The 287,666-nt window shown below is 39.3% G+C and overlaps 1 protein-coding gene, 2 non-coding genes and 1 pseudogene across 29 annotated transcripts; 1 reads left to right on the top strand and 3 right to left on the bottom strand.

Moving 5' to 3' along the window:
• Window positions 1–41,349: 41,349 nt before the first annotated feature.
• Window positions 41,350–42,481, bottom strand: LOC101059236 (protein farnesyltransferase/geranylgeranyltransferase type-1 subunit alpha-like; annotated as a pseudogene).
• Window positions 42,482–84,168: 41,687 nt separating this feature from the next.
• Window positions 84,169–84,275, bottom strand: LOC112204831 (U6 spliceosomal RNA). The gene has a single exon (XR_002938588.2). It is a non-coding gene; the product is annotated as a U6 spliceosomal RNA (small nuclear RNA).
• Window positions 84,276–141,172: 56,897 nt separating this feature from the next.
• Window positions 141,173–141,276, bottom strand: LOC112204921 (small nucleolar RNA U13). Its single transcript, XR_002938664.1, has one exon. It is a non-coding gene; the product is annotated as a small nucleolar RNA U13 (small nucleolar RNA).
• A 24,983-nt stretch (window positions 141,277–166,259) lies between these two features.
• PICALM (phosphatidylinositol binding clathrin assembly protein) lies at window positions 166,260–277,228 on the top strand. Of its 27 annotated transcripts, none has more exons than XM_009423896.5 (22): window positions 166,283–166,753; window positions 203,774–203,916; window positions 208,979–209,054; window positions 212,908–213,010; window positions 220,584–220,677; window positions 223,155–223,266; window positions 224,414–224,520; window positions 227,961–228,002; window positions 232,089–232,174; window positions 234,383–234,506; window positions 234,762–234,898; window positions 238,598–238,701; window positions 245,128–245,277; window positions 251,224–251,331; window positions 252,897–253,013; window positions 253,110–253,140; window positions 253,654–253,753; window positions 256,797–256,820; window positions 258,199–258,258; window positions 260,056–260,160; window positions 274,024–274,126; window positions 275,744–277,134. In XM_009423896.5, exons 1-21 carry the CDS (start codon window positions 166,624–166,626, stop codon window positions 274,114–274,116), a joined length of 2,046 nt encoding a protein of 681 aa, XP_009422171.1. In that variant the 5' UTR covers window positions 166,283–166,623; the 3' UTR covers window positions 274,117–274,126; window positions 275,744–277,134. The 27 variants fall into 27 exon arrangements, with proteins under 27 accessions (XP_508908.3, XP_009422182.1, XP_009422171.1 ...); XM_009423895.5 differs by having other exon boundaries at window positions 252,882–253,013; XM_009423906.5 differs by lacking the exon at window positions 274,024–274,126 and having other exon boundaries at window positions 275,744–277,228.
• The last annotated feature ends 10,438 nt before the right edge of the window (window positions 277,229–287,666 follow it).

Raw genomic sequence — 287,666 nt, 5'->3', positions numbered from 1 at the left:
GTGGTCCCATAAGATTTTAATGGAGTTGAAAATTTCCTATTGCCTATTGATGTCATGGCAGTAACAACATGGTAGCGCAATGTAGCACAAGGCATAAAGCATTTCTTGTTGTTAAAGGGATGCATGACTCAGCTACTCAGGAGGCTGAGATAGGAGGATTGCTTGAGGCCTGGAGTTTGAGACGAGCCTGGGCCACAGGGACACCCCATCTCTTAAAAAATAAAATAAAATGAGAAAATTAGCCAGGCATGGTGGCGTGTGCCTGCAGTCCCAGCTACTCAGGAGGCTGAGTCAGGAGGATCACTTGAGCCTAGGCATTCAAGGTTGCAGCTTTGGAGACAGAGCAAGACCCTGTCTCTAAGAAAAAGAAAAAAGAGAGAGAGAGAGAGAGATGCTATCTTATGAGTGCTAATTCAGCTTTCTGGTTTCCTCGATAATAGAAAGTGCCCTAAAGAATGGACATTCCGGGCCGGGCGCTGTGACTCACACCTGTAATCTCAGCACTTTGGGAGGCCGAGGCAGGCAGATCACCTGAGGTCAGGAGTTCAAAACCAGCCTGGCCAACGTGGCGAAACCCCATCTCTAGTAAAAGTATGAAAATTAGCTAGGGGTGGTGGTGGGCACCTGTAATCCCAGCTACTCGGGAGGCTGAGGAAGGAGAATCACTTGAACCCAGGAGGCAGAGGTTGCAGTGAGCCGAGATCATGCCACTGCACTCCAGCCTGGGCAACAGAGCGAGACTCCATCTCAAAAAAAAAAAAAAAAAAAGAAAGAAAGAAAGAAAAAAGAATGGATATTCGTATTCCAGTCACCGGAGTGGTATACTCCACAGCATCTCTTCTTCTTCTACTTCTTCTTCTTCTTTTTTTTTTTTTTTTTTTTTTTTTTTGATGGAGTCTTGCTCTGTCGCCCAGGCTGGAGTGCAGTGGCATGATCTCGGCTCACTGCAAGCTCTGCTTCCCGGGTTCACGCCATTCTCCTGCCTCAGCCTCCCCAGCAGCTGGGACTACAGGCACACACTGCCGTGCCTGGCTAATTTTTTGTATTTTTAGTAGAGACGGGGTTTCACCGTGTTAGCCTCGATCTCCTGACCTTGTGATCCGCCTGCCTCGACCTCCCAAAGTGCTGGGATTACAGGCATGAGCCACTGTGCCCAGCCAACAGCATCTCTTCTATTTGTTTATTTGAGACAAAGTGTTGCTCTGTAGCCAGGCTAGAGTCCCGGGCTCAAACAATCCTCCAACCTCAGCCTCCTAAGTATCCACAGCATAACTTTAATACTTTGGCAAATGGTTCATGAATAAGTGTCTAGTTTAGGAGGGGTCACATCATGAAAGGCCTTATGCCATTGGTCTGTAAAGTAATAAGTAGCCAAAGAAGGGTTTTCTCTTTGGCAAAGGTCAGAGGGTAAGGCTGAGAGATGGGCTCAGGGGCTATTTCAGCTATTTCCGTACTGCAGACGTGAACTAAAGCAGTGCCAATGAAGATGAAAAGCAAGGGGTTGGTTCCAGAGATATTTAAAAATGCAATCAACAGGACTCAATAATTCATGGACCGTGAGGGGCTTAGGATGACTCAGGTTTATAGTTTAGCTGACTTCCTGGATCGCAGTATCTCTAACTAAGATAGAGAAAATAGGAGGAGAAGTAGGTGGAATTTTTAACTTTTAGTGTTGAGAAGATAAGCATAATATAATTTAACTTCTCCCTAAACCCAAATATAGTCTTAAGGGTAAAGGCCAACAACAATGCCTATCACTAATTAAAAGGAATAATTGACCAAAAAAAACGGATGTAATTCCAATGTCTTGTACATTTTATCTTTCCTTTTCTTTCCCTTTCTCTCTCTGTCTTTTCCTTTCTCTCTTCCATTCTTCCTTCCTTCTCTCTCTTTCTTTCCTTCGTTTTTTTTTCTTTCGAAACAGGGTCTATGTTGCTCAGACTGATCTCAAACTCCTAGGCTCAAGCAATCCTCCCACCTTGGCCTCTCAAAGTGTTATGATTACAGGCATGAGCCACCATGCCCAGCCAAATATTTTGTTCTTTAAAAATATGTTTGTGTGAAAAAGTGTGTGAGACAATATGCGTGTGGAAAAGCTTAAACCATTTATTATTGGAGAAAAAATTGTTGAACAATGAATATATTTCAATTTTTGAAACAAAGGTTTGCTCCTGCTTTTAAATTACCAGCCTTGATTTTATGAACGATAAAATTTTATCCACAATCTTCCTCTTACACAGTAAGAAAAAGTCTGAAGAAAAATATATTTTTTTGGTGACTATCTTCTGAGATTCTCAGTGCTCTTTTCAAATGTAAATCAAAACCAGCAGTGTCCCTGTTTAAACACTAAGACAAAAAGGATCCAGAAACTTGTACTGAGAGATAATATTCATTGACGGGGCTTGCTCTATACAGGCAGGTTTGCACAATTTATCTTATTGAATCCTCATAACATTCTTGCATCTGTATTTACAAATGAGAAAGCTGAGACAGGGAAGTTGAATTACTAACTCCAGGTCACAGAGGTAGTGGTGGAGCTGGATTTGAATCCACACAGCCTAACTCTCAGACCTGAGTTTTTTTATCACTTCACCATATGGCATCCCGCTGAGTTGTCAACACGTTCCTTTCTTTCTTTTCTTTCTTCCCTTTCTTTCCTTTCTTCTCTCCCCTCCCTCCCTTCCTCCCTTCCTTCCTTCCTTCCTCCCTTGCCTCTTTCTTTCTTTCTCTCTCTTTCCCTCCCTTCTTCTCTTCCTTTCTCCTTCCTTCCTTCCTTTTGTTTCTTTCCTCCCTCCCTCCTTCCCTCCTTCCTTTCTTTCTTTTTCTTTCTTTTTCATTCCCTCCCTCCTTCCTTTCTCTTCCTTTCTCCATTCTCTCTTCCGTCCTTCCTTTCTCTTTCTTTCTTTTCTTTCTTCTTTCTTTCCTTCTCTCTCTTTCCTTCTCTCTCTCTTTCTTTTCTTTCTTTCTTCCTTTCTTCCCTCCCTCTCTTCCTTCCTTCCTCTTTATAATTTAGGTCATAAGCATGTACTACTTTTGTATTTTAAAAAAAAGCTTACTTGAATTTAAAAATCAATCCGATCAATGAATTTATTTTAAATATCCCTTCCCATTGATTCCCTGAAAAGATCACCTCTGTAACTTTAAGCATTGAATACATTGCAGTTTGAAAGCAAAGTCTTGTCTGGTGCATGTATATGATTATTGTACCTAATTCTCTGAAAAATAGGCTACAATTACTACCAGGTTAATTAACCGTTATTATCTTAAAGTCTGGATTATTACAGATAAATGCCTAATTCTGAAATAAAACTGGGAATTAAAGCCAGATAAATGGGAGTTTTGTTGTTATTTTAACATTTTGTAAACTTTTTTTTTTTTTTTTTTTTTTTTTTAGATGGAGTCTTGCTCTGTCATCCAGGCTGGAGTGCAGTGGCACAATCTCGGCTCACTGCAACCTCCACCTCCCAGGTTCAAGCGATTCTCCTGCCTCAGCCTCCCAACCTTTGTAATCTTTATATTGTCTGAAAGTTTATTAATCAGCCATAAGAAATTCACTCCTATCTATAAATTAAAGTCAGTGCCCAAAAAGTCCTGAGATCTGAAATTTATTTTTACTTTTTTTGTTTTTCTTTTTTTCTTTTTTTTCTTTTTTTTTTTTTGAGACGGAGTCTTATTCTGATGCCCAGGCTGGAGTGCAGTGGCACAATCTCAGCTCATTGCAACCTCTGCCTCCTGGGGTCAAGCGATTCTCCTGCCTCACCCTCCTGAGTAGCTGTGACTACAGGCGTGCCCCACCACACCTGGCTAATTTTTTTGTATTTTTAGTAGAGACAGGGTCTCACCATGTTGATAAGGCTGGTCTCGAACTCCTGACCTTGTGATCCTCCCACCTCGGCCTCCCAAAGTGCTGGGATTACAGGTGTGAGCCACCGCGCCCAGCCACTTTTATTTTTTTTCTGTGAATTATGCAGAGAAGTTGAGATCTGAAATTTAACTTAGCACTGTGAGGCTAGACCCTCAGAAATGCAAAACTGTATTCCCAATTTCTTTGTAAATTTTTTTTTTACGTTCATATTGGTTTGTTACTATAAGATGTCTCAGGAGAATTAGCCTGTTGGATCAGATATAATGCTGTTTTTTGTTGAAATAAGCCAACATCAGGGAAGTTTTGTGTTGAAAGAGTAATTACATATATGAAATTACACAGACTTTGCAAAACAGTGTGAGCATTAAAAGAAAATAAATGAAAAAACCAACTTTTAAAATAGGTTGCATGTGATTTCACTGACCTTGACACTAATCTACCATCAGTACATATAAACAAAGCAAGAAAATAAATATACTTAATATGTTTTATGTAAAAATTACTTGCTGCTTTTAATTCAAAGATATGTGTATATTTAAAAACTTGTCTGGGAGAAAATCTTAAATAGGGTTAAAACAACAAGTTTTTACAGATGAAGATATTAGTAAAAATATATTTTCCTTGAAAAGGGGTAAATTAGAAATTAAATATCTTGAATTTACTCTAACATGGGTTCTTACTTTATTTTCTTTCTTTGAGGGACCAAAAGGTGACTTAGAACAAAGATTTGATAGAGCGAGTTCAAGCACTAATAAGGTGCAGAGTGTCAAATAATTGTGAATCAAGACTTTGATGAGTTAAGTGTAAATGACTCAGAAACATGGATTATATTCTTTAAAGTACACGTGAGTTTAGAAGTGCAGAGGAAAACATGCTCAGTAAAATGCTCAGAGGCATCCTGAAACCCAAATTCTTCAAATGTTGCATTTCAGCATTTGAGGTGTGCACAAAATGAGATCACGGCAATCTATATCCAGGGTAAATAGTGGAGATAATTTGCATTATCTTCGTTTTTCCTTCTCATATTTTCTGAATCTTATGCCCAGGAATAAGGATGCTGTATTAGCCTTCCCCAGAGGAAAAGAACAAGTAGTGTATGTGTACATATATAGAGAGAGACAGATTTATTTTAAGTAACTGGCTCATGCTATTATGGAGCCTGGAAAGTACAAAATCTACAGTTCTAATCTGAAGGTCATGTGCTGGCAGAATTCCTTCTTGCTCAGAAGGTCAGTCTTTTGTTCTAGTCAGACCTTCAACTGATTGAATAAGGCCCACCCACATTATGGAAGGTGATCTGCTTTACTCAGAGTCCACTGATTTAAATGTCATTCTCATCCAAACACCCTCACAGAAACATTCAGAATAATGTTTGACCAAATAGCTGAACACAGTGGCCAAGCCAAAATTAACCCTTACAGATGCTTAGTTAGTTCATATTGTCTGCCTGTTAATTAAATTTGACATTTAGAATACTAAAGAAATGCTAGTTCAAAGGGATGAATAGAATTCACTAACAAACTTGTAGAGCTGGAAAGGCCATTGGAGACCTTCTAATAGTATTTCTAATGGTATTTCTCAAAAGGAGTGCTATTAGCATTTAGGGCAGAACAGCTTTTGGATGTAGCGGATTGTCCTGAGCATGGCAGGACATTTAGCATCTCTGGCTCCAACCCATAAATGTTAATAGCTCTCCCAATCATTGTGACAACTGAACAAAACGATGCACAGATTTCCAAACACCCTGGGGCGGAGGGGGGATGGAGGTAATACTCTTCGTTAAGAACTGCACCCCCACCCCAGTTTTGGAGGAAGAAACAGATTTAATAAGGTCAATTTACTATATCTTCTATGTAGACTATTACTTTCTCTCTCTCTCTTTTTTTCTAATTTAGCAGGGTAATTATTTGTACCAGACTATTTTGTAATAACACTGCCTAAAATAAAGTTTAAAATGTAAACTCTGAGTGGTATGAAAAGCTACAATGTACAAAGTTGGGTAAAGGTTTTAATCATTAAGTTGCCAGGGTTTTGGTTAGCACACATATGTAATTTTTGGTATTAAACTAAAAGCACAGCTACATCTAAATGTTCTGAGCTTGGTGTGGTGGCACACACCTGTAGTCCCAGCAACTCAGGAGGCTGAGGTGAGAGGATTGCTTGAGCAATCCAGCATGGGCAACATACTGCAGCCTGGGCAACATAGTGAGACCTCATCTCTAATAAAATTTAAAATAAAGAAATAAAAAGTAGAATATCTAAATTCTCTCCTTCCACAAAGCCTTTTGCCATCTTTTCAACCAGGACTAACTGTGCCTTTTCTTGATCTCTCATGACACTTATTTTTCTCTCTTTTATGTTACTTATTGTAGTAATATAATAGCTTTCATTCATTGTTGCTTACGATGAGCAATACAGTTTGCTAAATACTTAACATGTATTGTAACTTTTACCCATCATAGAAACATTATAAGTAGATATTATTTGTTCTAATTGACAGATGAGGAAGTTGAGACACAAAGAGATTAAGTAATATATCCAAGGCCATATAATTAATACATTTCAGAGTTCGGATTTCAACTAAGATCTGTTTGCCTACAGATTTTGTGTTCTTAAATTATGCTGTTCTGACTCCAGATAGAGCCCATTTTGCCAGTCTCTCTCAGAAACTCTGGGCTATTACTCAAGGCCACCAATAAACCTACTTACACATGGCCACTTGGTATACTGGGAGATATGGCAGAGACTTTGGTATTGCTTGTGAGGCCCCAGAGATAACAGAATTAAAAACCCTTGAACAACAACAACAAAAAGATCTTTGAAGATTTCCTGCAGCTCCTGGTGAGTGTTCCCCAAGACAAGATAGGAAGTGACTCTTTTTTGCCTTCAGCAACAAGTTCTCTGAGTAATGTTTTGAGTTGGCACAGTTGGCATCACTAAAATAGCTTTCTGTTCCAGCCCCTGAGGAATTTGGTGAAACTTCTTTGTCAAAGAGAGCTACAAAATAGGAAGAACTAGACCACTTTTTGTTTTTTATTCTTAAAGTATAGTGAAAGTAACACATGTACATCTTGGATAAATGTAACACATGTACATTTTGGATAATTTGGAAAACACGAGAAAAGCACCAAGAAGAAAACTCATGTAATTCTATGCAGAGATGGCCACTATTAATATCAGAGTCTTCTATTTTTTTTTTTTTGGCTTTTTCTGTCCACACACAAACATGAATACACACATATTTGGAAAATATAATTCATACCATGTTATAATTTTATAAGCAATTTTTATAACAGTATATGATGGATATATATTTCTTTGTTTTCCTGTAATAGCATTTTAATGGCTGCATAGTACTACATCATAAAGATAGCCACAATTGATTTAACCACACCCCTGCTCTTTGTCATTTAGATGATTCCTGATCTTTCCATGTATATTTACATACTTGCACGTGCATGTTTATATGGGCTCTGATTATTTCCTTAGGAGAGGGGAAAAAGAGGCAAGCCAAATCACTAGTTGGAAGTTACATTGTACTCTGGTAAATGTGTCCAGTTAACACTCTCAGTGGAGCCAGATTGCCCTTTGATGACTAAAAGATATGTAATCTCTCAGAGGCCACATCCTGAAAGTGCTGCTGGAATTGCAGGGAAGGAGCTTTCCACTGGGAGGAGGAAGAGCAAGTGGCTCCAGGTAACAGTGAGAAAATACCAACTGAGCTTTTCGACATTTATATTAGGATGCCAACTTTGCTACATGCCATGTTTCTTGGTCTACACTCCTAAGACTGTGGATTAACAACACAAAATACCTGTACTTCAAGTTCTTAACAGAAATGTCAGCCTCAACCCAGCTAATTAGCTGCGCCATGTCCCCACCCCAGGCTAAGTTATTTGTGGGCAGAATCCATTTCTCATTCATTGTGATTTCTGTAGTGACTTCACATTCAATGAATGTTTTCTTTTTCTTTTCTTTTCTTTTTTTTTGAGACAGAATCTCGCTGTGTTACCCAGGCTGAAGTGCAGTGTGCTGTCTCAGCTCACTGCAAACCCCTCCTGGGTTCAAGCTATTCTCTTAGCACCCCCCGAGTACTTGGGATCACAGGCGTGTGCCACAACGCCCAGCTAATTTTTGTATTTTTAGTAGAGATGGGGTTTTGCCATGTCGGCCAGGCTGGTCTTGAACTCCTGACCTCAAGCAATTCTCCTGCCTCAGCCTCCCAAAGTGCTGGGATTACAGGTGTGAGCCACTGTGTCTGGCCTCAACAAACATTTTCTGAATGAATGAAATCAGTATTATCTTTCTGCCTACTACCCTAATTTATATTGACTTGTTTAGAGGATTTAAAAGATGTCAGCTCCTGAAATTTGCTATTGCAAGGACTGAAAGGCTTTTTCCCACGGTGAGAACACAATTACTCCAGCTGAAACCACTTTTACAGGTTGGAGCTTCTGGGTCGAGACCTCTTCCACAGGCTCACTAATCCACATAAGGAGAAAGACCTTGAAATAACCTTGTTCAAACCTGCATTTGGAATCTACCCAATTGCAGTACACTAGTATACAACTCAGCTTTATACTACACATATTATTTTTTAATTTTTTCTTTTGTTTGTTTATTTTCTTTTGTTTGTTTGCTTTGTTTTGTTTTGTTTTCTTCTGCTATTTTTTTGAGACATGGTCTCATTCTGTCACCCAGGCTGGACTGCAGTGACACGAGCATGGCTCACTGCAGCCTTGACCTCCTAGGCTCAGGCGATCCTCCTATCTCAGCCTCCCAAGTAGCTAGGACCACAGGCACACAGCACCATGTCTGGCTAATTTTTTTTTCTATCTTTTGTAGAGATGGGGTTTTGCCATGTGGCCCAGGCTGGTTTCAAACTCCTGGGCTCAAGTGATCTTCCCACCTTGGCCTCCCAAAGTGCTAGAATTACAGGCATGAGTCACCATGCCCAACCTACACATTACTTAAAAAAATTTTTTTTCATGTCAGCTGCAAAAATGTACCTTTTCAACAAGATTGGAAACTTGTTGACCAAGTTCTATTCTTTCAGGTCAAATTCCAGTAAAACAGGTGTAATTGTCACAAGATGGATTATAGTGAAAATATTTCTAAGGTGTTGCGGGGTCATAATAATACTGTTTTGCTAATATCTTTACAAGGAGATTGTCAACTTACCTCTAACACTTACTCATGTCATACTCATGAAAATGACATCTAATATCTCCCACAGCCAGTACATTTGCATAAAACAAAGAACATTTTGTGAGGTAGAACAAGGCTTAAGTAGCCTCATGGTTCTCCCTCTAATGACCATAGTACAGAAAAAGACAATATTTAGTTTCTGATGGCTTTATTATTAAAATCCTGAGCATACACATCCCTATGCAGAGTTAATGTTTCTTTGCACGTGAGTGCTGAAGAAGGAAAATTGGAGTTTTAGGATTTTATGGTAGGGTTTTTTTGGGGGTTGTGGTTTTGTTATTTTAACTTTTCTGAGACGTTATTTCCTAACGTGTAAAAACCTGGGAATAGGAGTTATTGATGAGGTTGGTACTGTACTGGTATCATCTCTTTCCCATCTCTGCTTTCCTGGTTTTGCTAGTCTGTGACCTTATTATTCAAATTCTTGGTTTTCTAGTTTGTGACCTTATTTTTTAAATTCCTATGGATAATAAGGAATTTGGAGCCAGTAAGGTGGAAAAATCATCACTAGAATTTGGGAAAGGCTTGGGTTAAACTCTCAGCTTGGCTATTTTAAAAGCTGAGCAATCCTAGGCTAGTCATCTAAGAGCTTAAGTCACCAATCACATGAGACTCTGATAAGAATATCTGCCTTTGAAACCTTTATTATGCCAATGTAAGTTTTATTTCATTTTTGAATGTTCATCCAAGGCCTTGTCTTCCTTCTTTAGCTCCTTTTGCTTTGCCTCCCACCTAAAGGTCTCTTTTTCTAGAGTTCTCCCCACTTTTCCTTTTGTCCTATTAAGGTTATGTAATCCTCAGGTGGCCTGTTCCATTCTCAGTTTCACCCATCATATACATACGTGGATGTCTGCTTTTGGTATGTAGCGCTCTTGTTGAGCTTTGGACCTATATATTCTACCGCCTATTGGATATAACCACCTGTAGGCCCCAGAAGGTCAAACATCCAAAACACAAGTAATCATCTTTCCCCCTGTACTTGTTCCTTTCTGATGTGGTGACTAATACTAAGTGAGCCAATCCAGAAACCTGGTATTCATCCTAGATTCTGCCCATCCAATCAGACCCCTGTCAGATCAGCCAAAGGTCTGTAGATGTTATCCCTTCATGGTTTTCTAACATCATATCGCCTCCTCTCCATTTCCATTGCCATCACCTCAGTTAAAATCCTCATAAATTATTTCTTGGATGACTTGAATAGTCCCTCTTCTGGCCACTCTCTGTCTTTACTGGTTCCCCTCTAATCTATTCTTCTCACTGTAGTTATAGTAAACTTTCCATATAATCCTGTCATTCTGCTTAACACCAATCTGGCTCTGCATGTCTTTTAGGATAAGGTCAAATTGTTTATGTTATTAGATGAAGCCCTTTATGATCTTGTTAATTATTTTAAAATTATTATTATTATTATTAGAGACATGGTCTCATTTTGTCAATCAAGCTGGAGTGCAGTGGCACAGTCATAGCTCACTATAACCTTGAACTCCTGGCCTCAAGTGATCCACCCACTTCGGCCTCCCAAAGTGCTGGGATTACAGGCATGAGCCTCCACACCCAGCCTAATTTTTATACTTGATCTTAGTCAAAAGGCTGAGAAGCAATCCTGACCTAATTTTCTATTTAGTTTTCCTGCTGGGCATTCTGCCACATTTGCCCTCTCTCCACACAGTTCTTCTCTAGTAACAAACAAGTTCATTTCCAAATGGCTCTTTCTAAGTTTATTTGTTCTCAAGACCAAAAGAACTAAGAGATGTTTATGTTTGCAGGCCCTGGATGGAATTCCACCAGATAAGTTCTCTGAAGAGAACCAGCACACTTACTGTTTGTAATAGCAAAAGACTACAATATAGATCCATCAATGGGGTATTGACTATATAAGTCATAGTATATCTATAATGTAGTCTTTAAAATAAATAAGGTATATCTATATGAATTGATATAGAACAATCTCCAAAATATATTACATGGGAAAAAAGTTACAGAACAGTGTGTATAATGTGCCCTTATGTGTATGAAAGGAAATATTTAAATTCCTAATAAAGGTCACCTTTAGGCAGGGAACTGGGGGTATAGGAAAGAAGGAAAAGTTGTTTTTTACTGTGTGTCTTTTTTATACTATTTGAATTGTAAACATTTATAATTATTGCTTTAAAAAATTAGTTTGCCTTCAACATCACAGACTAGACATGCTCTATTCTACTTCCTGTACAATCTCTCAGCTATCTTTTCTCATATACTAGTTTCCACCACGTTGAACACATGTTTAGGAAGGAAATCTCCCTCCTTGGTGATGGCTGCAACTGTAGAAATCTCCTTGGCAGCTATGATGTCCTTAAACTACAGAACTTAAGTGTGGCTATGTAAAAAGTTCCATCAGGTGCATTTTTATCATGTTCAGTCCTCAAGTTCCTAAACAAATGATGTTTTTATCCAGAATTAACTTGATTCTGGCATCTGACATTAATCTTCCTTCTCTAGCTGTACACCCATAAAGCCTTTCCTTCTGACAATTTTTTTATTCTTCTTGCTTATTATTGTTGATAGTATAGATATATGAGTGATTGCATGATCAGACATTTGTTCCTCAGAATTGTCATTATTCCTGAACAATTTATCCCATCACTACATACATTTATCAACTTCAATTTTTACCACATCTATTTTTGTTTTTAAACTAATTGCCTGTCTCTCCCTACTAACATTGTTAATACTCCAGATGCATTTGATCTTACTGAATATGAAAGATTAATGATAACATTTGTAATTTTTGTAAAACATTGAAAATTAAGAGCAAATCCATCAATTATACAAAGATCAAAGGCCATAAAGTTGTGTTCTCCAGGCTTCAGCCTGCATAGTTTTTTTTTGTTTGGCCCACATAACATTTTTTTTTAATTTATCTATGTATTTAGGTTATTTTGTTTTTAAAATGTAACTTTTAAGTTCAGGAGTACATGTGCAGGTTTGTTATACAAGTAAACTTCTTTCACGGGAGTTCGTTGTACAGATTATTTCATCAGCCAGGTATTAGGCCTAGTACCCATTAGTTATTTTTCCTGATCCTCTCCCTCCTCCTAACCTCCACCCTCCAATAGGCCCCAGTGTGTATTTTTTCCCTCTATGTAACCATTTATTCTCATCACTTAGCTCCTACTTGTAAGTGAGCGCACGTGGTATTCGGTTTTCTGTTCCTACATTAGTTTGCTAAGGATAATGGCCTCCAGCTCCATCCATGTTTCCTCAAAGGACATGATCTTGTTCTTTTTTATGGCTGCATAGTATTCCATTGTGTATATGTACCACATTTTCTTTATTCGGTCTACCAGTGATGGGCATTTAGGTTGATTCCATGCCTTTGCTATTGTCAATAGTGCTGCAATGAACATACATGTGCATGTGTCTTTATGACAGAATGATGTATATTTCTTTGGGTATATACCCAGTGATGGGATTGCTCGGTTGAAAGGTATTTCTGTTTTTAGGTCTTTGAGGAATCACCACACTGTCTTCCACAATGGCTGAACTAATTTATCCTCCCACCAACAGTGTATAAGCATTCCTTTTCCTCCACAACCTCATTAGCATCTGTTATTTTTTGACTTTTTAATAATAGCCATTCTGGGTCAGGTGTGGTGGCTCATGCATGTAATCCCAGCACTTTGGGAGGCTAAGGCGAGTGGATCCCTTTAAGTCAGGAGTTCAAGATTAGCCTGCCAACATGGTGAAACCCTGTTTCTACTAAAAATACAAAAATTAGCTGGGCACAGTGGCATGCACCTGTAATCCCAGCTACTAGGGAAGCTGAAGCAGGAGAATCACTTGAACCTGGGAGGCAGAGGTTGCAGTGAGCTGAGATCGCACCACTGCACTCTAGCCTGGGTGACAGAGTGAGACTCTGTCTTAAAAAAAAATAGAACCATTCTGACTGGTGTGAGATGGTATCTCATTGTGGTTTTTATTTGCATTTCTCTAATGATCAGTGACGTTGAGTTTTTTAATGATTGTTGGCCACATTATATGCCTTCTTTTGAAAAGTGCCTGTTCACGTTTTTTGCCCACTTTTTAATGGGCTGTTTGTTTTTTTCTTGTAAATTTAAGTTCCTTATAGATGCTGGATATTATTAGACCTTTGTCAGGTGTATAGTTTGCAAAAATTTTCTTACATTCTGTAGGTTGTCTGTTTACTCTATTGATAGTTTCCTTTCCTGTGCAGAAGCTCTTTAATTAGATCCCTTTTGTCAATTTTTGCTTCTGTTGCAATTGCTTTTGGCGTCTTTATCATGAAACCTAAGTCTTTAATCCATCTTCAGTTGATTTTTCTACATGGTTCAAGGAAGGAGATCCAATTTCAATCTTCTGCATATGGCTAGCCAGTTATCCCAGCACCATTTATTGAATAGGAGTCCATTCCGCATTGTTTTTGTCAGCTTTGTCAAAGACTAGATAGTTGTAGGTGTGTGGCCTTATTTTTGGGTTCACTATGCTGTTCCACTGGTCTCTGTGTCTGTTTTTGTACCATTACCATACTGTTTTGATTACTATAGCCCTCTAGTATAATTTGAAGTCAGGTAGAGTGACATTTCCAGCTTTCTTTTTTTGCTTAGGATTGCCTTGCCTATTTGGGCTCTTTTTGGTTCCACAGGAACTTTAAAATTGTTTTTTTCTAGTTCTGCAAGGAATGTCATTGGTAGTTTAATAGGAATAGCATTGAATCTATAAATTGCTTTGGGCAGTTTGGCCATTTTAATGATGTTGATTCTCCCTATCCATGAGCATGGATTTTTTTTTTATTGTGTCATCTCTGATTTCTTTGAGCAGTGTTTTGTAGTTCTCCTTGTAGAGATCTTTTACCTCCCTTAGCTGTATTTCTAGGTTGTGTGTGTGTGTGTGTGGCAATTGTGAATGGGATTGCATTCCTGATTTGGCTCTCAACTTGACTGTTGTTGGTGTATAGGAATGTTACTTATTTTTGCACATTGATTTTATATCCTGAGACTTTGCTGAAGTTGCTTATCAGCTGAAGGAGCTTTTGGACCAAGACTATGTTTGCAGACAACAGTTTAATATTTTGTATTAGTTATCAGCATTTGCAAGTTGAAAGAAAAACAAAGCCATAGCAATACTGAAGCTACATTCTGACAAGGTAACATCAGCTGGCACTATGGCTACTCACCCTTGCAAGGGGCACATACAGTTCATTTCACACCTCACACTCCAGCTTACCTCCAGCTTACTTCAAGTCCTTGCTCGGCCGACTTCACTCATGGTAGGCATTAGACTGAGGAATAACCCAGTGGTCACATGGCTAGGACTAAAATGACCCTACCTGACCACTAACTCCTGGCATGCCTGAAATAGTTGATGTATCTTTGCTCCAGAGCAGAGCTTTGTATTTCTGAATGTTCACAGGTTGAAACTTTTTAAGGAGACGTGTAATAAATCACAGCTTACTGGTTAAGTTGTGATCCCCATAATATATGTTTCCTTTTGTTTAAAATCCCCTCTTATTCCTACCTCACTCTTTTCATTTAGCTCATCCTTCAAAACGTAGCTTGCCAGGAAATCTCTCCTAGCCACCTAACCTGAGTTGGTTGCCTTTTTCCTACACTTTAGTAGAACCCTTCATTTATCTTAGTTTTAATTATGGATTTTTTTCTCTCCTCAACAAGATTGGGAGTTTTATGAAGGCAGATTACATGTTGAATTCACTTCATGTCCTATACACCTCGTATAGGTCTCCTATATGTCTAGAGTCAGGTATATAGGAGGCATTCAACACATATTTGTTGAGGGAATTAATGACTGAATGTCTCAATCTATAGATTGTATATGATTTGCTTTCTATTACTCTGTCAGTATCAGTTTTGAGTTGAGTTGCAGTATATAGGTTGATAAGGTCTGACTTATTCCTTTAAATTATCAACTTATTTATAGTTTGTACCAGAAAGTATGTTTTACTATGTTAAGTGTTGGAGAATAGGAAAAGCAAAGGAAGTTGAGGTCTAAACTTGTAAGTCTTGTGAATGGGCCATGGTTGTTAAAAGTCATCTATCTCTGCCTCCTTAGAAAAACTATCAGGAACACAGCATCAGAATTTTTATTTAGCTACATATTCTCATGGGTGTCTGTACATCTAATTATCAAATAAATGACTCAGAATAAGATGGTGTTGGGGCTAGATGGAGTGGGAAGGAGAGGGTTGTAATTACTGAGTGAAGGCATGCTGATGTCATTAATATGTCTATTTAAGAAGTTAGTATTAATAAATTACAATGAAATGCAAGTGCAACCTAATGATTTGTCATTACCTTGAAACCTTGGTTAACAACATTGTTGGCATCATGATTACAGACTACTTATTAACTGTATATACCCTTAAATGTACACTTTTAAATTTATTGCCACCCTGTGGTACCGTAGGAATATATTTGGTTATTGTCCCTGTTCCTGGCACAGAGCTCCTAAAGCCCTTGGAATTTCCTGGGTAATAAGGATGATGCGAGGATCTTTTGTTCTAATGAAGCAGCTCTTGGCCCCTAGACAGCTGCTTCAGAATGGGGGCTGATTGCCAGAATATCTAAGCCTTGGTTAGAAGCTTGGAATTTTAGCCCTAACCCTCAGCCTCCAAGGAGGAGAGAGGGGTTGGAGATGAAATTTGTTTACCATTTCCCAATGATTTAATCAACCATGCCTATGTAATGAAACCTTCACAAAAACCCCCTAAACAGTGGGGTTTAGGGAGCTTCCAGGATGGTGAACACCCAATGTACTGGGAGGGTGGTGCACCCCAACTCCACGGGGACAGGTGCTCCTGCACATTCCCTTCTGAATCTCACCTTATATACTTCTCCATCTGGCTGTTCATTTGTATCCTTTATAATAAACCAGTAAACATAAGCAAAGTGCCTTTTTAAGTTATGTGAGCTTTCTAGCAAATTGTCAAACATGAGGAGGGGGTCAAAGGAACCCTGATTTACAGCTGGTTAGTCAGAAGTACTGGTGGCCCGAAACTTGCAAACAGCATTTGAAGTGGAGGCAGTCTTGTAGGACTGAACCCTTTGAATTATGGGATCTGATGCTAACTCCAGGTAGATAATGTCAGAAATTAATTGAATTGTTGGACATTCAATTGATGTCAGAGAGCTGAAGAAGTGATGTTGGAAAAGATACCATATGTTTGTTGTCAGGAGGGAAAAAGCTTTCATGCCGTTTCACAAAATTCTCAAACCTGTCGGATTCTGTCGTTGATGATTAGCAATACTGATAAGTTACTTTAAACAATTCCTTCAAATCCATGTTTCAATTTGGTTTACCCTACTGCCTTTTATGCAACAATATTAATTTGCTCTGCTAATATTGAAATCGTACTATGTACCAGGTTTTATCCTAGAGAATAATGGTGAGCAAAACCAGATATAAGTCTCTATTTTCATGAGTCTGCTAGTGGAAACAGATGCCCATCAAAAAATCACATATACAGATACATTTACAACTATGTTAAATACTATGGATGAGAGGTTTATGATGTTGTGATTGTTCTCAAAAGAAAGATCATGAAACACTTTCCTGAGGAAGCTGAAATCTGAAGAACCATAAAAGGTCAACTAAGTGAGAATATGGGAATGGGTAAACTTAGATCTTGCGTCTTGCAAAGACTTCTGGGACTGGAGTTTCTTATCTTTACCCTCCTATCTCAGCACCCTCCTCTTGTAGATCCCCCCCGCCACTCCCCCACACACAATTTCACTTCTATTAAGAGCCTCTCAGAATATACTCAGAACAGCATCAGAGGAAAACATTAAATAAAGTTTTTTAACAGATAATAGTATTAGATGTTCAATAAAGAAAGGCTCCTAGCTTCTTATAATTGAGTGCTGGTGTCCTAATCAGCTTCCTCCTCAAATCCTACACTGATCCCTAACTGGGTGTACCTGGTGTTCACCCAGTGAGGGCCTCAGTGATTATGAAAATAAGAGAGCTATGAGCCAAGACTGGTGGACCACAGTGGAGCAACTTACTTTGCTGACTGGAGTACAGCATGTCTTCACAGAGATTTAAAATAGGTTTTGAAGGGTAGAATAGGAGGGAGGACTTCCAGGAGAAGGAAACAGCACCCACAAAAACACAGAGGAGTGAAAGAACACCACGTTTTTGCAGGAATGGCAGGTAGTTTAGACTTCTTTTAAGTAAGTCAGGAAAACATCTTGATAAAATAGTGAAATTAAATCAGTTTTTAGAAAAATAAAGAACTAAAGTTTAGTAAATGTGAGAAGTCCCACAAATAGAACTCCTTATTCCTTTAAAATCACGGATACATAAGTTTTTCCTACACATATTAATCTGAACATCTGCAGTTGTCATAGGTTCCAAAAACTTTAGTTTAATTCTCCAGAATCCCCTAATATCTTATTTAAAGTCATTCTCCTTTTTTTTTTTTTTTTTTTTTGAGACAGAGTCTGGCTCTGTCGCCCAGGCTGGAGTGCAGTGGCGCCATCTCAGCTCACTGCAACCTCTGCCTCCCGGGTTCACACCATTCTCCTGCCTCAGCCTCCCGAGTAGCTGGGACTATAGGCGCCCGCCATTACGCCTGGCTAATTTTTTGTATTTTTAGTAGAGAGAGGGTTTCACTGTGTTAGCCAGGATGGTCTCGATCTCCGGACCTTGTGATCCACCCGCCTCGGCCTCCCAAAGTGCATTCTCCTTTTTGATTGGCATCACCTGCTGCCTTTCTCCTTTCTCACTGTATTTAGAACAATCTTTGCCAAATAATTTTTGTGTCTTTCCAGACCATGATGTGGTTGACTAAGAATTTGTTTAAGCCTATTTTTCCGTTCTTCATTTGACTCAAAAAGTAGTTTGTTGTAGAATAGAAGCTTCCCCTTGAAATAGCATATGGCAAGACCTGGAGGAAAAAATAGACTTAACCACTGAAAAATTCTTCCATAAAATTAAATTAAATACGTTGTACAATTCTCTTTTACCATGTTATGAGACAAATATTCTGTATACCTCCATCCTCAATGGATAAAGGTGAACTTTTCTCCTTATTAAAATTGAGAATGTTGCAGAATATTTCCATTATGTGCGAAGAAAAGAGGAACTGGCACTTATTAGCACACATATTATGCCAGTCTCTGTGACAGGTGCAATCTGAGCGCTATCCTACCACTATGCTTGAATAGAGAGATGGTCATACAATGTCAACATGGTAATAAACTTCAGAGGTCATATAACCCACTGCTTTGGTTCTTTAGAGAAAACGCTGAGGCCCAGAGAGTAGGTTAGTGATCATTCAGTTCATTAAAAACCAAATGGGACTTGAGCTGAGTTTTCTGACACTTAGTTCAGTGCTCTTTCTATAACATACTGGTATTCTCAGGAGAGAATTCGTCATGACTTATAGTTACATAGTCACCATTCTTTCCCGTATCTCTGCCTGCCCCATCTCTTTTTTCTATTTCTTCCTTTCTTTGTATTTTTTCATCTTTAACAGTAATGTTTTCTCTATTCTTAGAAAATTGGGTGTTTGAAAACATCCCTCAACAACTTAATTCAACTTTTATCTAATGATTATTAACTGAATACTGCATCTTAGACATCGTGCTGGGTAATTGGTTGGATACAGTAAGATAATATATACAGAGATAACTAAAATACAAGACAGTGTATGATAAGAACTTTGTAAATAAGTTTTACAGGATTTCAGAGGTAGGTGTGGGGAAAGTGGCCAGTGAACTGGGCTTTTAAAGAATGGAAAAGGTTTTCATAAGGATAAGGGCTGAAGGTAGGACAATAATTTTACACAAACTGAAGAGCAATAATAAGGATACAGAAGAAGGGAGCAATGCAAGTTGGAGAGATGTCAAGTAGAATTGTATGAGTAACAAACTGTCTTACAGGAGAACATGGAGGACAAGGCTGAGAAACAGGCTGTTTTATTTCTGCAGCAGGGCAAGGGATCCTTCCCCTTATCAAGGCTAGAATACAAAGAAGGTGGAAGCCCCTATGACAGTCAGCTGTCATAGAAGTTGTAGATAGGTCACCTAGAGGCAGCACTGGAAACCAGCGAAAGTCAGCAATCCAGGTGACAAAAGTATCAACAAACTGGTACGAAAGCTACTACCAACTGGTACAAAAAGAACCACAGTCCAAGGAGACGCTTACTAGCACACGCCTACCTCCAGGGGGTGCTCAAGGCTTCCGTCCTTCCTTCCAAAGAAAAAGGATCTCTGAAGAGACTCCAGGACAAAATGGGGATTTCAGATATAGATGGAGGTTTTAGAGAAATTATTCTGCAGGGGATTCTGTTGAAGGAATAAAGTGGTTATAAACAGAAGTGGGCTGAGAGACTTTCCCCGTCAGTGACCTCTGGCGACTCGGCTTTGGTTAACTCTTGTAATGCTTTCATCTTTTCATCTCTTCCCTGCCTTGGGATTGGTGTCTGGGACGTTCTCAAGTCAGGAGGGCAAAAGTAACCTCAGGGAGTCCACTTTGTTCAGTCCAGCTGCTGAGGCAAGAGATCTGATAGGTTTGGAGCCCAGCATGAACTGGCAGCAAAGCATAGGCGTTTGTCCAGCGTCCCCTGTGTATCTGTTGGATGAGAAGCTTGTGCAGCCACATGCAGGATTCAGAATCCTGGCAGATTCTGAATCCACCTCCTAATTGTACAAGATTGGCATCTGGTGTGGTCTCGCAAGGGACTAAGATTTAGGAGGCAGGAAATTCATAGCAGGATTCTTGCTGCGAGGAAATCTTACCCAAACCTTTAATTAGTGATTACCAACAGGCAGAGATGGAGACCTATTTCTAAAGAAAAGGTACTCTTGAGAGGCTGAGACTACAAAGGCACCTAGCTGCATATTTGTGAGGCTCCATCCCTTATGGTGGGAACAGAATCTGGCCTTGCCAGGAGTCACTTTTGGGACTAGAACATCCTGCCAGCAGAAGTCTGGAATTTGGAGAAATGCAAAGCCAATTGTGAGGTAGATACCTTCTCTACAAAATAAAGATTGTGTTCTTGGACAGAGCCAGCCCTCATTTAATTTAGGAGTGAGAAGGTGGAAATGCGAGAAGCAATGGCTTGAATCTAGGATCCTAGAGAGGTGTTTAATCCGTAGGAATGAAGCAGACCTGTGAATGACATAGGGAAGAAGGGTGCCAATATCATAAATTCTTAGTTTTGTTAGTTTTAGTCCACGGTGGTGTTCAGACACAACTGTCTGAGAGGGAAGGCAGCCTGCACAGGTGTTGAACTTACCCTAGCATGTGGGTGTCAGAATGTCACAATTAAATCTTATTTTTTCTTTATATATTCAGAGAGCATTTAAAAAATTCTCTTCTATGGTTCCAGTTATAGGAGTCACATTATTATTCTAGCATGCCATCTGATATTAAAATAATTTAATATGAAGGCCTATGGGTTCTAACACAATAACTTCTTATCCTATCATTTACATACTTCTAATTTCTAATATCTCCTATTTTATTCTATTTATTTATTTATTTAAAGGCAGGGTCTTGCTCTGTCACACAGGCTGGAGTGCAGTAGCTACGATCATGGCTCACTGCAGCCTCGACCTCCCAGGCTCAAGTGATCCTTCCACTTCAGTCTCCCAAGTAGCTGGCACTATGGTTGCATGCCACAAGTCCAGCTAATTTTTTTAAAATAATTTTTTTGTAGAGATGGAGTCTCACTATGTTGTCTGGGCTGGTCTCAGACTTCTGAGATCAAGTGATCCTCCTGCCTCAGCCTCCCAAAGTACTAGGAGTACAGGCATAAGCCACTATGCCTGGCCTCTCTTATTTTTAAAAAATAATACTTATCTTTTTATCTCATTATAAAATGTATGAGTAATTGATGCAGAAAATTTGAAAACACCAGAAATACAATGTAAAACAAAAATTAGTCATAATTCTACCACTCAAAGGTAAGCACTATTAACTTTTTTAAAATTTTTTCTTTGAGATAAAGTCTGGCTCTGTTGCCCAGGCTGCAGTACCATGGCATAATCATGGCTTGCTGCAGCCTCAACCTCCCAGGATCAAACAATCCTCCCACCTCAGCCTCCTGAGTAACTGAAACTACAGGCACACACCACCACGCCTGGCTAAATTTTTAAATTTTTTGTAGAGACAAGGTATCCCTGTGTTGCCCTAGCTGGTCTTGAACTCCTGGGCTCAAGCAATCCTCCTGCCTCAGCCTCCCAAAGTGTTAGGATTACAGGCGTGAGCCACCAGGCCCGGCTACTATTAACATTTTGATGCATGCACTTTCACTATTTTTTACTTTATGTGTGTGTATATTTTAAAACAAAAATCATCAAAATTTACATTGTTTTGTAGCTTTTTTTTCATTTAGTGATTATGGAACTATTTCAATGTCAATAAATGATCTACATTACAATTTTTCCCCCTATAATACTTTTTATTATACAAGTATTAACTGTGCATTGCTGTGAGCTTAGAAAATGGAGAAAAATTGTACAGAAAGAAATAACTCAGCCAGAGATTAATTGCGTTCAATATAGTCATCTATTTCTTGGAAGATTTCCCCCCATCCCTTCTTACTATTAGTCCACAGATCCTCCAGCTCAGCCAATGATAGCAGCTGTAGTCAGCTGGGTAATGGCCATTCAAAGATATCCTTGGAACTTGCAGATGTTGCCTTATTTGGGAAAAAGGTCTTTGCACATGTGATTATGTTTAAGGATCTTTCAAAGGCACCAACCCAGAAGTTGGTTTCATTTCCTGGAAAAAAAACTTGATAGCTAGGGTTAATATATTGGATCCAGAGATGAAAAGGGCATCTATACCAAGTGAACTGACGTGCAGATTTTGGACCTCCTGTAGGTTAAGAGTTTGAATGTTCTGCATGTAAGCTGTGAGTTTCAAACTTTTTAAGTAGCTGAAAACTCAATTGAGAATGCGTCTGAGGTGGCACAAGTAGAAGCAGAATCCACAGCTGAGGTCCAAGTCAAGCGCTAGAGGCAAAAATGGATCAGAGGGACCTGGTGGAGGCTGTAGACAGAAGCCTCAGCAGAAAGACTTCTGACCTCATCATCAGCCATAAGCAAGGTGAAGGGCATTCAAAAGAAAGGGACTTTGGTGGCACAGGGAATTTTCAGTTTTCATGGTTCATCTACTGATTTAATGCATTATTGATTATATGCTACCAATTAACCTCTTTTTTTTCTTTTTGCCCACTCCAGAGTGCTAAGGAGGTCCGATTAACCTCTTTAATAACCTTGGTTTTTTGGTTTTTTTGGTTTTGAGATGGAGTCTCGCTCTGTCACCCAGGCTAGAGTACAGTGGTGCAATCTCAGCTCATTGCAACCTCCACCTCCCAGGTTCAAACGATTCTCCTGCCTCTGCCTCCCAAGTAGCTGGGATTACAGGCACCTGCCACCATGCCCGGCTAATTTTTGTATTTTTTAGTAGAGATGGGGTTTCACCATGTTGGCCAGGCTGGTCTCGAACTCCTGACCTCAGGTGATCTGCCCACCTCAGCCTCCCAAAGTGCTGGGATTATAGGCATGAGCCACTGCACCTGGCCAAATAACCTTGTTTTAAATGGCCTAGTATGGGGTTGAGCCACAACCACCCCTCTCAGTGATTCTCAGGAGTGTGGAGGGGAAACCAGTAGGGGTGATCATCTTTAATAGTGACTAGAGGACCTTACAGAAAAAGTATGCCAAACATAACTGCTCCATGTGTGAATCTGTCATTCTGGCTAATTTGGGAGATTGTAGGGGTGGTCCTCCAAAAGAACAGAACATTTTGGGGGGTTTGAGTAGATGAACATGAAATGTTGGGTGTGGGTGGGGACAGTCACTTCAGCCTGCTCTACCCACCCAAAGCAACCAGACTGGAAGATCAAGCTCTTAGTTCAGAGATGACTGGGCTGGATTTCCCCAGCCACACCACAAGGGGAGTCCCAAGGAAGAGGAAACAGGGAAACATTGTGGGTGACACTGAGGCTTTCTCCCAGTCCTCCCACTGCTCTGGGCATTTCCTCCAGAGAGGCCCTGCTCCAACAGTGAGCACTGTGGGCTGTGCACCTGCTGCCCTCAATGGGGTTTAGCTATCTTCTGATTGAGATGGAGAAAGGTTGGATGACGAAGTGAAGGGGAGGGGGTTGTGCTGGAGCAGTGATGAGCCTCACGTCGGGACATTCCAGCCACAGAGTTAAGAGGAGGGGAGAGGAAAGCCAGTGGGAGGGAAAAGGAGAGAGCATGAGATCCAGAGTTTGGGCACGGCTTAGAAATTTAATCTAACGTTAGATGCCAGAGCAAGGAGGAAGAAGGGACCTCTCATTCACCAGTCTCTTCCCTTATCCATCTACTTTCGCACCCCTAACTTGCATTGTATGTCAACACTAATTAATTCCAATGAGAAAATACATATGACAGTGCTCTGTGAACCTTAAAACCCTAATAATAATGATAATAAAGAATAGCATTTATTGAGAGTTACTATATGTAGTCACAGATCTAAGCACTTCACATATATCCATCTTATTTAATCATCATAATAATTTTGTGACAGTTATTATTCTAATTTTAGTGATGGGAAAATTGAGTCTTAGGGAAATTAAGGTTAATAAATTTGCCCATGGATATATAGATAGGAAATGGCAGAGTCACAATATGAAGTCTTCTAGATCCAGAGCCCAAACTATTAACCATTTTTGCTCTACTGCCTTGTTAAACGTCTGTAATTTATTTTCAACCTCACTAGATAAGTGTGGGTAGAACACAGACACCAACAGAACTTGAGACTTGATAAAACAACAAAAACAATAACAACCCAATGCATAATGAATGAGAACGAATCAATGGCAAGCCACTTTAAAGAAGCAAATTTGTACCCAGGCAATTTTGAGCAGGAACACTAGTCCCTCAAGTGCTTCCTTTCTAGGCAGGTTCTAGGGTGGCTGCACATATCCCAGGTGTACATGAAGTACCCAGAATCTGGGAGTGCCCATCTCTCAATTTCACTGCCTCACAGGCTCTGCTCTGTTTTCCTACTGTTGCTCCCAGTGGTATTCTCTGGTTTTGGGGTTCAACACTGCCCCATTGAGTTCCAGCTTCTTTTCTTCGACCGCATTGCCCTGCTTGCTGAGGCTGTGTGCCCTAAAGGAGAGGGGGGTACTTCGCAGGCAAAGTTATAACTAATATTCTCCCCAATGCACTAATCATACTCTTGGGCTTTCATAGTCTACCAACAGTTAAATTTTTATTAGGCCCATTCCCTCAGTTTCCTAAAGAACTTTGTCAAGGACTTGGAGGACCTTCCCTACAGCCTGAGTTAGAGAACACGTGGGTTGTGCTACTCAGTGACTGACTAAAGAAAATTCCTGTCCACTAATGGTGAACCACTGTCCCAGAACTGAGCTAGAACATCTGACGCCTTTCCTATCTTGAGGAGACTCCTTCTATCTGGGTGGTTACCTAGAGGTTAGAGGCAGAGTCACTGCCCTGGACCTTCCGCCGCTTCCAGCATATCTTGCCATGGACTCCCCAAGAGGGACAGTCAAGATTTCATGCACATAGAACCCTGGCACTAGATAGGAAACAGATCCAAAAGAAAGGATTAAAGGGTAAGGTCTGAGGTTGAAGAGCCCATAAACATTCCACATAGAGTCCAGAGTTTTGAGTCTGTCTGTGAACCACCTTTCTGGTACTATGGCCCAGCCAGTGCCACAGCATGGAAGTGCTCTTGGGAGAATATCTGCATACCCTGTAGAGAATAGTGTATATCATACAATCCTTTCATTCCCGACAAGGGAACACTAACTAGTTCTCCATCCCATCCTCCTCTTCTGCCCCCATATCTACCCATGATTGTGAACTACTTGGATAAATTTCTCAAGACTTTTGGCCTAGTGATGGTGTGACCTAATAATTTTGAAATCTAATTTTGAATTTCACCTTAGTTTACTTTCTGGTTGTCAATTCAGTATTATTTTTATGTAGGCTGGATGTTCACGCTGGTCAGATTAACCAGATAATTGCTAACACTCTAGGTTATGTTGTTTAGAAGTAATAGCAGTTGGAGGAAATGGCCTAAAAACAAGCAAAACCAGAAAAAAAAAGCCAATAAGAGTTTCCAGTTTTGTTTAAAAACTGAAAAAACCTACATTTCATTTCATGCTCATAGATTCAATCGTAAACTGTATTTCCAAGACTGCTGAATTCGTGGTAAGAAGTTGATCAAGTTATGGCAATTATCTTTGGGATAATTTGCTAAAGTGAGCATTTTGATGCTGTGTGCCATGTGGGCTCAGTTGGTTGAATAGTGACTTTTTAATCATTCAGACCTGGCCTTGCTCACAGATCCAACCCAAGAGATGGTATAGTATGAGGAAAAAGGCCTGGGCTTTGAAGGAAGACAAAGCTAGGTCCACATCTTGGTGCTTCTGTCCATGAGTCATATGATCTTGGACTTTGCACCTTCGGAGTGTCAGCTCCCTTATCTGTAAAAATGGTGGTAGGAGGGGAAAGATTATTTTCAAGACTGATGTGAAGACAAAAAAGTAAATGATATTTTACAGATCAGACATGGAGCTATATAAAGTACCAAACACATGGTTGATAGTCAGAATAAGTACAGAGGCTAAGGCACAAGTCACTTGGACCTGTGAGGCAGAAGCCGCAGTGAGCTGAGAATGCACCACTGCACTCCAGCCTGGACGACAGAGTGAGACTTTGTCTCAAAAAAAAATAATAAGTACCAACTTCCCTTCTCTAATATTAGCTTATAAATAATTTTTTAAAAAATTATTTCACATCACTTTGAGAACAAATACATAAATAGAAAGGCTAGTATATAAGAGAAACTCAATAAATTCTTGTCAAATAAATGGATACATTTTGAGTATTTCTTTTCTTTTTTCTTTTTAAGAGATAAGGTCTTGCTCTGTCACTCAGCCTTCAGTGCTGTGGCATGATTATAGCTCACTGTAGCCTCAAACTTCTGGGTTCAAGCAATCCACCTGCATCGGCCTCCCGAAGTGCTGAGATTACAGGCATGAGTCAACACGCCCAGCCTTTTTGAATATTTCAAAACAGAGTCACAACGCAGACAAAGAAGAGGTGATCACTTACATGCTTTGCAAGTGGAATTGAAAGCTCACGTCCAAATTTCTCCTTTCACTTGACTTGAAACTGCCATTATTAAGATCATGACATAATGACCATCATTTATTTAACACACATGGATTGAAAAACCTACTGTGTATCAGTTGTGGGGTTACAAATACTAAGTCACATGTCCCTCCTTTGAGAAGGTCTTAATATGTAGAAGAAACTAAACATGAAAACAAATGGTTAATATAGTATGTGTCATCTGCATTGATGGATAAAAATAAGGATATTTTGCTCAGAAGTTTATAGTTAGTGTGCATAAATGTTATTCAACAGTGGGTTTTCTAATGCTCTTCAACTCATATATTAGTGAAAATTATACTGATAAATTCAAAGGCCTTAGGTTTTGGCTTTATGCTTTTCCTCTTCCTAGAATGCTCTTCTCTCTCTGGAAAACCACACATCCTTCAGCATGCAATTTAATGCTCCAACAAGAAGCTCATCCAACACTCCGTGATCCCTATCTCCTTTCTACTTGCAACACATCCCATAGTTCTTAACCCTGGCTCTTAGTAAAATCTTCGAAAAAGGTTCAGAGATTTTATATATCTGAGTCTGACCTAGATTTACTAAATTAGCTGAGACATAAGCATTTGTAGTTTTAAAAGCTTCACAGGTGGTTCTAATTCTGGGGATGAAATTCACTAATCCCAGCACTAATTGTATTATAGCATAAGCAAAACATGTGTTACTGGAGTGTAACGACTGTAGCTCTTCCATTTTATTTCCCCAGTTTGTAGAATGCTGTAAGCACTCAGCAAAAGTTTGTTGAACATATTCAATGAATTACTGAGCAGATAGGGCTGGAAAGGCAGAGTCTTTCTTTCTTTCTTTCTTTCTTTTTGAGATGGAGTCTCACTTTTGTCACCCAGGCTGGAATGCATGGTGTGATCTCGGCTCACTGCAACCTCCGCCTCCCAGGTTCAAGCAATTCTCATGCCTCAGCCTCCCAAGTAGCTGGGACTCCTGGCCTGTGCTACTATGCTTGGCTAATTTTTGTATTTTTAGTAGAGACAAGGTTTCACTATGTTGGCCAGGCTGGTCTCGAACTCCTGACCTTAAGTGATCCGCACTCCTTGGCCACCCAAAGTGCTGGGATTACATGCGTGAGCCACTGTGCCGGGCCAGAGTCAGTTTTAACGAGGGACTCATTCTAGGTGGACAGGAGAAGAGTGGCGTGGGAGTGTGGCATTGAGTGAGGTATGAGTCCAGAAGGGGAAGCCTAAAGTGATCCTAGTTTAAGGTTTCAGGGTCATGAAAAAGAAAGAAGTGGATGTCAAAGACCACCTTGGCCTAGTCTACCTTTCTTTGACATAAGGTTGCCCCAGATTTGGAACGGGATGACATTTGAGTAACCTTCTAATCAGGACTGTACCAGGTCAGCCCTGGACTAAAAGGAATGAGTCTAGGATGGAATCTAGTCAGACACTGTATCAGGTGCCCTTAGTGGGAAGTAAAAGAGACAGATGCAGACCAGGAGTTTAAAATCCAGTTAAGACTCACGAAACAACAAAGAAAACATTCACAGAACAACACAGCAATTAACTTACTAGTTACTATTTACTGAGTGCTTTCTACATGCCAGTGTTTACATTAAGTGCTTTACAAACATGACTTAACTGAAAATGATTTCTATTGCCCTTGATGAAGAAATGTAGGCTTGGAGAGAATGAGTAACTTGTTCAAGGTTATACATCCAATAAATGTTGAAAACCAGATGTGGACTCAGGTTTGGCTGACTCCAGAACTTGCGCTTTTTGTGCACTACACTAGAGAGCCTCTATCATTGAGTCTCTGGTATGCAACCTCTGGTCCAAGTGATTACCTAAAATCATGTGGTAAATTTTACCATGTTCTCAAGGTTTAAAACCTTTCCACAGCTCTCCACTGCCTTACAGAATGTGTTAAACACTGGAGTATTTGACTGAACCAAGTAGAGGTAACTGAGTTGAATGAGGTCAATGTTGGTTTCCAAAAACAGTGAGTTTACTTGAAGTTTACTTGAAGGAAGTAAGGAACATGGAATATCGAGGAGAAAGAACAAAGCAAGGACTAAACCTAGACCTGGAATATTTCAGGGAAAAAACCCTAGACTTACTTCTACATCCACTAAAGCCAAACTTCCGCACCTACCAAACCAAACTTCTCATGAACACACACACACACACACACACACACACACACACCCCCCACAGAACCTATGAGATTCTACTAATTTTTTTTTTTTACCAGATAAATAGAATAGTAAAATTAGTAGGGTACATTTTACCCGAAGTAAGCTGTTTTTACTTACAGCACTTCTGACACCAACTTTTTGGGTTGTTTTCTCACACCAACCAATTCTCCATGTCTCTGGAAATTGACTGGGTGTCCAACAATCCAATTCAATTAGCACTAACTACTCAGAGTTGGCCTCTGACTCTTCAGGTTTAAGGGCTCAGAGCCACAAGGCTGCCCTCATTTCAGATGCTACGTGCAATATCAGATCACCTGTACTTCTCCACCCTCCCCTAGCTTTATTAAGCTATAGTTGGCAAATAAAAATGATATATATTTACAGTGTACAATGTGAGGTTTTGATATATGTATATGTGGTGAAATAATTAAATCAAAGTAATTAACATATCCATCACTGCACATACAACTTTTTTGTAGTGAGAACATTTAAAACCTATTGTCTTAGCAATTTTCCAGAATACAATACAGTATTCTTAACTATCATCACTATGCTGTACAATAGATCTCCAGAATTTATTCATCCTAACAGTTAGAAACCCTGTACCCTTTGACAGTATCTCCCCATTCCTTTCTCCTTACCCCCAGGCCCTGTTAACCACCATTTTACTCTCTGCTTCTATGAGTTCCACATATAAGTGAGATCTGTAGTATCTGTAGTCTTTCAGTGCCTGGCTTATCTCACTTAGCATAATATCCTTTAGGTTTACCCAGATTGTCATAAATGACAGAACTTCCTTATTTTGAAAGGCTGAACAATATTACATTGTGTGTGTGTGTGTGTAAAACATTTTCTTTATACATTCATCCATTGATGGACACTTAGATTGATTTTCTATCTTGGCTGTTGTGAATAATGCTGCAATGATTGTGGGGATGCAGATATCTCTTCAATATATTGATTTCCTTTCTTTTGGATATATATCCAGAAGTGGGATTGCTGGGTCATAAGGTAGTCCTATTATTAATTTCTGAGGAACCTCTACGTGATTTTCCATAATGGCTGTACCAATTTACATTCTGACCCACATTGTACAAGGGTTCCCCTTTGTCCACATCCTCACCAACATGTATTATCATTTGTCTTTTTGACAGCTATTCTAACATGTGTGAGGTGATATCTCATTGTGGTTTTAATTTAACTTACATTTTCCTGATAATTAGTGATGTTGACCATTTTTTCATATACCTGTTGGCCATTCATACGTCTTCTTTTGAGAAATGTCTATTCAGGTCTTTTGCCTTTCTTTTCTCTTTTTTTTTTTTTTTTTTTTGAGACGGAGTTTCACTCTTGTTGCCCAGGCTGAGTGCAATGGCACAATCTCAGCTCACCACAACCTCTGCTTCCCGGGTTCAAGAGAATCTCCTGCCTCAGCTTCCTGAGTAGCTGGGATTACAGTCGTGCACCACCACACCCGGCTAATTTTGTATTTTTAGTAGAGACAGGGTTTCTCCATGTTGGTCAGGGTGGTCTTGAACTCCCAATCTCAGGTGATTTGCCCACCTCGGCCTCCTAAAGTGCTGGGATTACAGACGTGAACCACTGCACCCGACCCTTTGCCCATTTTTAAATCTGGTTATGTGTTTCCTTGTTATTGAATTGTTTGAATTCCCTGCATAGTTTGAATACTAACCTCTTATCAGATATATGGCTTGCAAATACTTTCTTTCATTCTATAGGTTGTTTCTTATCTTTTTTCTCCTGCACATAGATTGTATTCCATAGATTGTTTCTTTTTCTATAGGAAGCTTTTTAGTTTGATGCACTCTCGTTTGTCTATTTTTGTTTTTGCTGCCTGTGCTTTTAGGGTCATAAACAAAAAAAGTTATTGTTGAGGACAACGTCAAGAAGCTTTTTTCCTATGTTTTCTTCTAGTAGTTCTACAGTTTCAGGTCTTATGTTTAAGTCTTGAATCCATTTTGAGTTGATTTTTTTTTTGCATATGGTGTGAGATAAGGGTCCAGTTTTATTCTTTTGCATGTGGATATCCAATTGTCCCAATACCATTTATTGAATAGTCTGCCCTTCTCTCATTGTGTGCTCCTGGCACCTTTGTTAAAGATCAATTGACCATAAATGTGTGGAATTATTTCTGGACTCTCCATTCTGTTCTATTGGTCTATATGTCTGTTTTTAATGCCAGTACCATGCTATTTTAGATCACCTGTACTTCTATATGACCAGCCATAAATCAAATACCCCATAACCCCCTCCTAAGTTTCAATGATTTCCTAGACTGGCCAACAGAACTCAGGAAGGCACTTTACTTATATTTGTATTTTAAAGGATACAAATGAAGAGCCGATGAGTGGTATAGGGGCGAGGCCCAGAAAAGTCCCAAGCATAACAGCTTCTGTACCATGGAGCTGGGGTGTGCTACCCTCCCAGAATGCGGATGTGTTAACCAACTGGGAAGCTCTCTGAACTCCATTGCTTATGGGTTTTTATGGAAGTTTCATTAAGTAGACATGATTCATTAAATCATTGACCATTGGTGACTGAACTCAATCTCTACCCCCTCTCCCCTCCCCAGCAGAATGGGGATAAAAGTTCCAAGTTTCTAATCAAGACTTGACCTTTTTGGCTTCCAGCCCCTATGCTGAAGCTTGCTAGGGGCCGTCAGCCACCAGACATCTAATTAGCATGCAAAATATAGTCTTACCCTTATCATTCCCAGGATTCCAAAATGTTTCGGGAGCTGTGTGCCAGGAATCTGGGACAAAGATAAGACAAAGATATTTACTTTTTATAATACCATAAAGGCCATTTTTGCTTGCTGCTTCTTGTTATCTGGTGATGTTGTTAAGCATGAAGAAATCATTCTAAAATCTGAGGCTGAAAGTTCATATCAATAACTAAAACTGTACAGATTTAAATGTGTGTTAACTTTAACTTAGAATGCACATCCATTCAGATGTTACATATGCACATTCACAAGGCACATTTGTAGCCTATGCTGTGAATGAAGAGTAGTCTGGGAGGCCCTGCAGCCCTTAGCAATTTGGTCTTTACTTGGAGTTTGTATTTCCTTCCTCGCTTTTTATATTACGTGGCCTTGTCTCATGATGGCACCATTGTGACATATTGTACCAGCTGGCCACACTCTGTTCAACTGTTGTTTGCTTAATGCATTCTCTCATGATAAACTGGACCCAAAGCTTACCTATTCTGCCCCCCACTCCAACTTTAGAATGGCAGGCAAATGATGAAGTTTCCCATGGGAAATCCCTTTTATTTCTTTTCAATATTTTATGTATGTATTTATTATTTAGAGACACTGTCTCTCTCTCTCTCTGTCGCCCAGGCTGGAATGCAGTGGCGCAATCATAGCTCACTGCGGCCTAGAATTCCTGGGATCAAAAGATCCTCCTGCTTCAGGCTCCCAAAGCGCTGGGATTACAGGTGTGAGCCACCATGCCTGACATCTGCAGGAAATTTTAACTTTATTTTCACCACCATTAGTTCAATTACGGTCAAGAATTTACACATACAAGTCTTGTAAGCAGCTTTGTATTGCTTAACTCCATCTTTTGCAATCATCTTAGCTACTGTTTCTGTATTGATGTTACACAAACATATACCACTTTATTGGTAAACTGTTTGTTATTTTGTTTTTATATTTTAGTTGGTTCTACTTCTTTGGGTATCTTTTCTATTGTCTTATTCCTTAATGTGTATGCTTTAAATGTGTATGTCTGAGATACTGTTAAAAAAAAGATTAATTTTACATTTGAATGGCTGGTAAATAACATAATTTTAGTGGACATTTATTACAATAAATAAAAGAGAAGAGTAAATTCTTGTGGGTTTCTATGAAATCAGTTTTCTTGTAGCATTATACTCACCTAATATAGACTAAACAAAACATTCCTGTGCTTAACAATTAGTAGCAAGTCCATGCCATTCACTAAATATTTATTGAGGACTTTCTCTGGGCCAGACACATATGGGGTAGAGCTCACAGGACATAGCAAGAAGCTGTGTGTCTAGAGTTAAAAGAGCAACAACAGCCCTATCACTCTTCTGCTTAAAATACTTGGATAGCCTTAGGTCCAAATCAGTTCAAAATATTCCTCTCCCATCCAGACACTGGCTCAAGGAGCTCAAAAAGGGAAAAGGTGGCTTTAAAATACTGAGCTGTGGCTGGGTGCAGTGGTTCACGCCTGTAATCCCAGCACTTTGGGACGCTGAAGAAGGTGGATCACCTGGGGCTAAGAGTTTGAGACCAGCCTGGCCAACATGGTGAAACCCCATCTCTACTAAAAATACAAAAAATTAGCTGGGTGTGGTGGTGCACACCTGTAGTCCCAGCTACTCGGGAGGCTGAGGCATGAGAATTTCTTGAACCCAAGAGGTGAAGGTTGCAGTGAGCTGAAATTGCGCCACTGCACTTCAGCCTGGGCAACAGACTGAACACTCTGTCTGAACAACAGCAACAACAAAAAGATGCTAAGCTGTGCCTCTGACCCTGCATTTTTTCCTCTTTGCTATGTCTTAGTACTTTCTGGTCATGTTTCATATTAATTATTTCTGGTTTCCTGTCAGCTTTGAATTAATCCTAGCTTTGTCCCCTGGGCCCTCACTTTCAGATCCTCTCAGTTCTATTCCATGCATATTATGGGGAGTGTCTTACCCTACCCATAACCACACCCAGCTTCTGTAAGTATAATCCCAGAATGGCATCTGAGACCCCACTTGCCTGGCAGAGGAGTTTCGATGTGTTCCATAGCTTTGATGTTACTATTCTTTACTTTAAGACACAAGATGCTTTTAGATCTGACACATGTTCATTTCACTAGCTTGTCTCCTGCCATTCCTCAACTAGGATGTTATGGATCTGTCCTATTGAATTTCTTGAGCAGTTTCTGGAGCAAGTAATTTTATTTCCCATCTCAGTTTTTGCACATGGCACATTTCCTCCTCATAAAAACCCTTGCTCCACCATCCCCAATTCTCCAGCTATCTCCTCCTCTTAACCTCAAAGCTAGTTTCAGGGGTCACATCTCCCAAGAAGTTCCAATCTCACTTAGATGCTTCTCCTCTAGGCTACAGTGTTTATGGCACAGTAGCAATTGCTTTACTTATGTGTCTCCCCCCTGCTCCCAGATTTTGAAAGAGGTTACCACATTTTATTCGACTTTTTTTTTTTTTTTTTAAACAGAGCATCACTCTGTCACCCAGGCTGGAGTGCAGTGGTGCCAGCTTGGCTCACTGCAATCTCTGCCTCCTGGGTTCAAGTGATTCTTATGCCTCAGCCTCCCAAGTAGCTGGGATTAAAGGTGGGTGCCACCACGCTTTGTATTTTCAGTAGAGACAGGGTTTCGCCATGTTGCCCAGTCTGGTCTAGCATTCCTGAACTCAGGCAATCTGCCAGCCTTAGCCTCCCAAAGTGCTGGTACTGCAGGCATGAGCCACCATGCCCAACCTTTTATTAGACTTTCTATCCTATCCCTAGCCTATGATAGGGACTCATTAAGTGACTATTGAGTAAATCAGTGAATGAATGAATTAATGAATAAGTGAATATATTGCCTAATACGTCTACTTAAAGCCTCTTAGAAAGCAGGTGTGGTATGAATTGTAAACAAACAATAGTACTACAATCTTAATATGGAGGGTGAAAAATAGAAAGATCTTCAACAGATAATATTTTTTTCTATTTATATATGTTCCTTTTTTTCTAGATATGAGCAAAAGTCTGAGTGCCAATTGCTGAATCAAGATTTACCCAAATGTTACCAAAACCAATGGCAAGTTAGTCAAATTTAGGACTCATCAGTGAGTTAACAATTATTGAGTATCTATTATGTGCACATCACTGTTTATAAGGATGTTGTGATTTAGTGAGGGAGCATATACAAAAATAACCCTGAGGAAGGGCAGACTGTAATAATCAGATTAGAGACTCAAACCACATTCTGTGGGATTCAAATGGAAAAAAAGATTAATTCTTATTAGAAGTAATCAAGTCAACAATGTATGGGGTGGGCACAGGCTGTGAAAATCAGGACAACCAGCTAATTAATGTTGCACAGAATAAATGGTGAATTGAATAACATCTATTGCTTGTCAGCTGGTTGTTTTGCTCTACAACTGCCTTAACCTCTGAGTGATATGGAAGTGAGAAAAAGAAGGAAGTGCAGCAGGACTCAAAGGGGAAGAAATGACTCTTGCTAAAGAAAGAAGAGAAGTGGAACCAACCACAGGGAGGAGAGATGGGGTAAAAATTGTTTTGAGGCCGGGCGCGGTGGCTCACGCCTGTAATCCCAGCACTTTGGGAGGCCAGCCAAGGCGGGCGGATCACGAGGTCAGGAGATGGAGACCATCCTGGCTAACCCCGTCTCTACTAAAAAAAATACAAAAAATTAGCAGGGCGTGGTGGCGGGCGCCTGCGGAGGCTGAGGCAGGAGAATGGTGTGAACCCGGGAGGCGGAGCTTGCAGTGAGCCGAGATCGCGCCACTGCACTCCAGCCTGGGCGACAGAGGGAGACTCCGTCTCAAAAAATAAAATAAAATTGTTTTGATTCCGTTGTAGCATTTCCTTGAGTCTCTTCAGTTCTAAGAATAGGGAAAGGAAGAAAAGAAGAGAGCCTGTCATGGAACCAAAGGAAGACGGCATCAAAATAAGGAGAAAAGAGCAAAGAAGCAGAAACAACTTGGAATTATGCCACAGAATTATGCCACCATACTGCTGTTTATAAAACGTTCATACTGAAAACGTTTTAGTGACGGTACAAATAAAAAGGTGGAGGAGGCATGGTTGTAGATAACGGTCTAAGGAAAAAAGTGTGTTACTATGGTTATCATTAGAACTTTTCACAAATAGTCCCACTCTTCCCATTAATGTACACTGGGGGATCAAACTGCCACCTCCTTTGAGGATTTATATGGCTGTGTGGCTTGCATTGGCCAATAAAATGTGAGGGGAAGTGACAGATATGTAGAGTGTATGAGAAATACCTTGCAGCCACTGAGATTTGGAGTGTTAGTATAAGCTAACCTGTCTTTACTAATACAGTTACCCACAAAGAAAAGGAAAAGATTGCTAATATTTATGCAAAAAAAAAGATTGAGAGAGATAAATTTGTGGGACAGGTCAAAGGTGTACTATAAGAGTTGGATTTAAGTTAGAAATACAATGTAAAGCTAAATAGTTAAGCATTATAAAATGTGTAATAATTTCTTTCTTCTAATATTGTATGTCTTTCTCTTTGTAATATTCTTCTTCATACGCAGCATCTGCTTTTACAGTTTCAACTACTGCCTCAATGTGAACAATTAGAAACTCATCTATCTGATTTTGACAATAATATTCACATTTCTAACTGCCTACAAAAATGCACATATTTTAAAAGACTCCCAGTACAACTGTTCACACATGTTCATGTCTAAGAATGAAACGATGAAACTCCCTAGAAGACCAAACCTCCCCCAAAAAAATTCCTTTCCCCTTCCTGTTAACAAAATCTCCCCTCAAGCTTTGCTAGTTAACTTAGATCACTTCCTCCTTATTCCTCTTTATTCAATCTCTGCTTCAAAATGCCTCTCAGATTTACCACTTTCTCTACTCAGATCTCAGCTACCCTAGTCCAAATGTATTTAACTCATAACTGGACCATGGTCATAAACTCCTCTCCTCCTCTCCAATATATTCTCCCACCCCTCCATCCTGCCCACTCTTTCCAGACTAATCTTCTCTCCACAAAGGTCCTCTGCGACCCCTCAGCCTGTGTCCAACAGCATTCACCATAGCCTGCGCCTCCAGGCCTCTCCCACTGCTTACCAGCTGCTGTGCTCAGGCTGGCGTGTTTGGTGTTTGCTGTGCTGTGAGCCATTCTGCTCATTCCTCCTTCCTTATTTTACCAATATTTTTACCTCCAACTCTGCAAGTGCTCTCACTTTCATCTTCCCAATAAAAAATCCCACACATCTTTAAGGCTCACCTTATATCCCTTTTCCTCTTTTCCAGAAGACTTACTCAACAAATCCCACCCAAAGAGATCTCTCCCTTTCTCTACCCACATAGCACTAGTCACAGAGTTTAAAGTTCTCTGAGAAGTCATATAGAACAATCCTTCAATTTTATAGTTGAGGTTGAGAGACTTGGTTAGTCCTGCAACCAGTTAGTGACAAATAAAACTAGAATCCAGATGTCTCGAATGCATTTTCTTTCCCACTACATTTTACTGCCTTTTCTTTGTTAACTGCAAGATGTTTTACAGTTTAATCCTATTCAACCTTATATTTTGTTTAGTGTTTAAAAATCATGTATCCTTGATTAGATCACAGGCAGCTTAGGTGCAATGATGTGATGCAGGGTCTATATTAGGTAAAAAGCCCTTATTGGGGGGGCATTTAAGGCTGTCGTTCACAGTAAGGTTTAATGTAGGGCCAAACCATTAAACTAATACGTTTTGGAATAATTGGGAATCAGCACCAGGAACACAAATCAAACCAAGGAGAAAAAATAAGAGAGTAATTTAATGTCAGGAGCTTAGAAAACCAGAATCAAGAGAAATGAGGAAGGTTCCAGAGTACAAATTCCTTGGTTGAATTATAGAGAGGTAGGTCAATAGGGTCTTGACCTACTTCAAGAGAGGTAGGTCAATAGGGACATGTTCCTACCCAACTCCTAGAACAGCGGGTATAGGAAGAAGAAAACAGATCCTTACCAATATCTCCACAAGGCTCCTCTGTCTAGCTAGAGAAGATGACCCTAAAAGGGGACACCAAGCATGAGAAAGCATGATTTCTAATTATAGAAGGTCTTGCCAGCCAGAGAGGGGCTGAGCAGGGAGGCCAGAGCCGCTCAGATCCAAAAGGTGCTAAGATGCCCTTAATTGGCTGTTGGCGCAACCCCATAATCCTCCTGAGGCAGAAGGATTGCTTTAGCCCAGGAGTTCAAGCATTTGGTGCTCCCATTGCAGGCTTCAGAGTGTGGGCTCATCAGAACCTATCCCTCTTGAACCCTGGCCCAGGCCCCTGGACAGAGGCCTATGCCTCTTAACTCCTATCCTGGCTGCAGGACAACAGATCTAATCTACCAGTGATTGACTTGGCCTACCTGTGCTAACTCCCTATATTTTGTTAATATAAACAGCTTAGCATGGAGTATAAAGGATATTGCATGATTTTACCCCACTTTTCGTGTCCAGTTTTATTTCCCAAGGTATCCCTTTACTTATCTTACATGATAGCCATCCAGGCAGCCACAATTCCTCACATATAATATACACTTTCAGGCCTCCTTGTGCTGTTCCCTCTGCCTAGAGTGCTCTTCCTGTTCCCTTCCCACTCTATCTGACTGACAAGAATGTATTTATGTTTTGAGATCCAACTCATATGCTTCTGCTGTAGTGAAGTATTCTCATATCCCCCCTAATCAGAACAGAGGAACTCATTCCTTTCTCTAGACTCTCATAATCAGTTACTTGTGTTTTTCTTACAGCACTTTTTTAAAAATCTGCTTTATAGTATGGTATAGTTTTAAAACTTCACTGTATTATATTCAAGCACCTTGAGAAAAGGAACTATGTCTTAATTTTCACTGTACCCTCACAGGACCTAGTCCATCCTGTTGAATAAACATGTTGGGCTAGGCCAGGCATGGTGACTCACATCTGTAATCCCAGTGCTTTGGAAAGCTGAGGCAGGGGGATCACTTGAGGCCAGGAGTTCAAGATCAGCCTGGGCAACATAGCAAAAGCCTGTCTCCACAAAAAATAAAACTAAAATAAAAAACTAGCTGGGCATGGTGGCATGCACCTGTAGTCCCAGATATTTGGGAGGCTGAGGCAGAAGGATTGCTTGAGCCCAGGAGTTCAAGGTTACAGTAAGCTATGATCACACCACTGCACTCTAGCCTAGGTAACAGAGAAAGACCCTGTCTGTCTTAAAAAAAAATTAATAAAATAAAATATGTTGGGCTAAGTCTTGAATTGTTGTTTCTATTTTCTATTTTTTAAACAAACTATTTTTTAGAGCAGTTTTAGGTTCACAGCAAAATTAAGTGGGAAGTCCAGAGAGTTCCTATGTATTCTCTGCCCCAACACACACATGGTCTCTCCCACAATCAACATTCTGCCCCAGAGTGGTACATTTATTACAATGAATGAACGTACATTGACACATTGTTACCACCTGAAGTCCATAGTTTACATTAGGCTTCACTCTTGGTGCTATATGTATATGGATGGGTTATGACAAATGTATAATGACAAGTATCCACCACTGTATCATACAAAGTAGTTTCACTGCTCTAAAGATTCTCTGTGTTCTGCCTATTCATCCCTCCATTCCTGCTAACCCCTGGCAACCAGTGATCTTTTTTACTGTCTCTGTAGTTTTGTCTTTTCCAGAATGTCATATAGCTGGAATCATAAAGTATGGAGCCATTTCAAGTTGTCTTCTTTCACTTAGTATAATTATATGGATTGAAGTTTCCTTTATGTCTTTTCATGGAGAATAGAGAATGCCACTCCTTTCATGCTTGATAGCTCATTTCTTTTTAGTGCTAAAAAACATTCCATCCTCTGAATGTACCATGGTTTATTTACCAGTTCACCTACTGAAGAACACCTTGTTTACTTCCTAGTTTTGTCAATTATGAATAAAGCTGCTATAAACATTTGTGTGCAGGTTTTTGTGTAGACATGAGTTTTCAACTTATTTGATTAAATACCATGAAGCATAATTGCTGGATCATATAGTAAAAACATGTTTGGTTTTGTGAGAAACTGCCAAGCCATCTTCCAAGGTGGCTTTGCCATTTTGCATTTCCACCAGCAATGAATGAGCTTTCTTGTTTCTGCATATCCTCACCAGCATTTGGTACTATCAGTGTCTTGGATTTTTGCCATTCTAATAGGTGGTAGTAGCTCACTGTTTTTTAAATTTGCAATACCCTGATGACATATAATGTTGAGCATCTTTTTATGTGCTTATTTGTCATCAGTTTATCTTCTTTGGCAAGGTACTATTCTCTATTTTTTACCTAAGAAAAATAAATACAGGCCAATTTTTGAAACAGTATACTGGTTTACAAAGTAAAAAGTTGAAGTTCTCTCCCTCTCTCTCTCAATCCCACTACCCAAAAGTAATCACTGTTAACATTGTCTTCATTCAAGACATGTTTCTATGCATTTACATACCTACATATGTATATTTTTATGTACTCATTTGATTTTTCTTTTAATAGTATTTTATGAGTTACTTTTAAAATATATGTTAAAGGTATATTACTTTACTATATCCTGGAGACCTTTCAATGTCAGTAATGGGTGCAGAATATACCAGAGGATGAGTGTGCTATAAAGTAACTAATGAGTTCCTTATTGGACATCTATGTGGTTTTTTAAATTTTTCTTTCTTTTTTTAACCTTTAGGCAATTCTGTAATGAACCACCTTCTGTATATATATACATATCTCTGAACAACAATGCCAGTATATCTGTGGCTGGATTCTTAGAAATGGAATTGCTGAGTCAAAGATTACATAATTTAACAACATGATAGGAATTGTCCTCAAACTGCCAAACTGTGCACAAAAGAGACTGTTCAACTTTACACTCCCATCAAGTGTTAGAGATTAGTTCAGTATTCAGAGAAGCCATAGAAGTTTTAAATAGGTGCCTCAGGAGCTACTGGGGAAAACAAGGGAGTAAGAAAAGGGCTGGTAGTCCACACAGCAATCTCCTTTCCTCTTCAGTGAGAGCACCTCTCCTTTGATCAACATTATTTATTGGGCTTAGTTTAAAATTCCTCTTGAGGAGAAGTTTCTGGGACTAAACATTTGAACATATTTGAAATAAAAAAATTACCTGTTTTTAAGTGACAAAAATTATTAATTTATAAGTTACTTAGGAATGTTCTCAGGTGCAAGTAACAGATGACCCAAACACAGCAGATTGAATCAGCGATGGTACAATTTTCTCATGTAACATAAATGCAGCAGCTGCATTTGTTGGGTGGCTCAGTGGCCTTTTGGACTTTTCCTTCATGGTTGCAAGATGGCACTACTCCAACTCAAGCATCATGTTTGTATTCAAGACAGAAGGAAAGGGAGACGGTTTGTATCAGTCACTCTGGCCCTTTTATCAGAATTGCAAAAGTGCTCTTAGAAGCAGTCTGCTTCTCCCTAAGATCTTTGCTCAGATGTTATTGGGCAGAGCTTTTTTGTGTGTGTAGTGTCTAATGGTTGCAAGGGAGGTTGGGAAAAGTGATTCTTTTTTTTTCTGGCTTTTAATAGTGGAAGCAGGCAAAAGATTAGTTGGGTGTAGTTGTTGGGTAGCCGGTCATCATGCTCTGCCCTTAAGTGCTCAGAATACTGAAGACTAAAGATGCAATGACAAACAAGATAGTCCTTGTTGTTTTTGTTTGTTTGTTTGTTTTTTGTTTTTAGATACAGCTATAATTTTATTACAAAACCGTTCTTTTGGCATTAGTTAGTTACAGTGATAGCAAGACAATGTGAGTGTGCAGACTGGCTCTGATGGAACCATTGTCTTCCCTGCTTACTGAACCAAACTTCAGCTACCTCATATCCATTACATACAAGTGACCTGCAGTTATTACTGCTACAAATCTTGACGCGTGTACCACTGAGGGAGGAGCTGATGCTAAGAGATTCGATTACATGTTGATAAGACTACAAAAGTTCCTTTATGGGACTTTTTCTTCCTCTTCCCATCCAATGACTTTGCTTTAGAACAATCACATTGCTTAGAGCTAGTCTGAGTAGCAGCAGCACCCAAGGAGCGTCATTTCTTGTTAAAAAGCAATACCTGTGTGATGCACTTTTATACCACAGGCAAAGGGAAGGATCACCCTCATTTTAAACTCCTGCAGAGTCCCTTAATAAAATATCAAAGCATTCCATCAAGTTCTTCTGGGTGGTGTTATTGCTGTACATTTGTTGGTGAGTCATTTTCTGTGCTGTTTGCTTTGAAAGCATCTTCAAATATATCTCCAATATTCTTTTCTTATCATGTCCTTTTCTTTAGCTAGGATTTCACATAACCCTAATGCATTATTAAGAATGTCTTCCTTATTGACACACTGGTTTTCTAGCTTGTCTTCATAGATACCCACAAGAAAGGCAATTAGGTAGGGGGAACTATGACTTGGTTGTAAATCAAGTAATTGATTTAACAGATTAGGATATTTGGAAAGACCACGATCCTGCAAAATTCCTTTCAAATAGTTCCATGAACTATTATGTGGTACTAGTTGAATCATTTCCAGAGTGTATTGGACTTCTGTCTCCAATACAGCACAATCATTGTAGCCAGTGGTGTTAGAAATAACAAAATATCTTTGGTTCCAGACAGAGTTATTTCTCACATCCTCTTTGAGAAATTGGTCCACATATTGCAGCTCATTATCCCAAAGTTTAAATTTCTGAATAACCCATTGTCGATGCTGCCAGGCATGATAATTCTTTGCATCCTGATTAAGAATATTATCAATAAATTCAGGCTCCTGAGATGGATCTCTTAGCCATTCCACTATTACTCGCCTATTGTGACAAACTAGATAGTTTTTGGGCTGCCCCTCAATTATTGCAGTGATGTAGTTCATTTCCTCATGTAGATCCTTCTGAATGACTTTAAGAGAACTCTCCGGAAATGTCACACTGTATAATTGTCTGCATTTAACTCAACAGCATCCCGGGTTAGCTTAAAAGCTCGTTCGCTTCTTTCTTCATGCTGCAGGACAGCTCGGAAGTAATCAAACATCTCTAAATTTGTCACTATAAATGATCTGGACCACGGGATTGGGGCCATCATTCTGCGGCACTGGATCTGTAGCAGCCCATTCTGCTCTGTCCCTGTACGGGACATAGGAGGGCGAATCCAGGCTCAGAAACCCGTCGTCCATGGGGGACTCCACGGCTTCCCCAGCCTCTGCTGCCATCTCTTCCTCGTGCTGCTCCTGGGGCAGCGGTGGGTGCAGCTGGGGCGGCGGCTGCTCCAGCTGCCGGGGCTCACCGCCTTGCGCAGCCTCCCCGACCCCCTCGGTGGCCGCCATCTCAAGATGATCCTTATTCTTAAGGTGTTAACAAACAGAAGTGCAAACAAACCAGTTTTATTGCATATTGGTGCAATAAAAACATTGTATGTCCCAATTAAAAATATGAAGAGGAGATACTAGAGACCCAAAGGAGAGAATGGTTAATTCTATCTCAAGTGGGGAGGGGTGGTAGGAGATCAAATAAGACTGTATCCAAAAAGTGACATTTAAACAGAGTCTTGGAAAATAAGTAGATGCTCAGCGGGTGAAATATATTCTAGGTAAAGGAATGGAGGTTCTGAGGCACAAATCCATGTGATGCATTCCAGGAGCTGCAAGCAGTTCATTATGACTGAGGAGGAGATTTGGAGCTAGATGATGACCCAGGAGACCTAATGAGAGATGAAGCTGGAAATTGATGCTGGGACCAAGTCACACAGAGGGCCTCCTGTGTTTCACAACAAGGACTCAGGAAACCCTCGTGATCTGGACAGTATCATTGAGATTGTATCACCTAAGCTGTCCATTGCAACCATGAAGTGGAAAGCATGTGAAAAAAAGTGTAAAGTACCTGAAACCTTTATTTGATTGCCCTTTCACCTGGGTGCAGCTACACTTTAACACCCGAGTAGCCTGCACACTTGCTAGCCCTATTGGGTAAATACTATTGAGTCTTTAATCAACTACTGAGTTGTATTTGCCACCAACTCCTAGGGAAAGTTACTGCGCTTCTCTGGGCCTCAATTTCATCATCTATAAAATAAAAATTTACCTTCATAGTATAGAATTTTACTTTTGTTTCCCCCCAAATGTTTTCAGATGCGTGATTCAGGAACATCAGTCTGGTATAATTAAAGGGAAAACAACATCAAGAAAGGCTTTTGAGTCAGAAAGACCTGGGTATGAATCCTGGCTCTCCATGTGTTAACAGAGTTACTATGTGACAACTGCTTGAACTGTGGTTTTCTCATATACAAAATAGGGATAATGCACCTATCAGTGCCTGAAGCATAGCTATTACCCAATAAGTAGCACCATTTTTATATTGTTTTTAAAATTTACATCTACCCTATAAGGTAGGTGAAATAGGTCTAATGTTACCCTAAAGTTGAAGATCCAGAGGCTTGCAGGTATTAGTAATTTGACAAAAGAGCAGCCAGCTAGATAAGTGGTAGAACAGGGCACAAATCCAAATTCTTATTCTTTTCATAAACGGTGCAGCTTCTTTCCTCCAAGCGGTAGGATGGGATTCAGATCTCTGTGATGCCTGTCAAGCGAATGATTTTACAAACAAATTAGATAGCCCCACACCTGCCTTAAATCTGAGCTCAGGGAACAGAAAGGCCTGGGTTATCTCATGCTTTATAATCATTTCTGGATGTGTGACTGGGATACTCTAGCCGTGTCTAGCTTTAGCATGACTGTAACCTGCCAGGAGAGGGAGCTCATACTGACTCCATGCTAAGGTTACAGATACCCTGGAGACTTCAAGGGCTGCAGCACAGCGGGGGACAGGAAGGGTGGGGTTTTCCTTGTTACGGGTAACGACTACGCAGCTTTCTGGGAATGCATATTTTGGGAAAAACATTGACATTATTTAAAAAAAAAAAAGGTGAGATTATGACACAGAAAGAAATGACCTTTACCAGGAGGAAGTAGAAAGAAAAAAAGAGGAAGTGACTAGAGCAAAGCAAGACAAAAGGAAATTTGGCTCAACAGGGTAGGTTTTGTTAATGCTGCACTTTTATTTAAATAGAAGGTAGACAAATGAAATATTTTTAGACTTGTACTGCAGGAACATAAGAATGGAATGAATGTTTTAAAAAATATTCTGAGAACAGAATTAGCATGTGTCCTCTTAATAATTATTTCCCTATTTTGCTTCAATAAATATTAACTTGCCATATGTCCAAACCCTGTGCTAGGCACTAAAGATATGGAAATGAACAAATGAGCTCTTGATCTCAATGAATGGTCAGTACAGCAGAACAGACTTACACACGAGCAGTAAATTACAGGAAAGCCTGCCACCTTCTATGCTCTGGTTGCTAGTAGAGGACAGAGGAGAAAGCTCTTATATCACCATGGGGGAAGGTCAAAGAATATTTACGATAATTACAGATAATTTTTTTGTGGGCACTTACCACCTGGCAGGCAGTCTGCCAAGTGCTTTATGTGGATTATGTCATTTGAGCCTCACAATAATGCAGGTGTTATTCTGTGATTTTCATTCTTTAGATGTGAAAATAGAGAAGAAACTTTTTCAAGATCATAAGTGGTGGAGAGAAGTTTTCCAAGGAGAAAACCTGGGCTAAGTATTAAAAACAACAACAATAAAATCAGACAGAACTGAAAGAGAAGAAGAATGGTGAAAAGGGGAAATGGGGGAGAATATTCTGTGCAGAAATAACAGTATGAAAGAGGCTGGTCAGCAAGTGACAGCAGATTGCAGTGGAAAAATCACAAGTTGTTCAATGTCACTGGAGTGTTCAATGCATGTGGGGGGATAGAAAGAATTGAAATTAGAATGATAGGCATGGGTCAGATCACAATGGCCTAGCCATGTCCTGGAAAAGAGTTTGAACTTTATTCTGAAACCACTGAAGCATGAAATAAGGACAACAAAATAATAAGAATAAGAATATTGTTATTGTGTAGGCTGAATAATGGTCCCCCAAAGATGGTTTCACATCCTGATATGGTTTGGGTGTTTGGTGCCTCCCAAAAACAGAGCCCCATACTTAGTTTAATGCCCTGCTGTTGCTCTCTTGAAATTTTTAATAATTACTTTACAAGGGGCCATCCTGCATTTTCATTTTGCACTGGGCCTCACAAATTATGTAGCCAGTATTGCCTAATTCTAACATTAATCCTGAAAAACAAAAAAGTTATACTCACTTTATAAACCAAGAGACTGAAAATCTCAGAGAAGGAGTATAATCCATTAATAAATGCCTTGAATCAGGTAAATTCTGCTACTTGCCAGTCAGGGCCCCTAGGACAAGCTTACTAATTCCTTCCAAGCCTCACTTTCTTCTTTTGCACAGTAATTACAATATCTGCCCTGCAGAGTGGTCATGAATATAACATATGTAAAGTACTGACACAGTGCTGGCAGATCAGAGGGACTCAGATGGTAGTTGCTATTGCTCAAAGTCCAAGACTTAGTAAGAGATGAAGAAGGATTTCATGCCTATAGTTTTCTTTTTTTTTTCTCTCGGACTTGTATTTTGGAAGATCATTCTGGCACAATGTGGGTTGGTGAAATGTAAGACCAGAGGCAAGAAGACCAGTTCAGAAACTGTGGCAATGTCATAGACAATTTCTGGAAAGACTGTCCATCTCATGCCGTCTCTTTTTTCTTTGATATTTGCCTTTAATACATAGAAGTCATCCTCCAGAGCTGTGTCCCCATCACATGACTCAAACTTCCTAAACTTCTTAATCTTTGTTGGTCCCCAGATTTCCCTAGAAGTTTGGAATTTTGATCCAAGAGATGCAGAGGCTAAGCATTGTTGGAACCAAGTCTATTCGTAGGAGACTCTCCAGAGAAGGCCCAGAGCAACCTGCTTGCTGCTGAGGTCCCCGGAGCCACTCTGAAACCTGCCTCTCCACACAATGATTTCTCAGTTTCTCCTTTCATTCCACACAAGTATACATCCAATAAATCTTCTTCCATTCCCTTCTGAAGCAACGAGTTGCAACCAATAGAACCCTAATACATGTAACAATGCTAGAGTAATTGGGAGAAATGGTTGAAACATTAATCAAATTCGTGTAATAGGTTTAGGGAGAAGAAGGTGCACATTTAGGAATATGTAGGTGCAGAAGAAAGAGTTTGGAGTGCCTTCCACATTTCTGGCTTCAGTGACTGGGTTGATGTTGCTACAGTTATACAGGTAGGGCATATGGGGAAAAAAAGGAGTGATCGGAGGGGAAGATACTGGACTCGAGGTGCCTAGAGGACATTCAAATGGAGATATACAGTTGGAAATTAGATATGTGCTTCTGGAATTCAAGAGCCTAGTCTAGGCTGGCAATACATATTTGGGAATTTTCAGCATTTAAATTGTCATTACCGCCATGGGGGTGAATGAGATTGCCCAGAGTATTAAGTTAAAAAAGAAGGATCCAATAATGAAATCCTATATTTAATACCGATGTATAAGAAGCAGGTAGAAGGAAAGAAATGCTGAAAGGAGGCTTAGAAGGAATGGCCAGGGAGGGAGAAGCAGAACCAGGAGAAGTACCAAATGAAAGGAGAACGTGGAAAAGGACATGATGTCTAAATCAGTTCAGCATCATTACCAGTGTCCTCTTCATCTACAGCTGAGGCTGCAGTCACGCTATCAAACATACCTCCTGAGCCTGCTCCCAGACCCAGGGAATTTTTTTTTTTTTTTTAAGACAGAGTCTCACTTTGTCGCCCAGGCTGGAGTGCGGTGGCGCGATCTTAGCTCACTGCAGCCCTCGCCTCCTGGGTTCAAGCGATTCTTGTGCCTCAGCCTCCTAAGTAGCGGGGATTATAGGTGCCTGACACCACGCCCAGGCTAATTTTTGTATTTCTAGTAGAGATGAGGTTTCACCATCTCGAACTCCTGACCTCGGGTTATCTCCCCTCCTTGGCTTCCCAAAGTATTGGGACTATAGGCGTGAGCCACTACGCCCTGCCCAAACCCAGGGAATTTCTTTAAGCTCCATCTTCTGCCTTTTGCTATGGCCCTAGATTCTCCCGCACTGCTTGGCTTTTTTGGATGGATGGCTTAGAGTAACAGCTGATGGCTGTTAAAATATTGTGAGTTCACCAACAATGAAAGAAATGCAAATCAAAACAGCCTAAGATTGTTAAGATTCAGGCCAGGTGTGGTGGCTCACACCTGTAATCCCAGCACTTTGGGAGGCCGAGGCAGGCAGATCACCTGAGACCAGGAGTTTGAGACCAACCTGGCCAACATGCTGAAACCTCATTTCTACTAAAAATACAAAAATTAGCTGGATGTGGTTGTGCATGCCTGTAATTCCCAGCTACTGGGGAGGTTGAGGCAGGATAATCACTTGAACCCAGGAGGAAGTGGTTGCAGTGAGCCAAGATCATGCCACTGCACTTGAGCCTGGGCAACAGAGTGAGATTCTGTCTCAAAATAAAAATAAAAAATAAGGTTCTATCATGTGCCTGTACCTGATATGGTTTGGCTCAGTCACCACCCAAATCTCATCTTGAATTGTAATAATCCCCATGTGTCAAGGACCGGGCCAGATGGAGATAACTGAATCATGGGGATGGTTTCCCCCATACTGTTCTCGTGGGAGAGAGTAAGTTTCATGAGATCTGATGGTTTTATAAATGGGCGTTCCCCTACACAAACTCTCTTACCTGCTACCATGTAAGACATGACTTTGCTTCTCCTTTGCCTTCTGCCGTGATTGTGAGGCCTCCCCAGCCATGTGGAACTGTGAGTCAATTAAACCTCTTTTCTTTATAAATTATCCAGTCTCAAGTATGTCTTTATTAGCAGTGTGAGAACAGACTAATACAGTAACTATATCATTAATATACACGAATAAAGCAACAAAGCCTTATGTTGGCAGAGGCTGTGGAGAGGAAGGCAAGTGCAAACTTTGCTGATAGCATTTTAGGTACAGTCAACTCTTCTGCAGACTAACCAGGGAAGCAGTACATGAGCTGTATGTGCCCTTTGTTCCACTTTGGAACATACCTCAAGGACACAAGCTAAAGGAAAAATGTAGTAAGCAGTGAAGATTCTAGTACCACTATTTATAATGGCACAAAATGAAAACAATCCAAGTCCTGAGCTTTAAAGTAATTTTTAAATAATATCCAACTAACTGATTTGGAACGCTGTGTAACCATTAAAAATGATAACCAAGTGAACATGGAAACATATCTATGAAATAATGTTAAGTGAAAAAAGCAAAGCACACTAAGCGTCAGTGAGGGCATAGGAAAGTGGGAACCCTCAATATATTGTTGGTGGGAATATAAAATGGTACAGCCACTTTCGAAAACACAACCTGGAAGTTCCTCAAAAAGTTAAACATAGAGTTATCGTTTGACAATGTCACTCCTAAGTATATGCCCAAGAGAAATGAAAACATGTCCACACAAAAACTTGTACACAAATATTCATAACAGCACTACTCATAATAGTCAAAAGGTAGAAACAACTCAGATGTCCATTGGCTGATAAAATGATAAGCAAAAGGTGCTATACTTACACAATGGAGTATTATTTGGCCATAAAAATGATAAAGTAGGTACATGCTTCAGCATGGATGAATCTTGAGAACATTATGCTAAGTGAAAGAAGTCAGTCACAAAAGACCACATGTTATATAAAACCATTTCTATGAGGGAGGATTCAGATGTGATAGTAAAAGGTACAGGGTTTCTTTTTGAGATGCTAAAAATGTCCTCAAATTGATGTGGTCATGGTTATACAACTCTGTGAATATACCAAAAACCACTGGATGTACACTTTAAGTGGGTGGATTGTATAGTATGTGAATTATATCCCAATAAAGCTATTACAAAAATTTTTTTAAATCATTAAATGGTATGTTTACAGTGGGTAAATTTTATGAAGAAATATATAACATACATACAAAAACTTCAATAAAGCATTTTTTTTTTTTTTTTTTGACATGGAGTCTCACTCTGTCCCTTGGGCTGGAGTGCAGTGGCGCAATCTTGGCTCACTGCCAGCTCCGCCTCCCAGGTTCATGCCGTTCTCCTGCCTCAGCCTCCTGAGTAGCTGGGACTACAGGCGCCCACCACCATGCCTGGCTAATTTTTTGTATTTTTAGTAGAGACGGGGTTTCACTGTGTTAGCCAGGATGGTCTCGATCTCCTGACCTCGTGATCCACCCGCCTTGGCCTCCCAAAGTGCTGGGATTACAGGTGTGAGCCACCACGCCCGGCCAAGCTATTTTTTTAAAAAAAAAAAAAGAAAAGAAAAACACACTTGGGTGCAGTGGCTCACGCCTGTAATCCCAGCACTTTGGGAGGCCAAGGTGGGTGGATTACCTGAGGTCAGGAGTTAGAGACCAGCCTGACCAACATGGAGAAACCCCGTCTCTACTAAAAATACAAAAACAATTAGCCGGGTGTGGTGGCGCATGCCTGTAATCCCAGCTACTCGGGAGGCTGAGGCAGGAGTATTGCTTGAACCCGGGAGGTGGAGGTTGCAGTGAGCCAAGATTGTGCCATTGCATTCCAGCCTGAGCAACAAGAGCAAAACTCCATCTCAACCAAAAAAAAAGAAAGGAAAGAAAAGCATAAACTAGTCACTGCTTTGTATGCATCTATATTTTTATAAAGTAACAAAGGCTGGAAGATACTGGGATTCTTCCAGTCTGGTATAACAGAAAGACACCAGATCTGCAATCTAAAGGCCTGGTTCCATTCCTCCTCATCCTGTTATTTTCTAACCATGTGACCTTGTTTGAGCCTTAGTTCTTTCATTTATAAAATACAGGTATTAGTTCCTACCTCACATGGTTATTTTGAGGCATAAATATTTAGTGGGTTCATTTTCTTGCCCTTCAGAGTAGCTTAAGCAGGAGGTTAAAACAAGGTGGCAATAAAAGCACAATAACATATGTGAAAGGGATTTGAAAGTGAAATCTCCTATGAAAGAATAAGATAGTCTAGATCCTGATTATGCTTTTAGAAAATAGCATCAGCATAGCCTCAGCCTCAAAAAAAAAGGACCATCCTTTTGCCTGAGTGCTTTGAAAAATGCCTTTATAACTGGCCACGTGAAAATTAAGAAAAGCTTTCCACATTCTGAAAATGTACACTAGTTTTAAAGGAAATTTGGGGGTGACACAAAGGAGCTAAGGTGTGTTAATGCCAAGTTACCATAGCAACATGCATGGCTGCTCTATCCTTCCCAATCCTGGGCCTACCCCCAGATGGGACGATGAGCCTAGTAAACACCAGAACTACGCCATTCTACATGAAATTATCTTCTCCATATGCAGACAGGGGAGGCATTCATGCTTTCCCACAAATAACATTTGAAGGGAGAAGCCCTAAATGTTTACAAAACAATCTCTTCTCCTTTCTCCAGAATCAGAATCAAGATCCTGTACACCCATTGCAATGCCTGGCATGTAGTAAGTATTCAACATATAGCTGTTGAATGAAAGAATGGTCAGAATTTACCTAGAAGTCCAAGGTTGGAATAGAACACCATTGTTTATTAGGAAGAAGAGACTATTAAATTATAGGCCAGGAATTTCGGAAAGGAGATTTAAATTCATACTCCACATAATTTGGTGTCTGTTCCAAGCCACACAGCATTTTCACATCTGTATCTTCCCTGTTTATTAAATTTCTTCAGCCCATAGCTAATTCCTCTCAAATATCATACTTGTTATTCAGAACGGACACAATGCGATTTTACCAGTGTTATTCAACCTGTTACAAGGCACACATTTTCAAAGGCTGTGCAGGAACAGTATGTGAAAATGGCTTCATGAATGTGCTGTCCTCCACCCTTCCAAGTTCTTGGCTTGATCTTGCTAGAGAATGGGGCCTAAGCGGGCCTGCATCTGGGTAAATTGTTTCCTCCTTGAAAAGGGCAGAGGCAAACGTCAGTAATGCCAAGAGGGCTGTTTTTGAAATCATTCTTGTGGGATTGGAAAGCCTCTCTCGACTAAGAAGCCAGGCTCTCAGTCCCACCATGGAGTCAGGCTTTGAAAGTAGCTCATATCTGCTTCCCCCATATAGTCTCACATTTTTGGCAGAACCTCTGGGTTCTTTCTCTCTTGGAGGACATTTCCTTCTTGTAATCTCCTCACTCTTTGTATGAAACCCCTGAGGTCAAAGGGGAAGGAGAGTAAGGTCTCTTCTTCATCACCAGATTTTCAAAGAACTGTTTCAAACCAACAGCAATAACAGCACCTGCCAACTGCCAATCGTTGGCACTTTGCAAACATTATCTCAGTTAATCTTCAAAAGTCCTTGGAATACTTGGAAGGCAAGTATTTTTTATTCCCATTTTATCTTTGAGGAAATCAAGGCTCAGAGAGATTTTAGTCAGTGGCTGAGCCATTATTTAAACTCAGGTCTAGCTGGCCGTGGTGGCTCATGCCTGTAATTCCAACATTGGAAGGTTAAAATGGGAGGATCGCTTGAGCCTAGGAGTTTGAGATGAGCCTGAGAAGCATAGCAAGACTATGTCTACAAAAAATAAAAAAGTAGCAGGGTATGGTGGCATGTGCCTATAGTCTTAGCTTCTCTGGAAGCTGAGGTGGGAGTACTGCTTGAGCCCAGGAGTTTAAGGTTACAGTGAGCTATGATTGCACCACTGTACTCCAGCCTGGGTGACAGAGTAAGACCACCATATCTAAAAAACAAGCAAACAAACAAACTCAGGTCCGAGTATATGCTTTCATCTAAAATAGCTAAAAACAACAAAAGCAGCAATAACTTTTGCCAACATCACTCTGCACTAGAGAGTTTGGGGAGAGCCAAGGAAGAAAATCCTGGCTTGAACAATACCCTCACATTGCTTAGACCTTAATCATACTAATTTTAGACCTTAATTGTAGTAGCATATGTGTTGTGCTTGGTGGCAGTAGGAAAGGACTGAGCAGGAAATACCGGACCCAGATTCCGGCTGGTTAGAAAGAGTAACAGATACCAGAGGTGGCTCTGCTTCTAATGCTCTTTCATTTCTCTCTCTTTCCGTCCTTCAAGACCCATCTCTGTGAAAACTTTCCTGACCACCCACATGATCCCCAGCATTAATCCTTTATTTTGTGCTCCCGTTGAATTTTGTTACATCTCAGTTATAGCCCTTTCTTATCATATTTTATTTTAATATACATTTCCTAACTGGCTAGAGCACCTTGAGGCCAGTACCAGTGTCAAAGTCCTCTTTGTACCCAGCACCTTGAACACTTCCTGGTTAATAAAGCCTCAAGTCAATGTTGCTACCCAATAAATCATGACCTTCTCTTTATCTTGGTTTTTCAATTTTGAACCAGTATCCTCACTTTCCCTACATTCTGACTTGGATGGAACTTACATTCTTCTTGGCTGCCCAGCGTCTGAGCCCCCTTCCTGTGTCTGGGGAAACTGCCATTGCATGAGACATGCTGGGAGGTAGAATGTGTCTTCCCCTGATGGAAGCTGGAAAACAGGCCAGACGGTTGGCCTCCTGGGTCCCTGGCAGCTGGCGCACAAGCATATGACCTAATCTTGGCCCCCCTGATATTACTGCCTGAGACTCTAAGTTTGAAGCAAATGACCCAAGAAACTGGGACGGTTTAGAATTTGTGCTGGTGGCAGCACTGGTGTCCACTGCTCAGTGGGAGAGGAAGCAGCATTTTCACCAGGATGTTTCTGAGGTGTGGTCTTCCCCATGGTTCTTTTTCAGTTCCTGTCCATTTTCCTAGCTTGATTCTCTAGACTGCTTATCAATTCTGTGATCATCCTGCTATCTCTCTAATAAACTCTTTTTTTGACTAAGATAGTCAGAGTTAGCGCCTGTTACAACAAAGAGCCCTGACTGATGGACTTGGTGGCCTCACAGTACATGGTCCTGGGTCCTGGGAAACCAAAGGCCCACTTCTTCCTGAATCAAAATCAAGGCAGAGATACAGAATTACTCCTTAGTTTGCCATACTTTTAACTTTTCACATTCATTATTACATTTCATCCTCACAACTCTAACAGTAGGCAAGTGGGGTGGGTAATAAAATGAGGTTTTAAAATGAGAAAAGTGAAGCTCAATTAGTCTAGATGGCTTCCCTGAGGTCCCCAAACTGACGGCAGAACTCAAACTACAATCCAAATCTTCTGATTCCCAGCCAAAGGCTCTTTATAGGTAAATAACACTGAATTAGTTATGTTTTGACTTTTAAAACATTCATCCAAAAATATTCATTAAGTATCCATTATGTGTCAATCATTGATGAGGACAACAGACTCCCTCTATTCTAGGCTCAATACTATGGTTTCTGAAAAGTACTGTAAGTATCAGTATAAATATGTATATTAATAATACTCTACATTTGGGAAAGAGTATAATACTGTTGTTAAACCTAAGACAGGCTGCTTGGGACCAAGCCCTTGCTCCCCTCCTCACTGTTTGTGCATAGCACATGCTGTCAATGTTCTGCCCATAACCTCTCAGCCCTCCCCTGTGCACCCTGAAGTCTGCTTACTGAGAACCCTTGTGACTCACTGCCTGAAGAGCACGCTGGGCCCCTGTGCAAGGGAAACTGGGATTTCCAGAGTTAATATCTGAGAAATAGTCCTCAAACAGTGACAGATGGAGATTTGGAGAGAAACACCCCAGCTTCCTTGCCTCTTGGGGGAAATACTTCAGAGGCATATTCCTCACTGTCTTCCCACATTTCCCAGTGGGATTGAGCTCCAGGTACCCTCAGTGGTAACGTCTTTGATAGCACACACCTTATCGGCTCCTTCTCTTCTGCACCTCGCTTCCCCACTTTCTGACTGGGGTTTCCTAGGATCGTCCCCCAAATAAACTACCTTTGCTTGAATCCTTTTCTCAATGTCCACTTCTGAGAGAACCCAAACCAAGACACCATGAGACCTTGGGACTATGACTCAATAAGGCCCTGTAAAATGAAGATTATATTTCCTGCCTCATAGAGAGACACATTCATGACACAAAGTAGCCTAGCTCCTGGTTTCACATAATCAACACTCCCTGTTCACCACTGTTGTGTCTGTAGCACTGTTTGTTTTCAGAGCGCTTGCCCACATGTCTTCCTTCTCAATCAGAGGAGTTTCATCTCTTACCACCCCACCACACCTGCCTGGCTCCATGCCAGATGCAGTTCTTTACTTCAGCCCTGCCCTCCCTTTTACATGTGTCTGAGATGACCATATTCCTTCACATATTTGTGACTCAGCACATGGTGCTCTCCTTGCCTGGGTATACTTCCCCCCCACCACATTTATCTCCTGCCTATCAAGTTCCCGCCCCAGGTTGACCTCCTCTAGGAAGCTTTCCCCCATTCTCTTCCCTTCCTCTTCTCTTCTATCCTCACCATGCATGCCCACACACCCACACACTGGGGCATTCAAGGAGGGCACCTCACCCAGGCATGCTCTCTCCATCACTGCATATCACCTAGAACTGTAGTTATTGGGCTTTCCTACCTGCCTGCTTTGCTAAACTGTTAACATCTGTCTAGCAGGGACTGTATCTTTTATTTCTATATTGCTGGTGCATAGCCTAGTGCCCATCTCAAAAAATGTGAAATTTTTCAGTTGAGGAAACAGAGGCTTAAAAGTTTAATTGACCCCATTAGAGTTCATACAATTAATACATGGCAGAACAAGAACTCAAAACTGATTCCATGGCTTCAAAGTTGAACATTTTTCCTACAATATCATAGCTGTGAGGATTTTTGTGCTAGAGATGCACTGCATATCCTTCCCAACATCACATCTCTTCTTAGAAAATAAACTCCATCCACAGCCTTGGAAGAAGGGCAGTTTTCCATTCAAAATGACCCAGTCTCCAGCTATAGCTGACTGGCTAGGAGTGGACATCTGACCAAAGAGAGAGCCAAGTCAGACCATTTCTCCTGAGAATCTAGAGAGATAGGATCAGTTGGCTACAGGCACTGGACCTATATGGTGGCAGAGAATAAGGGCAACAGAGGGTGACATTTTGGGACTTCCATTTTGGGTCATGTCATCTGATGAGCTGTGAGAGTTGATCTACCATGAGAAGTATAGACAGAACACGATGATGATGATGATGATGAGAGATACAGAAACAGGGAGACCATCTTCTTCCATTTCCAGTCCTTCATGAGGTTGGGTTCTGTGAGATATACTTAATCCTTCATAAATACATTTCCTGTCTCTTAAGCTAACTCAGTTTTTTCCCTGTCTTTGAACCAGATACAAACAAGATAGCCTGTTCTCTGCAACAGAGACAAACCCTGAAGGAGCTGAAGGCTGTCTGCTGACCATATGTCCCCTGACAGAATAGCAAGTCCTTCCTAGAAGGGGAATCTAGCCAATGGGTCTCCTTGTCTATGACACCAGGTGAGGGGTATGCCATGATTATGGTTAGAGCAACCCAGATAGTCACTAATGTGTTCACCTGAGGTCAGCAAATTCATGCTTTGCCACCTAAGAGTCTGTTTTTGAAAATAAAAATTTAATTTCATCTTTTAAAAATTAGTTATGCATTAACATTACAGATTAAAATACACCTAAAGAGCAAATGAAAGATTTAATTATAAGCACGGTGATTTTAGTATTTACACAATTTGGCACCTATCTCTATACCTCTTATGATTATCTAGTGTGTGTAATATAGTCTGGGTTCTTCTATACATCTCCCTTCAGCCACGAATGCAACACACAGTTATAACTATATGTGAGCCTGTTAAAGGGTAAGTCAGATCATGTCACATCTCCAACCATAAGGTGCCACAAGATCTCGCCATCTGTTGTGTAACTTCTCTGATCCAATCTCCTATGACTTCCTCCCATGCGACATTGGCCTCCATCTTCCTTCAACATGCCAGGCACATACCTGTTTCATGGCTGGATTAGTTTTCTAGGGCTGCCATTGCAAAGTACCAAAAACTGAGTGGCTCAAAACAACAGAAATTTACTGTCTCACAGTTCCGGAGGTGAGAAGTGTTAACCAGGGCCATGCTCCCACTAAAACCTGTAGGAGAGAACTCTTGCCTGCCTCTTCTGAGATTCTGGCCATGGCTGTCAACTCTAGGCATTCCTTGGCTTGCAGTTGCATCCCTTAAATCTCTCTTTTGTCATCACACAGCATATTCCCTGTGTCTCTCTGTCTCTGTGTCCTCTCATAAAAACACCAGTCATATTGGATTAGGTCCCACCCTAATGACCACATCTTCACTTGATCTGCAAAGACCCTGTCTTCAAATAAGGTCACATTTCACAGGTACCAGGGCTTAGGACTTCAACATATCTTTTGGCGACGGGAAATAATTCAACCCACAACAATGGCCTTTACAGTTATTTCTCTGCTTAGAATGCTTTTTCTTCAGATGTCTACACTGTTCACCTTCTCTTGTGCTTCCGGTCTTTACTCAAATGTTACTTACTTGGCAAGGCCTTCCTTAGCCACCTTATCTGAAATCACAACATCTGTTCCCCAGCATTTGCTAGTCCCCTTCCCTGCTTTATTTTTCTCTTTACCACTTGTAATTAGCATATTGTATGTTGTATTTCACGTATTCATATTGTCTCTTGTCTGTCTCCCCTGGTAGCATGAAAACTCCAGGAAAGCAGGGATTTTTGTGATTTTTGTTCATGGCTATGTTGCCAGCATGTACAACCAAGCCTGGCACAAAGGATACTTGTTGAACGTATACAAGAATCTCCATGTCCAAAGCCCTATATTTAGAGCTCTAAGACTTTTGCAGCTTCACCAAGAGTCAGACCTTCTCCTACAGCCACAAGATTTAACTTCCTAACAGGAAGCCAGATGTCGTAGTTCCCCACACAGAGGAGTTAGAAGGAAAAACTTATCTCAGCCCCAAAGGTCTGGTTGTTGGAACTCCAGTCCACCAAGTATATTTGAAGGAAAAACAAGGCAGTGTCTCCCCTATCTGGTCTTTTGCTTAATTTATGAAACAAAACAGAAGGGCCTGGTGCGGTGGCTCACGCCTGTAATCCCAACATTTTGAGAGGTCGAGGCAGGCGGATCACCTGAGGCCAGGAGTTTGAGACCAGCCTGCCCAACGTGGTGAAACCCCGTCTCTACTAAAAATACAAAAATTAGCCAGGCGTGGTGGTGGGTCTGTAATCCCAGCTACCCGGGAGGCTGAGGCATGAGAATCCTTTGAACCCAGGAGGCGGAGGTTGCAGTGAGCTGAGATCGTGCCACTGCACTCCAGCCTGGGCGACAGAGCGAGACTCTGTCTCAAAAAAATAAAAAACAAAAACAAAAACAAAAAACAGAAGCAAAGGGATTAGGGCTAGGGAATCTCTGTTTGCCAAAATAGTCTTTCCCAGTCATAACCTTTCTGTCTACCTGATGAGTTTTCCGTCTTTGCCAGGCTTCCTTCTCTCTCCTCTGATGTAGAATATGGTTTTGCGAGGTCCAGTATTATGAAGACCTTTATGTGCAGCGGCTCCTCCAGCAACTGGCACTCATCCAGCTACATCAGAGTTCTAACGGGACTCTGGGGTTGTAAAACTTTCAGCTTGTGGTCTTGTGATGGTTATTTTGTGTCAACCTGGCTGAGCTGCAATGCCCGGATATTGGTCAAACATTATTCTGGATGTTTCTGTGAAAGTGTTTTAGATGAAATTAACATTTAATTTATTGGACTTTGAGGAAACCAGATTGCCCTTCATAATGTGGGTGTGCCTTATCCAATCAGTTGAAGGCCTAACTGGAACAAAAGACTCACCTCCTCTGAGCAAGAGGAAATTCTTTCAGCAGGCGGCCTTCAGCCTTGAACTGCAACATTGATTCTTTCTGGGTTCTGCAGACTGCTCGCCTGCCTTGCAGATTTTGGACTTGCCATCTGCTATGGTTTGGATATGGTTGGTTGTCTCCACCAAAGCTTATGCTGAATTTGATCCTCAGTGTGCTGGTGTTGGGAGGTGGGGACTAGTGGAAGGTATTTGGATTATGGGGACAGGGCTCATGAATGGCTTTGTGATGTTCTCAAGTTAGTCCGTTCTCGCTGTCAGGCAACTGAACTGGTTCTCATAGCAATGATTAGTTCCTGTGAAAGTGGGTTGCTATAATGCCAGGATGCTCCCCTGGCTTCCCCTGTTTGCATGTGTCTGCTTCCGGCTTGACCTTCTCCAACATGTTGTGATGCTGCATGAAAGCCCTCGCCAGAAGCCAAGGCCATGCCTTTGAATTTCTTATCCTGCAGAAGTGTGAGCCAAATAAACCTCTTTTCTTTACAGATTACCCAGTCTCAGATTTCCTTTTTTTTCTTTTTTTTTTTTAAGTACAGAATACACGCTGGATCAAATATTCTTTTGAAGCAACAGAAAACAGACTAAGACATCATCCTCTACAATTGCATGAGTCAATTCTTTAACATCTCTTTAGTGCTCTTTTTACACACACACATACATGAATCCTGTTGGTTCCATTTTTCTGGAGAACCCTGACTAATACAAATTTTATCAGCATTTTTCACAGAAATATTTATTTTAAACAACAGTGGAACAGAATTTCATGATGTTTTCTGACCAAGGTTGATACAATCTGCTTCCACTGAAAAAGCAAAACCCAGGCAGCATGTTTCCCCTGGTTCTGGGGCTCCAGTCATAAAACTGAGAGCTTTTTAGAGAGTGGGGTTTACAAAGGATACAGAGGATAGAGTTCCAGAGGATGAAGAAACTCTTGTTTATTACTTACAGACCATGCTTAGTCCCAGAAAAGACAGCATAGAAAAATGTTTACTTCCTCCAATAATCAAGAAGCCAAGAAAGATTTACTGAGTTGTGACAGAAGGGAAGGAAGAGAATGACTTCCTTGGCCTCCTGAATAACTTCAGTTCACGAATTTTTTTTTTTTTTTTTTTTTTTGAGACGGAGTTTCACTCTTGTTGCCCAGGCTAGAGTGCAATGGTGCAATCTTGGCTCACCACTACCTCCATCTCCCAGGTTGAAGCGATTCTTCTGCCTCAGCCTCCTGAGTAGCTGGGATTACAGGCATGCGCCACCACACCTGGCTAATTTTTGTATTTTTAGTGGAGATGGGTTTGTCAGGCTGGCCTCGAACTCCTGACCTCAGGTAATCCACCTGCCTCGGACTCCCAAAGTGCTGGGATTACAGGCATGAGCCACCACGCCCGGCCAGATCAGGATCTTAATTGAAAAGTAGAACTATTTTCTTTATCTGGTTTTGCCATGGACTAGTTGTGTGATCTAGTGAGACACTTCCTTTCTCTGGGCCTTCATTTTCTCACTGCTAAAATGAAGCATTTGAATTAGACAGTGTCTTTAGTCTCTTTCAACCACACCAGCCTATGTTGCCCTAATCTTTTTTTTTTTCTTTTTTTTTTTTTTGAGATGGAGTCTTGCTCTGTCACCCAGGCTGGAGTGAAGTGGCACAATCTCGGCTCACTGCAACCTCCACCTCCCAGGTTCAAGCGATTCTCCTGCCTCAGCCTCCCGAGTAGCTGGGACTACCAGCACCTGCCACCACGCCTGGCTAATTTTTGTATTTTTAGTAGAGACAGGATTTCATCATGTTAGCCAGGCTGGTCTCGAACTCCTGACCTCAAGTGATCTGCCTACAGTGCAACATAGTGGGGTAAAAAGTTATTTAAACCAACTCTGTGCCCCTGAGGGTCTGACCATTTTGTCAGGGAGACAGGAAATGTTGTATTCTGTTTAAATACAGCAGAAAGGATCCTCTGCAGAGCCTGGTCAGTGGTACTTATAGTCTAAGTCTCACAGGTTCCAAGGTTTGTGGGTAGATCTGAGAAACAGAGGGCCAGCTGAGAGAACTCTTGTCTTCCCAACTCTTTCACTCCATCACCCTGAGACTTTCTCTCTCTCTGTCTAGAGTTGACCAAAAAGTGCAGCATCATCTTTGGTTGTCCTGTGTACCCCCTAGAGCCACAGGGAGGTAAAAAATAAACTGCTCTCTGCTCTTCTTTCCTGCCCCAGATTCTCTAGTCAAGTCAGACTTCTCCCAGCTCAAGTGGAGAATTACTCTGTATCAGCTGACTCCCTGAAAGTCAGCTGACTAAATGGTGTTCTATCCTCATTTTAAAGCAGCCTAGAAAAAATTGAGTTTATGGAGAATCTCTCTGAGTCAGTGCTCAGAAAAACCTCTACATGTCAGTCTATTTAATTTTGTTTTTTGTTTTGTTTTGTTTTTGTTTGTTTGTTTCTTTGAGACGGCATCTCCCTCTGCCACCCAGGCTGGAGTGCAGTGGCACGATCTTGGCTCACTGCAACCTCTGCTTCCCGGGTTCAAGCGATTCTCCTGCCTCAGCCTTCTAAGTAGCTGGGATTACAGGTGCCTCCCACCATGCCTGGCTAATTTTTGTATTTTTAGTAGAGATGGGGTTTCACCATGTTGGCCATTGTTTGCCAGGCTGGTCTTGAACTCCTGACCTCAGGTGATCCACCTGCCTTGGCCTCCCAAAGTGCTGGGATTACAGGCATGAGCCACTGTGCCTAGCCATTCTATTTGATTTTATGAAGACTTTCAGCTTTTAGATCAGAGGAGCTGCCTCCCCATTCTGAAAAAAAAGGTGAATGTGGCTTTGGACCAGGAGACAGGCTGACTTGTCTCTGGTTCCAGTTGCATCACTTAGGGACACTGGATGTTTGGCATGTAATTTCTGTTCTCTGAGCTTTGGTCATCTCCTCTGTAAAGAGAGGACTGTAACAACAGTGCAACACTCACTACCCGCCCTCCACGCACCCCACCCTCCACCTCAGGGTTGTTCTGAGAATTAAATGAGATCATCTATGTGACGATATTCTACACTACGCAAATGTAAATTCCCTTTATCAGATTTCAGATTTGATGAGTCATTTCAGACATTAGTTCTTGACATATTTCCTTCACTTAACCCCACCACTAATTATCTCTTCTTTTTTCCTTTTCTTATTTCCTGTAGAAATTATAAAATTGGTCCTCTGCATACCTCTTGATGAAGTCTACCCCTATACCTTATCTAACATCTTTCTGGCTCCATTCCCCATTCCCACTTAGATCTGCCAGGTCTCACTCCCTCATTGTGTCAGTAATTATTCAGAAAGTCTTCTCCCAGCCCACACTATCACCATGCACAGCTGCATATCTGACAGTGACATACTTCATGTTCGATCTAGCTGTAGTCATGTATAGAAACCCAAATAATGATGGAATGAGAGTTAAGTCATGTGTTCCAGAATTAGCATTATCATTGATTATCTAGTGGGCTTCAGGCCATTCAGTTAAACAAACATCTATTCAGGTCAGGGGGTAGAGGAGATGTTCCCTGCTGTGCAGAAACTCAAAATTTTTAAGTCACACAGATTTGTAAACCTCCAATTATGAATAATGAAGTGGTACACACATACAAAAATATTATTGGCACATTGGGGAAGGAACAATTTGATGTGCCTTTGAAGGCTGTAGAAAGCACCACTGCAGAGAGGAGGTGACATCTGAGCTTGGCCTTGAATGATGGATGTCTAAGATTTTAAAGTCCAAGAAGGAGACCAGGTTGAAGGAGGAACATTAACAGATGAACAGAATAGCTAGATGAAGGAATGGCAAGAGTTCGGTGTGACTGGAGCACAGAATGCACAGTGGGGAGAATAGGAGATAAGGCTAGAAGGAACACTGGGCTGAAGTCATGTAGGATCTAATGTGCCAGGTTCATATATCTGGGCTTTGTTCTATCCAGCCCTTCCCAACCAGGATTCCACCAGAAAAATTAAGCCCTGATGACTTAAGACATCTATCATACAAATAATTTTCTCTCCCCTGTACACCTAGAATGGTATTAACTATGTACCATCCAGGAAAGACCTGAAATAGTCACTCAGATAATTTTCTGGAGGGCTTGGTTCTCACATGGAAGCCCAGGAGAGAAAGCCTGCTAGGCAGTGCAAGCCATCCAACATTTATAGTGACATCTTCACGTCATAGAAACACTGCTTGGGTGGCAATGAGAAGAGTGCTTTAGAAATAGTACAGGCAGAGGATAAGTGGTTTACTAAACTGCTGTTGCAATAATTCAGGTGGGTGACAGCCAGGGCTCAGGGTGGTGACAGTAGAAATGGAGGTAAAGGACACCTTAGAGACATTTGGGAGGCAGAATAGATGGTGTTCTTTAGTGCTGTCTTCCCCAGCTCTTTGGCTATGATATGAAATCACCAGCTCCCTCCAGCTTCAGGCTGGAACCTTCCTAAAGAGGGCAAGAAGTGGCTGGGTGCAGTGACACATGCTTGTAATCCCAGCACTTTGGGAGGCCAAGGCAGGCAAATCACTTGAGGTCAGGAGTTCGAGACCAGCCTGGCCAACATGGTGAAACCCTGTCTGTATCAAAAATACAAAAATTAGCCGGGTGTGGTAGCATACGTCTATAGTCCTAACTACCTGGGAGGCTGAGGCAGGAGAATCGCTTGAACCAAGGAGGCAGAGGTTGTGGTGAGCCAAGATCATGCCACTGCTCTCCAGTCTGGGCGACAGAGCTAGACTCCATTTCAAAAAAAAAAAAAAGGGGGCAGAAGTGCACCAGCCACAACTCAGCATGGGGGTGGGGTGTGCTGCCACTGCTCTGGACTTTATCACATCTCTGGTGAACTCTGCACACCCTGATAGCCTCAAGTTGTGACTTTTCTTCACACCCCCTCACCCTCCTGGGCATGTTGGTCCAGTCTTCACAACTGACCTTCAGCCTCATTCTTCTCCCCAGCCACACATTTCAAAAGTGCTACCCTGAACTCCACACTGCCTGGCTGGGTTCCTGACGCTTTGCTTCCCTAACCCAACTCATTCTTCCAAGGAGCTGGATCCACTCCCTGTGCTCCACCCCAGCCCTAGGAGTCCTACAGCTGATGCAGCATTGCCAGCTCCAGTCCTGCTCATTCCCAGCTTCCTCCCTATGGGCCATGTGGCTGAGGTCTTATCATGCCTTATAACTAAACTGACCGGAATTTAGGCACGTCATCACCAAGCCTCATCTGGGGCCTGTTTTCTCATTTGTAATGTGTGGGGATTGTACTAGGTGACTTCTAAAGGATCTCCCTTCCAACACTAACATCCTGTGTTTCTAAGTAGGCCAACTGTAAAAGAAGTCTGCATTGGCACAGAACAATTGAGGCTGGGAGCAAGTGAGTCAGACTCAGCAGAAATGTCAAGCTCACTGTGGAGCCAGGAGATCAGAGTGCAGCATGCCACTGGGCAGACAGGAGCCAGGGCCTCGAGCCAGAGATTAGCCTACCCAGACAGCTGTGCGGACAAGATGACGGACGCCATGGCTTGCTTATTAGTCACATTGGTGTTCAAGGAATTAACCACTTCATTTTGTGCCCTCCAAAGGATAACATTCATTTATGACCTAAAGCTATTTAGCAGGGAGTTTGTAATTCTACCTTTCTCACAGTTACTGCTGGTGATTTAGGATTCAATATTATCCCATTATTATTTTGTCCATTTGCTTGAAATTGCCATCCAATGGGCATTCACTGACCATCTAGTTTTACTCTCAAGACTTCCTAAGTCCCTCTCAGATGCCTCTCAGTGTGTGTGAAAGAAAGGGCACAGACCTTTGGAGACCTATATTTGAACCCCACAGCTACTTACTAGTCATGTGGTTCTGGAAAAGTTAATCTCTGAAGAGTGTGTGTGTGTGTGTGTGAGAGAGAGACAGAGTCTTGCTCTGTCACCCAGGCTGGAGTGCAGTGGCATGATCATGGCTCACTGCATCCTTCGCCTCCCTGGTTCAAGCAATTCTCCTGCCTCAGCCTCCCGAATAGCTGGGACTACAGGCGCGTGCCACCATGCCCAGCTAATTTTTGTATTCTTATTAGAGACAGGGTTTCACCATGTTGGCCAGACTGGTCTTAAACTCCTGACCTCAGGTGATCCACCCACCTTGGCCTCCCAAAGTGTTGGGATTATAGGCATGAGCCACCGCACCTGACTAATTGAACTTTTGATTCCCCATGTGTGAAATGGGATAATAATAATACCTGCCTTGCAGATTTGTAGCCCAGGTTAAAGTGTCTACTATACGGAAGGTTCTCAGTAAAGAAGTTCTCCTTTACAGAAACCTTGCTGTTTTGCATGTCTTGAAATCTCTGCCTTCAGGATTGTTTCTCTTAGGTTTGCCTGGCCCTTTCCTCTCTTTCTTCCTTAAGCCTGCAAGGTCCCTGCTGGTCCACACAAGTTTCTGCTCCAATTCCAGACCTGCAGCATGCTGAGTCAGCACTAGCACTTCCTAGCATAGGGGCTTTTCTCCACCCCATCATGGCTGAGCAATCACAAGCCAAGAAAATCTTGATCAGAAGATAAGATCATAGCTAAAGGCTCTGAGAGCTCCATTGTCTCAGCTTCAGATGCTGTTATATGGAAGATTAAAACCCCAGTACTGTGACTCAGTGAGGGCCCAGTTAGGAGATTACAAGACACAGTGCTGAAGGGTTAAAGGTGATAAAGTAAGAATGCCTTCAAGCTACTGAGTATAGGAATTAGCTGTGGGCACACATCTCTGGCAGGCTAGGGACTAACCTTCCTGGTTCCTTCTTTCAAAGAGATGCTAGTGTCAGGGACTAGTACAGACATGGGTTGTAGGGCCTTAGAGATCTTTTGTTTACCCTCTTTTACACAAATGGAGAAACTGAGGCCCACAAGCAGGAATTAACTTGCCCAGATTTATATAAAGAGAAAAAGCCATAAATGCATTCAAATACAGGACTCAACTCTATGTTCCAACTGTTTCTATTATCCTATGATAAAAGTGATTGTTAAAATTCAATGCATTGGGGACACTCACTAAACTTGACTCTTAAATAAGAAGTGTGGGGAATGTTGTTAACAGGATTTCTAGCAGGAGAGCATTCACTTTTTCATCAAATATTTATTGAGTCCTAGAAGGTAAGTAATGGCCAAATTGTTAAGGATATAAGAGGATATGCTTAGGCGTGTGGTTTTTATTTTGTAGGCAACAGTCCGTCAAAGATTTCAGAGAAGAGGATTAACATGATCAGCTTTAAAGAGAGCATGCTAGCAGCAGAGGAGAGGATTGGAAGGTGTCAAATTAGATGCCCAAGGACTTAGGGGGCTTTTAGAGGAGTCCTGGCAAGAGATGATTGATGGAGATCTAAAGAAGGGCAGTGGCAGTAAGGACAGAGAGCAAGCAGAGCCAAAGGCCATTTCTTCTTTTTCTTTTATTATTCTGAATTGACATATAATAATTGTACATATTTATGAAGTACAGGGTGATATTTTGATACAAGTATAGCATGTGTAATGATCAGGTCAGGGTAGTTAGCATAGCCATCACTTCAGACGTTTCTCATTTCTTCATGTTGGGAACATTCAAAATTCACTCTTCTGACTATTTGAAAATACACAATCAATTGTTGTTAATTATAGTCATGCTACAGTGCTGTAGAACACTAGAACTTCCTCCTTTTTAGCTGCACTGTTGTATTTGTTAACCAACCTTTGGCTATTCCCCCTCTGCTCTACCCTTCCCCACCTCTAGTAACCATTATTCCACTCTACTTCCATGAGATCAACGTTTTACGTTTCTACATATAAATGAGAACCTGCCAAACACCATTTCTTAAATGCGGTTAATGGGACTTGGTGGTCAGTGGAAGGGCCGAGTAGAGCAGGAGGCTGGGCCCCAGGCCAGTCCAAGCATAGCTTTTCAAGACTCCAGATTCCTGCCTAGGGTCCCAGGCTCACCAGGCAGTCTTCACTCATGGCAGGGCAGCTATTTGATGGCCACTGGGCAGGCTACAGACTGCAAACCCTCACTGAAATCCTGACTGTGCAACAAACCAAGGGCATCTGTTTCCCAGCAAAGATGCTTGGTCAAGACAGGGAGTTAAGGAGTCTTATTAAAAGTTGTTTACCTAGAGACTTTCAATTAAGGGCAGAAATTATTAAAGATTAAACTTCTTAGTTTCTACAGCTTCTCTGGCTAATTAAAGTTTTCTGGTAAGAAGGTAAGTGGCATCCTCTACTCGCTATGGAGGTCATGTAGTGTAATAGTTAATAACATAAAATTCAGCCGGACTCGGTGGCTCAAGACGCAGTGGCTCACACCTGTTATCCCAACAATTTGGGAGGCCGAGGTGGGTGGATGACTTGACACCAGGAGTTTGAGACCAGCCTGGCTAACATTGTGAAACCCTGTCTCTATTAAAAATAGAAAAATTAGCCGGGCATGGTGGCACGTGCCTGTAGTCCCAGCTACTCAGGAGGAGGCTGAGGTGGGAGAATAATTTGAACCAAGGAGGGGGAGGTTGCAATGAGCCAAGATTGTGCCACTGCATTCCAGTTTGGGCCACAGAATGAAAAAAAACCCAAAAAACATAAAGCGGCGGGGCGCGGTGGCTGACGCCTGTAATCCCAGCATTTTGGGAGGCCGAGGTGGGCGGATCACGAGGTCAGGAGATCGAGACCATCCTGGCTAACACGGTGAAACCTCGTCTCTACTAAAAATACAAAAGTTAGCTGAGCATGGTGGCGGATGCCTGTAATCCCAGCTACTCAGGAGGCTGAGGCGGGAGAATGGCGTGAACCCAGGAGGCAGAGCTTGCAGTGAGCCGAGATCACGCCACTGCACTCTAGCCTGGGCGACAGAGCAAGATTGTCTCAAAAAAAAAAAAAAAAAAAAACAAAAAAAAAACATAAAGCAAACCATAAAATTTGGTGTCAGGCAGTCCTAGGTTTGAATCCCAGATAGGGACTCACAAGCTGTATAACCTTAAGTAAGTTACTAAATGTCTTTTAAGATTCCTCTACCATAAAAAGTTAATAAAAGTAGTACCTATGTAAGGACTGTTTTCTTAATGATATGAGAAAATGCATTTTAAGTGCTCAGAACCATGCTTGCCACAGAGCAAGCACGCAATCAGGGTCAGCTATTGTTAATGTTAATATCTCTACTGAATTATTTTGTAGCATGGCATATAAATAATCACTTTTCTAAGTATAAAAGATTTTGTGTTCAACACTGTAAAAGCCTCCTGTTTGGATATTGTGTTTTAACCAAGTGTCAAAGACTCATGAATGAATGTTGGGAGAGAAGAACATTTGATACATCTACTGTACGTGCAGATTTTACAAATGTGCAACAAAAGCTTTTGTTTTACTTTTCAAAAATTCCATGTTCAAGAGTGATTTTTCTAGGTGACTTTGATTTTATTTGCCAGGTGACTTTGAGTAAGTCTATTTGACCATTTTAATTTCATTTGGTCTCTCTGCAAAATAAGCAGGGCTGGTCTTCAACTCCTGACCTTGTGATCTGCCCGCCTTGGGCTCCCAAAGTGCTGGGATTACAGGTGTGAGCCACTGAGCCCGGCCTGAGCCCACCTTTCATGTTCGGCTTCAGCTTATTCTCCCAACCCTCTTTCCCATGATTTTGCTTTCACTCATTCTGTTATAACCAGACTGATCTTGGCTATTTCCTTAGATCCTGTGTGTTTACTGCATTCATGTTTTACTAATGCTGCTCTCCACCTGGAAGCACTTCTTTCCCTTTGTCTGAATTCTTTCTCTGACCTCACAACCAACATTTGTATGTCCAGATCCTCCCATTCATCAAAGCTTAGTGTGCAAAGTAGAGGTAATCTTTCTCTTTGGGTGAATGTCTCCCTCAGTGGAGCTCCCAGGATACTTTTTGTATGTACCTCTCAGGTGGTCCCTGGTAGACCAAGGGGCACAGAGGTTAGGCACGTAGGACCTTCAGTCATACCACCTCCACCTGAGTTCAAATCTCCCGGGCTCTTTAGCTAGGCAATATTGGGGAAGTTAAAACAAACAAACAAAAACTCTCCATGCCTCAGGTTCCTCGCCTGTAAAAATGGAGTTGATGGTAGTTCCTACCTCTTAAGGTTTCTGTTAGGTTTAAATGAGGCCGTAAATATAAAGTATTTATTTACTTATTTTTGAGACAGAGTCTCGCTCTGTCACCCAGGCTGGAGTGCAGTGGCACGATCTTGGCTCACTGCAACCTCTGCCTCCCGAGTTCAAATGATTCTTGTGCCTCAGCCTCCTGAGTAGCGGGGATTACAGTTGCATGCCACCATGCACTGCTAATTTTTGTATTTTTAGTAGAGACAGGGTTTCACCATGTTGGCCAGGCTGGTCTCAAACTCCTCACCTCAAGTGATCCACCCACCTTGACCTACCAAAGTGCTGGGATTACAGGTATGAGCCACCATGCCCCGCCCAATATAAAGCATTCAGAATAGTGCCTTGCCTATAGTGACTGTTTAATAAATGCTAGCTCTCATTATTACTCTTCTCCTTCTACCTCATTTTACAGATATAACATCTCTGGGCCAGGCACAGTGGCTCACATATGTAATCCCAGCACTTTGGGAGGCCGAGGCAGGAAGATTTCTTGAGTCCAAGAGTTTGAGACCAGCCTGGCCAACATGGCAAAACCCTATCTCTACAAAAAATACAAAAATTAGCCAGGCATAGTAGCACATGCCTGTAGTCCCAGCTGTTTGGGAGGCTGAGGCGGGAGGATCTTTTGAGCCCAGAATGTGGAGGTTGTAGTGAGCCAAGATTGTGCCGTTGCACTCCAGCCTGGTGACAGAGTAAGATCCTGTCTCAAAAAATAAAATAAAAATAAAAATAATAACATCTCTGTCTTATGTTCCCTCTTAGAATGTACACTTTGAGGGTAGGAGGACATGAGCTTGTTCTTTGCTTTTTTTTTTTTTTTTTTTGAGATGGAGGTTTGCTCCTGTTGCCCAGGCTGGAGTGCAATGGTGCGATCTCGGCTCACTGCAACCTCCACCTCCTCGGTTCAAGCAATTCTCCTGCCTCAGGCTACCAAGTAGCTAGGATTACAGGCATGCACCACCACACCCGGCTAATTTTTTGTGTGTTTTTAGCACAGACGGGGTTTCACCATGTTGGTCAGGCTGTTCTTGAACTCCTGACCTCAAGTGATCTACCCACCTCAGCCTCCCAAAGTGTTGGGATTACAGGCATGAGCCATTATGACTGGCCAAGCCCGTCCATTTTTTGAAGCTCCTGTTGTGCCTAGAATATAGTCAACACACAAAATTAATTATTTGACAGATTTTAGAAAACTTAAGGCCAAATGCTTTCCCCCTTTTCATATCCACAAGGTGCCTTTACATGAAATTAGTGATTCCATGAATTAAACAGACTTATTGTAATTAAATGTCAAATTGGACATTAGATTAAACAGTCTATAGTTAGTTGCATGTTAATGCATGTGGTAAGGACAGACATTTTAAAAGAATGTTACATGTGGTGTACGGTTATTTAACAGTAGAGCCTGGACTCTGGCCCAGGGCTCCCGACTCCCAGTCCAGGGCCCATTCCACTGCTCCAAGCTGCCAAATTGTATTATCTTTGCTTCCCATGACTGTGGGTTAGTCTGGCTCTGGCTGGCCATGCACAACAACCAAAGCCACCATGGAGCAGTTCACACTGCAGAGAGCAGCCTCACCCGTGATCCATGGACAAATTGGTGGACAAACATGTATTAGTGGAAAATATTATGTATTTGTCCAAAGTTCCATCAGAGTCAAGTTTTCAGGTCAAATTCAGATCTATTTCTGAGATATTTTCTACAGCTATGTCTTACATCTTTGCAGAGACACTTTTTTGGCCTGTGTTCATGGATTTATGCCAAATAGCAGTTTACCCAACACTGTGATTCATTTGTTTGTTTTCTACACACTGTTTGGCTTTTCCTGTATTTGGCTTCAACTGAGGACTCTCAACATATGCTTTGTGTGGCTACTCAGACTTTTTTGTGTATATATATATATATATATATATATATATATATACACACACACACACACATATATATACACACATACATATACACATATATACACATACATATATATACACATATATACACATACACATACACACATATATATACACACACATACATATACATACATACATATATACACACACACACACACACACATATATTTTGGAGATGGGGGTCTCACTAGTTTGCCCAGGTTTGTCTCAAACTCCTAGACTCAAGCAATTCTCCTGCCTCAGCTTCTCAAGTAGCTGGGATTACAGGCATTTGCTACTATGCCCAGCTTATTTTGGGATCTTAACATAAAAATAAAATAAAATTAGAACAAAGGCCAGGATTTTTCTAATAATAAATCAGGGACTAGTCTTTTTTTTTTTTTTTTTTACTGAGTATTAACTTCAATTTAATTCTTCTCTTCAGTGAATTTCACAGCATTAATGTTGAAGCACAATTCAGGTCAAGTAGAATATCAGCTCCTGGTGTGTCATTAATAGTACGTAGTTCATGAATAAGAGCCACACAAAGTAGCACAGGTCCACAGAAATGGGCCTGGAGAAATTAGGCCAAACAGAGCTTAAATAAATTAAGGTATAAGATGCTATCTTCCCCCTGCTCTCAAAGCAGCATGTCTTTTCTTATAACTAACCTAAGACACAAGTAGGTACAAGCCTATGGCATAGAGGGGTGCCAGAAGTCTCAAAAGTTGATTCTCCAACCTTCTTCCTTTTTGAAACAGAACTTTTAAGTTCAGGGGTACACATGCAGGTTTGTTACACAGGTAAACTTGCGTAATGGGGGTTTGTTGTACAGATTATTTCATCACCCAGGTATTAAACCTAGTACCCATTAGTTCCATTAGTTATTTTTCCTTATCCTTTCCCTCCTCCCACCCTCCACCTTCTAGTAGGCCCCAAGGTGTGTTGTTTCCTCTATGTGTCCATGTGTTCTCATCATTTAGCTCCCACTTATAAATGAGAACATGCCATATTTGGCTTTCTGTTCCTGCATTAGTTTGCTAAGGACAATGGCCTCCAGCTCCATCCATGTCACTGCAAAGAACATGATCTCACTCTTTTTCATGGCTGCATAGTATTCCATGGTGTGTATGTACCACATTTTTTAATCCAATCTATCGTTGATGAGCATGTAGGTTGATTCCACATCTTTGCTCTTGTGAATAGTGTTGTAATTAACATATGTGTGCATGCGTCTTTATAATAGGACAATTTATATTCCTTTGGGTATATAGCCAGTAATGGAATTGCTGGATCAAATGGTATTTCTGCCTTTAGGACTTGGAGGAATTGCCACACTGTCTTCCACAATGGTTGAACTAATTTACACTCCCACTAACAGTGTATAAGTGTTCCTTTTTCTCCACAACCCTGCCAACATCTTATTTTTTGACTTTTTAGTAATAGCCATTCTGACTGGTGTGAGATGGTATCTCATTGTGGTTTGATTTGCATTTCTCTAATGATCAGTGATGTTGAGCTTTTATTCATATGATTGTTGGCCGCATGTGTGTCTTCTTTTGAAAAGTGTCTGTTCATGTCCTTTGCCCACTTTTTTAACGGGGTTTTTCTCTTCTTGTAAATTTGTTTGTTACTTATAGATGCTGGATATTAGACCTTTGTCAAATGCATAGTTTGCAATACTTTTCTCCCCTTCTATATGTGGTCTGTTTACTCTGTTGATAGCTTCTTTTGCTGTGCAGAAGCTCTTTAGTTTAATTAGATCCCATTTGTCAATTTTTGCTTTTGTTGCAATTGCTCTTTGCATCTTTGTCATGAAATATTTGCCCGTGCCTATGTCCTGAATGGTATCACCTAGGTCCAACCTGCTTCTTGTGTTTGGTGTTCCTACTTCTAGAGTAGTGTTCCATTGGCAGGAGTTTATTCCACAGACTTTTGTCCATTCCTTTACTAATTCCTTCATTCTTCAAATGTTTAGTAGTGCCACTATGTGCAGGAACTAGGAAGAGAAAAACGAGTAGGACACAGAACTTTTTGTCTGGGGGGAAGATTGAAATAGGCAGATAGCTAAAATTCTGTGTTTGATGATTATCATGATAGAGCTGTACCTATGGGGCTGCCAGTATAAGAGGTGACCCAGAGAAGGGGTCTCATAGAAAATCACAAGGAGAAAGTGTGCATAGTGGAAACATGGTCCTCACAGGGGACAAGTACATGAGCAAAGACAATGTTGAGTGCGGATATCTCTGACAGGGTGAATGTTTTAAGTTGGCTAGTGGTAATTAAGAAAGTAGAATGAACAATAGCCTTCCAGTTTCACAGAGTAAGCTGGGCAGAATTTGACCCACAAGCTAAGACTTGATAGGAAAGTGAGCGAGAACAGACAAAGACTGGAAACCTGGGCCACTGCCCATCTGGGGCTAAAGTGGGCTCTCGGTTGCTGGAGGACCAACTTAAGGCACTGGAGCCAAAAATGGATGGTGTCCTGAGACAGGCACTAAAAGAAGATGGTCAGAAAATGCCAAACAAATGTTACCTATTTGGTGATTTGGAGAAAGTGGGCACTGGCTTGCAGCCTTGTATACCAGAGGGAAGCCATAAATTAAGATCTGAATTAATGTGGTTTGTGTAATTAAAACAGGCAAAGCATGTGTTTGGCTTCAGGACTAGGAAGATTGCTGAGTTCCCAAATTATAATCACTCCCACCACTGCACTGTACCCCCAAAGAGCATATGCTCTTCCTCTTACTTAGAATACATCTGGGCCCTCTTCTTTGCCCTTCAAAGCTTGGCACAAGTGTCCCCTCCTTTCCTGATGGCTCAGACTGTTGGGTATCCCTGCTCTGAGCTCCCATAGCAATAAGCACATCCTTCTCCGTGGATCAGCACTCATTGCATTGGATTGTCCCTGTCTATTTAGTTTTCTGTCTCCCTCCCCACTAGGCTGTGAGCTCTCTGAGGGCAGAAACTGCCTTTCATCTCAATATTCCCAGGACTTAACCAAAGACTAAGTACATAGTAGCTGCCAATACATGTCTGTAGGTGGACTGACATATAGATAGACAGATGGATTGAATGGACGGATGGATGACTGACCCAAATCAGTAAGAGTTTGCATTCGCCTTGTAAGACAGACCTTAGAGGGTGAGTACCAAGAAAAATGCTAAATATATTTTAAAGCTGTGGCAAACCATGGATTAAAAAAACAGGTGCTTTAGTCCAATTCAAACCTACTTGCAATTTTTTTGCCTTATGTTCCTGTTCACAGAAGCACTGTAATTTTAGATCAGGGTTTGCTTAGTAAGCAGGTTTCAAAGTTGTGGAATGGGGACCAATCTAATCAAAAGGCTCAAACTAGGAGCCAAGAGGTCTAGCTTCTCTTCCTGATCCATCCCACTTCAACTTCCCGATTATGTAACCTAGATGAGCTTCTTATCTCCTTAGGCTTCCACTCTCTGGCCTCCTGTCTTTCCCCTTAGCACCCATCCTCCACCCAGTTATTTTTCTTGAAAATAAATTAATCATCTTGGTTATTTGCTTTAAAATCTCCTTGTTGCCTCCAGAGCAAAGTCCAGCTTCTCTGCAGTCAAGCAAGGTCATCCTTTGAGACTGGTCATCCTTTGTCAAGTTCCTTATATCCATTACTCCATGGCCCCATTCCTCTAACCAAGCTCTTTCATGTCTTTGTGTTTCTTCTACACATGGGCTCTGATATCAGAACAACTTTTGGCCCGGCGCGGTAGTTCACACCTGTAATCCCAGCACTTTGGGAGGCCGAGGCAGGCAGATCACTTGAGGTCAGGAGTTTGAGACCAGCCTGGCCAACATGGTGAAACCCCATCTCTATTAAAAGTGCAAAAATTGGCCAGGCATGGTGGTGGGCACTTGGAGTCCCAGCTACTTGGGAGGCTGAAGCAGGAGAATCGCTTGAGCCCAGGAGGTGGAGGTTGCAGTGAGCTGAGATTGTACCACTGCACTCCAGCCTAGGTGACAGAGCAAGACTCTGTCTAAAAAAAGCATCAATAACAACAACTTTCCACAGTCATTCCACCTGGCGAGCTCCTATTTGTTCATCTTTTAAGACCCAGACAGTGGAGCCCTAGAAGTTGCTTTCTCAACAAGGCCTCTTCTAACTCCTTCAGTGAGTGTGAGCACCTCCTCCACTCTGCGCCCATAGAATTTTCTCTTGTTTATGTCAGATCCCTTATAACCCTGATGGAAATTTGCTTACTCATCCATCTATCTCAGTTGCAAAACTCTTGAGTTCCTCTAGGCCAGGGGCCATTATTAGTTGCCAGCACTGAGAAGGTTCTACAATATATGCTGGTTGAATAAAATCAAATGAGTTATATTGAATTTTACCTGAACTGTCTCCCTAACTGTGACTGTTATTCACTTCTCTCTATATATATAAAATCTAATTCTAAGATTGGGCTTTGTGAGCCTTGATCAGACAGTAGGCATTATTCTGTCCCCTTCATATTTGGTAACAACACTTAATTCTTATCTCAGCCCTGCAAAGCCCACATTACCATTACTATTACTGCTATTTACTGGCTGGGCACAGTGGCTCATGCCTGTAATCCCAGCACTTTGGGAGGCCACAGTGAGAGGATCGCTTGACCCCAGGAGTTCGAGACCAGCCTGGGCAACATAGTGAAACCAAGTCTCTACAAAAAAATTTTTTAAATTAGCCTGGCACGGTGGTATACCCCTGTAGCCCCAGCTGCTCAAGAGGCTGATGAGGGAGGATTGCTTGAGCCAGGGAGGTGGAGGCTCCAGTGAGCTGTGATCATGCCACTGCACTCCAGCCTCGGTAACAGAGCAAGGCCCTATCTCAAAACTAATTAATTAATTAAATATTACTACTGCCATTACTTTAAAGATAAAGAAACTGAGGTCTAAAGAAGCTAAGTATCTTTCCCAAGTTATACTTAGTAGGTGGTAAAGCTAATATTTACATTGAAGCCCCTTTCTTTCAAAACTTCAAAACTCATGACCTTTCCACAATAGCTCTCCTTCCCCAAAGGCCTGCACCTAGTAGGTTCCCATTTGATTGTTTAATTGCTCTGAACTGCTTTGACTAGGACTGTGAGAGTCAGGCTCACCCCAACTTGCAGCTGAGGTCTGGCCATTGCCATGACTCATCCATGAAAGCCCAGACAGCCGCATCTGAATGCTGGCACACATGGAGATGAGGCCCAGATCCTCTTTCTGGCAGGAAGCTGTGTCTTCTAGCACACGGAACCAGCACTCCATTTCCTGGGATCAGAGGGAGCTCTCAGCAGAGAGGACCTCTCACAGTTCATGGGTTTGTCCTGATATCTAGCCCAGAAAATGCTTCCTGGCTCCCTGGAGAATGAGAAATTATTGGCTTCTGGGATGTTTTTCTAATCATTGAGCCCTCAAAGTGAAAGGTCTCCTGGATGGAAGTGAACAGACCAAGTTTACCCAACCAAGCATGGCCTCAGGCAGCCCCCCAGCCACTCTCTACTACGGCCCACGTAACAGCTGGGGCTTCTTCTTGATAGATGTTCTTCAGCTCCTCGGCATACTTTCCCCCCAAGGGTAGAAGACTTCCAGGCCCCTGTGCAGCTGACTTAAAGCAGAAATCCCACTGCAGAGCTCCCTTCAGGCTGGAAACTGTGCACAGAGCCCTCAGAAGTTTCCTCTTCCTCTATTTTCCATGGTTGCTGCTAACACTTCAGTTTATGTGGAGAACAGAGGCTCACAAAAGGATGTGTGCTCTTGTCCTGAAAAATGTCCCATAGGCATATAGGAGAGAGCCAGGAGAAGTGTATTTACATGCTTGTGAATACCTATTATGTACCAGCCATCTTACATACACCTTTTTTTCTCATTTAATCATCATGGCAATTATTTTCCTCTTGTAAAGATGTATAAACTGAAACTGACTCTAAGCACAATGGCACTTTTTGTTTTTCATTAATAAAAGAGATATTGTGAAACCTTTGACCTTAGGCTGGAGAAACAGTGACTGGAGCTCAGCACAGGAGAAGATAGGACATAGCCCCAGGTAGAATCCTTACATAAGACAGAGTCTGCTCATTGTCTGAGACTCCATGATATTTTGCATGTGTTTTCCTGCTGGAATCAGGGATTAGATCTGGAGCCCAAATCCAGCTGTCCAGTACTGTGAAAAGGAGAAGCAGTTTGGGTTTTAGAAAAAGTTACTTGGACTAGAAGTCTGAATACATTTGCTTGAGTTCCAGCTCTATTATTTAACAGATGTGAAACCATACTTTGGTTTTCTCATCTGTGAAGGAGGAATAAAAGTTACCAATCTATTTTAGGGTTTTTGTGAACATTAAACAAGACATTGAACATATGTATGAAGGCCTGTAGAGGCCTGGCCTACTCAAAAGTGAGTAATTTTCTTCTCCATTGTCCTTTCTTTGGAGCTCCATCCATGATTGGACTGCACCTCATTCTTCAGATTAGTTTTTCTCCCACCCCTACCTTCACCAAGCTAAATGAAAAGCAGTTTGGTATAGAGGAAGGGGCATAGACTAGGAACTTAGTGACTTAAGTTTGAGTCCTCATTTTATGAATTACTGGCTATGAGATATTCAAGGGAGTTGACAAGCCTCAATTTCCTCATCTGTTAAATGGGAATAGGGTATCAGTACTTACCTTCTAGGGTTGCCTGAAGACTATGGAAGAAGATGAATACACTAATGCTTTGTCAGTTCTAATGTGCAATACAAATGCAAGTTATTCATCCAGCAAATATTTTTGACCACCTGGTATGGCTCAGGCATGTGCCATGTGATGAGGATATAAAGACAATAAGACATGATCTCCTTTGAGCTTGCAGTCTGATGAGGAGAGAGATAAGTACATGAGTAAATACAACACAGTGTGGTATGTGCCATATCAGGGGAGGGGCAGAATGCCTGAAGCACAAAGGAAGGGCATAGTGTGAGTTATCTATTGCTGCAAAACAAATTACCTCAAAACTTTGCAGCTTAAAGCAACAAACATTTATTATCTCATATCATTTCTGAGAGTCAGAAATCTGGGAATGGCTCAGCTGGATAGTTCTGGCTCAGGGCCTTTCATGGAACTTTCATGGAATCAAGCTGTGGGCTGCAATCTCTCTCTCTTTTTTTTTTTAAGAGATGGGGTCTCCCTCTCACTTTGTTGCCCAGACTCATCTTGAACTCCTGGGCTCAAGCTATCTGCACACCTCAGCCTCATCCTCCCAAAGTGCTGGGATTACAGGTGTGAGCCACCGCACCTGGCCTTCTGCAATTTTTAGAGACTTGAGTCTTGACTAGAGATGACAAATCTACTTCCCAGCTCACTGACATGCCTGTTGGCAGGAGGCTACAGTTTCTTGTCATGTGGGCTTCTCTGTAGGTCTGCTCAAGATGGCTTTTCCCCAGAGATATGCAAAAGAGAGAGCACATCTAAGAAAGCCCCCAAGAGGAAGCTGTAGTGTCTTTTACAACCTAATCTCATAAGCAGCATATGAGATCTGCCATTTTCACTTCTGCCATTTTGTATTGGTCACAGAGACCAACCCTGGTACAAAGCAGGAAGGGACTACACAAGGGTGTGAAAACCAGGAGGTGGGGCTCACTGGGAGCCACCTGGAATGCTTGCTATCGAAGGTACCCAACACACTGGAAGAGAAGAGGAGCCAGGAAAAGTTTTTTGAAGCTTAAGTTCAGGTGCATTTTTACTGCTTCTCACAGTCTCTGCTGGATATTGGGCTATTAAGAGGGAACATTTTTTTTCTATTTAGATTATTCCGCTATTAAACAAAAATGACATTGTAAATAATACAGAGCAGACTTAGAGCTGTCCAGAAGTGATAATGACTTTGCTGGTGGGTTTCCAGAGCAGCTGCATCCTGGTGAGGTCAGGCCCCACTGGCCCCTTGTATGGCCTTTCAAGTCCATAGACCACTCAGAGATGACCACCAATAACGACTACTTGCCACTGTTAATAGTGCACCTCACACTGTACTGCAATCATGTGCTTATGTGTCTGATATCCCTCTAGACTGCCCTGAGTGGGCAAGGAACATGTCTCTGGCACATGACTGTGTCTACCATCCAGGATGATGCTTGGCACTGTGCCTAACAGTTGGATGGAAAAAATTAACGGAATTTAAATAAATTCAGAGGACACTGAAAATGCCATTGGCTCAATACAGGTAAATAATTATGTTTATGGAATTAGGCTAGGTGATTCCTGAGTTACAGGCCCTATGATATATGCTTTGCATATTTTATTTAATACTCATAATAAGCCTATGATAAGTGTAATTATCCCCATTTAATAGATGAGGAAACTAAGGTCATACAACTAGAAAATGGCAGAGCCTGGATTTGACCCCAGGCCTATCAGACTCCAAAGCCTGTGCAGCTAATCATATCATATCTAGTGGTAGATCTTCTCAAACAAACAATTGCAGATCTGAGGGACTTTTGGTGACTAAAAATCAGATAAAAAAATTAAACAGCTTTAAGGAACAATTTGCCCAACATCTAAGAGCCAGATATTTTCCCTACATACACATGCCTGTGTGTACACACACACACACACACAAACACACACACACACAAACACACACACACAAACACACACCCCTTATTTTTCCAGGAAAGCCTAGCTTAAGTTCCACCTCTTCCAGGAAGCCTTCCTCGACTCACAGTGATGTTTGTCTCCCTCAAACTCCTGCTGCACTTGCAATGGTGCCATTCAGCTGGTATTTACCCTAAGGAGTCTTGATTTGCAGTTTATCCTGTTTGTATCTCAGGTTCATGGGTTTCTTCTCCATACACTGAAAAAGCTGGACTACTTCCCAAAGGACCTTTTTGTCTTGCATATCGTAGGAGGTACTTCCTTACTCCCCACTGGCACATCACCTCCTTGCAGGAAGGCTCATGTTTTTGCATGTGGCAGGCCCTCACTGACAGCAGTGCTTTTACCCGATCAGGTTGGAAGAACCCACTCTCTATTGTCTCCTGACTATATCGAAAATTCCTAGAGACCCTTTATTATGTCCCAGCATCTAGTGGAGGGCATGGAGTATAGGAGGTTCTCCATAAGGAAATCCTGGATAAATACATGAGTGAGTGAATAAATGAAAATGGTGGCAATGGTTGTAACTTTAATGAAAACCTCTAGTATCCTCGGCATTACTACATTAACAGGAATAATGTCTTCTACTTGTTTTGTGCTTTGCCTTTCTCCAGGAAGCATCTCCTTCAGGCCCTTTTCCTCCCGCCAGGGATTTTGCCTACGGAACTAGGACAGAACACTTGAAATCAGAGTAGGCAGAGCTAGAGACACATGGACAAACTTTGACTTGGCTTGTTTCAAACTGCCTGCCAACCCATCACCCTTCTGTTTGGACTTATTACCACATTACCTTCCTTTACTGCAAGTTGTTTTCATAACATGAAGCAGTGCCCCAGCCTACAGCTTTATTTGCACAGGTTATATCTATGATCAGCTTCCTTTCAGATGCCATCCCCCATGTCCCACAGGAGGGGAGGAGGTTGCTCCTTCATCTTAGCAGTGGCATTTCCCCCCTGGATCCCACTGTCAAATGGGAGATTTCTAGGAAGCCTCCTTCAACAGCTGCTCCTACCCAGGATCAGAGGCCTCCTCTTAGTCTCCCTCAGTGTCTCTGCTAGGACCTTCCCTTGTTTTACCTTTTTTTCTATTTTCTGCCTTACTGTCAGGAAGGCATATGGTGCAGTAGTAAAGAGCATGGGTTTTGCAGTTAGAGCTGGATTTTCATCCTGGATCTGCCTTTTATTAGCTATTCAGCTTGGGCGAATTACTAAACTTCTTTGGGCTTCAATTTTCTTATCTGTGAACTAGGAAGAATACTATTACCCGCTTCATAGGGTTATTGTGAGGTTTACTACTGCAAGGGGTTCAGAACAGAGCCTGCAAACAATACACACTTCAGTAAATGTTATCTATCACAACTATTATATGGTGTGTTGACTGCTGACACTGAGGATGACATGGGTAGCAAGAGACTGGGGTGAGTTTTCATCATCATCAACATTTTGATGGAAAAAGAAAGAAATTCAGATTTACCGGCAGGGCACGGTGGCTCAGGCCTGTAATCCCAGCACTTTGGGAGGCTAAGGCAGGCGGATCACCTGAGGTTAGGAGTTCAAGACCAGCCTGGCCAACATGGCAAAACCCCATCTCTACCAAGACCAAAAATTAGCTGGGGATGGTGGTGCATGCCGGTAGTCCCAGCTACTTGGGAGGCTGAGGCACAAGAATCATTTGAACCCAGGAGGTAGAGGTTGCAGTGAGCCAAGATTACACCACTGCGCTCCAGGCTGGGCGACAGAGCAAGACTCTGTCTCAAAAAAAAAAAAGAAAGAAAGAAATTCAGATTTACTGAACAGCAGACTGAGAGCCTTAGTTATCCAAACACATTTAATATTTAGAAGGAACCCAACTTGCTGGAAAAGCTCAGGGGGTAAAGCCAGTTGCTCCACGTCACACAGCCAGGGTGGGAAGCAGGTTTTTCTGACTCATTTCTTTCCCTGTTCCCCAGCAGAACCTTCTGGGGCGCACTGGAGCTTTTTGTTTTGATCTTCTCAGGGATGAACCCATGTGTTTACCTTGATCATTGATGATCAACGTCATCAATTGATGAGATGAAGGCCATCCTTTCTCACACTTACAGCTAACACTGCTGTGTATGTTTTGCTCCTACATTTTTCCCACTTCCTTTAAGTGGCCTCAAGATGTTCATTGAGTCCTGCTCCAACTTCTCTTTTCCACTCAGCACCCGTGTCTCTGGTTTCCTGGCAAACTCTTTTTGCTATCTCTGGCCCTATCGCCCTCCTCCTTTTGTTACCCAGAAATTCATTCTCACGGCCTCAGCTTACCTTGTGTCTGGGACTGTCTGTGCTAACCTCAGCAGGATTGGTATCAGAAGCCCAGGCCAGGCCTGAGCTGGCTCAGCTTCATGCCAGGCTGGGGCTGGGGGCTGGGGGCTGGTCATAGGGGAACCAGGGGGATGACAGAGACAGGAAAGTGGCTTCCCTAGCAGGTGAGGGCAGACAGTGTGCCTAGAGATGCCACAGAAGCAATTGAGAAGTTAGGAATGCTCTGCCAGGGCTCCTGGGAGATCTCACAGGGAGGAAATCTGCAAGGCCTTGGACCTAGGGGAGTTAGGATAAGGCAGGCTGAATGCTAGGTTTTGGGTCAGGAGGTTTTGGGTCAGGAGGAATTCAGTTCCAACAGGATCCAAAAACGGAATGTGATTGGGAATTTTTGAACAGGCCCAGTTTCAGTCTATTTGTAATAATAAACCATTAGATTGTTCCAGAAAGTCCATTATTTTGGCATCCAGACTGAATGATCCAGGCTGCCTCTCCTACACAGAAATTATACTAAAAATCCTTTGGTAGACATTGGGTTCTGATTTTTAGTTCTGAAAATCCAGTCTCTGTACGTAACCCATATTCCATCATCTAAAATATCTAGGACATGATATATGCTATCATCATATTCCATTTTTCTAACTTCCTGGGATAAATACTTTTGCCTACCATCCTATTTCTTCTGTCAAATTTAACAAGTTTTAATTACACAAGTGATTATAAATAAATGAATACATTCTTTGCATTTTATTTTTTAAGAGACGAGGGCCTTACTAGGTTTCACTATGTTGCCTAAGCCTGGTCTTGAACTCCTAGTCTCAAGCGATCCTCTTGCCTCTGCTTCCCAGAGTTCTGGGATTATAGGCATGAGCCACTGCACCTGGCCTGCAAAATGTTTTTAAAATAAACAAGTAGAAAGTAAAAAGTAAAAATCTTACATATTCCCACTCAACCCCACCTTCTTCTGTAAGTTACCGTGCTATCAGTTTCTGCCATAAGTTTCTCTACGCACTTACATATTTAGGAACATGCAATGGCATACACGGTTAGGGGTTTGGGAAAGAGAGGGGTGGACTACCGTGGCACAGGGAAGTATTTTATCCCTGGCATTAAGCCCTTTGCATGTCTGTTCTTGAACTCCTAGCCCCGAGCGATCCTCTTGCCTCTGCCTTCCAGAGTTCTGGGATTATAGGCGTGAGCCACCGCACCTGGCATGCAAAATGTTTCTCAGAATAACCCTATGAAATAGGTACTGCATATTGTCATCCCTAGTTGACTGCTGAAGCAGTTAAGGTAATCTCACCCAAAGCCCCAGGACTAGTAAGTAGCCAAACAGGGATTTGAACCACAGCACTTTAACTCCAGTGTTGGCACTGTTTACTGGCTGTGCTATGGGAGCCTCCTGGTGTTCTCTCTATTTTTTACTTAATTTACAGTGTAAATGGACTCTTCTACAAACTTTTCTCCAGGTTAGATAGCTAGAAATGGAAAATTTTGATACATACTTCCAAGTTGCTCTCTAGAAACTGTGATAACAACTGATACTCCCAGAGAGTTTGAGAGTGTCATTTCCCCTGAAGTTTTGCTAATGTTGGATTTTATTGTTTATTCATTTTTTACAACCTGAAGACTAAAAATATTTCAGACTTATTTTAAGTTACATTTCCTTATGTACCCATGAGACTGAACATTGATATAAGCTTATTGACCACTTACATTTCTTCCTCTGTTTAATTACCTGTTCAATTCCTTGCTTCATTTTTTAATAGTTTAATTTGTATTTTATATTCACTGATAAGTGCTCTTTATGTATTAAGGATATTAATCTTCTGTTGTATAATTGGCAAGTAATCTGTCCTTTTCACTCTTTAACTTTTGCTTATAGTATTTTTGTTGTATATTTCTGGTTTTTTAATTGAGATTTTATTCGGTTTATAGATCAATTTTTGTTTTTTTTTAAGACAGGGTCTCACTCTGTTGCCCAGGCTAGAGTGCAGTGGTGCGATCTCGGCTTACTACAACCTCTGCCTCCCAGGTTCAAGTGATTCTCATGCCTCAGCCTTCTGAGTAGCTGGGATTACAGGCATGTGTCAACACGCCAGCTAATTCTTGTATTTTTAGTAGAGACAGGGTCTCACCACGTTGGCCAGCTTGGTCTCGAACTCCTGACCTCAAGTGATCTGCCCACCTTTACCTCCCAAAGTGCTGGGATTACAGGCATGAGTCACCGCACCCAGCCTTTTAGATCAATTTGAGGAGAAATGACACCTTCACATTATTGATCCTCCATTCAGGAAATGGTACATCTCTCCCATTATTTGTTGTTGTTTAGTAAGGTCATGAAGAATATTTATTCCTATATTTAAGTATTTTTATTTTCTAAAATTTCCCATTCTCTTCATTTGGGAATTAATGCAAGATTTTTACTAACTTTTTAAATATTAGGCATCAAAAACTACTTAGACAACTGTAGGTTTGCTAGTTTCTCACCTTGTCACTGTTCCTTGTATATAGCATCTTCTTTTCTTAAATTTAATTTTCCTTCATGGCTCACTGCAGCCTTGACTTCCTGGGATTAAGTGATCCTCCCACCTCAGCCCCCAAAGTAACTAGGACTACAGGCACATGCTACCACACCCAGTTAATTTTTGTATTTTTGGTAGATACAGGGTTTCCCTGTGTTGCCCAGGCTGGTCTTGAACTCCTGAGCTCAAGCAATCCGCCCTCCTTGGCCTCCCAAAGTACTGGGATTACAGGTGTGAGCCACCACCCCGGCCTAGTTTCCTATTTCCATTTTGAGGTGCCTGACTTAATGTTCTACAAGCAGTAATCAGTTTAAATTTTGTGGACCAACTAGGTAAAGCAGTTAATTATAATTATGCTATTATCATGCATGAATATACATTAGAGTGGTGCAAATGCTTTATTTGAGATATTTAAATTTTTATGTCCTCTAAATTAAAGATTGAGTAGCAAATCGAAATTAAAACTAGAGGAAAAGTCAAAGTTCACCTTCTAGCTAGAGTTGTTATAGCAACTCCAGGAAATAAATCTGCATACACAGAAGGGAGAGCAAGAGAAAATAACTGTTGATCTCTAATATGAGCTCTAGGCAATTGTTTTTCTATTTCTTCAATACTTTCATGTTGAGATGACTAGGATTATGATTCTTTCTTTCATGTATTCCATTATATTCTCTGTCATATTTTTCTCTTGAAACCTGTCTCAGGAAGAATCAACTTTCTGAAGGAGACAGAATCATCATGCCTTCACATTCCTAAAGATGGGGTAACCTGGGTTTGTTCTTTCTTTCTCTATATATATGTTTAATACGGAACACTTCATGAATTTGTGTGTCATTCTTGTGCAGGGGCCATGCTAATCTTCTCCGTATCTTTCCAATTTTTAGTATATGTGCTGCCGAAGCCAGCATGGGGTTTGTTCTTTCTGATCCCATTTGGTTCATTCATTCATTCAACAAATATTCCTTGAGCATTTATGACACTGGTTTTCAACCTGGTTACATAATAAAACCACCCAGGGAACATTTCCAAAATACCATTACCAGGTTTCACCCATAGATTAATGGAGACCAGGCCAGGCCTGTACATTTCTAAAGCTCCTCAAGCAATTAAGATGCATATGAGGGTTGAACACAGCTGCCCCATGATATATTAGGTCCTGTGCAAACAAGAGGGGATGCAAATAAAAATAAATAATTGCTAACATTTATTGAGGGTGAACACTGTATGTCAGGCACTATTCTCAGTTCCTTATGGGTTTTAACACATTTAATCCTCTCAACAACCCTACAAGGTAAGTATTATTCACTGTTTATAGACAAGAAAACTGAGGCACAGAGAGGCTAAGTAACTTGTCCAAGGTAACACATCTAGGAAGTGGCATCTGGAGTCCATCCTCTCTTTTCTATGGCCCATCCACAGTATCATAGTCGAGTAAATAATGAAAAGACAGGAGATATGTATCAAGAAGAACACCTAGAGTGACAGGTGGAGGAAGGAGATAGGGTCAGGAAGGCTTCCTGTAGGAGGTGGCAGTTCAATTAAATAGAGGAAAAATGGAAACCAGAGAGCAAAGTGGGGTACAGAGTTCCTCAGATTCCTTCCTCCCTTGTCTTGCTACACAACCTGCCTCCCTCCCCTAGTCCTAGGAGCTCTGTCCTCCCTCTTCTCCACACTGAAAACACTGGAATGCCCTCAATCATCCTTAATATGCCTAACATTTCAACTGGGAAGTCTGAAGTCATGCACAATTACTCATGCAATTTTTCCTCCAGACAATAGGTCCTTCTGTGTGCTTCTCATTCAAATATATAAAGCTTCACTCTGTTGTTTTAAAAAAGTCTTTGTTGTAGAAACAATTCACAAATGTGTCAAACACACATTGGTTCCCCACCCCCTTCTCTGTCCCCTCACCTCATTGGGATGCTAGCTTGCCAGGGACGTGTGCCCACTTGGCGACTCTGCCCAGAATGGAAGCTAGCCCTGCATTTCACATCACTTCTAACCAAGTAGGGCTCTAAGTTTAAGTTTGAGGTTAACCTCAGGGGGCATTTAGCCACACCTGCCACCTCCTCTGCCTGGCCTCATGGGTGGGAACAGACTTCTTTTGGAGAAAGGGAAATGCTTGATGCTGCTAATTAACTGTGGGAGGAAAGGAAGCCCTCTCCAGACACCAAAAATACCAAAGAAGAACATTATAAAAAGCAGCCTTTGTACCAGCCAGCCACATCATTCAGCCCAGCCCAGGCTGGGGCTGGAGGGAAAAATAACAACTCTCGCAGCCACTAAGTTCCTGCATCCCAAGTGGGCACCTCAGGAGGTCATGCCCTGAGTGAATGTCTGCTAGAGGAGGGGGTTCCAGGACGGTGGCGGGAGTCTGGCTGCCTTCCCAGCTGGCCTTTGGCAAACCACAGGAAGCTGCCTGAAGCTGGCATGTTTATAAGGTGACTTGTGAGACTTCCTTAGAATAGCAACAGGTCTGTTTCATAACTTAAAAGCCAAAGAGTGTGTGTCCATGGAGGTATGAGGTGGAGCTGCAGGACCTTACTTTAGAGTCTGGGTAATCTCACTAAGGCAGGTCGCTTTCCCACCCTGTGCTTATCAATTTAGGGGCTGATCCTCACTCTGCAGATGGGACTATCTTAAACAGAGAAGTGTCAGCTTCCAGCCAGCCCAAATCCCTGAGGCTTGATTGCTACAGGGCTGAACTAAGTTTGAGTATCTGGGAGACTCAGGGTTCAGCAGGGAGTCTGTTGGGGAGGGCTGGGGTTGCTTCAAGAATTGGGATTTGTTCACAAGTAGGAGGGCAGTCAGGCTTTTTGGCTGGGACCTTAAGCTCAAGAGGCTGCAGAATTTGGCTGCTGACCAGTACAGGGGAATGAGGTGAAACCTGAGGGTGGCCTGAGAATGGAGGATTGAGGAGCTTAGAATTTGAAAGCTGTCAGAGCTACATTGGAGGCTCTTGGAAGGCATGTTTACAGGGTCTGCCTTATTTTATAGGGGCTGGGACTGATTCCCAAGACTCTAAATTGCCAAAAGCAGGAAGTTGGGGTACTAGGATTTCATACCAGGCAAGTTTCCCAGTCCCTCACTCCAATAACATTTTTGCATCTGGGCAGACAAAGGGGAGATTCCACCACAATAATACCACATGTACAGGATCCTTGGCAGCTGCGCGTGTGGTGGCACATCCCTTTCCCTCCCTTCCTGTTGATATAGGATCTCCTTTATAGATTCTTCAAGTGTCAGAACTGAAAAGATTTTAGAAGCCATGTACACCAATTATTTTATTTAACAGGAAAGGAAACAGAGAACCAGAGAAAAATGACTGGCACAAGGGCATATAGCTAGTTAGTAATCACTAGTATTGAAGCCAGTTTTGCTGACAACCAGTCTAGGGCTTTTTCCACAACACCACGCCCTTTATAACAAATAACATTCATATATCAGGGGCTTCTACCGATTCCATATTGTATTTCCCGTTTTACTCTCTTCCATGGAGAGTACCTTGAACTGTACCTTGCTCATGGTTAAACTACTTTCTGAAAAGTTTCCAATATTTGGTATTTTGACCAAAAAAAAAAAATAAATAAATAAATAAAATAAAACCCTATTAGGTTAGAAAGAAAGAGGTTATCACAGCCAGAGGCTGCCCATGTGAAATGTGACCAGGGTGGAAGAGCAAAGTCCCAGAGTCTAAGGCCTTGCTGCTCAAAGTTGTCCATGGACCAGTAAGCATGGGTATCACCAGGGAGTCCCACCCAGATCTGCGGAATCAAAACCTGCATTTTAACAAGAGCCTACATGATTTGACTAAGTTTGAGTAGTACCTCTTTGAGGCAAGGCTCTGCAAAAATTCCTTCTCTTCCTCTTCCTCCCCAAATGCTTAACCTCCTACCACCTCCCTCTTGCTCCTTTCTTCCACATGCTCTGTCCCCAGTTTTACTATGTTAATCTGGTTCTGCCTTTTCTTGAAATTTTAAAGCCACAAAGGGGTGGAGTGGGGATGGGGAGGGGGGACTGGATGTATTTTAAAAGGGGACTGAAAATGGAAACTTTTGAGAAAAATAAAATATGGCCAATTGGGAAGATCTTTTGCAGCTCCAATGTCACGTTGTTAATGTTGAAATATAAACATCTACTATGTTTATATTGGCTTACTTGTAAAATCATCAACTTTGGTTATATTTAGGAATTTGATGGCTTGGAAAGCACACTGAAAAACTCTGAGAACAAAAATATTTTTCCCCTTAACTTTATGGAAAATAAGAAAATCTCTTTCAAAAAAAACAATTCCAAGAACGTCTTTTCTCTACTTTCTTTATTATCCCCATCCACCATGGCACCATGGTACATTTTTTCCTCTTAGCTTTCTTACTGTCTTTGTTCCTAGTTCAGTTTTCTCATTTCATTTACATTTTTAAAAATTGGGGTTTTCTTATTATTTATTTTTTATTTAAAAATTAGGAAATAGAGAAGTAAAAGAAAGCACAACAGAATCCCGCTGATGTAGAAACTACATAAACTTCTTATATAAAGGTATCTTAAACCTTTTTGTGCATACATTTGTTAACAAAAATGGGATAATTCAGAATATAGTAATTAATATCTACTTACTTTTAAGTGGAACTATAAAATACTAACTTCTTTATATCTGTGAACATACCTCAACAACATTATTTTTGTTAAATTCTGCCATTGAAATTGTATCATGATTGATTTGGTAATATTTCTATTGCTGGATATTTAGGTAATTCAAACTTTTCACTATTAAAAGCACTACTGGGCATGGCACAGTGGTTCATGCCTATAATCTCAACACTTTGGGAGGCTCAGGCAGGAGGATTGCTTAAGGCTAGGAGTTTGAGACCAGTCTGGGCAACATAGTGAGACCCTAATCTCTAAAAAAAAAATTAGCTGGACATGGTGGCCCACCCCTGTGGTCCTAGCTACTCAAGAGCCTGAGGTGGGAGGACCTCTTAAGCCTGAAAGGTCAAGGCTGCAGTGAGCCATACTTGCATCACTGTGCTCCAGCCTGCAACAGAGCAAAATCCCATCTCAAACAAACAAACAAACAAAAAGGAAAAGGAAAAATAGAAAAGCAGTGAAAAGCAATACTGCATATTCTTAATGATTTTATTACCTTAAAAAAAACTATTTAATTAAGTCATGAACACATAAAGGCATCATTACACTTGTGAAAAAAATTTAAGATAACATGAAATGCTTTTTGACCCTCATTGCCAGCCTTGGTTCCCTTCCTCTCCCTACTTCCTTGTTCCAGCTCTCCCACTCCCACGCCAGCTCGAGGAATCCAATCATCAACCCAGCTTTTGATGGGGATGCATGGGGTGCAGGGTACAGAATTAAGTGTTATAAGGATTTCAGTCAATGACAGTCTCCAACCTAGTGAGGGAGAACAGGCATGCATTCATGGGGAGATGCGAATAACAATTACAAGCCGTACACCGTACCACTGAGCGCAAGCTAAGGTTAGGCAAACTGAGCACAGTCCCAATTACTGCTGAGTGCACATGAAGTCCTCTTCAATTTTCAGCAGGATCACTGCTCCAGGTTTTCACTTGACCTCCTTGCCTATAATCTCTCCCTTTCAACCCGTCCAGTTTACTGCTGATAAAATAATCTCAAAAGACACTCTTCTGATATGTGTGATCTTGTTCATTCGCTACTCCTCTTATTCTGCCTGCTAACCTTCCCCTCATCTTCAAGACTCAGCTCAAACTTAAATTTACTCAGTATGCAGCTACTGAGCATATATTAGGTGCTAATCACCTCTTCTAAAGCTTTCCTCACTCTAGGTTCTGTGAGCAACTCCCTCCTGGCTTTTTCTCTTGTAACAGATTCTAGTTTGTTGGGATTGTTATTTTTCTGGCCTACCTCAACCCCAAACCATGAGTTCTTAAAGTATAGGACCTCCATCTTATCAATCCTGTACCCTCAGCACCCAGTACAGTGCTGGGTACATAGTTGATGCTTAATATTTGTCTGCTCAACAAAAAGAATAAATAAATGAGCTTCCCAGAAATGTCCCACTTGTTCTTAATGTACTTTTAGGATTTGGAGGTTACTTCTTGCTTAGAGTAAGAAGCAACTGCGTTAGGTGGCAGAAGTGGACACGGGAGCCTTTGAGGTAACATGTTCTAGCTCCTTAAAGGGACATGTTGGTTCTTGCCCCATTCTAAGTCTTCAGATTCTACATTTGAAACAAACAGCCTATTGCTGTCTTTGCAATATAAGAGGTACTAAGGAAGTGTTTGTTCAAAAAAATAAAGAAAAGGGTTTTTTTTGTTGTTGTTGTTTTTATTTTTTGAGATGGAGTCTCACTCTGTCGCCTAGGCTGGAGTGCAATGGCACGATCTCAGCTCACTACAACTTCTGCCTCCCTGGTTCAAGTGATTCTCCTGCCTCAGTCTCCTGAATAGCTGGGATTAGAGGCGCCCGCCACCTCGCCCAGCTAATTTTTGTACTTTTAGTAGAGATGGGGTTTCGCCATGTTGGCCAGGCTGGTCTTGAACTCCTGACCTCAGGTGATACGCCTGCCTCAGTCTCCCAAAGTGCTAGGATTACAGGCATAAGCCACCATTCCCGGCCAAAGGAAAAGTTTTAAAAAGATCCCAACTTTCCCTAGTTAGGAATTGGAAGTTTGTAAAGCTCAAACCTATTGATGTTGCCCCCTTGCCTAAATCCCTTTGGTTGTTTCCCATTGCTGTTAGGATAAAGTTCAAAATTTTAAACTTGACCAGCAAGGCCCCACATGCCATGAAGGCTGCCAACCTCACCAACATCCTGTCACATCATTCTTCTTGGATCTCTTCACACTCCAGCCCCACAAGTAATTTCTTTGTTTCTCATGGGCACCACACGTCTTCAAAAATGCTTCTTATGCCTGGAACGCTCTCTGCTGTAACCGACACCCACACCCATGGCCTCACACTTCCCCATGTCACCTGGCTTATTATACTGCATCCTCTTGTCTCAGCTTAGCTGTCACTGCCTAGGGAAGCCTCTCTGGACCACACTCTAAGTTATGTCACCCCACTGCACATTTGCATAGCACTCTGTATTTTTTCCTTATGACACTTTTTATTAGTATAACTTGATAGTTAAGTGTGTATTATTGAATGTTTTCTTCTTAATCGCCACCTCCTGATTCCAGACTATAAACTTCAGGAGGACAGGATCCATGTCTGTTCTGTTCACTACTTTATTGAAGGGGCTTTACCTACATTATCTCATTTAGTTGAACAATCCTGCAAAGCAGATATCCTCATTCTTATTTGGCAGATGTGATAGTGATGTGTGAAGCTGATAGACTTGTGTGATAACGTCAAGATTTGAGCATGGTTCCATCCATATTTCTAAAGGGCTAGAAGTTTGTTTATTTGGGTTTTGGATTATCAGGACCTGAACTCAAAGTCCCCCTGAACTACAGTCCCAGTTCCACCACTTTCTAATTTTATTTTATTTATTTATTTTTGAGACAGAGTCTCATTCTGTTGCCCAGGCTGGAGTACAGTGGGGCGATCTCGGCTCACTGCAACCTCTGCCTCCTGGGTTCAAGTGATTCTCCTGCCTCAGCCTCCCAAGTAGCTGGGATTATAGGTGCTTGCTACCATGCCCGGCAAATTTTTGTATTTTTAGTAGAGATGGGGTTTCACCATGTTTTCCAGGCTGGTCTCGAACTCTTGATCTCAGGTGATCTGCCCGCCTCAGCCTCCCAAAGTGCTGGGATTACAGGTGTGAACCACTGCACCCGGCTCTAATTTTGTAATTCTAAGTGAGCCTCTTCATATATATAATAGGGATAATATTACTTATTTTATCTATCTCATAACATTCTTTAGAGGATCAAATGAAATAATAGATATGAAGTGCATGGTAGACTATAATCCACTCTACTAATATAAGTGAAACAAGTAGCTTTTTAAAAAACATTTTTGCAACTTCCGCCTCCTAGGTTCAAGTGATTCTTATGCCTCAGCCTCCCAAGTAGCTAGGTTTACAGGAGCACACTGCCAGGCCTGGCTAATTTTTAGTAGAGACAGGGTTTTACCATGTTGGCCAGGCTGGTCTCAAACTCCTGACCTTAGGTGATCTACCTGCCTCAGATTTGACCTTCCAAAGTGCTGGGATTACAGGCATGAGCTACCATGCCCGGCCTCAAGCAACATTTTTTATCAGGCTCAAGCCTATAACGGCTGCTGCTTATCTGGCTGGCCGCTCTGGATATGAGTTTCTTGAATAAAATTGTCAATGTGGAGACACTGAGTCCAGATGTCTCTGTACATTATCTAGGGGAGGTTGTTAGCCCAGGACTGAAACTGACAACAAAAAGATTAATTTTGAATGACTGCATCCATTTTACAGAATGAGAACTGTACATTTAGTTTTTTCATAATGTAAATAAGGCCAATAAAGAATATGCAGTGGATTTCTAGTATGTAACCTCTAGTCCCTGCTCACCAAGGAAAAGATGAAATGGTTAGTTAAGTGTGGTTAATGATTAGCATTAATGGTTAAGCACTTAGGCTTTGGAGTCAGACATTTGAGTTCAATTCTCTCAGCTCTACATTTACCAACAAGGAGAACTTGGGCAGGTTACTGCTCTACAGCTTCATTTCTACATCTGCAAAATAGATCTAGCCCTCAAATTGTTATAAATACTAAAACTAATAAAGTAAGTGCCTGCACATAGGAAGCCCTCCATAAATTTGGAGAGTTATTGCCATCCCAGTCCTCTTTCTTTCTTGGCTTGCTGATCCCTGTGCACCTATTTCTTGCATGTTTCTTCCATTCTAATTGGAATGATGATTTTCAGGTGTCAGGGTCTTAAATACTAATGACTGAGAACACTGCCTCTCAATCTGCATCTGGTCCCAGTAAAGCCAGCTTTGTATATAAAGAGGAGATCTCTCCTCTTACGCTCTTTGCACAATGACTCTCACTAGTTTCTTGTGCTTCTGGGGAAGCTTCTCCTATTCATGTAGAGCAGAAAGTTTTTCTATTCGTATTTGAGAAACTGCATGTCTTGACTCAGCTACTTTTGACTGGCACACTATGGGTGGGAGGATTTTTATTCTCTTTGGCTTTGGACACCAAGAGGATGTGCAATTTGGAGCCACAGTGAAAAAGAGGTTTTACTGTTCAGTCACTGCAAGGCTACTATTAATATCACATAGGCTACATAAGATTAGATTCATTATTATACTTAAGAAGGAAGTCTTTCTGCAATTTTGAACTAGGAGCCGGAAATTCCAGCTATAGTGTTATATTCTGGTTTGTGTGTGTGCTTTCACTTGGCATTTTTTGAGACACTATCGTATTCTATTCTCTGGAAGACTACAAAGATGAATGGCATCTTCCCCTCATCAGAACTTGCAAGCCTGTGTAGGAGATAAAAACACAAATAATGGGAGGGAGTGAACAAGTATGGGAGGAAGGACATTCTGAGAGAGGACCCCTCTTTTCTGGATTGGGATTCATGTGTACAGGGTGGTAAAGTAAGAGAGTGAAAAGATGTCAGGCTCTGTGCGTACAGGGTGGTAAAGTAAGAGAGTGAAAAGATGTCAGGCTCTGTGCATCACCACACTGGGCCTGAATCTTATTAAAGTTACCCTGAGCGACCCACTTGCCCTTTCTGAACCAGTTTTCTCATATGAAAACAGAATAATCATGCTTACCACGTAAGATTTGTTGTGCAGATTGAGTGAGATAGAGTACATAAAGTGTCAAGCACAATGCCAGGCTAATTGTAGATATTAGCCACATGGATAAAATTATGATTAATAGGCCAGGCGTGGTGGCTTACTCCTGTAATCCCAGCACTTTGGGAGGCCAAGGCGGGTGGATCACCTGAGGTTGGGAGTTCGAGACCAACCTGATCAACATGGAGAAACCCCGTCTCTACTAAAAATACAAAATTAACCGGGTGTGGTGGCACGTGCCTGTTATCCCAGCTACTCGGGAGGCTGAGGCAGAAAAATCACTTGAACCCAGGAGGTGGAGGTTGCAGTGAGCCGAGATCTCACCATCGCACTCCAGCAAGAGTGAAACTGTCTCAAAAAAAAATTATGATTAATATCCAAAAGCGTAGATAGTATTAATAAATGTTGTCAGTATATAGGGGCAGTGGATGAGGTGTAATGAAAGAGACCTTAACTCTCATCCTGGTAACATGGTGGCCATGGACCATCTTCCCAGATATACAACTCTGCTGTACCAGTAAATGCGAAGTGCTTCCTGCTAAACATTTGCCACTCTTCTGACACAGATAGTGATATCCTGTGGTCACTTCCCTCCCCTGGTCATATGTTAGGTAGTGGTTTCATGCACACTCCACCCAAGATGGTGGATTATCTGACAGTAACAGAGAAACAGGAAGAACAGTGGTTTCAACTGAAATAAGAGGTGATTTATTTTTCAGTAAATAACTTCCATTCCCATCAGTTCCCTGACCAAACAATGTGCAAGCTGTAATGTGAAATGATAAGGAAGCCAAGGCACAGCTTTTGGAAAAGCTGAAAGCCTCTTTAATATTGGATGCAAATTCTGTCAACTGTAGCATGCCGAATAAGATGATGGCCGAAGAGAACTGTGGTCAGGATAATGACCATAGCAGACAGTGGAAGGAGGAAAGGCGCCTGGCACCATGCCTGTAAGTGCAACTGCACTTCCCTCAATAAAACTGCTGCTTTGCACTAAAATCTCACATTTGGTTTGACCAAGGTAGGAAAAGTGATCCAGATTAGAATAGTCGCTCAGTAGAAGCTAACCCAGGTCATTTATTATAAAACTCCTTGATTTATGGGAAATACGGAGTTTCTAGTAGGAAAAAATGAGGCCATAGGTGATACCATGGTTGTTAGTCATTAGAAATACCACTATGGACTTTCTTAGGTTTCCAAAAGTATTATTCTCACAGGGAAATTGTAACATCTAAAGGCTGTATTGGCATTAATATGGTCGTATCTAAGTTCATCATGATGACCATAATAATGGTACCATTTTTGAGCTTTCAGCTTAGGTCATGGAGATTTGCTTCTGAAGACCCCCACCTTTGGTTAAAACTGTACAAGCCCTGGAGAGGAGCTTATGTTCAGGATCTAGGCTAAAATCTCCGTAAGGTTAGAGACCTTTTCTATCTTCCTCAGAATGGTGTCACACACGGAGCTCAGCACAGTGTGCAGTGTAGGATGAGTGTTCAATCAATACTTGTTCAGTATTTGATTCAACATTCATTATCTCTTTTAATCAAAGCCACCCTGAAAGCTCAATATTATTAGCTCTAGTTTGCCTGCTTGTTTCAATGGTACATACAGAGTTACACAAGTGATGGGGTATTGTAGAGGTGAGAGAAGGATGCTCTATAGTGGCATGATCTCTGAACTTAATGTGGGAGAATCAAGGAAAATATTGTTTACGTGAAGGTCCTTCCACAGAGTTGGGCAGGGGAGGGTGGCTCTGTTGGCCATTTGACTAGAGAATGAGCTCAAAACCATGTTCAAGGGGAGAGGGAGCATCAAGAGGAGATGTTTGGAGAATACTTGGGCACTGTAACAACCATCCTCACATAGCCAGGGCCCACTCAGAATGGAAGAGACTGTCTTGTCCTGTATAGGCCCAAAGGGCAGAACGCAATACAAGTTTTAGGGAAAGTGATTTTGGCTTCACACAGGGAAGAACATTTAACCCTTGCTGCTGTTCAGAAATAGAATAGATCACCTTGGAGGCAGTAAATCCTCTGTCATTGTGGGTGTCCAAGGAGGAATCACATGATCACTTGAGAGGGATATTGGGAAAGAGATTTAAACATTGACTAAGAGGAGAAAGGCATTGGGTTAAATGAATATCTCCTTTGTGTCTCCTGTATTCTATGATTCTATAATCCTTTATTTGAAATTTGTGAATATGGCATTCAAAAATGAATGTATTTAAAAGGAAACTAAGTAGTAGGTTAGGTCCAATTGTGTGAGTCTACAAAATCCCCTAGGACAGAATCTCCATCTGTGTGACAGAGCACTGTGTTCCTAGAACCCATGCTGATGCCTGGCACATGGCACACCTTCATTAACATATGTTAAATGAATCAGTGGAATTTCTGGATATGCTAAGGACTTATGCTGTGAGCTCCTCCTTCCCAAGATGTCATGGAGTGAGATAGGAATGAAAACTGAACCCAGATCAACCTTCCTGTTCCCCTTTCCTATGTACAGAAGTTTGGTCTAGAGGGAAATATTTGCACTTACTTGTGGCTTAAATGTTTGACTCACGTAGTTTCTTCCTCTGGAGAAATGCCTCAATGTGTGTATTTTCTGTTGGCCCCACAGCTTAGAAGCTGTTGTGAGTAAACCACACAGAAGCCAACTTGTGGAATGCTAGGATGAGAGGTCCGGCAGGGGCCTGAGGGATGCCCTATTCTGTGATATGCCGGAGCAAAGGGACATAAAATAACAGGCAGAAAACCATAATCCAATATGGGAAGTCACCCCAGAGGTGACCCTGGAGAAACCCCAGAGATAAGTGTATCTAGCAGTGTGACTGGCATCTCTTAAGGGCTCAATACAGCATATTGAACAAATGAACAAATCCAGAAGGAGTGCTGGACTAGGAATCAGGAAGCCTGCACTCCCCTCTGGATCTATGTGTCACTGACTGTCTGTGTGACCTTATGCTCTCTTGCTGTTATTTGGGACTACCAGGCATTTAAACAATTGTCATATTTGGGGGATACCAGTTATAGAGACAGAAGAGCATATTTGTCTCAACTAGTTGGAAATGGCAAGTGGGTGGCTTCAAGGGCCACTTTTACAAAGTAGAGTAAGTAGGATTGTGTGTATACTTGGATGTGACATGTGAAGAAAGGAAGGTGGTCCAAAGCAACTCCTAGATTTCTGACTTGGGCAGCTGGTGGATGGCGACAATGTTTACTGGGATGGGAGCAAGCAAGTAGCCACGGGTTTGAGAGGAATCTGATGATGGGCACCTTGTACTCCCAAAGCCCACATATTCAGAAAGACTCTGGCCCTTTGGCTCTTTCCCTACCTCTGTGACTCTAAAAATAGGCCCTCTGCATGAGAGGGATGGGCCACTGCAAGGCAGGCAGCTCCAAACGTGATGGAGCCTCAGGTTATGCTTCCTGGTGCTGGAGTGCTTCATGGGGCTGGAGTAACTCGGCCCTAATTCCCTCATCCATCTTTTTTTCTTATTGCTAAAGCAGCTCCAGAAGGCAAATATGGAGATCTGGGACCCACAAGCCTAAAATGATAAAGAAAAGAAGAGAACCAGGGGTGGCGTCAAGATTAGAAGCTGGTTTGCTGCCAGAGCTTTGCTTCCTTTAATGCACTCGCCCACACTCTCCCTGTTTTTCAAAGACCAACTGCAGGCTTGACTCCTGCAGCCATGTCGGTGCCACTAGGCCTTGGTGCCGAATAAATAAAACTAGAGGGAATAGTTGTCTGAGGACTGGGGATGGCTGGGAGCATCCAGCTTAGTGTCAAACTGAGGAAATGGTAGGATGGGAATCGATATGTAATCGAGAGAACAGATCTCCCGTGGACACAGACACCACCCTGATCTGAGCCTCATTTCAGTACTGCAGGCCTGGGTAGAGTCAGCTGACCCCAAAAGCACTGTGCTGGAGAATAGAGAATGACTGTCATTCTATGGTGCCTTCTGAATATCGCTGCATAGACAGCATGCACTCTTTATAACAGCAGAAAGAGACATAAAAGAGACAAGGGTGGGGAGAGCAAATGTAAAAATATGAGAAATTATGCCCCTCATCTTTAATTTTTATTATTATTATTTTTTTGAGACAGAGTCTTGCTCTGTTGCCCAGGCAGTAGTGCAGTGGCATGATTATGGCTCACTGCAGCCTCAAACTCCTGGGCTCCAAAGATCCTCCGGCTTCAGCTTTCTACATAGCTAGGACTACAAGCGTGTGCTACCACACCCAGTTAAATTTTTTTTGTTTTTCCATTTTTTGTAGAGACGAGGTCTCACTACATTCCCCAGGCTGGTTTTGAACTTCTGGCCTCAAGCGATCCTCCTTGGCCTTTTAAAGCACTGGGATTACAGGCATGAGTGACCACACCAGGCCTTCTTTTTTTTGAGACAAGGTGTGGCTCTGTTGCCCAGGCTGGAGTGCAGTGGTGCGATCTCGGCTCACTGCAACCTCCGCCTCCTGGGTTCAAACCATCCTCCCACCTCAGCCTCCCAAGTAGCTGGGATTATAGGCATACACCACCATGCCTGGCTAATTTTTGTATTTTTGATAGAGATAGGGTTTTCCCATGTTGCCCAGGCTGCTCTCCAACTCCTGGGCTCAAGTGATCCTCCTGCCTTGGCCTCCCCAAGTGCTGGGATTACAGGCATGAGCCACTGTATCCAGCCCTCTGGCCTTCATTTTTAAAAAGAATAAGTTTTATTTTTCTTTCTAATTAAAAAAAACAACATATACTCATGGTAGACAATCTAAGAAATACAGAGACCTAAAATAAAGAATCAACTGTAATCCCACTAACCACTGTTGCTATTTGATGAATATTTGAATATTTACTGAATGCTGACTGTCTGAGGCACTCTAACAATCCTAAGGCTCAGGTAGTAAAATTATTCCCCTTTAATTAATGAAAGAACTGAGATTCAGCGAGGTTAAGATTTGCCTAAAAACACACAGCTGATACGTGGTAAAGCCTGGATTTGAACCTTGTTCTGTATCCCAATTTTCTCACAATATTTTATTTGTCTTGATCTACCAAGATTTGTCTTGGTATTTGTCTTGATACCAGAGATGATGGTACATCATCAAACAATCCCAATTTTCAAATGGGAAATACTTCAAAGCAAAAAGATACTGCATGAAGATGTTTCAAAAATGCGTTTTGTCTTTCAGGTCTTGTCACAGTTATTGCAATTTTGTAAAATCATTCATTGCGAAAGTGGTGTTTTGATTCTTTGCCCTTTCCGGCAACCAAAACAGAAAGCGACTTCCCTGCTATCATTTGGCCTGAGGCTTCTTTCTGCTTCTGCCCAAGGCAGACTGTGGTTAGCACTCAGTGCTTAACCTCTTCCTCCTGCATGTCCCTCTGAAGTAATACATTTTTGTTTTGACACTTTGGATATACTGGACCCTAAAAATCAAGCCAATAAGGAGCAGCCCAGAAAGGAAGAGAGTGCCATAGTCTCACCTGTGTTTTAGGGAGGTTAGTTTTGTAGCCGTGCAAGGGCTGGCTTGATTAGGAGATCTTAGACTCAGAGAAATTGGTTATCACTTTTAAAAAATGAACAAATGACATGGGTAACAACCTTACCCCATTCATAAGCTTCACCATCTCTCACCACATCTCTGTGTCCAGCCCCATTCCTGAATTCCTCATCTGACCCTCATTTCATCCTGACATTAAGGAGATTATCTACACAGATTATTTGATGATTTTTTAAAAGCTGAAAATTTAATAATTTATTCTTTACAGTAATGAATTAAGTCTGAACACTGAAATATCACTGGCACTAAAACTACCTCAGTAAAACATCATGTACCCAATACCCAATCCTGACTACCCAGTTTTGTTCCCCAGCCAGTCTAGCCCTGACAGTTTTAGACACTTCCTGCACATTCTCCACCATTAACCAGCTCTAGCTCTTCCTGGTAACTCTACAGTGGCTCTCAAGATAGAATTGTCATTAAATGTGGAAACTTTGGTTATCTTTATTTTTATAATTATTTATTGATTGATCGATTTTTTGAGACAGAGTCTCACTCTTGTCATCCAGTCTAGAGTGCAGTGGCGCAATCTTGGCTCACTGCAACCTCTATCTCTGGGTTCAAGCAATTCTCCTGCCTCAGCCTCCCCAGTAGCTGGGTTTACAGGCATGTGCCACCATGCCTGGCTAATTTTGTATTTTTAGTAGAGATGGGGTTTCACCATGTTGGTCAGGCTGGTCTCGAACTTCTGACTTCAGGTGATCCACCTGCCTCGGCTTCCCAAAGTGTTAGGGTTACAGGCCTGAGCCACTGCATCTAGCCAGAGATCAATTTTTAAAAATTCTGCATATGAGTGAGAACGTGTGCTGTTTGTCTTTCTATGTCTGGCTTACTTCACTTAACATGTTTTCCAGATTCATCCATGTTGTTGCAAATGGCAGGATTTCGTTATTTCTTACGGCTGAATAGTATTCCATTGTGGTATATATATATATATATATATATATATATATATATATATATATATCACATTTTCTTTATCCGTATTCATCCATTGTTGAACACTTAGATCGATTCCATATCTTGGCAATTGTGAATAATGCTGTAGTAAACATGGGAGTGCAGATATCTCTTCAATTTACTGATTTCATTTCCTTTGTATATATACCTAGTAGTGACATTGTTGGATCACATGGTAGTTCTATGCTTAATTTTTTGAGGAACTTTAATACTGTTTTCCATAATGGCTGTGCTAATTTAAGCAGTGGTAACTTCGGAACCAAGCTGTCTGAATTCAAATCCCACCTTTACCAGTTTGCATGTGACTTTGGGCAAGTTAATTACCCCATGCCTCAGTTTCCTTGTTTACAAAATGGAGAAATAGTATCTATTTTATAAGGTTGTTGTGAGATCAAATACTTGTAAAGCTATTGCTTGTAAAGCTCTTAGAATATGGCCTGGCATATTGTAAGCACAGTGTAAATGTTAGCTATAAAGACAAATGGAGTCATCTGTCCATCTTGTCATCTCAAGGGTCAGTGGTCAAGATATATTTCTTAAAAATTATTTTAAATTTTAATGGTTTTCCTATTTTATTTATCGGCATTGCAGAGTAATTTTTGTTGCACATGCACAGTAGTAGTTTGTTTACAAATTATACATCAAATAGATTTGTATGGGCTTGTCTAGAAATCTTAACCATTTATAACATTGTGTGTCATATACATATCTCTATCTATCTATATTTATATTTGTATGCACACACACAAACACTTTTTGCAGTAGATTTTTGGACACAGATTTTATGAACTATATCCAGCTTATTTTATAAATTTATTTTTCTTCTATTTATTTTTCATTTTCCAGAGGTTGGGCTCACAAAGCATTGTCAAGACTTGAGGTGGCCTTGAATAGCATGCTAGAATTTTGTATTTTATTCCCTGCGTTATAAGGATATGCCCAGAAAGGAAGAGAGGGCCATAGTGTAACCTGTGTTTTAGGGAGGTTAGTTTTGTAGCAGTGCAAAGGCTGGCTTGATAATGAGGTCTTGGAGTCAGAGAGATTAGTTAAAAGGCAGTTAGAATAACTCAGTCTGAGAACCTCAATTAATGTGCTGGACAAGAGGGAATACATGTAAGAATAATCTGGGGATAGAATCAAGAGGACTCAAGAGTGCAGTGGTGAAATGGTGGAGAGAATTCCAAAGGCTTTCAGTTTCGGTTGATGAGAGGCCGGTGAAACCATTAGGAAAGACAGCCTTCTCTATTACTTCCTAAATACAGAAGGGATTCAGAATTTTCAAGGAGAGGTAGAGGTAGAGACTGTAGAAGGTCAGAATATAAAGCAAGCCTATTCCTCAGCTTAAAAAACTTGGCATCTGAACCTAAAACTAAACAAAGTTGGAATCTTTTGTTTAAAAAAAAACAGAACATATTTAGTTGATAATGATTTTCACTGATGATTCATTTGACCATGATAATCAAACACATTAAATGTTACATTCCAGGCAGTATCAGGTAGATGCTAAGTTGTGAAGCAACACACTTTTTCATCCCTGCAGATCTGAAAGTTTACCTTTTCCAATACAGTAGCCAGAGCTCTGGAAAGAAACAAACAAGGCCACAAGCGCCCCAACTACATCCTTTTCAAGATGCGAATGCTTTCCACCTCCATCCAAGACTCTCAGAGCCTGTGTGTTCAGTGGGCAAAGAACGAGACAACAAGATGCCTTGGTCCAAGACTGCATGGGCAGTTAACTGTGCAGCAGGGAATGGCTGAGGCCTCCAGCCCGGAAATGGTGTGCTCTTACTAAACCACACTTCTCTCCCACCTCCCTCCCAAAAACTCCAGCTCGCATAGGGAGAGTTTCTGAGAATGAAGCTTTTCTATATTGTATCTGTGGGTTCTCTTACCGTGTTAGCTAAGTCAGAAATCCAGATGCATGACAAATACAGTGGTACTAATGGCGACTAAGGGACAGATATATATATATATATTTTTTCTTGGCTCACTGCAACTTCTGCCTCCTGGGTTCAAGTGATTCTCCTGCCTCAGACTCCTGAGCAGCTGGGATTACAGGCACATGCCAGCATGCCTAGCTAATTTTTGTATTTTTAGTAAAGACAGGGTTTCACCATGTTGGTCAGGCTGGTCTTGAACTCCTGACCTCGTGATCCACCCACCTCGGCCTCCCAAGGGAGACAGACTTTTTAAGACACTGGGAAAAACCTAGAGTGTGTAGTTGCCATAATAAAAATATATCATTTAAAAGACTGATTCCACAAATATTTATTCAGTACCTACCAGGTGTCAGGCACTGTTGTAGGCAATGGGTAACAGAGTAGTGAAGAAAACACCAATATGTTATGTAATGGGAATGGGCACCCCACTGGGTGGTGTGTTGGGACTTAGGATCAGGTCTATCAAGTTAAAGGTGTGACCCAATGAGAACACGATTGCGCAAGTAATCATATCACAGATTTTTAACTTCTACTTGAATTTCAATAGTAAAAGAGGATCAATTTGAACCCTGCTTGACTTATCAGTAATATATCCCTAACTCCCAGTGAAAAGTCATCTCTCCCTTCTCTGAGCTCTCCTCTCCATCCTTTGATCCTCTGAAAAACACTGGATCATTCTACCATGCATTATAATGATTTATGCATGTCTTATCAGCCTTTGTAGACTCCTTCAAAGCAGGTGTTGCTTCTCTCTCTAGATCCCTCTCCTGACACTGGACATTGCCCTCATTCCCTTCTCTTTTCCACCCCACTTCATCACACACTTGGAACTCCTTGCACACAGAACTCTCTGTTGTTGCCAGTATATGACAGACTCTGTTCCAGCCCTTTGCCATTGTACACACAGTTCTCTGTGACGGAAGACTCTTTCCTTCTTAATTTCCTGGGAAAACTGTGACTTCTCTTCAAATAATCAGCTCAGAAGCTACTTCCTCAGTTAAGTTCCCTATGACTTCTCTAGGCAATGTGTGGTCATGTCCTTTTGCCGTTGCAAGGCTCTAGGCATATCTCTGTTAGTTCACTTATCATTGTGGGTTTTTTTACAATGTTTGTTTTTTGGTCTATAAGCCCTGGGCAGAGTCCTCGTTTTATCTATCTATGCCTCTAAGTCCTTGCATCTGTGCCTGGAAGAGGCCTTCAGTGAAAGTGTGCTGAGCAATTGACTTGCCTTCTGAAATACCAAGAAGGTATCCACATTACTCTAAGGCTCTCCTGTCTGCCAAGCACCCCACCACTCCCACCAAAAAGCACATTCGTCATTGCTAGAAATTCTCCCCAGTACTCACTCCTTGGCTTGAAGGCACTGAGACTTCTGTTAGAATCCAAATGTTAAGCTGTGGATAGAGCACTGGATGGACAGCATGGAGACCTATACAGTCCCTAGGTATCCACAGGGCTTGCGGGGAAAGTTTGGCTTCAGGAGTCCTCATGAATACCAAAATCCTCAGATGTTCAATTCCCTTATATAAACCTATGCACATCCTCCTGTGTACTTTAAATCATCTCTAGATTACTAATAATACCTAATACAAACAAATGCTTTGTAAACAGTTGTTATACTATATTTAATTTTTTTTTTTTTGAGACAGAGTCTCACTCTGTCACCCAGACTGGAGTGCAGTAGCTTGATCTCAGCTCACTGCAACCTCTGCCTCCCGGGTTCAAGCAGTTCTCATGTCTCAGCCTCCTAAGTAGCTAAGACTACAGGCACATGCCACCACGCCCAGCTAATTTTTGTAGTTTTGGTAGACACAGGGTTTTGCCATGTTGGCCAGGCTGGTCTTGAACTCCTGGCCTCAAGTGATCCACCCATCTTGGCCTCCCAAAGTGCTGGGGTTACAGGCATGAGCTACCACGACCGGCCTAAATTTGTATTATTTTTTGTTCTTGTGTTATTTCAAAAAAATTTTCCAAATATTTTTTATCTGTTTTTGGTTTAATCCTCTGATTTGGAACCTGTGGATATGGAGGGCTGGCTACGTTCTATTTTGAATTCACCCTACAATTAGTTGTGTGACCTTGGCCAAATCATATCACCTATCTAGGTCTGGGTTTCTTCATTTATAAAATGCAAGTTATACTTAATCCAGAATGGTACATAGGTTTTTTTCTCCAGTGCTAATTTCAGCAGTGGCCTCCAAGGGAGCTCCATTGAAAATTGTGAAGCTTAGGTCAGGAAAGACTCTCTGCTAGAAAGAATATTGTGACTATTTAGTCATTTCTGTCCATTTAGCACAGAAGAGGGGAGTGGGTTGCATCTGCCTTGCGTTTGCAGACACTGCACTGGGTAGGTCTTTGAGTTCCTTTTAGCACAGACATTCCACATTTCATGATCCATGCAAGATTATGTGTCAAGTTGGTTCAATTTTACTCCAGAGGCATGTGTCAAGCCTCTGCTGCATGCTATACACTAAGTAGTATGAGATAAAAAGAAGAAATAATGCATGGTTCTTGCTGGTAAGGGACTCAGGGGTGATTAGCAGAGGTAGGAGATAGTAAGTGTTAGTAGATTATAGAAACTGAGGCTCCATCAACAAATGGAGGAGCTGGGTGTCAGATTTATTTGAGTCTTAGTGCTTTACTCTTTTCCACTATACCTCACTACCCTTCTTTTAAGGGTAGTGAGAAGGGAAGGGGGACACTGAACTGAAGGCTTAGATGTTTTCCACACTGGGTGCATCATAGCAGAGGCCCATGATAATCAGTGAACAGTGTTAGAAACCTGGGAGGAAAGGTAGAAAAAATAACAAGAGTCCGGAAAAGAAATTTTGTCTATTGCTTGAGAGCTGCTCTTGGCTTCAGTACAGGCAGACTTTATGGGACCATATTTATAGGCAAGCACATTTCCTTAGGTCACATATGTCTCAGTTCTAAGATTCTGTCCATTTTTTAACAATGATGGGGTTGAAGAGAGGCAATAACATTTCTGAGAGGAAACAGTGCAGGATAATGGTTTAAATCAAATCACACTGATATTATGTCTGGCCCTGACCTTGCCTCATGAAGGTGTTCTTTGTCTTTTGTGTGTTTTACTTTTTTTCTTTTTAACAGAGGCGGGTTTTTGCTGTGTTGCCCAGGTTGGTCTTGAACTCCTGAGCTCAAGCCATCCACCCGTCTTGGCCTCCCAAAGTGCTGGGATCATAGGCGTGAGCCACCACACCCAGCCTGATGAAGGTGTTCTTTGAACCACCTCAGGGAATGACACTGTGCACTTGTAAAGTTTCCACAAGGACTTTTATCTCCGTTTGGTTTGAAAATACCATGATTTTCCAAGTAGTAAGCTTTTCTAAGTAGTGAGATTTTCCAAGTAAAGGCAGATTTTTTTTTCTGAGTCTATTGTGTGGATGCATAGAGGTGAGGGAGTAGCCATAACTCCAGTGTGTGGTCTCTGAACTCCAAACATTCAGACTTTTTTTTTTTTTTAAGAGACAGGATCTCGTTCTGTCATCCAGGCTGGAGTGCAGCGGCATGACCACAGCTCACTGCAGCCTCAAACTCCTGGGCTCAAGTGATCCTCCCACCTCAGTCTCCAGAGTAGCTGGGACTACAGGCACAGGCCACTACACCTGGCTCTAGAAGGTATTTTCAATCCAATCTGATAGCTAAGGAAAATGAAAATCAAAATTAAGTAATTTGTCTTAAAATATACAGGATGAAGATACTAATATATACATGAGATATGAATATACACAAGATAACTTGTTACAGTTTGTACAAGGTAAAGTCATGATTCAAATACAGGGGTATTGATTATAAAATCTATTTTCTTTTCTTTTTTTTTTTGAGACAAAGTCTCACTCTGTCACCTAGGCTGGAGTGCAGTGGTGTGATCATAGCTCACTGCAAACTGGAACTCCTGGCTCAAGAAATCCTCCCACCTCAGCCTCCCAAGTAGCTGAGATTACAGGCACACACCACCATACCTGTCTAATTTTGGGGTTTTTTTTTTTTTTGGTAGAGATGAGGTCTTGCTGTGTTGCTTAGGCTGATCTTAAACTCCTGGGCTCAGGCAATCCACCCTTCCTGGCCTTCCAAAGTGCTGGGATTAGAGGTATGAGCCACAACGCCTGGCCCCAGATTCTTAAGAATGACCAGGCCCGGCCGGGCACGGTGGCTCACTCCTGTAATCCCAGCACTTTGGGAGGCTGAGGTGGGTGGATTACCTGAGGTCGGGAGTTTGAGACCAGCCTGACTAACATGGAGAAACCCTGTCTCTACTAAAAATACAAAATTAGCAGGCTGTAGTGGCGCATGCTGTAATCCCAGCTACTCGGGAGGCTGAGGCAGGAGAATCTCTTGAACCTGGGAGGCAGAGGTTGTGGTTAGCCGAGATCACGCCATTACACTCCAGCCTGGCCAACAAGAGTGACACTCCATCTCAAAAAAAAAGAAAAAAAAAAAAAAAAGAATGACCAGACCCTGCGAAAATTGTTCATGTCACCAGACTCACACAAGACAGGCAGAAATGAAGAAGGAAGTTATTGATTTCTTAATATAATATATTTATATACTACATGCAATGCACACACCACATACACTAACACAATATGCCCAGGGAAGCTAGCTCATAAGGGCATCCCTTTCATGATACTGAAAGACCTGGGAAACCAACCAATAGTTAGAAGATCAGCAAGGGAGAACTCAAAGTTGAAGTTCAATGAACCAAACGTGATATTTATTTTTAGCTACAGAAACCTTAATATATAATATAGAATGTCAGAGCTAGATGGGGACCAAGGTCACCTTAACCAACTCTTTCATTTCACGAAAAGAAACCTGAGACCCCAAAGGGGTAATCGACTCTGCCAAGCCCACATCATTGATTCATTTTCTCTTCCATCCCACAAATATTTAGAGTGCCCACCAGGAGTTAAAGCCTCATCTTAAGCAAAGAGGCGCCCTCATCTTAAGCAAAGAGGCCATCATAAGCTCAAAAGTCAAGCTGGGGAGATGGATATGAAGAGAACCAATTCTAATACAGTATGATTAGTGCTGTAAGAGAAGTATTGGCAAAGATTTTCTGTAAAGGGCAGGACTGTAAATATTTTTAGGTTCTGCAGGCCATATAGTCTCTGTTGCAGCTACTAAAATCCATTGTGTGGGACAAAAGCATAAATAAGATGTAAATAAAAGAGTGGCTGCATTCTCATAAAACATTATTTTTTGCCATTGAAATTTTAATTAATATTATATTTACATCAAAAAATAGCTCTCTGATTTTGATTGTTTTCAACCATTAAAAAATATAAAAACTATTCTTTGCTTGAACCCAAGAAACAGAGGTTGCAGTAAGCCAAGATCTCGCCACTTCACTCCAGTCTGGGCAACAGAGTGAGACTCTGTCTCAAAAAAATTAAAAATAAAAATAAATATATGTGTGTGTGTGTGTGTATACATATATATATATATACACACATATATATACATTTATGATTTTTTAACTTGCAAGCCTATAAAAACAGGCAGCAGCCAGATTTGGCCCACAGGCAGTGGTTTGCTGATCCTTGTCTTAGATAAACAAAAGTTCCAGAATTTTCCAGCATCCATGAAGGTATGATCCAGTTATTGATCAGATTATTTTACCAAGAATAAAAATGAAAAACAAAAAGAGTATGTATTTGTCAGTGTTACTCTGAAAAAGTAGGGCCACAGAGATGGGGACTATTCACAAAAAAGAATAAAAGAGAAGAGAAGAGATCTGAAAGCCCCTAATTCATCCCCACTCAACTTCCCCTGCCAGTTAAAACTCAAATGCTTCTATGATCTTGAGCCAACTTTAATTTATTCACTTTTCACATTACATAGACTCTCAATTTTATACAGTTTAAAGTGTAGGTTCCTCTTTAGAAGAGTTGCCCTGTCCAAAGTTTCTACATGGCCACGCTTAGAGGGAGTCAAATGGCTGTACCAGATGCAGTTCCACTAGAGTTCAGTTAATTTTTGACAGCATTAGGGTGCCCGTGTGTGGCCTTTGGGGAGACCAACAACCTCTTCCTAACAGATATGAGTGCAGGGGCAGTCATTATTAATCTTTGTATGCCTAGCCCTTCAGAACAGGGTTTGGCACTTCACAGTCACTAGGCTTTGCCATGAGCAGTTTCCCTGATGAAAAATATATACTCTTTCCCCTTATAGGAAAATGCTGTGGGTCTCAGTTTCCCCACCTGTAAAATGGACATAATAATATCACCTACATCACAGGTGTTATGAGATCATGTGCAATCACATAAGTAATAACACTCTGTAAACCATAAAACACTCTGTGAATTATTTTATAACTTCCCACCATTCATGTCTATCCCTACCACTCCTACAGTCAGAAAATCATTTTATCTCTCTGGGGCTTATTTTCCGTATCTCAAAAGTCAAGGGTGACTTCAATAATGTCTAAGTTCCCTCCCAGCTCTACCACTCTGACGCTGTACTATGTTAGGAAAGGAGTTTTTCATTAAATGGGGAGAAGTTGTGCATTATGGTTGAAAGTGAAGGGCAGAAACAAAGAAGCCAGATATAGAAAAATAACAGCAACAAAAAAAGAAGACAAGAAGAGAACCTTCCTCATTAGGTGTCCCTGATGAAAGATCTGCTTCTTTAAAACACAAAACTGCCATGTTCCTTGGCATAGACTTGCTTTACATATAGAAAGCCAAGTTTGAGAATCTCAATTTTCTCTACTTAACAGTGAATTAGTCTGTTCTCATGCTCCTAATAAAGACATACCTGAGACTGGGTAATTTATAAAGGAAAGAGGTTTAATTGACTTACAGTTGCACATGGCTGGGGAGACCTCACAATCATGGCACAAGGCAAATGAGGACCAAAGTCACATCTTACATGGCAGCAGGCAAGAGAGCTTGCACAGGGGAACCCTCATGTACAAAATCATTAGTTCTCATGAGACTTATTCACTATCATGAGAACAGCATGGGAAAAACCCACATCTATGATTCAATTACCTCCAGTGGGGTCCTTCCCACAGTACATGGGAATTATGGGAGCTACAATTCAAGATGAGATTTGGGTGGGGACACAGTCAAACCATATCAACAGAATCAACCAATGCTTAGAAATGTTCAAGAGAGTAACTATCTAGCAATTTTTCATGGGAGTCTCACTGCCCAGATACTTCAATGTGTAATACACATTGCTGTGTCATGCCTTTTTCACCTCTGCTGAAAGCATTAGCTTCAGCAAAGTAGGTTGAGAGATGTCCCATAACACCAGGGTTCTGCATGGATTTCCCCCCACCTGCTTTCTCTCATTTTCCACTTTTATAAAGAGGGAATATGTAAGTCCATTGACCATTAGGTGAAATGCTATCTTTCCCTCTGAGGAACGCGACCTTGTGTTTAAGTAGCCTTGTTTCTAAGGATGAGAATGGGCACAGGATTGGGCTGGCAAACAAGGGGCAAGTGAGGCAAATGGAAAGAACATTAGAGAAACCTAGTGCCCTCCTCCTTCATGTTCCTGGCTTGAGCTGTTTACAGAGGGGCAGTGGATACCCAAACTCAGGACCTAGCCCATGGCTGTAAAGGTTTTCTAGAAAGGAGAATGGAACCTGGGAAGGCTGTCGAGTGTACCAAACATCTCTGATGTCCAAGAAATGGATCTTAGCTTCTAACAAACAGGCAAATTGGTAGCCCTATGATTTCTTTTGTGACCTACCTATTATCAGCCTACAGAGATAAACTAATGTACGAAAGAATGCACAGCAAATCAGTTTCTCATCACTCTAGGGGCCTAAGAAACACTTTTCAAGACATCTGTACATTCAGTAGATGTTATGAAAAACTAGGAATGTCCACCAACATGGCACATGTATACATATGTAACAAATCTGCACGTTGTGCACATGTACCCTAAAATTTAAAGTATAATAAAAAAACAAAAGAAAAACTAGGAATGTCCCAACTAAGTATCTGTGTTAGCCTTAATTATCTCCAAAATGAACAACTTAAAGTCTCTTAGATATAACCTAAGCTTTCCCATCCCCGTGCATTTATTCAAACTATTTCCTCTGCCCTAAAGATCCTTCTCCATCAAACATTCCTCCTACCACTGAGCACTGCTAGTGCAAATCCTACCATGGTTCAAGTACCATTTCAAGTACTGACTTCTTTATAAAGCCTTCTCTCATTTTTTTGACTTCTGTTGTAGCTACTTTTTTTATAAGTTTATGTTTTGCCTAATTAATGAGAGTGTACATTCCTTAAAGCCTCATATTAATTTTAATATTTCCTCATGTCCAAAATGGTGTCTGGTTCAGGTCCTTCAACAAAGTAGGCATTCAAAAAAAAAAATTCTGTGGATCATTTGTTTAACCAGAACACAGTACCCAAGATCCTCAACTATAAATGGAATGTTTGTACTATTTAGAAGTCTGAACCACAGAGAAATTGTTAACAAGAATTTCAATTCAAAACAAACAACAAAATTCTAGATTTCCTGAGTTTAACACATTCCAACTAAGTTTTGTACCTTCTGCACGTTTTTCCAAGGCAGTTGAATGATATGAATTCAAGTTTGAAATAATAAGCCCAAGGCACAGCAAGATCTTCAATAATCAACAAAGATTCAGTTATAATCTTTCTAAAGATTGTGTGTGTGCTTTCTTAAGAAGGAACATGGACTGATATTTTGAAAATGTTTGAACAGAAAAATTGACCTAAAATATTTCTCTGATAAATATTACTTATGCAGACAATAAAGCTATCGCTTGCCTCATCCTCATCTTGGTTCGTAAATGATTTGCTGTAATTCCTCATCTCCCTAAATAATTAAGAGGCATGGAGATGTAAAATGTGAGATGGAATGTTTATACATACTATCTTTGATGCTTTATAGACACAATCTTATTTAATCTCATCAACAAGCCTACAAGGCACGTATTATATACACCTGTCTTACAGATGATGGAACTGAGGCTGAGGAAGAGGTTAAGTAACTGCTCTAAAATTACAGAGCTGACAATAAACCTAGATCCAAATCCATCTCTTTGGTTTCAATGCTTACACTTTTTTCACAGTACCATACTGCCTTCTTAAAAGTGTTTTCACAGCAATCCAAACAGATGAGGAAAAAAATGGGTTGAGATTTTAAAAAAACATTTAAAAATGAAAATGCAGTATAGTGTAATGAAACAAATCACAACACTAGACCAGGTAACAGGAGATGTGATTCTTACTTGGCCATAATCCACCAGCTGTATGACCACAGCCATGTTATACTGTGGAATGCCTCTTGAAGATCACCTATCTCTATCCAGTCACTTCCCTTTCAGAAGAGGAATTTGAACCCAGATGAAGCCACCTGCCTACAGTCACACAGGAGCAGAATTCAAATTTACTAAACCCAACTAGGGCTCCTTTCACTGGGTGGTGTCTTCTCCCTAGGCCTTGGTCTCCTTGTTTACAAAGCAAATCTTCAAGACTTACTTAGATTGCGGTATGCAAACATAGAAGATTTTATTATGATTTCTTAGTGTATAACTATAAAATGTGAGAGGTCTCAGAGGTACTATGAAAGACCATGCAGCCTCTGAGTCTTTGTGAATTTGCGTGCGTGTGTGCGTGTGTGTGTGTGTGTGTGTGTGTGAGAGAGAGAGAGAGAGAGAGAGAGACGGAGAGAGAGAGAGAAAGAGAAGACTTGTCCTGGAGAGAAACCTATCCCTACGGCTGCCTCAGATTCTAACTTCCTATCACCAGATAAATTCCCTTTCAGTATTTCCCTCATACATTTTTTACTTATGGGGCCTCTGAGTGAGTTTCTATTCCTTATAACCAAAACAAAAAAACAAAAACAAAACAAACAAAAACCTCATTCATTAGAAAATAGAAAAAAAAAACTTTAATTCTTTCTAGAGCATCAAGTGACACTCTGACACTCTGATATAGTGTATATAGGTGGAAACACCCAAATGCTAGTACCCTGAACAATATTACATACATCACCAGAGAAAAGGACAATTTACTCCCAGGGCCTCTCTCCAGATCTTCAATCTTACTCCTCCACCAAAATACTATTAGAAATATGAAGAAAAAAAACAGGCTAAAATCTGGCAGCATTTGAGGTTGGGCTCAACAAGGCTGTGGTGAGACAGCCCTCCTTGCCGCTCACTGCATTTGGCACATGTGTGCTTCCTATAGGTATATTTTGGGGCTTGGATCCTCAGGACAGTGTTTGGTTTAGGGATAGATGAAGTTTTATGGAAATACCTCTCTACCTAGAGAGAAAGCCTGTGTTACCTTAGAAATTAATACATAATGCCATAATGGAGAGTAACTAGAAGGGTATGAGCAATATTTTCCAAAATGTTTTCCTTAAAACCCTAGTCCTGTGACATGCTACATGATGAAAGGTTCCAAAGTCAAAAAAGTTAGGGAAATGCTGCCTTCTGTTTCCACCTCTTACAGAGTCATAATGCCCACGAACATGTTAAAAGTGGTCCTCTGTTGGTTCCTGTCTGTACCAGATTTCTAAATTTGGGCCTTGGCTCCTTTCTGCTGTCTCCCTAGGTGGTCTCATCCAGTTCTGTGACTTTGTTTCTTTGGGCTTTTTTGAGAGTGTCTCACTGTGTCACCCAGGCTGGAATGTAGTGGCGCAATTTCAGCTCACTGCAACCTCCGCCCCCTGGGTTCAAGTAATTCCCATGCCTCAGCCTCCTGAGTAGCTGGGATTACAGGTGTGCACCACCGCACCTGGCTGATTTTTGTATTTTTAGTAGAGATGGGGTTTTGCCATGTTGGCCAGGCTGGTCTCGAACTCCAGTCCTCTAGCAATCCACCCACCTCGACTTCCCAAAGTGCTGAGATTACAGGCATGCACCATCACGCCCGACCCCAGTTCCATGACTTTAAATGCCATCTGTATGCTGATGATTTCTCAACATATATCTCAAACCTTTCCCCTAAACTCCAGACTCATATATATAATTATAAATTATCATATATATTACTTATTTTATTATGTTTTATATATATATAAAATCTATCTACTTGATAGCACCTCTTACACATGTATTATGCCACTACTTTCAATGACAAAAACCACCATACTTTTGCACCAACCTAAATAGGTATCTTGAACTTATCATGGATAAGGCTTCATTTCCTTCACCCCTTTAAGCCTCTGCTTCCTAGTCTCTCTTGGCTCAGTCAATACCACCAACATATATGTAAGTGCTCAAGCCCCAAAGCTGAAAGTCATCAGTGTCTTCTCTCTGATCTCTGTTTCTCACATTAACTCATCAGGAAGTCTTGTTGTCACTACGCCTCAAACATGTGCTGAAGCCATTCACTTCTCTCTATCTGCACTGACATTCCTGCCATCTCTCAAAGGAACTATTGCAAGAGCCTAACTGGTTTCCACTTGTAATCTTAGCCTCTAAATTTCATTCTCCACACAACATGCAAGGAATTTTTCTTTTTCAAATGGTAAGTCAAATCATGCCAAGGCTTAAAACCTTCCAAATTGCTTTCCATTGCACCAACAACATCTTACTTCTCTAAGATCATACCTCATCACTTCTACTCCCCACCTTAATTATTCAGCTCCAACCACAGAAGCTCCTTTCTCTTCTTCCAACAGGCCAAGCTTTTTCCTGCCAGGTCTTTAGACTCACTGTTTCCTCTGCCTCCTGGGCTTCCCCACTTCCAGTTATACCCTATAACCTTACCCCTTAAGGTCTTCAAAGTCTATACCACGATTTGAAATGCTCTTGTTTGTTTGTTCATATTTTCTGGTGAACCCCACCTACAAGGCAAATTCCATGAGGGCAGGGCAAGGATTTTATCTGTCCTGTTCGCTCTTCACCAGGGAATCCTCAGTACCTATAGTAATGCCTAGCACAATATAGGTGCTCAGTAAATATTTGTTAACTGCATGGAATGGTTTGAGAAATTATGCAATGGAGAAAACTATGAAACTTTGTTTAACCCAGAATTCCTCAGATTTATTTGATTATAGAATACTACCTGCCTTTGTAAAGAATATTTGTTATCCCAAGGATCATTTCCTAGATTACACTTTGGTTTATGCTGGTTTAACTTCAGTATTGAGAAGGGCTAATATTTGAAACCCAGTAAATCTTAAACATCAAAACTTGAAAATCTCTTGTAAGCTAGCAATTTGGCAGCTCTTTGTGAGTCCAGGATATTTTTAATTAAGAGAATAAAAAGTAAGTTTAGTTTTAAAAGTAAGTTCTTGGGTGTTTTTTCTTGGAGATGTGGGTTCAAAAAACAGAGATAGTGGCTCAAGATCACAGGGCTCAGGGAAGGGTGAGGTGTTGGTGGAAGGGGAGAAGGAGTCCAGACAGGATACAGCAAAATTAAGGGATGTGGTTGACTAAGGGTAAATGAGATTGAGGCCCAGTAAAGCGTTCCTACTTCAAATGGAATTTTTAGAAACAGAAACCTGCAGTTGGAAACTTGGCTATTTTTATACTGTGTATGTTTTCTGTAATTATTTCTTTTCTGTTTTCCCTCATGTTTAGTAAAGCTGTTCTTGAAAATACCAGCCTGTCTCAGTTATGCCAAGGGAAAACATTTTTGTACACATTAAAATTTTTAAAGGAGAATCATACCACTTTGGGGGAGGGGTGAATAGGTGATGTGGTGACATAAGAGAATCTGGAAAGCAGAAACCCAAAGTAGGGATGAGAGTGAGGCTGCAGAGTCAGGGAGAGTGGTTTACCCTCTTCTAACCTGGAGATATTTTTCAAGACTAATTTGGTTAATCTGTGAAAACTTTGGAAGGTTTTGTATTGAGCCTTAAGTAGACAAGGCTAATTCTTTACAAAGTCACATGTATACATTATTGAGCTATAAAAAACAGTTGGTAAAGGAATTGTCTGGTTGGCTTCTGTGCCTGGGCTGTCTGCATGTTGGAAACTAGATCTAGATTTTTTAAAGTATCAACATGGATAAGCATAGAAATGCTGTGCTCTAAGGGATGTAGTTAGAAATTTGGGTAATTACCTAACTGGCAGTTAGTAAAGGAATTACCAGACAATTGGTGAAGGAAATGAAAAGCCCTAAATGAAATTAGATACGGAAAATTTGAGAAAGTCCACAAAGGTTTGAAATGTTGCGAAGATGTGAAAAGTTTTGTGCATGTAGCAGAGTGCTCTGAGTTCAGATCTCAGTATTTTCCAATCCATGATTGCACTAAGATTAGCAGCTGGACTTGACTTTGGGACAGGCTCTTGCTTTATTCTCAGAGAGATCAGTGGGGATAGGGGGGCAGATTTCAGTCATCTTTATGACTGAAACCCAGAGGAATAACCCAGACACAGGGGCTTCAGATTAGGGAAGTTGAGTATTGTTTCTAGTAAGATAAAGAGCTTGCTCTGGGGCTCTTAAGTTGTAATCCTGAAAGGATGCTGATATGGTTTGTGATTTTTCTTCATTAAGTGAGACCTGGTCTTAGACTGTATACTAGGGTTTCCAGAAAAACAGAGACAGAGAGAGTACAGAGAAAGAGAGAGAGAGAGACAGAGAGAGAGAGAGAGGGATTGACTTATTATAAGGAATTGGTTCACATGATTATGAAGGCTAACAAGTACAAAATCTGCAGAGCTGATGTGCCAGTTTGAGTCTCAAAGCTGGAAGCTACTGTAGAGCCAGGAAGAAATGATGTCCATGTTTGAAGGTTTGTCAAGCAAAAGAATTCTCTCTTACTCAAAGAAGGATCAGCTTTTGTTCTATTCAGGCCTTCAATTGATAGGATAAGCCCCATGCATATAATGGAAGGCAATCTGCTTTACCAAGATGAGATTTAAATATTAATCTTCTCCACAAATATCCTTACAGAAACACCTGGAAAAATGTTTGGCCAAATATCTGGGCACCCAGTGGCACAGTCAATTTGACATATAAAATTAACTATCACAGGAAGAAAGGAATGTGCATGATCAGATTTCCATCCAAGGAGATGAGCTGGCCCCAGAAACATGGTAGCAGGTTGGACATAAGGAGGGAGACAATCAGGTCCTACACCAGGCATGGCCAATGCATTTCATGATAATGACACTTGAGATTTCATTTAAGTTCTTCTTTTCTATATTGTGTTTCTCATCTGTTATCTTTGAGGCTTAGTGTTATGGGTTTAATTGTATCCTCCTAAAAAAGATATGTTTCTGAAGCCCTAGCCCTTAGTACCTCAAAATGTGACCTTAAAGGCCGGGTGCGGTGGCTCATGCCTGTAATCCCAGCACTTTGGGAGGCCGAGGCAGATGAATCACCTCAGGTCGGGAGTTCGAGACCATCCTGACCAACATGGAGAAACCCTCATCTCTAGTAAAAATACAAAATTAGCCGGGCATGGTGGTGCATGCCTGTAATCCCAGCTACTCAGGACGCTGAGGCAGGAGAATCGCTTGAACCCAGAAGGCGGAGGTTGCAGTGAGCCAAGATTGTGCCACTGCATTCCAGTCTGGGCCACTGCATTCCAGTCTGGGCAAGAAGAGGGAAACTCCATCTAAAAAAAAAAAAAAAAAAAAGTGACCTTAATTGAAGACAGGGTCTTTACAGAGATAATCAAGTTTAAAAGAGGTCATTAGGCTGGACCCTAGTGCAGTATAACTGACATCCTTATAGGAGTAGCAATTGGGATACAAAAACACAGAGAGTATAAAGGGAAGATGATGTTAGAGGCATAAGGAGAATATAGCCATCTACAGGTTAAGGAGAAAGTCCTCAAATGGAATACCCTTGCTGACCTCTTGATTTCGGACTTTAGACTACAGAACTGAGAGACAATCAATTTTTGTTGTTTAAGCCCCTCAGTTTGTGGTACTTTGTTATGAGAGCCCTAAGAAACTAATGCATTTAGTACAGTGTGTTAAACATAATAGCCTGTGTTAACTATACTTAAAAGGATGAAGGAAGGAGTAGAGAATAAAACTCAGGGGAGAGGGAGCAGCAGTACTCAGGAGAGGGCATGAAATGGCAGACACAATTGGGAACAGTTTCTGGAGTAGCAAGCAGTGGTTTATGGGAGTCTCAAATGAAATAATAAAGGTGATATTATTTTGTATTAAAAATACTATAACTAAGGGCAGTTATCACTATGACTTTTGACGATATCATACCCCCAAATATGTACCAGCTACTGAATGGAAAAACTACTGATACAACTAGTTCATAGTGATTATTCCTGTGTTTGATCAACTGAGAAGCATTAATGGGGTTTATATTAACTTTGAATATGTTAAAAATTAAAAGGTTTATATTAACATTGACAGTGTTGAAAAGTAAAGGGTATATATTAACTTTGACAATGTTAAAGATTAAAGGGATAATCTTTGACTATCTGCATCAACAACTGAGGGACAAACATCTTGACAGAGGATTCATATGAGTGGCAGAAACTACAACATCTTGCCTTGCAAATAACTCTCTATATTTGAATGCCACACATTGTTTGTTTCTAGAATCTCTTCCACTGAAATGTTACCCTAGATATAGATAAGGGGCACCAAAAGGCCAGAAGTATGAAAAAAGAAAGGATGAATAGAAGAAAGGAAGAGAGAGAGGAAGGAAGGAAGGGAGGCAGGCAGGGACATGGTACTTTTTCTTACCCCAGATCCAAGTTCCAACTCTTTTGAAACCCTAATATTTGGTTTCAGATAATAGTGGATATTTTCTAAAGCAGCCAAATTTTTAGGTTATTTGACGAACATTGTGGTTAAATTATTAATATGGGATAAAGATATTATTTAATAGTAATTTGCAAAAATCAATGCTTCTTTAGTGTCCTCGTTTTATGGTTTACTTCCAAAATTTTTGAAGCGGCATTCCATTTCAGAAAATGACATGAAGATTCTCTGGAGGTCTAGGAATTATGTAGATGGAAAAGAAATCTGATGACACTATCCTGACCTTTTTAATACTAAGTAATACTAACATAATAATAACAACAGCTATTCCTTTATTCTAAGGGTTTTCATTTTAAAGGCTTACTGTTATTCATTTTCAATGCATAGCTCCTTATTAATTATCATTTTCTAGGGCTATGTGCATGACTTGAGTTCTATTAAATACCAAATGATTTCTCACATATCTAAGTTTGGAATCTATCTCTTTTAGTAGGCAGAAATTACTCTCCATGAGAATAGTGTCCAGGCAGTCCCAAGGAATGTAATTGTCCTTCTTTCTTGCTGATGAATAACTGCTGATGCTTCTAGTCCCAGGTACAGCTAGGAAAGAAAATGATGATGTATAACTTCAATAGCTTTCCTGGAGCAGGGAGCAGGGGATAGATTGAGTGTCCTTCTACATTTGTATATGTGCAAGAAAAGTACCTCATATTGTTTCCAAGGAAATGTTTAATAGATTTTTCCTGGCCTGGGATAGTCCATGTATGGTATATACTGTCTTTACGTCCCAAAATTTTCTGCTAAGCATTCTGATCTCTGTACTCCGTGAAGTCATTTTTGTGAAGAAGGCCTTAAATGAAATCAATGGCTGGGCAAAGACTGTGAGAATGTTTGAACCAGTTCTTTATGATTTTTTAAAATTTTATTTTATTTATTTATTTATTTAATTTATTTATTTATCTGAGACAGGGTCTCACTCTGTCACCTAGGCTACGGTGCAGTGGCATGATCTTGGCTTACTACAACCTCCACCTCCTGGGTTCAAGCAGTTCTCCCCCCTTATCTTCCCGAGTAGCTGGGATTACAGGCACCTGCCACCACGCCCAGCTAATTTTTGTCTTTTTTGGTAGAGATGGGGTTTCACCATGTTGGCCAGGCTGGTCTCAAACTCCTGACCTCAAGTGATCCCCCACCTCGAACTCCCAAAGTGTTGGGATTACAGCCATGAGCTACCGTGCCTGGCCTTGAACCAGTTCTGATGTAATGCCTCTTGGAGGAAAATCCCAGGAGTTTTTGGGATGCTTGTTTCTGGTTCCACTACAAAACATCACAGTCTTAGGTAGACTTAATACAAGTGGACATAATTATGCAGCCCTGTTCCACATCATTAGTGAGAGTAAATGCCTCTGCCAGGATTCTGCCAACACTGTTTCTAGCCAGACATCCATTAGTAAACATTGCAGTCTTAAAATACTGGTTGGCTTCTGTGCCTGGGCTGTCTGCATAATGGAAACTAGGTCTAGATTTTTTAAAGTATCAACATGGGTAAGCAAAGAAATGCTGTTCTCTAAGGGATGTAGTTAGAAATTTGAGGAACCCAGAATTTTGGTAAAGGCTTTTAAAATTTCTTCTTTTAAAATTTAAAATGTCCTTAATGAAAACATGAAAGTATTTCTTGTCTTATGATGATGCCAAGCAAGGGGCTAACTGGCTCCCTAGCTCTAACTCCGTCTTGCTCAGTATTACCACTTTACTTTCTACATAGAGACCAGAATACATTAAAACACTGTTTCTCTTCAACCTTAGTATTTGATCTATCCAAGTGGGTATTTCTAACAAATTGAAAGTATTTAATTGAAATGCATGTTATAAATAATTGCAATAATTTACACATTCTTAAAAATAACAATCCTTTTAGTTAGTAGATGCTCGACAATTTCAAAAACACCCTGTGTTCTCTCTTTTGATCCTTGACAACCCTGTGAGGTGGAAAGTGTACATGATACAGGTGAGAAAACTGAAGCTTAGAGAGATCAAGAATTTGGCTAAGGTCACAAACAAATTAGACTGTTTTCAAGATCTGCCTAAGAGTTTGTGATAATATCTTCTTAGTATTCCTTGTCGAAGGAGGAGAAACTGCCAGTTAGGTGGGAGAGTTCCAAACTCTGTACCCTGCACACAAGTCCTGTGATCTCATCTGGCTATGAGCTCCCCAGGCTTGCTACAACACCCTGAGTGATAGCTGCCTCTGTCACTTGTCTAGAAGGAAAGGTGTTTAACCTAAAATGATTTACTTTCCACATGTAAGTAGTAGAAATCAAAAAGTCTTATCAGAAAGCCAACGTGATAAGAACTTTCTGAGACTTTTTCACAAACCAGTAGTACTGACATGGTTACAAACCTCATTGCCTTTTTGAGTAAAGAATGACAAATAAATGAGAATGGTAAATTGCAGATATCATCTTAGAAGCAGTGACATTCTTGGTAGGTATTGATAAAGAATAAGACATTGAACTTGCTGAGTCTCCTTCCCAGGAAGAACTCTATGAACTTCCATATGGTCTTTTCTTTTACATTCATCACAACAGCCCCACTGAGAGTCTAGATAGAAATTATGATCCCCATTTTACCTATAGAAAAGCTGAGGGTTCAGAGATCAATCGACTATTCCAAGGTCACATGGTGTCATCAGAAGAGACTCACACCAGAGCTAATTTCTCTTCAATGCTTTGATTATTACATGTAAGTGACTTGCTTAAGGTAATCAAAGGAAAATATTTGGAGAATGAGGACACTTATGACATGCTTATCAAATATGCAGGTGACTGAGGACTGAGTGCTATGCTAGTCTTAGCTCTGATTTGGATAAGTTACTTAACCCTTCTGGGCCTCAATATCCTTCTTGGGGAAATGAGACAGTTAGTTGAACTAGATTAGGTTTTTCCAACTTTCTTTTTCTTTTTTAAAGAAAGTCTTGATGTTCTAAACATTTATTCAAAGAACATTTTAATGTGATGAATTTAATTGATAAAAGCTGATCCCGCCTCCTGCTTGGCTCCCTCCACCGCCTACTAGACCCCTGGACACAATCTAAAACCACAGTATTAGGTCATCTGAAAGCTTCTTCCTGTTCCTAAATTCACTGTTTTTATGATTGAAAGCAACTAGCCTCCTAATCTGCTACCTGTTCATGTTCCCTGCAGCATCTTGTGATATAAAAGAGCCCCCAGACATGATGTCAGAGGAGCTGGGAGTGAATCCTCACAACCAATTATCTATGGAACCTTAATCAAGTTGCTTCACCTCTCTAAGTCTCTGTTTCCTCATCTATAAAATGAAGATAGTAACCCTTCCCAGGTAAGAGTGCTTTGTAAACTGTAAGAGACTAAATAAATGGACGGTGTCATTAGTATTATCTCCTGTGTACAATATCCTTCTCCATGGAGAGGCGGCTTTATCCTTAGAATGACTCAGAGTACCAGTATGGGTTGAGCTGCTCTTCGGCAAGCTTGCCTTGGTATCTATTGTATTTGGGCTTCATCTTCCCGTGAGCTGAAAGCCAAGTCAGTAGAGAGGATGTGAGCTATCAACACAGCAAATAATTAAACCAAGGAGATGCCATCATTAAGTCCAAAGGGAAAAATTATCCCCATATGGTGACCTTGATAATAATTGCCCAGCTCTATTTCCCCCTCCACAGGAAGCCATATTCCAATAATAATTACTGTCATTTGAGTGCTTACTTCATGCTAAGTAGATACTGTTTTTTACATGAGTTGTCTCATTTAATCTTCATAAGAACCTTTTCAATGGCATTACTCCTAATCTGCAGTGAGAAATAATCTGAAAAATAGTGTATTTTTCCTATTTTGTAGCTTAGAAAGGCTAACTAATTTGCTCAGATAATCAGTAAGTGACAGAGCCTGGACTCTGAATTTAAACCTCTGAACTGATCACCTCTGCCTCTCCCAATTGGAAGAAATGATTTTCCACACTCACTACGAGGGCCAACAGCCTCATTCCTGTTTATCTTTGCCATGCTTTAGTCAGCCCCATCTCTCCATGTTAATTATTATTTTCATTTCTTTCTCTATTCAAAAAGACTCCACTCATCTTCATAAAACTCAGAGGTGGAAAGCACCTATTAGTCATTGATGTCCCTGCTAACCACAACCCCCCTACTTGTTCTCTGTAGCATGGTTTCTGCTCAGGGAGCCTCAGGGAACAGAGCCCAATCTCTTCCTTTGCGGAGTTAGTCCTATAACTAATTCATCTCTGTCAGGAAGATTTTCCTCTTAGGTTTATCCTCTTCTTTAGTTTTGTATTTTATCCAATTCTTTCTCTCTGTGGGCTGCACACTTCAGCTCTTCAGATCACATTGCCTAAGCCTGCCCAGGCTCTCAGCAGTGATTTTGCTGAGCTGCCTCTTTCCCTTTTTCCATGGTCAGAGTAGCTTTCTTATTAGCACCTGGAGGATGGTGTCTCCAGTGGACAGAGGTAGAGGTGAGCTGTGGGAGGATGTTGGGAAAGAAAGTGAGGAGGAAGAGGTATGAGCAGGAGGTTTGAAACCTGCTTAGTCAGAAACTCTTGGATCCAATTTGGCTTGGACCTTTCTCTTAAGTTGCCCCTCTACTGGCAGCAGAGGCATTTGCTATCCAGCTAGGCATGATTCCATTAGGATGCTGTGCCAAGCTCTAAAATTGGTGCCAGGAATCACAGAAATAAATGGAGTGCACCAGTACAAAGGAAGACATTGTGGTACAGTGGAAAGCATGTCAGCTTTAGGATTTGAAAAATCTAGTTTAAATCATTGCTCCACTTTTTACATAACTATATGGTTTGGCAGTCATTTAACCTCCTGAACTTCAGCTTACTCATTTGTAAAATGGAGAGATAATACCTAGCTTAGGAGTTTCCGTAAGGATTATGGAGAATGGCCTCACACATAGTAGGCACTCAATCAATGACAGCTATTATTTTTCAAAGCCCTAATTCTAAACCACTTCCTCATAACCATGTTTCTTATTTGGAGTCTCCGGGGAACTGGCCTTACCTCTTATTCTTCCATTTTCATTGTGCTACAAACCAGCCTATAGCATTCTCATGTTCTAGCTTCACCTGCAGCATCAACAGTTCCAGACAGTTCCCCACAGTTCCTCACTGCCTCGAAAGCAGAACTCAGGTATGAGCTTTTAAATCCAAATTAACATTAATTTTGTTTTTCAATTTTTACTTTGATGTGAACTTTACCACTGCCATGTTGACAGGGACATAGATACTAATCTATAGGATAAAGCCCATTTATTAATAGGCTGTAAATGAATGTTGGCAATTTCTCACTTGTATCAAAGACCCATTCCATACGCATGGGTATCGGCAGTAGTATCTTAATATGCAAACAAAATCCAACTTGAACAAATTTTGTTACAATACTCTTTTCAAGTGAATGCATATAAGCATCAGCCAAAAGAACACTGCCTGTCTCTTGGATAACTGAAATCTACTCATTTAACAAATATTTATTGAGAGTCTACAATGTACAAAAGACTTTGAAGGTGCTGGGATACATGATAGGACATGAGGTTAGCAGTCTTGGGGTCACTAAAGCAAATCCCCTCTTTAATGTAGCTTACATTGTAGTGAGAAACACAGGATACACAAGTAGACACATAAAGAAAATAATTTGAGATAATTTCTTCAATGGAGAAAACTAAGCAAAGTGATATAATAGTGACTAAAGAGGCTATTTTATTTATATATTTGTTTTTACTTTAACTTAAAATATCAAAATAATAGATGCACACTGGCCAGGTGCAGTGGCTTATGCCTGTAATCGCAGCACTTTGGGAGTCCAAGGTGGGCAGATCACTTGTGGCCAGGAGTTTGAGATCAGCCTGGGTAACAAGGCAAAACCCCATCTCTACTAAAAACAAAACACAAAAATTAGCCAGGTGAGGTGGCATATGCCTGCAGTCCCAGCTACTTGGGAGGCTGAGGCATGTGAGTTGCTTGAGCTGGGAGGCAAACGTTGTAGTGAGCCGAGATCATGCCACTGCACTCCGGCCTGGGTGACAAAGTGATATTCTGTCTAAAAAAAAAAAGAAAAGAAAGAAAGAAAAAATGGATGCACATAATTCTATTTTTTAAATCTTTACTAATCAAAAGAAAGCTGGAATAGATGCACATAATTTTTAAAAATTTATGTAATTCTAAAACGTTTAATAGGGAGAGGAGGGATAGAAAGGCTCCTCTGAGGAGATGATAACTAAGCTGAAACTTGGATTATGAGGACACAGCTATGAGAAGCCCTGGGGAAAACCACATCAGGTAGAAGGAACAGCAATCCAAAGGCTCTGAGTGCAAATGAGCATGGTGTGCAGATTAATGAGATAGGAGAAAAAAGTACAATGTAGTTGAAATGAACTGAATAAAAGGGTGAAAGGCAAGAGGTGAGACCGTAGAGGTGGAGAAAGGCCAGATCATATAGGGTTTCACAGGATATGGCACAACTGTTGGTTATGTTCTAATTACAGTGGCAGACTATGGATGGGGCTGGAGTAAGCAAAGGAGAGATATGGACTTATTTCTGTTTTTAACAGATGATTCTATCTGCTGGATAGAGGATGGAGTATGGAGGGGCAATAGTGAAAACAGGAATCCTTTGCAAAAGTCCAGGTAAATGATGATGGTGGCTTGGATGAGGATGATATCAGTGGTGATGGTAAAATTCAGGATTTATTTAGGAGGAATTAACCTCTAGGATTTGTTGATGAATTGGATTTTGGGAGCAAGGTAAAAAGGAAACCAGAATGAGTCCTAAGTTTTGACTTGAACTCCTTGGGGTATGGTGGTGCTATTTACTGACATATGAAAGACTGGGTGTAGAACATGTTTTGGGGATTGGGTTTTGATTTGAAAATGTTAAGTGTGATAGACCTATGAGACAATCATAAGGGGATCTCTAAAAGCCAGCTTGCTTGGCTATTACAGGATACTCCCATTCCCAGTTCTCACACTGCATGTCCAGCTGGTTGGCCAGGTTAGGGATCTGCCAGAAAAAGAAGCAACATGCATGCTAATCTAGATGCCTTTGTGATTAATTTGCAATTTTTTCCTGAGAGTTGATTTTTGGGCTCAGAGGAGCATGGTGGGCACTCCTCGGAGAGCTGTAGTATATTCTAAGATGTGTCTAGATACCTGCGGTTGATAAAGGAAGTAGTTTCCCAGAACAGAGTTATATTTGGCCAAGAAACACTTCCAGTGACATTTTCCACTTGGCACATAGATAGAAGATGGCATCATGTGAAAAAATAATACAATAACATGTTTCCTATACATAGACTCTTCCACTTCCGATTCCAGTTCCTAGATTTATAGATGTTAGATAGGGAGTGTCTAAAAAAAATTGGTTTAGCCCCTGATCTCAGGGACACGATGCCTAGAAGAATCATACTACTTTTTGTAATAGCGTTTTCTGCCTTGGAGAACTGGTCCTCTTCTTCAACATTCTTATTTTAAGGCTTCAGGTTCCTCAAAACCTATTTTCAGCTACAAAATTAAGTGTAAATGAAATAAATTAAATATAGGCAAAACTCGACTGGGCATGGTGGCTCATGCCTGAAATCCCAACACTTTGGGAGGCTGAGGCGGGAGGATTGTTTGAGCCCAGGAGTTCGAGAGTAGCCTGGGCAACATGGCGAAACCCAATCTCTACAAAAATTAAAAATTAAAAAATTAAAAAATAAATATAGAGAAACTCATTTTAAAAATTATGCTACATTTAGATTATTGTATTTATGTTAATATAACCAGTATATTTATACAACAAAACACCACCAAATTAGCACAACTTAGAAGAAAGTCTATCTGTAAAGGAGTTATTAAATATTTATTTTACAATTATGATTTAAAAACTTTAAATTCACATAGTATTAAATATGAGGGCTTTGCTAGGAAATATTTTGTCTATTCAGGCTCACTGACCTATAGAAAACAATAAAAATCCTGTCAGAAGTAAAATTTAAGTTGTTGACCTTAAATTCTTTTTTAAGAAAGAGATATGCAAACTTATATGCTTTTAAAATTAAGAGCTGCAAGTATAAAATTATTTTATACAAATATGAATATCTAAAATGCTGTATTTAAGTTCCATATTTGGTTGATTTCAAAGATGGCCATGAGATTGGAGGTGAATAAAGAGGAGAAGAGGTAAAAGAAAGTTGGAGGAAGGGAGGGATAGGGAGAGATTTGTTAAATGAAACAAAATCACAGCTAGATAGGAGGAACAAGTTCTAGTGTTCTACAGCACTGGAGGATGACTATAATTAACAATCATACATTATAGAGTTTCAAATAGCTAGAAGGAGGATGGTAAAAGTTCCTAACACAAAGAAATTATAAATGTTTGAGAGGATGGCCATGCTAATTACACTGATCTGATCGCTATACATTATATGTACTGAAACATCACTATGTACCCCATGAATATGCACAATTATCATTTGTCTGTTAAAATTAATTAGTTATATTTTTTTAAAAGAAGAAAGTCAAAGAAAGAGACAAAGAGGGAGGGGGAAACAATTGATAAAGGAGGAGAGGAAGAGACAGGAGAAAAAGAAAACAAACAAGGTACATACATACAAAGAAACAGAAAAATAGGCAGTGAAAGAGTGGAAGAGCAAAAGCAAACGAACAAGGGAGCGAAACGAACAAGAGAGCGACGTGCTGGTGGTGAGCAGGTGATATGGTTTGGATCTTTGTCCTCACCCAAATTGCATGTGGAATTGTAATCCCCACTGTTGGAGGTGGGGCCTGGTGGGAGGTGACTGGATCATGGGGGTGGTTTCTCATGAATGGTTTAGCACCATCCCCTCGGTGCTGTTCTCGTGATAGTGAGTGAGTGAGTTCTTGTGAGATCTGGTTGTTTAAAAGTGTGTAGCACCTCCCCCAACTCTCTCTCTTGCTCCTGCTCTGGCCATGTAAGATGGGCCTGCTTCCTCTTCACCTTCTGCCGTGATTATAAGTTCCCCGAGGCCTCCCCAGAAACTGAGCAGATGCTGCCATGCTTCTGGGTAAAAATTACCCAGTCTCAGGTATTTCGTTACAGCAGTGTGAGAACGGCCTAATACAGCAGGTGAATTATTCTCCTCATAACTTGGAGTTCACTGTGGACTTCAAGTGTCTGTCCTTTGAAATATGAAGTAGCTGCTTAACCACTGCCCAAAGCCTTTCAATTTCTCTTGACTTTTGGCCTTTCTTCCAAGACACTGGTAGTCAAATCAACGCACCAAAGGAAAACATGTGCTTTGGGCTACTGTGGTAGTGACCAGAATAATATTATCTTGGGGCCAAAAAGAATCAAGTTAGTAGCCAGACATCCCACAAACAAGAGACCACCAAACACTGTCAAGGTTAACAAAGCAATGGTAGCTCTTAGGACCTAGAATGCTATATAATCAGTAGGATAGTTTTTCATATGCAAATTATACTTTCAAAGTGATTGAAAATCATTTTCCCCCAAGTGTTGAAACTTCTTCCCTGGGATATTACTTAGCTTTTCTAATACAAAGTTCTTAGATTAATTTCTGGTGTATCATGACTACATAAGAAGAAATGGAATGCCATGGTTTTTGATAATTGCTTTATAGCAAGATCCTTTCAGCCTATCAGACCCTTTAACTCTTTTCTCACTACACAGTCTTGTAGCTGTAACTGTCCTCTTACTGCTTGATCCATCTGTTACCTTTCTGGAATCTCCCCTGAGCTAAGCCAGTTACCAAACTGTGATCTCCCCTAGGCCATAAATCCAACCCCACCCCGCCACATATGGACACTAGTCTGCTTCCAAGACCACCTCCATTCATGGTTGTAAAGCAGAAATATAACACTGATAGAAACAAATGGAGGAAGTAGAATTTTTTGAAAGCCAAGGAAGCAGCCACATCCTGTAATAAAATTTAAAAAATAATCCCCATTGTCTACATTAAATTAATATCACAAAATAAAAGGGTGTGTGTTAGGGGTGGGGGATTTGTTTATTTCAATAGCAACTTGCTGACATATTCCCCCTCGTCTTGTCACAGGTTGTCTGTCCCATTTCTGCATCAAAAGCCTGAAGGTTTTGTTTGCTGGGTCTTTCAAGGTAATATTAGAGCCTGTGTTCTCCACAAAAACTAGCTCAACTCAGCTTGCATTCTCTGAAAAAGTTAGCTTGACTCAGGTGAATTATTTCTTGCATTTGTACATGACAACCTGATTCTTATAACAAGGCTTACTTATCAAAAGACTTTGAAGGACTTCCCTTCTCAGCATCAAGGTAGAACAAGTAGTTGGACATATGTACTGTGCATGATTTTCTTAGTTTTTTTTTTCCAGTCAAGATTAAGAGTTGCACCTACCAGAAAAGAATGATCTTATAGTTTGAATTGCCAGCTTTAGAGAAATGATACACTAGATCCCATCAAATATCAAGACCTATTTACTCTCTTCTCTATTTCCTTAACCAAAAGAGGCTCTTCCTAACAAAAATAACACCTACCTCAATACTAATATAGAATTAACTATAATCTTCAATCTATTTTGTGACCATTCCTAGTCTTCCCCTGGGACTTCTACATGATTCTTTCAAAACAATTTTACATATCAACTGGAGACTTTTAAGGTGGATTTAACTTTTTAATTTACTGTATATATGCAATAACCTCTTGAAAATATGGAGTGCACTTACGGAATTATGCTTTCTTCTTTATCTCTCCTTTTTCTTTTTTTGTCTGAGATGCAAGATTTGGCAATGTACAGAAGAAAATACAGAATACAGTGTACTGATGCAGCATAGCTTTTGGAGCCACGTAGACATGGCTTTGAGACCTTGATCTAGTTATTCAACTTTTCTGTTCGTCTAGTTATTCAAACTTTCAGAGTTTGATTCCCGGAAATGGTAACACTCTCTATCTTATGGAATGCTATGAAGATCAAAAGAGATCTCAAAACTCTTGAGCCCGGTGGGTGAAAGATTGAAGATATAAGTAAAATTTATATGTTCCCAGTTTCTATGGGGCCAGGGAATTGGATGCTAGTTTACAGAAATGACTGTTTCCCAAATTTCCCCAATAATAATTTCTTATGGTATTTGTTAAAAATACAATTTCCCTGGTCTCATCGCAGACTTGATCATTCAGAAATTCCAAGAGTTGGAAGCTAAGGAACTATATTTTTAACAAACACTCCTTATGATTCATACCATAAGAAAAATCTGAAAAACACTGATATAGACTATCAGTGTCTGTTATGTTCTATAATTATAAGCAAAATTCAAAATAAAATGATATTTTAATAAATGAATTTTTAAATGTGTACAACTTCTTATGCTCCTAAATTATCCAGTTAAATATTTTAATTAAATTTTAGGCTAAATATTTAAACTTTAAGTCCACCTGTCTTTTTCTCTGTAGATTCTATAAAGCAGTCAAATTTTATTCTCATTAGTGAATAAAAAAAATTGCTTTTAGTTTTAACTGATTTAGTATTAGAAGAATAAGAGCCAACAATATTATAAAGCATTTTAGTAATATATAGTGCTATATGAATGTTTATTATAACTGCAATAATTTAAATAATAACGGTTTATACCTACAAGACTTGACATGTGAGTTAACCAGTTAGCTTCATTTTATTTTATTTTATTTTATTTTTTATTTTATTATTATTATACTTTAAGTTTTAGGGTACATGTGCACAATGTGCGGGTTAGTTACATATGTATACATGTGCCATGTTGGTGTGCTGCACCCATTAACTCGTCATTTAGCATTAGGTAGATCTCCTAAAGCTATCCCTTCCCCCTCCCCCACCCCACAACAGTCCCCAGAGTGTGATGGTCCCCTTCCTGTGTCCATGTGTTCTCATTGTTCAATTCCCACCTGTGAGTGAGAATATGCGGTGTTTGCTTTTTTGTTCTTGCGACAGTTTACTGAGAATGATGATTTCCAATTTCATCCATGTCCCTACAAAGGACATGAACTCATCATTTTTTAGGGCTGCATAGTATTCCATGGTGTATATGTGCCACATTTTCTTAATCCAGTCTATCATTGTTGGACATTTGGGTTGGTTCCAAGTCTTTGCTATTGTGAATAGTGCCACAATAAACATACGTGTGCATGTGTCTTTATAGCACCATGATTTATAGTCCTTTGGGTATATACCCAGTAATGGGATGGCTGGGTCAAATGGTATTTCTAGTTCTAGATCCCTGAGGAATCGCCACACTGACTTCCACAAGGGTTGAACTAGTTTACAGTCCCACCAACAGTGTAAAAGTGCTCCTATTTCTCCACATCCTCTCCAGCACCTGTTGTTTCCTGACTTTTTAATGATTGCCATTCTAACTGGTGTGAGATGGTATCTCATTGTGGTTTTGATTTGCATTTCTCTGATGGCCAGTGATGGTGAGCATTTTTTCATGTGTGTTTTGGCTGCATAGATGTCTTCTTTTGAGAAGTGTCTGTTCATATCCTTCGCCCACTTTTTGATGGGGTTGTTTGTTTTTTTCTTGTAAATTTGTTTGAGTTCATTGTAGATTCTGGATATTAGCCCTTTGTCAGATGAGTAGGTTACGAAAATTTTCTCCCATTTTGTAGGTTGCCTGTTCACTCTGATGGTAGTTTCTTTTGCTATGCAGAAGCTCTTTAGTTTAATTAGATCCCATTTGTCAATTTTGCCTTTTGTTGCCATTGCTTTTGGTGTTTTAGACATGAAGTCCTTGCCCATGCCTATGTCCTGAATGGTAATGCCTAGGTTTTCTTCTAGGGTTTTTATGGTTTTAGGTCTAAAGTTTAAGTCTTTAATCCATCTTGAATTGATTTTTGTATAAGGTGTAAGGAAGGGATCCAGTTTCAGCTTTCCACATATGGCTAGCCAGTTTTCCCAGCACCATTTATTAAATAGGGAATCCTTTCCCCATTGCTTGTTTTTCCCAGGTTTGTCAAAGATCAGATAGTTGTAGATATGCGGTGTTATTTCTCAGGGCTCTGTTCTGTTCCATTGATCTATATCTCTGTTTTGGTACCAGTACCATGCTGTTTTGGTTACTGTAGCCTTGTAGTATAGTTTGAAGTCAGGTAGCGTGATGCCTCCAGCTTTGTTCTTTTGGCTTAGGATTGACTTGGCGATGCGGGCTCTTTTTTGGTTCCATATGAACTTTAAAGTAGTTTTTTCCAATTCTGTGAAGAACGTCATTGGTAGCTTGATAGGGATGGCATTGAATCTATAAATTACCTTGGGCAGTATGGCCATTTTCACGATATTGATTCTTCCTACCCATGAGCATGGAATGTTCTTCCATTTGTTTGTATCCTCTTTTATTTCGTTTAGCAGTGGTTTGTAGTTCTCCTTGAAGAGGTCCTTCACGTCCCTTGTAAGTTGGATTCCTAGGTATTTTATTCTCTTTGAAACAATTGTGAATGGGAGTTCACTCATGATTTGGCTCTCTGTTTGTCTGTTATTGGTGTATAAGAATGCTTGTGATTTTTGTACATTGATTTTGTATCCTGAGACTTTGCTGAAGTTGCTTATCAGCTTAAGGAGATTTTAGGCTGAGACAATGGGGTTTTCTAGATATACAATCATGTCATCTGCAAACAGGGACAATTTGACTTCCTCTTTTCCTAATTGAATACCCTTTATTTCCTTCTCCTGCCTAATTGCCCTGGCCAGAACTTCCAACACTATGTTGAATAGGAGTGGTGAGAGAGGGCATCCCTAGCTTCATTTTAATATGCTGTTAGCAAATCTCTAAGCTTCATAGAGACAAAGCTTGAAATATTATGCATAAAAACAACACAAAAATTTCTTTGTATTTGAACCCAAATTGCTTTTTACTCTTTCTTTTTTTTCAGATGGACCTCTAGCTAATTGTACCTTTTAGGTTCAGAAGCCTTTGTATTTTTAAGTGTTTGGCATCCAGATATAAATTTTCTATTTCCTTCAAAGATGACATTGTGGATGATGATTCTCTTTGAGCGCTGTATATGACAGGGACCCAGAGAAGTGAGAAAATGAAGAGGAAAAGGTGTGAGAAGAGTTGGATAGACTAGTGTATCACCAGCAGCTCTTTAAAAATGAATGATTATTCTACAGAGAGCATTTACTGAGCTCTTACTAGGAGCCAGCTACTGTCCTAATGGCCTAAACATAGCTACTAATTGTTCTGTTGATTCATTGTTTTCAGTCTTGCCTCTGAGCCCTGTGATCAGCTAGAGCAATGGCAATTGTTGGTGACTTATAGATAATTTTCTGTGAAACAAAGCGAGGCTGTTCTTGATTGCCATAGAGCATAACTACCACACAGTGGTTGATGCTCTGTTTCAGAACTTCCTATAAGTTTGTGCATACGTTTATGTCTATATTGTGTCAATGCTGCCCAAAAAAGCTAATTGTTTATTTTGCTCTCATCCACTGTAGTTTGAGATAAACATCGTTTAGGGTTATTAAATCAGACATTAGATGTTATCTATAATCTAGATTATACCACCATATATTTGTTTATAAGTTGCTTTCACATTATTCCTTACTTGTCTCCTACTAAATTATCTTTTTTGTTTTAGCTGGTACACTTCTACATTTTTTTCCAGGATAAAACTACATCTGTGGAGGGTACTGAAATGTTGGTTCAATTAAATAAATATTTTACCTAATTAACTACACTATAGATTCTCATTGGTGACTATTTCTCTTCTTTTGACATTTGGTAAGTAACACTGATGATACTTTCCGTAACTTAAATATTTGATATGTAGTGTTTTGGGAAGGTCTGAAACTACCAGTCATATGAAAAGTCTGAACATGGTCACTAACAATTCTCAACAATACTCTTAATGGTTGGATTTGGGAATTTTTTTCCATTCCAGAGACATTAGAAAATACAAAAATTATACATGAGAGTTTTAAATAAAGGATTTTGGTTACTTTTCCTTTTTTTTTTTTCTTTTTTGAGATGAGCACTTGCTATTCTGCCCAGGCTGGAGTACGATGGCTATTCACAGGTATGCACTACAGATTTGAACTCCTGGGGGCAACCCATCCCCCTACCTCAGCCTCTGCAGTAGCTGGGACTGCAGGAACACATCACCAGGCTTAGGTCTTTTTACTTTTATTGTGTATGTATTCTATAAAACCATTATGTATTTGTTTATATTTTCCTTAAAGGTTTTTCTTATTCTTAATGTTTCGATGTGTAGTCTTCCAAATTTGCTTTTATGCATAGATGGATTTTTTCATAAAAATGTGAGTGCACGCTTACATTCTATTGTAATTAATTTGTAGGCATAATATCTCTTCATAAAGTTGCTCATTTTTTATTGAATGGACAGCTGATGAGGGTGAGGGTGGACAGGGTCTCACTATGTTGCCCAGGCTGTTGTTTGGCTTTTGCGTTTGTTGTTCTTTCTGGATGATGGTACAGATCTTTGAAATATTTGTATATTTCTTCAATATTTTATATACTAAGGAAAAAGAAACATATGCGGACAGCTAATTAAAATGTCCTTTTCTTACTTAAGTAGGTTGAAAAGTATGCCATATAATTTTTCATGACTTTGACCTTGGTGGTAACTTCTTCAAAAGTCAGAGCAAAGGCTATACTATTATTACTTTGCTTTGTAAGCCTTTACCATTCATGGTTTCCTCAATGCTCTAAGAAGTCCTTATAAGTATTGGCAAAAAATCTTTGTAAGAATTTCCTTTCATATAACAATAGAGTCTTCCCTATTATTCACAGGTCCTCAAGAAAGGTGGATAAGTACCTGTGCACCCCAAAGACCAAGGCTTAGTTGACATAAACATATCTCTGGATATACTGACCATGGCTCCCCACTACTAATTTCTCGAGCTGTTTAGTTGTGAGTCAGTATAAGGTAGTGGGATAGACCTTTGATTATGAAATTGGACACAGAGTTGGAGTCCCACTTATGCAACAATTTAACTGCAATTATTCACTTATTTGTCTTCTTCCACTACATGGACAAAGATCGTGTTTTATTTGCCTTCCTATCCCTATCATCTGGCACGTAGCACTCAGTTAATACTTATTTAATGAAGCTTGAATCCATCCCTAATCTTGGACAGCTCACTCACGTCGTTCTGAACTTCATATTTGTCATATGTAAAATAGACTGGTTACTCTCTAACAGCATTTCCAGCTCTGACACTGTGCAATTATATGATCTGTGTATTCTGGAACCAACTTCCCAAAACAATCTCTCTTGTTTGGGCCATTGAGAAATGGCATTGAATTGTTTGCTTTATTATAAATGGCTTCTTAATCTCTGAATCATTCCTATTTAAAAGAGATTCAAAGAGCCTGCAGTATTGCTGTATATTTAGTGGAGAACAACTTGGAGAATTGCTTATTCGATATTTTATAGTTTCATGCGGAGTTCCTACTCCCTGAGAGCTTTGGCGATATTTTACATTACTTTTTAAAGTCATCTTCTAGCTCAAGAAATTTGGTACCTATCTGGTTTTATTGACTTGGCTACATTTCAACAAACTTGTTGGGTGACTAACAAGAGTTCAGAATGATTCAGATGATGGAATGGTGGACTACCTAGTATTTAAGTCACTGGAGAGGCCAAGACATCTGTCATCTATAACATTTTACAGCTATCTTTTACCGCTTTATAATAGAGAGAATTTGCTTGAAGAATGATAGATACGTAAGGGCTAGAATCATACCATCAACACTGTAGAAGGTTCGAGTGGGAAGGATCTGAGGTTTGTTGTGAGGAGCCTCAGTGGCTGCCTAAAAGAGAGCTAGGAATACAGTAGGGGAAAGAAGACTAATTAGGTAGGACTCCGAGTTCTCCTCATTCCAGCTTCAACTGTCTCAACCAAGAGCAAACCCGTTTCTGTCCATTTCACCTGCTGATCTTCAGAATAAGTTTATTAAAAAATGTTCTGCTTCAAAATAAAATCTGGGCCTATTAATCTATTTCAACTTCTCATTTACAGATAGAGGCTCAGAAGGTTGTGATTTGCTCTTGAGAGAGGTCATTGAAAGATCTCCTAGACTGGGTTCTAATTTTCAAAGAGATTTTGAGGAAAAGAAATGTCAGAAGTAGCTGGGCACGGTGGGTCACATCTGTAGTCTCAACATTTTGGGCTGGGCGTAGTGGCTCAAGCCTGTAATCCCAGCACTTTGGGGAGCTGAGGCTGGTAGATCACTTGAGGTCAGGAGTTTGAGACCAGCCTGACCAACATGGTGAAACCCCGTCTCTACTAAAAATACAAAAAAAATTAGCTGGGGGTGTTGGCACCTGCCTGTAATCTCACTCAGGAGGCTGAGGCAGGAGAATCGCCTGAACTCAGGAGGTGGAGGTTGCAGTGAGCCAAGATCGTGCCACTGCACTCCAGGCTGGGTGACAGAGTGAGACTCCGTATCAAAAAAAAAAAATCATTTTGGAAGGCGAAGGCAGGAAGATCACTTGAAGCCAGGAGTTCTGGACCAGCCTAGGCAAAACAAACGAGATGTTGTCTCTACAAAAAAAGAAAGAATGACCAGCCTGGCCAACATGGCCAAACCCCATCTCTAAAAAAAATACAAAAATTAGCTGGGCGTGGTGGCACATGCCTATAATCTCAGCTACTCAGGAGGCTGAAGCAAAAGGATTGCTTGAACCTGGGAGGCAGAGGTTGCAGTGAGCCAAGATGGCGCCACTGCACTCCAGCCTGGGCAATAGAGTGAGACTCCATCTCAAAAAAATAAATAAATAAATAAATAGGAAAGAGAGCAAGAGAGAAAGGAAGAATAGAAGGGAGGGAGGGAGGAAGGAAGGGAGGAAGGGAAAAAGGGAGGAAGGGAGGGGACCCCTAAGTAGGGCCGAAGGTATATGTGAAAAAACCTACAGTAATAGAATATTTAATATTTTAAAATTTCCAAAGCACTCATAAGTACATACCATTTGATCTTCAGAACAGACATGTAAAGCGAGTAATGTAGGTATCATTAACCTCAATTTACAGATGAGGAAGCTGACACCAGGCAAGGTCACGTGACATGCACAATGCCACAGGTGTTAGAGCCTGAACTAGAACTCTAACATTTCTGACCTTCAACCCAGTGCTCTTTGTATTACACCACACCACAGACTAAAGAGACATGACAAATAGGTCTGTCAACGTATCTTAGAGACATGAGTCGGTAGTAGGTAGAAGATTCACACACATTCTGGCGCCCAGGGATATGATTTGGCAATGTGTAAGTTATCCTATGCTGTCATTGCTCACAGTCTGAATCATGTACATTATTCCCACTGGGGGAATATCTGAGCATCATCTCCTAAGTGCTATTTTAGCAATAGCACTTTGCTAATTATGAAGACAAAATTACTTTATTAGATCATAAGGAAACCTGTCTTTTGGTTTTATCAGGCATTTGTTTCTGCTGGTTAAAAATCTTTTGGTTTTCCTTATAAGAATTTACTTAGCCAAAATGTTTAATGTGGAAGAAAACGTAAGATAAATTTTCTTCTGTATTAAAGTCTAATTTTTTTTTCATTTTCTTTTCTCTGCCCATCCTCTACTCTTGGCTACTTCCCTACTAATTATTCATTATTGATCATGTAAAATCTCTTTTCCAGGGCAAAAATCATACTTAAAAAGAAATTAATTTATAACCTTACAAGACTCAATACATTATAACAGATTGAAACATTTTAGAGGTTAGAATGTAAAAATGAGAGAATATTTGAAAAGAAAACTAGTCTTTCTGGGGAAACAGCTGTGAGGTATATTTCAATGTAATGTATAAAACAGTTTGATGCTTGAGGTAAAAAGTCACATTCGGGGCCAGGCACACTGGCTCATGCCTGTAATCCCAGCACTTTGGGAGGCTGAGGTGGGCGGATCACTTGATGTCAGGAGTTCGAGACCAGTTTGACCAACATGTTGAAACCCCGTCTCTACTAAAAATACAAAAATTAGCTGGGTGTGGTGGAGGGCACCTGTAATCCCAGCTACTTGGGAGGCTGAGGCAGGACAGCCACTTGAACCTGGGAGGCGGAGTTTGCAGTGAGCCGAGATCATGCCATTGCACTCCAGCCTGGGAAACAAGAGTGAGATGCCATCTCAAAAAAAAAAAAAAAAAAAAAAGTCAAAAAGTCACATTTGGCTAGTTTGCCTTTCTTGGTACTCTAAAAAATGATTCTAGAGATCTTAAAGGACCAATTAACAATTAATTAACAATTAATGAATTGTATCAAATACAGAGAAATCATTTAAGCTAATTTCACAGAACAAAACCCAGAATATTTAATTAGTCCATCTTGGGAGAATATAAGCATATTATCTGAGAAATTGCTATCATATTCATAAACTAGGGTTAATTAACAAGTTCCCTCTCTTTGAAGAGGCTGTCCTGATGTCTTTGGCTTTCATAGGCCAGGTGGAAAGAGTGTAATATTTGGGGTGAGGAGTATCATGGAGATATAGTCAGATCCTTTTTTTTAACCTTTTCCAAGATAGAACCATATATGAAGATCCTAATGGATCGTTCTGTCTCTTGGAATTGGGTATAGATGAGAAAGAGAAAACAGTGAATAATAAGTGCCCTGAAACGATATATAAATTCATTTCTCTTTTACATAAAAGAAGTCCAGAAGTAAGCCATCCAGAGTTGGTATAACAGTTCTATGATTATCATGCACACAGAATCTTTCTACCCCATTGCTCTGCCACATGGCTTCTACCTAATAGCCGAGAAGCACTGCTCACGCTTCAGCCATCATGTTTTATTTCCAGCCCAAATGAAGGAGCCAGAGATGATCTGTCTGCATGATCTCCCTTTAAGGAGCCTTCCTGGAAATTCAAAAGAACAATTTCAATGACATCTCATTTATTAGAATTTAGTCACATACCTACATACCTAACTGCAAGGGTTTCTTTTCTTTTTGGGTGGCTATAAACCCAGCCAAAATAAAGTTTTCATCACTAAGAAAGGATGAGGAAGTAGATACTTGAGATTTTGTCTGACACAAGTCTTCTCTTTCCACCACCATTTTGGTTAACAGTTGCCAGATGCTTGAGCTGTATGAGTTTGCTTGAAACCCCCTTCCTCTTTTTTCCTAATCTGAACTCAAGTGTAAATAAATTGCTGCTCCTCTGGTCAAGCAGAAGAGAGATGAACTTGAGGAGTTTAATTTTTTCCCCTAAAACTTGCTGGGAAATGCATCTAAAGACATTGTTCAGACTACATGCAAGTTGCTCGTTGTAGAACTCCTGAAGAACTGAAACTCTCAGAATAAAACTCTATAGCATCACCACCATATCCCTAAAAATATATAAACCTAAATTTAAATGTTATTTAAAATGGCAGATGGGCCAAATAACCATGTTCCAAGCTGGTACGAAACTGTGTGTACTATGAGATTTTTCCGAGAAAAAAAAATAGCCCAGGCAATTCAAATCTAAACAAGGAAACATCTCCAAATATCCTGTAATTTGTTTTCTAGCAAGGATCATGGGAATAATAGCTAAAGCCAGAAGAAATTTGAATAAACTCAGTTTTCATTTCAAAAAGATGCAAGGGAGAGTCAAGGTCTATACATCATGGTTAAAAATGTCAAAGCAAGAACAGAGGGCATAAGTATAACTGAACTTTAAAAATGATGATGATCATTATTTTTAAGAGACAAGATTCTTGCTTGTCACCCAGGCTGTAGTGCAATTGCACAATTCTAGCTCGCTGCAGCCTCAAACTTTTCGTCTCAAGCCATCCTCCCACCTCAGCCTCCCAAGTAGATAGGACCACAGGTATGCATAAATGTTGCTGGTTTATTTATTTTAAAAAAATGTTTTTAGAGAGAGGGTCTCACTATATTGCTCAGGCTGAAAAAATTATTACTTATCATAAAAATTTGTTACGTGAAGTAGAGGAAGTACTGCAGCTGTCTCAATGAACCTATAGACTGTCAATTCACAAAATGTTATGTTTGGTTGTGTGCAGCGGCTCACACCTATAATCTCAGCACTATGGGGGGCTGAGGGGGAGGATTGCTTGAGGCCAGAAGTTCGAGACCAGACTAGGAAACATAGTGAAACCCCATCTCTACAAAATAAAAATTTAAAAATTAGCTGGGCATGATGGTGTGCTCCTGTAGGCCCAGCTACTTAGGAGGCTGAGTCAGGAGAATCACCTGAGCCCAGGAGTTCCAGATTACAGTGAACCATCATTGTGCCCCTGCACTCCAGTCCGAGTGACAAAGCAAGACCCTGTGTCAAAAAAAAAAAAAAAAAAGTTTGTTCATTTCCCTAGCATATTGTTGTCTCCAGATTAATCATCGTTTGGACAAATATTATTTATCTACTGTGTTCCAGGCATGGTGCTAGGGGTGCAGAAGGAAACAATCTGTCCCCTCAAGGGGTTCAGTTTGGTGATTACAAATTATTTGTAATTTTCATCTTCACAAATAACAGAACCATTGTATTCTGGGATCTCAGAACCAGGAATTTGGGATTAAGCAACATGGTTTGTCCGCCAAGAACAAAGTAGAAAGAGCACAGGTTTAGGATTCAAAAAACTTCCATTTAAAGCTCAGCTCTGTCACTTACTATCTGTGCCTTTGAGCAGATTACTTCACCTTTCTTAATTTCAGTTTCTTCCTCTGAGAAATGAGAATAATGCCTACCTGTCAAGGTTGTTCTGAGGATTAAACGAAATAATATAAATGCTGTGCTTGGCACATGGGAGGTATTCAAACACTGTAATTATCATAATTATCATTAATTATTGTGTTATTTCCAAGAATGGATTAGGTTCTACAGAATGCTTTGGAGAGTGCACATATAGTAAGAGCAATACATATATAGAGCTTGCTATGATCCATGTACTGTTCTCAGCACCTTCCTCAGTAGGATTGGTATTTTTAAGCATAGCAACCATCCCTCTAGATATTATTATTTTTATCCCTGTTTTACAGTTGAGGAAATTGAGGCACAGAAAGTTGAGTAACTTGCCCAAGGTCACACAACTAAGTAACAAAGTTGAGAAGTTGAGATGTGAACCCAATCGCCATTTCTCCAGAATCTGCACTCTCATTATTCTATCACTATGAATAACTTAATTATTTAATTTGGGCTGGGTGCAGTGGCTCACACCTGTAATCTCAACACTTTGAAAGGCTGAGGTGGGCAGATCACTTCAGGTCACGCGTTTGAGACCAGTCTGGCCAACATGGTGAAACCCTGTCTCTACTAAAAATACAAAAATAAGCTGGTGTGGTGGTACATGCCTGTAATCCCACCTAATTGGGAGGCTGAGGCAGGAGAATCACTAGGACCTAGGAGACAGGTTGCAGTGAGCTGAGATCACACCACTGCACTCCAGCCTGGGTGACAGAGTGACACCCTGCCATGAAAAAAATAATAATATTATTATTTAATCTGTAAATCATACATGAGACTAGAAAAAAATTTCTGACTTTCAGTGATTAACTTTTGATAAAATAGTACAACCCTGCTACCTGGGCAAAGTGGCCCTAGTCTTAGGCCCTGTGCTTTAGAAGGCCCTACATATCACAACACAAAAAATAATTTTTATTTTATTTTATTTTATTTTTTTGAGATGGAGTCTCACTCTGTCGCCCAGGCTGGAGGGCAGTGGCACTATCTCGGCTCACTGCAAGCTCCGCCTCCCGGGTTCACACCATTCTGCTGCCTCAGCCTCCCGAGTAGCTGGGACTACAGGCGCCCGCCACTATGCCCAGCTAATTTTTTTGTATTTTTAGTAGAGACGGGGTTTCACCGTGTTAGCCAGGATGGTTTCGATCTCCTGTCCTCATGATCCACCTGCCTCGGCCTCCCAAAGTGTTGGGATTACAGGTGTGAGCCACCGTGCCCGTCCCCCCAAAAATTTATTTAACAACACATGGGCACTTCTGATACTCAAGATCTGGCTCTTAGCATTGACACAGTGTGTTCTTAAGCATCCACTCGTGCTTAACAGCATTTAAGGCCCAGGAAAATGCTTCTTTATATCTCTTATCCTACGTCATTAAATGAAAAGGCAATTGTGTCCAAATTCTGTGATATCTTCTGGATTATACCACCACAAGATATGAAGATGAACATGAGCAATTTAGGAGAATGTGAATAACAGAAGCACCTAGGTAAGAGAAGAGACTAACTTTTCAGATCTTTCAGTTATCAAGAGTGCAGAAGATTTTTGCGTAATGCAGTATCATTTTCCAACACACAAAGTATCCATTTTCTTCTTTTTCTTTTTCTTTTTTTCTGAGACTCTCACCCAGGCTGGAGTACAGTGGCACGATCTTGGGTCACTGCAACCTCTGCCTCCCGGGTTCAAGGGATTCTCCTGACTCAGCCTCCCATGTAGCTGGGAACAGGCCTGCGCCACCACACTCAGCTAATGTTTGTATTTTTAGTGGAGATGGGGTTTGGCCATGTTGGCCAGGCTGGTGTTTCAGACTCCTGACCTCAAGTGATCTGCCCACCTAGCCCTCCCAAAGTGCCGGGATTACAGGCATGAGCCACTGTGCCTGGCCTTCTTCATGTTTTAATTTGTGTTTCCTGACTACTTGTGAACTAGTATTTTATTTGCAATAATTAAATATGGTGGCTGAGGAACATTTTCTAAGATAAAACAATTTATATTATTCAAATGTGTGTATATGAAGGTTATACATAACATGCGTGAAGTGTGATACCATTTCTTCACATTGGCCACTGAGTGGCCATTGAATGTGATCATTAAAAATGGTTTTATTTTTATTAAAATATTTAAATGATGCAAATAATTTTTAAAACATTTTTTGTTTAATTCTTTTGATTTAAAATTTTGACATTTTCAGAGCAGATGGTGAATCTGAAAAAGAAGTTGATATTTAATGATTATAATTTGCTTTTCTCTTTAGAAATTTTAGGAAAGATTATTTTTCTTTTGTTTCTTTTTTTCATGTCAAACGGGCAATGTGACAACGGTGTAACAAGGTTCAAGGGTGGCATATCTCACACATGTGCATGAACACTCAATCATTACACTCATGAACTACAAAAGGATCAGGAGAGATTCTTTTGAATACTTTAGAAAAATTCCTTTCTAACATTAAATAATGGGAATTTTCCAGTTTTTAATTTACATTTTTTGATGGACGACATATTTAAACACTTTGAATACAGTCACTTTGGTTTTTTTTTAAATCTTTTAAGACTCTGAGAATGAGTACAAGTTAAGGTCAAGATAGAAATAGAAAATATAAAACTGAAATTCAGAGAAGAAATAACTAGGAAGAAAACTTATCAAGACAGAAGAATAGAACATACTTCTTTTTTTTTTCTAAAAGTTTGATAGTTTGATACCTGACTTTGAAATATTTAGACATATGATATATAGGCTGCTATGTATCATTTGGTCCCACTATTGCAAATGTTAGGGGTGGGCCTTTCAGACAGAGTCCATGTAGTTACCACAGCAAGCTCTTTTTGGCCTAACCTGTATTTTAGCAATTATAAAATAATATAATTAAATTAGTAGCTTCACAATTGGAGAAAGTCACAAAGTGATAGCAAAAAATTCAGCACATTTAGGAAATATGAATAACTCAAAGAGGATTATATGATAGACTTGGGTGTTTTAAAGTACTGTATGATTTTCTTGGGGGAAAAAAGTCCATGTCGAAAATCTATGCCACATTCTGAAATAAAGAATGGTTTCTAGGATAAAATGATCTTCAAGGAGGAAAACTATGTTGAGAAGCGATTCTATTAATTTGGTCAATCAATAAATGAGTAATGATACTCATGTAATGTGCCCCCAGCAGACAACAATGTTGAAGGTCTAAAGCAAGTAAAAGATGTGGTCCTGGCTGCAGGAATTTTACAATCGAATTGATCTAATTGAAGAGATAAGCAATGCATACTTGAAACAATTAGAGATTAGATGCTAAAAGAATGAACTGTAAAGTCCAACAAGTTTTACTAAGGATCAAAGCAGAGAAACATTGGTGTGAACTTGAGTCACCTTGCAGGGAGAGATTCTTAGAGGGCTCTCTAAGGAGGGAATGAGACCCAAAATAATAATCTCTGGAATGGATTTAGGAAGGGTCTTATTGGTCCAAGGAAACCACATGAACTATAAACCATATTTTAAAAGAAACAAAATGCCATTCCTTAGTAATGCTGTAAAATTTCCTAATACTATCTAGTCTTATACTTTATTTTTTATTTTTTTATTTTTATTTTTGACATGGAGTCTCGCTAAGTCGCCCAGGCTGGAGTGCAGTGGTGCAATCTTGGCTCACTGCAAGCTCTGCCTCCCAGGTTCACACCATTCTCCTGCCTCAGCCTCCCGAGTAGCTGGGACTACAGGCACTCGCCACCATGCCCAGCTAATTTTTTGTATTTTTTTTAGTAGAGATGGGGTTTCACCGTGTTAGCCAGGATGGTCTCAGTCTCCTGACCTCATGATCTGCCCGCCTCGGCCTCCCAAAGTGCTGGCGTGAGCCACTGCTCCTGGCCTCTTTCTTTTTTTCATAGAGATGGGGTCTCACTATGTTGCCCAGGCTGTTCTCAAACTTCTGGGCTCTAATAATCCTCCCACCTCAGTCTCCCAAAGTACTGGGATTACAGGCATGAGCCACTATGCCCAGCCTCTAGTCATATATATATATACACACACACACGTGTATACGTCTGTGCGTGTGTGTGTGTGTGTGTATATATACATATATATATATATATATATATATATATATAGTTTGTTTTAAAGACAGGGTCTCACTCCCAGGCTGGAGTGCAGTGGCACAATCATGGCTTATTGTAACTTCAAATGCCGGCACTCAAGTGTTCCTCTCCCCCTCAGCCTTCCTAGTAGCAAGGACTACAGGCACACACCACCACACCCAGCAAATTATTTCAATTTAATTTTTGTAGAGATACAGTCTTGCTATGTTGCTTGGGCTGGTCTCGAACTCCTAGGCTTATGAGATCCTTCTGCCTTGGCTTCCCGAAGTGCTGCGATTACAGGCATGAGCCCCTGCGCCTGGCCCAGATACATATTTGTAAAAGCTCCATATTTGTTACCTATTATCCCAAGACTTAGTGGCTTAAAACAATAGCATCTCAGTGGGCACTGTGACATGTGCCTGTAGTCCCCGCTACTTGGCAGGCTGAGGCAGGAGTATGTCTTGAGCCCAGGAATTCCAGGCTGTAGTGTACTGATTGTGCACCTTTGAAAAGCCACTGCACTCCCAGCCTGGGTGACATAGGGAGACTCTGTCTCTAAAAAAAAATAAACAAAAAACAGTATCTCACATAGTTTCCATAGGCCAGGAATTTAAGAAGAGATTAGCTGGTTGGTTCTGGCTCAGGGTGCCTCATGAGGTTGCAATCAAGATGTTGGTCAGGACTTCTGGAGGTTTTACTGTGGTGTGGGAAGATCTGCTTCCAAGATGGCTCATTCACAGGCTGGCAAGTTAGTGCAGGCTATTGGCGGGAGGTCTGAGTTCTTCGCCACGTGGACCTTTCCCTTGGACTGTTTGAGTGTTCTCATAACTTGGTGGCTGATTCCTGCCAGAGTGAATAAGCCAGGAAAGAGCAAAGTGGAAGCTGCAATATTGTTTATGACCTTAGCCTCAGAAGTCAAACATCCTCAACTCCTCAATATTCTATTGGTTGCACAGGTCATTCCTATTCATTATGGGCAGGGGCTATACAAGGACTTGAATACCAAGAGGTAAAGATCACTGAGATCCATTTTGGATGCTGACTAATACAAGTCCCCAAATTTATTTTCTTTCTTTTCTTTCTCTCTCTTTCTTTTTCTCTTCATCATGGGCAGGGGCTATACAAGGACTTGAATACCAAGAGGTAAAGATCACTGAGATCCATTTTGGATGCTGACTAGTACAAGTCCCAAAATTTATTTTCTTTCCTTTCTTTTCCTTTCCTTTTCTCTTCTCTTCTCTTCTTTCTTTCTTTCTTTTTTTCTCTCTCTCTCTTCTTTTTCTCTTTCTCTCTTTCTTTCTTGATTTTTTTTTTCAGAGTCTCACTTTGTCATCCAGGCTAGAGTGCAGTGGTGTGATCTTGGCTCTCTGCAACCTCTACCTCCTGGGTTCAAGCGATTTTCCTGCCTCAGCCTCCTCAGTAGCTGGGATTACAGGCACCCACCACCACGCTTGGCTAATTTTTGTATTTTTTAGTAGAGACAGGGTTTTGTCATGTTGGCCAGGCTGGTCTCGAACTCCTGACCTCAAGTGATCTGCCTGCCTTAGCCTCCCAAAGTGCTGGGATTACAGGCATGAGCCACCACACTTGGTCAAAATTTGCTATTTTTGTGGTTAAAAAAAGTAGCTAATATCAGCAATTTCATGTTTTCAACCTATTACTTATAAAGGTGCTACTATGAGCTAAGACACCTGGGATAAATTTTTAAGAAGTTATAAATATAAAAATACTTTTCTTTCAAAACATTAATCAGAATTTCAAATGAATGAGAATAAACTATTCTTCAAGCATTGTAGTTATTTGAAATGTTACTATATCGTTGATATTCTCCTAAAGTTTTTGGTGCATGAGCCAAAGGATGTGTGGCAGAAGTTCTGAGAGGGCAACATATCAGTGTGACTTGATGAAAGCAGTTTAACATCCCTGGGATCAATTTTCCTCATCTATAAGTGAAGGAATTGGGTTAGATGGCATGTAAGTAGTCTTTCTGTGCTAAAAATTTTTAAGATGTCTTTTTTTTTTTTTTTTTTTTGAGACGGAGTCTTGCTCTGTCACCCAGGCTGGAGTGCTGTGGCACGACCTCGGCTCACTACAACCTCCTCCTCCCAGGTTCAAGCGATTCTCTTGCCTCAGCCTCCTGAGTAGCTGGGATTACAGGTGTGTACCACGACGCCTAGTTAATTTTTGTATTGTTAGTAGAGACAGGGTTTCACTCTGTTGGCCAGGCTGGTCTTGAACTCCTGACCTCAAGTGATCTACCTGCCTTGGCTTCCCAAAGCACTGGGATTACAGGTATGAACCACAGCGCCCAACCTTAACATGTCTTTATATGCTGTGTACGAGCCACTACCAGTTCCTTTCTTAAACTCATCGTAAGAATTGCATATTTAAGTGCTAGAAAAATGGCTGTAACTAAATATGCTCATTTATTAACATATAATGTTAACAGTTAAACTCAAGGTCTCTTCAGCTTTTTAGTAGTCCAGAAAGTCTTTCTTCCTGCTTTTTTCTCTCGAAAGCATAGACTGCCCTTCAGTAAATCAATTTACTTAATTTGACTTGCTATATTTGACAACATTTTTTTGGGTTCACATATTTTTCTTGTGCCAAGTACTGCATTTTCCATTTCCCACAGAACCAGGACAAACTGTACATCCCCTACTGTGTCCAGGGTAGATCTGGCTAAATGTCAACTATGTTAATTGGTATAGAGAAAACAGCAGCCCTATTTTTATCTGATTAAAAATCCCCACAAACATTCTCTTCTAAACTAAAGCTATGACAGTACAAAGTGATTTAATTATAATATAAAGTTTGGCAGATGTGTCCCTCCAGCCTTTATTCTACTGTAGCCTGCAGAAATGTTGCTGTTTCCTGGAATCCTCAAGCATCTAAATTTTTAATCCTACTTCTGGAGGTTTAGAATTCAGTACTCGAAACTTTCTTTAGTTTGCCAACTGGAATAAAATATATTTGCTTTAAAGTGATATGTTTAAACAAAAGATTTGAATTAAACAATCTATAGAACCTTATTTAAAAGGTAGTTGGAAATACTTTATTCCACTGTTAAAAAGTCTACATCTTAAAAATTGCCCCAGGATGAGCAAATTATATAATATAATTGCTTTAGTTAAATGAGGTGTGGGAGGTGTGGGTGTAAAAGAGTAAAAGGTAATGAACTTTGATAAATTTATATGAGCTATAACAAGGTACCACGGAAAACTTAATTTTATCAGAAAGTGACTATATATCTTCAGTGCTCATTCAAAATTGTATGCTGCCCCTTTAATGTTGGAAATACCCAGGACTGTCTTTAGTTCACTCCCAGGTTAACTTCATACATTCCATGATTTTACCAACTTCTTACACACTCACAGTGTTTGGGTGTGATCTCCAGCTTACTGAAAGCCACATCAATACCCTTTGGCATACTGGAGAGTTCCATTTGGGTATCTCAGGAACAACTCTAAATCAGTATGTCCAGGACTTTCAGTTTTTATCCTCGCATGTAAGCAGCTTAAAAGTCAACACTCGCCAGGCGTAGTGGCTCACACCTGTAATCCCAGCACTCTGGGAGGCCGAGGTGGGTGGATCACGAGGTCAGGAATCCAAGACCAGCCTGGCCAACATGGTCAAACCTTGTCTCTACTAAAAATACAAGAATTAGCCAGGTGTGGTGGCACATGCCTGTAATCCCAGCTACTCGGGAGGCTGAGGCAGGAGGAATCTCTTGAGCCCGGGAGAAGGAGGTTGCAGTGAGCCGAGGTCACGCCACTGCACTCCAGCCTGGGCAACAGAGTGAGACTCCGTCTCAAAAAAAAAAAAAAAAAAAAATCACCAATCCATCCTAACAGCAAATAAAAAAGCTGACCAAACAGAAAAATCTACAACATTTCTTAGATCTGTCAAAAAAAACGAGGTCACAGGGCAAACTGCTGCCCCAAAATTGAAGATAGGCAGGAAGATACAGGGAATCAAAATTTACCAGAGTGGAAACCCACAGTCAGAAACCTCTGCAGGAGCCAGTGCTAGGGGAGGAAAACCTAACCTGTAATTCACGAATTGCTGGAGGTTCAATGTGGACAAGTCTTAGAGTTAAAAACTCCAGGGGGACCTTGTCCTAGGAAGCCCCAACACTTTTGTGAGTTTTACCTCCTGAAGGTCTACCAGGTACACACAGTGACTACTGGAGAAAAATCCCTTAGGCTTCTTGCAGGGGAAGAGGAAAAGGAACCATTTTAAAATATGATAGAGCACTTCTTTCTTAACAAGGCCTACCATCATTGGGAACTATTTTATCTGAATGGATTTTTTTCCAACACCAGCAACCAATTCTCCAATTCTCTGGATACCAGGTGGATGCCAACAATTCCATTCAATTCTGACACTAACTACCTGGAGTTGGCATCAGGCGCCATAGGTTTAAGGGCTCAATCTCTCAAGACCTCCTCCATTTAAGATGCCTATCAGAAGTCCCTGGGCACTCATACATCTGACTGATTGGCTATAAATACAGGGTTCCTTCTGGGAGGCAGAGGTTGCAGTGAGCTGAGATCGCGCCACTGCACTTCAGCCTGGGTGACAGAGCAAGACTCCATCTCAAAAATAAATAAATAAATAAATAAATAAATAAATAAAAATTAAAAATAAATAAATAAATAAATAAATAAATATGGTGCTCCCATGAGCCCCTCCTCAGGTTCAGTAATTGGCTAGAATGGCTCACAGTACTCAGGAAGGCACTTTACTTACATTTACTGGTTTATTATAAAGGACACAAATGAACAACCAGATAAAGAAATGCACAGGGCAAGGTCTAGAATGGTCCTGAGCTCAGAAACTTCAGTTCCCATGGAATTAGAATGCACCACCCTTCCAATACACGGATGTATTCACCAATTCAGAAGCTCTCTGAATTTCAATGTTCAAGAGTTTTTATAGAGCTCAATCTCCAGGTCCCTATTCCCTCCCCAGAGATTATGAATGGGGCTGAAAATTCTCACCCTCTAATCACTTGTTCTTTCCGGAGACCAGTTCTATCCTGAGGCCGTCTAAGGGCCCCACCATAAGTCACCTTATTGGTATAAACATAGACATGGTTGAAAGGGACTCGTTATGAATAACAAAGGCACTCCTATCATTCCAAGGGAAATTCCAAAGGTTTTAGGAGTTCTGTGCCAGAAGACAGGGACAGACCAAATATATTTTTATATTATACACAAGATTATTATATTTTATATGATACCACAAGAGCCTAACCTACTGGGGGACTAACCTATCAGTGCCTAACCTATCTGGAGGACTGGAAGTACACATGCTCACAAAACACTGGAATCAAATCACTGGACTATAGAATGCTTTTCATCCCCCCAAACCTTACCACTTTACCCAGACCTTATCACTGAAGGCCTATTTACTGGGATTTCTTTCACTTAGTTATTATGTCCAGATTCCAACAAAATAGTACTATACAAAGCACACTAAAAGGCAAAAAACAACAGTTTGAAGAAACTTAAGCATCAGAACCAGTTTCAGATATGGCATAGATTATGGGATTATCAGACTGGGAATTAAAACAAATATGATTAATATGTTAAGGGCTCTAATGTAAAAAGTAGACAACATTTAAGAACAGATGGAAAAATATAAGCAGAGAGATGGAAATTCTAAGAAAAAGTCAGAAAGAAAGGCTAGAGATCAAGAACACTAACAGAAATAAAGAATGCCATTGATGAGCTCCTTAGTAGACGGGACTGGGCTGAGGGAAGAATCTCTGAGCTTGAGGATGTGACAAGGAAACTTCCAAAAATGAAAGAAAAAGAGATTTAAAAATTACTGGAAAAAAGAAACACAGAACAGAATATCCAAGAACTGTAAGGCAACTACAAAAAGTGTAATTTACAGGTAATGGAAATATCAGAAGGAAAAGAAAGAGAGAAAGGAACTAAAGCAATATTTGAAGCAATAATGACTGAGATTTCCCCAAATTAATGTCAGACACCAAACTACAGATCCAAGAAGCTCAGAGAACACTAAAGAAAATAAATGCCCACCAAAACTATACTAAGCACATTTATTCAAACTTCAGAAGATCAAAAATAAAGAAAAAATCTTGAAAGAAGCTAGAGGGTAAAAACACCTTAACTATAATTACATCTGACTTCACCTCAGAAATCATACAAACAAGAATGAAGTGGAGCAAAATATTTAAAGTGTTGAAAGAAAAAAACCCAGCAATCTAGAATTCTGTACCCTGCAAAATTATCCTTCAAAAGTGAAGAAGAGCCGGACGTGGTGGCTCATGCCTGTAATCCCAGCACTTTGGGAGGCTGAGGCAGGCAGATCAGTTGAGGTCAGGAATTTCAGACCAGCCTGGCCAACATGGTGAAATCCCATCTCTACTAAAAATACAAAAAAATTAGCCGGGCATGGTGGTGTGTGCTTGTAGTCCCAGCTACTTAGGAGGCTGAGGCAGGAGAATTACTTGAACCTGGGAGGTAGAGGTTGCAGTGAGCCAAGATCACACTACTGCACTCCAGTCTGGGTGACAGAACAAGATTCTACCTCAAAAAAAAAAAAAAAAAAGTGAAGAACAAATAAAGACTTTCTCAGGCAAACAAAAATGAAAGGAATTTGCCACCAGTAGACTTGCCCTGCAAGAAATGCTAAAAGAAATTCTTCCAAGAGAAGGAAAATGATATAGGTAAGAAACTTGGAACTATATAAAGAAAGGAAGAGCTTTGGGAATCAATTTTATTTTTCTTATTCCTAATTTTTTGAATGTAACATTTTGTTCAAAATATTAATAGCAACAATGTATTTGACTATATATGTATATTATATATATGCTTATGTATACTTATGGATAAGTGAAATAAATGACAGCAATAGTATCAGTGACAGGAGGGAGGAATTAGGAATACTTTGTTATTATAAGGTACTTGTGCTACCTGTGAAGTGGTATAGTGTTATCTGAAAGTAGACTTGAATTACTTGTAAATGTATATAGCAAACTCTAGTGCAATCACTTACAAAAGTAAAAACAAAACAAGTATAATCAATCAATATGCTAAGAAAGGACAGAAAACAGAATCACATAAAACACTCAATTAAAAACTCAAAGGCAGAAAACATGTGGAAGACAAAAATAGGAACAAAGAATAAGGGCAATAAATGGAGCACAAAAACAAATACGGTAGATATTAACCCAACTATATTAATAATTACTTTAAACATCAGTGGCTTAAGCACATCTTGTCAGACTAGGCACAGTGGCTCACACCTGTAATCTCAGCACTTTGGGAGGCTGAGGCCAGCAGATTGCTTGAGGCCAGGAGTTGGAGACCAGCCTGGCCAACATGGTGAAAACCAGTCTCTGGTAAAAACACAAAAATTAGCCAGGCCATGGTGGTGCACGCCTGTAATCCCAGCTATTCAGGAGGCCAAGGCAGGAGAATCGCTTGAACCTGGGAGGAGGCAGAGATTGCAGTGAGCCATGATTGCGCCACTGCACTCCGGCCTGGGCAACAGAGTGAGACTGTCTCAAAGAAACAAACAAACAAATAAAAAATAAGCACACCTTGTCAGAGTGGATCAAAAACCAAGCTCCAACTATACGCTGTCTACAAAAAACCTACTTTAAATATAAAGAAATATACATATTAAAAATGAAGTGATGTAGAAAAATATACTATGCTAACACTAATCAAAATAGAGGAGTAGCTATTATTTCAGACAGGGCAGAATTCAGATCAAGGAAATTATCAGGGATAAAGAGGAGCATTACATAATGATAAAGAGGTCAATACTCCAAGAAGACATAACAATTCTTAACGTATATGTGCCTAACAGTAGAGCATCAAAATACGTGAGGCAAAAATTGATAGAACTACAAAGAGAAATACATGAATCCACTATTGTAGTTGGAGACCATAACACTCCTCTATTAGGAATAAACAGATCCAGCAGGGAGAAAATCAGTAAGGATATAGTTGAACTCAAAACTGTCACTCAACTGGATATAACTGACATCTATAGATGACTTTATCGAACAAAAACAGATAATATATTCTTCTCAAGCTCATGTAAAGCATTCATCAAGAAAGACGACATTCTGGGCCATAAAATACACCTTAACAAATTTACAAGAATAAAAATTTTACAATGTCTGTTCTCAGGCCAAATGGAACTAAACTAGAAATCAGCAGTAGAAAGTGGGAAGATCCCAAATAGTTGGATATTAAACAACACACTTCCAAATAACACATGAGTCAAAAAAAAAATCTCAAGAGAAATTTTAAAAATATTTTAAACTACATGAAAATGAAAATACAATTTATCAAAATTTGTGGGATACAGCAAAAGGAGTACTTCAAGGGAAATTTATAGCACTGGATGCATATGTTACAAAAGAAGAAAGATCTAAAATCAATAACCTAAGCCACCACCTTAGGGAATGACAAAAATAAGAGCAAATTAAGTCTAATGTAAGCAGAAGAAAATAATAAGAATTAGAGCAAAAATCAATGAAATTGAAAACAGGAAATTAATTAATGGAGAGAAATTTAAAAAATGAAAAGCTGATTATTTGAAAAGATCAATAAAATCAATAAACCTCTAACCAGGCTAAGAAAAAAACAGAAGACACAAGTTACTAACACCAGAAATGAAAGAAGGGACATTAAAAGGAAGGAACATTATGAACAACTCTATGCTGACAAATGTGATAACTTAGATGAAATGCAGTAACTTAAGAATTGTGAGGCTGGGAGCGGTGGCTCATGCCTATAATCCCAACACTTTGGAAGGCCGAGGCAGATGGATCACAGGGTCAGGAGTTCGAGACCAGTCTGGCCAACATGGCAAAACCCCATCTCCACTAAAGATACAAAAATTAGCCAGGCATGGTGGCGCATGCCTGTAATCCTAGCTACTTGGGAGGTTGAGGCAGGAGAATCGCTTGAACCCGGGAGGTAGAGGTTGCAGTGAGCCGAGATCACGCCACTGCACTCCAGCCTGGGCGACACAGTGCGACTCCATGTCAAAAAATAAATAAATAAATAAATAAAAAGAATTGTGAAAGACATAGTCTACGAAAACTTATACAAGAAAAAACAGACCATCTGAATAGGCATAGGTGTATTTACAAAATGATACCAATAATTAATAACCTTCTGAAACAGAAAGAACCTGGCCAAGATGGGTTCACTGGTGAATTCTAACACATATTTAAGGGAAAAAATTAGACAAATTCTCTACAATCTCCTTCAGAAGATAAAAGCAGAGAATACTTCCTAACTCATTCCATGAGGCCAGCAGAATCCTAATACCAAAATCAGATGAACATCATGAGAAAATGACAGACCAGTATCTCTCATGATATAGATGCAAAAATCCTCAAAAAATTAGCAAATTGAATCAAAGTATGTATAAAAAATTATAAACCATGACCAAGTGGGACTTATTCCCAGTATTCAAGTCTGGTTCAGCCTTAAAAAATCAATCAGTGTAGCCTACCACATCAACAGGTTAAAGAAGAAAGCTCACGTTATCATATAAACAGATATAGAAAAAATACTTGACAAAACCTAAGACTATTCATGATAAAAACTCTCAGGAAACTAGGAATAGAGGGGAACTTCCTTAGCTTGATAAAGAACATCTACAACAACCCTACGGCTAACTTCATACATAACACTGAGAAACTCGAAGCTTTCCCACTAAGATCATGAACAAGTCAAGGATGTCCTCTCACCACTCCTTTTCAATATTGTACTAGAAGTCCTAGCTAAGGCAATAAAATAAAAAAAGAAAAGAAAAGATATACAGACTGGGAAGGAAGAAATTAAACTGGCTTTGTTTACAGATGACATGATCATCTATGCAGAAAATCCAAAAGAATCAACCAAAGGAACTCCTGGAACTAATAAGCTATTATAACAAGGTTATAGGATACAATGTTAATATACAAAAATCAACCACTCGCCTATATATTAGCAATAAACAAGTAGAATTTGAAGTTGAAAACACATTAGTGTTTACATTAGCACACCCCAAAAATAAAATAGGTATAGATTTAACAAAATACGTACAAGGTCTATATGAGGAAGACTACAAATAAATGAAGTAACTAAAAAAATAGAGGAGTATTCTATGTTTATGGATAGGAAGACTCAATGTTGTCAAGATGCTGGTTCTTCCCAATGCAATCCCAATCAAAATCCTAGCATGTTCTTTATGGATACTGATGAACTAATTGTAAAGTTTATATGGAGAGGCAAAAGACCCAGAATAGCCAACTAACCGTTGAAGGAGAAGAACAAAATAAGAAGACTGACACTACCTGATTTCAAGACTTACTATAAAGCTACAGTAATCAAGACAGCATGGTATTGGTAAAAGAATAGACAAAGAGATTAATGGAACAAAATAGCCCAGAAATAGGCCCACATAAACATAGTCAACTGATCTTTGACAAAAGAGCAAAGGCAATTCAGTGGAGAAAAGATAGTCTTTTCAACAAGTTTTGCTGGAACAACTTAGACATCTACATGCAAAAAAAAAAAAAAATGAATCTAGACACAGACCTTATGCCTTTCACAAAAATTAAGTCAAAATGGATCATATTCTAGAATCAGCATCAAGGATTAAAAAAATGGATCATAGACCTTGTCTTTAATCCATTTAGGATGCTCTAACAAACTACCATAGAGCAGGTAGATTATGTATAACAGAAATGTATTTCTTGCAGTTCTGGAGAGTGGTAAATCAAAGATCAAGGCACTGGCAGATTTGATGTCTGATGAAGGTCCACTTCGTGATTCACAGATCACTCTCTTTTCACTGTGTCTTCACATGGCAGGAGGAAGGGATTTCTCTGAGGCCTTTTATAAGGGTACTAATCCAATTAACGAGAGTTCCACCCACGGTAACCTAATGACCTCTCAAAGGCTCCACCTCCTAATACCATCATTTTGGGGGTTAGGATTTTGGGGAGTGGTTACAAACATTCATACCACAGCAAACCTAAATGTAAAACAAAAAAACTATAAAAGTTCCACACGATAACATAGGAGAAAACCTAAATGACCTTGGGTATGGCAGGGACTTTTTAGATTCAACCCTATGCATGATTCATGAAAAAACTGATAGCTGGACTTCAGTAAAATGGAAAAACTTGGCCAGGCATGGTGGCTCATACCTGTAATTTCAGTACTTTGGGAGGCCAAGGCAGGAGGATTGCTTGAGGCCAGGAGTTTTAGACCAGTCTGGGCAACATAGTGAAACCCCATCTCTACAAAAAATAAACAAATTAGCCAGGCATGGTGGCACATGCCTGCAGTCCCAGCTACTAGGGAGGTTGAGGCAGGAGGATCACTTGAGCCCAGGAGGTCAAGGCTGCAGTGATCCCTGATTGTGCCACTGCACTCCAGTCTGGGTGACAGAGTGAGACCCTGTCTTACAAAAAAACAGAAAACAAAAAAAAAAACGGAAAAACTTCTGCTATGTGAAAGACAATGTAAAATTGAATAAGATAAGCAATAGACTGGGAGTAAATATTTGCAAAATAAACATCTGATAAAGGACTGTTATCCAAAACATACAAAGAATACTTAAAACTCAACAATAAGAAAATGAACTGGCCAATTTAAAAATGAGCAAAATACCTGACCAGACACTCTCACCAAAGAAGATACACAGACGTTAATCAGGTGAAAAGATGTTCAATATCATATGTCATTGGGAGATGCAAATTAAAACAACGAGATACCACTACACACCTATCAGAATGACCCAAAATTCAGAACACTGAAAATACCAAATGCTGGAGAGGATGCATAGCAACGGAAACTCACATCCATTACCGGTGGGAATGCAAAATGGTGGCGCCCCTTTGGAAGAGAGTTGGCAGTTTCTCACAAAACAAACATATTCTTACCATACGATCTAGCAATTGTGCTCTTTGATATTTACCCAAATGAACTGAAAACTTATGTTTGGCCAGGTGCAGTGGCTCACGCCTATAATCCCAGCAATTTGGGAGTCCGTGGCAGGCAGATCACCTAAGATCAAGAGTTTGAGACCAGCCTGGCCAACCTGGTGAAACCCTGTCTCTACAAAAATACAAAAATTAGCTGGGCATGATGGCGGGTGCCTCTAATCCCAGCTACTTCGGAGGCTGAGGCAGGAGAATCGCTTGAACCTAGGAGGTTGCAGTGAGCCCTGATGGCTCCACTGCACTCCAGCCTGGGCGACTGAGTAAGACTGTCTCAAAAAAAAAAAAAAAAAAAAGAAAAGAAAAGAAAAAGGAAAAAGAAAACTTATGTCCACACAGAAACATGCACATAGATGTTTATAGCAGCTTTATTAATAATTGCCAAAACTTGGAAGCAACTAAGATGTCCTTCAGTGGGTGAAGGGATAAGTAAACTGTGGTACATCTAGATAACAAAATATTATTTAGTGCTAAGAAGAAATCAGCTATCACGCAATTGAGGAAAAGGCATTGAGGAATCTTACTTGCATATTACTAAGTGAAAGAAGCCAATCTTAAAAGGGCATATACTGTATGATTCCAACTATTTGATATTCTGAAAAAGGCAAAGCTATAGAGACAGTGAAAAATCAATGATTGCCAGAGGTTGGGGAAGGGAGAGATGAATAGGCAGAACACATAGAATTTTTAGGTCAGTAAAACTATTCGGTGTGATTCTGTAATGGTGGATACATGCTATCATACATTTGTCAAAGCCCATGGAATGTACAACTCCAAGAGTGAACCCTCACGTAAACCATGGACTTTGGGTGACAATGATGTGTCAATGTAGGTTCACTGATTGTAACAAATGTACCATTGTGGCACGTGATGTCCACAGTGGGGAAGATTGTGCATGTGTTGGGACAGGAACTACATGGCAACTGTCTGTATTTTCCACTCAATTTTTCTGTGAATTTAAACCTTATCTAAAAAAGTAAGTTTATTAATTAAAAAAATCAGTATGTTCAAACTAAATACAACATTCTTTCCCTGCTACCTTTCCACCTTCCCCCTGCTCCAGGATTCTCCTTTTTAGTGAATAGCATCATGATACAACCGGAAACCTAGGAATCAACCTAAACTTTGCATTCTCCTTAATCCATTTCATGCAATCTCTTTGCCAACTCCTATGCATTTTTACCTCTAGAATCAATAGGCTTCTTCTTATTTCTAATGCCACTATCACAAAGTACTCTATCCACCAGCTAGTTTTATTTTGATCTTGCCCTTGGGCTAAGTGTTATAAAGGAGAACAACTATTTTTATGAGCTTTTTGTTTTCTAATCTTATGTAATCCACTGTGAATTAGGCCTAATGAAGACCATAAAATGTAAAATTTAGCTGTCCAAAACTTTCTTGATATTTCATAACAAGGCTGTAATTGAACTAAAAACCAAATCATTATACAGGGTAGAGGAAGAAGGAAAGAGATGGAATCATGGTTTCTGGCTCAGGGAATCATTTAAAAGACTAATTGAATTTCAAGTATGAGAGGTTCCACAAAGATCAGTTAGTCCTCTATATCATTTCTGTCCTTAGAATCTTTCAATCTTCTTCTTGCCTTCAGGACAATATCCAGGCTCTTTTTAATTGTGGCATATAAGCTATCTTCCTTCCAACTTCGTCTGTCCTTATTCTCCATTCACATGGTTATTCAGTCCAAAATCCTAGGAGTCACCCTTTCATAGTCTTTACTTGAGCAACTTGTCCCCAGATTCTACTCCCTACCATTCAATCCACCAGCAAATTCTGTTGATTCTTTATTCAACATATATCTAAACCTATCTACTTCTTTTGACTTCCATGCCTACCACCCTAATTTAAGTCACGATCACTGCTCTTCTGGTCTACAGCAATTCCTTCTTAGCTATTTTTCTTGCTTCTGTTCTTATTTTACATTCCATTCTCCACACAGCAACAAGAATGTACTTTGCAAATTGCTGCCAAATCTCCCTGTATTAGTTTCCTCTTGTTGCTGTAACAAAATGACCACAAACATAGTGATTTAACACATGAAAATTTATTCTTTTACCTGATTTTAGATTTCTAACCTCCAGAAATTACCTTCTTTTATGTTGGTGTTAAAATAAGTCTGGTGGGACTAAGCACAAGATGTGGCCAAGGATGAGTCCTTGTAGAGTTTCCAAAGGGAATCTATTCATTGTTTCTTTCAGGTTCTAGATGTGACTGGCATTCCTTGGATTGAGGAGATATCACTATCTCTACTTCTGTTATTACATAGCCTTCTCCTCCCTCTGATTGCCTGTGTTCTTCTTATAAGTACCCCGTGATTACATTGGTCCCACCCAGATAATCCAGGATAATCTCCCCATCCTAAACTTTATTAAATCTGCAATGCAACACTTCTTTTTTTTTTTTTGAGATGGAGTTTTGCTTTCTCACCCACGCTGGAGTGCAGTGGTACAATCACGGCTGACTGCAACCTCCGCCTCCCAGGTTTAAGAAATTCTTGTGCCTCAGCTTCCCAAGTAGCTAGGATTACAGGCATGCGCCACCATGCCCAGCTAATTTTTGTATTTTTATTTATTTACTTTTTTGAGACACAGTCTCCCTTTGTCTCCCAGCTGGAGTACAGTGGTGCGATCTCAACTCACTGCAACCTCCACCTCCCAGGTTCAAGTGATTCTCCTGCCTCAGCCTCCCAAGTAGCTGGGATTACAGGTGTGTGCCACCATGCCTGGCTAATTTTTGTATTTTTAGTAGAGATGGGGTTTCACCATGCTGGCCAGGCTGGTCTCGAACTCCTGACCTCAAGTGATCCACCTGCCTCGGCCTTTCGAAGTGCTGGAATTATAGGTGTGAGCCACCGTGCCTGGTCAACATTTCTTTACCATGTAAAATATAGCCATAGGTTTCAGGCATTAGGACCTGCCATCTTTGGCAGGGAAGGGACATAATTTAGCCTGCCAGCTCCATACAAAGATCATGAGAAAACCTGCTGATTATAAGCAAATCTGGATTTATTAAAGTTACTAATAAGGAGAAGCATCACCATAACAAAATTTTAGTCTCAAAATGTCTCAAAAGGGGGAAGTTAGGGAAAGGTATTACTTACAGGATTTGAGAGGAGGCTGGTGTTAATCATAGGGGGGAATTTATGGTGCACATTAGTAGCCAGTGCAGGGATTGGTTTAAATTTGTCAACTAGATGAGCTACTAGAGCATATGTGTCTGCAGAGTTACAGTTAAATCAGTTCATCTGTGGTTTAACTTCTAAGTCTCTAAGAAAGTTGGTGTTAGAACAACAAGGGCTTCAGTTTTGTGTTTGTGTTGCATGTCACGGAATGGTACAGTTGATTCATTTTGCAAATCATTATAGTTTTTGCTTCATTTCTCAGTCTCCTTTCTTTCAGCCAATCTTCAACCCAAGCTGGAAGAAACACCATTATTACCTGGGACGTGATCAGTCCAGATCTGCATTGCTATTTAATAAGTTGCAATGGTGTATTGAGTTTTTCATGGTAGTTATTTTGACCTCTTTATGAAACCTTCTCATCCTTTTTGTTGAATGAACATCTGTAAATTATCTAGTTTAACAGTGGATGTGCAGCAGCATTCAAGACTCTGATGATCATATATCTAGTAACTGCAATGCAGACAGACACTAAGACAAAGATGATTATAGAGTTCACAAGGCATTTCAAAGCCATAGTCCCAGGTTTTCAAAACTGGACAATGGAAGCATGTGCCATAATCCATTTAGATCTTCCTTATATAATCAAGTGTCTTTTACCCTTTAATTTGGGTAGGGTTTGTTCAACCTTACTGCTGTATGAAGAATTGGTCCCATATTTGTTAATTGTCAAATGTCTTGGGAATACCATGAGTAAAGGACAAAGGTGTTCATTAACAATCAAAGACCTTAATCCAGAAGAGGGGGAATAAGATAGCCAAGAGGATAAAGATGCAAAGCCAAAAGGATAAACATATAAAGAAGAACATGGCAATTTATGCCCCTGGGAAACCCTCATTGATTCCTCCAAGCAGAATTCAGTGTTCCTTTTCTCTGTTCTTTTAATACTGCATGCAACACCTCTATCATAGTACTTAACACACTGCGTTGGCATTTTGTCTAAGTCATCTCTGTATCCTGAGAATGTAGCAGAGTACTTTGCTCATAGCAAATCCTGGGTAAATATTGATTAATCTTATTTTTGGAGTGACAACTGTGTGTCAAGCATTGCACCAGTTTTTTTGTATACGTTATGTTAATCCTAACAGGAAATCTGCAAGATATTTACTATTATCCCTGCGTTATGTATTAGAAAGTGAATAACTTGCCCAGAGTTTTGAACCTAAGTTCAAGATCTAATGTGTCTGACTCCAAATTCAGTACGTCTCCCATTGCTTCAAATGAATTAATAAATCTCCTTCATTTTTCCGACAACTACTGGTCAAAACTCAATATCCCAATATTAACATTAGCATTAAGCTTCTGATTTCATTTTAGCACAATGTTGCATGTTCTAATACATTTTTACTTGATTCATCCTCTTAGGTTACAGAGAAAAATGGCCCCCAGGTATGTTAACATCTCATGTGTACTAATTTTATTCTGCTTCATAGGGAGGTTGTTTGTGTGTGTGGTGTGTGTGTGTGTGTGTGTTTGAGACAGAGGCTCACTCTGTTGCCCAAGCTGGAGTGCAGTGGCCCAATCTTAGCTCACTATAACCTCAAGCTCCTGGACCCAAGCTATCCTCCTGCCTCAGCCTCCCAAGTAGCTGGTATTATAGCTGCACACCACCACATTTGGCTAATTTTTAAAATTTTTGGTGGATAAGGAGTCTCACTATGTTGCCTAGGCTGGTCTAGAACTCTTGGACTCAAGTGATCCTACCATTGAGGCCTCCCAAAGTGCCAGAATTACAGTTGAGAGCCACTGTACCATGCCTAATTAGATAGTTTTTTTATGATGATTCAGGGTCAAGGTTTGGTTAATTTTCCCTTTCAAGGGAAGGATTGTATTTAACCGCCAGTCTAGACATCATCTCTGAATAACTAAAAAAGTCCAAACATATTGTTATTTTGAAATTGTAAAAGTAATATATCTGAAAGAAAGGAAAGTGTGGCAGGAATGTGTTAAAGATAGTAAGAGAGCCTCATACTTGTTAAGAGAAGCTGGAGATTACCCTGATTATTGTTTTTGTAGCCATGCTAGATGTAGCAGTTTGTATTAAAGGGCCATATGGAACTTTTATGAAAATTTTAGAAGTACATGAAATAGTTCCACGAGGAACACAAGCAGTGAGAGCCCAGCTCTAAAGTTAGGTAGATCTGAGCTCCAATCCTACTTCCCCAACCTAATAGCTGAGCAAGCTTAAGCAAGTTACTTAACTTTTCCTAAGCTTTAATTTCTTTATCAGTAAAATGGAGAGAAAAGAAGTGTATTAGGTAGGGTAGCTGATCACTGTAACAAACAGCATCAAAAATCTCAGGGGCTTTATTTATTTATTTAGAGACACAGTTTTGCTCTTTCGCCCAACCTGGAGTGAAGCAGCGTGATCTCTGCTCAATGCAACCTCTGCCTCCGAGGGTTCAAGCAATTCTCCTGTCTCAGCCTCCCGAGTAGCTGAGATTATAGGTGTGTGCCACCACGCTCGGCTAATTTTTGTATTTTTAGTAGGGACGGGGTTTCGCCATGTTGGCCAGGCTGGTCTCTAACTCCTGACCTCAGGTGATTCACCCGCCTCAGCCTCCCAAAGTGCTGGGATTACAGGCGTGAGCCACCGCGCCCGGCAGCATAATTTATGTTTCTGGTCATGCAGTTCTCACAGGCAGCATTCCTCCAAGGATTCATCTATGACCCCAGGCTTCTTCCATTTTGTGGTTTTGACCTTCTCTAGATTCTTTGAAGTCTTCATTCAGCCCGTAAGTAGGGAAAGAAAGAGAATGTGAAAGATTTGTAGGAGGTTTTTGAGACCTTATGGGTCAAGCCTTAAATGGCTTTCATTATTTCTGTCCACATTCTGTGGGACAGAAGTCAGTCACAAGACCCCAACTAATTGCAAAGGAGGCTGGGAAATGTGGTCTAACTATGTGCTCAGGGGGAAAAGGACACAGTTTGCTGTCTCCGCCACTTAAGGTCATGAAGTTGTTTTAGGGTGTAACTGAGATAATGTATGTAACATGCTTAGAACAGGGTAAGTAATCAACAAAGTTATGTATTATTGTTATTGTCAAAAATATGTATTCTGGGAGCCTGAATAAGTTTCCTGCAGTTGGAAGTGGAATACAGTCATACATCACATATCAATGGGGATAAGTGCTGAGAAACGTGTCATTAGGCAATTTTGTCGGTTTCAGAATATCACAGTGCACTTACACAAGCCTAGATGGTATAGCCCACTACACACCAGGATTATATATTATAGCCTGTTACTCCTAACCTACAAACCTGTGCCACACATTACTGTACTGAATACTATAAGCAACTGTAACAAAATGGTATTTGTGTAGCTAAACATATATCTAAACATAGAACAGATACAGTAAAAATATGGTATTATAATTTATAGGACCACCACTGTATCTGTGGTGTGTTGTTGACTGAAATGTCATGCGGCACATGACTTTATTTGTTTAGAGGTTCTAGCAAGGGAACTTAGCTATGAAGAAAAGTCCTTACCTTTTTAAGGTTATGTGAAGTTATGATCTCTAACTGATTTGGCAGCATCAGGAAGTGTAAACACAGAAAGGTGAGGGGGGAAGGGTTTGCCATGTGTTCATATCAGTTTAGTTAGCTTAATATCAAAAGATTATAATTTAGATAACAAAGTGTTATAATAAAAGTAAAAATTCTGGTCAATTTTCTCTTCCATATTCCTTTTCTCTGCCACTTTCTTAAGTCATTGACGATGACTTAAGGTTCCTCAGGTGCAGCATACTTTTACCTATTTTCTCGTTTGTTAAGACTTAGAGACTAAGATCTCTAAGAACAGAGGCCCTGTTTGTCTTGCACATTATTTTATCATAGCGTCTAGAAAAGCCTGGCACATGGCAGGAAGGCAAGAACTATCTGTTGAATAAATTTAGTCTATATTGGCAGTTGCTTCAAGTACTGGCTAAAGGGTCTGGGCAGAGTATTGGAAGGATAATTATTTTTTAAATCTTGCTTCTGCCACTTAGTATCTGTGGGATTTTGGAAAGTTACTCAATTTCTAAGACTTGGCCGGGCGCGATGGCTCACGCCTGTAATCCCAGCACTTTGGGAGGCTGAGGTGGGCGCATCACAAGGACAGGAGATCGAGACCATCCTGGCTAACACGGTGAAACCCCGTCTCTACTAAAAGTACAAAAAATTAGCCGGGCATGGTGGCAGGTGCCTGTAGTCCCAGCTACTCAGGAGGCTGAGGCAGGAGAATGGCGTGAAGCCAGGAGGCGGAGCTTGCAGTGAGCCGAGATCATGCCACTGCACTTTAGCCTGGGCGAGAGAGCAAGACTGCCTCAAAAAAAAAAAAAAAAAAATTTCCAAGACTTGTCTGTTTTCTTGTATTCGATGGGCACGATACTTGGGCATGATACTTTCTGAAATTATTGTTATGAGCATTACATTTTTAAAATGTAGTGTTTCTAGCACATAGGAGGCATTTAAAAAAACCTGCTCCTTCTCCGAACACTCCCTGCCTCTCTACAACATACCTTTTAGTTGGAAGAGCCTAGGAAATACCTAGGAAATGTGTTATTCAAGTTTTTTCCTTCTGTTTTTGGTCCGCTCCTTTACAATCAAAGCAAAGAGGCCTTCAAGTTGAGAACTAAATAGTTCCCAAAGTACTGATGGGTTCACTGTAAATAGAGTTTGGCACTTAGAACCTTTATGCCTGACACACAGTTCAACACATATTTTTTGAAAGAGTAAATTAATTAACAAGGTACTGAATAAGGATGATGCTCCAACCAGATAATTATGGGATGGACATGCTTTATTTATTTTTAGAAACAGTGTCTTGCTCTGTCATCCAGGCTGGAATGCAGTGGTAGGATCATAATTCACTGCAGGCTTAAACTCCTGGGCTCAAGGGATCCTCCTGCTTCAGCCTCCCAAGTAGCTATGACTATAGGCTTATGCCTCCACGCCCAGTAGACATGCTACATGTGTGAAAAAGTGGGCAGACTTTATCAAATGAGAGGTTTGGAGTGATGGTGTGTCCGAATGCGTGATTTCAAAGCGTTCTCATTCATTCATTCATTCAATCACCCTCTACTGTGTATCTACCTTGCATCAACCATAATACTAGCATGGATGTATCTCTGCACCCCCATGTTAGTGCAATTAGTCAATCACAATAATAATTAGAGAACAGAAGGATATATGAGTAACAAAAGGAAATCAGTAACTGCTTATTGGTATGTGAAACAGCATGACATCCAAGTATGTCAAGTAGTGTGATACTGTCTGGAGTGCATTTAAAGGAATCAGAAGAGATGAGGCTCAACAAGTAGTAGGTAGGTAGGGGAATTTAGAGGAATGGGAAGAGACAAGGCTCAACAGGTTTAGGTGGCCATGTGAGTTGGCACATGTGGAACTTCAGGTAAGATATTTCTTAAATAGACTGAAGAAACTGACACAGAGAAAACTTAAGTATATAAGATAAAGTAGGTCAGTAATGCCTATTCTTAGTTCTAATTCCCCATCTTCTTCTAAATTGGTCCATGTATTTCATTTCACAGTTACACATAAACCTCTACAATGGTCACTGATTATTTACATACTTAGAAACTTCTAAAATGAGGCCAGATCATGAAGAACCATGTATGCCAGGTTGAGAGTTCTTAATTTCATCCTTTAGGGTAGCGATGGGGGAGTTACTGGAAGATTTTAATGCAAAGAAAAGACAATCACATTTTGGTTTCAGAAAGATCTGAATTGGAGAGTCAGGGTATAAAAGACAGAGAATCAGCTAAGAAGTTACTAAAATAGTCTAGTATAACAGAGATCATAAAGGCTGGAACTAAGGCAACAGAAGTGGGGTTAGAGATGGGATGTGTTTGAGAGATAAAAGTAGATTAGGCTTGATGAGGGAAATAAGACAGAAGGAGAACTCTGAATCACAGCTTTCTGAGGGGAGCTTCTGGACATGTGGTGAGGCCATTAACGGATAGAGGGAACAGTATGGATTAAAGATGTAGGATGCTGGGCAAGGGCAAGAGAAGTTCAGTTTTGGCCATGGTGAGTTGGCATCTGTGGAACTTCAGGTAGAGATATTTCCTGAATAGACCAAGGAAACTGACACAGAAAACTTAAGCATATAAGACAACATAGGTCAGTAATGTCTACCCTTAGAACAATTCCCCATCTTCTTGTAAATTTCTCCATATATTTCAGTTCACAACCACACATAAACCTCTTCAATGATTACTGATTATTTACATAGTTAGAAACTTCTACTATGTATACTTGGAAAAAAATAAAATATTTCTAACAGCAGCTTGTTTGTTAATAGGGTAAACATGTCAACAATTATTGTCATAAAAGTGGTCTGAAAGAACCTCTTTGGTAAAAGTAATAGTGTAATACTTTCCTGTTATGTACTTAGGAATGACTGGCATTTTCCCTAAGGATAAAATATTCAGCTGTTGATAGCTAGACCATGTTAGTGTTGACCTCACATTGGGGTTTACCAATGCAGAGGCTCAGGCCAATCAGTAACTTACACAGTGGAACCCATAGACCAGTAGCAATGATGGCTGATAACATGTCTTGAGAATTTGGTAATTCCACTGCCCAGTGGACGTGGGGCAGCAAACGGGGCACCAAACCACAGATGGATTGCAGTACACTGAAGGAAGTCATTATAGTTTTGTGAAATTGGAGGCTGGCTTGACAAAGATGAAGCCTGCTGGGATTAAAAACTGTGTGTTCTTGGCAAGAGCATGTTGCTGCAGAATTTCACCAGCCATAGTGGGGAAAAAAGGGGGGTGAGGGGGCGTGGGGAAAATGGGAGACCACAAAATTCCTGATATGATACATAAAATGTTAAATATCTATCAGCTTTGCATCCTTTGAGAGTCACCAGATTGAAGCACAGTATTTTGGATTTGGCTGGCAGATGGTGTACACAGACTTTCTGAGAATGTTAGCATTTCATTTGAAACTAGCAAGATTACATGTGACTATCATGGTAACTTAACACTCACATATTTTTCAACTTATCCCTAACCCTGGGTTGAATGTAGAGGCTCTAATAACATATAAAAGGCTTTGTTAATGTATGGTCTGGGTCTCATTGAATAGTATTTCAGGATGTAATACTTCTTTTAAAATGTCCACAGGGCAGTGTCAACGTCTTTCCATGGATCTGACTCACCCAATAAGAGAAAAGAGGCCAAAGGTAAGAAAGACTAAACCAGGGGAGATGGCAGGCAGTGATGTCTGGACTGTTTGAATGGGACTTCTCCATTTACCGCCCCTCTCACTTCCTTCTATGGTCTGGACCTTTAATCACCACAGCAGTCAGCCATGTAGGGTCAAGCTAATCGCTGTTGACATCATCCTACTACTTCCCTTTTCAAATTCCAGTGAAGCTATGTGTTTCCTGTCCTCTTCCACACCCTAGAGAATGAATACCGGCCAGCTAGTATCTAAATTTAGAATGGCAGCAACGTGTCGGGTTTTCGGAGTAGAGATAAACAAAACCAGGTGACATTTCCAAGCCTCTCAAGGAAAGGGGGGAAAAAACCTTTCTGGGGTAAGTAAATAAGGAGAGCTTCAATAGTTCCATGGTAGAGAGAGGCCTGCTGGAAGGTTCAGAAAATAGGCCGTTTGGAACCTTCTCCTTTAAGCCAGGAGGGCGGCTTTGGGAGGCGTCTTGAAATACATTCTTGACTCTGCTGGGAAAGCTCGGGGAGCCAGAGGCCTAATACCCCCCACTTCAGGGGAAGCTGTGAAGGCAGCTGCACCTCCTTTGTCAAGCTGTTGGTTTCAACCACAGACACGAGGACACACTTGAGGTGGGGGGATAAGGGGAGAAGCCTGCCGCCCCGCCCCACCCCCGCCAGCACGCCGCCCTCGCCATTCCTCTCCCGCCCCGCCCCGCCCCGCGTCTGTGACCCCGCGGGCCGAGCCTCAGGCGACCTGTTGGCAGGGAGAGTCACGTGATGCGCCGGCTGTGCACTCCCCTCGGGCGGGCCTCCTGTTGCGCCCGCCTGGCGGGTTCCATCACGTAACGCGCGGGCGCCGCCCAGCTCTTCCCTCGCTGAGCGAGGGAGGGCGGGCGTCGAAGAGGAAAGGGAAGGGGAAAGGGGCGGGAGAAGGGAGGAGGGGCGGTGTCCGAGTCACGTGACCCGGGGGCAGCCCGGAAAGCTCCGAGGAGGAGCCTGGCGCCGCCATTTTCCTGCAGCTGCCTGTTCCTCTTACCCTGCCCGGCTCCAGCTGACCAGGGAAGGGGTGGGCTGAACTGAGGCGGGGGCAAGGGAGTGCCCGACATCTTGTCCGACTCCGCGGGTGACACGAGCCGGTTCTCTCTGGACTGGTGGCAGCGCGCGGCCCCGAACCGCGCCCCAGGCCGGCAGGCGGGGAAGGAGCCGGTGGGGGTAGGGGGTGCGGTGGGGGGTGGGGACCCTCCGGCTCTTGGGGGTCCCAGTCCCCGCCGGCTGCTGAGCGGGTGGGGTGGTGGAGGAGCTGCAGAGATGTCCGGCCAGAGCCTGACGGACCGAATCACTGCCGCCCAGCACAGTGTCACCGGCTCTGCCGTATCCAAGACAGTATGCAAGGCCACGACCCACGAGATCATGGGGCCCAAGAAAAAGCACCTGGACTGTGAGTGAAGCCGACCGCGGCCCCCGCTCCCCGGCGCCCGCGCGACCCGCGTCCTCTCTCTCTCTTGTCTTTCCCCCTTCTGCTGCCTCTTCCCTCCCTGCGTCTTCTCTGGCACGGCCGGTCCTGTGCCCGTTGAGCTGTGTTCTTTTGCTTCCATCACACTTCACGGCCTCCGCTCCCCGTCTCAAAATCTGACAAGCCACTCCCCTCCCTATTCCTAGGGGACCCTCGTCTCCCTGCCCGGTGCGCTACCACACCCCATCATACCCAACCAACTTGCTTCCCCACCTGGCTTCTCACCCCCTACCCGTCTCCACTGCAGCCTTCTGCTCTTCCTTCCCACCCGTCCGGTGCCGCCTCGTCGCCCTCGCCTGAGCGTCTCCCAGCCCCATTGTTTCTTCATCAGCCTCCTTCGGGTTTCAGTAAACGCCTGGTTCCTTGCATCCAGATCCTTGTTATCCCTCCGGGCTGCCTCCCTTGAAGGGATCCCCCACTTCCTTTGCTCCACTAGCTGCTTCCCCCATCCCTTCCTGGCTTTCTGTTCCACCTTCCCTCCTGCTTTTGGGTTACCTTTTCATCGCCTCTCTAGTAGCTTCAGTGTAGTTTCTTCGACTCATTTTAAATACCATACCCAGTTACCCGACTTTTATTTCAGATTACCTTCTTTGTGGGAGTGAAAGTAAAAGGATTCAATTTGGTGTAGGGAAAGCTTTCTGGAAAGTTGGGATTTTTATTTGCCTCTGGTGGAATTTAATCATTGTGTTGTCCATACTTTTGACTGGGGTGAGTTTGTGACTGTCAGCTCTGCCCGCCAGCTTTTCACATGGGGATATGGAAAAAGGCATTTTGCTGATACTCTTATCAGTTCCCGGGACTGTTAACTCTGGCGGCTTGAATTCAGAAGCTTGAGTGTTAAGCGTAGACTGTTGGAATTCCAAATGGATTAATAAATTTACTTACAAATAACATACATCCCTTAAAAAAATTGGCAAAATGATGTTTGATGATGCTTGAGTTTGGATGTTTTAATTATGCCAGTTACCTTTTGAGGAACTAGCTTCTCTTACACGACATAGTATTCGTCCATTCGCTAACGTAGATACAGTTAGTAGAGCTAACTCCTCGTAACTTTTTTCTAACCTGGAAGTCACCTGTAATATCCTCCTTTTTCTTTGCGCTCTTTTACCCCAGGGTACAAAGCTCATTGGATCACTCAAGCCAATGGAGCTTAGACCTGAAACTTTTCAGGGAAAAATAGGGCAATAGTCACGATAAGTAAGTTCCCTTTTTAAATGACTGGACACATTAGTCTGACTGACTTTCATCATACATGAAAGTTACTTTGTTTTACTGTTTGAAGCAAGAGTGAGCATGCCCTGAAAGATAATTCACTGTCTGGAAGCCTGTTTTGATTTCTCATTTTTGGACTTTGGCCGTAAAGTTTGCACTTTAAAAAAAATGTACGAAATGTAAATTCTTCCAAGTTACTGTGCTCATGAATGCTGTTAGAACAAGTTTTTGCTACACAGAAGCCTATTATTCTTTGTGATTGTTCCTCCACTGTGGAAAAAAGTTTTAAATAAAAAAGCATTAGTGCTTGATTCTTTCAGATATGCATGCAGGCTGCTTTTAAACTCTCAGTCCTTGCTTGTCTTAGAGAATGGAGAATATGTTTAAATGGTGACACTCTTATGAACCGAAAACTTTTAAAAATGCATCGTAAAGCCATATGTGATTTTTTGATTATCTGATACGTGTAGTAGACGTTTCTGCTATTTACGGCTCTTCAAATACTACTTGGTTTGCCCTACCAAATCTTACAGTTTGTCCTGACACTGTGTTAATTCTTTTGTTAGTTGCTTTTGGGTTTTTTTTTTTTTTTTTTTTTTTTTTTGTATGGGAGTATGAAGAAACTACTTGTGACTGTGTGAACTATTTTCCTCTTTCCTCATTCAAAATAAGAATCGATAAGGCTTTTAAAAGTTTTTTTTGTAAAGGTTTGTGTCTTATTTCAAATGTAGCAGTGGTTCTTTTAAAGCATTGCCAAAAAGAGGAGAAAATAGGTAGGGTTAGAAGAGTGCTATTTGCATGTTGTTTCATAAATGTTATTAGCTATTTCTCTTGTTATAGCCACTACTGCAGATAGATGGTAACTGGGATTAGGTTTGGAGGATAATCTTGCATTTGTCGTTCTTTTTCTCTACCACTTCTGTGTTTACAAGCTCCCACCTTTTTGGAACTTGAATATACCTGGTAGTATTTGATTTAAAAATATATGTGTCGTTAATGTGCTTCTATTTCTTTTCAATGAGGTTTTAAAATACAGGGATACTATTTTCCCTACATTGTTGATTAAAATGTCCTGTAATCAGTTCTCACTAATAAAATACCTTTATCTTAGGTAAAGTCTGACCAGTGAGTGGTTTACTAAACAAATACCTTCCTTGCACACACTAACATGCTTTGAGAAAATTAAAAAGTCTTCTACAGACAGTTCATGGTGTTGACATCATGAACTTTAGGCTTTAATACAGAAACCTGACATTTCAAGTAATTTTTTGTCTTTTAGGAATTTTTCTTTATAGTGAAAGCTTAGTTTATGTGCACCTTTTAATGCCCCTAGCAACTGATGCTTATTTATATGAATCTAATGAAAATGATTTCATTTTAAAATGGCAGCATTTAACAAAAAATATGCTTAGGACTGTTGTTTTTCCTATAAGCCCTTAGAGTGTGGAGGTGGTTTCTGTCAGTTTCTCGCCAAGATCTTTCCACATTAGGAAGTGATTATTAATAATCCATGAATTATGGCTTAATTCATAGTACATTATATACTTACTGAAGAAAGATTTTTTTGCTTTGCTTATACTGTAGGTGTTAGTGGATAATAGTGTTGACTAGCATCCCTAGTGTGAAAGAGTTGTCAAACTTGAAATATGTTTGTAAAAATAAACACGATTTCCATTTAATCTTAGGCCTTTAGTAGCCATAATCAAGGTAGAGGAATAGCAGCCCTTATATTTGAAGAACTTCAGTTTTCCAGGCGCTTTCTCATCATCTCATTTAATCCTGTCTCACAGCTGGAGGTGGGGGCAATTCATATACATAGAAAGTAGCTTCTAATTCCATTTAGCAGTATAGAATGCTTAAAAGAACCATAATTATTGCAGGATAGAAAAAACAAATTTTTTTTTTTTTGAGACGGAGTCTCGCTCTGTCGCCAGGCTGGAGTGCAGTGGTGCGATCTTGGCTCACTGCAACCTCTGCCTCCCAGATTCAAGAGATTCTGCCTCAGCCTCTTGAGTAGCTGGGACTACAGGCGCATGCCACCAAACCCAGCTAATTTTTGTATTTTTAGTAGAGATGGGGTTTCACCATGTTGGCCAGGATGGTCTGGATCTCTTGACCACATGATTCGCCCACCTCGGCCTCCCAAAGGGCTGGGATTACAGACGTGTGAGCCACTGTGCCTGGCCCACAATTTTTAATTTATAACTTCTTAATATAAAAATCATTTTTATCTGATCTTACAATCTTTAGTCTTAACCCCACCCCTTTTTTTGGATACAGGGTCTTGCTCTGTCTCTGGTGTGCAGTGGCAGGATCATGGCTCACTGCAGCCTTATCCTCCTCAGGCTCAAGAAATCCTCCCACATCAGTCTCCCAAGTAGCTGGGACTATAGGCATGTGCCACCACGCCTGGTTAATTAAAGAAACTTTTTATTTTTGGAGAGATGGGGGTCTCCCTATGTGGCCCAGGCTGGTCTTGAACTCCTGGGCTCAAGTAATCCTCTTGCCTCAGCCTCCCAGAGTGCTGGGGATTACAGGTGTGAGCCAGCATGCCTGGCCCTTATCCTATTTTTTGATATGAATTCTTAATTTTCTTTATTCTTATTTAATTTACTATCCTTGGACATTTATATTTTGACATATTTCACTGAAATGTAATATTTATACTAATGGCTGTAATGTCTCCTTTTTTTTTTTTTTTTTAAATGAGGTGGGTCTTACTCTGTTGCCCAGGCTGGAGTGCAGTGGTGAAATCACATCTCACTGCAGCCTTGACTTCCCGGGTTCAGACATTCTTTCTGAGTAGCTGGGACCACAGGCATCTGCTACCACGCACAGCTAATTTTTAATTTTTATACAGACAGGGTCTCCTTGTGTTGCTCGGGCAGGTCTCAAACTCCTGGGCTCAAGGATCCTCTCTACCAGCTGAGCCTCCTAAAGTGCCGGGATTATAGGTGTGAGTCACCATATCCTGTATGTCTCTGTTTTTTAATTCATATTTTCCCCAGTTAATTTACAGGGACATTTCATTTCAACCACTGCCTTATCTTTTCTAAAACAAAATCAAGATCAAGTTCTTACTAAGCATCCATTATCAACATATCTCTGGTCGATACAGCATGGTTATTTGTATGTTGTGAACTGGATCTAGAAATTGGAAATAAGTTTTTAAAAAGTAGGATTTGAATATTTTGCATATGTAGAAGGTGGAATTTGTATTTGGGCTAGTGGTTTGTGTAACTACATTAAAAATGCGTATAACATACCAGACTGTACCTGAATTAATTCCCTTTTAAAGCACAAATGGTTTTTAATGTCTCAGTTAATAATATCTTATGGGTGCTTAGTTTGCGTATCGTCAAGAAGGATCTGGTAACTAGGATGTGATTTCTAAGAAGATGCATGTAAGGAAGAAATAAAGTAGAAGATCTGTCCCAGGATATCTTTTATTTAAAAGTAAGGTAACTGGGACTTTTTTTTTTTCCAAAAGGATCTTGTTTTAAAAAGACAGTTATTTTGTAATTAATGTCTGGGCTTCCTATTCTTTCTTGTAAGAATTAGTCATATGATTTATATTTTCATTTTTCATTATCCTTACTAGTCTTTTAGTAGTTTTGCAATACAGAAAATAGAAATAGAGTTATCAAAGTGGTAGTAATGAGTAAGATTTGATCACACATGTCAAATGCCTGAGGCATTTTATTTATTTTTATTTTTTCTGTCGCCATGGCAGAACAGAATGCCTGAGGTATATAATAAAATTCACAAATGTATCCTTTTTCCTCCCAGATATGTCTAGTTAAGTTTCTGAACAGTATGTGTTTTAAAAGAGGAACTCTAAAGAGAACTTAATATTCAACTATTTTTTGTAGCCGCTTATTCATAATTAGCAAATGAATTGTGAAATACTTTTGTAATTATTGTTCGCTGATGGATTTATTTGCTATGTTAAGAAATAGTATTAGACTTTGGGCATCTATACCTTTTGTGTTTACTGAATATTTTATATATCTGGATAATTTTTAAAGGTGTCTTTGAATTTAAAGTTACTATGGCAGGTGAGAAGTGAAACACTTCATAAGAAGTGATTGACATTTTTCTTTCATACGCTTTGTGAGACATTTATATGAAACATTTACTTTGATGTTTAAAAAACACTGATTGTTTAAAAATAATCTATTTTAATAATCAGAATTGCTTTCATTTAAAAATATTTGTTTATTTGGCCATGATAATCATTTAGAATAGTTAATGTGAAAGTTCACTGTAGACATAGTTGTTTCTCCTTTGTTTTCTTCAGCTCTGAAATGGTTAATTTCATGATTTCTCACTTAAAATAAAGAAGTAAGAAAAATAAACTTACAGGCTTCTTGGCAAGAGGTTAGAGCCCTACCAGGAAGAAGTAGCCTTAGACTTTCAAAGTAAAGTCTTAGTATTTGCTCTTCCTGTTCTTTTGGTAGCTAAAGTGGCATTTCCGTTACTTTGTGTTCTGTCTTAGTATGTTCCCAGTTAAACTGCTTTATACGTTTCTCTAGAGAATCAAAATTTTGGACTTGACCTTTTAGTATTTTGTATGTTCACTGTGTATGTGAATCATTTGGGGCAGTTAGATAGTTCTTTAAAAGAGAATCTTGATGAACCTAAGCCTTTGTATTAAAAATTATGTTCAGAGTTGTGATTTGTTAGATTATCAGAAAATGAAGGATTTCTCAAGTTATATTATTATCAAGATATATTATATCCCCCACGAAAGTGGTACGTTCGTTAAAATTGATGGACCTACATTCAGACATCTTTACCACCCAAAGTCCATGGTTTACATTAGGGTTTTTTTTTTTTTTTTTTTTTTTTGAGACGGAGTTTCGCTCTTGTTGCCCAGGCTGGAGTGCAGTGGTGCGATCTCAGCTAACTGCAACCTTCGCCTCCTGGGTTCAAGGGATTCTCCTGCCTCAGCCTCCCAAATACCTGGGATTACAGGTGCCCACCACCACACCCAGCTAAATTTTTGTATTTTTGATAGAGATGGGGCTTCACCATGTTGGCCAGGCTGGTCTCGAGCTCCTGACCTCAGGTGATCCACCCACCTCGGCCTCCCAAAGCGTTGGGATTACAGGCGTGAGCCACTGCGCCCGGCCAAGGTTTACTCTTGGTGTTTGTATGTTCTATGGGTTTGGCCAATTGTATGGCGCATATCCACTGTTGTAGCGGTACAATGTTTATCTGCCCTGAAATACTCTGTGCTTCCCCTCGCCATCCCTTCTCTTCCCCAGCCACTGGCAACCACTATTTTTTGTTAACTGTCTCCATAGTTTTGCCTTTTCAAGATGTCATAGTTGGAATCATACAGTCTATAGCCTTTTCAGATTTTCTTTTTTCACGTACTAATATGCGTTTACGATTTCCTCAGTGGCTTTTCACGGTTTGACAGCATTTTTTTTTCTTTTGCACTTGACTATTCTATTATCTGGATATACCCGGGTTTATTTGTCCATTTACTTACTGAAGGACATCTTGGTTGCTCCCTAGTTTTGGCAATCGTGAATAAAGCTGCTATAAACATCAAACATCTGTGTGCGTGTCTTTTGTGTGGACATAAGTTTTCAGTTCATTTAGGTAAATAGCAAGGAACACAGTTGCTGGATCATATGGTAAGAATACCTTTAGTTTTGCAAGAAGCCTCTAAACTGTCTTTCAAAGTGATGGTACCATTTTATATTCCCACCAGTAATGAATGGGAGTTTCTGTTCACATTCTCACCAGCATTTGATATTGTCACTGTTAATGGGTTTTGGCCATTCTAATAGGTGTGTAGTGGTATTGTTTTAATTTGCATTTTCCTGATTATGTGACTTTTTTTCATATGCATACTCGCCATCTTTATATCTTCTTTAGTGAGGTGTCCGTTAAGGTCATTGTCCTGTTCTTAAAGTCAAGTTCTTTGTTTTCTTATTGTTGAGTTTTGAGAGTTGTTTATTTTGAATAACAGTCCTTTATCAAATGTGTCTTTTCTTTTTTTTTAATTTTTTTTTGAGATGGAGTCTTGCTCTGTCTCCCGGGCTGGAGTGCAATGGGGCCATCTCATCTCACCGTAAGCTCTGTCTCCCAGGGGTTCAAGTGATTCTTCTGCCTCAGCCTCCCAAGTAGCTGGGATTACAGGTGTCTACCATCATGCCTGGCTAATTTTTGTATTTTTAGTAGAGATGGTGTTTGACCATATTAGCCAGGCTGGTCTTGAACTCCTCATCTCAGGTGATCCGCCTGCTTCAGCCTCCCAAAGTGTTGGGATTACAGGCATGAGCCACTGAGCCCGGCTATCAAATGTATCTTTTGCAAATATTTTCTCCCAGTCTGTGCCTTGTCTTTTTCATTCTCTTGACAATGCCTTTCACAGAGCAGAAAATTTTAATCTTAATGAAGTCCAGTTTAGCAGTTCTTTCTTTCATGGGTCATGCCTTCATCATTGTATTTAAAAAGTCATCAACAAACTCAAGGTCATCTAGATTGTCTTCTATGTCACCATTTGGGAGCTTTATAATTTTGCATTTTACATTTAGGTCTGTGATCCATTTTGAGTTAATTTTTGTGAGTGTAATGTCTGTCTCCAGATTCATTTTTTTTTTTTACCTGTGGATATCTAGTTGTGCAGTACTATTTGTTGAAAAGATTATCTTTGCCGCATTGTATTGCCTTTCTCCTTTGCTGGCAGTGGTTCTTAAGGTGTGGTCTGGGGACTTTTGGGGGTCCTCAAGACCATTTCAGCAAGTTTGTGAGTTCAAAACTGTTTTCATATACTAAGACATTATTCGCCTTTTCTATTTTTATTCTTTCACCACTGTACAGTGGAGTTTTCTAGAGGCTATGTGATGTGTGATATTGCCATAGGTTGAATGTAGTAGCAGATAATGATAATTCAACTATTTCCTATTAAACCACAAAATAGAGTTTTGCCAAAATGTGAAACAGTGCCACTCTTCTAAATTGTGGGGTTTTTTGAAAATACTGTTATTTTTCAAATGAATTAATGTTGATAAATTTATCAGTTTCAGTTTCTAACAGTAAATATTGATAGAGAACCCCCACATGAAAGCTCTTGGCTCCTCAATTTTAAAAGTGTGAAGGTTCTGAGACTAAAAAAATGCACCTTTAGGGATGAGTGTGTATTAGAAGGGGCAAAAGAGTACTCAAAGAGGAACTAGATCTAAGGGATCCTTTGAATTCTCAGAGTAATTTTGGATTTGATTTTGTAGGTAACAGTGCCTCAACTTTTGGAAGATTTCAAGCAAGAGATGTGGTATCATAATCCCTATGTCCACTTTATGTCCATAAGTAGATTGGAAGGAGTGTTCAGTATGACTTGGAAAGGAAACTGCTGGGGCAAAAAAGTCTTAACAATAATATTTAAATTTTTTTCCCAAAGGCCTTAAAAATTAGTTATTAATTGGAACTCTTGATGATTTGTCCTCTCTCTCTTTTTTTTTTATGTCAAAACTATCCTTTTTTGTGAAAGTTAGGCAGGTTAGGTATCAATTGTGCCAAAAGTTCTTGACTACCAAACCGTTAGCCTTTGCACATATGATTCCTTGGACTAAAGACAGGGTCTGGCTCTGTCACCCAAGCTGGAGTGTAGTGTCATGATCATGGCTTACTGTAACTCTGAACTCTTGGGCTCAAGGGATTCTCTTGCCTCAGCCTCCTGAGTAGGTAGGACTACAGGTGTGTGCCTCCATGCCCTGCTAAAGAGAAAGGGGTCTCTTTCCTAGGCTGGTCTCGAACTTCTGGCCTTGGCCTCCCAAAGTGCTGGGATTATAAGTGTGAGCCACCATGCTCGGCCTCTTTTAAACTGTCTTTACCTTGCTCCCATTAATATTCACAGTTAAGGTAACCGCTTTCATAAAAACATCACTGAATAACTCCCCCTGGTCCTGTCAGTCCAGCATTATTCTCACCATTTATAGAGTTTCAAATATTGTTAAACTGTAGTGGCTATCTTGCTTTTATGTATTTTGGGTTTATGCACATTTCCTCCGCAGAATAGGAATTGTTTTCGGTATTGTTCTCTATCTCTTCTCCAAGTACCTAGTCAGCAACCCCCCATGGGTGCTCAGTAAATATTGAATGATTATACTTAACCTCCCTTCATAGCTCAGACTATTCCATGGACAATTTATGGACATAAAAATCTATGCCAGTAGACATTTAAGGATATTTTTTATGGTGACTATGGAAATTGCCTGGTTACAAATTTATATATAGAGTCAATAACATTGATAAAAACATAACAAATTACTGTTTCATGGAACTCATGAGGCATTAAGAGGCTTATTTAGTTTTTTTTAGATACAGGGTAGTGTCTTCCAAAACATTGTTACTTCATAATTTTTGTAGCTGCTCCAGTTGAACACTATATTAAAATGCACATTTTTGAGGACATATTCTTGAAATTAGGAATGTAATTTTTAAGAATTAAACAGAGGACCAGAAATAGATCTGAAGAGTTTATCAGAGCTGCTTCCTTGCACAACTCTAGAAGGTGCCTGTCACACCTTTTTGTATGAAAGGTGCCTCCTAGAGTATAACTGTACAGTAGACTCATTTTTGATATAAGAAGGGATAAAGCACACTTAACAGATGATATCAAAATGTAAAAAAAAAGAAGTGTCTGTTTTAGAAGGAAGCTGTATGAGATAATAGGCAAAGGTTAGGGTGGTGGTAGCGATGGTGGTAAAAATAGGATGCCTTAATCTAGATTACTTAATCAGTAAGTTGATTCCAGGGGCCAGTGGGAATTGCTGAAAGTTTCATCTTAATACATGGAATTTTTAGCAGTGATTAGGGGAATGGTGCTGGTATTTATAGCCATGAACTTATTACTTGAAAGCATCCTAGGGACCCAAGTCTTAATCAAGGGACAGTTCTTCCAAGTAGTGGTTGAGGAAGTTGGGTATGCTTTCCAAAACTTCTTTCCTCACTAAAGATTGCAGATATACTCTGTAAGTGACTTCACAGAATATACTCAATTGTCATATTTTAATTTACATGTTTCTTCTGATTATAGGTCCCACGTGATTATAAGTTCTGAGATCAAGGGTCATCTTTGTGGGGGTGTGTGTGTGCACTTAAAATTTTATGTGCTGGTAGTAGTTATCTTGTGGATGTTTAAGAAATAGGAATGTGTGCCATATTTTAAATACACCTTATATGCAAAAATTTTAATGTAATTTAAGTATATCACAAAAAATAAATAGCGGGTGGTATTCACACTGCAGAGGATTGGCAAGTCTTTTTAATATACTTCAAACAATTGTTGGCAGAAATCCGCCTCATGCACTGTATTGAATAATTTGAAACATTAGCATTTAACTAATCCAAAGCTAAGATAAAGAGATTTTGAGGTGAGGTGATAAATATATGCGGTTGTCCTTCAGTATCTATAGGGGATTGGTTCCAGGACCTCCCACAGATAAGAAAATCCAAGGGTGCTCAAATCCCTGATGTAAAATGACATTGTTTGCATATAACCTATGCACATCTCCTGAATACTTTAAATCATCTCTAGGTTACTTAAAATACCTAATACAATATAAGTGCTACATAAACAGTTGTTATACTGTATTGTTTAGGGAATGATGACAAGGAAAAATGTCTGCGCATGTTCAGTAGAGATGCATTTTTCTGGTATATTTTCGATTCATGATTGAATCCATGATAATGGAACCCATTGATATGGAGGGCTAATTGTGTGTACATACACACACACACATAATTTTTTATTCATTATTTATTTATTTATTTGTTTGTTTGTTTTTGAGATGGAGTCTTACTCTGTTGCCCAGGCTGGAGTGCAATGGCACGATCTCAGCTCCTGCAACCTCTGCCTCCTGGGTTCAAGTGATTCTCCTGTCTCAGCCTCCCGAGTAGCTGGGATTACAGGCGCGAGCCACCAGGCCCAGCTAATTTTTGTATTTTTAGTAGAGACGGGGTTTCACCATGTTGGTCAGGCTGGTCTCAAACTCCTGACCTCGTGATCCGCCTGCCTCGGCCTCCCAAAGTGCTGGGATTGCAGGCGTGAGCCACCGTGCCTGGCCCCACACACATAATTTTCTTTTTTGCAATTATTTATTTTTTTTCCCTTTTAGAGTACACATTTTTTTGCAATTTTAAAATTGAGACATAATCTACATAACATAAAATTCAGTTTTAAAGTAGAGAATTCAGTGTTATTTAGTATGTTCACAGTGTTGTGTGCAACCATCCCCATTATGTAATTCTAGAACATTTTCCATCACCCAAGAAAGAGATCCTGTATCTGTTAACGGTCACTCCTAAGCTCTCCTCAGCCCCCCTGCAACCATTAATCCACTTTCTATCTATGAATTTTTCTATTCTGCACATTTCGTATTAATGGAGTCATACAATATGTGGCCTTTTGTGCCTGGCTTCTTTCACTTATAATGTTTTAAAGGTTTGTCCTTGTAGCACATATCAGTACTTTATTCATTTTTATAGGTGAGTAATACTCCCTTGTGTGGTTACCCACATTTCATTTATACCTTCATTAGTTGGTGGACATTTGGGTTGTTTAGCCATTTGGGCTGTGAAGAATAGTACTGCTATGAACATTCACATACAAGTTTTCGTGTGAACATATTTTCAGTTCTCTTAGGTATATATCTAGGAATAAAATTACTGGGTTATATGGTAATTCTGTGTAACTTTTTGAGGAACTACCAAACTGTTTTCCACATCAGTGACACTGTTTTACATTCCCATCAGCAATGTATGCAGATTCCTGTTTCTCCTCTACTTTCTTGCCAAACTTGTTATTTTCAGGATTTTAGTTTTATGATTTATAAAAAATAGTCATCCTAGTGGGTGTGAAGTGTTATGTCATTGTGATTTTGGTTTCCATTTCCCTAGTGGTTAATGCTGTTTAGCATTTCTTTATGTGGTTATTGACTATTTGTATATCTTTGGGAAAATATCTATTCAAGATCTTTTGCCTGTTTTAAAATTTGATCTTTATGTATTCTGGATACCAGAAGAGTACTTTACATACCTCACGTACTAGATCTTTATATGATTTGTAATTTTTTCCCCATTCTGTGGCTTGGCTTGTCACTTTCTTGATACAATGTCTTTTAATGCACAAAAGTTTTAAATTTTCAAGTCTAATTTTTCAAGGGTTTTTTCTTTTTTCTTTTTTTTTTTTTAAGACAGAGTCTTGTTCTGTCACCCAGGCTAGAGTGCAGTGGTGTGATCTTGGCTCACTGCAACTTCGCCTCCCAGGTTCAAGTGATCCTCCCACCTTAGCCTCCCGAGTAGCTGGGACTACAGGCATGTGCCACCATGCTGGCTAAGTTTTTGTATTTTTAGTAGAGACAGGGTTTTTCCATGTTGGCCAGGCTGGTCTTGAACTCCTGACCTCAAGCGATCTACCTGCCTCGGCCTCCCAAAATGCTGGGATTATAGACGTGAGCCATCACACTCTCACCCAGCCTCTGATTTTTTCGATTGTGCTTTCGATATATCTAAGAAATCATTGGCTGATTCAAGGTTATGCACCTTTACAACTCTAAGAGTTTTAGGAAGAAATTTTAGCTCTTAGATTTAAGATTGATCAATTTTGAGTTAACTTTTGTATATGGTATGAAGAAACACATTTGTATTAAGGAAAACCAAAGATATTTGGGTTTTTAATCTTTTGAAGTTGACATGGAATACAACTCTACTACCTCTGTGTAATGTGGAAATGGAATTGTGCAGGAGAAAAATGTTACTTGATGGCAATCTCCAGGACTACTGGGCATAGTTTGGTGATGGATAACTGGAATTATTTGGGTCAGACATTCTTTCAGCTGGATAAACCACTTAATCTGATCCAGTTTGTATTTTTTACATTTTCAGAATAGTCTTAGATATATGAAGAAGGTAACAAATAGTTGCATGACTATCCGTAAGTTGTTTTGGTCCACAAATAATAGTGTCATTGTATGTTTCCGTGGTATCTTTTTTTTTTTTTTTGAGACGGAGTTTTGCTCTTGCTGTCCAGGCTGGAGTGCAGTGGCACGATCTAGGCTCACTGCAACCTCCGCCTCCTGAGTTCAAGCGATTCTCCTGCCTTAGCCTCTCAAGTAGCTGGGATTACAGACGTGTGCCACCATGCCTGGCTAATTTTCTATTTTAGTAGAGACGGGGTTTCACCATGTTGTCCAGGCTGGTCTCAAACTCCTGACCTCAGGTGATCCACCCATCTCAACCTCCCACAGTGTTGAGATTATAGGCATTAGCCACCACACCCAGCCAGCAAGCAATTTTTTAAAGGTAGATTTTTGCCAACATTTAAAAAAAAAATCATATTTTTTTTGGAGTGCTAAGGAAAAATGGTGACAGTCCAGAAAATATTATAAAGATGAGTGGGCCAGGCACAGTGGCTCACGCCTGTAATCCCAGCACTTTGGGAGGCTAAGGTGGGTGGATAACCTGTGGTCAGGAGTTCAAGACCAGCCTGACCAACATGGAGAAACCCCACAGCCTGAGCAACAAGAGTGAAACTCCGTCTCAAAAAGAAAAAATGAGTGACACTTGATTCTTACCTTAAAAGGAGCCTGAGATCTAATAGTGTAAAATGTGCAAACTAATAATTGATTATAATACATTGAGGTAAATGCATAATAAATTTTTACATAAAGATCAAAGTAGGAGAGAGTAATTAACTTTGAAGGAGGTTGGTAAAGACCTCACAGAGGGGAGGTAACAGGAACTTTAAGGATGAATGGTGATTTGCAGATGATAAGCAGTGACATGGGGCAAAAAAGCGCTTTATGGTGTGTTTGTGGGAAACTGAATAGTTTTATGTGGTAGAATGCGAAGTGTTAATGGGAGTAAGGGGAGATGAGGCTGGAGAGGGAGCTCTTAAAGGAGCAGGACTTGTCTTGATAAACTCTGGGCTCTTCAGTGCCATCCTCCGTCTTCATTTTAGAGCCCTCCTTTCTCCCATTTATTAGCTGCTTCCCTAGCTTTAGGTACCAGTGCTGTGAAACTAGCAATGTATTTTTTCCTTTTCACACATAGTTTGTAGTGAGATTGTTGAGAAGGATAGGAAAGAAGGAATGCATGATTCTGTTGGCACATGTGCAGGGGGCTAAATATACCTTGCCACCCAAAATTGGACCTCCGAATGTTGTTATACATAGTGTTTGGCTCTCCAAATAAATAAAATCAGGCATACTGTGAACTCATGGCTTTTGTGGGCTTGTCTGGGAATTGAGCTTTTATTGAGTTCCAAATTTATGAATGAACTTAAACACAAACTATCTTATTGGGTGATAGTGTGAATAAATAAGATTTGTTAAATCAGTTTGAAGTCAGTAAGAATCTTCGTGGCCTGTTTGATTTAATTAGTGACTTTTATATATCTGAAAATGATATATTGTCACTTGTGCATTTTTAAAGCTGGATTTCTACCAAACAAGGCTTTGTTAGTCTTGGATGGGTGCTTTGGCTCATTCCTGTAATTCCAGCACTTTGGGAGGCCGAGGTGGGCAGATTGCTTAAGTCCAGGAGTTTGAGACCAGCCTGGGTGACATAGTGAAATCCCATCTCTACTGAAAATATAAAAATTATTTGGGCATGGTGGCACACACCTGTAGTCCCAGCTACTTGTAATGCTGAAGCGGGAGGATCACTTGAGCCCAGGAGGCAGAGGTTATAGTGAGCCGAGATCATGCCACCGCACTCCAGCCTTGGTGACAGTGAGACCCTGTCTCAAAAAAAAGACTTCATTAGTCTTAAGGAAATTAATATGCTCATTAGCATTACATATTGAGTCTTGTTAAAATAAAACTTTAGACAAATTAAATTTGGCAGTTAATTTGAGCAAAGAAACAATTCATGAATTGAGCAGCACCCTGAAGGAGTAAAGGTTCAGAGAGTTCCACCCAGCAATGTGGATAGTCAGGATTTATAGACAGAAAAAGAAGTGACATCCAGACATAGTCTGATTGGTTACAGGTCCATGTTTGTGTCCACGTTTGCCTTATTTGGACATGTCTGAGCAGCTTGCCGCTTGTGATTGGCAGAACGCTTAGCCTCGTTACAAGAATATACTCGAGTTAGGTTGCAGTTTTAACATACTGAGGTGCAGTTCTCTGCTTATGGAAGCAGCTTTAGGCCAAATTTAATTAACAGTGTCACTATTCAGGTTGTGTTGAGATTATTGTGAAACACTAATCTGTCCTCAGTCTAGTAGGGTAGATGACGTATGCAGATAGCTGTATTGCCAGACAATGTGAGATAAGTACAGATCAATGATGTTAAAAATCAGATAAGAGAGATACTGCTTTTGATAAGGGAAGATAACTGGACCTTAAATGATAAGTTATTAGGAACACAAGGCATTTCAGGTGGAGGAAAGAGCATGAGCAAACATTTGTAGACAGGAAGCTGAAATTGTGTTTGAGGAACAAAGAGATTTGTAAATGGGGTGCTTTTGGACTGTGAGAGGGACAGGTTGCGTGCAATGAGAAATACAGTCGGAGCAATTGTCTGAGGCTAGATTGTGAAGGGAGTATGACTTTTAATTATATGACCTTTAGATATAGCTTTTTGGCTACTGTAGGTCAAGTTGGACCATAGTTAGAGCCAATTTTTCAAAATTACACTTTATCTGTAGTTTCTGCTGCCAGTGTGAAAACAGGAAAGGCAAGGAGTTTTGCTGATCTGGAAGCTGAGATGAGATTTTGCTGCTTCAAGTTTTTGTATTAACTTTATTATAGAATGAATGAATGGTGGCAATTACTGAGGTTTGGGGATTTCCGAATCTCTAGATTGCACAGGAATCATTGAAGAAGTCTTCTCAACAGAAATAATGTAAACCTAATTTTGATCTGAAGGAAGAAATTTTATAAAAGAAAGGAAACTTTCAGTCTTCAGGGATTCACAAAGTCTGATAAAAATTGGTGTATTAGTCCATTCTCGTGCTGCTATGAAAAAACACCCAAGACTGGGTAATTTATAAAGAAAAGAGGTTTAATTGACTGACAGTTCTGCATGGCCAGGGAGACCTCAGGAAACTTACAATTATGGCAGAAAGGGAAGCAAACATGTCCTTTCTCACATGATGGCAGGAGAGAGAAGTGCCCCTTATAAAACCATCAGATCTCATGAGAACTCACTCACTATCATGAGAACAGCATGGGAGAAACTGTCGCTATGATTCAGTTATCTCCACCTGGTCCTGTCCTTCACATGGGGATTATTACAACTCAAGGTGAGATTTGGGTAGGGACACAGAGCCAAACCGTATCAGTTGGTTTAGTTAGGACATACAAAATGGGGAGAATAGCTAACCTTTAAGGAAACCTTTCTATGTCTTGGGCAATTGACATGCATTATTAACACAATGTTTATACAAACCTATTCATCAGATAGTCTTATTGGCTTTATTTTCCACATACTTAAACCAAAACACTATCAGTAAGAAGACATAGAGAATAAATCTGACATTTAGATGGCGATGAAGAACCTTGACTAGAGGTCAGGCAATCTGAAGGGGAGCTTCTTAGCTCACAGAAAACTTATATGGAATGAGATATAGATAGGAGAGAGCTTTTCTTTGAGGAATATAATTTATGTAAATATGTAAGATTACATTTTGAGATGTCAACTTTCTATACTTTTTTTTTTTTTCTTTTTGAGATGGAGTCTCACTCTGTTATGCAGGCTGGAGTGCAGTGTCGCGATGTCAGCTCACTGCAACCTCTGCCTCCCAGGTTCAAGTGATTCTCCTGCTTCAGCCTCCCAAGTAGCTGGGACTGTGAGTGCACGCTACCATGCCTGGCTAATTTTTGTATTTTTAGTAGAGGTGGGGTTTCACCATGTTGGCCAGACTGGTCAGGAACTCCTGACTTCAAGTGATCCGCCCACCTCCATCTCCCAAAGTGCTGGGATTACAGGAGTGAGCCACCACTTTATCTTAAGATAAATTTTCCATATGCTTCAAGAGGAGTAAGCTCTAACTGGAATGTAGGGTACTGACCCTAGCTCCATATGACCTCACAAAAATCTGTTACTAAAATAGTTTATTTTCTAAATTACCTTCTTACTCTGTTATTCTGTGATGCTATAATTGTGCTCCTTTAGCTTTTTTTGTTATAGGCTTGGTCCTTTGGAAACGAATACCAGAAACAGTTTCTCTCTGAGCCTTTGCTTCATTCTCCATCAGAGTATTCTGTCCCATTTACTAGTATATCATTATTTGAAAAACAGTTTGAATTTGCATATCTTATTATCATTGGTAGGAATAGGTGGCATTGTCTTATGTGATTCTTGTTTTAGGAGGAAATGGGCAACAAAAATGTGAATTTTCAGCTGGGTGTGTTGGTGCATCCTTGTAGTCCCAGCTACTCAGGTGACTGAGGTGGCAGTATTTCTTGAGGCCAGTAGTTTGAGGCCACCTTGTACAACATAGCGAGACCACATCACATAAAAAATAATAACACTAAATAATTTTTTTCCAATGTGTATCTTGGATGTAAAAAAAAAGGGAGTTCCTTTCTACCTTTATTAAAAATTGTCTTATATGTGTTGCCTGTTGTTCATATTGGGGGATCAGTTGAGGGTGTGTAAGGAGCATCACTAATCCATCACCATTTATGTTCTACCACAGTGACATAATCTTAAAATTATTAAGTGATGAATTGATGGATAATTGCTTCACCTTATTTTTATCTCTTCATTTTAATTCTTCAGAAACACAGAAATGTAAACATTATTATTGTTGCCAGGATCCTTAATTTAATTTGCATGATGGAAGGACTGTGTTTCTTAAATTATATGAATGCTGTGTATATGTATTGTAGAATGGGGAATTGCATGTATCTGTTTAATGTTAGAAATCTGTAATAGGTCAAGGCTGCATCAGTTTTTGTGGCTGTAGTTGCTTGCACATTTTTGGCTTATAAACTTTTGTGTACCAGTGACAACCATTAAGAGCCAGAAAAGTTTGCTTTTACTTGCAGTACATGTACATCTAGTTTTGAGTTATTTGTCAAAAAAGGGTGAACTTTCTTTTTGGCTTTTTTTTGGGGGGGGGCCTTTTGTGACTTGAAATTAAGCAACTTACTGATATAGTTTTTTTTTTTTTTTTTTTTTTTTTGAGACAGAGTCTTGCTCTGTTGCCCAGGCTGGAGTGCAGTGGCGCGATCTCTGCTCGCTGCAACCTCCGCCTCCTGGGTTCAAGGAGTTATCCTGCCTCAGCCTCCGGAGTAGCTGGGATTATAGGCTCTCATCACTATGCCTGGCTAATTTTTGTATTTTGTTTTTAGTAGAGATGGGGTTTTGCCATGTTGGCCAGGCTGGTCGTGAACTCCTGACTTCAGGTGATCCACCCACGTTGACCTCCTAAAGTGCTGGGATCACAGGCGTGAGCCACCTCACCTGGCCTGATGTAGTTTAGAATAATCTTTAGTTGTGTCCAATATGTAGTTTTACCTAGCAAACTCGTTTTAATTGTTGGTACTTTTTTTTTTTTTTTAACTTCTCTAAGTTCATCTACCTTCAGATTGCATCTTTGGAAGGGGATGGGCAGAATTTTGGAAGGTAGCAGTTCTCTTAGATGAATAGAAAAGAGGCCAGGCATGGTGGCCCACGCCTGTAACCCCTGCACTTTGGGAGGCCAAGGCAGGTGGATCACCTGAGGTCAGGAGTTTGAGACCAGCCTGGCCAATATGATGAAACCCCGAGATTGCGCCACTGCACTCCAGCCTGGGTGACAGAGTGAGACTCTTTCTCAGGGAAAAGAAAAAAAAAGGGAAAAGAAAAGAAAATGAATTTCACCAATTAACAGTTACTGGCTTTATTTCAGGCGAGCTGTCATGGGGGAATTTGTCTGGTTTTGAGATATAAGATCAGTGTGAAGATTTATTGATACGTACAAAATGGAGTGGGTTGCTCTGCAGTGAATTTGTGTGTTAAAACTGAATATCAAAGATAAAATAAGTTAACTGGATAGTTGCATTTGATCTTTTGGTATGGAACCGGAGTAAAGATCTGATTTGTGGTTTTTTTTGTTTGTTTTTTTGAGACAGTCTTGCTTTGTCACCCAGGCTGCAGTGCAGTGGCACAATCTCAGCTCACTGCACTGGGTTCCAGTGATTCTCATGCCTCAGCCTCCCAAGTAGTTGGGATTATAGGTGTGCACCCACCGTGCCTGACTAATTTTTGTATTTTTAGTAGAGACGGGCTTTTGCCATGTTGGTCAGGCTGGTCTGGAACTCCTAGCCTCATGTGATCCACCCGCCTTGGTCTTCCAAAGTGCTGGGATTACAGGTGGGAGCCACTGCACCCGGCCCTCTGATTTGTTCTTTACATGGTCACTTTGCCTCCCATTTTCAGAATTGGAAGATATACCCACATTATCCTTATTCCCATTTGTACATTTTCTTACTGAAGTAAAACCAGCTGTTTAATGACTGAAAAGTTACAGTTTAGCAGGCAGTAATTTTTTTTTTTTTTTTTTGAGACGGAGTTTCACTCTTACTCCCCAGGAGGCTGAAGTGCAGTGGTGCTATATCTTGGCTCACCACAACCTCTGCCTCCCAGGTTCAAGCGATTCTCCTGCCTCAGCCTCCCGAGTAGCTGAGATTACAGGCATGCGCCACCACGCCCGGCTAATTTTTGTATTTTTAGTAGAGCTGGGATTTCACCATGTTGGCCAGGATGGTCTCGACCTCCTGATGTTGTGATCTGCCCGCCTCATCCCCCCAAAGTGCTGGGATTACAGGTGTGAGCCACTGCGCCCGGCCTATTTTTCTTTTATTAACATTAGCTTTAGTAATTTTTCTTCACAGAACTATGTATTTGTGTATTTGTTGTCAGGTTTGGAATTTGTGTTGGCTATCAATTTAATATAAAGTCTTAGACTTTATAGAGTATAAACCCTCATTTATTTTTGTTCATCGTATTCTTGCAAAATACTGTTTTGACTTGGTGACCTAGAGTGGATCAAGGCACTATCTTCAACTGGTTTCTGTAGTAGCCTAACCTAGAAACACTGCCTGACATAGCTGAGTGGCAATGAAAAACAGCCATAGGTACTAACTTAAAAATTAGCTATAGAATTGCAACTGGCAGCTAAGTTAGAAAGCTATTTATAGAGCAGCTTGGGATACTAAGATACTCCTTGACTGCATGAAGGTGCAGTGCAAGGAGAGAACCATTGCTTCGCATCAGGAGATTGGAAACCTTTTTTTTTGAGATGGAGTTTTGGCCTTGTTGCCCAGGCTGGAGTGCAGTGGCGGGATCTCGGCTCACTGCAGCCTCTGCCTCCCGAGTTCAAGAGATTCTCCTGCCTCAGCCTCCCAAGTAGCTGGGATTACAGGTGCCCGCCCCCATGCCCGGCTAATTTTTTATATTTTTAGTAGAGACGAGGTTTCACCATGTTGGCCAGGCTGGTCTCGAACTCCTGACCTCAGGTGATCTGCCCGCCTCAGCCTCCCAAAGTGCTGGTATTACGAGCGTGAGCCACTGCACCCAGCCGGAAACGTTTTAAGAGAGAAACTTACTAATGAGTTGCTTCCTGTCCTTGGGCTTATAGACTTAATCTAGAATTGATTTTTCTTTGACTTTCTTCATCAGAGTTATATTTTCATAACTTAATGACTAACCAAGAATGTGTTATAACTGTTGAGGCCCCTTTTAACATAGTTTACCCCTTCTGCTATTACTTAGAATTGATAGTAATTACATCTCTAGGGCAAAAGATGACTGGAAAATTGCTTTGTGTTCTTCTCATATAACATCATATAAGACCTGTTCACCTAAAATCTAGTGAGTTGATTTAGTTTGTTCTCTGACATTCTTGGCTTCTTTAAACTTGCTTATAAATTAAGGCTTGCAGTTTGAGTCATTTGGAAATGGGCAATGCCCAGAACTTTCGCAACTTGTGAACTTGAGTTGAATAATGTGTCGCTTTCCTCATAGTCTGTCAACTTTAGTTCATTGTAGCCACAAAGAAGATGATTATGCCAATGAGGATTATACTAAACCAGACAAGAGGTGGCCTACTGTGTATACTAGGAATTAGATTTGTGAGAACTAAACACAACACTGAATTTGTGAAAATGTGTGCAGTTTAGAGTAATTAGAGAAAATGATAATAAGTCTCACTCAGACCACATGGAAATGGGGGTAGAGTGTGTGTGTGTTGTGGATGTGTGTCTTCATCTATCCCGCTAGTGGAAAGGTTACTGTTTGAAAAATGTAGTTCCAACACAGCCACTAGTTTGTGCTACTTTAGACAAGTATTTAAATCTTTGCAATAGAGATATTATAATAGAGCATTCCTTGCCTTGGCACAAGGCTGTTGTTAAATTGGAAGACTAAGGATATGAACGAATTTTGTAATGTATAAAGAAATCTTGGCCAAGCACGGTGGCTCATGCCTGTAATCCCAACACTTTGGGAGGCCAAAGTGGGAGGATCACTTAAGGCCAGGAGTTTGAGACCAGCCTGGGCAACATAGTGAGGCCTTGTATCTACAGAAAATTTAAAAATTGGCTGCATGTGCTGGCATATACCTGTAGTCCCAGCTACTCCAGTCTGGGTGACAGAGTAAGACCCTGTCTTTATTAAGAAAGAAAGAAATCATATGTGCATTATAAAGATTTTGCCACTCTTAAGATTGAGTGCAAGGATCTATGGTAACACTTCCCAGTTGATGAAGAAATTGGGCATTAGATAATGAAGGTTTTGCAGCAGTAATTGAGTTTGAGCTATTTTCATAACACTGTATTGGAAAGGTGATAGAGGAATTGTCTCCTAAAATGAGGGAAAACATCAATACAAAATGATGGTAAGAAAGAAATGAAAATATTTGTAATGATGCTTTAAAGCTTTAGGGTACTTTTAAAGTACCCTAAATATATCACCTTACTAAGCCAAGATGTTGTGAAAATTAAGTATTAATCCTATTTTTTAAATGTTGAGATGGAAACTGAGTGACTAATTAACATGCCTGAAATCACAATGGTGAATCGTGAATCTCGAATTTGATTCTAGATTTTTTTGCTCATTCTGATGTGTTGGTTAGTCTTGTTATAGTACAGTTGTAGCACATGGAAATGGATGGGACCATGCATGGAAGCCAGAGAGTCTAGAGCAGAACTTCAGTGATGGCAAATTAAAATCTTCATTATCAGTATTTGAAGCAGAGATTGAAAATGAATAGCTCTTAGGACAGACTATCAAATAAATGTGAGCCAGAAGATTTTTAATGGGAGAAATTAACTTTAATGAAATATCTTGTAGAAAGAGTTAAAAACAAGATACCTGCCAATCCCAGTCACTCTGGAGAGTATCTAATGTAGCAATGAAAGTAAAAACTAGTTAACATTCTCCAGTGTTTGTCAAGTTTAGGAAGAGATTAACTTGAAAAGCTGTGGTTGGGTAGAAGGTTTATTTGAAGATCGTTTGGCATCGTAGCAAAAAAAAGTTGGTGAAAGATTGGTACTGTAGAATGATGGGAGAAAGATGATTAAATTTCCCTTCCTACTTGTCTAGACCACTTAAAATTTATATTACTTTCTCACACAAGCCAGGATAAAGATACACTCTTTAAGAAATTTAGGAGACTCTTCATATATCCATTCATAGATAGAATGTGGTTTTGAAAATAAATGGGATATTGTCTAAATATAGATCTATATAAAATTTTATAATTCCTTTTAAGAAAGACATTTGTCAGGAAGTGAAATTGTCAGACTTTTTAATGCTGAGAAATAGGAAATAGGTGAATGTGGGTTATATGGAGTCTTTTTTTTTTTTTTTTTTGAATTTCAAGACAGGGTCTCACTATGTTGCCTAGGCTGGAGTTCAGTGGCTATTCACAGTTGTCATCATTGCATACTACAGCCTCAAACTCTTGGGCTGAAGTGATCCACCCACCTCAACCTCCTGAGTGGCTGGGACTACAGGTGCATACCACTGTACCCTTCTAGGAATCTTATAAGAACAGGTATATGGTTATGAGGTGTATGAGGATAGAGATATTTTTTGTCCTGGTGATTATTTCTTCTTGTAGAATAATCCTGGTGATTTTTCCTTCTTGTAGAAACTTAAAGGCGTAAGATTAAACTTATTAGGAAAAATAACTCTGGCTTTATTTTGTAGTGATTTATTAATGGCATTATTTTATAGTGATATATTAATAATGTATTAAAATTGCTCATATTTTCCACTTAGAGAGTATTATTTCAAAATTTAAAGCCACATAGATAGGCTATTATTTGGTGCTACATCCGCCATTACTGCAGTTGGTTTCCAGCAGTTTGAAAAATGATTTTTCAGAAATGGCTTTCACTTGTTACTCAGTGGCTTACAGCAACAGTCCCCAACCTTTTTGGCACCAAGGAGTGGTTTCATGGAAGACAGTTTTTCCACAGACTGGCAGGGGGTGTGTGGAGGGATGGTTTCGGGATGAAACTGTTCCACCTCAGATCATAGGCATTAGATTCTCATAAGGAGTGCACAGCCTAGATCCCTTGCATGTGCAGTTCACAATAGGGGTCGCGCTCCTATGAGAATCTAATGCCCCTGCTGATCTGATAGGAGGCAGAGCTCAGGCAGTAATGCTTCCTAGCTCACCAGCTACTGTGTGGCCCAGTTCCTAACAGGTCACGAGCCAGTAATGGTCCACGGCCTGGGGGTTGGGAACGCCTGGCTTACAGGGTCTTCACATGCTTACTAGCTACAGTTATGTCACTTAATCATGTGTAATAAATGGCTCGTGTAATTTTGAGTCACTTAAAGTGATCAGATTGTTTTAATTGTGAAGCATGTGAATAAATAAATGAGATTTCCGCCGTCTGGTACTATATACGTAAAACTAGAGGCTTTGCAAAATTACCAAGAGACGATCCCGTTTGATATGTCTTTGGTTTGGCACGGGTGGAGCAGACACGTGAGATATAGAATGAATGGGAGGCCTTCACACTTACTCACTATGTGGAAGGTGGTAGTTGATCATGATGGTCAGTTCCATAGGCCTCCAGGCCACTGGTGACACACTACCACTGTTGCCATAATTCTTACAAGTCATTTTATTTGGGGCTCCTTCCTAGCAACCTCCCTCAAACACATAGCTCCATCCCTTCCAAGAGCTAAGAAATTTTTAGCACTTGCCACCATCTATTTGTTCATTTGTTTACTGATTACATTCCTCCCATTAGTATATAAGCTCCATGATAATGGAAACTTTGTCCACTATTGTATATTTCTAACTCCTAAGACACTATTGGCGTATTATATAGTATGCAGTTAATACTAGAATAAATGGGATTTCTGTTTGTTCTTACTGAGGTTTGCAAAGCTTCATGAAAGTGGAATATAAAGATTCTCGTTGTTCTGTGTGCATTGGGGACATGGAACGGAACTTGTGTTTTCTGAGTGAGGGAGCCTCTGGCAGAGAGTCTAACTGCAATCCATTATTCCCTGTGACTGGGCAGAATTTAAAAATTTTTAAGAGAAGAGACGAAAAATCTTCTGGATTCCTACTTAATTTAGACATGGGTTTGGCTCTTAACGAAAAACTTTAACCTACCTACAGGGAAGGCTTTTTCGCTGTTACCCTTACTTCTGTTTCCTGGATCTTATGAGTGGAGAAATGAGCCTTTGTTTCACTTACAAATCCACAAATATTTATGCTGTCATATGAACACATGTATAAGGTGCTGTGTCACATTGTGGAAGATACAAAGAGACAGAGGATTCCTGAGAATTTAACAAAGTTAAGAATGAGTGTTATTGATTAAAACAAAAATGGGACATTTAGGTTATAGTTGAGACCGTGTTCTTGTTTTTTAAATGTGAGATGTTTTTGGACACAGAGGTGAAAAATTCCAATGTCTCTAACTCCCCCAGAAGACCTTAGATTGATTTTTCTGAGAAGAAATTTGTGAATGATTTGCATAGAGATTTTCTTTGAGGTTAAGAAATTAGATGAGTTTCCCGGGGTGAAAAAAACAGAAGCAGAGATTATTGTTAAAAATGGTCATGGGTAGAGGGGTTAGAGGGCAAAGTAGGCAGAATAGAAGCATGTTTGTGTTTTAAGGAGGCTAAGAACTAGAATATAGCACTCATAAAAGGAAAATGCAAATGCACTGTGAATAGCTGCTACTGGTAGTGTATTAATTTCTTAGCTACATGTAAACTTTTATTAGTGTGCTTATAACTAAGGTGATGTGTAATATTTCATCCAAACTTGGGTCACTTTTAAGAATGAAAGAGTGTGCTATCTGAATGGGACCCTGGACAACAGGTGTGAACCAGGACTGTTCCAGCAAAACCAGGACGGTTGGTCATTCCTAACTAATAACGTACTTTTCTCCAGACTTAGTCCCAATTCCTTTAACCTCTCCAGAATTATCTATAAATAATTATAGATATTATACTATAAATGTTTTTTCCTTTATAGTACTCTGATCTGCACTTGCAGAGCCTCTCAATTGTTGGTTTCTTTTTCCCTGTCTTGTTGGAAAGAAAGGGGAATTTTTCTGCCCCCACCCTGGACCCTGCTTGGGTTCACAGCATTGGTGGAGGTAAGTAGTATTCTCAATGTATTGTTAGTTGACTTTCGTTTTGCTTAGGAAATGAGGTTTCTGTATTTTTCTGATCCAGTACTAGATTTTTTTTTTTTTTTTGAGAGTCCTGATGATATTTAACTGGGCTGACGAACAGTTAGTAAGTTCTTAGCATGTAATACAAAAAAGTGTTTGTAATTTTGGCATTTGTTCTTAAATTACTTGATACTTAATATGTTTTCTTTCCTATAGGTGGGGTTGTCATTGTGAAATTTAAGATCTTCAAAGAAGAGAATGTAATTTATACCATGATTATGTTATTTTTTCATGTTGGAGCACTGTAATACTTTCAGTTTGTTTTCTTATTGTTTAAATAAAATTTTTAATTCTTATATTAAGTGATGAGTTTTTATTCCATTAAGTAGCTTTTTATTGTCTTGTATTTCTGATAAATTAAAAATTGACATAGAAGTAATAAATCTTTGAGATGGTGCTTACCAAAATATGATTTTCCTCATCCCTTACAGTAATCCTTATTTGGAATCTAGGATGGGCCTAAGGTATCTAGGTTTGAAAATCACCACTTTAGAGTACTAGAATGGAATCCTAAACAATCTCAGATTTAAGAATGTGGTTTACAGATGAGCCTGAATGCATCTGTGTTCTTGCCAGGGTCCTGTTGTTCCTCTGTACAGTCTGCCATCTAGTGGTAAGAATGCAGAGTTTACCAGAATGCCAAGGGAAAGCTCTAGGTTTACACTTTCTTATATTAAGAAGGCTTACGTAGTAATTTAAAACATTTTGATAATCAGAGGAGGGGGGAGGAACAACTCTTTCACTTGAAAATACAAGTCAGTGGCAGTGAAGTCAGAGTATTCCAAGAGTATATGTTTTTCTATAGAGCATTTTCATGACTTAAACTTTCCACTTTTGTTCTAAGAGTTTTTGTATTTATGACATTAGTGGGTAAAGAGACAAATGAAAGATAATTTTAAGAGACAGTAGATTAGACTGATCTGAAAAATGTGTTTTCAGTGTTGATTAAAATTTTAGAGCAATTACATAATGACTTCATTTAAAACAATTTAGTTTGCACTTTTAAAATTAAAGTTTGAACAGTTCGGTAAATTTAGCTTGGGTTCAGCCATGACTTAAGAGGCTAAATTTCAGACATATATTAATATATAGTATCTTAGGAGTTTGCTTTGTGTACCGAGTTCTATCTGAATTCTTTCTTCTCTACATATTCCCTTTTCAGTTCCTCATCTTTCCTCTGCCACAAATAAAAAGGATGTCAGTCCTTTCTCTGCCAGGAAAATGCCTTTTAAAAAATCTCTTCTGTGTTCTGTTCTTGAAGTAGAGGCTTTTTATTGAGGTAGTTCACAATATCAGTATAGTGGCAGGAGGAGGAATATGGGGTGGTATAAACTTGAAAAAGCAATTATGCTGCTCTCTAGATTGCTAATATATTTTTTTCCAAATTTGCTGCACTGAAGCTTAGACTAAATAGAATATTGTTGCTTTCTACAGATGTCTTCTAAGTTACATTTCATTTACTAGTATTAATTTAATAAATATTTAAGGTGTACCCTGCTAGGTGCTGGCAATTTGAGGAGGAAGAAGTCATGGACTGCCTTTAGTGAGCTCTCTCATAGGAGAGACTGATATATGAGCTAGTAATTGTAATGAAGTGTGAAAAGTGCTGTAACTATTGTATGATGAGTTAAGAGAGTATGAAATTGAAACCAGGGAAAATTTGCTTTCCCCTCCAAAACAATTGCCTGGTCTTTTTGCCATCTCTGAATCCTATACATACAGATTACAATCACCATAATGTATTGTGAGGCTGTATCTTTACCCCCAAAGACCTCAGTTTAGTAGGGGAGAAATTTTGCATCTTCTCAGCTTTGTATATCTAAGTATTTGGCATATACTTAGGTGAATCCGTTGTTTATTTGAATTGCATCCGGGTCATTTCCAGCAAAAGGGATAGCTCTGAAAGTGTGTGGCTTCATCCTGTGTCTCACTTAAAGCATTTTGGAATATATACACACACTTAAACATATATACACCTATACTGTTTGTACCTGAATGTAAGGTAACCCCAAATATAAAGCAAGCCTGCATTTTCCCAGAGACATTGACAGCCCCTCAAGTTTTATTTATTTAACCTATTTAAATATGTAAATGTTAGGGATATAGATGAAGCAGTCAGCCTCATAATATTGAAACTCACTAGTTAGAATACATATGAAAGATTACTATAAAAAGTAATCTGGCTGAGTGCGGTGGCTCACATCTGTAGTAATCCCAGCACTTTGGGAGGCCGAGGAGAAGGATCCCTTGAGCCCAGGAGTTCGAGACTAGCCTGGGCAACAAAGGGGGAGACCTCGTCTCTATAAAAATAAATCAATAAAATTTTAAAAAGTTATTAGAAAGAGAAGTAATTTGTGATTTTAAAATAGTAGTTTCTTTTCGCCACTCATACATACCTCACCACATGACATTTGACTCATTTTACATTCATGTATATATTGGATATTTTGTGTTTTTTTGGTCATCCACAGCCCCTTTTTTAAAGTTATATAACATCTTTCCTTTTGTGTAAGATCTTTCTAATTTACATTAGAAATTTTTTCACAGACTATCACCATCCATTCTTATAACACTAAGACAGTTTGTTTCTTTCGTTCCTCATGTATATTTCTATATTTCTGATCTCTGCATCTGCAACATAACTTTATTTTGTTGCCTTTTTTTTTTTTTTTTGAGACGGAGTCATGCTCTGTCGCCCAGGCTGGAGTGCAATGGCGCGATCTTGGCTCACCGCAAGCTCCACCACCCGGGTTCATGTCATTCTCCTGCTTCAGCCTCCTGAGTAGCTGGGACTACAGGCTCCCGCCACCACGCCCAGCTAATTTTTTTGTATTTTTAGTAGAGATGGGATTTCACCGTGTTAGCCAGGATGGTCTCGCTCTCCTGACCTCGTGATCTGCCCGCCTCGGCCTCCCAAAATGATTTTGTTGCTTTTTAAAGTTCTGAAGACACCCAACACAATTTTGCAATTATGTGGTATATATCCCCAGGAATACTTACCTCTGTTAAATTTTTTATTTCTTCATAAGCACCTGAAACTAGCATTGACGGAGGTCTTTTCAGGTTACCTTCTTCAGGAAGAACTTTGTTAAAATAAACAGACCAGATAATGAGATGATTTGTGAAGACTTATGGCAGTTTTTCTATTGAATAGTTTTTAGAGAGGGAAAGTGCTGTCATTTTACCTGGCAATTTTACAAATGGTAGAATTATTTTTACATTTCTGGTGGGGGGAGGATTGCCTTTTAAAATTTATTTTAATTTATTTTTTTTTAGACACAGAGTGTCACTGTGTTTCCCAGGCTGGAGGGCAGTGGTTGTTCACAGGCATGATTATAGTACATTACAGCCTCGAATTCCTGGGATCAAGGGATCCTCCTGTCAGCCTTCCAAGTAGCTGACTACAGGTGCATGTCACCATGTTCCACTCTATTTTTACATTTTCTAATTTTTAAGTGTGGGAATCTTAGTCCATTCATGTTGCTAAGAACACAGTGACAGAAATAGCATATCTAGTTGTGCTAATATACTGATTTTTTTCCTACAGCTGCACTATTTTTTTTTTTGAGATGGAGTCTCACTCTGTTGCCCAGACAAGAGTGCAGTGGCATGATCTTGGCTCACCACAACCTCTGCCTCCCAGATTCAAGTTATTCTCCTGCCTCAGCCTCCCAAGTAGTTGGGATTACAGTCGTGTTGTCACCGCGTCCAGCTAATTTTTGTATTTTTAATAGAGCTGGGGTTTCACCATGTTGGCCAGGCTGGTCTCAAACTCCTGACCTTGAGTGATCCGTTCTCCTTGACCCCCAACGTACTGGGATTACAGGCATGAGCCACTGCACCTGGCCTTTTATTTTTAAACGTTAAGATAGGACTTTGACTTACCTTTTTTTTTTTTCTGAGATGGAGTCTCGCTCTGTCACCCAGGCTGGAGTGCCGTGGCGTGATCTCAGCTCACTGCAACCTCCGCCTCCTGGGTTCAAGCAGCTCTCTGCCTCAGCCTCCCAAGTAGCTGGGATTACAGGCGCCTGCCACCAAGCTCGGCTAATTTTTGTATTTTTAGTAGAGATGGGGTTTCACCATCTTGGCCAGGCTGGTCTTGAACTCCTGACCTCGTGATCCACCCGCCTCGGTCTCCCAAAGTGCTGGGATTCCAGGCGTGAGCCACCGTGCCCGGCCAGGACTTTGACTTACTTTAAGTGTGGGGTCTGGAGATTCCTTAAGGCTCATTTACCATTGTAAGAGATTGAACTTGTGTTCAAAATACTGACCTACTTCTGGCATAGTGGCTGCCAAATTCTCAGGTACTTTACCATGCAACTCTTATTCTTTTTTTGTTTTGTTTTGTTTAATTTTTTTCTGATGGAGTCTCGCTCTGTTGCCCAGGTTGGAGTGCTATGGCTGTGATCTCAGCTTCCTTTTACCTCCGCCTCCTGGGTTCAAGCGATTCTCCTGTGTCAGCCTCCCAAGTAGCTGGGATTACAAGCATGTGCCACCATGCCTGGCTAATTTTTGTGTTTTTAGTAGAGACAGGGTTTCACCATATTGGCCAGGCTGGTCTCAAACTCCTGACCTCAAGTGATCTACCTGCCTCAACTTTCCATAGTGTTGGGATTATAGGCGTAAGCCTCCATGCCTGGCCCAGCCACTCTTATTCTTGTACCACCTCTTCCTCACATCCTTGAGGAGATAAAGAATGTGTCATGGCTCTCCTTTCTGCTCTTGATCATGATAACGTTCTAAAGGGTGTGGAATAAATTACAATACAGAACTGGTGTGTGCTCTGTGACATGAGAGGTACTGAGATTAGTTTATGGAAGTAACAGTGTTATAGTTCCTTTATAAATTATTTTTCTCTAACTTCATATATGACATAGTTGTTAAGTCATTTTGGAAGTGTTCGATTGTGTTTGCATCACCTTGTATTTGGGCAAATACAATATATACAAGAAAATATTACACATACATAACTTTTTTTTTTTAGACAGTGTCTTGCTGTGTTATCCAAGTTGGAGTGCAATGTCATGATCACAGTTCACTGTAACCTTAAACTCTTGGGCTTAAACTATCTTCCCGCCTCAACCTCCACTACAAGCACTAATTAAAAAAAAAAATGGGGAGCTGGGTGCGGTGGCTCACGCCTGTAATCCCAGCACTTTGGGAGGCTGAGGCAGGTGGATCACAAGGTCAGGAGTTCAAGACCAGCCTGGCCAAGATGGTGAAACCCCATCTCTACTAAAAATACAAAAATTAGCCGGGCGTGGTAGCAGATGCCTGTAATCCCAGCTACTTGGGAGGCTGAGGCAGGAGAATTGCATGAACCTGGGTGGCAGAGGTGGCAGTGAGCCGAGATCACACCACTGCACTCCAGCCTGGGCGATAGAGTGAGACTCCGTCTCAAAAAAAAAAAAAAAAAAAAAAAAATTTTTTTTTTTTGGCTAGGTGTGGTGGCTCATGCCTGTAATCCCCAGCCCTTTGGGAGGCCAAAGCGGGTGGATCACGAGATCAAGAGATTGAGACCATCCTGGCCAACATGGTGAAACCCTGTCTCTACTAAAAATACAAAAATTAGCTGGGCGTGGTGGCGGACCCCTGTAGTCCCAGCTGCTTGGCAGGCTGAGGCAGGAGAATCGCTTGAACCTGGGGGGCGGAGGTTGCAGTGAGCCAAGATCATGCCATGCACTCCAGCCTGGCTACAGAGCAAGACTCCATCTCAAAAAAAAATTTTTTTTTTTTTTTTTTTTTTTGGTGGTTGTTGAGACAGGATCTCCCTATGTTGCTTAGGCTGGTCTCAAACTCGTGACCTCAAGCAGTCATCTTACCTCGGCCTTCCAAAGCACTGGGATTACAGGCATGAACCACAATGCCTAGCCTCACACATACAGTTTTAAAAAATGGAATTGTACTGTGCATTTTTCTTTACTATAACTTTTGACTTAATATGTGGTGAACATTTTCTCCTGACAGCTTTTATTTTTTGTGCCATGCATTCGTTGGCCTCATAGTATTTCATAGTCAGACTGTAGTGTCATTTGATTAACTCTTCACTCTTGGATATGTCCACTTAGATAATGAATTAGGTCCCTTAGCTTCATTAGTATTGTTCTAAAAGCCATCTGATTATTTTTGTCAATCTTTGTCATTGTACTCAGCATTCCATATTCTGTCTTTAAGAGTATTTCCCCAGTTATTAAAGTCCAATTATGTTGGTTAGATTTCTTAAGGTGTAAGTCAGCCTGTGAAGAGCATAGTTTTGAGTTAATTCTACTGGAAGTTATATAAAAATATAACATTGTGTTTCTCACAGAAGACCCCATGAACTTTACAGATAAAATTTTAACAGTTACATCTTAATTTGGACCACATTTTATGATCCCTTTCACAAATCATTGGAGTAAGAAATAAGACTGTTCATTTCATTTCCGGGACATTTGACACTTACGACTAGGCAAATTTGCCTGTGTTTAACTTTGATTAGCCTATGTCTAATTTCAACTTGCATAGTTTTGAAATACTTAAAACAATTTTGCTATATGAAAAAAATTTTGCTGATACTTCATATAAAAGTTCCTTATCCTCTGTTTACTATTTTTTGATGAATATGCTTTTTGTTTCTACTCCCACCAAGGAAAAATTACAAAGATTTGATAAGTGAAGCAAAATTTGATTAACCAGTTAATTTGCCTTGCCTTCCACATTAATTTTATCTCCAATTTTCTTTTTTTTTCTTTTTTTTTTCTTTTTGAGGCAGAGTCTCGCTCTGTAGGCCAGGCTGGAGTGCAGTGGCATGATCTCGGCTCACTGCAACCTCTGCCTCCCAGACTCAAGCAATTCTGCTGCCTCAGCCTCCCAAGTAGCTGGGATTACAGGCGTGTGCCACCATGCCCGGCTAATTTTTGTGTTTTTTTTTAGTAGAGACAGGGTTTCACCATGTTGGCCAGGCTGGTCTCGAACTCCTGACCTCAGGTAATCCGCCCGCCTCGGCCTCCGAAAATGCTGGGATTACAGATGTGAGCCACCGTGCCCAGCCGTATCTCCAGTTTTCTAGATGACTGAATAAATCAATTTTAGGTTGTAAATTTATGAGGGCAGTTGTAAAAAAGAAGTTCTCGTTCAAAATGACCTTTTTGAAAGGGATTACTAAATTTTATATGTATTACTGTGTTTGGCTAAGTGATTGTGGTATGTTGATTTAAAAACAAACAAACAAATACTGGTTTAAGCCAGGCTTCTTTTTTAGAAAATCTTATTCGGGTATCATTGTGGTTTTGATGTAGCCTAGTGAGTTGCTGTTTAGATGGGAACTTGAGAACTCTGCATTCTGATGGCGCAGGCCACTGGCTGGGTTGCCTGACTTGCTGTAGAAGTGAACCCTGAGTGTCCTAATTTAAGTTTCTAAAGTTGATGAACTCTGCCTGGGGAAATCTATATAGGCTGAAGTTGGTGAACTCTGCCTGGTGGGAGAGTTTGTAAAGGCCTACACTAGGAATATGACTGTAAGATTAATGAAACCATTTGGTAACTGCTTAGTTCTAAATTTTTTGTACTTTGTTAAAAAAAAAAAAAGACTTCCTCAGAATACAAAAATACTGTTTTGCATTTCACTGTTTTTCTATTGTTTTTGTTTTTAGTTTTCAGTCGAGAACGTGTATTAAATTGGCTAGTTGAGCATTTAGTTGCTGTATGTTTTAATGGATCCTTATCCTTTGCAAAAATTTAATTCTAGTCATTAATCTGTCACTTAGCTCCTGTGACCTTGCCTGTGTAAATACAGTTAACATCAGCTTTATCTACCTCAGTCATTGTTTGTTGAAAGAGCATATGAAATAATAAAAGTGAGAGCATTTGTGTTTGTATGGTGGGTATTGGTTCCTTCTGCTTTCTCTACATGGAAAAGTGATTGTCATTTCTATGGTAGGCTTATTTTTAGGCCTATTGTCTTCATCCCCTTAAATATTGGAAATCTTTGTAAATTCTCACTCATACCTAAAGCAGAGAACCTATGTGCCATGTGGTACTTGTTTTTTTTTAGTGTGTGTGGGATTCAGAAATTGTTAATAATGAATATTCAAGAAGGTACTTCAGTTTTTATATTATTGAGATAAATAATGAAAAGAAAATATAAGATCTGTCCTCATTTTGGTAACTTATTGGTTGGCAAGGGAAATCGTTACAGTTTTTGCTTTTTAAGAAATAGTGTCTTCTGGATTGAGAGTGGGAAAAGCAGTGACTATTGAGAGTCCCCTGATAAGTGTTACTTTTGTTTGGAACAGTTTACTTTTGGTTAGTCAGAGGTGGGAAGAATATTTTCCTTCCTGACTTGGAGCTCAAACTTGGAAGCATTTTCAGGGTACTATTAAATGAGAAACATTGTACAGATAAAAAATTACTGTATGGAGAAAATGACTGGCTGAGTTAAATACTATGGGAGGTATATACTAATTTTATTCAATATCTTCCCCACCCCACCTGTCATATTTGTATAACTTGGTTTTACATTTGGTCTATTCTGGATTCATAATCTCAGTGTGAATTCTTACTTAATTTTTCCTGTTTTATTATGTGTGAAGAATTTTTTTTAGCTTCTGGAGTTATCCTTCAAAATAACTCCAGTTTTTCTGTGATCAGTACTAAAAGCATACTATAGTTTTTAATAAGCATTATAGTAAAAACCTTTATTTGTTAGATCCCCTTTTAATTTGAAATTTGAAAATTTGCACATGTATTGGGCTCGGCTTTGTTTTTCAACCTCTTGGGAATAGCAGGTTGTACAGATAGTTGTAAGATGTTGATTTAACTTAATGTAAGGACACAATCTTGGATGCTTTTTAAAAAATGTCATGTTAAGAGTACCCATATGCATACCAAAATGAATGTGTCTTAAAAAATATGACTGATCTTTATATTTGAGGCATTATTCTAGGTCTTTGGGGATAGAGTTGAGAACAAAAAAGCCCTGCCCACATGGAACTTAAAAACATTTTAATTGAGAGAGAAAGACATTAAACAAATTGAGTTCAGTGGCAATAAATGCTTTGGAGAGAAATAAGCAGAGTGAGGGGGATAATAAGGGTTTAGAGGTAGGGGAATGCCCAAGGCTTTGTTATTTTGCGTAAATATTCAGGGAAGTTTATCTAATATGGTGACACTTTAGCAAATAGCTATAGGAAGGAAGTGAAGGGAGCAAGCAGCATAGGTATCTAGCAGAAGAGAATTCTAGGCAGGAGGAACAACAGTACCAAACACCTGAGATAAGAGTGCTTGGCATATGGGAGGCATTGCAAAGAAGATGGCAGTGATGCAGTGGGGGGAAGAACAGATCACAAAGGGAATATAGTATGGATATATGTACATATACATACACATATGTTTTATAACATACATAGTACAGTATATATATACACACACACCATGCACCATGCACTATATAGTATTAAATTGTGTGTGTGTTTGTGTGTATAAAGTACTGTCGTTGAAACTGAAGTCTAGTGTAATATGTTCAGTGCCATAGGCCAGTTATAAAGTGCTATGAAGATCTAGAGAAGGCAGAGATTAAATTCCATTTTTTACTCTCAGAAGTTGAAGCATGCATATCCAAGTTGGATTTACTGTTCCATTTTTGTTGCAAATAGTCTGAATTGTGAAAGCTTTGTGTCATTCTGTTGTTCCATGGGCATTCTGTTTTGTTCTTTGTTCTTTAAGCAGTATTGGCCACCGTAGCTGCTTATCTAAAATGCATGTGTTTATCAGATATTAACTTATATAATAATTGGACCTATTAAAGGAAAAATTTTAAGTAAATGTTGGTAGTTACATTGTCATTTCTTGCTATCAAGGCCAAGTTAGATCATTTGAATTCATATTTAATCATTACACACTGAAGATTAAAAGTGAACAAATTAATGTCATGAATAACTTTTTTCCCTTTATTGTAGTATAGCTGAGACATTTATACATTATATTTTAAAAGTAAAACAACTCATTTCTTGGTTTTCTCCTCTGTTATATCTCTAAATTAGGTTATATTATATTACATTTTTTATCGAGGCAGAGTCTCACTCTGTTGCCCAGGCTGGAGTGCAGTGGTACTATCTCCGCTCACTGCAACCTCCGCCTCCCAGGTTCAAGCAATTGTCCTGCCTCAGCCTCCTGAGTAGCTGGGATTACCCGTGCCCGCCACCAAGCCCAGCTAATGTTTTTGGTATTATTAGTAAAGACGGGGTTTCAGTATATTGGCCAGGCTGGTCTCGAACTCCTGACCTCAGGTGATCCACCCCACCTCAGCTTTCCAAAGTACTGGGATTACAGGGGTGAGCCACCGCACCCAACCTATTTTACATTTTCTTCATTGAGTTTACGAATAATATCTCTTAAACAGATTGTAGGTTACTCTTCTTAAGTTTTATTGAGAATCTTTTTTTCCAGTTTTGTTCTCAGTATTGCCTAGTTATCAACTGATCTGAGCTAATTCAGTAGAACAGAGGGGAGAGAAGGAGTATAAATCTTTTGTATGAACAAACAGATCCAACTCAATTACAGACCAGATCTCTGCCCTGTTATCTTCCTGTTGCAAAGACAGCATTCTAGGGTGGATGTTCATAAAGGTAGTTTGATCTTCATTTTGTTCATTCTTCTGTATGGATGATTTCTTTAAATAAGCTTTATTTAAAGAAAAATGTTAAAGTTAATTTTAAAGAGATGAATAATACCAGTATTTTAATGGAAGGTTTTTAAGTAGTAAGGAAATAGAAGGTTCCTCAAAACCTTGAAACAATTCATTTTGAGATGACCAAAGTACTTGAGAGAGAATTATACCCTGAGGGAGTTTGATTTATTTTTTGGTATTGTTGATCATTTATGTGATTCTAATTGGTACCCTGCTTCTTAGGTAGATTATGGTAGTCTCAATTGCTCTTAATTGAGAGATTTTTAACAACATCTCCAAACTATCTATTACTGCTCCACTTTGTGTTAAATCTTTTGCCTGTTTGTATGCAAATCTGGTATTAACAATAAAAACCACAGAGGAAATTAATCATTTAAAAATTTTTTATTGCAGACTTAATTCAGTGCACAAATGAGATGAATGTGAACATCCCACAGTTGGCAGACAGTTTATTTGAAAGAACTACTAATAGTAGTTGGGTGGTGGTCTTCAAATCTCTCATTACAACTCATCATTTGATGGTGTATGGAAATGAGGTAAGCAGAATTTTTATTGAACAAGTATACTGATGTGTTGACTTATTGTTAGCTAGCTTCTCTCACTGAAACTTCAGAAACAGCTCCCAGGTACAAAGGTCAAGGTGCCTAGCCAGAAATATAATTATAGACCCTGTAATTTGAGGAAAGATAGCCTGTAAGCCAGAAAGCAAAAAGTGGGTCAGAGCACAGAGGACATCAATAATGGATCAAGAAGCAAAGATTAATGCCTAGAAATGGGTTCCATAAGCATCCCTGGTTTTTGCTGGTCCTGTTTATAGACTATATATTTGTCTATATCCATTTGTTCTTTTATTATAGTCCAGTTAGATTTTTTGTTTGTTTGTTTTGAGACAGGGTCTTGCTTTGTTGCCCAGGCTGAGGTGCAGTGGTACCATCATAGCTCACTGCTACCTCAAATTCCTGGGCTCAAGGGACCTTCCCACCTCAGCCTCCCATGTAGCTGGGATTACAAGTGTGTGCTACCATGCCTGGCTTATTTTTAAATTTTTTTGTAGAGATGGGGGTCTTTCCATCTTGGCTTAGGCTGGTCTTGAACTTCTGGGCTCAAGTGATCTTCCCACCTTAGCCTCCCAAAGTGCTGGGATTACAGGCATAAGCCATCACACCCAGCTTTAGATTCTTGTCTGATCTCATATAGTTGTTTATGGAAGCACTTTGCCTACTTCAAAGCTGTGATATTTAGGACTAAGATGGCATTTGCTGAGAGGGACTGATTGAAGTGTGCCTTCTTCAGCAGAAAGGTGTGTCTGAAGCCTTTGTTGCCTAAAAGGGTAACAAATAAGATATATATGCTTTTGAAAATCTGTTTTGAGAGAATCATCTTACTTTCCGTGATAGCCTAGCAGCTAATTTTTTGGTTCATTTTCTCAGCTCAATAAACTTATTTGTAAAATTGTATTAACAGGAGCTTTTCAAGAACATCTGAGTAGAACTAGATAAATCTTCATTGGTATGTGCCTTAGAAAAATGCAGCCCGGGAAGATAACCTTCTAGAGATGAGAAAGAACTTTAGTCATTGGTATTAGTTTTCTGAGCATAATGACTTGTTGACATCCATCACGTTGTGTGTTATTTTGGGCTTTTCAGTATTGAAACTATTTTTTGACAACTACCAATATAGCATTATTAAAGTTCAAAATTAAAGCAGGAATTTACCCACAACTTTATTGTTCCACCACATCTTACTTTTGGCACATTTTGGTCTTCCCTCTAGTTCTTGTCCAAAAGTATTTGTATTTTTTAAATGGCTATAATCATAATGTAGATAAAATATACTTAGCTTTTTATATAATATTACACTATCAGCATCGCCATGTTGTATTTTTTATCATCTTTAGTAACTATGTAATTGATCATATAGTTCACAATTTTTAAACTATTTTCCTTGCTAGAAATTGAGTTTTCTGATTCATCGTTATACCACCACATTGAGTGATTTTATTTGTAGTTTTTAATTTTTAAAAATGATTTCCCCTAAGTGTTACCTGAAATGTGATTACTAAGTCAACAGACATGACCATTTTTAGGACTTACGTTAGTTGCTTTCTAATTCATTATAACCAGTTTATAGAGCGAATAGAAATGTTTGGCTGTATTAGCTTAAATGTAACTTGAAACATCTTAACTAGGATAATAGTTTTTACTTTTAGCAAGAATATGTTTAGTTAAGATTATGATTATTCTGAAGGATTCCAAGCGTGTATGTACTTTTCTTCTTCTTCTTTATTTATTTGATGTAGTTTATTTTTTAAAAAGAAAAAGCCACAAATACAACCAGCTACACTGCCAGATAAAGTATCAATAATGGCTTTCAGAGGCTGTAAATAAGGTAATTGATAGTACTAGAGGCAAAATGTTAATAAAGACAAAACAGAAAGTTGACAGTCATTTTGTAGATTGACTGACAAGGGGAGAAAGATAGCATTTTAGTGTGTTTTTTTGATAGTGTGTTTTTTGGTAAACTCATGTTTAGCTTCCTGTAGGCAGTTAAAGCAAATTCCATGCTCTGTTCATTTTTTATGCTAGTTTGTACAACCTTCAGGTGTTCCCATTGGCAGGTGCCATTAATTTGTTAGAGGCTGTACATAGGATTTCACTATGCTGTGGTGATTGAAATACCATGGAGCGGTGGTTCTCAAAACTGAGTGGGGAAGGGGGATGATTTTTTTTTTCCCTTAGGGGACATTTGTCACAACTGAAGGGGATGCTGCCGGTATCTAGTAGGTAAAGGCCAGGGCTGCTTCAAAACATCTTACAATAATGCACAGAACAGGCTTGGGTGAGGTAGCTCACACCTGTAATCCCAGCAATTTGGGAGGCCAAGGTGGGTGGATCACCTGAGGTCGCAAGTTCGAGACCAGTGTGACCAACATGGTGAAACCCCATCTCTACTAAAAAATACAAAAATTAGCCAAGCGTGGTGGTGCACATATGTAATCCCAGCTACTCAGGAGGCTGAGGCAGGAGAATCGCTTAAACCTGGGAAGCGGAGGTTGCAGTGAGCGAGATGACACCTTTGCGTGCCAGCCTGGGCAACGAAGCAAGAGACTCCATCTCAAAAAAAAAAACAGAAAATTAAAAACAGTAATGCACAGAGCAGTCTCCAACAACAAAGAATTACCTGATTCAGTGTCAGAGTACTCAGGTTGAGAAACCTGGCCACAGAGAAAAATCTCAAAAGGTAAGGCTGAGTGAGCATTGTGTTATAGACCCTTGACATGAGGCAGGTAGGTACTTTTATACTGTTGTTCACTTACCAACTGGGTTACTTGGGTAAGTCACTTCTGGACCTTCCTCAATAATATGATAGTACCTTCATGGTAAATAGAATTGACCAAGGCTCTTTAGTATGACAAGTTATAGGTGATTAATACATGAAAATGTAGAGTTAAAAATTTGTAGATGAAATTAGAAAAGAGAAGTACCAAGCATGGATTTATTATAAAGTATTTAATACCATTTTGGGTAAAATAATCTGAAATATGTTCTTTAAATATTTTGTTATGAAAAGTTTCTAATATACACAATAGTAGAGTGAATGGCATAACAAATGCTTATGTACCTAATCACCCACCTTCCACATTGCCATTCTTTAAATGAAGGTTTAGGATAATCCATTTCAGGTTACCGCTTATGACCCAAAATGGGAACCTGTGAAGCCTTATTACTTGCCAGAGTGTTGGCATGGTGCTCAATTTAATACCATTTTGAATATCATTAGGATGCTGTTGAAAACAAAATCAAAACTTGATTAAAGCCATATATGTCTTTACAGCTAAATATAATGAACGTAGAAAGGACTAATAAAATGAAAAGGAAAATTTAGATTTATTATCTCTAAAATCATGAATGAAATGGCCTGGTAGACGAAATTATTTACATTAATTTAGAATGCAGAGGTAAAGAAGAGTCTTATCAAAATCTATTAAAATCATAGTCTAATATTGTCTTACGATATTTTTATAACTTTTTGAAACACTATTTTAGGATAATTGTGAAATATGAGTCTTCAGTTTACACATTGATTTTCAAAATCCTGGTTTGTTAGTTTGGGGTGATCTCAGTTGTACAAGTCTAATTTGGGGGCCGGGCACAGTTTCTCATACCTATAATCCTGAGAGTTTGGGGGGCCAAGGTGGGAGGATTGCTTGAGCCCAAGAGTTCCAGACCAGCCTAGGCAATGTAGTAAGACGTTGTCTCTACAAAAAATTTTTTTTAAAATGTGAGCTGGACATGCCTGTAGTCCCAGCTACTTGGGGGCGAGGGTGAGGGGTGGATGGTGGGTGGTGCTTCATACTGAGATGGGAGGATTGCTTGAGAGCAGGAGGGTGGAAAGCTGTGATCACACCACTGTACTCCAGCCTGGATGACAGAGCGAGACCCTGTCTCAAAAAAAAAAAAAAAAATACTGATTTCGGAGGTGATGGTGTACATCCTAGTTGATTATTAGCCTCTACATGCATTAAAAAAAAAATGAAGAAGAAAGTAAAGTAATCCTAAGAAGTGAAGTTGAAAGGCATTTCTTTAGCTATTTAGAGGCTGTATGTGAAGGAGACTAAGGTTATGTACTATGGTAAGCACTTCAGAGACCATTTTGGCAATATTGAGAAGATGAGCTTTTACATATGTGCTGGCCTAATAATTCATCCCTAGGTATATATCCTGAAAAACTCATATACTCATATACTTATGCACGGAGACCATGAAGAAATATGTCAATACAACTTTGTTAATAATAGCGAAAATTAGAAAGTATATCCGTAATAAATGAACGGATTTATGATGATGTATTCATTGGAATATTAGAACATCATTTAAAATGAAATGTTAAGTGGGACAATTCTTAGGGAAAAGTTGAGTTAAAACACATTGCAAAGAGTAAGTACACTATGATACTTGTGTAAATTTAAAATAGAAAACACTTGGATAGTTTATAGATACTTGTATGTCTAGTAAAATGGTGAAAACCTGTGTGAAAGTAACGTATACCTGTTTCAGAAAAGTACTCACCTCTGAAGAGGGAGGGAAGGGAGATTGAAGGTGTGGTTCTTCAATGGAGGCTATAATGTTTTGATTCTATGTAAGATGTGAAGTGAACATGTGAATTTGTTTAATCTGGACAGTGGGTAAGAGGATCTCTATTGCTTTCTTGTATGTTTAGAAGTATTTTTTTTTTAAAGCCAAAACTTTGGTATACCAGACGGCTGTTTAAAATACAGATACCACCTAAAAATGATTAGCTATAGTTTTAGTATGCTGTAATAAAACCAAAACTACTGGTTCCACTGCCTATTTGCTTTTATTGTTTTGACTTAATACTATATCTGTGGGCATTAGGCTTTAATAAATTCTCGCATGCTAGTGAAAAATATGTATTATGCTTTTAGGTTTGGTAACTAGTTAATGGAAAGAGTGAGGATGAGAAATTTAAACTAGATAAGCTTAATGGAATGTGTTAACCATAACTTTTCCTCCTAATTTTCGAATTAGAGTTGGTGAGATGGCAGTACCTTAATATGATGTAATTTTTTTTTTCCAGCGTTTTATTCAGTATTTGGCTTCAAGAAACACGTTGTTTAACTTAAGCAATTTTTTGGATAAAAGTGGATTGCAAGGTAAAGATAACTTTTACATTATAGAAAATCAAAAGAATGACACCCACATGATGATTACTCCAGAGTAGAACTCTGTCTTTTAGAACATGTGCTACTTTAAACCTTATATTTTAGTGAAGGTTGTAGGAAAGAAAAAACTGTCTTTTAATTTGAAGATTAATAATAATTTTCCTACCAGATACTCAGAGCTCTCTGAGATGGAGTACAGAGTAGTTATTTGAGAGCATGAATTCTGGTGCTGGACTGTCTAGGTTTGAATCTCATCTTTGCTGCCTACCAGCTATATGAACTTGGGCAGGTTACTTCACCTCTGCATCAGTAGAATCGAGTAATAGTGATAGTACCTACCCAATAAGATTGTCATGAGACTTAACCTAGTTAATTACTACAAAGTGCTTAGAACAGTGCCTGGCACACAAGACATGCTATGTAAGGCTGGGTATGGTGGCTCATGCCTGTTATTGCAGCACTTTGGGAGGCTGAGGCGGGTGGGTCACTTGAGGTCGAGTGTTCGAGACCAGCCTGGCCAACATGGTGAAACCCCGTCTCTACTAAAAATACAAAAATTAGCTGGGATTGGTGGTGCACACCTCTAATCCCAGCTACTCAGGAGGCTGAGGCAGGAGAATCGCTTGAACCCAGGAGGCGAAGGTGGCAGTGAGCCAAGATCATGCCACTGCACTCCAGCCTGGGTGACAAAGCTAGACTCTTGTCTCAAAAAAACAAACAAAAAAAGAAATGCTATGTAAATATTTGCTTTCATTGTTATTATATTATGTTTCATTCCAAGAAATGTAGTTGGAATATTACATGTTTTAGTAGCTAAAGTGGATATAATTTGTTGAGATGAATTGTTCCTTCATATTCATAGCTATTTTCTTATTTATGTTTTTTTGAGACGAAGTCTCGTTCTGTCACCAGGCTGGAGTGCAGTGGCATGATCTTGGCTCACTGCAACCTCCGCCTCCCGGGTTCAAGCGATTCTCCTGCCTCAGCCTCCTGAGTAGCTGGGACTACCCGCGCATGTCACCACGCCCAGCTAATTTGTGTATCTTTAGTAGAGATGGGGTTTCACCATGTTGGCCAGGATGGTCTCCATCTCTTGACCTCATGATCTGCTTGCCTCGGCCTCCCAAAGTGCTGGGATTACAGGCGTGAGCCACCGCACCCGGCCTGCTGTTTTTTATTTAGTGACTTGAAATGGACATAATGTGGTTATAGCTGTCCATGCACATTGTCTTAATGGGATCTGTTTTACTTAGTTCTGTAACTAGGCTGTTAGCATTATAGAATGTTAGCTTTAGGGAGAACCTCATAAAGGATATGCCAAATGAATTGGGAATATTCAACAGTGAGGCTCAATCAGGGAAATGTCTTTAGAGAAGGTGAGATTTGTGCTGGGCTTCAAGAGAAGGATGAGAAGATGAGTTGGCTTAAGCACAGGTACAATAATACATGGATGTGAAAGTAAGGACAGATACACAGATGTATATGGATGTGAAAGTCGTTCACATGGATATGAATATTTAAGATTTACAGAGCAAACGAATGTGAATAGAATATATATGAATTGTGTATTTGAGAACATGTAGTGGCAGATAGCCCTCAAGAAGCTGTTCAGAGCCAAAATCAAGCACAAAAATTTTTTATAGAGTTGGAATTTTATAATGCAGTAGAGAGAGGAGGGGAGAGGGAATTATGTGTTACCAGGAAAGCATCATAGCTTAGTCAAGTTAGATCAGAGTAAACCAAATCTTGAAGATGCTGAGACTGTTTCAGTTGTTCTGGTTATCTAGTGTAGAGTTAATCAGGGCCTGAACTGTGGTTCTTCCGGAGGTGTAAAAAAAAAAAAAAAAGATCAGGGGAATTTTTTTTTTTTTTAATGTGACTGGCTGTATTTGAGTTTGGAGGTGTTCAGTCCAATACTTGTTTCCCTTTGGTAGGTGCAGGTATTGCTTAAAAAGAATTTAATACCCTATCTTCCAGACATTCTAGAAGACCAGTAATCTATATGTAGGACCCATTGTTACAAAATGCATTATATTTTAACAAGAGTTACGGCGCTCTAACTTAAGGAAAAAAAATTAAAACAGTAGACCCCCTCTCTTGAAAAAAAAATGTTTTTTTTCTTTGAGACAGGATCTGGTTCTGTTGCTGAGGCTGGAGTAAAAGAGACCGGGGCTTGCTCTGTCACCTAGGCTGGGTGCAGTGGTATGATCGTAGCTCACTGCAGCCTCGAACTCCTGGCTCAAGCAGTCCTCCCGTCAGCCTCCTGAGCAGCTGGGATTACAGATGTGCACCACCACGCCTGGCTAATTTTTTTATTCTTAAATATTTTGTAGAGATGGGCTCTTGCTCTGTTGACCAGGTTGGTCTTGAACTCTTGGTCTAAAGCGATCCTCCTAAGCCTCCCAAAGTGCTGGGATTACAGGCATGAGCCACCACACCTGGCCTCTTTTTGAAATCTTAAACAGAAGCCAGATATATATTATAGATAAAAATGGAGTGTCTCTATTTTCAGGGGCATGGAAGAAACTGCCTACTCATCCTTTAATTTTCACTTCCTCCCTCATTCAGTTCATTTTAACTTTAAAAGTCCATGGAAAACAAGATGCAGAGCAGTGCTCTAGGCAGAGTTTATGCATATATCCAAGTAGGTTTTTTGTGTCTTATTAGCGACTGATTTATCATTTTCTTAAGATGGAAATTAAGCAATTCTAGTGGTAAGATTTTAATAATTTCACTCTTTTTATGTAGAGGAGAGGTTGAGCCTTGAAGGATGAGAGGTGTTTACCGTCTTAGGATGGGGTATAGTAGATAGAACCATATGAACCGAAGAGCTGAGGAATGTGAGCATGTAACACCTGACGTGTACAGTAGTAGGTATGAAGTCATATGGGAGCAGTATTTTTTTTTCTATTTTGTTCACTGATTTTTCTCCACTGGTACTTAATAGGCACTCAATAAATATTTTGCTAAATAAATGAACTGGTGATGTTGAAATCCAGTTAGTTTACATTTTGGTTGGTTTTGGTATTGTCTTTTAAAGGTAGCAAAGACCAAGTAATTAAATTTGTTAGATGAATATGAGATAAAATAAAATGGGTTCACTTTTCAATGAGGAGCAAAAATTTATAGACTTCCTTGAGCCAGGTAATAACTAAAACACACAGTTTTTGGTGTTTTTAGAAAATAATATTGATTAGATTTTATGTTGCTGAAGTTTTCAAGTCAAGGTCATGATGAAACAAAATCTTAGAATGATTTATGTATTCATTTAGAAAGTTTCATTGAAAACATTCATATAATTGTTTTTGTTACACCCTGAACTTGCATATTGCCATTTCTTATATTACACAGTAATTTTTTATACTTTTTATAAGGTTGGCACATACAAGTTATGGTTCTAAATACAGCTAAAAATTTTAGGAGTATAAAAATTATATAAAGTTGCTTGATTTGAGGAATGGGATTGTGGTTCCATAGGATGTTAAATTTGAGTTGTGAGATTATCAAGTTGTGTAAAAGAACATGTTTTTCTAATTCCTGCTGAATAAAGAATAGGAATATTGAGAGAAACAAAAGAAACTTCTTATTTTAGTGAAGTTCTAAGGGAAGAGGTTTGTTTTTAAAACTACATAGGACTTATCTGATTTAAATATGAAGCCTTAAGAGAATTTAATGGTAATGTTATTAATTAGTTACTTAATTTACATACTAAATTGAATTGGGATATCAAGACATTATAGCCATTGGATGCAATGAGTTGTTTTTCTAGGCATATTGGGATTTTTAGTCATTTATAAAAACTTGTCTCTTTCTTTGTTTTGTTTTTGTTTTTGTTTTTTTACAGGATATGACATGTCTACATTTATTAGGCGGTATAGTAGATATTTAAATGAGAAAGCAGTTTCATACAGACAAGTTGCATTTGATTTCACAAAAGTGAAGAGAGGGTGAGTTAAGCTTTTTTTGACATCTAATTGATTTGAATTTTTAAAAATGTAAAACATAGGAGTTACTAGATTATGAATTACGAAATTTTAGCCAGTTTTAAAAGATGAGCCTCATTTTTCTTTGATGAGGTATATCAAGTACTTTTTGTGGTAGGATTTGTTTTTAAGTTCTTTTTATAGCACCTTTATTGAGATATCATTCACATAACAAAATTTATCATTTTAAAGTGTGTAATTCATTGGTTTTTAGTGTATTTACAAAGTTGTCCAACATCACCACTAATTTCAGAACATTTTTATCACCTCCACAAAGAAACTCTATACCTATTAGCATTCATTTCCTATTCCCTCTTCCCCTAGATCCTGGCAACCATGAATCTACTTTCTGTGTCTCTGGGCTTGTCTATTCTGAACATTTCATATAAATGAAATTATACAATATATGACCTTTGTGTAGCATGATATATCCAAGTTGTAGCATCCATGTTATTTCATATATCAGTATTTTATTCCTTTTTCTAGCCAAATCATATTTTACTTTATGGACATATACTGCATTTTGTTTATCTGTTCATAAGGTGATGGCCACTTGAATAGTTTCTACTTTTGCCTATTAGGAATAATGGTGCTGTGAACATTAGATTTTATGTGGATTATCTTTTTAATTCTCTTCGGTGTATACCTAGAAGTGGAATTGCTGTGTCATATGGTAACTCCTATGTTTGTCATTTTGAGGAACTGCCAAATCATTTTTCAAAGCAGTTGAATCACTTTACGTTCCCACCAGCAATGTATGGCACTTTCAGTTTCTCCCTATTCTTGCCATACTTGTTATTTTCTGGGTTTTTTTTTTTTTTGCCTTTTTTTTTTTTTTTTTTAATGGTAGCGATCCTAGTGGGTGTGAACTGGTGTCTAGTGATTTTTAGTTTGCATTTCCCTGATGGCTAATGATATTGAGCATTTTTTTTGAGCTGTTGACCATTTGCATATCGTCTTTTGAAAAAATGCCTCTTCAAACCCTTTGCCCTGTTTTTATTTTTTATTTTCACTTTTTGAGACAGTGGCACAATCCCAGCTCACTGCAGTGTTGACCTCCTGTGCTCAAGCAATTTTTCCCCCTCAGCCTGTTGAGTAGCTGGGAACACAGGCATGCAACACTATGCTCAGTTAATTTTTTAAAAAATTTTCATACAAATGAGTTCTCACTATGTTGCCCAGGCTGGTCTTGAACTCCTGGGCTCAAGCAGTCTTCCCGTTTTGGCCTCCCACAGTGTTGAGATTATAGGCCTGAGCTACTGACCTGGCCTTTTGCTCATTTTTAAATTGGGTTACTTGCCCTTTTTATTGTTAAGTTGCAAGAATTTAAAAAAATATGTTCTGGACACCAGTTTCTTATCGCATAAATAATTTGCAAATATTTTTCTCCCATGGCTTGTCTTTTCAGTTTCTTGTTGGTGTTTTTTGAAGAACAAACATTTTAATTAATCAAGTGTATCTTTTTTTTCCTTTGGTTGCTTGTACTTTTGTAATCATGTCTAAGAAATCATTGTTTAATCCAAGGTCACAAAGATTTACTCCTACTTTTTATTCTAAGAATCTTGTATTTTTTGCCCATATAGTTAGGTTCTTATCTATTTGGAATTAACTTTTGTATATGGTGTGAGAGGTGAGTCCAAATTTATTCTTTTGTATGTGGATATCTAGTTATCCCAGCAACATTTTGTGAAATTATTCTTCTTTCCCCATTGGATAGTCTTAGCACCTTGTTGAAGGTGAGTTGACCATAAATGTAAAGGTTTATTTCTGGACTTGCAGTTCTGTTCTGTTGATCTGTATGTATATCTTCATGCCAGTACCACATTGTCTTGATTACTGTTGCTTTGCAGTGTGTTTTAAAATTAGAACGTGTGAGTCTTCCAATTCTATTCTTTTTTTTTTTTTTCTCCCAAGATTGTTTTAGCTGTTCTGGGCCCCTTGCATTCCCATGTGAATTTCAGGATCAGCTTTTTGATTTCTGCAGAAAAGATAGCTGGGATTTTGTGGGGGATTGCATTGAATCTATAGATCAGTTTGGGGAGTATTATCTTCTTAATGATTAAATTTCTAGTCTATGAACAAGAGATGTCTTTCTGTTTATTTGGATCTTTTTTCATTTCTTTCAGTGCTGTTTTGTATTTAAGCTTTCTTTTAATCTTAAATGCAGAAGATGCATTTAATTTTTGCTGCACCCTAAATAACAATCATCTTAGTACATGATCCAGTCACATGAATGATATAGTCAGTGCTTCTATAACTGATAACACCTGATATGCAGATTTTTTTCCTAGGATATAGGATGAGGGCTCAGGAGAAAGCCACTGAAGACATTCTTAGCAGCAGCGATGACCCTTGTAGCTATGAAGACCTGTCTTGAAGGGAATCTGGCATGTACAGAAATAGTCTGGTGAATGCCTTCCTGAGCCACTCTGCTGCTCAGTGATCCCAAAGGTCTAAGCAATTGATGTGTTCCTTTAGATTATTCTATTGAAATTTTAAATTAATGGACTGAAGTGAAAAATTTAATTAAAATATAGAGGTAACCTCTTAGTTATGCAAGAAAATTTAAAGCTGAATTTAAATGTTCTATGCTGCCATTCCAAATCCATCAGGAGGTGATTATTTTGGAATATACCTAAAGTAAATTCTACAGATTTTGTTTCATATATTTAAGCACTTTGTAGAAGATTATGGTGGAGAACTTTTTTAGAAGTCTGATTTTTAACCTCTGTATCCTGTCCAATGATATTTCACTGTAAAGTGTCTTCAGTGAAGTTGATCTTCAGTGTATTTACAGATTTCAGAATAATAGATTTTTAAAATGGTAACTTTTGTTCTAATTTGAAGGGCCAGTCTTGAGAATAGTTGGTGAATTTTTTTATTTAATAGAGCAGTCTTTTTTAATTGGAGGAAAATAGCTCCTGATTAAGTACAATAAAATTAGTATTGACTTAGTTGAATCAAGGAGGAGCCATAATTGAGTGGGGACCAAGAAGAAGTGCAAAAGTGGCATTATACACACACATATACACATGTCAGACTGTATAAATACAAAAGAAAAAAAATCAGGAATATCAGGTATAAATTGAGGACATGACAGCAATTGAAATTATTATATCATGGCAAAAACCTCAGTAGGCTATACCTTTTGGAGAGGACTCTCATTATAAGTAGTAAAGTTTGATTTATTACGGTTTTTTTATGTTTACAAAAGTAATAAAATTTAAGAAAAATACCATCCTAATCCATAGAAAATGTTAACATTTTAGTGTGTCTAACCTTTTCTGTGTGTGTAAATAGAAATATGTATATGAAGGCACATAGAAAATTACATAAAAATTGGATCAGATTCTTTGAAGGCTGCTTTTCTTCCCCTCCTGTGTATTTTGGACATTTTCAATGTCTGTACACATAGATCCATCTCATTCTTTTTTTCTTTTTTTTTTTTTAAGTCAGAGTCTGGCTCCATCACCCAGGCTGGGGTGCAGTGGTGTGCTCTTGGCTCACTGCAACCTCCACCTCCCGGGTTCAAGCGATTCTTCTGTCTCAGCCTCCCAAGTAGTTGGGACTACAGGTGCCCGCCACAATGCCCAGCTAATTTTTGTATTTTTAGTAGAGATGGGGTTTTGCCATATTGGCCAGGCTGGTCTTGAACTCCTGACCTCAAGTGAGCTACCTGTCTCGGCCTCCCAAAGTGCTGAGATTACAGGCATGAGCCACCTCATCTGGCCTCAGTCCATCTCATTCTTATGAATGGCTGTAGAATTATGTTGCAGGTGTACATCTGATTTATTCCCTTTTTTTAATCTTATAAAAGCAATGGATTGACCATCCTTTTATGTATGGTTGCATTGAGTTTTTCTATAGAATGAATTATTAAAATTGATGAGTCATTGAGATATATATACATTTAACATTTTAATACAAAACACCAAATTATCCTTTATAAAAGTTATACTAAATTATTGGCTTAAATAGTTATTTGTATTCTTCCATCATCATGAAAAATGCATTCATATGTGTTCATTTTATATTAGTTGATTGAATAAATGGTGATATCGAGCACACTCCCCCTTCCTTTTGAATGCCATACTTGTTTTATTAATTGTCTTTTGATGTCTGTTGACAGCTTCTCTATTGGGTTTTTCACTCTTTTCCATTGTGTTGAATAGTGGTAAGAACTCACAAGCTTTTTTAGTCAGATGAATCTAGGTTTGAATTCTAGCTTCACACCAATTAGATGAGAGACTTCAGTGAGATACTTTAGCTGGTTTACTGACTTTTAAAAAATAATATTACTTTGAAATAATTTCACTTCCAGAAATGTAGCAAGAATATTAGAGAACTTCTGTATACTTTACTCAGAATCACCAGTTTTTAGCATTTTGCCACATCTGCATTTCTCTTTCTGTGTATATTCACACAGGCGCACACACACATTTTTTTCTGAACCATTTGAGAGTGGGTTACATACCTGATGCCTTTTATAGTTTATATCTTTTAATACTTTGGTGAATATTTTCTAAAAACAAGGATATTTTATTACGTATCTATCAGCTTGCTAAACTTCTTTCACATGGTGGCACACAAACTGTTAACTATTTATACAAGAGACTGCTTGAGGCTAAAGGGTTAAAAAGGATCAACATCTTGGCACACTTATAACCCTTTCTACCATACTAGTATGCTGTGGCAAAACTGGGAAGGCCTTACTTAAGCTCTGAGTTATTTCATCTGTAAAATTACGATGTTAATTAGTACTTTCCTGTCAGGATTGTTGTGAGAATTAAATGGGATATTGTATGTAGTGCTTAACACATAACAAACACTCAACAAATGAACTTTTTGTATATTAGGAAAATAAATTGTTATAGGTTATGAGTATTTTTCCCTGTTTTTTAACATTGTTAAAAGCTTTACAATCTTAGGTGATCAAAATCATTATCTTCATTTTTATGTTTTTTATCTTTCAAGCAAGCTCAGTGAGCTAAAATGATTATTATGTTTTCATCAGATATATGTATGGATTAGGTGTTTTATATTTTAATCTTGGATTCATTTGGAATCTACCATGGTAGGAAAAACATGAGGTAGAAGCTAACTTTTTTTTTTTTTTTTTTTTTTTTTTTTTTTTTTTTTTTGAGACAGAGTCTCGCTCTGTCACCCAGGCTGGAGTGCAGTGGTGTGATCTCTGCTCCCTGCAACCTCCGCCTTCCAGATTCAAGCGATTCTCCCACCTCAGCCTCCCGAGTATCTAGGACTATAGGCGCATGCCACCGTGCCCGGCTACTTTTTGTATTTTTTAGTAGAGATGGGATTTCACCATATTGGCCAGGCTGGTCTCGAAATCCTGACCTCGTGATCCACTCGCCCCTCGGCCTCCCAAAGTGATGGGATTACAAGCGTGAGCCAACGCGCCCAGCCTTAGCCAACACTTTTTAAATAGAAATATAGTTTGGGTGGCAAGAAGACCAGACAATTGCTTTTTGTTATTTTCTGTTCCAGAATGAAATATTTTGGGAGTTAAGAGCTGAGAGCTTATGTGTTTCATGTAAGGAGACAAGGAAAGAGGAGAAGAGGATTCGAAGATACTTAGGAGAGGATTTTATTAGAGACGGCTAAGAGGATTGCTGGCAATGTTGAGTATTCATTTGAGGTTGATGATCATGAGTTTGTAGTTTTGCCAGTTTGCCCAGTTGTGCTGTTTTCTTTACCAGCACTCAGCTATGTGTGTACAGGCATGGATTAGTTAGGTGTTTGCTCAGCCAGGATTGTGAATTTGCCAGATGACTGAAATGGAGGGAAGAAAAGAGGTGCAAGAAAGTTAAAGGTATTTGTAAAGGAGTGATTATATTAATGATCTGTGGAATTCTAAGCTAGATGAAGAAAGTAAAAATGAGAAAGGATCAATGTGGGTAGTGGTGGAGTTGAAACATTGAAGTTTCTGATGAGGTCAAATAGTTTTTACCGCAGGGATATGTGACCAAAGCAGCTGAAAGGTTAAAAGGTAATTGTCACAGAATAAGGTGTCTGAATTTTACCTTTTTTTGTTGTTGTTCAGGGGTGGGGCTAGGATGCTGTGGTTTCTGAGGGCAGTAAGGTTAGAATCAGGGATTTTGACATCAAGGTGTTGGATTGGTTGTCCATGTAGATGTTGAAGCTAATGACAAGAAAGACTGAGCCAATGTTCAAATCTTCTGTGATGGAGAAGTAACCAGAGGTAAAAAAATGACATCAGTAAGAAGAGTTGCAAAAGAAGGAATGGTGTCCTCAGCCCAAGCTCCAGCAGCTGCTTCCAGCCAATGCTGTTTAGCACTTGAGAGGAAACAGGCATCCATAAGTTAACACATTAGGGAGAATTAGGCCGAAGCTGATCAATAGGTGACTACTTAAGGCAGTCTAGTATTTGTTTATTAAACTTTGTTGTGTCCTACAAAGCACAGTTGTTGCTTTTTATAGCTTAATTGTTTTTTGGCATCTGAGGTCATAGTTCATGGTTTATCATAGGGTAGAACAGCCATTTATAAGTATAGATCATTTGTAAATTAGGGGAACCTGACATATTTTTTGGAAATGCCTTGTTACTCAGCCAAACAGTTATGCTATAATTTCGTAGTCTAATACACCTGGGTTTACATAATGACCCTACCACTGATTAGTTCTGTGATCTTAGACAAGTCATATACCCTCACTAAACCTAAAATTTCATCATCTGTAAAATGGAACAAGAATATCAGTAGAATTTTTATGAGGATTTGAAAATGATAGGGCAATCTCTGAATAATACTTAGTGTGATATATAATAAGCTCTTAATATTAGTTGTGTATGTTAGCCCCAGTACCTTTCATGTACTGGTTTTTAAATCTGTTTTGGTGCTGCCAATAATTTCTCTATCTTTAGAAATATCTGTTTGGAAATATTTAACAGACTATTTTATTAAAGACTGTCCACTGAAAGTATCTCTTGTGTAATAGCCAGATTAGAATGATTTGGTAAAATTGTTCTTTATTTTGTAATAAAGTAGTTTTAGTTATAATTTCTGAATTAAAAGCCATTGCTGTTGGGTCATGAATAAAATACTTTAAATAAAACAGAGCTCTAAGACTTTGTTAACTCTTGGCCTACAGAGTGTTTAACTGTTTTTTGACTTGAGGCAAATGATTATTTTATTTGTAATTTAAAAAAATGGTAAAACTGCTCTTTACACACCAATGATTGTGAGGATCAGATCATTTCATCTTGTGAAAAGTGTGCTATAGACCTTGCTGTATAATGTAAACTTTTGCTTTTATGGCTCATGCTTTATGTTCTTTTTTAGTTCTAAATGAGTACCTTGATATTTGACATATTGTGTTGCCTGTTTTTGTTTTTTCTGTATGATCTCTGCTTTAGTTTTCATGTTCCATAATGACTTAAAAATATGTGACATTTCATAGCAACTTGGTTCTCTGTTTTAGTAGAGAACCAGGGGGGGAGTTTGAAATGTAGATTTAATTGCAGATTCATTTGTTTATTTCTCTGTTTTTTTCATAACAGGGCTGATGGAGTTATGAGAACAATGAACACAGAAAAACTCCTAAAAACTGTACCAATTATTCAGAATCAAATGGATGCACTTCTTGATTTTAATGTGAGTTATGCTTTTGTAATTTAAGATTTTTAAAAATTAGGTCATTATAATTCATGAGAATTTTTAACCTCAAGTTTTCACAGACTCTAGTTTTTCACATCCTGATACCCTATATGGCTAAGGATTTTTTATAAAATAGTCTCAAGTCAAATTACTTTCTGATTTTTATGACTGTTTTGGATTTATTTCTTTAGTGCTTCTCTAGCTCTAGAATTTTAAGATACACAAGCTACAGTGGTGAAAGGATTGATCTGAAAATATATTTTCTTTTGATAATGGCTTTTAGATCTTAAAAATGTACAGGGATATTTTTCAAATGAATAGCCAACTTAATATTTTACTTTTGTCTATTTAATGGGACTCAAAGTGTGGCAATTATTCAGAAGAAGAAGTTTAAATAGCACTTATAATAGCCTGTTATGTAGCTATTGCCCAAGCGCATTGTGTTCCCTGGAATTTTTGTTTTAATGACCATGACTTGAACCAAGCTGCCAGCTTTGTCATTCATTTATAATGTGTTAGAAGTTAGCGTTTTCAACTCTGTTCTGTTTTTTTGTCATCTATCTTAACAATGTTTTGTTTATTGTTTATTTGTCATTTTGTTTTAGAGACTGTGAGTGCAAGTTAGTGAATGGAACTGTGACAGTTTCATGCTGAAATAGATTTTTCCTTTAAATTGTTTAATTGCTAGTTTTTAAGCTTCTTCAGGGCAGGAACTAGGTCACTTTTGTTCTCTGTTGTACCCCCATTGCCTATTAATGTGGCACATAGTAAGTGTTCAGTAAACATTCAATAAATCTTACAGGTATTTCATAGACTAAAACAGAGATTATCCAACTACAGCTTACTGCCTGTTTTTGTATGTTTTTTAAGTGGTTGAAAATAATTAAATGGTATTTTGTAACAGGTGGAAGTTATATGAAATTCCAACTTCAGTGTCCTCAATAGTATTATTGGAACACAGCCAAGCTCACTGATACATATTATCTATGGCTGTTTCATGTTACAACAGCAGAGTTCAAAAGTTATGACAGAGACTGTGTGGCCCACAGTCTAAAATATTTACCATCTGACCCTTTACAAAAAAAAGTTTGCTGACCCCTGCTCTAGAAGGCATGGGGTACTGATGCAGTTATTCAACATTATTTTGGTTTGTATAGAAGCTCAGGGTCCAACCATGCATATTTTTCTTAATATATTGTATTTGTTTAAAATTTCTTATTCTTTTCAATGTCTGTATTGTACTTTGTTATATAATAACAATTTATCTGATCCTCCTGTTGATAGATGTTTATTCTGTTTTTTTATCCTAAACAGTGCTACACTCAATTCTCTCTCCTCTCTCTGTCTCTTGTCTGTGTCTCCCTCTGTGTGTGTATGTGTTTCTATTTGTAAACCTATTTCAATAGGTTTAACACCCAGAAAAAGAATGTGGTGGTTCAAATAATATAAGCATTTAAATTTTTAATAAATATTGCTTATATTCCAAAAGGGTGAGCCACTAACTTCTCAACAGGTGTCTGTTTTTGCTTTTTCATCTTTTTTTTTGTTTTTTTGAGACAGCATTTTTCTCTGTCACCCTGGCTGGAGTTCTGTGGCATGATCATAGCTCATTTCAGCCTCCAACTCCTGGGCTCAAGCAATCCTCCCACCTCAGCCTCCTGAGTAGCTGGGACTACAGGGGTACACCACCATGCTCAGCTGCCTTTTCTTGGTTTTAGTTTTTTATAGAGACGAGGTCTTGCTATGTTGCCCAGGCTGGTCTCATTTTAAACTGCCAGGCTCAAGCAATCCTCCTGCCTCAGCCTCACAAAGTGCCGGGACCACAGGCATGAGCTACCGTGTTCTTTTTTTTTTCATTCTTATGGGCACTGAGTAATATAGTCTGATGTTCAGGAAAGGATATTTTAGTAATTTGATTTGATTATTGTATTTTAATTTACCTGATAAGTGAAGTTGTATTTCTTTTCACGTTATTATCCATATGTATTTTTTATTTTATAAATTGTTTTCATTTACTTTATTTATTATTAGGATTCTCGCTATATAATGGACATCAGGTCTACTAGATAGTCTGCAAATACCTTTTTTACCAGTTTTTTGTTTGCCATTCAATTTTGTGCTTAGTTTTTCTATATATAACGAGTTAATTTTCATGTGCTAAAAAAGAACTTAGAATTAATTTGGTTTATCTTTTTGATTTATTCCTTGAGATAAAACTAAAAATATTTCCAGTATTCTTTTAGTCAAATGAATACAATTATCTGGTTACAGCAAATTTAATAATAATAAATAATGTTCATTTATATGGTAGTTACTGCACCGTGATCTTTATGTATGTATTAGAGAAAATAAATGTATTTTTCACTAATATGCCTAATGCATGAATTTACTGTATCTTAATTTGAAGGAAATCTTTTTGTCAATGTCATTTAAAACCTAAGATTAGCTAATTTTATTTTCCAATTTTTCCCTAGGTTAATAGCAATGAACTTACAAATGGGGTAATAAATGCTGCCTTCATGCTCCTGTTCAAAGATGCCATTAGACTGTTTGCAGCATACAATGAAGGAATTATTAATTTGTTGGGTAAATACTGCTGTAGCCTAATAACATTTCTTATCTTGTGTCATATGGATAAACAATATTGACTGAGTTGTTACTTAAAGCTGGCTAAAAATTTATTATGATATATTCATTCATTGTAACAATTAATTTGGAGAAAAGAGTTTTATACCTAATTACTTCTGCAAGTGATTACATATTTTTATACCCAGGATGTTCAGCAAGATGAACTTTATTTTTTAGATGTATCTATGTTTTTTCCACCCATTTTATTAATTTTTAGAAATATAAAAGTGCCTTTAAAATTTAGCTGGGTTAAGATAGTAAGTTTTAGGCTGAGGCAGGATAATTGCTTGAACCCAGGAGGCGGAGGTTGCAGTGAGCCTAGATCGTGCCATTGTACTCCAGCCTGGGCAACAAGAGCGAAACTCAGTTTCAAAAAAAAAAAAACAAAAAGGATAGTAAGTTTTATGTTACAGGTATTTTACCACAATAAAAAAAAGATGGGAAAAAAACAAATTTTTTGTCCCAGAAGAATATTATTTTCTCATAATCAACTCCATAATGAACTTTTTAAAAATTTAAATCTGTTTTTTATAGTCTGAAGTAATGTGGACTTACTCAGGGATGCTTTAATCTATAGGGATAGGGAAATTTGGCTTATTTTTTCACAAGTGAAAAATAAAGGTTTTTCTATAAAGCTTTGGAAGGCATAGTCTTCCATACTATAATTAGTATAAATTAACCTCTTTACTTCTATGTATACATTAAACTTAAATGAACTTTCTGAGTGACATTTGGGCATGGTAAAGTTGTTATCTTAGATAATATACTATTAGTAAGATTGGAAATAGATGTTAGTGCTGTTTTAAATGGGGTCAAGTGTGGTACGTGTTTACACACAAATATATACTTAGGTAATTGTGAGGAAAAGTACTATGGCACAAACTAGGAATATGAGTAGGGTCAAGTAATGTTTCTTTTTTTAGTGTAATAGCACCTCTATTCTAATTTGCTTTAAATACCTAAGCTAACTTAACACTGATATTTTTCTAGTAGGGTATGTATGCTCCTTTAGAGACCTATTTGGAACTATTACCTACTTTTTTTTTCCTTTTTTGGGTGTTATATTTTGATGTGAACAAAAGAATTTTTACATTTATTTTGTCAGAAAAATATTTTGATATGAAAAAGAACCAATGCAAAGAAGGTCTTGACATCTATAAGAAGTTCCTAACTAGGATGACAAGAATCTCAGAGTTCCTCAAAGTTGCAGAGGTAAACTGTCTTTAAGTGACTGTCTCCTAACTTGCCTTTTTGTCTGTAAGTATGGATTTTGAAGTCATCACTCACTATCCAAATAAAATAAATGTCTTCAATTTAGTATTCAATCATTATTATGCTGTATTGAATTCTGTGGCAAGATATGAATATGATAAAGTAGTGAATAAAATACATGCTGTAAATTTAATTCAATAGCGAGTATTGAAAAGTTACCTGTTTTTACATTGTTTACTTCTCTATAAAATTAAGTAGGTGACATACAGTAGTGCCAGAGATTTTTATGGTTGGAATGAATCATATATTTGAGAATGTTTATTGTTAAATGTGGTAGAGAATATCCAGTATCAGTGCAGGTTTCTTTCCAGTGAGACAGCTGGAGCCACATAGTTCAAAATGTTTTCGTTGGCTGGGCACCATGGCTCAGACCTGTAATCCCAGCATTTTGGGAAGCTGAGGTGGGTGGATCACCTGAGGTCAGGAGTTCAAGACTGGCCAACATGGCAAAATCCCGTCTATACTAAAGATACAAAAATTAGCCAGTCATGGAGGCGGGCACTTGTAATCCCAGCTACTTAGGAGGCTGAGGCAGGAGAATCACTTGAGCCCAGGAGGCGGAGGTTGCAGTGAGCTGAGATCGCACCACTGCACTCCAGGCTGGGTGACAGAGCAAGACTCTATCTCAAAAAAAAAAAAAAAGCTTTTGTTCCCCGACAGAAATGGATTTTGTGTATTTATTATCATTGATTGTGAAAACTATGAATGTAGGTAATAGGATATCTAATTTTGCAGCTCTGCTTAAAAATAATTTTCTGAAATTGTCACGGAAGGCAGGTGTGGTAATACTTGCAGGCATTGTCTTGCTACCACAGAGGCGTTCTTAAGGGTTTTTTTTTTTTGTTCTCCCATTCTCCAGCCTCTACCCATCTCCACCAAAGATTTCTTCCTAGTATAATTTGCTCAATTATGTCAAAGCAGTTACTTTGGAATTAGCAACATAGTGATTCTAGGCTTTGTTACTGTGGTGATATATTATTCTATATTAGATGCAATAGGACAGAACAGGATGATCAACAATAGCTTTGTTATTAATCTGCTGTTTTATGAAGCCTACTGAAATTAATTTTGAATTTAAAAATGTTTCAAGGAGAAAGATCCTTTCCGTTTTTTAAGGGTCAGTCACGTACTAAAACAGAAGAAGGTGGTGTTTATGCTGTGATTCTAGTAAATTCTTCAAGTAAGTTTTAATTTGTTGACTTTCCCTCTTGGCCTTTTATGTTCTTTGCATTTGGTAGTTGTAGTTACAAAGTTAAGTTTTTTTTGTTGTTTGTTTTTGAGATGAAGTCTTGCTCTTGTCCCCTAGGCTGGAGTGCATTGGCGCAGTCTTGGCTCACTGCAACCTCCGCCTCTTGGGTTCAAGCGATTCTGCTGTCTCAGCCTCCCGAGTAGCTGGGATTGCAGGTGCCTGCCACCACACCCGGCTAATTTTTGTATTTTTAGTAGAGACGGGGTTTCACCATGTTGGCCAGGCTGGTCTTGAACTCCTGACCTCAGGTGATCCACCCGCCTGGGCCTCCCAAAGTGCTGGGATTACAGGCGTGAGCCATGGCGTCCCGCCCAAACTTAAGTTGTAAGCCCCCTTCTGTACTCCAGATCTGCTGTTAACTTATTCTTAGGTGCAATAGACTGTCTGCTATATATGACTTTTTTTTTTTTTTTTTTTTTTTTTGAGACAGAGACTTGCTGTGTCACCCAGGCTGGAGTGCCATGGCATGGTCTCGTCTCGCTGCAACCTCTGCCTCCCAGGTTCAAGCGATTCTCCTGCCTCAGCTTCCTGGGTAGCTGGGATTACAGGTGCCCGCCACCACGCCCAGCTAATTTTAGAGATGAGGTTTCACCATGTTGGCCGGGCTAGTCTGGAACTCCTGACCTCAAGTAATCAACCCACCTTGGCCTCCCAAAGTGCTCGGATTATAGGCATAAGCCACCACACCCAGCCTGCTCCATATGATTTAAGAAAAATATGAAGAGTTCCTTACCTTACGCTTTTTTTCTTTTTTTTTTTTTTTTCTTTTTTTTTTTTTCCTTTTTCTGGAGAACGGGGTCTCACTATATTGCCCAGGCAGGCCTCGAACTCCTGGGCTCAAGCTATCCTCCCGCCTCTTAGCCTCCCTGAGAGCTGGGATTACAGGCGTGAGCCACCGCGCCCGGCCAGAGTCCCTTACCTTAAAATATTCTGTTTTGAGACTGTCTTTGGGCTTGCAGTTTAATTAGAATGCCTTAGTTCCTGGAAGAAGGCAAGAGTAACCTCTTGAAACATGTTTGAGGAGGACAAATATATCAGGCAGTGATTAGTAACATCTGAGTAATAATGAATTTATCAGATTTTTTTTTTTTCTCCTGAGATGGAGTCTCACTCTGTTTCCCAGGCTGGAGTGCGGTGGAGCAATCTCTGCTCACTGCACCCTCTACCTCCCGGGTTCAAATGATACTCCTGCTTCAGCCTCCTGAGTAGCTGGGATTACAGGTGCCTGCCACCATGCCCAGCTAATTTTTGTATTTTTAGTAGAGCTGGGGTTTCACTGTGTTAGCCAGGATGGTCTCGATCTCCTGACCTCGTGATCCGCCCACCTCAGCCTCCCAAAGTGCTGGGATTACAGACATGAGCCACCATATCTGGCCTTTATCAGATTTTCTGCTGACATCATTCTGAGACCAGCCCCTGAGAGGTCACAAAAGGAAGGGAGACTGATTAGAAAATGAAACACAGCCACGGGACAGAAAATAGTTTTCTAATTGGGGTGCTAGAATACACAGGAACCGTTTCTATCTTTTTTTGCTGGAAATTGCCTAGGGCCTGAGCATCATGAAGGTATATTGGAATTGGTTTGAGAAGACAGTTATATCCTGATTAGATATCACTTGACATTTGTGTAAACCTGGCCTACCTGACAGAGCATGAGTTTTTAAAGTGTTATCTGTGGTGATTTCCAGGGAAAGCATGTTTTATGGAGAAAGACAAAGTCGATGTCTTCAGGTTTGTTTCTTAAATTTTTTTTTTTTTTTTGCATCAAAGAGCTTGTTCATGGTCAGGCTTTCTCATTCTTACCATAGTGTTTTTATCATTACACATAGAAGAGAGGGGAGTTTTCAGATTGTGACAAGGTAGCTTACATACAGGTGTTCAGAAGACAGGGATGGTAACTTAGATTTGTTGACTTTCCAACTCTAGTTTCCCTACTGTTAACAACTTTTAGGGCCACCAAATAATATCTAAGCCATTGGAAATGTTGAGTATTTTTGGAGATTAAATATTTTCCTGATTCTTAAGAAGTCTGTTTAAAATATTACTGGTACTAGCCGTGATGTCATTTTTCCAAATTTTATTTATAAAATATTTTTATTATAATTTATTAAATACAATGCTTTTCTTACAGCAAGTTGGAATTGACAGAGGTGATATACCAGACCTTTCACAGGTAAGTTTATTGTTAAAATACCAATCCACTATCTGTTGTGTACAAGTTGTGAAGAGTATTAAGATAAGTAACATATAGCCGCCATTGTCAAAGGGATCAATGCAGTTTTTGACCAGTTTTAACATTTTGATGTATTCCTGAAGATTGTTCTAACACTATGACCACGTAAAATGATCTGCTTACCACTTATATTTGTTGCCTACCCACTGTCATACCATTTATTTAATCTCTTCAATCACTCTTTCTTTCCCATCATCATTGTTTAAAAAAGGGAAAAAAAAACTTTTTGGAACCTGAATTTAGAAAATGATATTTAGAAAAACAATTTTCACTATAATGCTGGTAGAGAATTATACAGTATTTATTTTTCCTGTTTTAAACTTCCACTTTGACTGTTTGACTCAGGTGGGAGTATTAATTTAGGGATAAAGCACAAAACATAAGATTAAGAGAGTAGGGTTTGGGATATGTCGAAATTTCAGTCCCGGCTGTGCCATTAGCTGGCCCTGTGACTTTGGGGAAGTTACTTTCTATTCTTCAGTTTCATCATCTGTAAAATGAAGATACAACAGTACCTACCTCAGACAGTAAGTAGTTCAGAGGATTAAATAAGTTAATGCCAAAAAAAAAAAATTAGAGCATTAAACACACTCAACTAATGTTGGCTATTTTAATATTGTCTTTATCATCATCATCATCAAAAAATTTTCTAGGAAAAAACTTCATACCTGCTGGTTGTTCTGGCTGATTCTCTGTTTTCTTTACAGAGTATTAAGAATGAAAGTACCTGGCATAAGCTATCCTTGTAACATTTCCATCAACTCTCTCAGTTGTTGACATCTGTTTTACCTTGTTTTGAATTGTTCCAGGACATTTTTTTTTGTTGTTTCTTTTTGACATAGAGTTTTGCTCTTGTCGCCTAGGTTAGAGTGCAGTGGCATGATCTCAGCTCACCGCAGCCTCCACTTCCTGGGTTCAAGCGATTCTCCCACCTCAGCCTCCCAAGTAGCTGGGATTATAGGTGTAAGCCACCACGCCCAGCTAATTTTCGTATTTTTAGTAGAGACGGGGTTTTCCATATTAGCCAGGCTGGTCTCAAACTCCTGACCTCAGGTGATCTGCCCGCCTAGGCAGTGTTGGGATTACAGGCGTGAACCACCACACCCAGCTTCCAGTACATCTTTTAAACGCCTTGTTAACAGTTATTATTGAGTTTCTCTGTACTCACTTGTTCTGATTCTTCCCTCTAATGTCAAGGCTAAGAGTATGCAATAAATCTAGTCATGGGTTATATGTAAGTAAAGAATCCTGTATATCTCCACTTGAAATAAATTGGCTTTATTAGGAGCAAGCACATTATTCTGGGTTGAACATGAGACAAGTCATTGCTTGAATAACGTATATTATAAAATGATTTGGCAACTTTAGATTCACCTGTTACCCACCCCATTTGTTATGCTTCCCTTATGTTTTATTTAAAAATCATTGTCCTCAGGCTAGATGTAGAAGTTACAGGCCGTCATCATGTATCTGTGTATGTTAATATTCACCCTATTGTAATTAGAGTAGGGTTCTTTAACCTCCGTTCCTCTTTTCCTCTGTATTAATGATCTCTGAGCAAAGGTAACTTGCCAGGCATTCTTTGGATGATTCAGAAAATTTTCAAAAGTGAACAAAACAAAGCTATTTACACTTTAGGGACGATGGTGGTAGTGCAGAAGAGTGAAAATTTGAGATTATTTACTCTTTTTTTTTTTTGGTAATTTCTTTTAAGGTGTAAAGCATCACATTTTCTTCACTCTTTGGGTTTTGTTGGGGGAGGGAGAGAAAAGATAGGCTTTTGCTTTGTCACCCAGGCTGGGGCGCATTGACAAAATCATGGGTCACTGCATCCTCACCCTCCCAGGCTCAAGTAATCCTCCCACCTCAGCCTCCTTTGTAGCTGGGACCACAGGCATATGCCACCACACCCAACTAATTTTTTTATTTTTTTGTGGAGACAGGGTCTCCCTGTATTCCTCAGGCTGGTCTCAAACAACTGGGCTCAAGCAGTCATCTCACCTCTGTCTACTTCCGAAAGTTTTGGGATTACAGGTGTGAGTCACTGTGCCCAGCCTCCTCACTCTTTGTCATGTGGATTTGACTTTTGAAGAATAGCCAGATATATTTAGAAGGGATTTTAGAAATGGTTTGTCTTACTAATCATAACTTGGTAGTTTAATATTTTTATTTGTAAGCCACAGCTTAAACCCTTCAGAAAAAAGATAAACTACAGTTTCTATGACCACAGTTTCAGTCCAGGATTTGGTACGATAGTAGTTAATTATGTAGTCTTTAAAGTCAGAGATACCTTCCCTATCTTGGCTTCTGTTGTGTATCAGATATGTGATCTTGGACAGATTACTTAATCTTCACTGTCTCAGGTTGTTTATCTGTAATATGGATATACCAGTAGTGTCTACTTCATAGATTCAGTGACTACTACAAGGTAGCTAGCACAGTACCTGTTGTGTGAGAAGAGCTTTTTAAATGTTAACCACTATCATCAACATCCTCCTTATCATCTCTGAAAGCTCTTAAGGCAGTGCTTTGCTTGCTGATTAGCAAACATTTTTGCTGGGGCTGTTTGAAAGTGTATGTATACTCTCAGTTCAACAAAGAAGTTCATCTTCCAATGTAGTATTTGGTTTTAAATGGTTTTCTACTGTGTCTCCCTTGGGCTAAGGTCCTGGTATATAGAGGAAATAGTGGATGAAAGAAGTTGTTAAAGTCATCAATGATAGAGAAATTAGCAGGTATTGCCCCTTTAACTATTTTTAGATCCTGTATCCAGAAACTATCTCAAATTCTATAGAATATTTAGGGTAAGTAAATGCTACTGGTGCATTTGCTTCACTTAGAGCGGACAGTTCTTAGTCTGCACACTGAAAAGGTTTCCTTTTGAGAGCTTTCTTCATATTAAGTTGAAATTTGACCTATAGCCTGAGTTTAAAATTAGTCTTCCATTAAAAAAAACAACGTAAGTATTCATTTCAATGCAGTTTGACAAATAAACATTTGTGTAACCAACACATCATTCAAGATAGGAAAATTCTATTTCCCCAATCCTTATGCCCCCTTCCAGTCACTTCTTACCCACCTCCACAGTCACTGTTTTGATTTCTAATAGCATAATTTTGTTGGTTCTTAAACTTAATATAAGCGTAATCATACAAGTATTTACTTTTGCATTCTGGCTTTTTTTGCTCATCGTATTGTTTGAGATCTATGTTGTTGAATATACCATTAATTAATTCTTCTTTATTGCTGAATAATATTTACCACAATTTTGTCTATCCATTTTCCAAATGATGGAGTTTTGGATTATTTGCAGTTTTTGACTATTGTAAATAAAGCCACATTAAACATTAAGTCTTTTCTTACAGAGATAAGTTTTTATCTCTTTGGGGTAAATAGGAATGGAATTGGGTCATTAAGGTAGGTGTGTATTTAACTTTGTAAAGAACAACCTAATCCATTTTCAAGGTGATAAACTCCCACTAGTGATATATGAGAGTTCCAGTTGTTCCATATGCTCACCAACATTTGATACTGCAGATGTATTTAACTTTAGTCATTGTAGTAAGTGAAAAGGTGTATCTCATTGTGATTTTCATTTTCATTTCCCTGATGGCAGTGTTCAGTGTCATTTATCAGTAATTATTCCAGAGTCATGTTTGAACACATTCAGTTGCTCATCAGGTGCTTATTAAGTACCTTCTGCATGCTCAGTAGTATGTCGAGCTTTTAGGAGTATGGTTTTACTTTAAAATTTAAGTACTTGCAAGATTTTTTAAAAATGTTTCATGTTTACATAGTTTTCAGTTCTTAACGTTTTTGATAATGTTTCTTAATACCTCCAACTAGGTCACGTTTGTATAACAAAAGTAAGATTGTCATTCTTATTAAGTAGCTAAAACTCCACTGTTAATTAGTACATGAAGAACATACCTGTTTATTTTTGTTGCTCTCTGATTAGATGATACTTGATTTAATTTGACCAGTGGCCTAATTATCATGAAATTCTTAATATTTGTACAATTGCAGGCCCCTAGCAGTCTTCTTGATGCTTTGGAACAACATTTAGCTTCCTTGGAAGGAAAGAAAATCAAAGATTCTACAGCTGCAAGCAGGTATATCATTCTTTGTAGGCCAAAAAGCCAGAGTGATTTTTCTGAGGCAGTAGATGAAACCAGCTCAAGTTCCAAGCTGTTTAATTTCTCTATATCTTGATTTCATTTTCTATAAAATGGGTTTAATCATAATATCAGCCTCATAGAATTAGTATCAGGATTAAATGGATTAATACATGCAAATTCTTGAAATTGTTTCTGACCTTCAATAAATGTCAGCATCTGTTAAGATAATGACAGTGACTGCATAGTTTAGAATTGTGTTTATGATGTCAAAATTTCTCCTAAAGATGCTAATGCATTGTTTTATGTGGTGCTTTATAGTTATAAGATACATTTTTTTTTTTCTTCCCCCGAGGCAGAGTCTCACTCTATTGCCCAGGCTGGAGTGCAGTGGCACAATCTCAACTCACTTGCAACTTCCACCTCCTGGGTTCAAGCGATTCTCCCACCTCAGCCTCCCAAGGGTGGGACTACAGATGCATGCCACCACGCCCGGCTAATTTTTGTATTTTTAGTAGAGACAGGGTTTCACCATGTTGAGCAGGCTGGTCTCGAACCCCTGAACTCAAGTGATCTGCACACCTCAGCCTCCCAAAGTGCTGGGATTACAGGCATGAACCACCGTGCCAGGCCTATAATTGCAAGATACTTTCGTATTAATTTGCTCAATCCTCACAATAGCCCTGTGAAGTATGTAGTAGCAATGCTGGGACTCAAACCTAGAATATCTGACATCAAATTGCATCATCTCTGCCTAATGCCAGTTCATGGGGTTGATTATTGATATTTTATATTTTAATCACTTTATTATGTTTTAAGCTAATTCCTCAGACTAAGACCAGTTAACCTAGCAAATTGAAAGTAACACAAATCATTTCATATCAATCTGGTAACATGACTTTTATATTGGGTTAAGAAATTGCTTGAGTTATTCTCATGTTTTCTTATGAACCTTTTTTTAAAACAGCATGAAGAAAGAATTTGTATAGTGAGAACCTTCCTTCAGTTCTTTTTAGACTTTCTGGTTGTTTCAGAACTTTTGGTCTTTCTTTTAGTAATAAAATTTAAATAATTTCCAAAGGGAAATGCCGTTATTGGATTTTAGTACTCATTTTTAATCCTAGATTTGTACTTTGAATTTTCTAGTAAGATTTTCGAAGTAGCAGTCGAAACAATAAGTCTCATTTATTTGAGAGAATAACGAAAAAAAGAGCCATGTAGTTCAGGTGCACTAATTTACCTGAAATGTTTATCATAAAATTTATTGGTTTTCTTGCATTTCTGTCACAACTATGTTATTCTTCTTTTGTCTTCTGAATTGTACCTTTTTATTGGCTTATTTATAATACTAATTTTACATAAAATTTAAAAGGTAGTTTTTACCACTTTACGTGCTTAAGAGTAGAAACTAATGATGTTTGGTGTGTGGTAAAAGGAAAATTAATAAAGCTCAAGGTAGTTCTTCAGATTAGAATTCTTTACCACTTGTTTTACTTAGCCTAGAGATAACATTTGGAAAGTTAATGTTGAGGTTTATAGTGTGGATACGTTTTTGATAAAAGGGAAAGGAGGTGCCTTGCCAGTGAAAAATGATACATTGTACATGTATATTAAAAAGGAAATTCTAGTTTGGCAAAAGGGCAGCACATAGAAAGATGCCAGATGGCCTGGTGACTAGATTGAAACCAGTCTTCTTTTGAAGGGACCTGAAGTCCTCTGGGGATGTTGTTATAGGTGAAACATACCTAGACTTACGTTACGTATTACTGGTATGCATGTTTTGGTGTTCCTGTGGCACTGCCGAAACGTAGGCTGTAAATTAGCAGAGGGTTTTCCCTGTGATAAACTCAACACTTTTTCCCATCAGGGATTTTGTGGGAGTATGTGGGCTATTTCCCAATTGCACTGGTTTCCTCTCTTGGGGCGTGGAAGAGGCAATGTGTCCCACTCTGTTGTGAACCCTTTCCAAAGTCAAACACTTACTCTAAAAGCAGTGAGTGTATATTAAGTCAAGATTTTTCTAATTGCTTTAATCCTGTAGATCACTAGGTAGAATATTTCATCTGAAGTACTGGATTTGAATCCAGAAGTTAAGTTTATAATTATAGTGCCTATCCATGGCAAGGTTGCCAGACCATTTCATGACCTGGGTGTAATGTGAAGTGTTTAGCAAAAAGCCAAATTATCTCTGTTCAATTATCCTAGGGCAACTACACTTTCCAATGCAGTCTCTTCCCTGGCAAGCACTGGTCTATCTCTGACCAAAGTGGATGAAAGGGAAAAGCAGGCAGCATTAGAGGAAGAACAGGCACGTTTGAAAGCTTTAAAGGTAAGTTTGTGCATTCTCCTTATTTCAAAAAATGAGTACAGGTGTTCATTAGGTAAATGGGGCCTCTGCACAGACTTAGAGTCTTAAATGTATAGCTACCTAATGGGCTGAAACTCAGTCTAACTTTTCGTCCTGACATAGAATTAGGTAAAACAGAATATCTGCTATCAGAACAAATTAGAAAATGCTTTTTTCAGAGGCTGTACGAAGAAATCTGGTTTCTGGAATCCTTATGGTAGTTCCCTTTCTTAACAGGAACAGCGCCTAAAAGAACTTGCAAAGAAACCTCATACCTCTTTAACAACTGCAGCCTCTCCTGTATCCACCTCAGCAGGAGGGATAATGACTGCACCAGCCATTGACATATTTTCTACCCCTAGTTCTTCTAACAGGTAGGAGTAGAAGTTAAGGTTACCTTTGAATATGTAGGTTCAAAGACTTCTAATAGAAATTTTGCAGAACTTTTCAGGTTTACTTTTATTTATGCTTTTATAATCTATTCACACAAAGAGGTGGCGATAAATGGTGATATTGGTATAATACCTAAAGATAAAGTGATGAGTTTATATTTTACGTATTTACGAAATGGAAGACAGTTAAATCACTGATTTATACTAATAGGAATATAGCTGTTATCTCTGGGCCAACTTTTCATTGTGTAAAAATTATGATTAAACACATTTATGAGGCATCTAATGGTTCAAGACCCTTTATAGCTCTTTGACATATGGATATGATATGTATTTCAAAATGCCATTTCATTAGATATTAAACGTCTGTCATATCTGTTTCCTGGTTTTAAACTCTGTAATCTGGAACACAGTGACGGAGTTTAGTTGCCAGGTTTCTTGGTATTGAAGCCTACCAGACTAACTTTAATAATCTTGTTGTCTAATTTAAGCTACTTAACATGGAAATATAATATTGCCAGGTAAAGTTGGCATTTTCTGAACCTCAGAGTGGCTTAAATTAGTTTTAAAAGTCAGATTCTGGTTTGAATCCTGGCTCTGTTAGTTCTTAACTTTTTTTGAGAAACCTTGTTTTCAGATGAGACTGTGGTTCTCAACTTTAACATCAGAAGCATTTGGAGAGTTTATTAAACTACAGATATCTGAGTCCCAATCCTAGAGTTCTGATTCAGTAGGTGGGGCCTGGGGCCCAAGAATTTTTGTTTTTAAGATGCTCCCAGGTGACTAGGTTTTAGCACAGTGCATTATTAGCACATGTTAAATGTTCCATAGAGAGTGGTGAGTTTTTTCCTTTCACTTTGTTGTTGCTGTTTATTAACTCACCCTTAAAAGCTCATCTGCCTGCCTACTGACTCCTAATAGCTGAGCCTAATAGCTCAGTGTAAGTTTTACTACGTGAACTGCTTGCTGTATGCATGCTCAGTTGCTACCTGCTCCCTAAAATCTTAGTAGGTGTTTGTTGAATTTAGTTCTTTTTTTTCTTTCAGCTTTACGATTTGTTTGCTCATGTATGCTACCTTCTTTAATCCCCAGTTAAGTAACATTGACCCCATTAAGGGGCAAGTTCTCAACATGGAGATCTTGAAAAGAAGTCTGTCCTAGGAGAAAGAAGTGAAAAGAATGTTCATTGTTCGAGGCTGAAACAAATTATTGGATAAAGAACTAATTTCACTATGTTTTATGTCACATACTAAAAATTTTCACCTTTTTAATAGTAATTAAGGGCAAATCTTACAGCCCATTTACAGAATTATTATTGTATATTCTATATGTTCCCCAAAGCACTAAATGCATTTATATCTACTATCTACACAACTATTGTACATCTAAAAGACATGTCTTCAAAACTTTTTTATAAAAATACAGTTAGAAGGAATAAGTTCTAGTGTTTGATAGCACAGTAGAATTACTAATTAACAATAATTGTATTATCTATATCAAAGTAGCTAGAAGATTTAGAATGTTCTCAACACAGAGAAATGATGAATGTTTGAGGTGTGATAGATGTCCTGATAATTACATGGTATGCATGTATCACAATATCGTATGTATCCCATAAATATGTACAATTATTGTATATCCATTTAAAAAGAAAAACATTCTGTTTTGGAGAATATATAAGTTAAAAATTAGGAGCTGGGTGTGGTGGCATGTGCCTGTTGTCCCAGCTACTCAGGAGGTTGAGGCAGGAGGAAGGCCTGAGCCCAGCCGTACAAGCTAGCCTGGGCAACATCTTTGTCTGTTTCTCTCTCAATCTCTCTCTCTCTTTTGAGACGGTGACTTACTCTGTCACCCAGGCTGGAGTGCAGTGGCACGGTCATGGCTCACTGCAGCCTCAACCTCCTGGGCTCAAGCGTACCCTCTGCCTTATTAGCTTCCCGAGTAGCTGGGACTACAGGCGCACTCCGCAATGCCCAACTATTTTTCGTATTTTTTCGCCATTTTGCCCAAGCTGATCTTGAACTTTTGAACTCAAGCAGTCCACACGCCTCAGCCTCCCAAAGTGCTGGGATTACAGGCATGAGCCACTACACCCAGCCTCCAGACCCCTTCTCTTAAAAAAATTATCTGTACTGTGTTTGAATTCTTAGACACTCTGGGGTCATGTTTTGAGTGGTTCATTAAAATCACATAGAAGTCGGCCGGGCATGGTGGCTCATGCCTGTAATCCCAGCACTTTGGGAGGCTGAGGTGGGCGCATCATGAGGTCAGGAGATCGAGACCATCCTGGCTAACACGGTGAAACCCCATCTCTACTAAAAATATAAAAAATTAGCCGGGCGTGGTGGCGGGCGCCTGTAGTCCCAGCTACTTGGCAGGCTGAGGCAGAAGAATGGCATGAACCCGGGAGGCGGAGCTTGCAGTGAGCCGGGATCGCTCCACTGCACTCCAGCCTGGGCGACGGAGCGAGACTCTGTCTCAAATAAAAAAAATTACATAGAAGTCTTGAGGTAGAAATATATCATGTAAGCCAGGCATGGTGGCTCCCGCCTGTAATCCCAGCACTTTGGGAGGCTCAGGTGGGTGGATCATCTGAGGTCAGGAGTTCGAGGCCAGCCTGGGCAGTGTGGTGAAACCCTGTCTCTACTAAAGGACAAAAATTAGCCAAGCATGGTGGCATGCACCTTTAATCCCAGCTTCTTGGGAGGCTAAGGCATGCGAATCACTGGAACCCAGGAGCTGGAGGTTGCATTGAGCCAAGATCACATCACTGCACTCCAGCCTGGACAACAGAGTGAGACTCTTGTCTCAAAAAAAACAAAACAACAACAAAAAAAGAGGCTGAGCGCAGTGCCTTACGCCTGTAATCCCAGCACTCTGGGAGGCCGAGGCGGGCGTATGGCCTGAGGTCAAGAGTTTGAGACCAGCCTGGCCAACATGGTGAAACCCTGTCTCTATTAAAAATACAAAAATTAGCCGGATGCGGTGCTGCGCACCTGTAGTCCCAGCTGCTTGGAAGGCTAAGGCAGGAGAATCATTTGAACCTGGGAGGCAGAGGTTACAGTGAGCCAAGATCACGCCGCTGCACTCCATCCTGGGCGACAGAGCGAGACTCTGTCTCAAAAAAAAAGAAGAAAGAAATATATCATGTAAATAGTGTGTTGTGTGATGGGGTGGCTCTATTCATAAATGCATGTAAAATTTTTTCCCTGTATCATTGATACATAGTTTGGACACTGAGGCACTAGAAGTGAGGTTAATGAGTATTTTACTGTGTAGTATATTGCAAATGTGATTCAAGTTCTGTGAATATTAAAAGTAAGAAAAGAGTTTTATTAAAAATATTAAAATTGCTATGATATTTTGTATTTTAGAATCTTGTTGTTTAGGTTCATTTTAATAAGGAAATTAGTTTTTTCCAGGGGAAGACATTCATCCTTTTCAGAAGAGCTACTGTTCTTTGAATCCTGTATAAACTTAAGATATGATATTAGATTATTTTTCCAAGCCTCCTTAGAAATATGCTGTCATATGAAGAAACTGTTCCTCTTTTGAGATTTATATTAATGAGACTTTTCTCCCTTGTTTTTAATGTTTTTATCTGTGGTGGGTGGAGAAGGTGACACTAAAGTAGCAAAGTTTTTCTGGTAAATAAAACATGTTTCCAAAATATCTTTCTAGCACATCAAAGCTGCCCAATGATCTGCTTGATTTGCAGCAGCCAACTTTTCACCCATCTGTACATCCTATGTCAACTGCTTCTCAGGTAGCAAGTACGTGGGGAGGTAAGCATTGATGAATTCTATTTTAGATGTTACATGCATCTCTCCTCCTCATTCTGTGGTGTTTACTTATTTGTAGTTTTTTATTACACTTGATACATGAGAACTTGATAAGTATTAAAATGGCAATGAAGCAATTTTATCCCTTGAAGGTATGTTCATTTATTATAAATTAGGAATTTATGTTCAATTAAATTATGAAATGACATTTAATAAAGATAAAACTAAATGTAAGAGGAAGGACCAAGTGTGTTTTTAACTATGAGATTATTCTTTTAATGTTGAATTTTTATTCCATAACCAGAAAATGCATAGTGGTTATTTCGATTTTGGTGTCGAATTTTTTTTTTTTAACTTTTGGGGAATAACTTATCTTTGTGTTAAGTATATGATACAGTTCTAATAAAACTCAGATGGTATTATCACACAGGGAACTATGTTGTGACCATAATTGTCTTGACCAGCTTTATGGTCAAGACATAAATGTTTTAAATGTTTTTTTAATTAAGACCTGAAAGATTTTGCTAGTCAAAGAATTTCCCCCTTGTACCAATAAGAATGTTTGCTGCCCTTAAGCAGTTCTGAAGTGATAGGCTTATCTCTCATAGCAAGATAAATTAATTATTCTAATGAGTTTTTACAGTATGTAAACAAAGCTTTTTTCATTTTATTTTAATGATTTGAATTTAAGAACATTTTAAATTATTTTTTTGAAGGAACTATATCCTAGAAAGTAAGCTCTGTGAAGGCAGGTTTTAAAATATTTTGTTCTGACAAGTAGTTTGTAAATGTTTGTTGAATAAGGTGGGGCACAGAGCAGATAGTAAAACCCTAAAACACTAGATTTCATGGTAATTTTGTGAGCCTGAACTTGATTTAAAAAACTAATTGACTTTGAAGGCTAGTTTAATTTAGCTAAGTTTTAAGATCTGAGAGTAATTCCTAAAAATGACAAGATATTAATAGTTTAAAGTTCTTTAAGTATTTTAGAATTATTTCAGAATGAACTATAGATAGTAAATTAAGATTAAGAAAGCAGTTTCTTAATATCCTAATGGTATGTTCTGATTTTTGGATTCTTAATTATTTTCTGCCTTATTGTGAATTGCTTTAGAAAAGGTTAGTAGAATTAACATGACCATTTAAGCAGTTTCAGCTTATTTCCTTTTTTAAAGAAATGTAGTAGTCTTTTTAAAACTAAGGCTGAGTTGTTTTTCTAAATAGACTAAAAATTTTATAGAAGGCCAAATAAAAATATATTAAACATTTCAAAGAAGCTGAACTGCAATTCCTGTTTTGTCTGGACACCATGTACAACTAAAAATGACAAGTTGAAGTTTCTACTTGAAATTGTTAAAGTCACATATGAAAGCAGATAGACTATTACTGTGGAAGAACAATTCTAAGTAATTTCAGTCTGTAAGAATTGTTCTATGTCCTGTTATAAGACATTATTCCATCAAAGTCTCTATGTGACAGACTGCAATATATTGGAATACATTTAATCATGTTTTACTTTTCTATTTTCGGTTATTTTGCTTTGTATGCTGTTTCTGTAAAAATTTCCCCCATATTAAGTCCTATAATTTAATCAGAATTAAATCCTGTCTTGACTTTCATATAAGGATATTTGGCTTCTGAGTTGGTGATAAACAAAGTTTTGACTTCTGCATGATACTGAAGAGTACTTTAAGCCAAGAAAGTTCTAATTCAAGTCAGTACTCATATCCAGGACAATCAGATCGATATATTTTTTTTTAATTTTTAAAATTAAAGTTAGACTAAACTAACTTAAAGTTAGACTGAAATAAAGAAATCTCATATAAGGCCAGGTGCAATGGCTCACACCTGTAATCCCAGTACTTTGGGAAGCCAAGGCGGGCAGATCCCATGAGGACAGGAGTTCCAGAACAGCCTCGCCAACATGGCAAAACCCTGTCTCTACTAAAAATACAAAAATTAGCCAGGTATGGTGGTACACATCTGTAATCCCAGCTTCTTGGGAGGCCGAGGCATGAGAATCACTTGAACCCCGGAGGTGGAAATTGCAATGAGCCGAGATTTGTGCCACCACACTTTAACCTGGGAGACAGAAAAGAAAAGAAAAGAAATCTCATGTATGAGAAGCTTAGATCATAACATTAAATGCTTAAGGTATTTTAAAGTTAACTATTTACTTGAACACTTAAATATGTAACATTTTACATATAATGCTGCTGTTATAGTATATGACAAAGCAAAGGTATGATTTTTTTCATAATCCCCAAATCTTGTACTGTTCTTTTATTGGCTTTTATTAGCTAAAAATGAATGCCAATAACAGACATAGTATTTAATTTAGTTCTTTTAAACACCACAGAAATGATGCGCATTCCTAGTCATAGATTAGTGATAAGATAGAGATAAAGGGAAGAAAAGTTTATATGTATATATGAAAGACATTTAAGATTCCACCTTTTGGTAGAATGAAAATGGGAGAACACAAGCTCTCTTGTTGGCCTCATTGTATTATTAATGAGCCTTGACTTTTTCAACAAATGTTGTGGAGTCTAAACAAGCAGTCGGTATTGAATACTAATATCTGAGAAGACCTAGGTTTTCATCACCCTGAAAATTTTGGATGATAGCAAACTTTGAATTTTTATATCTAAAAATATACAATATTATCAGTTTGGTACACTGTTGAGTATTTGAAGCAAGATTTCAGATTTTAGTTTAGGTGTAATAGAATTATCCATTCTGAAGTTTAATTTGCTTTACTTTTAGCTGGCATGAAACACAAAACACTTGATGAAAAAATTTGATTATCTGGGCAGGTGCGGTGGCTCATACCTGTAATTGCAATATTTTAGGAGACCAAGGCAGGAGGATTGTGTTAGCCCAGGAATTTGAGACCAGCCTGGGCAATATAGCAATACCTTGTCTCTACCATGTTTAAAAAAAAAAATCAGTTTAGTGTGTGTGAATGTAGGTATCAGTTGTTTAGGACTTAAAGGTGATAATATGACTGTGGTGCCATTTTAATCCTTGTTTTAACTTTTTTTGGATTTTTTTAGATGACTCTAGTGTAGCATAAAATTAAACTTTTGCACCAGGTGTGTGGTGGCTCACGCCTGCAATCCCAGCACTTTGGGAGGTTGAGGTGGGTGGATCATTTGACGTCAGGAATTTGAGACCAGGCTGGCCAACATGGTGATACCCCATCTCTACAAAAAATATAAAAATTAGCTGGGTGTGGTGGTGTGCACCTGTAATCCCAGCTACTCGGGAAGCTGAGGCATGAGAGTCGCTTGAACCTGAGAAGCAGAGGTTGCAGTGAGCCAAGATCATGCCCCTGCATTCTAGCCTGGGCGACAGAGCGAACCTCTGTCTCAAAAAAACGAAAAAATTAAACTTGAATGAATAATGAAAAAAAAAGGACAAAACTATATTTAAAATTTTTAGACTGGGTGCAGTGGCTCACACTTGTAATCCCAGCAGTTTGGGAGCTGAGACAGGCAGATTATTTGAACCCAGGAGTTCGACACCAGCCTGGACAACATGGCAAGACCTTACCTCTACAAAAAAATCAGAAAATAGCCAGGCATGGTGCCATACACCTGTGGTCCCAGCTACTCAGAAGGCTAAAGTAGGGGGATTGCTTGAGCACAGAAGGGTCGAGGCTGCAGTAAGCTATGATTATGCCATCGCATTCCAACCTGGGCAACAGAGCAAGACTCTTATTTAAAAAAAAAAAAAAACTTTAAGGGATTTCGAATTGCCAGTTTAATAGGTTAACTTGAAATAGCTGGAGCGTTATTATTATACCTTAATGAATTGGTTTTTATTATTATAGTATAATGTCCATTAATAGATTAACATCTTGTAGATTACCTGTAGTGTTTTGTCAAGTAGATTAGGAACTGGTTTTCCTTATCTGATTGATCTAATTATGAATGCATTTGCAAATATTTCTGAATATTCTTCTCTAAGGTGTTTCACGTAATAGGAAGTGATTGAAATTAGGTGCTAGATAAAACCTATCTGTCAGTAGAACAGCGGATGACTGGTAACCTTTCCTGAACATGTGTTTTCTCATAAACCAATGGATCTGTTACAGAAATAATGTGTCTTTAAAAAATTACTTATTTCATGGCTTTTTTTTGCATGAAAAACAGATATTTTACTTGTCTGACAAAATATAATGTACTTTTAAAACTCTATGCAGCTGTTAATATCATGTATTTAAAAACAGAACATTCGGCCGTGTGTGGTGGCTCATGCCTGTAATGCCAGCACTCTGGGGAGGCCAAGGCGGGTGGATCACCTGAGGTCAGGAGTTCGAGGCCAGCCTGGCCAACATGGTGAAACCCCTGTCTCTACTAAAAATAGAAAAATGAGCTGAGCGTGGTGGCACGCGCCTGTAATCCCAGCTACTCGGGAGGTTGAGGCAGGAGAATTGCTTGAACCCAGGAAGCGGAAGTTGCAATGAGCTGAGATGACACCATTGCCCTTCAGCCTAGACGACACAGCGAGTTCGACTCTGTCTCAAAAAAAAAAACACACCCAGAACTTTCAGCCTAACTGGCCAACTGTAAGCTTAATGCAACTCCTTTCTTATGCAAGAAGAAGCTAGAGTGGCCATCAGTATATATATTAGCTAAAATATATATATATTTTTAGTACTAAAAACCAATGTCCTTGGTGGCTCATGCCTGTAATCCCAGCACTTTGGGAGGCCAAGGCAGGAGGATTGCTTGAGTCCAGGCAGGTGTTCAAGACTAGCGTTGGTATCATAGCATCTCTACAAAAATTAAATTAGCCAGGCATGGTGGCACATGCCTGTAGTCTCAGCTACTCGGAAGGCTGAGGTGGGAGCATCACTTGAGCCCAGGAGTTTGAGGCTACAGTGAGCTATGATTGTACCACTGCAGTCTGCCTGGGCAACAGAGCAAGACCCACTCTCAAAAAGAAGAAAACAAAAAAACCCACCGTGCCCCCCTGCAACTTCTTGTAACTATTTAACTATTTTCTAGTTTCTATTTCTGAATTACTGTTTTCTGATTCTTTTTTCCCAGTGTTCCATTTATTGGGGGTGGAATGATGGGAAAGATTTCGAGTTTGAATAGCATAATCAGCATATTTTGATAGATTTGTAGGACTTTTTTTTTTTTTTTAGTGTGAATTGATGTTCCATAAGAATACTATTATAGAAAAGTTCTTACTACAGAAAAAGTTGTGTTTAAAAGATGTGTTGTTTTTAAAATCATAACCTGAGTATTTTCTTGATTTTTTTTTTTTTCCTTTTTCAAACAGTTGTATTTGAGCTTGTAGAATGCTTGCCTTGAATTTTTTGACTTTAAAGGAAGTGTGCCTATATCATAGTAAATGAGCTGGTCCTTAGGCCACTGTTGCCTTCTTAATGTTCAATCATACAATCTTAAGAGTAAAACACAGTACCTAGTACTATGAAGATACCACAGTATATTTCAGTGAAGGTCAAGAACTAAACTAGAACAGACAAGAAGATTCCACTGTTTAGAATTACAGGAGTATCCTCTTATTTTAATTATGTTACAAAGAAAAAATTATGATACTATTTTTGCTGCTTTTTATTTTTTCTTTCCCCATTTAGTTAGCTCTTTAAATCTTGAGAAGTAAGGAAAAATAGATTTCAGTCATTAGAATGATAATTATCTTGAATAAGGTGTCAGTATAATAATTATCTGACTCTAGAATAACTTTAGATAAAGGATTTGATATAATACATATTTATATCATTCTAGTAGGCAAACAACACTTTTGTTGTTCCTTTAGCAAATCATTTAAAGACTAAAGCTCTTAGATAGACATTCAAAGGTGTTCGCAGTCTATTAAGTGGACATTCTTTCATCTCTGTTCTTAATTATCTAAAATTCTTTCCCCCATCCTTAGATTTTTTTCTTCATCTTTATTTTTTATTTTGAATCTATGCAGGAATTATCTGCACATGCCAAAAACAGCTTCTTAGCCCTAATTTGTCATTACCCTCTTTTTTTCTTTGAAAGTTTACTCACGACACACATACCAATTGTCAATATCAATTATTCAAGTAAACACAGCTATACCACCACGACCAGCACTCTCACCTAGGACAGGGAAGATTGGTGCAGGATGGGTGGCTCTTTATAGAAACATCTTGGTTATTATTCCGTTTTTTAACTACCTGACTGTTGGCTTTCTGGTGTTAACAAATAAAAGGATTTTTTCTAAGGATTCACTTAAAAATATGTTAAATGCAATTCTTCTATCTTGATAATTAGGTATTTTTTGTTTTTGATAATTTAGATATTTAAGATTAATAAACAATAATATAGTTACTACTTTTCACTTTGCATCTTTTGACTAATTACAATACTAATTTATTTACTTCCTTTCTTCATTTTGCTGTAATACATTTGGACTGCACAGATCCTTTCTCTGCTACTGTAGATGCTGTTGATGATGCCATTCCAAGCTTAAATCCTTTCCTCACAAAAAGTAGTGGTGATGTTCACCTTTCCATTTCTTCAGATGTATCTACTTTTACTACTAGGACACCTACTCATGAAATGTTTGTTGGTAAAGTACCATTTAACCTTTTTTTCCAATCAATGTTTATACTGCCTAACTATATTTTACGTGTCCATTAATTATTTTAAAAGCACTGCAATAATTACTTTAGATTTTAATATCAAATTCTAAAACTAACCAGCAATAATGTAGTGAGGTTTTTAAATTGACACTAGTATCCCAATTTTATTTATACAGACTTTTAGGAAAATTTCTCTTGATGTTGAACTTTTTTTTTTTTTTTTTTGGTGTTTGGTTCTCTGTCGTGTTATAGTGCAATACTCTAGCTGTCTAGTATCACATGCAGCTTCCTGTTTTAGTTTGGAGAACTGGTTGAAAAGTAACATCACTTAAACTTACATGTTTATATGTGATTATATTTTTCTCTTTGTGCTTGGGAGAGAGGGTGGTTAATCACTCTTAGCAGCTATCTTTAATATTTTATTTCTCTTTTAACTGTTGCATGTCACAGTTTTATATTGTCCAAAATCTATGCATATCTTTTATCCCATTCTGAAGGATTTCACTTTATTGATAGTATAGAGATAAAAGTAGGAAGTATGTGTTTCATTTTAAATAGTAAAGCAGAAACGCAACTTGACTTGGATATCCTGTAATTACAGTATAAAAAGGCAGAATTTCACACTGAGGTTATATAGGGAATAGTAAGTTTTAAAGTATATACTGAAGCTGAAATAAATGTTTTTGAATTCTGCTGAAAAAGATGCTAACTCTGCTCCCCCTCAGCCCCAAAGATGATGAAATTTCTTTTGTTCAGTTCAGAGAAACAGCTTAACGGTGATGTGAATTTAAATATTTGATTAAAACAGCATGCAGAAAGTCATCAGTATACCCTCAACAAATCATGTGACCACATTCTAAATATTCTCTTAGATATATATAAGTGAGAGGAAGGAAGAGAAGGAAGAATTAACTAGAAAGCAAGTTAGTAGAAGGAGATCAGACAAAGTTCCAAGTCAGGTGTTGTAAAAATATGACTAGTCTAATAGCTTAAAACACATATATATCCAAAGTGTGATAATTCATTGCAGTAATTCCTTCATGTCATTTTGATACAAGTTGCCAGCCCTTACTCTATAGGATTAAGAACAATCCAGAAAAATCAGAATAGCTGTGTATCTAGACAGCCTCTGACCTTGACAGAGGGAAGACATTTATCTGATACAATGATCAGTGTAATAGGTAGCTTGTCCTCATTGAAGCTTTAAGAACACTGAATTGTACATAAAGGAGAGTTGTGGTCTTAACTATGCTGCATATGTGAGTGTCTGTGAAAGTGTCTAGGCGTTCTTTCTTAGCTGTAAAACCACACATTAGAGGACACGATAGTGTTGGCTAAAAAGCCAACTGCCTAATATTTCTTTTCTAATGAGATACAGTGTTGGGTTTTTCTTTCTAATTTATGCAAACGGAATATGTTTTTTTAATACTTCATGGAGCCTTAAGTTCTTTTTTTAGTAAGTTGTAATTTGAAGAATGCCAAGTGCTTGGGCTCCCCCCATTTTTTGTTTTTCTTGATTACCCATCCCACTCATAACTGTTGCTCCTCTTCTCTTTTTTCTTTCTCTTCTTCCTCTTATTCCTCACCTGCCTCCCTAGCTGCTTCCCTGATTCTTTCCTTCCCCTTCCCCTCTTTTTCCCCCTTTCCTTACTCCTTTCCCACCTTCCTGCCTTGTATGCCTTGTCAGAATTTTTTGTGTCACATAAGTTTATCCTAATACTACCTTTATGTGCCTTGTTTCTTCTACTGTAGCCAGCTCATTTGGAGCTAGATAACAGTATCTTTACAACTTATTTATGCAGGAAGGATTTTTTTTTTCTTAAAATGAGTTTTTATAAACTTGGTAAGAAAAAATATACTTATTTGCTTTCAGAGAACACACTAGTTTTTGCCTAATTCATTTGCCTTAATTAAACACTTGGTGGTTTTATGAATAGTTGCTTATCATCTTCTTACTTTACTCCATTCTCAAGACCTTAAATTTTCAGAAGCATAAAAACGTTTTAATATTACAAGGTTATGGAATCTGAAGTTTTGTATTATCTATGTCTTTCCACACATATTCAAGGCCAGTGTGGTAGCAATAAAACCTCAAAAGTCCAGCTGATATTTTCTGTGTGCATAGTAGTTATTACTGTAGTTAAGCTGGCATTAAAAAGAATGTTTGACGCAACTAAAGAATTGAGGCTCTTGATCACAAGAATTGGACAGGACTAAATGTATTTTAAAATGGAATTTATTAGGGCATTTGATGGTATATGCTTGGAGCCTAGTGAACTTAGGTTTGAATTCTAGTTCTGCTTCATGAACTTGACTTTAAGCAAGTATTTAACCTTTTTAAGGCTATGCAAGTTGGGATAATAGTGTCTTGCAGGATTGTCCTGAAGTTTACATATATGACTATGTAACATCTAGCACTTTGCTAGGTATATAAAAGTATCAAAACGACTACTACTAAAAACCATCTCGGGAGCTGGGTACAGTAGCTGGTACCCATAATTCCAGCTAATTAGGAAGCTGAGGCAGGAGGATAGCTTGAGGCCAGGAGTTTGAGGCCAGCCTGGGCAACATGCAAGACCCCATCTCTCAGAAAATTTAAAGAATTTAAAATTCTTGTATATGTGGACCACATCATAATTAGAATGTACTTCTCACCTAAATTATTATGTAGTCATCAACTAAAATCTTAAACATTGATTTTTTCTTTATTGCTTTTAGATTTTAAAATTGCCAAAGATTATTCACTTTTTTTTGGTCTAATATTAACAATGAAAAGCTCAAGAAGTTCATAAAATTTGAGTTGTTTTTAATAATAGTTATAGCAATAGTAAAAAGTTTCTTTTTCTACTTACTATATTATGTAAGGTGAAATACTTGGGATTAAACTGAAAACCCTAATAGATTCTAGAATCAAACAAATGGGGGTTCAAGTCTTGGTTCTGATGCTTACTAAATCTTTGACCTTGGGTACATTATGTAATCTCTCTTTGTTTCCTCATCTGTAAAACAGGGATAATAATAACTATGTCATAGGGTTTATGTGAGGTTTAAATAATACCCTGTTTATAAAGCCCTTGCATAGTGTTTAGTAGTGTTTAATAAATGGTAGTAGTTACTTTGACAAAAAAGTATGAGTCCTAATTTATTGTGAAACTACCACCAAAATCAATTAACAATCCACCCAAATTTTGTAAAAGGTGTTTGGAATGCCTTTCTGTCCCCAAAGCTTGTTGATCTTGTACTTTTCAATTAATTTATTATTGTCCTCTTGAGATTTAACCTGCAGGCCAGTGGTTTCTAAATGATAAACTGTGGATTGGTGCTGGTTAGTGAGAAAGTTTTCACTGGGCCTTGGTGAAATGGAAGAGTAAGCAGGACAATGTAATGATATCATAAAGTTAACCTTAACTCAGAGCTCAGCGCCTGCTCTTTTTAGCCTGTGCGCACGCGTGTATGTGTGTGTGTGTATTTCTCTAAACTTTCTCTTTTAGAATAGTGATACTAGCTGGGTCTTTTTGTTTTAAATAACTTTTAAAAATTAAAAGTTGGCAGTCCTGATAGTTTCACAAAAAGTCGATAATGTGCATTGAAATTATGATGTAAAACTCTAACCTTGTTGGTGTATGTGTTTCAGGCATGCAGTAATTACTTAAAAGATTTTTACTTTGGAAATTTGGAAATAAACTGCTTGCCTCCCTGATAACTGTGTGACTTTAAGCAAATATTAATAGCCGATTAGCTATTGCAATTTATTAATTTCTTTTTTTAACTTTTTTTTACTTTTTCCCTCTGTTTATAGAGGCTTTTAAAACTTGAGATACAAGTTCTGGGTTACTTTATAGTCTTTCTAACCTTGTATACTTTTAGGTAATTATGTCGTAATTTCACAGATTGGTACCTCTAGGCACCTCAGGAGATGGCTCCTCTTTTTACAGAAAGTAATGAAGTAATTTCTGTGTGACTATAAAGGATAGGCTTATCTCTTATATCAATCATATTCTAGAAGGCTGAGGCAAAGTAGCAGGAGAAAATGGGAATTTGATATATTGGCCTAATTTTAAATTGTTGTTCCATATATAATCTAAAAGTTAGTGACGTCAGTAGCCAAGATTATTACCAGAATGATTTAAGAACATTATTTGTACTACTTACACTCTGATGATAGCATGGACACATAATTAAGCACGATGGATTTTTTTCTTGAGTAGATACATTCGCTTTTTATGTAGAGTTAAGAGAACAACCAATAAGCTGATGGCATAATTCTTAAACATCTTGCACACTTAAAAATATTATTAAATTGGTAAGTCTAGGATTCTCAGATCCTTTTGATGAATAGTCAGAAGATTTATATACTAAATTATTTCGTATTTTGATAGTGTTTTGTGTTCTCATTGTATGACCAATGTCTTTGACTTAATAGTAGTTTAAGGGTTACGTGATTATGGAACAAGATCAAACTGGTACATTCTCTAAAAATGTGTGTGCTACAGAATAGTCATTATAGGATGTGTAAAATGCTACTTTAAAGTAGTATCATTAGTGTGGATCAGCTTGTATGGTTCTTTGCTAATAATAAATTGTTGTTTCTGTCTTTGAGGACCTTCTTGGACATCTCACCAAATCTTGTCCTACTTTTTACAGTTTTCTTTGAGATCAGTCTCTCTAGTACAGCATGGCATCATTATACTTCTTTATGTCCTGGTGTTACACATTAAGAATTCAAAGTGAGATTCTGACCTGAATAGAGGAGGGGAAGAAAGGGATCCTAAATTTAGGACACCAAAAGTTTAACTTCTCCCTAATGGTGTAGTTGTTAACCTTCTAATAATATAGGTGGTTTTTGTTTGCTTCTTGGGTTTTTTATATTCTGACTTAGTAGAATTTAGAAAAGGAAGAGACCTTAGGAGCCTTATGACATTCCACGAGGTGAAATAATTTCTTCTTTGTGATCCTTGTGAGGTTGATATTTATTTGGATATACTCAATGATTGAAAGTTCTCCAAATCACATGACAGACCTAACATTTTTAGGTGATTTTAATTCTTTTCAGCCCCTAGACATTCAGAACCTTACTTAAATATAACCTCACATAATTGGAAATCTTATATTTGTTAACTCTGTATAGGCTGATCTTAAAGATGTGAGCTTATTGTCTGTGTAATACCACTAGCATTAGTGTAACGCAGGCAAGAAAGAATAAGGTCTGTTAATGGTTTTGTGTTGCAAAACTAGAGTCACCTTAATTAGTATGCTTGAGTTTGTGCTTGTCATCCCCACTGTTGCAAGTACTAAGTTGAAGTTAGAGAGTGGTTGAGAGTTGAAAGTGGCATATCTTTTTTCTTTGATGTTTTAAAAGCATATGGATACAGGTGGACATAAGGATTAGTGAGTTGGAACATTCAGAATCCCATCACTGAACTTAAGCTATTTCGCTTTTGATTAACTGTTGAAGGAAGGATGGAGAGAAATACGGAAAATGGGTAGGTGGGAGGGAGAAAAACTTTTATCTTGGGGATACTAGAAGTTTCATACTTGTTTTTTAAAGCACCACAGAATTCTTACTGCATTCTCAGCTGATCCCTTAAATGTTTTGCTTCATGCAAAATCTTGTAATTTTAGATGTGTTTAGTTTTTTAAAGATTATCTGCATATAAAATTAAGGTAAAAGATAAGCAAAGATTTCTGTAATGAAGCATATTTTCAGTTCAGTGTGAGTTGCTCATTTGTTAATTTTGTCAGTAGGATGATTTTGTTAGGGAAAACGCAATCACTGCGAAAAATGTGATATAGAAAACATTTTGCTTGAAGGATTGGCTTTGTTTTTGTTTGGGGAATTTAGTGCATTTTCCATTCTATTGTCATCATTATTAAATAGTCGTAAATATAGAGTTATTAAATAATTGAGCTTTTTTCCATTTTGGTTTACTCAGGATTCACTCCTTCTCCAGTTGCACAGCCACACCCTTCAGCTGGCCTTAATGTTGACTTTGAATCTGTGTTTGGAAATAAATCTACAAATGTTATTGTAGATTCTGGGGGTAAGGAAAAAAATTTTATTAAAAATATTATAATGTCCTAATTTAGATTCTGTGTAAGGAAAAATAATGCTGCTTTTAAAATGTTTAGATATATTAAATTGGGGTAGCCAAAGAAATTGTCCCATCCCCCCAAGCACTAGATGAGAACTTCAAGGAGCTGTTTAGTCATTATTCTTTTATTGGTGCCAATTTAGACTTTGGGAAGAGTTAGTTAGTCCTAGAGCAAAATAAGAGAGAAAAAGAGATTTAGCTCTGTAGAATGCTAAGTTGCTTGTGACTATGTGTAGATGTTGTGCCTTTTTAGGCATACAATTTTTACTTTTACTGAAATGAATAATAACTGTATTGTCTCTTAATGTATGAAATTGGCTGTGTTTGTAAACTAGAATAATATAACTTGTGGTACCTTGACTTGTTTAAATAGTCTATGTATAAACAACTAGAATGTATTAAATAATCAGGCCTGTGGGTACAGGAGCTTTTTATTGTTTTATGAATGATTCTTATTATGGTTCATTTGTCTTAAAGGAACTTTATAGATCTGTAGAACCAGGTTTCCACTTTGTGTTTTCATTAATACCTTGTTAATTTGAAGTGCCTATAAAACTTTGACACTCATAATTCTGTTCTTACCATCGGATGGCCTTTGATTTTGGTCAGTAATTAACTTTTAGCCATTTAGAGAGAATATATTGAGATGTTCTTAATTTTATAACATATAATTAGTTATCCTTCAAAAACTAAGAAGCAAGCCTATAAAGAATATGTATGGACTAAGAATTTATTTTTTTCTATGCACTAGTAGGTTTATGATAATATTTTTTTGCTGCGGTAGGTTTTAGTTTGTCTTGCCTGGGAAAGTGGAAAGAGAGACCAATCGTTGTGAACTATCATCTTTGGTGACTTTCTTTTTCAAACTGTAATATTCCTAGATCATACTATTGAGTCCCATAGAGGGTTTGTTTGATTGGATTTTCTTTTATTTTCTATAATTTGGTGAGGAAAACTTAAAGAATTTTATTTTCATTTTTAAGAATTGTTCTCGTTTACTAGATGGGCTTATACAATTACAGTATTTAGCAGTTTCTTAGATATAGTTCACTCTTACATTCTCTGCTTTTAAAAAAAAGGTCTATAAAATCTTATTTCTTAACGTAAAAGGAACTTTTTTCAAAGTTCCAGAGAGCTATTTTTTAACCTATATTGCTTTAGATATAAGTGAGTCTTCAGAAAATTTTGCTGGGCTAGCAGGAGAATTACATTTGTTTTTTTTCCCTTTTATAATACTTCTCTCTTATCCCCTTTAACCCTAATGTAATTTTGTCATGAGATAAGAGATGATTTCTGTCAAAGCAAATACAGCCTTCTCAGTCAATTCAGTATGAAGTGGTGACTTTCTTCATTTTCCATTTAAAGACATTTACTAATGTCTATTTTTTGGATAACTTTTCCAGTGAATAAACAAGGAGAAAAGGCAAAGACCTCCTTTAGAAAACCATAGCATCATAAAGTTCCTTACAAATTCTATTTCGTCTGTTTGTAACTTTAAGGCTTTGATGAACTAGGTGGACTTCTCAAACCAACAGTGGCCTCTCAGAACCAGAACCTTCCTGTTGCCAAACTCCCACCTAACAAGTTAGTATCTGATGACTTGGATTCATCTTTAGCCAACCTTGTGGGCAGTAAGTAGTCTTTGGATACGTTAATCTTCTTTTATGTTGTTTTATTAAACTGCGTCTCGTGTTATAAAATGCTTTTTTGTTTTTCTCCTTTCCTAGATCTTGGCATCGGAAATGGAACCACTAAGAAGTGAGTGTTTAATATACACATTGTTTTCTCCATGTGTTATTTAGTGTTTTCTCCATGTGTTATTTGGAGGGTTGATTTGGCTTTCCTCTCAAAAATATGTATAGAGATATCAAGTCTGCATCTTTTTTTTTTTTTTTTTGACACGGAGTCTCGCTCTGTTGCTCAGGCTGGAGTGCAGTGGCACAATCTCGGCCCACTGCAAGCTCCGCCTCTCGGATTCACGCCGTTCTTCTGCCTCAGCCTCTCAAGTAGCTGTACTACAGGCACCCACCACCATGCCTGGCTAATTTTTTTGTATTTTTAGTAGAGACGGGGTTTCGCCGTGTTAGCCAGGTTGGTCTCAATCTCCTGACCTCAAGTGATTTGCCCACCTTGGCCTCCCAAAGTGCTGGGATTACAGGCGTGAGCCACCACGCCCAGCCTCAAGTCTCTATCTTACTCTGTTCAATATAAGTATATAGCTAAGGAAACTTTATAGAGACATTTAATATTCTCACTTATGTTTATTTAAAGTGATGTAAATTGGAGTCAACCAGGTGAAAAGAAGTTAACTGGAGGATCTAACTGGCAACCAAAGGTTGCACCAACAACCGCTTGGAATGCTGCAACAATGGTGAGTTGAAAAAGCTCCTGATAGACTAACAGTTGAATAATTTAGTTAAATATGTAACATGAAAATGTTTTTAAAGTGATAGACATAAATAGAAGGATTGTTACTGAGTTTAGAAGTATAAGTAATTGTATTTCTTTCAAAGGAAGCTGGTTGCCTATATTTACCAGATACATTTTAGTGGCTAACAAGTATTTGAGGGTTACTTTGTGCCAGACATATTCCAGTAAATAATAATGTTTTATTTTTTATAATCCTCCTATTAATGTGTTAGTCACTATTATTATCCCTATTTTACTGATGAGGAAGTGGAGGCTCAGAGTTATTAAGCAATGTGCTCAGGATTACAGAGATCTTAAATGATTAGTTGAATTTTTATAACCTAGGCAGCCTAACTATAGAACATACGTCCTTAATCACTACTCTATATTACTGACCTCAAATTTTTTATTTATTTTTCTAAAATACGAAATCTTATGATTTCATTATTGGTAAAGAAACTATACTTGCTTGGGTTTTGTCATATAATTTATATATATGACAATGTGTTTGACAATTATATATATGTCATATAACTTACACAGTTGATACTCATTATTTGTGGCAGTTAAGTACTTAAGTCACCCCAAACACTGAATTAGTGAACGCTGAACCCTTGCTGGGGGAAATATATGCATATATGTATATGTCACATAGACGATCCTTTTAGAAAACCTCATTCTAGTATATTCTATTTTCTTTATTTTATGAAAGAGGAAATAAAGTTCAGAAGTGTTAAGTGACTTGCTTAAGGCTGTCGCACTAACTGGTGCCAGAGTTGGAATTTTAGCCCTGTCCAGCTGGCCCCAGAGTCAGAGTTTCTTGCAGTATGATGGACTCCCCATCCTCCTTCTCTATCCTCTGGTCTGGTATGAGAGCTGAACCAAGGCAGAGTGTCCTTTGTTCCATCTCAGCTGGAGGTGAACTGTATTGGATGAGTCAAATTTTTGCCCCTCTGCAAATGAGCATGAATGGCCTTGAAAGCACCAGGAGTGTTGATTTTTGGTGTCACAAAGTTTATCATGTAGGTGAATTTGCAAATATGGAATCCATGAATATTGAGGATTAACTGTATTTTCTAATTAAATAATTAGCATCTAGTAATGAAGAGGTTTTAGTATGTTTTAATTACTGTAAGGTATGGTAGACCCAGAATAGCTTTGTGGCTATTCTCCTGTCCTTGGCCAGCTTCTATCTTACCAACCAACAAATTTTCGTCAGTCAAAGAAAACTCCTTCTTGTGGAAAAGTTTGAAGCATTCTTTCTCCAGACAGTAGGCTAGTAGCTGTGTTTTGATTACACGGGCTACACGTTACTGACAGCTGTCCTGTTACTGTTAGAGGCTGCTGTTGTCCTTATAGCCACTTCCAGAGCACTGCCCTGTTTTCTGTGGGTTAATGATATGTTAAAATTAGTAGGACTGAGCTAAAAATAGTATGTTTGTTAAAATTTGTGCATTTTATTATATAGCTTAAGACTTCATAAATGGAAAGTAATATTGAGATTTAGCTACCTTTTTAAGGCAGTGTTTTTTTTGTTGTTGTTTTTGTTTTCTTTCAGACAGTGTTCATTGCCATCACTAATTTTATTATTTTGTATTTTTTTTTTTTTGAGACGGAGTCTTGCTCTTTTGCCCAGGCTACATTGTAGTGGCGCGACCTCAGCTCACTGCAACCTCTGCCTCCCAGGTTCAAGTGATTCTCCTGCCTTAGCCTCCCGAGTAGCTGGGATTACAGGTGCCCACCACCAGGTCCAGCTAATTTTTAAATTTTTAGTAGAGACTGGGTTTTATTATGTTGGCCAGGCTGGTCTTGAACTGCTGACCTCAAGTGATCCACCCGCCTCGGCCTCCCAGAGTGCTGGGATTACAGGCCTGAGCTACCACGCCCAGCCTATCATCACTGATTTTAAAACTTTGCATTTAAGTAGTTTAGATTTTTATACACACAAATACACAATCTTAAACATGTAAATGTTGCTGTCTTGAGGGAATTGGAGGATGTATCACCCCACTTCTTAAGATTTTTTTTTTCCCTAAGTGCAAAGCAGTTGAAAAGCAGATTTAAGTTGAAATCCATCTCTTTGACTCTGAATCCAGTCTTCTTCCCACTATAACACACCTCACCGACTAGGATATGGTAGGAGTTTAGAGTAGTGGATTTTATGGACTCGTGTGAATTATGACATTGATGATGTATGAGGAATGATATAAATACCAGTGCTGCTATTAAAATATAATGAATATTTTCTTATATTAAGTTAGTATTAATCTATATGAAGTATTAGGAGTTCATAGATAGCACTTAAGACTGACTACTAAAATGTAGTAGGTATTTAGTCATGTAGAATTTGTATTTAAGTTGATAAGGTAACAGTCTTTATCTTGCTGTGTTATATATGGTAATGTGTATCATCTCCTAAGGATTTTGCTAAAATATTTATATGTATTTTATGGAGTTTTCTTTTTAATGGCTAATGTTTGGGGCTGATAATGTGATTCACTACTTAAGATAAACTGCTGCTTTTGACATTTCTTTACATTTCTAACCTTTTTATTAATCCTTAAACACTGTCAAGGTTTTTCAGTGTTTTTTAAATTTAACACAAATTCATTGGAATTTTATTAAAATATATATTATACTACAAATTCTTTTAATTAGTGCTTGCTTTTTTTCTGTGGTAGACATCTGATGCAACCCTGTTTATGCGATGCCCAGAATTTTGCACTATTGACACTGTTGATAGAATTGATGTTTTAATGGTACTTGTAATCAATAAACTATTTTTTATATAAAGAGATGAGGCCAAAGACTACAATTCCCTTGTCAACCTTGATAGTGTTTTAGTATGGATGTTCTTTCATTAGATACTGGAAATACAAGGGATTTTAGGTAGTTAGTGAATGTACATGTGAACTAAAATGCTCTCTGTGTATTTTCTGTTGTGTAAGTACTTGTTCTAATCCAGTGTTATTGCATTATGTAATTGTTCTCCCTGGGAAAAACAGAATGGCATGCATTTTCCACAATACGTAAGTGACCAAAAACGAGCCTTTTTGCAATAAATTGGCATGCTATTAACCACTGCTGTAGCAGAATCTCATAACCTTTCAGCTATTACTTGTTTTCACATTCAGATTTTCAATGTGCCAGAAATTCTTCCTAGCATCTACTGATTTCATGGGTGTGTTGCAGAATTGATTCTGATGGTGGCATGGGAAATACCGATTTTTTTTCTTGCTTAATATTCCGCCATTTGCTGCCAGATGGCTGGGTGTCTGTGTGTGTATCTGTGCTGCCACTATGCACTTGATGACTTCTGAATGAAGGGAAATGTTGATTGTGGTAATGTTTAAAATAACAACTGCATGAAATCTTACAGGCTTCTGCTCTTCTTGGCAGTTTGTCTACTGCTCTTGCAGATCTTGGTTTTAAGTAGGGAGAGACCAATAAGTCCTACACGCTCACCCGAATACTAAACTTATAACTATTCACTTTAGTGTTATATTTTTTAAGTTATATTTCATTTAATTTCTCCATGCATATGTTCAAATTGCCATATAATTTCAGTTATTTTATGTTTTAGCAGTGTTATTGGTCTTTCACCTTTATTCAATTTCAGTTTTCATTATGAGAAACACACACAGGAAATGTTGTTAAGACAGCAACTATATCTAAAATGAATTTGTTCTCAAATTGTATGTTTACAGATAATCAAAGTAGTAGGAAGAGGGGAACTTAAATATCGTAGTAGTAGATGGTTCTTTTAAACATGAAAGCATAAACTGACCTAATTGATTGTTCCTCTTAATTTTTGGAATAAATTAGAAAGCTAACGTACATACTCTATATAAGAACTATGGCTCATAGAAATAGTCATACTCAATAGTAGTTTGAAACCTTTGGAGTTTTTTGAAAAGAGTGAGTAAGATCCTTAGAAACTAACTTTTTGGAAGATCAGGTTATTGATTGATTTGAGATCTTTACATTTTTTTCTTTGAATGCTAAAGCAATCAGGTACCTAAGTAAGAAAACATTCAATAATACTTTTTCTGGGTAGACATTTTTTAATGATAGTGATAGGCTTTAAATTTTAGAACTATTTAGAACTATTTAAGATACTTTTTTAAATCTAAAGATTTTTAAAGCTGTAAAAAGCATGATGAAAAATCACTGCTGTATCTAAGTTTAAGTGGTATAGTTTTCCTTCTAATAAGTCTGCTTTTCTGCTAATTTCAAAACACTTTTTTTCACTGACCATTAATCGACAGTTCTTAATGATCACAAGTGTCACTTACTCACAGCTGTCTTAGCAATTCTTTTTAGTGGAACTACAGCTACTAATTCCTTGAACTCAGTTGACACACATGAGTTATACTTTCTTGTTCATTTTTCCTTTCACTATGTTAGGCACCCCCTGTAATGGCCTATCCTGCTACTACACCAACAGGCATGATAGGATATGGAATTGTAAGTATTTTCCTAGGTACAGCTTTTGGAAAAAATATTGATTCATATATAACATGTTTTTATTACAATTTAACCAAAAAAAGAATTTAGTGCTCCTCATACTCCTAGCCCTAGTGCCTAATGCAGTAGAACCATAGCATTGGTTTCATAAGTATGTCTAGAATAATCATTATACAAGAGATCTTATGCATTAATGTTCATAGTATTACTTGGTTTGTTTTTCTCCTCGTAACTTTGCTGGGCCTTTTATATTTCAAACATTAATGTTAATTCTAAGCCTTTGTTGCTGTGACCATATATTAAATACCAGTGAGGTCTTATAACCTGATATTGTAGGGCATGGGAGGGATTAACACTTGAATTGTAATTTAGTCTGATAAAGGCTAGAGAAATTTTCCTGTGACAATGATTATTACAGTACAAAAACAGTCTTTTAACCTTTCAAAATGCCGCAGTGTGCATTTTAGATTGCCCTTAGTTTCCCAACTCTCAGTATATAGAGACTCACTTAGAAAAGAAATGGTGCTAGTAGCTTCAACCCACTGGTATGTATTTGAGGAACTGTTCCTGGTAGAAGGCAGTACCGTGTCCCTTGGTATTGCTACTGTGCCTGCTATGTTACTTCTTTATGTATATGATATGGAAGTAACTCCTTTTATACATGTGGAGAAGTTTCACAGCTTTTTCTCATAGTCATTGCATTAAAATGTCTGCTGAGGCTGGGTGTGGTGGCTTACGCCTGTAATCCCAGCACTTTGGGAGGCCAAGGTGGGTGGATCACCTGAGGTTGGGAGTTCAAGACCAGCCTGACCAATATGGTGAAACTCCGTCTCTACTAAAAATACAAAAATTAGCTGGGTATGGTGGCGCACACCTGTAATTCCAGCTACTTGGGAGGCTGAGGCAGGAGAATGGCTTGAACCCAGGAGGCAGAGGTCACAGTGAGTTGAGATCATGCCACTGCACTCCAGTCTGGGCAACGGAGCAAGACTCCATCTCAAAAAAAAAAAAAAAGTCTGCTGAGAAACGCAGGCCATAAACTTAAAATGAAGCTCTAAATGCAAATAGTAGTCTGCTTGAAACAATAAATAGAACTTCTTGAAAGGAAAGATTTTAGAGCATTGCATTTTAACCAAAACAGTAGTCTGTTTGTGCATTATTTTTACACTAGGTATTGTCACTTACTACGTTAATTTTATACCCTGTAGTGGTAATTTTTAAAGAAACATATTTGGTTGAGATTGTATTTTCAGTTACTCAAGAAAGAGTTAACCTCTGGTGTGTAGTTTAAGCTCTTTCTTGATTCTTATATGAAATAAAATGGAAGAACTAGAGCAGGCTTATTCAGAGAATCAACTGTCTTCACTTGTGATCACTTGCATAATGGCAAAAGTACTTGATTTGTTATACAAATTTACTTTGAAATATCTTAGCAGCGAAGACAGAGTCTTAAGTTTTCTTGATGTCTAAACCTGATAAATTTGGAAGCTCTTAGTCTAAATCATTTTATCTGTTGTACTACAATAAAGTTTACATTTTGCAACTCATTGAATAGAAAAAGTTAGGCTTTGTTACTACATTTTAAAAATGAGCATGTTAAAGACTTTACGTACCAAAAGAAAAAAATACTCTCGAAAGTTCGTAGCTGTTAGTCTTACTTATATTCAGAGGAGGTTACCCTTTGAGTCAAGCAGAGGTACTAGGACCTGTCATCCCTGTTGTCATTGTTATTTACTTAGTCACAATATGGAAGATAGGAGTCAGTATCTTTTAACTTGATATTTTTCTCTTTTTTAGCCTCCACAAATGGGAAGTGTCCCTGTAATGACGCAACCAACCTTAATATACAGCCAGCCTGTCATGAGACCTCCAAACCCCTTTGGCCCTGTATCAGGAGCACAGGTATTACACACTACATGTAACTGTGGTAATGTGCTTGATTTGGAAGGAATATGATACTATAAAACCCTTTTGTACAACTTGAGAAACAAGTTACTAGCACTTTCTACCTTCATTATGGATATTGCTTGCTTCATATCTTTCTTATATAAGAGCTTTAGGAATATTGATTATTTGGAGGGAAAGGATAAGTAGATAGCAAATACTAAAGACAGAAAATTCTTGGTAACTTATAGTTGGTGGATCCAAAGGATGATTTTTCTGAGATTAAGGAGCCTACTTGCTCTTCATGATTCTGGTGTAGTATCCTTTGTGAACCTCAAAACCATTAACTCAGAGCTTTAGTTCCTTGGCTAATGGCTAGAATGATGCTACAGCAGGGCGTGTTGGCCTTGAGATGCTTGTGAAACTCCAAAAAGTTTTGAATGTTATTTTTTCGTTAGATAACTTTCTGCCACTGAGGATTGTTTTCAAAAACCAAAAAAAGGAGTCAAAAAGCTTGAAATGTCATGCTAAACTAGATTGTTTAATCCAGAGACTTTCCTCTTGACGTGTTTCTAAGGCATTTCTCTCCCAGTTCCTGAAAATACGCCATAAGTATACATTGTTTTTTATCCCATTATTGTTGCATTAGAATAATTTTTTTTTTTAATGTTTTACCCGTTATGGTTAGAAGATACAGGAAATTGCTTTGTTATTCACTTCTCTGGTGGCATACTCTGGGATGAGGCTCTTGTGAAGTGATAGGATGGTTTATCCTTTTGTGTCTGTGGCTCTGCTCGTACTGTTTGACATCTAGAAGTAGTTAATTATATGCAATTGTTAGAACACCCCTCCTTTTCTTAAATGGTTGCTAATGCTAACTGATTGGTGATGTGTTTAATGCTTGAAAACATTTGAATGAGCATTTGGTTAGTGGACTTGTTATTCCCCTTCCACTTGAATGCATATATATTACATTTGCCAAAGCATATAGTCTTACATTGCCAATATTAGTTTATTTGATCCAATTTGAATCTAGTCTCTGTGCACGGTAGTCCCCTCTTCTCTTTGGGGGATATGTTCCAAGACCCACAGTGGATGCCTGAAAATGGGATAGTACTGAACCATATATATGCTATACATACATACCTCTGATAAAGGTTAATTTATAAATTAAGTAATGAATAATAGAACAGTAACAGTGTACTGTAATAAAAGTTTTGTTAATGTGTGCTCTTGCTCACGGACATGCTTGCTCTCTCCCTCTCTGTCTTTCTCTTGAACTATCTTAATATCCTCTACTTACCTATTTTCAGACCACGGTTCACTTTGGGTAACTGAAACCACAGTAAGTGAAATAGTGGACTGTATTTCATAGACTAGTGAAGCCTAGGCAATCCTTTCATTTTTCAGCCGTTTTGAATAATGCGTCTCTTAATAAATTGATATCTCTGTTTGGCTGAGAGTGGGTAGTGAATGTAGTTCTGATTAAGGGGTAAAATTCATGTTGGTTGCAATTAATACATTTACCAACATGCCTCTTTTTTTACCCCACCCTTTGTCCATGTTAAAATGACTTCCTCCTTGTTCTTTAATCAGTTAAGTATTTACAGTGAAAATTGAAAATAACTTGGAGTGAGGGTGATTGACACAGTCATTACTTATAATTATAAGTCAGTTACTTTTTGCGCATTTGTTTTTATAAAATAGACTGTGAGTGTTTACAGTATTTATAGTAATTGTTATTGAACTTTTACCAGCAGTAATCTCATTACTGGTTTAACTTGATAATCTTTTAAGAAGTATATGGATGATTTCCCTATCTGTTGTAGATGTTTTCTTGATATACAGTTAATGTCTTTTTCATGTCCTTTTGTTTTTTATTTTGTTATTTGTACATTTAACTTCAGATATGTATCATTTACTTTAAAAATTATTATTATTATTATTATTTTTTTGGTACAAGAGACTAAGTGATAGAAACCTAAATGTATTTAAGTAATTTTTTTTAAAGCTATAGTCCATGCTAAAAACTTATTAGGGACCTTCGACTACAGAAGTGTTTTTCCTGATATGTAGTTAAACACTTCACCCACTCTGCATCTTGATTTGCAGGCTGTTGTCAGAATATACTGCTACCTTAAGCTTGGATACTACCAGACAATTTCCAATTACTTTCACATACATTGTGTTAGCCGATTCTTTAAGGTAGATGGGTCTGCTCTCACCGTCACATTTCATAGGTAAAGAAGACAGACTTGGAAGGGTTCTTCAACTAATTAAATGGTGAAATCAACTTATCCCCAGGTGTGTCTGATTCCTAGTCCAGTGCTCATTTATACCACAGTCTCTCTGCTAGTGGGACTGAGCCCTTACTGGCCGATACGGTAGCACCATCTTCTTTCGTCAGCAGTGAACAGTCTGCACACTCCTTAGGTTTTTCTGCTAAATTGTAAACCACATTTACACATTCAGGATGTAACTACTACAGTTGTAAAGAATATTCTCTACAGTTTTGGGTAATAACCTTCAACCTTGAAACATCGTGTATGAGTTTTGCTTTTTAAAAACCTAAACATTTTTTTTTAATGTTGGCAAAAATCTGCCTTTAAAAAATTTCTTGTTGGCCAGGCACGGTGGCTCACACCTGTAATCCCAGCACTTTGGGAAGCCAAGGTGAGTAGATCACCTGAGGTCAGGAGTTCAAGACCAGCCTGGCCAACATGGTGAAACCCTGTCTCTACTAAAAATACAAAAAATTGCTGGGCTTGGTGATGCATGTCTGGAATCCCAGCTACTTGGGAGGCTGAGGCGGGGGAATTGCTTGAACCAGGGAGGCAGAGGTTGCAGTGAGCCTGGATTGGGCCATTGCACTCCAGGCTGGGCGACAAGAGCTAAACTCCATCTCAAAACAAACAAACAAAAAATTCCTTGTCACCCAGCATCTGCTCTGTTTTTGTTTTTGTTTTTGTTTTTGTTTTGAGACAGGGTCTTGCTCTGTCACCCAGACTCGAGTACAGTGGTGCGATCTCGGCTCACTGCAACCTCCACCTCCCATGTTCAAGCCATCCTCCCGCCTTGGCCTCCTGAGTAGCTGAGATTACTGGTGTATGCCACCATGCCTGGCTAATTTATTTTTTTTAGAGATGGAGTTTTGCCATGTTGCCCAGGCTGTTCTTGAACTCCTGAGCTCTAGCAGTTCACCTGCCTCGGCCTCCCAAAGTGCTGGGATTACAGGTATGAGCCACCGTACCCACCCAGCATCTGCTCTTAACCCAGGTTTTATGTCCTGTTGCCTTCTAAAACCCACATAACCGTTTCACAGAAACACCAGAAAAGTGCCAGAATTTCCCTGTGCATGAAAAAAAACAGGGACAGAAATACCTTTTCTTAATTACTTTATATCAGAAGAGAAGTGAATGAGAACATTAGGGTAATAAGTTTCTAGTTGAAAGATAAAATTTGAAATGAGTACTTAAGTATTACTGAAAAAGCAAATGAAGGAAGCAAATTGATAACTAGGAAAATAAAATCAGGCAGCAATGAAATGGCTTGAAGAAGCTTTGGTCTCTCTACATAGTCATTTGAATCATTTGAAAGTCAGAATCTTAAATTTGTTAATGTTACTTTTAATTCTTTTGTAATTCCTTTGTTCTGCATGTATCTAATCACAAAGTCTCACTAATTATTCTTCTGCTATAATTAGACCCACCCTTCTCCTTGCATTCTACAGCTTTCACCCAGTCTTGGAACCTCTTTATTCACACTTGTTTTGCAATAGTCACTCATGTTCTCTGCCTCCCCGATTTAATCCGTTTTGTAAATATTGGAACAATCTTTTGTAGGCAGTATTTGTAATACCCGTCTCCATACTCAAACATTTAGAGAGGTGAATCTTTTTTGTGTGTGGGTAATGAAGTCTCACTCTGTCCCCCAGGCTGGAGGGCAGTGGTACGATTTCAGCTCACTGCAGCCTCTGCCTCCTGTGTTAAACCTCCTGCCTCAGCCTCCCCAGCAGTTGGGATTACAGGCACACGCCACCACACCCAACTAATTTTTAGTAGAGACAGGGTTTCACCATGTTGGACAGGCTGGTCTCAAACTCCTGGCCTCAAGTGATCCGCCCTCCTGGGCCTCCCAAAGTGTTGGGATTACAGGTGTGAGCCACTGTGCCCAGCCTAAGGAGGTGAATCTAAATATAACTGAACATTTAAAGCCTTTTCTCAGCTTTCCTTCCATCTTAAAACAACTTCATGAAGCCTCCCTATTTATAAGAGTAATAATGAGTTAACAGAATATTCAAGTTCTTCGATTCCATGCTTTTACAATTCTCAATAAGTACCCAGTGTTCTGCTGTTATTTGTCTTTTCCATAAGTCCTTCACCTGCCATAAAGTGGGTTTATTCTTTGTCCAGTCTTCAGTCCTCTGGTGTCCCTTTCACATCCTTATGAGATCTGGAATTCTTTTCCTTATTCTGCATTATTTTTTCTTACAGACCTTGTGACTACCTGGCATCCATCCAGTCTAGCAAGGGCTTTCTTTACTAGATTATAAGCTTCATGAAGGCAAGCTTCTCTGGCATGTTTACTTCTCTGTCCCTAGTTCCTAGAACAGTGCCTGACATGTAATAGTTTTTGGACATTATTTGTTAAGTAAATGAATCACCTTGTAAACTTACCTTTTTCGTCATATAACTTACTCTGCCCCTCCTTAATCTCTCATTTCACTTACTTGTAACCATTATAATAACTTGCAGTGGTGTTCAAAATTGGTTTGATTTGTTGGCTAATAGTTATGGTGAGCTAAAACATTAGACGGCTCACCTGAGGAATGAAGACAGCTTTATTTTATGTTTATGATTGAACATTTTTAATAATTAAAAATTAAACTGTTGGCCGAACACAGTGGCTCATGTCTGTAATACTAGCACTTTGGGAGGCTGAGGTAGGAGGATCACTTAAGTGCAGGAGTTCCAGACCAACCTGGGCAACATAGTGAGACTGTCTGTTTTTTAAAAAGAAAAAAGTAAACTGTTTATCTTTGAATTAGATAAGGTTTTTCTCATGCTTTAATGTTTAATGATTCTCAGCCAGTCTCTTGGATTAATTTTGTCCGTAGAATGCTAGCCGAAACCAAAAGAATTTTTCTTAATGAATTACCTTTTAATTGTTCTTTCATTGTTTTGTTCCCTTTTTTTCAATTGGATTAAAAAATTATTAAGGGCAGAGATCATCCATCTCTTTGTATGGGGTAAAGTAAATGGTAGTTTAAATGAAAAATGAAATTCCATCAAAATGGAATCTTTTAATCAAATCTCATTTCTACAGCTGTTCCCAAAATTCTTCCTTGCTCTTTGAAGTGTTTGTTTTGAGAGCTGTTACTTACCTAAGGCATAACTTGTAGCTCTTCGTCTCTTGCCTGATTACTATTATATCAAGTTAACATTTTTGAGAGAGCTCTAGCCCTCTCAGATACCTTTATCTTGTTGCCATTTAGTGAGACATTCCAGTGTGTTGTGTGTCTTACATTTTATCTAGGTTACTCTAAGCACTGCATTAGTGCTTGTTTGTGAGGAAGCAGCTAACACCTTCCAGATGGCTGTTAGCTCAGACTTGATTCAGTTCTTCAGGAAATTGTCATTATGGCTTTAATTCAGTAGACTGCGCTGTAGCTTTGAACTTATGAATTCCTATACACATACCCTTTTCTCCGTGTGTGTGTGTGTGTGTGTTGAGTCATTTTTCTGTATTTTTTAGATATTTTCATGGAATTGTTTAACAACAGATATTATGTTTTTCTGTTTCATGCCTAACATTGTAGCTGTCTTTAGTATGTTGTTCTACATTAGTGCATCTTCCTAGATGTTTAACTTCATGATAAATTCTAGGTCCTTGTGGTTTTCCTTTTGTTTCTCTTCCGTGCTTCCTCACAGTCTTACTATTTGGTTGCTTGGTACAGATTGCTAGTGTGTCTGGAAAGGGGACTCCTGCTTTCTCTTACTGGTGCTTTACATAAATTGAAATGTCCGTTGCTAAGCCAGTAGTTCATAAACTAATTCTTTAGTTGCAATATACAGCTATTATGTTATTAAGCATGAAGACAGTTATAGTTTCAATTTTCTTTTGAAAGTCATTGTGATATGAAATAACACTTTTTAAATGAATGTTTATATGGCAGTTTAGTATTTTTGAAGTTCTTTGGGGGTGACAAGGGTTGTTGTCATCTTATTTCCTTATATGAAAAATTCCCACTGATCACATATCAATCTGCCTATTTTCCCAGAAGCAATATGAAAAATACAGAGTATTACCTTTGGGCATTTAATTTTAAAATTAACTGTTGGTTTCTTTTTTGTTGTTTTTGTTTGTTTGTTTTGTTTTGTTTTGTTTTTTTGAGACAGGGTCTCACTCTGTCCCCCAGGCTGGAGTGCAGTGGCACGATCATGGCTCACTGTAGCCTCAGCCTCCAGGGTAGCTAAGACTGCAGGCACACACCACAATGCCTGACTAATTTTTAATTTTTTGTAGAGCAAGCATACATCAGACTGGTCTTGAACTCCTGATCTCAAGCAGTCCTCCCACCTTGGCTTCCAAAAGTGCTGGGATTACAGGCATGAGCCACTGCTCCTGGCCAAGTTTTGTTGGTTTCTTGACTGGTATTAGGCCTTTTTTTAAAGGAGGACTGCCAGTGTTGTTTATGGAGGATATGGTTAAAGATGCAAAATGGCTGCTGTTTTTTGTTGTTTGCAGTGGCTAATTTTAAATAAGTCTGACATCAGTTAAGTGTCTGAAAGGAAATGATGGCTTGTTGTGAGTGCTTTTTGTCCTTCTAAATGGGAACACTGTTGCCTTTAGATATTCGAATAATTTAAGTCTTAGAAAGAGCCTTTTAAAGTACTTTCTTGTATTTAAGAACTAGTGGCTGCTTTTAGGTTTCGTTTTGGTTTTGTTTTTTGGTTTTGTTGTTGTTGTTGTTTTACTCTTTTGGTGTGTTAATTGTGAGTATTGGCAGTACCTCCTCTGTCAGCCGATCTCTCCAGCTGGATTTCTGTGAAGAAGGCTTTTTGCCTTGTAAGCAATGTGTTGTGCTCATTCATCCTTGCCTACTGCAGAATACCATGAGGGACGTTTCCTTGGGGATTGGGATGTAGTACCATAGGTGAAAACTAGCTCCCAGTACACACACCTGAATCATTCGAAATAGAAATGTTAGAAGTCTCATCTGCTGACGACTATTGCTAACAAGACAACTTATAGAATAAGACCTTGCTTATTACTAGGTTTTTGCTGAGGACATTCTCGAAAAGGTAGAAATCTAATTTCTTGTCTTAATAAATAAAACCAGAAAGTATTCTTAAAGTCTGGGATGCCTGTGAAGTTCTGCAGAATCTTCATGACGAACATCAGTGACCATGTATAATACTGTGTATACAGAAAGAATGGGAATGTATTGTCTCACATTTACTAGAAAAGTTCCTTTAAAAAATTATTTCTCTACTCCAACTTTTACTTTTTCTTGTAAATTCAATATAGCCATAAATTCTAGCTGAATTGAAATTAATCGGGCTAGCAGAGTTTGAAGAGGAAAAAAACACCAGCCTTGGAACCAGCAGATCTGCATTAGAGTTTATATTATAGTTTCCTAGGACTGCTGTAACAAAGTACCACAAACTTGATTAAGCATGTTAAAAGTTTTTAAGCTCTTAAAAACAGAAATTAAAACAGAAATTTGTTTTCTATCACTTCTGGAGAAATCAGGGTATCGGCAGAGCCATGCTCCCTCTGAATTTTCTAGAGGAGGGTCCTTCCTTGGCTTTTCCAGCTTTTGGTAGCCCCATTCGTTCCATAGTTTGCATCTGTAGCCATTTAGTCTCTACCTGTCAACATGGCATTCTCTCTATGGGTCTCTGCCTCCACGTGCCTCTCCTTGTAAGGACACTGGTCATCAAATTAGGGTCACTCCAATGACCTCATCTTAACTTGATTACATCTACAAAGACCCTGTTTCCAAGTAGGGTCAAATTTATGGGCACCAGGGGTTAGGACTTCAACACATCTTTTGGGGGGTCACAATTCAGCAGTCTTGACTTGACTCCTCAGCTAACCATGTGTTGAGAGCAAATTCTCTATGTAACTTTGAGTCTTAGTTTCCTTACCTGTAAAATTGTGGTATTACTTTGTGTACTTTATCATTTTGCTGTAAGGATCAAATGAAAATATTTGAAACTGACTAAGAAAATATTTAAAGGTTGCCCTGTTTTTGGAAATTGTTCCTATTCCCTGAATTGTCCTTATTCTCTAATTCTAAGAGGAGAATTGGGCACAGTGGCTCACACCTGTGATATCAACACTTTTGGAGGCTAAAGTGGAAGGATCACTTGAGCCCAGGAATTGGAGGCTACAGTTAGCAATGATCACACCACTGTACTCCAGCCTGGGCAACAGACCTGTCTTTGTGGGGGGGAAAACAGTTTTAGAGAGGTTCAGATACAACATACATTCAAATGCTCCCAGGTCACTGTGTGGCATCCCCTAAAACAAAATGTGTAATGCGGGCCGGGTGCGGTGGCTCACACCTGTAATCCCAGCACTTTGGGAGGCTGGGGGAGGGGTGCAGATCACGAGGTCAAGAGTTCGAAACCAGGCTGACCAACATGGTGAAACCCTGTCTCTACAAAAAATACAAAAATTAGCCAGGCGTGGTGGCAGGCACCTGTAGTCCCAGCAACTCAGGAGGCTGAGGCAGGAGAATTGCTGAAACCCGGGAGGCGAAGGTTGCAGTGAGCTGAGATCGCACCACTGTACTCCAGCCTGGGCGACAGAGAGTCTGTCTCAAAAAAAAAACAAAAAAACAAAAACAAAATGGGTAATGCATTCAAGGTGACAGGGTTAATGTTGGCACAACTTTGTTATGTTGTTGATGGGCAGAAACCCAAGGTGGGGTTTTGTTGAGCATAAACACAAGAAGCAATTATTTGTGGCACTAGACTTAACCCAAAGGACAGACCCCTACATGTATATAGTAGAGAAATCCTGTCTTTTAGCACTATCTCACAGGGGAAGCTGAGGAATCACATTATCTTTAATATAAATAAATGAAATGCAGCGCTGTATAATTTATATCCTTAAGCAACTGGATTCAACGTACCACTAATGGCCTGGTCATGTTTTAAACATTACCCCAAAACAGCCTAACTGTTCTGTGACTCAGTGTCTCTGTGGAATCCTGTTTAGTAGCACCATGGTCTCTAAATGTTTTGATTACACATCAGTATTAGGAAAACATGTTTGAAGCATTGTCTAAGTCTGTTTGTGCTGATGTAACAGAATACCATAGACTGGGTAGTTTATAAAGAGAGAAATTATTGGCTTACAGTTGTGGAGGCTGGAAAGTCTAGTATCAGCGTACTAGGATTTGGCAAGGGCCTTCTTGGTGCATGATAATATGGTGGAAGGTATCACACGGCAGGCAGAAAGGCAGAGAGAGAACAAAAGGGGGCGAACCCACTCCCTTGATGAGAACCTAAATACCTCTTAAAAGTCCTAACTCTCAATGCTGTTTACAATGGCAGCCAAATTTAAACAAGAGTTTTGTAGGGAACAAACAATCAAAACCATAGCAAGTAGGTACCATGACTGTATGTGTATTTATAAAATACATTCATATATTTCTACAGCAATATATATGAGGTACATTTAAGCATGTAAAAATAGGAATTTTTAAAAATAGGACAGTTGTAATAATTTCTTTGTACATTCCACTTTGGAGACTGTTTTTATATGGAGCTTGTTTTATCACCAAAAGGCATTTTAATTTTGCACATTTTAGAATTCTTACAATGTGTAATTGACTGCTAGTTGCTTAACAAAGGACAGATAAAGTGTTTCCTGCACCTGAGCAGCCTAAAGGTGAGTGTAATACAGATGCACAAGTGACTGGTTGATAATGGAATGAGACCCCTTATAAGAAAGACATACAGAGCACGGCAGAGGAGCAAGAACAACACAGAGGCAATGACATTTGAGCTAGGCCTCTTATATCTGTAGATGAACATTTGATGGTAGGTAGTAGGGAAGATGGAACTAAGAATATTTGAGCTACTTAATATATGCCAGGCAGCATGCTGAGTGCTTTTGTTCATTTAATTCTCAAGACAGCCATAAGCGGCAATACAGGTATTGGGCCTATTATTCTAAATCCCATTTTATAAGAGAGTTAGGATTAGATTCAGTTCCATCTTTCTACAAAACCTGGCACTGTCATTCCAGGCAAAGGGAGTACAATCCATTTTTCTCTTAAGAGGTTGATTTTGCCGGTGAGACAGAATGAATCTCTACAGCATTGTTAAGTTTCTACCCAGGCTTTTGGGTGACTGAAAAATTCAAATGTAAAGATGTGGCAAAATTGGTTCTCTAAGGATTTTAAGTACAGCCAAGTGATATGTCACAAGTTTTTTCCTAAATATCCAACCATTTAGTCTTTCATAAGCTTTTAATTCCACTAGCCTCACTTTCTGAGATTGTTGATGTTTTCTTGTTCTAACGTGAAATTTTCTTTGTTTGATGTTAACAGGAGTGTAATGAAGGAGTAACCATTTTTATTTTATGATAGTCTATCAATAGACTTTTTTTAACCTTCTTTAAGCTAGGTGTGTTTGTCCTTTATTAAAGTCAGTTTGACCCAGCCTGTACAACATTGCAAGACCTTAACTTTAAAAAAAAAAAAAAAAAAAAAAAAAAGCCAGGTGTGGTGGTGCATGCCTGTAATCCCAGCTACTTGGGAGGCTGAGATGGGAGGATCACTTGAGCCCAGGAGATTGAGGCTGCAGTGACCCGTGACTGCGCCACTACACTACAGCCTGGGTGACAGAACAAGACACTGTTGATAGATAGATTATATGAAACACGCTCTATAACCAAAAAAATCATTGCTCTGGATATAATGCAAAGATTTTGGTAACATTTTACCGTATTTTTTCTTATTGATTGATTAGAGTAGTGGAGGAGGGGAGAAGGAATTTAAGAGATACTATCTTCAACCACTTGCAGATTTTAGTATTTTTATTTATACGCTGCTCTTCTCAGTATTTCATTTTTCTATACATGAGAAAAGACTATGTCTGTATTGGACCATTACAATTGACCGCTTTGTTGAAGACATCTTCAGTTGTGACATAGGTCATTTTGATTTGAACGAACTGATAGCTATACCAATTTTTTTTGGCTCTGTGGGAATTTTGGAATAGAGAATGTTATTTGAAGTAAATAGGTAAAGGCTCTTTTTGTTTTTGTTTTGTTTTAATTTTATTTGTGATAGATACCTGGTGACGTAATAGTAGGGCTTGACTGGAAAGATCAATTATGATTTGTCTTGGTGTCCAGAACAACAAATTACATATGCTCTCTTGTAAAATTTGATGATTTTGTGCTTTATGTGAATAGCTTTATGTGAAAGCAACAGCTTTTGGTTGCTTGTTTGTGTTTTTAATTTTTTATCCTCTAGTACTTTAACCTTGCCTTTTTTATGTTCTTTAGCAACCCTACATCATGTTCTTTAATTTACTCACAGAAATAAGTAGAGTCAAGTCAGCTCTTATAGTTTTAAAATTCTCCTACTTCTCACCTACCAAGAACCCATTGCCTCTTCATGCTATTTTGTTCTTGATTTTCCTGAGCAGTAATTGGGCTACTGAAGCACATTTCCTTTCCTTCTCTTATTTACTCTCTGGGGTGACTACTTTCTCACCAGTGCATGGTGTGTCTGTGCTTTGGAATAGATGCCAGGAAGGGGTAGGATGGTCAGGGGCTGCTGGATGTCCCACTCCTTGGAGCTGTGCAGTCAGCCTAGCTAGCCCTGGCTATGGTTTCATCCACTTGATACGGATATTGATGATAAGAAACTTATTCCAGGGATGTTGTCTTGTTTTCTTATTGGTGGTCTCTGTCATGTTTTAGTTTGGCTACATTTTTATAGATATGAGACGTGTATGCGTTTTACCAATTTAAGAGACTACTAGGAGTTCTAATAAAAAACCAGCTCTTTTTCTCAAGGAAAAGTAATCCTTTTCAACATTGTTTATAAGCCTCTAGGACTTGTCTAGCAGTATGCTCACATATTGAAAATAGATTTATCTCTTCCGTATTCTTCAGGGGCATTTTACTGTGGGTCTGTCAGGTCTTCAGACTGCTACCCTCGTGAAAACATGTGATTTAAGAAGGTATTTCGGTGTGGGGCTATCATAGGAAACTTCTGATTTTAGATGCAGTCTATCTGCAATAAGTAGGATTTGCTGTTGCTGTTGTTTTAACTTTAGGTGAAAAAGAAAATCTGCTTCAGAGAGAAACCAAGTTCATCTTGGAGATAAGTGTGGATGTTGGACTCCCCCCAGCTCAGTAACTGAGGATCACTTTACTTGAAATCGTTCTGCTTTTGATTGGCCGTCCGTGGTTGCGCTGAAGAGGGAGGAGGGGGAGTCTTTCCAATAGTTATACCTTAATTTGTCTCTGCATGGATGATATTTGAAACCTCAAGCCCAGGCATGCTGCTCTGTCCTCCCATCTGTAGCTGCTTGCGTGATTCCATCATCGTTCCATTTGTCTCTTCCCATTGTCTTTGAACATTTGTTTTTGGGAACAAGATATGCATTAGGAAATTACTCAACCATGAGTATAACTGATGCCTATAAATTGATCTTGGCGTCCAGAACAAGTTGCATATACTAGTGATGTAATATTTGCCGAAGCTCATTGGCTGTTCATTCTCTGTAGTGCTTTTCCGAAAATAAATAAATAAATAAATAGGTAGAAAGAAATGAAATCACTTGGCACCAGCAAAGAAATCCTCTATAGGATTTGAATGTTGAAGTATGAATTGAAACTATTTCCAGTTAGTCAACTTTTATTACTCACTAGGACATCCCTAAAAGAAAAGCTCATTTTGTAATAGTCCTGTGCTTATATGCTTTGCAATCTTATACAGAGGGAGAAAAAGAATTAAAAACTTGTTCCAAAGTAAAAAGGTTCATGTCGGGTTTGAAACGCTCATGTCAGCTTAATGAAGGATACATGTATGAAAATTAATATCTTGGTTCTTCAGGAATAGTCTGTGTTTGGGAGAATAAAGATACATACTGAATTCAGTTGTTTACTTGCCTTGCCTTGCAGTATATTCGAATTAAACAATAGGACAGATTCTAAGAATCAAGTAAATTTGTCCAAACAGGAAGCAGAATCAAAGATCTTAAGTATTCCCCATATTCAGGGCAGTATGTGGACAGTTACAGTAGGTGACCTCTAAGGTCCCTTTCACCTCCCACAGTATGTGTGTCAGCTGCAGTTCGTCAAGATAAATGAGCAGGAGACAACTTCGTGTAAAAAGTGTGTGAACCTAGGACAGGACTTTTCGACCCTTATGAAGAAAGAAAGGGAAGAATATTGCAGCTAGATGTGTTGGGTCCGGACTGAGGTCAGAGTTGCACAGCTTTGGACAGATAGCCTGGACACAGGAAACCATGTTCTCTCAATTTTAAACAAAAATGCAATTATGTATTCCCTCCCCTATCCCCCCACCACCCCCCATACACAACATTAAAATTCTTAACCATGGGTCAGCTTATATCGACCTTTTGGGTAAAAGACATTATTCCTTTGAAACTTCAGAAGCATGAGTTTGTTTTCTGAAAAACACATGCCATTGCATACCTTTTAACTTGACATATGATTGAAACTTTTGTCTTAACAATCCATTTTCTACAAAAACTGCCCTTATATTTATTAAAGATGACAAAACCAAAACCACTTCTTCTTTCATACATTTTCTGCTTTCATGTTCTGTCATTCTGAGATCTTTTTTTCTTTCCCTCTCTCTGTCTTCTTTTCCCCCAGCTGTCGGCAGCATCCAGCCCCTCCAGTCACAGTCCTCACAGAGCTTCAGGAAAGGACCCCTTTGCAGAGCTCTCTTTGGAGGATTTCTTATAAATCACTTTAGGTATTGCTACTTGTTGTGGGAGATGGGGACTTAAATACTTAAAAACAATTACCAACCATTAAACACAATTCACGCTTCTCTTTCATTTCTTTAAAGGACTCTAGGCTCCCTCTCCTCCTCCTCCTCTTCCTCTATTCTTTAGGTGCAGAATGAAAAGATAGGACATAAGGAAAAACAACTTTTGGAAAATATCTTTAACATAATTATTTAAAGTAATCTCACCCACTGCTCACAGTAAATGGATGAGATCGGATAAAGTTTGCTTTTTAATTAAGGGCAAGTGAATACTTAAGCCCTTTCGATTAGAAGGATTCTGCATATGATCCACACTGCCTCTGTTTGCTGGAAGACAGTGTAATTTGTTCTTCTTGATGCTCTAGCCCCCAGTTTAGATATACCTTCTAGATCTTTGGGAGTTTATAGTCTTCTGATTTGGCAAGTTTATTAGCACATCTACTTCAGTAATAGATCTTTGGATGGGCAGTTTAAGGGAAATTGTGAGTGAAATATCTTTGAATGAACAGTAGTATCCTATTGAAAAATATTTTTTATGGCTCTTTCAGATTCTTATTTATGTTAATAAAAAGACTTAGTATAATATTACTGTTCCCTTTATTGTCTCTAATTGTATATCATTTGGAAATAATATTTCAAATTTTGCTTCCCAAATGAGATTTTGCGTGTGGTATTTGTGCTTATGGAGAGATTTTTCTGAACTTGTCATGAAAAAATAGGTCATTGATCTTCTTTCTTTTCCTCCTCCACATGCTATTCCTCGATTTTTAGCAGTTAAGTATTTGGCCTGGATGTGGTTGCTTATGCCTGTAATCCCAGCACCCTGGGAGGCTGATGCAGGAGGATCACTTGGGGCTAGTAGTTCAAGATCAGCCTGGGCAATACGGTGAGACCCTAGTCTCTATCCCCACCCAAAAATTAGCCAGGTGTGGTGGCGACTGTCTGCAGTCCTAGCTATTCAGAAGGCTGAGGCAGGAGGGTTGCTTGAGCCCAGGAGTTCCAATGAGCTTTTTTTTTTTTTTTTTTTTTTTGAGATGGAGTTTCGCTCTTGTCTCCCAGGCTGGAGTGCAGTGGCACGATCTCAGCTCACTGCAACCTCCACCTCCTGGGTTCAAGCAATTCTCCTGCCTCAGCCTCCCGAGTAGCTAGGATTACAGGCGCCCGCCACCACGCCTGGCTAGTTTTTGTATTTTTAGTAGAGACGGTGTTTCACCATATTGGCCAGGCCAGTCTCGAACTCTCGAACTCACCTCAGGTGATCCGCCCACCTCAGCCTCCCAGAGTGCTGGGATTACAGGTGTGAGCTATGGTGCCCAGCCAGTGAGCTTTGATCATGCCACTGCAATCCAGCCTAGACAGCAGAGCAAGACTCTGTCTCAAAAACAACAAAAAACATTATTTGGAAGTCCCTATATGTGTCAAATATTGAGCTTTCTGGCACATAAGTTGATAATACTGACTTTGTTTTATAAACAGGGTTTGTGATAAGCATGTTGTGAACACTTCTGGGCCAGTTAAATGGTAAAGACCACAAAGCATTTTTATTTATGAGAAGACATCCTACAATACAATGAATTAACATACCCACTTTTTTTTTTCCAGATACAGTTTATGTAACTTGATGGAAGAAAATGGAATTACTCCAAAAAGACAAGTGCTCAAGCAGCAAAATCCTTACTTCCAGCAAAATCCAAACTGCTGTCTCTTAAATCTCTTAAACTCTCTTCTTCCATTAGAATGCTACAAGTAACTCAGTGAAGGCCCATGAAGGAAATTGGGACTAGTTTATAGGAGAACGTATCAATACAGTTTATAAAGCCAAGAATTGCTATGATTTAAGACTAAGATCTGTCTTTTTGGTGACTAACCCTTCAATTCTTTCAACTCCTGTTAATACCCATAATCAGTAACCTATCAAGAAAAGCCCTTATTTGGAAAGTGTGAAATTTGTATTTGGAAAAGCTGCCTGGAGAGAAGAACTGTGTCCTTTACTGTATTTCAACAGGACTCTTTGGGGGATCAAAATTAAAATTCCTAATTATGCATTATCTTTCTTTTCTCCAGTCCTCACAAATACAGAAACAATAACTGAAATTAACTTTTCTTTTTTTAAAAAAAAATTATATTCAGTTTGCAGTAGACATTCCTTAAGTATTTGTATTTATTTATGATTATCAATTTTACATAACATTAATATTGTATCAGACCTCCTTATGAAAATGAGTATGGATGTGCACAGTATGTTTGATTTTTATCCACAAGAATGAATCTGATTCAGAATGCTTTTCTCAGCTGACATACAGAGCACTAAATATTTTAAGGCAAGTCCATAGGTCTGAATCTCTTAAGAATTCCCAGCCTCTATGGGATTTAGGGAAGCATTATAAATGCATTAATCCTTATAGTCAATTCTGTGCCTAGGATTTTGCCAGGGAACAGTTCACTGACTAGGAAAAGCACTACATTTTAAATTCAGCATTAGTGCATTGGGAAGGATCTTTACTGCTTTGTGCTTGGCATGTCATTATTTTCCATTTGACATTAGGGCCTTTCCAAAATGAATGTGAGGAATTGCTTTCACTTCAAGACTTTCCTTCTTTTCACTAAAACTCTAGAAGGTGTTACAAGGGGGAGGGAAGGGGGGCAAAGTCCTTGAACCTTTTCTTTGGCTCGTGCCATGTTATGATCATGTACCTTTTAAATAAGGGGAAATAGTATCTTTAAAGTTAATGTCTAGCCAAGAGTTTAGTAAACGAAGAATTAAACTGCACTGTTGATCGGTGCTTTGTGTAAATACATCTTTAACATTTGGGTGGAGAGGGGCCTTAAGAAGGACAGTTCATTGTAGGAAAGCAATTCTGTACATGAGTTTAAGCATTCTTGTTGCATTGTCTCTGCAGATTCTATTTTTGTTTACAATATTAAAATGTATGTTAGCAAAATGGGTGGATTTTCAAATAAAATGCAGCTTCCACAAAAGTTTTGTTATGGTATTCTGGTCTGAGATGCATTTTCATTTTTCCTTTCTCTTTTTATTGTCAATATTGTCATTTTTCCCTAATAAAATATACCCAGGTGATTATATTTGTTGATCTAGTAACATGGAAGGTTTGTTTTATATGAATTTTCAAAAAGATGTCTCTTTACACTTTTTGTTACCTTGTAGACTCTTATTGATAAATGCAACTACTTATTAAAATTGTTCACTTTTTGTCTTGATCATATGCCTTTAGTCAGGTAAGTTTAAGGGAAAATACGCAGTTTAACGTTTTGGTACATATAATTATGTCTGCCAAAGAAACCTTTGATTGTATCATATTGCCTATTTAGTAGTGCATAGGGTTCAGAGTACATGATAAAGGATCAAAAGCTTTGCATTGATAAGTGTCTCATAATATTTGCTGTGATTGGAGAAAAAATGTAGTCGTAGCCAATAAATTTTATCAGCTTTTAAGTTTCAGTATTATTAAACCATTTTCATATAAACTGGGAAGTTGTACTTTTATAAGTTACCCTCCTTAACTTTACAAATTTTTGTCTCTTGTGGTGTTTGAGGAGGTGTTTATATTTAAGGTCTGTGGCTTGTTTTCTTTCATATTGCCTTTTTTTTTAAAGTATGTTTCAGTATGTGACGTGCTTCATAGCCATTTTTATTTTATTGTTTAAACAACTTTTGGGCTATGTTTGATAAGTGTTATCCATATTTTACCCATTTTATATGTAGGAATCAGAAATCAGAAAAGGAGCTGGGTGCAGTGGCTCACACCTGTTATTCCAGTAATTTGGGAGGCTGAGGTACACGATCACTTGAGCCCAGGAGTTCAAGACCAGCCTGGGCAACATGGTGAAATGCTATCTGTACCAAAAATACAAAAATTAGCCAGGTGTATGCCTATAGTCCCAGCTACTTGGGAGACTGAAGTGGTAGGATCACCCGAGTCCAGGATGTTGAGGCTGCAGTGAGCTGGGATCATGCCACTGCATACTCCACCCTGGGTGACAGAGTGAGACCCTGTTTTAAAAAAAAAGGAACTTGCCCAGATGAGTAAGTTAACAGATGGAAATCAAATCTTTGCTTTCATGGTCCATTGTTCTCTCTGTGACCTGCTGTCACGTAATTCATATATATATACTGACATGGAGATTGTTTCCCTCTGCAATCTAGACTGATGGCCACTCTTTATTCCCAGTGGTCTTCAGTGAAGTACATTTCCTGCCTTCTCCTCTGATGCCCAGACATCAAGGAAGAATGCAAACATGCGACAAGAGCAACTTTAACCAAAATATAATGAGTGAAGTAAATCAGCTATTGATTACATAATTATATCAGGCTGTAAACTCATACATGCTCATGTCATTTTATTATCCAGTTAGCAAGTAGCTATTGGCTAAGATAAGAGAGAAGATTGTAAGCAGAGGACAACTATACCTGTCCCAAATCGTTTTCAAAATTATTTGCCTTTGATTTAACATCTATCAGCATTCAGCATTTTTTAAAAGGTATCCCTTTCTTAACCAGTGACTATGAGAATACATATTTAGGAAGAGGACTTCCTTATGTTAGCCTGGGAATCTTCTGCTTTTCCAGAAGCCAACAAAATGTGACTTATGAGAAATAGGCCTTAATGGGATGTTTTTCTTGAACTAAAAATAATTTCAAGGTTCTTCTCATTTATCGTAACTCACAAACACGCTTCCAAACTCTGTTTGCTTATTCTACAAAATTCCACAGAGAAAAAAATCTCTCTTAAGAGTGAGTGTGGCTCCTGTGTGCTAGCAGTGACTAGGTCACAATGTATGGAGACACCACAGTAGTAAGCCAGATGAATTTATTCTTGCCTTCCAGGAAAGATATTTCACAGCTTTCATCAGTGGCCTCTGCAGTCAGCTTAGATCTTTGTTCTGCCACACTTGCTGCCTTCCATGGGTGTGGCTAGCCCTTCTGGAATTCTGCTGTCTGAAGTTTCGGAAAAGAAAGGCTGCATTATCATCCATGCTGTCTCTCGCTGAAAACATTAAGCTGATTTCTTGCTGTTACTAAGAAGTAATGTCCTATTTGAAGTATCACCAATCCAAAAGGTTTTCTGTGTTTCTAGCTAGTGGAAAGAGAGAGCCGGCTCGGGCCGAGTTCCCGTGGCCGCCACCTGCGGTCCGGGTTCCTCCCTCGGGGGCTCCCTCGCGCCGCACGCGGCTCTCGGGGTTCGGGGTTCGTCGGCCCCGGCCGGGTGGAAGGTCCCGTGCCCGTCGTCGTCGCGCGTCGTCGGCGGTGGGGGCGTGTTGCGTGTGGTGGGCGGGGGGGGGAGGAAGGCGGGTCCGGAAGGAAGGGTTGTGGCGGGGGGAGAGGGTGGGGGAGCGCGTCCCGGTCGCCGCGGTTCGCCGCCCGCCCCTGGTGGCGGCCCGGCGTCCGGCCGACCGCCGCTCCCGCGCCCCTCCTCCTCCCCGCCGCTCCTCCTCCGAGGCCCCGTCCTCCTCGCCCTCCCGCACGCCCGCCCGCCCGGCTCGCCTCGCGGCGCGTCGTCCGGGGCCGGGAGCCCGCCCCGCGGCCCGCCCGGCCGCGCCCGTGGCCGCGGTCCCCGGCGGCGACCCGCGGGACGCCGCGGTGTCGTCCGCCGTCGCGCGCCCGCCTCCGGCTCGCGGCCGCGCCGCGTCGGGGCGGGGCGGCTCCGCCGCAGCGTCCTCGGACCCGTCCCCCCGACCTCCGCGGGGGACGGGTCGGGTAGTATTCCTAATTTTAGCATAAGCACTCATTGTGTCCCATTTGTTGTTGATGTAGTATGCAGACGTAGTTGCATGAAAGCTGTATGAAACTGACAACACTGTTAATGAAAGTTCCTTCTATGGTATTTGTTCTGGGGCAGATGTAACTTGAAGCGAAGATTAAACTGATTTTAGGCAGACAACTAGGAGAGAAAGGTGAGGTTAGAAAAAGTTTTGTTTTCTGATAAGCCCTGGTTCAAAATAGCTTTTTATCTAATAAAAAAGCTAATTTTAGGCCAGTGCAGTGGCTCATGTCTGTAATCCCAACACTGTGGGAGGACAAAGTGGGCGGATCACTTGAGCCCAGGAGCTTGAGACCAGCCTGGCCAACATGGTGAAACCCCGTCTCTACAACAGTGAAAAAAAAAAAAAAATTTTAAGTCCCAGCCACTCCAAAGGCTGAGATGGGAGGATCGCTTGAGCCCGGTATGGTTGAGGCTGCTGTGAGCCGAGGTCACACCATTGCACTCCAGCCTGGGCAACAGAGTGAGGTGAGACCCTGCTTCAAAAAAAAAAAAAAAAAAAAAATTAAAGTTTTGTTTTGTGTTTGTTTTGAGGTGGAGTCTCACTCTGTTGCTCAGGCTGTAGTGCAGTGGCGTGATTTTGGCTCACTGCAACCTCCACCTCCCAGGTTCAAGCGATTCTCCTGCCTCATGTGCCTGCCACCATGCCTGGCTAATTTTTGTATTTTAATAGAGATGGGATTTCACTATGTTGGCCAGGCTGGCTCAAACTCCTGACCTTGAGTGATCCCGCCTACACCTCTCAAAGTGCTGAGATTACAGGCGTGAGCCACCACACCCAGCCTAAAGTTGGTTTTGAAATAAAAATTGTGTGTGATTGACCTTGTGAGCTAAACCTTGCTCTGTCGGAGCCCTTCCCCAATTAGGTACCCTGCCTGTCTTCCTTGAGCCTTGGTCCCTTGGCAGCTGTCCTGTCCTCTGGATAAACAAGTATTGAGTTACCGTGCCTCTGACTGGGACCCTAGGGAAGGAAATATCAAGTAGCCCCCCACTGCCCACCACTTAGGCTATCTAGGAAGTCAGATTTCTTTAAACTTTTGAGAACACTACATGGAAGCATTAAGCACACCACACTGGCACTGCCAGCTAGCTTAGTGCCTGTGTAAGGCACAAAATATGAAATCTGCATCTCTGATCATTTTTGTCCTAAGAAGGGTAGTAGTGTTAGTCTGTTCTTGGGGTTGCTATAAATACCTGAGGTTAGGTAATTTACAAAGAAAAGAGGTTTAATTGGCTCATGGCAGGCTGCATGGCACTGGCTTCTGGTGAGGCTTCAGGAAGCTTTTACTCATAGCCAAAGACAAAGAAGAGAGCAGGCCGGAGAGAAGAACCAAGGGAGTGAGGCAGGAGACTTGAAAACAATCAGATCTCACTTGAACGAACTGAGCAAGGGGATGGTGCTAAACCATGAGAGATCCAAACATCCAAACCATATCAAGGTAGAAACTGAAATGAACTTCACTTCCTTTTAATTACATATTGAAGGGAAGCTTCAAGGGCCAGAAGAAGATAGAGACATTGAAGTAGAAGGGGAAGATTCAGTGGGAGATCCCAAGAAGCCTAGCCAGCGGTCTTCTAAGGTAGATGCAAGGATAGCTGTGCTCATTGCTTGATGTTTATAATAATTGTCACCAGTAGCTAATCTTTTACAACAACTGTACTGATATGCAGAACTTAAAATTCATCGTGGCCAGAATTTACATTTTGTGTGGACCAAAAATGGAAATGAAAAAATGGGAGTTCACTTAGACTTATAAAGTTACAGTAAATTAAACTGATTTGATACTGGCCCAGAAGACAACAAACAGAATAGGACAGTAAGCCTAATAACTGACAGGTGTTTAAATATGTGGTAGAACAGCATTTCAAGAGTCAAGAAAAGATGGACTATTTAATAAGCCAATTTTACCAGCACCAAATACCTACTTGGAGAAGGGGCAAGTGATCTGCTCTCCTTGGCCTCTCAAAGTGCTAGGATTACAGGCATGAACTACCGCACTCAGCCAAGAATATACATATTTCAGAGGTGGTTCACGTCTGTAATCCCAGCAGTTTGGGAGGCTGAGGCAAGAGGATCACTTGAGCCCAGGAGTTCAAGACTAGCCTGGGCAACATAGTGAGACCTCATCTCTCTATATATTAAGATATATGTATATACACACACATAGATACATATATATGCGTATTATATACACACACACACATATATATAAAATCTAATAAGCTAATTTTAGGCCAGTACAGTGGCTCGTGTCTGTAATCCCAAGACTTTGGGAGAACAAAGTGTGTAAGTGTATATATACACACATAAAATATATATTAATAAAAAGTATAGTCAAATAGGAAAAAGGAAAGAATATAAAAATAATTCACCAAAGAAGAAATACTAATGATCAATGGAAAAAAAATCATCTTTAGTAGTAACTAAAGAATTCAAATTAAGCCAGGCACAGTGGCTCACGCCTGTAATCCTAGCACTTTGGGAAGCTGAGGCAGGTGGATCACTTGAGGCAAGGAGTTTGAGACCAGCCTGGCCAACATGGTGAAACCTTGTCTCTACTGAAAATATACAAAAATGAGCCGGGCATGGTGGCGCATGCCTGTAATCTCAACTACTCAGGAGACTGAAGCAGGAGAATCACTTGAACCCGGGAGGCGGAGGTTACAGTGAGCCGAGATCACACCATTGCACTCCAGCCTGGGTGACAGTGTGAGACTGTCTCAAAAAGGAAAAAGAAAACAACAGTCCTTTATAGGTGTAAGCCTGTTCTGAGAGCTTTTATATATACTCATTCATTTAATTGAGTCTATGAAAGAAGCACTTTTGTTATACCTATTTCATAGATTAGGAAACTGAGGCTCAGAGAGATTAAGTCACTTAGTATATAATCTTTATCAACTCTGCTTAAGTGGATGTCCAGAACTACTATAGTCTGGCTGTTGGTCTGGTTGTTGGTCTTAAGCACTGGTATACAATGGAGTATAGAGTGCCATTGTGTTTATCAAGGAGCATCTGTGTATGTACCAGTACAGGCAAGAGTACACAAAGTTTGACTGATTTTCTAAGGCTAAGGTGAGTGTAAACCAGTACAGCTGTTTTGGATGGAAATTGGCCATAGTTAGAAACCTCGAGAGTTCATACCCTTAATCCAATAATTCCCCTTTGAGAAAATCTACCCAGGGAAATAATCTGGGGATAGGAATTTGGCTTGGGAACTTGAATTGAGACATAAGTTTACAAACAGGAATTCATACTTAAGAATAAGAGGTCAGATTAATGAGATGTATCACCCCTTGAGACCAAACCTGCAGCACAAAAGAGCCTTGGTCTCACAGGTCACAAATAGACATTCAGTGCAGATTTTTATTGCTATCATCCCAGGTTAGAGCCCAGTCTACACTACCTGATAGCTGGCTCTGCTGATACTCAGGCCAACCCAAGGGAAAAAGATGGATTTTCTTTTTGGGGGAAGGCTGGTCTTTGGTGCAGACAGGAGGAATACTGGTCCAATGGGCTTAGGAGAACAGTATTATTTATCAGTCACGCAATAGAGAAGGGTGCTTTCCATTCATCAATGTTTATTTTACTGTCTTATAGGAAACTTGGGAAGTAAGCAGGACTTCCCAGGCCTCTTGTCTTGTGTTATGGGAAACTACAGGACTCATCAGGCATTTTTAGTTTCATTTACCAGGCAGTTTATTGATTGCAAGACTTAGCATACATGATTCACAAAGTTCTCATTCTTGATAATTTTCTGCCCAAATGTAGCTTCCTGAGAAGGGCAGGAGTGATCCATCACGTGGTGGGTGTTCATGTTTCTGGTTGGCTCCAGCCCCTTCCCTCGAATCCTGTGCTTTAACAGCTGGAATCCTTCAGTGTGTCTGGGTGGCTCACTGCTTATCAAATATTCAAGGCCTACAACCATTGCAGCCTTTCTCATACCTCCACTCTTGAAGCTTCTGCTCAGGCTAACTTTGTCTCTTCCCTGCCTCTTAATTGAAACTCTGGAATTCTCTGTGCCTTTGTTTTTACCTATTTGCCTGTTCAAAGTCTGTCATTATTGGGATGGAAAGTGAGCAACTCTGATCATTTTTAGGAGCACTGTAAATTGGCCAGCCCTTCCAGAAAGTCAAAAAATGTTTGTCTCCTTTGCTCAGTAATTCCACTTCTAGACATTTAAAGAAGTCCAGAAGTATTAAAAGAGAAAGCTGAAACTGGATCCCTTCCTTACACCTTATACAAAAATTAATTCAAGATGGATTAAAGACTTACATGTTAGACCTAAAACCATAAAAACCCTAGAAGAAAACCTAGGCAATACCATTCAGGACATGGGCATGGGCAAGGACTTCATATCTAAAACACCAAAAGAAATGGCAACAAAAGCCAAAATTGACAAATGGGATCTAATTAAACTAAAGAGCTTCTGCACAGCAAAAGAAACTACCATGAGAGTGAACAGGCAACCTACAAAATGGGAGAAAATTTTCGCAACCTACTCATCTGACAAAGGGCTAATAACCAGAATCTACAATGAACTCAAACAAATTTACAAGAAAAAACAACCCCATCAAAAAGTGGGCGAAGGATATGAACAGACACTTCTCAAAAGAAGACATTTATGCAGCCAAAAAACACATGAAAAAATGCTCATCATCACTGGCCATCAGAGAAATGCAAATCAAAACCACAATGAGATACCATCTCACACCAGTTAGAATGGCTATCATTAAAAAGTCAGGAAACAACAGGTGCTGGAGAGGATGTGGAGAAATAGGAACACTTTTACACTGTTGGTGGGACCGTAAACTAATTCAACCATTGTGGAAGTCAGTGTGGCGATTCCTCAGGGATCTAGAACTAGAAATACCATTTGACCCAGCCATCCCATTACTGGGTATATACCCAAAGGATTATAAATCATGCTGCTATAAAGACACATGCACACGTATGTTTATTGCAGCACTATTCACAATAGCAAAGACTTGGAACCAACCCAAATGTCCAACAACGATAGACTGGATTAAGAAAATGTGGCACATAATACACCATGGAATACTATGCAGCCATAAAAAATGAAGAGTTCATGTCCTTTGTAGGGACGTGGATGAAACTGGAAACCATCATTCTCAGCAAACTATCACAAGGACAAAAAACCAAACACCACATGTTCTCACTCATAGGTGGGAATTGAACGATGAGAACACATGGACACAGGAAGGGGAACATCACACTCTGGGGACTGTCGTGGGGTGGGGGGAGCGGGGAGGGATAGCATTAGGAGATATACCTAATGCTAAATGACAAGTTAATGGGTGCAGCACACCAACATGGCACATGTATACATATGTAACAAACCTGCACATTGTGCACATGTACCCTAAAACTTAAAGTATAATAATAATAAAATAAAGAAAAAAAAAGAATACCTATGACAGCGGTTGAGATTACCAAAGGAACCACTGTGTGCCAGAGTAAGGGCCAAGGATGTGTCCCAGGGAACACACCCTTATTAAGGGGTGAAGGCCAGGAAAGAACAATCAAAGCTGGAGGCGGAGAACCAGGAAAGATAATTATGTCAAGGATATGACTGAAGAAGTAGGGAATGGCCAACACAAGTAAAATAAAGACCAAAACCTGCCCATTGGATCTAGCAATTAGGAACTTGAACCTTACCCCTAGATATACCTGGGAATTGTCAGGGACAGAAGGCAGATCACATGGCATTGAGAAAATGCAGAGATATCAAAAAGCTATGAACTAAAAGAGATACTAAGCAAAAGACTGACCAAGGAAGATTTTTAGAAAGCAGATTGAGTTCTTCGTTCATCCATTCAATACACTGAGTGCCTTCAATGTGCCAGTAGTTCTAGGTGCAAGAATCAATAAACAAAACATAGGTTCTTCTTTCATTGAGCTTATTTTCTTGTGAGAGTAGGCAATTAGCAAATATTTTATGACAAATGATGATGAGTGTTGTGAGAAAAAAATAGTAGAGAGAGTGATGTGAGCAGAGTATACTGCTGTTTGGGATAGGGTCAAGGAAGACCTTGAAGTCATCTTTGAACAGAGATACTAAGTAAGGAAGCAGGATGGTAAGATTTGGAGAGTGGCTCTCCTCCCCACATATGTGGGGAGAGGGCAGAACAAAGGCCCTGTTTCCCTAGTCAGAAACAGCACTGTCGCCAGCAAGGTTTGAACAAAGCGAGCAGGTTGGAGCTGAGGTCAGGGGTGGCAGTGGGCCAAGGCTAGGCCATGCTGAGGCTTGGATTTCTTTCTCAGTGGGGAAGCCACCGAAAATGTTGACCAGAGGATTCTTTAAAAACTTTTGTTGCTAAAAGGCTCGCTCTGGCTGCTGTATTATGAAGGAACTATAGGGAGACTATCATAACAGTCTTCCAACATGAGCAAAACTTAGCCCCTGAAAGCTGTAGTGAGCTAGAGGAGATAGCTAGGTGAGAGACAATCAGATAGGTTGCAAAATCAGCGGGAGAAAGGGAAATGCTGAGTGGTTAGGACTGGAAATGTTATGGGGTAGGAGATGGAAGAAAGGCAGATGAAGAGCCTGGAATATGGAAATACGCAGAGGACCATTTGCAGAAATCCCTTCCTTGGAGAGTATCTCCATCACTGAGGGAAGCAACTGCTGCTTGATGAGACAGTACAGCATAGCAGTAATGGTGTAAACTCTGCCATGCTGTGGGTTTAAACCCCAGTTTGAGCAAGTTACATACTCTCCCTTTGTCTCAGTTTCTTCATCTGTAAAATTATCATAATAGTGCCTACCTCATAAGACTGTTGTATATAATGAATTTTTTAAATTTTTATTTATTTTTTTTGAGACAGGGTCTCACTCTGTTGCCCAGGCTGGAGTGCAGTAGCGCAATCTCCGCTCACTGCAACCTCTGCCTCCCAGGTTAAAGAGATTCTTGTGCCTCAGCCTCCCGAGTAGCTGGGATTACAGGTGTGAGCCACCACATCTGGCTAATTTTTGTATTTTTAGTAGAGATGAGGTTTCGCCATGTTGGCCAGCCTGGTCGTGAACTCCTGACCTCAAGTGATCTGCCCACCTCAACCTCCCAAAGTGCTGGGATTACAGGCCTGTGCCACCATGCCTGGCTTGTATTTAATGAATTTAAAAGATACACTCAGAACATGATAAAGATGTGATATGTAATTACTGTTATTCTCACTGGGATGCAGAACAGCTTGTAGTCAAGAGCCTAGATTCTGGATCCAAATTGCCTGTGTTCAAATCCTGGCTCTGCTCCTTTACTACCTGGAGAACTTTGAAAAAGTTACTGAATTTCCCTCTGCCTGTTTTTTCATCTGTAAAATGGGTGTAATTATAGACCCTACCTCATAGGGTTATAATAGATAGGATCAGTATGTGTAAAGTGCATATAATAAGCACATTTAAGTGTTTGCTATTGTTTGTATTACTAAATTGTTGACATTGCCCATTCTGCCTTTTTACATAGCTGACCAAAGCCCAATGCCTGTGGAGATCCCATGAGTGGTTTTCAAAGCAGAATTTTGAACCCCTGACTCCACATGTCCTCACGACAAGCAGGAGTTCTTGGTCCTGGGGCAACTTCAGTAATATTATAGTTTGGTGTGACAGAACACATTTTTGAAAACAGCCAACCCCACACATAAGTATACTTAGGGCAACAGTTTAGATGCCCATAGATATTTTCTAAGTAGAATACTTTCTAATGTACTTTGAGCCCTTTTTAAAACA

This window comes from Pan troglodytes, chromosome 9 (assembly GCF_028858775.2).
Source record: "Pan troglodytes isolate AG18354 chromosome 9, NHGRI_mPanTro3-v2.0_pri, whole genome shotgun sequence".
NCBI lineage: Eukaryota > Metazoa > Chordata > Mammalia > Primates > Hominidae > Pan > Pan troglodytes.
Note: the sequence above shows the minus strand (reverse complement) of the source record. Positions and strands in the feature narration are given on the sequence as shown.

Bases quoted from the DNA above. Each gene is read 5' to 3' on its own strand.
- PICALM (XM_009423895.5), top strand. From the start codon at position 166,624: ATGTCCGGCCAGAGCCTGACGGACCGAATCACTGCCGCCCAGCACAGT. The intron at 203,917-208,978 runs GTAAGCAGAATT...TTTTTTTTCCAG, and splicing joins TGATGGTGTATGGAAATGAG to CGTTTTATTCAGTATTTGGC. The intron at 238,702-245,127 runs GTAAGCATTGAT...TGGACTGCACAG, and splicing joins GGTAGCAAGTACGTGGGGAG to ATCCTTTCTCTGCTACTGTA.